Source organism: Pelodiscus sinensis, chromosome 3, assembly GCF_049634645.1.
Source record: "Pelodiscus sinensis isolate JC-2024 chromosome 3, ASM4963464v1, whole genome shotgun sequence".
Taxonomy (NCBI): Eukaryota; Metazoa; Chordata; order Testudines; family Trionychidae; genus Pelodiscus; species Pelodiscus sinensis.
This window is the reverse complement of record NC_134713.1, coordinates 107,399,159-107,637,748: the sequence shown is the minus strand read 5'-3', so window position 1 is coordinate 107,637,748 and position 238,590 is coordinate 107,399,159. Positions and strand designations below refer to the sequence as shown.

The 238,590-nt window shown below is 42.7% G+C and overlaps 4 protein-coding genes and 1 long non-coding RNA gene across 17 annotated transcripts; 3 read left to right on the top strand and 2 right to left on the bottom strand.

The window, feature by feature from the left end:
* Positions 1-11,903: 11,903 nt before the first annotated feature.
* DCPH1 (damage control phosphatase 1) lies at positions 11,904-63,837 on the bottom strand. 2 transcript variants are annotated; one of them, XM_006114969.4, is made up of 5 exons: positions 63,700-63,837; positions 19,625-19,730; positions 18,274-18,515; positions 16,192-16,357; positions 11,904-12,973 (listed from the first exon to the last, which is right to left on the bottom strand). In XM_006114969.4, exons 1-5 carry the CDS (start codon positions 63,702-63,704, stop codon positions 12,206-12,208), a joined length of 1,287 nt encoding a protein of 428 aa, XP_006115031.2. In that variant the 5' UTR covers positions 63,705-63,837; the 3' UTR covers positions 11,904-12,205. The 2 variants fall into 2 exon arrangements, with proteins under 2 accessions (XP_006115031.2, XP_075780568.1); XM_075924453.1 differs by lacking the exon at positions 63,700-63,837 and adding an exon at positions 25,713-25,863.
* RMND1 (required for meiotic nuclear division 1 homolog) lies at positions 25,828-58,885 on the top strand. Of its 8 annotated transcripts, none has more exons than XM_075924446.1 (14): positions 25,843-25,965; positions 26,940-27,035; positions 28,082-28,151; positions 29,995-30,521; positions 36,072-36,180; positions 43,332-43,407; positions 45,020-45,059; positions 52,455-52,555; positions 53,734-53,840; positions 54,908-54,972; positions 55,569-55,645; positions 56,999-57,119; positions 58,200-58,316; positions 58,647-58,885. In XM_075924446.1, exons 4-14 carry the CDS (start codon positions 30,012-30,014, stop codon positions 58,677-58,679), a joined length of 1,356 nt encoding a protein of 451 aa, XP_075780561.1. In that variant the 5' UTR covers positions 25,843-25,965; positions 26,940-27,035; positions 28,082-28,151; positions 29,995-30,011; the 3' UTR covers positions 58,680-58,885. The 8 variants fall into 8 exon arrangements, with proteins under 8 accessions (XP_075780560.1, XP_075780566.1, XP_075780565.1 ...); XM_075924447.1 differs by having other exon boundaries at positions 25,869-25,965; positions 26,981-27,035; XM_075924445.1 differs by lacking the exon at positions 26,940-27,035 and having other exon boundaries at positions 25,828-25,965.
* An 11,696-nt stretch (positions 63,838-75,533) lies between the features above and the next one.
* Positions 75,534-88,390, top strand: ZBTB2 (zinc finger and BTB domain containing 2). The gene is made up of 3 exons (XM_075924440.1): positions 75,534-75,672; positions 84,364-84,546; positions 86,913-88,390. Exons 2-3 carry the CDS (start codon positions 84,374-84,376, stop codon positions 88,273-88,275), a joined length of 1,536 nt encoding a protein of 511 aa, XP_075780555.1. The 5' UTR covers positions 75,534-75,672; positions 84,364-84,373; the 3' UTR covers positions 88,276-88,390.
* Positions 88,391-100,376: 11,986 nt separating this feature from the next.
* Positions 100,377-230,137, bottom strand: AKAP12 (A-kinase anchoring protein 12). Of its 5 annotated transcripts, none has more exons than XM_075924439.1 (4): positions 229,982-230,137; positions 152,596-152,713; positions 111,117-117,297; positions 100,377-104,469 (listed from the first exon to the last, which is right to left on the bottom strand). In XM_075924439.1, exon 3 carries the CDS (start codon positions 117,242-117,244, stop codon positions 111,125-111,127), a length of 6,120 nt encoding a protein of 2,039 aa, XP_075780554.1. In that variant the 5' UTR covers positions 117,245-117,297; positions 152,596-152,713; positions 229,982-230,137; the 3' UTR covers positions 100,377-104,469; positions 111,117-111,124. The 5 variants fall into 5 exon arrangements, with proteins under 5 accessions (XP_075780554.1, XP_075780550.1, XP_075780551.1 ...); XM_075924435.1 differs by lacking the exon at positions 229,982-230,137 and adding an exon at positions 223,555-223,794; XM_075924436.1 differs by lacking the exon at positions 229,982-230,137 and adding an exon at positions 223,555-223,794 and having other exon boundaries at positions 100,377-104,466.
* Positions 222,902-232,593, top strand: LOC112544474 (uncharacterized). Its single transcript, XR_012902724.1, has 3 exons — positions 222,902-223,241; positions 229,082-229,148; positions 231,700-232,593. It is a non-coding gene; the product is annotated as an uncharacterized LOC112544474 (long non-coding RNA).
* The last annotated feature ends 5,997 nt before the right edge of the window (positions 232,594-238,590 follow it).

Sequence of the window (238,590 nt, the reverse complement as noted above, 5' to 3'; positions counted from 1 at the left end):
GCAGGCTGCTCACTGAAGCGCCACAAGCCCTCTCAATGGCTTTTCATATCTGTCAATGTAGCCTCTGTCTCTTTTGACCTACCTCCAGATCTGCTAATGGGTCAGGGGGAAGGCAAAGGAGGCAGTTGTCCTGGGACCCAATGATTTAAAGGGGCCTGGGCTCCCGTTATTGCCACTGCTACTGTGGCAACAGCAATTGCTGGAGCCCTAAGCCCTATAAATTGCCACTGGAGCGCTGTACCATGTGCTCCATGCAGCTCTGAGAGCTGAGGAAGGAGATGCTACACTCTGGGTGGAGCAGAGGGCTGGCTGCCCTCAACCCCATCCCTTTTGCCTGAAGCCCCACTCCTTCCAGGAGCGTGGATCTGGCCTCCCATAGATCTTGCTGAGAGACCCATGGACTATTCCAGATAACAGGCAAAGGTTTTCAAAAAGCTATTTTTGGGAAGACCAGATAAACTTGGAAAGAAACTCTAGGAGACTGGCAGACTACTATACCTCATTTATCATTTGGACTGCAAATGCTGATCCAACTGTGATGTATTTTATCTGCTTTAGCCTCTCAATAACTCATTTCTTTTCTTATCTAATTAATCTTTAGTTTACTAAAGTATTGGGGTTTTGTAAGGTCCTAAGCAGCCAGTGACCTGAGTAAGTGGTTGACCTTTAGGAGTTGGAAGAACCTAATGTATGTGATTTTGTTTTAATAACCTTTTATTTCATAAAGTCCAGTTTATTTAGTTGGCAAAAATAAGCTAGAAAGCTTAAGGGGACCGGTTGTGACTCCATGATAAAACTAATATAGTGATCCAAGAATACATTTTTGTTACACACTTGGTGAAATCTAATGATGGAATATACCACCAGTCTGGGGAGTCTGAACAGGATTCTGATAGCATACTCAGCAGTACTAGATTACATTAATTTTTGTACTCTATTACAGTATATGAAAATGGGCTGAAGGAAAATAGGCTTAGGAAGGTGAAGGTTGGGGAAAAGGTAAAACTAGTTACAGGATAGCAAAAATTAAAAATATTAAAAAACAAAATCTCCTGCATGGGGTTGTAATGATAGTTGCATCTACCATCAAAATCTGTTCATATTTGTATTTTCTAAAATAAGAGACTACACAATCAGAGATATATTAGTATTTCTCCAAGTATTCCAGTTAGACTCTATGGTTCAGTGGAAAGGGCTCAGGCCTAGAAGATAGGAGTTCTAGTCTGGCTCAATAGGACAGTCTGTACTGCTATGTACACCACTTTCACAAGTCTATGCTCAATTTGCTGAACTTTATTGTCCTGGCAAAATGTGCTTTATCAATAGTATGGGTACAGTTATAAGATTCTACTCTATCACATTGCTCTAACATGCTGTAAGTTTAAGAAAAGATGGTCCAAACCAGTTTCTCAGAAACAAAGTACGGAACAACACTCAGCTAAGTTCCGTATAAACTGCACAACCGCACATCTGTTTTCTGAGCTCTGACCAGAGGTTCAAAGCTCCTGCACAGGCAAGGAGCTCAGCTGACCGGCGGGGGCGGGGGGCATTGTCTCGCTAAGCAAGTAACTAAACGTAGTTGCTATTGGTTGAAACTGAACAGCTCCCAGAACAGGTAAATAAGGTAGATAAGGACAGACTAAGTGGCTGGGGGAGGAGGGAGGAAGTAATTGGCTGAGCGGGAGTCAGTGAGGAGAGGAGTTTGGAGAGTCCTATCTGAGGAGAGAGAGGCAGAAACTCAACACTCTCAAGCCTCCTGAGAAGCGTGGAAAGAAGGGGCTGACTGTGTAGGGGTGGATGGGTGCTGGCATTGAGATGAAGTGAAGGCAGGGAGAAGAGTTTGTGCTGTGAGGTGGAGGAGGTATGGATAATTTGTGCTTTAACTGGGAGTTAAGATAGGACAGACTGATGGTGCCTACTAGTTTGAGAAGCAGGATTTTATCCCAGCCCCCACCTGAGCAGGGGGGAGCAGATTGCCCAGGGGTAGAATCATAGAACTGGAAAAGACCTCAGAAGGTCATCAAGTCCAGCCCCCTGCTCTAGGCAGGACCAATCCCAACTAAATCAAAACAGCCAGCGCTCTGTCAAGCCGAGACTTAAACACCTCTGGGAAAGAAGACTCCACTACTTCCCTAGGTAACCCTTTCCAGTGCTTCGCCACTCTCCTAGTGAAATAGTTTTTCCTAATATCCAACCTGGACCTCTCCCACCCCAACTTGAGAACATTGCTCCTTGTTCTGCCATCTGTCACTACTGAGAACAGCCTTTCTCCATCCTCTCTGGAAGCTCCCTTCAGGAAGTTGAAGGCTGCTATCAAGTCCCCCCTCACTCTTTGCTTCTGCAGACTAAACAGACCCAACTCCCTCAGCAGCTCCTCATAGGTCATATGCTTCAGCCCCCTAATCATTTTGGTTGCTCTCCACTGGACCCTCTCCAATGCGTCTACATCCTTTTTGTAGTGGGAGGCCCAGAACTGGACACAATACTCCAAATATGGCTTCACCAAAGACAAATAAAGGGGAATTATGACATCTCTAGATCTGCTGGCAATGCTCCTCTTAATGCAACCTAATATGCCATTAGCCTTCTTGGCTACAAAGGCACACTGTTGAGTCATATCCAGCTTCTCATCCTATAAAGGGCTCTTTTTTTTTTTTTTGGCAAAGTTTCTGACCAAATGTAGTTGATTGACATTCACTTTCCTTTCCCCTACTACAGCATTTTTCTTTCTTTTATCAAGGAACACAACCCTTTCCTTATTTAGTAGTTTTTAAAAATAATCCATGGATTTAAAAAGACTAGAAATGGATCAAGGCTATTAGGGAACTTATCAGAGAAGAATCTAGATTCTATCTTAAGCTACATAAAGAAAAAGTTAAACTTCAGCCCACGTGAGAATTAGACTTCTAGGTCATTTTCACCAGAAATTGACTTTCACCTCATAAAAGTCCATTGGTAAACCTTTCTGAAACCAAGAACACTTTGCTGAAGTCTAAAATAAACCTATAATCTCTTTTCTGAAATTTAGAAAGCAGCTTTTCATTTGGACAAGATCCCAGGTCCCACTGGATAAACAATTAGTTTGGCTTTTGTTTTTAATATTTTTAATTATCTCACAGTGATGGAGGGAGTGTGGGATTTGCATGACCTCTTTTAGCCATGATTTGGACTTTTTTAAAAGCATGCCAACTTCCTTGTAAAAGGGAACTATAATTCTTATTAATAAAAAGAGTGTCCAAAACCTTTGTTCTTCCTATGGGCCTCTTTTGCTTGTTTACATTGATTGCCAGAAGTTTTGACAGGATGTTACAAACAGATTAAAAAAACCTTGGCTGACTACTAAAAATTTAGACAAAGTGGATGTATTACAAATTGGAGTTCAATCAAAAACATATATAGATACTTGTTTATGGAAATCTTATTTACTTTTTCCAGAAACCCAATAAAAATATATTCATCTTGTTAGATTTTATCTTTCAGATTATCACATTTTTTGGCCTCCACTGTAACATGCCATTATTTACAAACTGACTCTCTGGCAATAAATTGAGTTTGGTCACATCCCTTCCCTTGAACTGAAGGGGCCACAGCAAATTCATCAGATAACTTAGCTTGCTTTTCCGTAGTCTCTAAGCCACTAGCTGAGGCCTGTTCTACACATAAAACTGAGGTCAATTTAGCTCTGTTGCTCAGAGGTGTGAAAAAAAAGTCACTCAGACATTATTAAGCTAACCTGTGCACCAGCGTAAACACTGCTAGATTGACGGAAGAAAAGTATGGCTTCTTGAGGGAGTGGACTTATTAAAAGGATTTTTCTGTTTTTGTAAGTGTGGGAGGTCTTCCTTGCGTGCTGGCATAACCAGCGCAGGATGGAAAGGGCTGGTCCTCTCAGCTCGAGTCAGGGCCCAACTCCCAGATAAAGGTGATAAGCTCAGATATGAGCTCTCCTTCCGTTCTCTCCTTTCCTTGATGGGACATTGGAGACCTCCCTGATTCCTTCAACTTCTCAAACAGAACTGGCAAGGGAAAACTGTTCTGATTTGAAGATGGTACAGGGGAGCCAGAGAGGGAGACGATGCTATGGTGCTGGGGCCAAGACTGACCTCTATTCTGGTGCTGGGATTGGCACTAGATCCATTAAAAGAGCCCTGCAGTGAATGTCTTTCTGTTTTGGCCTGGAGCTTAGAAGACTTGCAAATGCAGCACTGGCTGCCTATTAATTTCATTTGGCGACCCCTAGTTCTTATATTGTGGGATCACTATGAGCATTTCTCGGACATTAACACGTGCTAGGTCGGAAAGCTGCACATCATTTGGAACACTGGCCTGTTCAGGAAGCTGCATGTGAGAACTTTCTTCACGGATCAGAAGATCACCATGATGGAAGTGGAAATGCCCACTGGGCTCCTTGGAGATACCACCTACCACTTTAAAGCCATGGTTCATGAAACCATACATGGAGAGCTTTGACAGCAGCAAGGAAGGGTTCAACAACCTGCTGAGCAGTGTGCCTTTGGCTGTTTGAAGGCTTGCTGGTGATGTTTGTACAGGAAGCTGGCCTTGGCCAATGATAACATCCCTATTGTTATCACTGCATGCTGTACCCTACATAATAGCTATGAAGGGAAGGGTGAAAGCTTTATTCAGGGCTGGAGTGTTGAGGCACAATGTCTGAAGGCTGAGTTTGAAGAACCCAAGACCAGAGCTGAGGAGCATAGTAAGGGCCATGAGTATCAGGGATGCCTTGAGACAATAATTTGATGCTGAAAGTCAGTAAAACTTGGTGCTATGCATGGGAGCGCAGTGGCTGTGTTGCAAGAGGATCACTGGTTCATGTGCTGTACTTTGCACTACAGTGGGTATAGCCTTTTCTGGGGTACAATTGTTTGCATTTAATGGAATAAAGATTTAATTGAAACACACGAATCTCATTTATTAAACATAGTAAATGTAGGACACATGAAACATCTGCACTGTGGGGGAGGCAAAAGATGAGGCATGCCCCAAGAATGTCACAGGTTTGTATATGTCCAAGTTTCATATGCAGCCACACTGTTGAAGGATGTATGGAAAACAGTTTTGGAATACCAGCTGTAAGGGAAACGGGGGAATGATGCAGCTGCTTTATCTGTAGTGCTAGCAGCACCTCCAGCATGTCCGCTTGTAAGTCCATAATGTTTAGGAACTGCTCCGTGGTCTGCAAATGCTCCCTTCTGTCGCTGACCTTCTACTCCTTTAATTCTGTGTTTGATGTCAGTATGACTCAAGATGCCTCACAAAAGCTCCTCTCTAGTTTTTATAAGGGACGTCCATGCCCTTTTCAGATGGTCTGTAGGGGTTAGAACCTCAAACTGGCATTCCGAGGGCAGCTTTATTAAGCCAACATTGCAACATGTTACAGAGCATCCATTGTTAACACTAGAAACATTTGTCCTGTCCACATACCTAGCACTGCCTGACTGTCCCGCAGAGAGCACACAACACACAGGAATCCCATTACTAGGGCAGTAAGATAAGCCCAAGGAGCAGAGGGGCAGGAAAAAAGACCAGAAACAGCCCCAGCTATAGCCACACAAAAAAGTCCTTTGGTAGAGGTGGGCAGGAATTTTTATTCATGTCAGGAAGCAGGAGTTTTCTTTGGTGCATGGCCGTATTCTACTTTGGGCAGGTGTGGCTTGGGAAAAGCACAGTGTGTGGGGAGCGAGAAGTGAAAGTTAATGAAGGCCACTCATTTCCACAAGCCGTGTCCCCCCTGGAAGACATTTCACTGCTTAAAGTGAGTAGGAAAGCAAGGAGGGTCTTTTACTTGACTGTGGTTTCCATCCAGGACCATACACAGCTTGTCTTTGTGCAGTGATAGACTCCCCCCACACACACGCTGATGGCACGGGAGCAAGGCAATGTCAGCCTTCAGGAGTCAAATACTGCACTTAATTTGCCAGATAATTTGAGAAAGGTGGCACAGCAATGACAATTTCACTGAGGTCTGAGAGGCAGATTACCAGGAAGTAAGAGATTGTGTCAACAGTCTATTAGCTATCTGACCAAACCTCTCCTGATAAGCAGCATCACACAGAACCAAGCCTCCTTTCTGTAATCCTCTCACTCCCAGCAAGGTGCTTGTGTGCTTCCTGAGACCCAACACACACACCAGGCACATCAATCACAGTCTGAGGGCTGCAACTAGCTTGTCTCACCAGGGATAAAAAACAGCTCCTGACTGCAAGCCTCTGCGGATGCTGAGTTTCCCTCTGGCTCTGGGTTCCTCTTCCCATCACCACATACTCCCACAACTTCCTCCTCCTGTTTTGGTCCAATGTCTGATAGCCCCCAAGGTATCCACAGGGGTCTTTAGAATAAAGGTGGAGTCACCTCCAAGTATTTCATTCAACTCTTTGTAAATCCAGTAGGTTGTAGGCACAGCACCAGAGCAGCAGTTTGACTCCTGTACCTTGTGAGCGTTTCACAGCTTCTTGGAAAAAGGCAAATGTATTGCCTATCTTTTTTTTAAGGGGGGGGCGCGGACAATCCAGGGAACTACAGACCAGTCAGCCTCACCTCAGTCCATAAAAAAAAATCATGGAGGGGATCCTCAAGGAATCCATTTTGAAGCACTTGGAAGAAAGGAAAGTGATCAGGAATAGTCAACATGGATTCACCAAGGCCAAGTCATGCCTAACCAACATGATTGCCTTCTCTATGATGGGGTAACTAGTTCTGTGGACATGGGGAAGGCAGTCACTGTGATATACCTTGACTTTAGCAAAGCTTCTGATACAGTCTCCCACGGTATTCGTGCCAGCAAGTTAAGGAAGTATGGATTGGATAAATGGACTGTAAGGTGGATAGAAATCTTGCTAGACTGTCAGGCCCAATGGGTAGCGATCAATGGCTTGATGTCTGGTGGAGGGTTGGTATCAAGAGGAGTGCCCCAAAGGTCAGTTCTAGGGCTGGTTTTGTTCAAAATCTTTATTAATGACCTGGATAAGGGGATAGATTGCACCCTCAGCAAGTTTGCAGTGACACTAAGAGGGAGAGGTAGATATGCTGGAGGGTAGAGACAGGGTCCAGAATGACCTAGACAAACTGGAGGATTGGGCCAGGAGAAATCTTGTGAGGTTCAACAAGGACGAGTGCAAAGTCCTGCACTTGGGACAGAAGAATCCCAAGCACTACAGGCTGTGGAGCAACTGACTAAGCAGCAGTACGTCAGAAAAAAACCTTAGGATTACAGTGGACAAGGGCACACCGTTGACTCGTATCCAGCTTCTCAAAGACAAGAAGGCTAATGGCATTTAGGGTTTATTAGGAGGCGCATTACCAACAGATCTAGAGAAGTGATTATTCCCCTTTATTCAGCACTGGTGAGGCCACATCTGGAGAATTGCATCCAATTCTGTGCCCCACTCCCCCCCCCTCCCCATCACAGAAAGGATGTGGAAATATTGGAGAGGGTCCAGCAGATATGACCTTCCCTAGCCCAGCAAAATCCCTCATCCGGGAACAGTTAGGTCCCAAGGGTGCTGGACCAGGAAGGTCCAACCTGTATTTGATTTGTCTTTTAGAAATATATTTACAATTTTTTATATATTAATGTTGACTTGCTGATTTCCAGAGGCTGTGAACTGTTTGCAACATATAATTTTCCTAGAGTTTGTATGATTATAGGTAAGAGCCATTGTTGTAGGTCAAAATTCAAGAAGTATGAATTAGAGCTACCCTTGCCCATATCCTGTTAACCATGCTGGGGGTAGTCAGAAATGCCTTATTTGTTATGAAAATTCAAATGGCACGCAAGGAAAAGCCCAAGAAATTGACTGAGAAATCCCCTGTGCTGTTAGGTCATTATAATATGCAACCCTTGTTAGAATAATTACATAGATATAGTGTAAGTATACAGGAAGCATTTCCCTAAATACTGAGGGCATGTCTACATAGCAGGGCAAAACTCAAATTAAGCTACACAACTTCAGCTATGTCAACCGTGTAGCTGAAGTTGAAATAGTGCCAAAAGCCAAATTAAGCTGTCTCTACAGCAGGAAGTTGAAGGAAGAGAACACTCTTCAGCTTCCCTTACTCCTTGTTAAATAGGAGTCGGAGTAAGAAGTCCTCCAGCTTGCCATCATTTTGAAATAATGGCTTGCTGTGTGGAGACACACTACGTTATTTTGGAATGATGTCAGTTATTCTGAAATAACGCTGCTGTGTAGATATACCCTGAGGTATTATAAGTATATCCCAACTCCTCATTCTATTTTGTTCCTACATTAACAAAAAAAGTTAGTGAGCTCCCCCTAGTGACATAGGCACACTAAAAGCTACATATTACAGATTAACAAACATTCAGGAAAATACTTCATAAAATACTTTGCTCCTGATAACTAAGCATATTTTTCTGTAGAAGTACTTTACTGTAATAAGAAGAGTTTATTATGACCTGGTTGCATTGGATACAACAGGTTTTTTTAGAAGTTTAATTAGTCTGCAAGCTCAATAGCAAATCAGTAAGGTTCCACTTTGTATTCAGTATTACATATAAAAAACCCTACTTTAAAATAAAAGTTATGATTCAAAGAAAGTGCAAAGTCAAGCCTCCAAATTAAGACGTGACAAAATTAAGACTGCCTGTGCAATCTTAATTTGGCCTCTTTTAGTATGTAAATTATGATGGAGTTTTTAATTACATCAGTACATACAATTATTTCCATCCTACCTCATTTAGCATGCAGGATGAATTGTGTACAGGGAATGGATAAGCGTTGTCATGCTAATCATGCTCTTATCTGCTGGATTCCTGCCTCATTTGTTGCAGAAGTTGGAACTGCCTCATTCACTTCACAGGACAATGTAAGAAGAGAATGGCTGTTTTCAAGGTTTAGACAAAGTAAAATGCCACCTTGGAGAAATGGAATCTCTCACAGGTCAATGGTAACTGTGCCCTGATTATATAAAACTTCTATAAAATACTACATTTTCATTAAAAAAAAAGTCAGCCCCTGGGCTTCTTAAATTGTACACCAAAAATTAGTGTACGTTAATCTCTTTGCCTTTATTCCCCATCTGTAAAATCGGAATACTACCATCTAACTTCATAGGAATTCAAACACTCATTAACATTTGAGAAGCACTCTGATGAATATTTTTATCCTCAGAGCAAGGTTTGAATAGCATTCAGTAATTAAAGCATGGGATTACATTCTGCATAATGGCAAGAATATTAAATCCAATAGGGGCTCTTCAAGTGAATACTGTCCGCTCCATGCACTGAATTGAGTAGGGTTACCATGGAAAAAATAGTATGTCATGTAAAGATTATCATAACATATGTACAAGGATTGGGGGGGGGGGGGTTACAACAGTCTAGGCAGCCCTAAACATAGCTAAGGCACTTATATAACCAGAATTACTGCAGAATCTGAGAGCTTCTTAGCACTCCTGAAAGGTAGGGAAATACCACTATTTCCATTACCCAGGAAATCTGTGAAAAGCAACAACTGGACAGAGGGTCTGACTTCCTGGTTACACCCAACCCAATGGAGAATTCTTTCTGGCATTTCCTAGCTGCCGAGTGATTCAATTTTGAACCTTAATATTCTTTCTGTAGATCATGTTTGTAATTTCCTAAGTTTTCAAAAAGCAAACTGGAAAAAAAATTCCAACCAACCTGTTGCATTACAGGAAACCCAAGTGGTCACCAGTAAATTGGGAACCTTTAGACCCACACATGTATCTGCCACTTGTAATTACAGCAGTGATAGGATGTCACCCTGTATATGCACTCTCTTCTAGAGGGAGAGGAGGCAGTTTGCACCGCTATTTGTTGACAACACAGGAATTCGAGATTTAGTCCATGTTTTGAGGAGAGTGTACAAAAATGGTTAGACCCCCATCTCCCCTCCCCCACACTAGATCCTACTCCCCTTGTCCTTCCTGTCTGTCCTTGTTCCACTTTCCCCACCAGACATGCAGCTTCCTCTGAGACTGCCTGCCCCATCCTTCCTTAGGCCTAGCTTCTCACCCCTCTATATTACAATATGACCACTGACCCCACCTCACTGCATAGACAGAGCACAGGAAAGAAAATACCCCTATTCTCAGTTCCTCTTCCCAACACTTGGTTGCTGGAAGGAGGTACTCTAGGGAAATCTTGCTCCAGCAGAGGGCTGCTGTGTTGAGAATGTTCAATATTTTCTCCCCAACATTGTGGAAAGCAGCAGCACAATTTTTGCTAACATTTTCCCAAAATAGCCGAGACAGATATCCAACACAGAAATGTCAGCTGAAACAGCTATGCCTGGCAGTATTATAAGCAGATAAAATGGGGTTACAGGCAGTCCCCGAGTTACGCGGATCCGACTTATGTCGGATCTGCAGCTACGAACGGGGCCCTCTCCCTGGTCTCCAGCAGACCAGGGAGAGGAAGCAAAGCGGCGGAGCACGCGGGCAGCGGACAGCCCAGATGCGTGTCTGGGCTGTCTGCTGCCCGCGTGTTCCGCCGCTTTGCTCCACGTCCTTCTGGTCTGCAGACCAGGGGGACGGGGAGCAAAGCAGAGCAAAGCCGTGGAGTCCGAGGGCAGCAGGACAGCCACGGCGCGTCTGGGTTGTCCTGCTGCCCTCGTGCTCCGCGGCTTTGCTCTAGACGCCTGTGGTACAGCAGCTGGGGCGCTGCTGGTTGGTCCTGTAGCGCCGCTCTGGGCGCTACTGGACCAACCGGGCAGCACCCCAGCTGCTCTGCCCCAGGCGTCCTGATTCAGCCACTGCTGGTCAGTTTCAGCAGCGGCTGAATCAGGACACCTGGGGCAGAGCAGCTTGGGTGCTTCTGGGTTGGTCCAGTAGCACCGAGGAGCGGCGGCGCTACTGGACCAACTCAGCAGCACCCCAGCTGCTCTGCCCAAGGCGTCCCCAAGTCAGCCGCTGCTGAAACTGACCAGTGGCTGACTACAGGAAGCCCCTGCCCCGGGCTTCCTGGAATCAGCCTCTGATCAGTTTCAGCAGCGGCTGAATCTGGACGCCAGTTCCGACTTACATACAGATTCAACTTAAGAACAAACCTACAGTCCCTATCTTGTACGTAACCCGGGGACTACCTGTATATCACTAAAGGAAATTTTAACTGTACGTATTGCTATTTGTGCCATGTCTACTACAAGGATTAAGGCTAAATCCTAAATGAGTTTACCATGAGATCTGCTTCCTCAATTATATTCATCTAAAATGAGGCAGGAGTGTGGTTTCACTGCTCAGTTACTCATACTAGTGCTAACTCTCATTGCACTAGTGCAAAAATAACAGCTGTGTATTGCAGTCACACAGGTATCAGCAGCAAAGACACAGTTTAGTTGTGAAAGTGAGAGTATGTGTTCTTAAGTGGACAAAAACCCCACATCTCTGGCCTGTCACAGTTATAAATAAATATTTTAAAAGATAGACTTTTATTCCCATTTCAGATTCTGGCCTTGTTAAATGGGGTAATTTCCTCATGACAGACAGCTGGCACTACTTACCTGTGTCTTACTTCTCTGCCCCAGCTGGGCATCTGAGTTTTCTTTACAGGATCATGGTCTCACTCTAAATGATCATTCTTCAACCCACTGTTGACTATACCCACTTAGTTTTTGCCATTTTGAAAGCTATTAAATTTGTGCATGTTAACCAAAGAGAAGAAAAACTTTGTCAATTTATATAAAATACTTTTTGTAAGAGACAAATTAAACAAGTTTAAAATAAGACCTCTACTGCAGTGATACAGAAAACCCAGAAGTTAGATTCATGCATTCAAAAAAAAAAAAAAAAAAAAAAAAAAACGATCATGCAACATATGCCACTTGAAAATGCTAAACAGTATTGGAACAGTAAATACATGCCAAGGTGGAATCAGTTCTTAAGTAAATTGTAACCCACACTGAAAATTAATTCTCTTTACTTATTGAAAAATAAAGTATTCTTAGGACAACTGAAACCATGTTCATTTGCAATATCTGTTGACATTCTGGATGATAAACTATCTACAGTTTCATAACTTGGTGTAAAAGTAAAGTTTGTAAACAGTTGCAAAACAACTTTATCTTCTGTAAATCAGCAGTAACAAGCCACTTGCCAGAAGTAGTAAACAGGTAAATGAAAAGCCCAAAACTGAACAGCAAAAAGCACAGCTTCAGTGCAAATTAAATCTATCCTTAGGTAGCCTATCAAGCTCACAGTTGAATCACAAAGACATATCAAATTGAACTACTCCATATTTCCCAGTTATCATCCAGTCAGGCTCAGAAGTCACAAGCTGCTCACCTTGTCCAAGTTTCAAACCAACCTGAACATCAGATTTTAGTGTTCTCAAGCTACAAAGAGGTGCAGGATGAAATTTATTCAAGGCTTGGTGGAATGGAACAGTAAACTCCCATTTTCTATCACCAGTTAATTTCCTATAGTTCAGATCACCTTTAAAAATAATTAAATTCGATTTCTGCAGCTCAGTGTATAAGTCAGTAGCAACCTGAGCCATACTACAAAATTCGTGTGGCAGAGTCCAGAATATGTGATCATGGTAAACCATGACTCCTTTTCTAATACTGCCCTCCCAAGTGATCCCACACTTAGACATCCATCTATTATTAGCTGACTGCAGCTGTTTAATAGTCCAGTTAAAATCATGCTTTGTAGTATCCGAAACATACCAAGGAATACACTTCCCATGAAAATGGATTTCAGTAACTAACTTTGATGATAACAGAAAGTCAGCCAGTACCAGATCAGTAATAAGTTCAAATCCAGCATTATCCAGGACTATGTCAATTCTAGTAACTTCTTTTGGAGATCTTCTTTTCTTGATGTTTATAAGCAGTGACCAAATGCTTTCCATATCATCCACTAAGATAAAATGTTTCAAGTCATCCAGCAATTCTAGAGAATTGACTTTCTGAGAGTTGTCTTCACTAGCAGAAATAGAGAGGTCGCATTTATTCCCCCACAATGAAACCTAAAGAGAAAAAAAAGTCCACTTTGATAAATCTCATTATTCTGTAGTCTTTTGTTCTAGAGATAAAAGGGCCTGACTCCACATACATACTCCAACTCTAAAGCTCTAGCTCTCTCTCTCTATGTATATGCTGCACGGCCCCGCCAGGCTAAAAGCTTGCCTAATTTGTCGAGTCCTGTGTATATGTATATGTATTTTAGAGTGTGTCTTGTCTGTCTGTCTATCTGCAAGTCCGTTTGTTCAAGAACTCCTCCTAAACAGTAAGAGTTACTGCCACCAAATTTAGCACAGGCAGTCCCTGGGTTACGTACAAGATAGGGACTGTAGGTTTGTTCTTAAGTTGAATCTGTACGTAAGTTGGAACTGATCAGTTTCAACAGCGGCTGAATCTGGACACCAGTTCCACTTACATACAGATTCAACATAAGAACCCCAGGCGTCCCCAAGTCAGCTGCTGCTGAAACTTATCAGCAGCTGATTCCAGGAAGCCCAGGGCAGAGCAACTCTGCCTCCGGCTTCCTGTAGTCAGCCACTGGTCAGTTTCAGCAGCGGCTGACTTTGGGACGCCTGGGGCAGAGCAGCTCGGGTGCTGCTGGCTTGGTCCAGTAGCGCGGCCGCTCCTCGGCGCTACTGGACCAACCCAGCAGCACCCCAGCTGCTCTGCCCCAGGCATCCTGATTCAGCCACTGCTGAAACTGATCAGCAGCTGAATCAGGACGCCTGGGGCAGAGCAGCTGGGGTGCTGCCGGGTTGGTCCAGTAGCGCCAAGGAGTGGTGCTGTGGGACCAACCGGCAGTGCCCCACCTGCTCTACCACAGGCCCCCGGCTTTGCTCCACGTCTCCCTGATCTGCTGGGGGGCACTAGCTGCGTGTCCTCCCCCCCCCCCAGAAGACATGGGAGACATGGAGCAAAGCGGCTGAGGACCCGGGCCGAACCGTGGCGCTTCCAGATCAGCGCCGCGGTCCGGCCCAGGTCCTCCGCCGCTCTGCTCAGCGTCTCCCTGGTCTGCAGACCAGGGAGACGCTGAACAGAGCGGCAGAGCACCCGGCCGGACCCGCAGCGCTTCCAGCTGATCTGGAAGCGGCCGCGGGTCCGGCCTCTGGTGCTCCGCCACTTTGCTCCCGTCTCCCTGGTCTGCTGGCTCCGCCAGCAGACCAGGGAGACGGGGTGCAGCTTTTCTCGCCCCGGAGAAGGCGGGCGGCAGGACCAGGCGTCCCGCTGCTCCAGTTCTCCGGGGCGAGAAATCCCCGTTCATAACTGCGGATCCGACGTAAGTCAGATCCGCGTAACTCAGGGACTGCCTGTATACAGCTTCCTCTTCTCCTAAAGCAAGGTCAGAGTTTGGCTGTGCCAGAACAGGAAACCTTGGGAAAAGGACTGTTTTCCATAAAATGAAAAGGGAGGGACTGCTGTCTGGGGGAGTAGCAATACGAGAACCACTACTGGGGACAGCAAGCCTGCAGGGGAAAGCTATCCTGCAGAGTGTCTAGTGGGGGCAGCTGTACCACCAAGGGAGTGGCCAGCAGAGCTGGGGCTCTGACATATTGCCTGTCAGCACACCAAGTAAATAGCCCCCCATGCCCTAAACACTTACCCCACCCCCCAGCCCTTGACATTTGACAACACTGCCAGGTTGGGGGGAGAAAAAAGGCCCCAGGTGGCTGGGGGACAAGAGGAGGGCTATGCTGGGGGGAAGGAGGAAGAGAGAGGAAAAAAAGACACCTGGTGGCCACCTTAGGGGAGGGAGAAAAGACCCATGCTGTATGGACCCTCCCACCCTGAGCCTCTCATCACTCCCCACCCTCACTCTCTCATACACAACCCCCCCCCCCCCCAACCTCCTGCACCATTCACCCACATTCCCAAGATCTCTATCCTGAGTTCTGCACCCCTCACGCTGCCAGCCCCACCAGGTAAGTCTGCTATTGTTTTACACAAAGAGTTTAGAAAGATTTCTGGGAGAGAAACCAAAACAACATTATCCAATTCCAAAGAACACCAAAAATAAACTGGAAGGAGGAAATACAAGCCTCTGTCCCATCTTTATCTAATCACAACAGATTAGATTTGGTAAACACACTGACAGAGCTAAAGAAATGTACAATATAGACAGAACTCCAAAAAGCCTTGGCAGAGTAAACATAGGACTAATAGGAGAATGAATGAGTTTTGATTACCTAGCATTTGATAAAGTTGGTTTATATTGCAAAAATATGCAAATATGCTTTTCTGAAACAGCTAGGTAGGCTGCATTGCCAAATTTTAATTTTATTAACTCTCATGGTATTTGATGTTTTCCTAAGGCCTTAGATCCTAGGGCAACAAAGTTGCGAAAAGTTCAATTTTCAGATAAATAAATAAGTTTCTATCAGGTTTGAAATTGTAAACTGAACACACTAACAATATTTTTAAATCAGGTTTTTGGAGCCTAATTCATGACCTTTGAATACCTGGGAATGGCAATACTAGGGATGTAAACAACTAGTCAACTAACCATTTAACCGATAAGTGATTGCTTATTGAGTAATGGTCCCAGTTAACCGCAACAACCAGTCTCCCTCTCTGCGCTCTGCACTTAAAACTCGGACTGGAAAGCTGGCTCAGTGCCAACCCAACTGCCACCCACCACTGCTGCTATTGATACATAGGCAGTTACACGGGATGGCAGGCAGGAGCCGGTCCATGACGGGAGCCTGCTTGCTGCCCCATGCTGTTGCCTTTGATAGGGAGGAAGCAGTGTGAGGTGGCAGGGAGCACCCTGGGAGTGAAGCTGGGAGCACAGTGGCTGCAGGCCCTGTCCCCAGGGAGCATCTAGTAACCATGTAACCACTAAATTTTAGTGGTTACACAATTATTAAAATAAATTGCTTTCTAATATTCCTAAGCAACACTGGATGTACATGAAAAAGAAGCAGGGTTTGGAACGTATAATAGACCATCAGCAGCATGGAATCAATATGATTTTTGTCAGCTACATGGCTACTCATAGGATTTTTGAATAAGATCACAAATCTAACCAGACTCATATTAATTTCACTTTAGGGCTGCTCAGATCTTTAGCTAGTAGCAGAGACATATACGTTTGCAGACTCAGCAATAAACTGCATTAGTCAATATGTGATAGGGTATTTGAAAACATAAGGGCTAGAATGTAGTGAAAGTTTAAGTTTTGCAGAACTCAAATGTTGTAACTGTGAATAAGAACTGCCAAGTTTACCTGCAGCAGCTTAAAAAACTCTCTCTGAAGTTGTTTTTCATCTAGATCCTCAATGTTTTTACGAAGTTCCTGTAAGTAAGTGCATAAGGCAATAATAGCTTGTTGGGATTCAAAGAAGCTGTGAAACTTTATTTCTTTAAATACATCGTAGTCATCAATAGGAGGACTAAAATAGAAAGAAACAGAATATTAATAGCCTTCTCATTTACTCTCATAGCAGCAGCAAAAGAGTTAAACACGACTTGGTTTCATAAATGAATGTTAAACTCAGGGTCCTACTCTGACCTTCCACAGTAACATGGCATGCTAGACTCTTACATGGCTCCAGTAACACTTACTTTTGTCTGATATTCTGTCTCATCCATTTTAGTCAACATATACAGATGTTTATCAACAGACTATATATAATGCTTGTGTCCAAATGTGTCAGTCATGATATGCCCCTTCTCCCCATCATTATGTGGGATACTGTATATACATTCAGGATGCCTCAAAGAGTTTTCAATCTACAAAACACAAATTTATGAAGTACTGGAGATAAAACATCCAAGCCCACTAAGGGTGAATAACTGGCCCAGGTTTTTTTTCCCCGTGTATTTGTATTTATGGTTGTGTGTCAACTTTTCACATGGACATACCTAAACGTATTATGAAGGTAAATGTATTATGAAGGTAACGGGTTGTTTTTGTGGAAATTGTCATCTGAACCATTTCAAAAATTAGCATGCTAATTCTGTTAAACTTTATTAAAAAAAAAACACACACCTCAAATTTATAACTCGAATGATAAATACAATTTTTTTGACAAATGACTAAGTATACCATGCAAAAAAAACCCTGAACTTATTTTAATCAAAGATCCTCCAGGATTTTGAACTGCTGAACAAAATTTAAGTCCATCATACTATTGACTTTCCCTAAGAGATTACAAAAGAATTCTTCACTTTTGGTCTGTAGAGAGATTTAGAGAATACAATTCCAAATAACACAAAATACAATGAATAGATTCCCAAAAGTGCAACTGACATGGAAATTGACATTTTCTGATTAAGGAAAATGGCCCTTTTCTCCCATTTTTTGGAAACTAAGAACAATTTACCCACTTGAAAGATCTTTGTAGGACACAGAACAAATGAAAATTTTTAAAGCTCTTTAACACTGTGATCTTTCATTATTTGTTTCTTGCATGGGGGGAAAGCTTTTTTTTTTTAAACTACATTCTCAATTCTGTGGCTTTTTTTTAAACACACAAAAAGGGTATAATTTTCAGAAGTGCTTAAGTCTCACTGAAAGTCTGAGGAACATAGGAGCCCAAATTAGACTCTTTTGAAAATTTTATCCAAAATACCAGAGGTAAGACATGTATTAATGTGTGCAATTACCATTAACCCTACTACCATCATGTTTTCATCTTTTAGGGCCTGCTACTACTGTTGAAATTAATGGGAATTTTGTCATTAACTTCAAGTGACATCTGGATTGGGCCCTTTGTTTTTAAATGAAAAAAAGTCAGCCAGTTTAACTTTTTAGCGGCAACACAAAAAAATGTTAGCTCAACCTTGCATATTATTTAATAAAAGGGAAGGAAATCAGAGTATGAATTAAGCTTTGTTCCAAAGGAAGCAAAGCCCCATTAGAACCTTAACTGGAGAAACTGTTGCTAAAACTTACAGTGGTGGAGAACATTGAAAAAAGGCTCCTGTTCTATATTTGTATGACAGATCTGCAATTTAAACTAAATCCTTTAGGAAGCATCAATAACTTTCCAATCTCAACCTAAATTACATTGCAAGAAACTGAAAATTCAGATTCAGATGTCTCAGCAAAGCGAATCACAAGAACCGAGGCAGAAAAGTGACTGACAATGTACTTCAAGGCCTTCAGCACAAAAATAATCAAAGAATGTGAAGGAATTGGAAGAGGTAGAAGAGAGGAAAAGGAAAGATGGTGAATGTTTAAAACAGAATTCTGATTTAGTTTAAGCATGCTCCATTTTATATTCTCCCCATCTTTCACCTCTCAGATGCACAAAATCAGCAGATCTATACACAGGTAACAGCTCATGTTAGCATGTATACTTACTTCTGAAGTAGTGCTTCATGAATCCGGCGATACATATAGCATTCCACATATAACCAAGGGGATTGAAACCAGCTTGGCTTTTCATTCCCAGCTAATAAATTTTGTTGATATTCTAAGTATTGATTCCACAGTGGAACATCAGGGAGATTATCATCCAAAGGAACCAGTGGTTTGTCCGTTTGCAGCTCATTCCGTAACTTAGAGAGGAGGGATATAGTGTTCTTCTCTGCCTCAATGCCTTTCTGAAATAAAATGGAAAACAAGTACAGCTGTCAATCCCAGTACAACTTGCATGATTAACTCCGAAAAATTAATCACGATTAAAGAAATTATTTGCCGTTTTAATTAAACTGTTAAATAAAATACCAAGTTAAATGTATTAAATATGTTGGGATTTTTTTCTACATTTTCAAATATATTGATTTCAATTACAACACAAAATAAAAAGTAGCATTCTATTATTAAAGGAGAATAAATGGTATTTATTATTCTTTAAAGGTGAAATTAATTGTGATTAATTTTTTTCAATGCTTGACAGCCCTAAAAAGAAGTGCCCCTAGTCCAAACATAACATACTTTGTGATATGCAAAGGGAAATAAAATTTTACTGCAAAGGGAAAATAAAAGGGAAATTTTACTGCAAAGGGAAATAAAATTTTGAAACTTAAATCTTAATAACCAAATAAGTATTAAACTCTCAGGATCTTGCACTTGAAGAAAGATAAAAGTTTAAGTCATGCTCAGTGACACTTTTGTTCTACATCTGACATTCTGTAATTTCATACCCTCCAAGCTGGAAGAACCTTCATATGCCATGGTGTGTATTTGATTCTATGTTGAGATAAAATCCTTTTGCTCATACTGTACTTCATTCTGTTCAATAAAATGCCTGGGTCACCAGGAAGAACAGTTAAGGGTCTATTACAGTAGTGTGTATATGAGGTTCTATAGTCTGCAATGTGCAGGTCAGCCTAAGATGATCATGGTGGTCTCTGCTGACATGAAAGTCTGCTGTTCTCATAGACTCGCAATCTGAAACCTTGCCATCCCCACAAGGACCAAGAGGCATACACCACATTTAGCCAAAGATCAGATAAAACTGAGGAAGTTTCAGGAGCCAGAAAGACAAAGACAAAAAAAAATAAAACTAAGACATAGCATATAAGATATAACCGAGAAAGAAAAGGCAAAAGACAACTCAGGCATTGAAAAGAAAGGCTACATGAGAAAAATGATGAGGGAAAACAACATGAGGAAAACAGGAATAAAATTTAAAAAAAAAGAGAGAGAGAGAGAGATCTCAATGAAGTTTTGTTATGAGAAAAATGGTATGAAACAGCAATACTCTTACCTCTCCGTGTTCTTCAAAGAATTCATTTTTATGTCGGTGCAAAGTATCAATAACCCTAGTTAGGATTTGAGGCAGCCTGTCTTTAATTGTAAAATATGCAAAAGATCTAACAAGAAAAAAAATCAAATTGATACATTAATTACTTATATTAAACACTAACAAATATAATACCTTTTCCCTTTTATTCATTATTTTAAGTATGATCTATCTCATTTAAGAATAGCATATGTAAATGCAGTATTTTTGGTTTTGTTAGCTGCTTTTGAAATTATTAGGAGTCAGCAAATATGATAAATTAGTTTTTCATTTCACCATATCCTAATGGACTAAAGAAATACTCTGCCCTGGCAGACCAGTGAAAAGTAAGTGAATTCCAGTATTAAATGCCCTTTCACTGAGAATGCACAGCTGTCAAAGGTTGAACTCAAAGAAGGTAGGCTCATGTGTCTAAATGGCTCATTAGAAGAAAGAGACACTTATCTAGTGACCAGGCTAATAAAAGCAAGTAACCTCAGATTCTACCATTTATGTTATGTTACAACACTCTCTGAGAGAGAGAGAGAGAGAGAGAGAGAGAGAGAAGTCAAACAAAATTACATGCTCACTAAAATCGGCTGGAACAATTTCAAGTAATCAAACTATGTTGTTTTGTCAAAACAAACATTTCATGAAGGGAGCTACTAATTGAGATGCTCTGACTGAATTCAGATAATGAAGGGATGAAAAATCTTGGCTCTAAATCAGGAAGAATAGGGATCTGAACCTGGGTCTCCCTAATTCCAGACCAGTGTCCCAGCCAACAGACTGCAGAGTAGGGGCGGGCAACTTTTTAGCCTGAGGACTACATCTGGGTATGGGAATTTTATGGCAGACCATGACTGCTCACTAAATTAACAATGCAGGGATAGTCAAATAAACTATTTAATAAAGAAGCATTTTAGTGGAAATAAACATAAAACCTTTATTATTATAAATATATCATAACTTAACCCTTTCCACACACCTTCTTGGATTAATTAAAACAATGCTTCTTGTCACCTTTCTTTACAATGGCATCACAGTCCGCTGCCATGCTCCTTGTGGAAATCCAGAATACCAAACTAAGATGCTGGTCAGTTAACTGGAATATGTAGAGAAATTTGTTGCAATTCAGCAGGGGAAATGTTTATTTGCACATATATGTGGAGCTTAACAAAACAAGGATTTTCTGTGCCATCATACAAAAAAGTTTCAGTGTTGGAATATAAGGCCTTGACTACACTGGCACATTTTGTCACCAAAACCTGCCTTTTGGCAACAAAACAGCGAGAGCATTCATACTGCAATGTGACTTTTGTCAGGAAAAACAAAAAACTTCCAACCCTGTGAGAGACTTATCTTTTCCTCTCTCTTTATTATCGACAGACAGTGTGAACTCTACTATTTGTTTAGCTGAGAAAACTGACTTTCGCCAACATCACACAATGCCTGCCATGATGGCTATGCTCAGGGTTTTGTGATCTCTGCTGTCCTGCAGGCATTCACCCTTCCCCTTTCAAACCTCCAGGAAATATCTGAGAGCTATGTGAGCTGCTCTGTTTGGGGAACAAAGAACAAATCATTGGAATGCTTCTGTTCTGCCTTGCTGGGAACACAGGGAGAATCAGACTGCTGCTGCAAGGGATGGCTGAAAAGACTGCTGTGCTGTTTGGACATTCCTCAGCAGAGAGAATTCACACAGCTATGAGGGAATCCTGGAAGCACAAGGATCAACTCTGCTGTCCCACAACACTGCACTGTGGGATGCTAACCCCCACATTGCTTTGCTCTATCTGTCAACAAGATGCTACCAATGTGGCCATGAAATGTCGACAATGGGAGGCAGAAAAACTGGTTTGACCAGTTTTCACTCTTAGTGACTTTTGCATGTCAACAGAACTTTCATCACCAAACCTTCCCACTGAAGATATGGCCTAAGCGAATGCTCTGTTCTTAATTTGTTTTGAAAACAGCACTAACTTGGCTTTGAAAGCTGTCACACTAGAATACAATTTGTGCACAAACATTCTTTTCCTTGCAGCTTCACATTTTAATGTGACAAGATATCCACATCAAAAGGAAGGTTTGAGGGAAATCATTTTTTTCGCCTAGAAAACTGCAGATTTCATCTCCCTCACTTGCTGCAATACCTTTCCTAGGCTAAGCCAGGGGACATCTGTATAATAAAGTAAATCTTGGCATTCGGTGTCAGTATTGTCAAGAAGGGAAATGAATTACTAAATCCCCTCACTTTTCAGCAGTTCACTATATTCACTACTGTGGAAACAATATGATCAATGTCCAAGACACTTTTGCAGAGTGCCTCCTGATATAATACAAATAACTTATATCAGAATCATCTTCATTTATTTAGTCATGAATTCTTTTTAAAAGTCCTACGTTTTCCCCAATTTAATACGATAGACCAGTTTACTTCAGGGAAGTTTCAGATGTTCAAGACAGCCACATGCCCCCTCATATAAATCCGGTCCTTAGTTATGTCTTTCATTGATAAAAATTCCTCTATGTCTACATTCCAAATGTGTCATCAGTTCCTCTGAAAGTCAACAGTTGTGTGGTGTCCTTAATGTCAATGCTGTCATCAACAGCTAATGAAAACAAAGTCCTGTACCGTCTTGTTGAACTCAGAAGCCAAATGTTCATCAATAACTTCTACATGGTAACAGTTCTTCATCATCAACTAATATTCTCAAATTTGTTTTTGCTATTTCGAGCACAGCATGTCAGCATTATCAATCATACATTCTTTCAAAAAACTCTCCTTCAGCAAAAGGCTTATTTTATTCAGAAATTTTAAACACTAAAATATAATTTGCCTTTGTAGTGGCTTCCTGAACTTCCAGGGGGGAGGGATAGCTCAGTAGTTTGAGCATTGGCCTGCTAAACCCAGGTTTGTAAGCTCAATCCTTGAGGGGGCCATTTAGGAATCTAGGGCAAATCCATCAGGGATGGTACTTAAGTCCTGCCATGAAAGCAGGGGGCTAGACTCAATGACCTCTCAAGGTCCCTTTCAGCTCTATGAGATAAGATAAGCTTGTTGCACATAAATATTGCTCATGCCAAGAAAAGCTGAGAAAATTGACTTTTCCCCAGTTCTTAAATTGCTGCCATAATTAGGATGTTTTGTTGAAAGATGGCAATTCAAACTGTTCTTTGAATGCCACAATACTCACCTGACAAATCAGGCATACAGCCTTAAAGTTTATGTTTGTGAAAAAATATTTTGCATTCCATTCGTCCTTGAAAACCTGACACTCACTATTGACATCTTTTTTTCCAGCCCTTATTTTAGAAAGGGAAAAGAAAATCCTAATTGCTATCCTTATTTCAAACTTTGATTTTACAAAATTGCACACCCTGGAAAAAAAAAAACAGGTCCCTCTCTCTAGTCTGAATTTGTTGGACGTCAGTGCCCCTAAAAATTTTAAGTCATGGCACTCTATTCCAGAAAAAGAAGCAGAGGCAGGAGTAATTTTATGTCTCACACAAATGGTGTTCTTAATATTGTACTTTGAGCTGCCTGCACTCTACTGTGTTCATTAGAAGTTTGTATGTAGTAAAGGATGTTCCCAAAGTAGTGTAAGGGGGAACTCATGGGGTATGGCACAAGGGTGTTATGGGCTCTACAGGGACAGTACAAGGGATTCCTATGGGCCCTACCATCAATGAGACCAAGGTGCTGCCGGGGGGGGGGGTGTAGGGGGGAGGCAAACTAGCTGAGCCGAGTGCGGCCCCTAGGTGATTTCAAGGCTCTCCAGGGTGGGACCGTAGGAGACCAGGAGTGGATTATATTCACTGCCATGGGGCAGAGAGACCCTGCCATATAGATACAGGGTTCTGATCTAGGAAACTGAAGTCACACCTGCACAATGTGGCTCTCGAGTGCCAGAGATGATGGAATTGCGAGTCTAGTGTTAGAGAGCGCCAAAACTGTAGAAGAGGGCAAGCCCCTGGTCCCACTCCCTGGAAGGAAATCGAGGGCCAGATAAAGTCTGCCAGGCTGCATGTGACCCACATGCCATAGTCCCGTCCCCCCCCATCCCCACACACTCCATTGTAGAGTAACTGACACTCAGGCACTCCCTGTCACAATTCTGTTTTTCTGAAAACATTTCAAAGGAGTATTTTTGGTGGTGATGTACCAATGAGGAAAAAAAATAAGTTTCAAAAACTTGACAGTCACTACAAAATAATTCTTCATCTTCTCACAGCTCTGGCTCTCTTCTCATTAAGTGTTTTTCCAACTCAGCTAAAGAAGCTTTGCCAAGGAGGCAGATATCTTACCCCATTGACAGGCATCACTTCCAATCACTTTTTCAAATGATACTATAATACTGTCAAGCTCTTCAATATATGTGTATACACACACACGATAGCACGTGCTATATAAACCTGTATATACAGTTACTATAATACACAACAAATTCCCTGTGAAACAATTAGGATTGCTAACTGCACAACATACTGACTCAACTCACAATCTCAAGGAAAAACTAGAGTACTTAAAATACAGAATTTCTGTTCCTCCACTCAGTTCATCTTCACCACAAATATCAAACGCCACAGACCACAACTGTAACCATGGCTCTACCCTCCTTTTGGTTTCTTCACATACCCTTTTGTCAGCTTTCTCTTCCTCCACCTCTTCCCCCAATATTATTAGTTACTGAAGTCAAGTACATTGTAAAGGGTTAGATGCAGAAGAATTGCTATAGGGGAACAGTCCATCTTTCTGTCGTGAAAGGACAAAATTAAGGTTGTCATGCATAGTCTGTTTTTGTTCTGTATAAGCCCTTCTCTGCTTCTATAGAATAAAATCTGACAAAAGTGTAGCTCCTGATGGGGAAGATTTCGTATGTTCCAGATTCCATTGAACCACAAGACCAGCATACGCAATGTATATACCCTTAATAATTAATAACTAATAATACTGAATCCAATCATTGTTTCTAAATCCACTCATTACTCCACATCTACTCAAAATATACATCTCTCTATCAATTTTTTTGTAGCCAGACGAAGTTTTGAAAGAGATATTGGTCAATAACCAAAACCAAAAAAAAGTAAAGCAGCCAAAAATATCCCATTTCAGAGACTACTTATTTAAAAACAAAACAAAAGCTACTTAAAGGACATAACAATTAAACCCATGTGAAATTTCACCTCAATATGCCATTTAACTTTAGAGAAAAATATTTAAATGGTATTTCAAGTCAATTTTTGGCACTAACAGACACCTCCATTTACTTGTAACAATGCAGAGATGGCAGGCTGACAATGGTGAGTGGGATCTGCTGAAGTGCAACATCTTACAAGAATAGTCACCCATCACAAAAAATATAATTCTCACATATGCCTGCAAAGCTGAGAACTGAAGCCCATCATAATCCTAGTCCTAACCAACCAGCTGGAGGGGCACCTCCATGGGCACTGAATAGAGGCAGATAGGCCGGCGCTGGAGTCCCCAGCACAACTGCACCGGCTGAGGAGCGAGAGCTCGGGCTGGGTTTCTCCAGAGAAGTTTCACCTCCAGCGCCATGACAAGGCTGCTCGCAGAGCTGGTGTAAGAGGCAGCCCAGCGGCTACGGCGAATTTCCCCGGCGGAGCTGGGCCAACAAGGGCCCGTGACAGCTGGGCCAGGGCACCGCACTGCGGGCGACGCGGACGGAGAGTGACCGCTGCCCGCGCTGGGTCCCCGCCTACGGAGACGAAGCTCAGGCTGCCACGGAACCGCGCTCGGACCCAACGGCTGCCCCCCCCCCCCCTCGCGCCCGGACCCAACGGCTGCCCCCCCCCTCGCGCCCGGACCCAACGGCTGCCCCCCCCCTCGCGCCCGGACCCAACGGCTGCCCCCCCCCCCCCGCGCCCCACAACAGCTCGGCGCGTGGCACCGACCGCTGCCGCGACAGGCGGAGCGTCACCACCCGGCGGGGCTCGGCCTTCCGCCCATTCCCCCCCGCCAGGCGCTCTCGGGCACGGCCGGAGGGTGGGGGGGGCCTGTGATGTCACCTGCCCCCACCCTCCCCTCGGCCCGGCGCCGGTTACACACCCCTTGGAGCTGCCCGCCAACGAAGCCGGCAGGGCCGCCATCTTCCCGCCGCAGAGTAGTGGCGCGGCGCCGCTCCGGAAATGGCGTCACAGCATTAGCGCCGCAGGAAGGAGGAACCCGCGGGCGGGGCGGGGCCGGGCCGCAGGGGGCGGGGAGCGAAGGTCGGCAGCCGGGACGGGCGGGCGCGTGCTGCAGTTCCCCGCGCGCCAGCGAGAGGAGCCCCGCCCCCACCGAAGTTGGGCTCAGGTCCCTGGTAGGGCGCGACCCCCGCCCCTTGGGAACGGAACCGCGCGGCGCTGTCAGGCCCTTCCCGGTGTGTCGGGGGGGGGGGCAAGGCGCGATTCCCCCCCCCCCCCCCCCGGGCACAGGCTACGGCGGCGAATCGGCTCCCGCTGACCTGGGCTCTAAGCGCGGCGGGCCAGGCGGATGAGCGGGGCCCTGAAGGCAGCGCTGACCCCTCCCCAGTTCCCGACTGCTCTGCTGCTGGGTGCCGACAGAGGGCATCTCGTGCTCGCCCCATGGGGGGGGGTTCAGACCTGGAGCAGGGATGCTAAATATCAGTTAATTGAATAGTCGAGTAACTGTTACTGCCAACAGGTGGATTTGAACCTGGGCCTGCTGAAGCTTAGTATAGGAGTCTCTATCCCCTGAGCTAAAAGCCCCTGAGCTCTTAGCCCATCCTGTAGAGGTCTCTTGGTCTTATCTGTTGCTGTGCTCTAGGTAGCTGCATGGGACAGTGAGCCAGCCACACTAGGTGTGTGGGTTACATAACCTCATGAATTTTTATCAGTTAGTTGACTGTTCTATAGTCTTATGGGGCAGCCACTGTATCAGAGGCAGCAGTGCAGGGTGCCAGGCAAGAACTGGTCCACTAGGGGAGCCAGTTTAAAAACCAGCTCGCTTTCTGGATCAGCTACCTGTCGTCCAGTGCTGTGGCCTCTGATAAAGAGGCAGCAGTATGGGGTCTGAGCTCCTGGACCCAGTACAAGCTGGAACTGAGCCAGGCTGCTTGCCCACCTGGCTCCTAATACACTTTAAAAATGCAGAGCCACAGTAGGGGTAGGTTCTGGACCTAGCGGTAGCCAGAATTGAACCAGGTTGCTGGCCAGCCTGCAGAAAATGTACTGGCAAAGGTGAGGGGAGGGAAATGCTGTAGTCTATAGCATTAACCCATAAGCTTTTGCTTATTGGCTAATCGGTTAATTGACTACACTATTACATCCTTAGCCTGGAGAGGGAGGCAGAAGTCACTTGCATCTCTGTTTTAGGCCTGGTTGCTGCTAGAGTTCACTGGCAAGGGCCAGTTAACTGGTAAGCATACCGGTAAGTATCATGCTTACTGGTCTCCTTATTGGGTAATTTTTTAATATTTCTAATATATGCTGAGTCTGTCTTAATAGAGCTCTGATTTTTGGGGAGGAGGTACCTACCGTCTCTTACTTCCTCTGCCATTACATAAGGCCCCTAAAGCCAGGTCTACACTACAGAGGGAATTAAGATTCGCAACTCCAGCTATGTTAATTATGTAGCTGAGTTGACATATCTTAATTTGAGTTTCCATGCGGTTTCCATCGTGGGAGGTTGACGGGAGCAAATGCTTCCCTAATTCTTAAGGAGCAAGTGTAGTGGGGGCGCCCTCTGAGTTCAATTTAGTGGATCTCTGCTAAACCCACTATATTGAACTCTAGAAGATCGATCGTGGCAGCATTAATCTTCCTTGTAGTCATGACATGGTCTAAGAACTGATCGAAAAATTCCTCTCTCTCATTCAGTTCATATAGATTTGATCCCTATTATATCCCACCTATAGTATGTTCCAACAACATATAACTGGTTCATAGCTTCTCTTGTTCTGCCACAAGGCATAGGTAAGCTCTCATTCCGCAAGGCTGCAAATACTTACAAACATGCTTCACTTTGGGAGCATGAACTCCCTAAGTGAACTCGTGTATATTTTTACAGAACAGGGGTACAAGCTGTCTCCCCATTGAAGATTTCCAAAAATTCTTGCACAGTTGGTCACTGTAGCTTCAGTGCAGCTTCACACAAACACAAGTGCATTCTAATCTCTGTTGTCTGCATCCAGTTTACATGAGTGTTCCCCCCCATTCCTAGTACTGACGGGGCAGCAGTGGTCATAAACAGATGTTGGAAAAATTTCTTGAAATGCTTTCTGGAGATAAGGCCTAAATGCAGAATGGCAGTGCTGATGGTTAATGCATGGTATTTAAAGGGCTTGTGTGGAAGAAACTAAAACAAATAACAGATTTTGATAATCCTATGTACTATATGTAGTCTACTGATTCACTTCCAACTGACAATTGACTTAATAATAATAATAAAAAGTAGTATTATTATTACTTTTATAGTGCCAGCAGTGTTCTGGAATCTTAAAGACATCAGAAAACAATCTCTAAATATGTCTCTGTTAGTTGTCAGGTAAGTTGGTGAGCTCTGATTATCATTATTTCTTAAAGGAGGAATCAAGACACAATTGTATATTACATTTCATTTGCTGCTTTAAATTTGACCTCAGTTGTGACTTTTTTGGTGAATCTTAAACAGTCTCACAGCAAGTTTTATGTTTAAAACTATTGAGTAAAACATCATGCTTGGGATGGGTTAAGTTAGTGGACTTAATCCACTAAGGATGGATTTAACTTTTTGTAGACCTGTTTTGTTTAATTATTTATATTATGTTAACACCTAGATTTGAGGTCCTGTTACAGTACATATTTTTGTATGTTAGTCTTCATGTACAAGAAAATGGCAATTAAAATATAATTGCAAATACATGGTGGATGACTGGAAATTGGGTGCATGTTAGGCATACCATAATTCTAATGTTCATATTTCATTGGAAATGCTCCCATTATTGAAAAACTTCACATTCCCCAATGCCCAGAAAAAAGACTCCAAACCCTGAGCAAGTGTCATTTTAATTTCATTCTGCATTATGTTCCAATGAGGGAAAGCATACTTTCTCATACTAAGAAGCCTGAAGACTCACTGAAGGTGTCTTTATGCAAGAAATTTTTCAAAAAATGCTCTCCAAAAAGACTTTTTTCTTAATATAACATTTGCTGCGTTTGTCTTTGTATTATTAAGTTTATTTGACTGAAAACAAATCCTGTATTTGTATCAGGCAAATGTTCTTAGTAAGGAAAAGCAGGTGGGAAAAAGATTTAGCATTGTGTACCTGTTTATAAATGGAATGTACTCTGAGGTATTACCAGCATGTTATATCTACCATCTTTGGGAAACTTTAGTAGCTTATTCGTATTGGCACACATGATGTAACCCAAAATAGGGATGTAAAATCCTGAGTAATCAATTAACTGATTAAATGTTAGGTTAACCAAACATTTAACCAGTTAACTAAGAGGGATCTCACCACTCTAGTCTGTAGGACTGCAGCTCCCAGCCCATGCACTGGGGCTGGCTGCCAAGGCTGAAGTAGGCCTCCCACCTGTAGCAGGCGATGGGCTGCTCCTAAGGCACCAGTTAACCATTACTCAATAAGCATTACGCAGTAAGTTTGTTGCTTAGTAGGTAACCAGTTACCCTTTCACATCCCTAGTTCAAAATCTTCAGGAACTCACTCATTATGGCATAATTATTGCAGTTATTAACTTCATTTTGGTTAGTACTAGTTATTGGACAATTTCAAAAACTCTTGCCAAAATCAGTGGGGTGAAAGTCAAGCACCCTTTTGCAATTACTTACAGGACCGAGGCCTTTTTGACCTAATTGGTATCAATTTCTTCTGGGATTCTGTATCAGAGATTAATATACACAGCACTTGGATCTGTGTTCAGCTATTTGGAACTGAAACATATGTTTTATAGATGACCTTTTCTTAGCAAGAGTTCATGAACTAATGTAAATGTGAGCGAGAAATTGTAAGCTCTGTATAGAGTTTGATGTTCTAGTCACTTTGAGCATCTTAATGCTTGAGTTGAAGCTAATGGGACCTACTCCTCATAGGTGCTACTTAGCATTAATAAGGGTGCAAGAATCTAACTTAACGTATCTACTTCGCTACCAACTAGCATAATTACTTTCGCATTATCTTTCCCTATCTTTTGAGGATGCTGGTCAAGAAATGCATTTTGACCTCATTCAAGAAATATATCAAATATGAGGGTAAAGTATTTATAACCATCAGTATTTTATTATGTAGAATACAAGAGAAGTATTGATAAGTGCTTTTCTTTAAATACAACAGAACAACTGAATGTAATAGGATTTATTTCCAAGAGTTGATTTTTTTTTTCTTTAGCCGTGCAGAGTGAAGAGATGACAGTAAAACTGCTGGAATCCCTGGCTAGATGTTCCAGTGTTTTAATGAAAATATCTGAGTTCCAAGGCCTTCATAACCCTAGGCATTTGGTGTTACAACTAAGCAATGATGCTAGGGCATCATTCAGAACTCTAGCAGCAAACACAGTCTTGAACTTGTGCACTCATCAGACTGCTACCAGTTGCTTGACAAATCTGCATGTACAACTCAAGTATTGGCAACTGTCAGAAGCAAAAGCATCTACTACACCAAAAAATGTGAATTACCGTATTGGAAAATTTTATCCTCCGTTCAGGAACCATTTTAGTACTTTAGGGACTATGAACTACAAGGATGGACCAAATGGTGTTAGAAAGCTTACGAAAATACCAACAAGATCTTATTCAGTTGTATCAACTAGTAAAATATTGCCAAAGCAAAGTATTCTGCCAACTAAGAGACCACTGAAGGCTCCTAGGACCAAACAGCCATCCAGAGCTAACCAGCCATTAGTGTCAGAAATAGAGGTAAAGTATAAAATTTGTGTTTGTGGACTGTAAAAAGAACACTGTCATTTAGGTGACACATACTTTTCAGAAAACTGAGTGAACACTTTTGGTGAAAAGAGGGAGAATTAAACATTTAAGTACATGATTGTGAACACAAACAGTACGACTATGCTAATAGAATAAATACAAAGTGAAATTCACTAGAAATAAGTGTTTAGGATGTTATTTAAAATATGGCAGATTCAGCAACTGAACTGCACAAATTGTGAGAAGATATTAGAAATGAACGAACTATGAAGACTAACAGATTTAGCTTAAATACTTTACCCTCAACACTCTAATTTGAAGTGTTGAAAGACAAACTCTGATCTTCAGAATCATTTAATCTGAACATTTCTCTCAATTCTTACAAGGTTTGTTTAAATAGGCAACAGAAATATAACATTTGTTCCCCATTGAGTCAGATTTTGCTATTTTTAGAGGGATAGTTACATCATGTCACTCTATAGAGAAATAATTATGCAAAAATGTTCATTTCATTGGAATCTTACGATGTTTTCCTATAATCAGTCCTGAATTAGCTTATAGTTGTTGCAAATACATTTCACCGGGAGTTGTGGAAAAGACAGCTATGCATTTTGTAGAGCTAATTTCTAGATCTGGGAATAAGCACACCATTGCACTAAATGTGATCCAGGACAAATCTTGCTTCCCTGATTCATGTGAAATTCCTCTGAAATCAATAGAACTACTTGAATAAGTTGAATAAGGAAGACTTGGTCTAACATTTATGAATGATGGTAGTATTTGTCACAGAGCTCTGCAGATCTGTTAGTTAAATAATTCCCATATAATGGCAGAGTGTGAAAATTTTATCAACAGACCAGGAGGACTGAAATATTTAAAAAGAAAAACTTGTGTGCGCGTAGGAACCTATTATCATAGCAAACTTGCTCTGCCAGAGCAGTGTATGTTTTTGGTATTCAGTAGGAAAAAATTAATTGAGTTTTTTTTGGTTAATCTAATAACAGCTATCTGTAATCTTACACATCTTTACTATCCATTTCTCACCAAATACTAGACCATACTTAAAAGTTTACTCAGTGATGATCATTATTTGCATATTAGACTGTCTGAAACTCTGTGAACATGGCCTAAGTCAAGGACATGGATGTTAATAAACTTCAGAGGGGTTGCCGAGTTAACTCTGTAACAGGAAAAACTTCAACAAATAGTCTAGTAGCACCTTAAAGACTAACAAAACATGTAGATGGTATCATGAGCTTTCGTGGGCACAACCCACTTCTTCAGATGACCGGTCATCTGAAGAAGTGGGTTGTGCCCACGAAAGCTCATGATACCATCTACATGTTTTATTAGTCTTTAAGGTGCTACTAGACTATTTGTGGAAGTTAATGCCAGGCAATCACAAAAAAGCAACAGTATTGAAAAGATGGGTTTCATTCAACAGGCTTCAGCACGTATTGAAATAGGCTTCAGTATTTATTTAGACACACATTTCTTTCAAGAGGAAATTATTCTAGACAATTTTCCTTTTTAATGGTGTAAGATCATTTTAATGAAGTAGGAAACTATTGACAAAGGGTATGGCTAAAAAACAAATCATGGTGCAAGATTTATTTATTTTGCCATTGGAAACCCAACCAAAAAGCTCCCTGAGGCAGGAAGCTGCTGTAACTTGACATGAGTTATTGGGGACCAGTGCATCCCCAAGTGAGTTTGAGATGAAGAATATATTGATCAAATATATCATTTGATAGTTTCCATCATAATTTCCTTCTGCAGAGCAGGAGCACATATCACAATCTTTTCTTTTTCAGAATGAATGCTGCCATCAAAAGGGCAAGTTTCTCATAGAAACTTGGTGAATCAGAACTATATATTTGCTTTACAGGATGTAAATGATTAACCAGTTTCAAAGGTTGTTGACAGGAAGAGACCAAGTGACTTGGGGAAAATCAAAATAGAAATGGCACAAATAACTCTGTGATATCAAAACTTCCATTTCAGTAAATATTTTGTTTTAGTAACTTGCATCATCAGGATCCAAACTTTTGAGATACAATTTGATTGTTCAAGGAGAATGTAATTTGGGGTTTTGTGGGTTATTTATCAGATGTGATGGTAAGAACCCCCTATATTTTTAAGAAGTAATAAATAATAAACCTCTGAGGATTTAAAAAATACTTACTTCATTAATAGTTGAATATTCCACATCTTTGAGAGGTAGGGAAATAATTTTCTCATGTTACAGGTAGGAAAACTGAGGCAGAATGATTTCCCAGGTCATACATAACGACTGAAATAGTTCTCAGGTCTACTGACTCTAATGTTTAATAACAAAGACCAGGTTTCTTGGAGGAATCAAATATATAAAGTAAATCTAATAAGTGGGTGTCAGACACCTTGGAACAGAATGTTCCTATGACTATAACCCTTTGGATGGTGAATTTTGTACACTTGAAAGCTAAGCAGAGTAAGCCTGGACAGCAGTTAGGAAGTCTCAGGAAAACCCACGCCCTGTCAGAAGCGGTGTTTGATTCAGTAACTGGCCCTTTCCTCCAACCCACTATTAAATTTCAGCTTCAGGATGGTACTGCAGAAGAAGCCATCTGTAGAATGAAGCTGAAAAGAGGTACTAATATATTTTAGTCATGTAAGCTCTTCTTTCTTTTTCTTTCTGCAGATATGCTTCTGTCCTTAAATTATGTAGTTTAGTCACCATACTATGTGCAGAGGTTGTTATAATTTGTTAGTGAGTGCACTAAAGTGATTCATACATAATATAATGTACTGTGCAGTCTTCTACTTTGGGTATGTATACTCTACAATATAAGTCCAAGGTTAGTTGGACTCAAGTCAGGTAACCCGTGTTAGTGAAGTCAAGCTTTGGCTGGAGCATCCATGTTGTATTTTAATCCTAAAGACTTTTCTAACCTGTGCTGTCATTTTGGGTTCTGGTGTTCAGGCTGAAGTGTGAAGACCTGAGTCAATGCAACCATACCTCAGAGTCCTTAGTGACACTGCCCCTCCCCCCAGAATGTGGCTGTTCTAGCCCTATAAACATAAAAATATATATGTTGCTATGTGTTAGAGAAGGAAAACGTCAAGGAAATGTGTCTTGCACTTAGTTAAAGTGATGAGGTTTGAAGTGGTCCTTAGTCCTTATGGGAGTTCATTCCACTATCTCAGACTGGTCCCTGAGAAAATTCGCTCATGCACAGATAGCAATACCCTGAATCTACATCTACACTGCAGGCTTCTTCTGCAAGAAGCTTTTTGAGGAAGAGATCTTCCACAAATACTTCTTGTGCAAGAGCGTGTGCACACTACAAAAGCGCATTGGAAAAGCGATGCGCTTTTGCGCAAGAGAGTGTCCAGACTACATGGATGCTCTCTCGAAATAATTACATTGTGCCTGCCGTTTGTTTCAGTATGATATTTTAGGTATTTAACATATGTTTTTTGAAAATTGAAAGATTTTCTGGCAGTTGTCTGCTATCCTGCACTGGAAACAAGAGAGAGCACACTCTTTTTGCATTCGTACTGTACTAATCCTTTGCAGCATGAAATGTAGTACATCCCCAACAGCTGTATACAGATTAAACCTCTCTAACTTAACACCCTTGAGACTTGACTGGTACAGAAGCAGAGAATTTGTTGAATCAGGGGAGGTCAGTATAGTGTAGCATCATTACCAACAATTCCACTGCTTAATGGGATCTTATAAGATATTTCGGCTACATCTACATTGGCAAGTTTTTGCGCAAATACTCTTTAACGCAAGAGTTCTTGCGTTAAAGTATTTGCGCAAGAGAGCGTCTACACTGGCATGTGCTTTTGCACAAGAGATGTGCTTTTGCGCAAAAGCATCCATGCCAGTGTAGATGCTCTCGTGCGCAAGAAAGCTCTGATGGCCGTTTTAGCCGTCAGACTTTCTTGCACAAGAAATTCATGTTGCCTGTCTACACTGACCTCTTGCGCAAGAACTTATTCCTGAGTGGGAGCATCATAGTTCTTGCACAAGCAGCACTGATTTCTTACATTAGAACGTCAGTGTTCTTGCACGAGAACTCGCGGCCAGTGTAGACAGGCTTTTGCGCAAAATTTTGCCAATGTAGACACAGTCTTCGGGTAAATTAGAGCTAAATAACAGCACAGAACACTCAGAGCCAGGTCTGGTGCCTATAAACAAACTTCATGGGGCCACAGGGAACTTGGACACACCCATAAATAGACAGATAGCTAACTAAAATGCTGCACCATGGATGTTGCTCGACCACAGAGTTACAGACTAGAGAGGTTCAACCTGCATATCTGTTGATTGGTGCAAAACAGGGCAGGACTATGGCAAGCACACCATCAAATTCACAGACCATTTTGGTCAATTTCATGGTCATGGGATTTTAAGTCAAATTTCATGCTTTTGGCATTTCATGGCATTGCAATGGTAATTTTCCTGACCTAAAAAAAAAAGTTTGGGGGTGGGGATTACAGTACTGCTACCCTTCTCAGCACTGCCATTGGAGCTGAGCCACTGGAACGCAGTGGCTGCTGGCTGGGGTCCCAGTTCTGCAGGTAAAGCTGCCAGCAGCAGTGCATAAGTAAGGATGGCCTGGAATGTTGCTGCAACCCTTACTTCTACAGCGTTGCATGTGGTGCTGGCTCCTCAGTGAAGAGCTATATTCTGTGGCCACCCAGCTGTGCCAGCAGCAGCACAGAAGTAAGGTTGTCATGGTATGGTATTGCCACCCTTACTTCTGTGCTCCTGCTAGTGGGATGCCGCCTTGAGCTGGTTGCCTGGCCAACAGCTGCCATCTTGTGATTCCCCAGTAACTTCCTTTTGGGTTAGGAACCCCAGTTTGAGAAATGGTTGTCTCCCCCATGAAATCTATAGTATAGAGTAAAAATCACACACAAGATCAGGTTTCATGGGGAAAGACCAATTTTCATGGTCCTTAAGGTGGTTTTTGTGGCCATGAGCTTATTAGGACCCTAGCAGTGGCCAATTCTACACCCCCGTCCTTTTGGAGTAGTTTACTTCCCAGAAGTTGCAAATGTGGCGTAGGCTGTGCACTCTCAAGAATATTGGTTCTGTCGGTGTGAGACAAGGGATGGACAGGAACTGGCCCTATTACGTTAGTTTCTTAAAAGTCTGAGCCTTCATCGTCAACGTCAATGAGAGCAAGCACAAAGTCCTGAACAAAATTAAGTAGTTGGAAGTGTGGCCTTTCTGTTAAGGTGCTGGACTGGCATTCAGGAGACCTGAGTTCAGTTCCTAGCTCAGTCACAGGCACATCATTTTATCTGTTGCTCCATTTCCCATCTGTAAAGTAGAGATAATTATTATATTTCACTTATCTCTTTGGGAAAGAATAAATTCATTGGTGTTCATGGTGGTCTGATATGATGATGATGCACACCATAAAAAACTAATAGTTAAACAAATGTCAAATCCTATAACAAACTTGGCCACAGCCAAACAAATATCTGTAAACATGTAACTTCAGCCTTTCTTTAACCCAAGCTTGTATTCCTTTGGCACAGGATCTGATGCAATGCACAGCCTTCGCAACAGCAGATGAATATCATCTTGGTAATCTATGCCATGACCTGACTTCATATGGATATGTTGAAATAACAAGTTTGCCTAGAGGTAGATTTTTAAAACCTATCTTGAACAGCTTTACCTTATTTTGGGAACAAAAGATGGATGAGTTGTCTAGAACAGTAGTAGCAATTTTCTACACTTTCATATGTACTTTATCACTGACATTATATCGGGGAATATTTTGATACCTTCGAACAAAATTGCTCTCTCTCAAAATTCTGTTTAAAAAACTGAAGACAAAATAAACCTTTGACAGAGCAGCATTCTCTGCAGTTGTAAATACCTAGTGATTTCCCAAAAATGATATAATGGAACTGGTTAGAAAATAGGATACCTCCTCTAAACCAGAAATCAATTGCCCTGGAAAAATGATTTTGAATGTTTGATAAAAATTTCTGTTTTTGCAGGAATTTTCAAATGGAAAGTTGTCCTGTTGTTTCTCCTTCTCTTCCTTTTTGCTTTATGCTGCTTTTATTGATAAGGGTCACAGTGGCAGCATGAAGAGTGGGGAAGACCAGACCACCTTTTCCTCCACAACAGATTCCATCTGCTCCTGGGAGATTCCCATGTTCCCCGGCCAGTTGGGGGATATAATCCTTCCAGCGTGTCCTCATTTGGCCTTGGGGCCTCAGCACGGTGGGATGTGCCTTATATAGTTCCAGTGGAAGCCTCCCAGTGAAGCCTCCAGTGGAAGCCTCCCATCTTTATCAGGTGCCCAAGTCACCTCAACGGGCACCTGTCGATCTCGAGAAGTAGCGACTCTAAGGGCCCTCTTGTATAGTCGAGTTCTTCACTCTCTCTCAAAGAGTAAGCCTAGTCACCCTGCAGAGAAACCTCATCCTTTTGGTCAATAATTGGAATTCATGACCTTAGGTAAGAAGAAGGACAGAGTGCCTGTGAACCACAAGCTTTGTCGGAACTCTGGGCCTGCTTTACCGCCATGAATCAGCACAGTGCCCACAGTGGTGTTGCTGCACCAGTCTACCAGTTGATCTCATGCTTCCACTTGCATTCACTCATGAACAAGACCCCTTCTCTTGAATGTATTCACTACTGGTAGCTGCCTTCCCCTTGCCTGGGGAGAACAGTCCACTTTGTTTCAGAAGATTATGATCTCTGATTTTGAGTTGCTGATTCTCATCCCAGCCACTTCAAACTCAGTGAAACATTTAAGTGCATTGAAGATCAAAGAAATAAGGACATCATAATCTGCAAACAGCAAAGATGATATTGTCTGAGTCCCCATACCGGATGTACTCTATAGCTTGTATATGCTTTGATATCCTCCACTGGTTAAATGGTTAAACTTTCACATCCCTAGTACAGACTAATAGCTTTAATTCCTCTACAGCTACTCATAACTTTACTCAGTCTCATCAAATGAAAGCTGACCAGTCTTGGCAGTTTTAGCTGAATGGGAACAGAGTAGTGAAGAAATCTTTTGTGGAAAGCTGAGTAGTGCAGTGGCGATATCCTCATCCCACCACCACCCTGCTACAGCGATGTTTGGGGTGAGAGAAGGAAGGAGGGGATGCTGCTGCTTTCTAGCAGCTATAAGATTTAGAGCAGGGGTCTGCAACCCCTGGCTCTTTTGTCATTCCCAAAATACATACATTTTAAATTAAAATGAAAAATTAATTTAAAATTTTTAAAATGTGTAATTCATGTCAGGACGATTTTTTTTTTTGGTCTGTTTCACCTTTAACTGTTCATTTTAACAACCATCCAGCCTCTCCATTCGTTGAGGGTCAGATACATATTCTTGTGTTATTTTATTGGTCAAGGAATCCTTCCATCATCATACGTGATGGTGAACATTGTCAAGGCTTGACAAATGGCGGTGAAAACCTCTCGCCAGTCCTGTACTGCACATGCACAAGAGCCGCATTGCACATGCGCGCGCCGCAAATGAATGGGACTCGCGGCTGAAATCTACTCGCCACTGGCAAGTAGATTGTATAGTTTGTTGAGCCCTGAACATTGTAACCCCTCAGCAGTAAAAATAGTGATATGAGAAAGATGGTGGGTATGAACATTTTCAAAATGAGTGAATCGATTTGTATGCAATTGGGGGTAGGGCTGGATCTCCACATTGTCTCATTTGTAGTGAGAGACTGTTCTCAAACAAACAAGCAAATTTCATGACAAAACATGCAGCATTTGCTACAAAATACCATGAGGATGATGCATGCAAAAAAAGCCTACGAGGAGCTGCTACGAAAAATGAACATTGGACAAAATAGCCTGCTGGCATAGTCAAGAAAAGTCAAGACATGCCATTATTGGCAACAACAGTTCATGACAGAGCTGTGAAAATGGCCCATCAAGTTGACAAGGAACAAATGCAAAATTTGAGTACAGCTACTTATTTTGCATTTGCTTTAAACAAGATAACCGACATATGTGACATAAATCAGTTGTGTATTCTGGGACATATTTGTGGAAACCCTGTGCACAAAGAAATGATTGAGATCTTACCAATGAAAAATCAAACAAGGGGCAAGGACATCCTTAAAACTGTGATGAACTTTGTAAATGAGAGAGAAATACAGTTGGGTAATCTTGTGTCTGTGTGTATGGGTGGTGCACCTAGCATAGTCCGCAAATATAGGGGATTCCTTACTCTTGTTAGAACAGCTGAACTGCCCATTTTTGAACTTTCATTACATTGTGCATCAGGAGGCACTTTGTGTGTAATCTTGTGGAACTGAGCTAGGAAATGTAATGGGACTGATCATTCACATTGTCAGTTGGATTCTTGCCTGAGCCCTTAATCACCATCAGTTTCAGTCACTGCTTGAAAAAGTAGATTCGAAATAACCAGCCAACATTGTACATCAGTAAAGCAGGGTATCTCGTGGCAAAGTTTTGTCTCATTTTGCCACTTGCGTTAATGAGATTAAGTAATTTTTGGATCTGAAGGATGTCTCACACACCTGAGCTTTCAGACTGACTGGCTGCTCATGTTTTACTCTCTCATCGATGTTACTGGTCATTTGAATGAGTTGAACTTTAAGCTACAAGGGCAAGGAAAAAAAGTTCTGACTCTGCAGCAGGCACTGTTTGGATTTGAGTCAGTATTGATGGTCTTCATCAAAGAAATCAACATAGACAGATTGGCACATTTTGAAAGATTACGAATCGTGAAACATTGGTATCAGAGAGAATCCAAATAACAGCCTTGTTTGCATTAGCTTGCTGGGTTTGTTTCTGAGCTCCTGATGGCATGTAAGTCTCATTTTGTTGACTTTTGCAAAAACGGTGTTCTGTTTAAGTTTATGATTCATCCACATAAAACGTCCATAGAAAAACTAGATTTGACAGTCACTCCAGACATCTTAATCAGCAATTTGGAAATGGAAATAGCAGATTTCAAGGAGTCGGATATCGGGGTAGAAAAATTTGTTAAGCTAAATTCTGATTTAGAATGCCTTGCTCGACAATGTGAAGAATTGGCAAAAATGCACAAATGGGCTGACATGAAGAAAAGGAGCATGTTGATAATCTGATTCTGCAAACTTGGAAAGAACTTCCTGTCACATACACCACCTACTGGCTCTTTGGTGACCATTTGTTCTGAATTTTGATGTAGTTTGGCTCTTTAGTTTGAAAAGGTTGCTGACCCCTGGTTTAGAGGCTTCCTATATTTTCAGCACCTTCTACACTGAGGTTTATCTTAAAAGCCCAGAACAACATTCCCAGACAATGGCTTGGTTAGCATCTCAGCAATTTCCCTTTCCTTGCCACTGGCTAGATTTATCAGGGCAAATTCCCTGGTCATTGACACTCTTCCTCATTTGTATTGGCCTTTGAGTGTCCGATAAACTTTTCAGCCTTGCTCTATATTATGAATTTTAAGAAGTGTCCCCTGAATACTACAAGCTGTGCATTAGTAGGAGGAGAGAAAAACTTGTTGACTGTTTGCCCTCTAAATAAACAAATACCAAATGGGAAGATTACAGTTGAAAATAAGCGGCAGAACGGCTCTTGCAGAAGAGGGGATTTTTGCGCAAGAAGGAGCAGTGTCGACTGCTCCTTCTTGCGCAAAAGCCCCTCGTGCAAAAATGGTGGCTCATTAAGTATGCACATGAGGTGCAGCAATATTCATCGCCGTGCCTCCTTTGCAGGGCTTGACAAACCACTGAATCTACTCGCCCATGGTGAGTAGATTTCAGTCGGTCGCTCCATGTGCCCCATTCACCGGCGCTTCGCGCATGCACAGTGCCAGTCTGGCGCATGCGCAATGCGGTGCTGTCGAGTAGTTCTCGCCAGGGTTTGTAAGGCCCTGCTCATTTGCATATGTTCTTGCACAAGACCTGCCAGTGTAGACACAGCCTGTTTGAAGTTAAAGGAAATGGAAGATACTGTTAATAGGCAGGCTCACCATGGTGTCAGAGTGCTTCACAAATGGTAATGAATTAAGCCCCACTACACCTCAATAATGAAAGAAGGTGATATTAACTCATATTACAGATGGATACACAGTGACTGTTTATATACTCTGTAAATGAGTACAGATTAAATACAAGATACTTATTTTATCTGTAAAGATAAATGCGGAAGAATGAAACACTATAGCAGGTCTGTGTGTATTAGAACAAGGGAAGCCATGCTTCTATATTGAAATGAATACTGGCTTTCCCTGCTGCTTAGCTGGCAGTTGACTCTTCTGTGGCGTTTCTTTGCAGGGTGGAGGCAGGGAGCAAGAAACTTCACGTGCTCCTTCTCCCCAGGCCCTGATTGACCTGGGGGCATTAGGGGGGAGTATGTGAAGTCTCCTCCCACTGCCAGAGGCACTGGTACCTAGAGGGAATTGCCAGCTGTTCAGTACATCTGACGGTTCTTTCGGGGGGGGAGGGGAGGAGGAGGGCAAAGACTTTGCACACCCTCCCACCTCCAGACCAGTCAGGGTCTGGAGGTAGGGAAGCATGGAAGTATCCTGGCCTTGCCCCGTCCACCTGAGGCCTCACTCCTTCAAAATTTTTGAAGTGGCCCTTGGTCAGAAAGGTTCTCAATCTTTTTCCTTCTGAGACCCATCTAACATTCTGTAAAAATTCTACATCCCACCCATACCACAATAACTTTGTTTTAGTAAACTAAAAGCCGGGGACAGCTTTGGTAACAAGTACCTCAAGCCATAAAGGGCCTGCAGAGCTAAATTTCTCAGGTGTCGGCTTCAGCCTGGGGAGGAGGAGCTTGGGTTTTGGCTTTAGCCACAAGCAGTGGGACTTGGGATTCAGCTTTCTGCTCTGGGTCCCAGTGATTCTAACACTGACTGTGCTCTCTGGTTTATTTTAGTGGCCCCCTTGAAACCTGCTTGTGGCCCCCCAGGGTACCAGACCCTGGCTTGAGAACTGCTACTCTATGCCATCATTGATAAAAATATGGAACAGAATCAGACTTACGACCAGTCCTAGGGGACCCCACTTGATATGCCTTCTAGCTTGACTGTGAACCACTGCTAATTACTCTCTGGAAGCCGTTCTCCAACCAGTTATACACCTGCTTTATAGTAGCTTCATCTAGGTTATATTATTCCTAACTTGTTTATGAGAATGTTATGTGGAAGTATCAACAGCCTTACTAAAGTCAAGATATACTACATACACTGTTTTTCTCCTATCCACAAGTTTTATTACCCTGTCAAATAAAGCTATTAAGTTGGTTTGACAAGACTTGTTCTTGACAAATCCAGGCTCATTGTATAGAAATAGTATAGTAACAGATTACCACAGATTTTCCTAAAAGACTACAGACACGGGGAAAACAAATTTGTGATGGGATATAGAAATGGGAAACTACAGCTTAGCCTAACTAGATTGTTGAAATGCTTTGTAACGGTTCCTCATCTTTTCTCGCTCATTGTTTGTTCATACAAGTTCTCTGATCACTTCACTAGACTGAATTCTGGCATGGTATAAATGGACAAAACTCCCATTAAAGGCAATTGGATTTGTGCCCTCTTATACTATATTACTTGACAGGATGAATTTGGCAATGTCAAATGTATTGTAACCATAATGGAAAGTTTAACAAATGCAGATGAAATAACTGGGCTGTGATATTAAAGTGGGAAAACGAAGGGATATGCTGACAAGTACCCTCTTCCATCAAAGAACACTGATATTGTAAGTTTTGCTTAGCACTTGAGAGACTTATCAATTGCTACAACTTCCTCAAGTCTGTTAAGTCGTTACTTTTAAGTGACCTATGTCAAGTGACTAATGATGTCAATTCAGTTTCTAATGTAAATGAATCCACATCACACTTGTTTGTCAAGTAAGTTTGCTGTAAGGCAAGTAAAATGGGGATAGACAGTGATTTAAACACTTCGCCCCAGCCCTTGGAAGTGATTCTTCCACTTTAATGGTAATGCACATTTGGCTACAGTCTGAAGGATTTCTGCACTATAAATGTTTGTTGATATAGCTACACTAGCACTCATCCTGGCTTATCCCAATTCCCCGAATGAAATAAAGCATACGATCAAAACCACACACAGTGCTGGTAGAACTGTACCAACAGTAGGACTTTTGGTGGCATAGCTATATCTGTTAAAGGAGATGATTTTTCGCACTCCTAACCAACATAACTATAAAAGCAAAACTAGTGTAGAGCTGGAATTCACTGTGCCTGCTATATGAAAAAAGGATTTCAGTCTTCGGGGCTGACAAGCTCAACAGGAAGGTTGTCTGTAACTGTGGGGCATGCCATTGTTCCTTACTGGTCTCACACATCAGAGTTCCTCTGGGTGGCATCCACTGACTCTAGAGCAGTGTATACTGTCCAGTGTACTCTGATATCCCCATCTAGTTCCTTGTTTACACTTCTGACCTCACTCCCTGTTTTTCATTTGTTGTCACCTGCAATCAGTTCCATCTTTTATCCTACATTTTTCATAAGTACTGCGTTTCACTAACATTTTTAAAGGGAATGGACTAGTGGAATCCAGAATCAAAAAATGGGAATGAATGTGCATCTTTGAGAACACAGACAATTTTATATATTGCAATTGTTTCACATATTCCCTCTTGGAAAATATTTGTATTTCAAAAATATTACTTTTATTTTGGAAGTATTGTTCCCAGATAGAAACTGATCAACTGGAGTTAGTTGTATGTGTTTTAACAGGTTTAAAATACAGCAACTGTTCTGCTTTCTAAAATGTTATTCCCTTCCATTTATTTTTAAACTAGATGCAGCAAATGTTTTGGTTATTGGCACAGAAAATGCTGCAAAAGAATATGATCCTGGGATGATATTTTTCTTCAGGTAAGTTGCAAACCAAGCCTGCCACATATGATACATGTGGCTGTATCATGCTACTTGTCACAGTTCAGGGCAGCTGCACCTGTATTTCCTCCTTATGGTCTGGGAAGGGTACATTCTAGACTTCAGGCTCCTCAAGCAGTCACCTCTTTTTGGTAGAGCCCCACATCTTTCTGTGCTGTGAAAGTCAGACTGCTTCAGCAGACTTGTTTTGCCTTCTCCTCACAGGCTATAAATCCATACACATGCAAATAAATTTTCCACAGATTATCCCAACTCCAGCAAGGGCTCTGGCAGGTGATTTCCCAGCCATCTCCTAATGCAGGGGTGGGTAATAATTTTTAAAAGGGGGCCACTTCATAAGTTTCAGAAGTGGCCCAGAGCCACCCTGGAAGGGGTGGGACCTTAAGTGGAAGGGGTGGGGCCAGGAGACTTCTCTTGCTCCCTTCCCCCCCCCCAACACTGATTGGCCTAGGGGTGAGGAAGTGCGTGAAGTCCTCCCCCTATCTGCCTAGAAAGAATTGTCAGCTGTTTTAAAATAGCTGGCAGTTCCCTCTCGGCACCGCAATGGGAGGAGACCTCACATGCTCCCCCTACCCCTAGGCCTATTAGGGCCTGGGGGCAGGGGAGTGTGCAAAGTATTTCACTCCCTGCCCCCACCCTGCCAGAGGTGCATGGCAGCTAGAGAGAGCCACTGGCTGTTTTAAAACAGCCAGCATTTTTCAAAAGCTGCCATGTACCATTGGCTGGGGAAGGAGACTTTGCACACTCCCCCCATCCCCAGGTCTCAATTGGCCTGGGGGCAGGGGAGGAGCAGGGTGGACATAGGCCGGATCCAGCCTGAGAAGACCCCTTTGCCCGCCCTTGTCCTAATGCCATCTAAGGGATTTTCTGTGGTTACATAAAGTTCACAGCTGCTCATTATTAAGCCTCATGTAACAGGTGATCAGCAGACAAAAATCCCCTTTTTAGCATGAAGCTTCAAAAGGCTGAGGAGTTGCACAACTGGAGGGGTACACTTACATACACCTTCCCCTGGAGATTTCCTGGGAAACCCACAACTTTAAAATTCATTCTTGTCTAGTCCATCATTTCAAATAGTCCTTTGACATGAATAACAGTTTCCAGAGTTTACAAGAATCATGCCTCCCCCTAGAGACATAATGTGCAATGTCCCATTAATACTATACATTTTCATTTTAATATAATGAACTTATACTGAAATGTAATTTAATAAATTAAGCCTTATTGATTTAGAGTGGTCAGGCTATTGCAGAAAACTGACATATCTGTAACGTATTTTAATTATATTTTTAATTATAGTTTTCTTCTGGAGAGTAAGGAAACACCATGTGCCCACATAACACTTAAGAATTTAAATAATTCTGATTTTAAAATTGCACGTGTTTTTCTTTTTTGTATTAAACAAAAATTAAAGCATGATAAACAGCATTTGTTAAGGGGCTCATACAAAGACTAAGCATTGTAAATTTTATTGATTCACTTTGTGGAGAGGCAGTGCCTGACAAAATGACTATCGTTAAAGCACTTTTAAATACAAAAAAGTATAATCTTATCCTCCATTCTAATGCATTGTTATGTTCCATTAACACAGGGAAGGGTCTGTTGTGTTTTGGAATGTGGAAGAGAAAACTGTAAGTCAAAAAAGAAGCTGTATAATTTAAAATGTCAAAGCTGATTAAGGCAAACTTCTTGTTCTTTCTGCAAGTCTGAGCAGATGGGTTTACATAGGTGATCTTTTAGATGTGAGGCGAGGATTAAATTAATCTCCCCAGTGAAGGCAACCACTTTGAGACTTCATCATAGAACCAGGGTTGGAAGAGACCTCGGGGTCATCGAGTCCAATCCCCTCCTAAAAGCAGGACCAATCTCAACTAAATCATCCCAGTCAGGGCTTTGTCAAGCCAGGACTTAAACTCTAGGGATGTAGATTCCACCACCTTGGTAGGTAACCCTTTCCAGAGCTTCACCTCCCTCCTAGTGAAATCATTTTTCCTAATATTCAGCCTAGACCTCCCCCACTGCAACTTGAGACCATTGCTCCTTGTTATGTCACCTGTCACCACTGAGAACAGCCTTTCTCCATCCTTATTGAAAACTCCCTTCAGGTAGTTGAAGGCTGCTATCACATCCCCCCTTTACTCTTCTGTAGACTATATAAACTCAAATCCCTCAGCCTCTCTTCATAAGTCATGTGCTCCAGCACCCTAATCATTTTTGTTGTCCTTTGCTGGACTTTCTTCAATGCGTCCACATCCTTTCTATAATGGAGGGCCCAGAATTGTACACAGTACTCCAGAAGTTGCCTCACCAATGCCAAATAAAAGGGAATAATCATTTCTCCAGAACTTGTGGCAATGCTCCTACTAATACATCCCAATATGCCAGTAGCCTTCTTGGTGAAAAGGGCACACTGTTTACTTATACCCAGCTTTTCATCCACTGTAATCCCCAGGTCTTTATTTGCCAAACTACTGTTTAGCCAGTCGTCTCCAGCCTGTAGCAGTATTTGAGATTCTTCCACCCAAGTACTGGACTCTGCACTTGTCCTTGTTGAACCTCACCAGATTTCTCCTGGGCCAATCCTCCAGTATGTCCACGTCACTCTGGACCCTATCCCTACCCTCCAACATATCTACCTCTCCCCCTTGCTTTGCGTCATCTGCAGACCTGCTGAGCGTGATGTTTCTTTGCTGTTCTGCACCTTATATAGTTATTTACACCAACACAAAGTGGTGTAAAATACTAATGGAGCAGCATAGGATCATTATATACCTACTTCTAATTCACTTTGCACTAGTATTTTTTTCTAAAAATAAAAACTAGACAAGGGGTAGGGCAACAGAGAAGTAGATAAAAGGTCTAGTTTATATACACTTTTTGTACTAGTATAACTATCGAGGTGTGATTTTGTTTTTTAAGCTTTAAAACTAAAATAATTATACCTGCACAAGCCCTAGTATGAATGCAGTTACATTGGTGCAAAGGTGCCACATATTAGTGTAGATTGTTTTCCTTTTTCTACTGTAATAATCTAAACCAATATAAGTGTCTGTAGAGCAGTTTTATTACTTTTTACTTTCCTGGAAGACCCCCTCATTACTACACATGGTTCTGGATGATGTTTAAAGTTGTGCTTACCTCTTTTGCCTGTCTTTAATTTCCAAGGCTTATTTAGCACCTGCCTCCTCATTTCTACAAGGAAGATTTTATTTAAACTGTTGAACAATGATCCATCTGCATAACACTTGCTTTGCTATTGGTGGATATACTAGATAAAATGAGACCATTTCACTTCTTTATAACGTGCTGACTGCCAATTTTAGCCAGAACATCAGATAATATCGTAATTATTTCTGTCTGAGGAAACCCTAAGTACTACATCTAGCACCGAATTGCTGGAAACTTTTGCAGCAAAATTTCTAAGTGATGTTGGTATTTAATAGCATTGACAGTAGAGGAGGGAGAGAAATTTGTTTGGTGTACAAGTCATTGCACAAGCTTAAAACAAAATCAGTTTTCTTCTTTGAGTGAATCAATGTTTTAGACTTGTGATGTCCAACATACTAGCCACATATGGCTATTTGGCTTGAACAGTGTGGCTATTTGACTGGTTGAGTGTGATTAGTTGGCTATAGCAGTAGCCACTATAGTAGCAATGTAATTGACTAGTTGACACACTAGTCGACTAATCCCTTCCCCCATCCCTTGCTGCCTCTATCACTTCGGATGTGGGGAAAAAAGAACACACATCACCAAGTGACATAATTTTTGCAGACATAAGTGACAGTGTGCACATCATTTTGTCATCTTCTCATGCTGACATAGCTTCTGCTACTCATTGGCGGCAGTTTAATTATGTTGATGGGAGAGTTCTCTCCTGTTAGCATAGAGCAGGGGTCTCCAAACTTTTCAGCCCGAGGGCCGCATTAACTATCAAACAGCAGTTCGGGGGCCGACTACACACTTGAGGTCCAAATAAAAAACAATCAAAACATGCAATGTAATGATCGGTTGGAAAACATAACGCACTATTGCGTGCCTCTATTTTAATTCGGTAAAAACATAACGTCCACGTAAGCGGCGGCTGATCTTGGCAGGATACACGTAAATTTCCGTAATTTTTTTTCCGTAGACAAAAAGGTCTCCACGGGCCGGATGAGAGGGCCTCGCGGGCCGCATCCGGCCCACGGGCCGTAGTTTGGAGACCCCTGGCATAGAGTGATGACAAGAGAAATCTTACTGCAGCACATCTGCATCCCTACCGCTGTGCCACTGTAAGGTCTGTAGTATAACCAGGGCTTGACAAATCAGTGACTCTACTCACCTATGGTGAGTAGATTTCAGCCCATCTCCCCGTTCACCAGCGGCATGCGCAATGCGGGTCTGGCTCATGCGCAGTACGGGACTGGCGAGTAGATTTCGCTGCAGTTTGTCAAGCCCTGAGTATAACTATAGCCAAAGATAGATATTAACTAAGAATTTGGAGAGATTATGTGAGCTTGTGAGACTGTGATTGGGTGCAGACCATATCCCATATTGCTTTGCTTGCCAGGAATGCAAATTTATTTGTTTCTCTAAAGCACTTATATTGTTGCACTTTACAGAAATGCCATTTCAAAACAATGACTGCACTTAGCACTAGTGTGGTTTACAGTGAATGAGTATCTTGTCTGACAGTGCTGTGTTGCTTGAGCCCTAGTTTCAGACATCTTGCCCCTTTGTGGTTATTCCCTCAGTTCTGTAATGGCTTGTCTCTCTGGGTCTTCTATAATCTGGACCTCCACCTAGATCACATAAAAGTTCACTTCTCTTCTGGGGTAAAAAGAGGTCCAACGGAAAGTTCAAAACAAATGCTCACATTTATAGTTCTTCTGCCCCTTTCAGAACTGAAGTCCTCTGCTTCTTGGTCCCTCATCTGAAATCCTGCAGAACTTTTCTTTTGTCTTGATTCCTCTATAGCCAGATTCCCTCCACCGCTTCCCTACCTCAGGGATACCAACAGCTTCACTTAGGGATCTCTCAGTTACTTATAGCCCCTATATCAGGACTCAGTAATAGGCACCTACTCTGTTCCTTATGGATCTCTTCTATTCTTTCTTCCCTTCCAAAACACGAGCCCCAGAACTAGCTCCTAGTTCCAGAGATTCACCACTTACTCCTGTGGCTCAGGCCAGGTCTACACTAAGAGAGCAAGTCAACCTGAGATACACAACTCCAGCTCCATGAACATCATAGCTGGAATCCACGTACCTTAGGATGAATTTCTGCAGCGTTCAACTCTAGAGGAGGAATTTTCCCTTACTCTTCACAACCCGGTTGAGCATCGGAATTGACCGGGGCGCTATAAGTGGTCGATTTAGCAGGCCCTTACTAGACGAACAAATAGCCTTACTAAAGCAAGCACCCGGAGATTGATTTTCACAGCATCAATCTTCCAGTAAGTAGAGACAAGCCCTCAGTTCACTATTCACAGTCAGCCCCAAATTGCTGGGATTTCCCTGTGGGATTGTCCTCCCTCCTCTGCAGTCTCTCTCTCCAGACTGAATTCCCAGCTATTTGAATTCTATTTGAGCAGTCCTGTACAATTCTATTAATCTGAGATCACTAATTAGCTATAAGTTGTTCTCCACTGTTAGCTGAGGCTAAACTGGTAGGCCACAAGTGAGGTTAAGCCCCATTTGCCTTAATAGACCAGCCAGCCTATGACAGGTATTGAGTCAGTTTAGCACAGATTTTCTTTTCAGTCTCAGCTTAAGGATGATCTTGACTGTTTTATGACTGGCTCAATCCCAAAGAACATGTATCAAAAATAAAAAAGGATGATGAATAGAAATATCAACTTAGCTTATCAAAAGTATATGTTGTAAGAAGCACAATGGACGACTTCCTGCTTAGTGCCCAGACTTTGAAACCTTTATTGTGTGAGATTGACAGAAGGAAAACAAATGGCCAGAAAACGAAGGCTGTCTTGCTTTTTTAGTATAGTTCCGTGAGAACTTAATGATAGTCTCAGCTAGAACCTGGATCTCTGGTCTTATGTGAAAGACAGTAGCTTCAGCAAAGAACAAGTCTAAAGGCAAAATAGGATGCTAGGAATTATTAAGAAAGGGATAGAAAATAAGACACAGTATATCTTACGGCCCCTGAATAAAACTATGGTACGCCCACATCTTGAATACTGTGAACAGATGTGGTCTCCTCACCTCAAAAAAGATATTTTGGCCTTGGAAAGGGTTTGAAAAGGGCAACTAAAATGATTAGGGGTTTGGAACAGGTCCCTTATGAGGAGAGGTTAAAGCAACTGGGACTTTTAAGTTTAGAAAAGAGAAGACTGAGGGGGGATATGATAGAGGTATATAAAATCATGAGTGGTGTGGAGAGGGCGGATAAAGAAAAGTTATTTATTAGTTCCCATAAAAGAAGCTCTAGAGGACACCAAATGAAATTAATGGGTAGCAGATTTAAAACTAATAAAAGAAAGTTCTTCTTCACACAGCGTGTAGTCAACCTGTGGAACTCCTTGCCAGAGGAGGCTGTGAAGGCTAGGACTATAACAGAGTTTAAAGAGAAGCTAGATAATTTCATGGAGGTTAGGTCCATAAAAGGCCAGGGGATAGAAATGGTGTCCCTGGCCTCTGTTTGTCAGAGGCTGGAGAAGGATGGCAGGAGACAAATCGCTTGATCATTGTCTTTGGTCCACCCTTTCTGGAACACCTGATGCTGGCCACTGTCGGCAGACAGGTTACTGGGCTAGATGGACCTTTGGTCTGACCCAGTACAGCCGTTCTTATGTTCAAGCCTATGATTTCCTAACTAAACAAAATAAAGACAAGTAAATTCAGCAGCAGTGTCTCATGGCCCAAGTATTTGGTATTTTCTAAGAAAATGTGCTGCTTACTAAATCGCTACCATTAAAATTTCCTGTAACACTGTGGATTCTACGTCAGGTCCATACAAATACTGCTTAGCCTACAGGATCTTGAGGGATTGTAGCCTTAGATTTTATGACTGCTGTAAAAATTAAGGTACTTTATCTCAGCACTACAAATCAGAATTTCTCTAGCTTTTTAGCAGTAATTCTTGGAACACTTGGCAGACCTTAGACACTTAAGTATGGAATTCAAAGTAAGACAATATTTTAGAAATTGAAGTCCTCTGTATAAACATAAGGCAGTGACTACTTATGGTATTATATACACTGTCAAATACTATAAAAGCAATGAAGAGAGCTAACACTGCAAAGAAAATTAGTCTTGAGTGGGATCTAACTGATTCTAAAGTATCTGTCTTTAGAAACTGCTTTATTAGAAATTGATTAAGCTAAAATGTTGCATTGAAAGTTCCACTGTTCTCCTTATTTTGAAGAGGTGTATTTAAAATGTGGGTACCTCCCAATGAATATAGTATAGGTGTCTAGATGGCCCGGACAGTTAGTTGCCTGTACAGTACTTGGGGGGGGGGGGGGGAGAAGGAAAGGAACTGTGGCCGTAATTTCATGTGCTGAGGGAATAAACATCTTTGTGAAGCTATTTTCAACCCTTGGGCTCAAGTCTGAATACTTCAGGGAATGCAGAACTCTCACTGAAACCACTGAGGGTTTTGGATGTGTAAGGAGTATGAAATTAGGGAATCTATTATTAGCAACCTTTCCATCTTACTCTCTGATGCTACAGAATGGACCTACGGGGTGGAGGTAGACACAGACTGAGATCTTTGACAATCTAGCAGAGTATTCATGACACTGCATTAAACTCCTTTAATAAAAGGATATGATTGGTAATTACTAAGATTAAGATTTTGTCATGGTTATTTTTAGTAAAAGTCATGGACAGTCAAGGGCAATAATAGAAATTCATGTGAGCAATGATTTGTCTGAGATTTTTACTAAAAATAAAAGGGGAAGAGAGGACAGGAGAGGGTAGAATGACAGCTAGAGCCCCATTGGAGGAACTGACATTCCCCAGCCCCACTGTCATGGGGATGCACAGCATTAGCCATGGAGGGGGGAGCACACAGCCTAAGCTGCAGAGGAGAGGAGCAGGAAGCTGCAGAGGAGAGGAGCAGGAAGAGGCACATGGTGCCAGCTCCTGCCATAGTTATGGGGACAAAGGAGGCCATACAGCCCAGGCTGTGGACAAGTCCATTGGGGGGGGGGGAAGCACACAACCCATGCTCCATGTACAGCCTCCTCTAGCTGAAGCCATGGGGGTGCACAGTGATTTGCATGCTCGGAAGGAGAGTGAGGAGGAGTAGGATGTGTGTGGCTCTGGTGCCCCCAATGTACGAGGCGCATGGGGGAGAGGGGCAGGCCACAGGTGGAGCCCTAGTGGGCCATAGGTTGCCCACTGCTATCCAGAACTTTTGTATTCCACATGGTGTCATTCATACACTCAAAATGGCTGAGAATTTAAAAATGTGATGGTAACAGACAAGCCAGGTGATGACTCAACCTGGTGATATTCTGAATAAAAAGAGCCTTCAACCATGCTTCTAGCTGTTTCCATTACTGACCCTACAGATATAATAGAGTGGCACAGAGTAAATAATCCTGGAATTTTATTATATAAATATTCTTTTCCTTTCCCTGGCATGTTCCATTCTTGTATTTCAAGGCTCTTTTCAATGAGTTAGTCCTCACAAATCACACTTTTGTGAAGGATTATCATCCGCATTTCACAAATAAGGAGATTTGAGGCAATGATGTAAAATGACTTGCCAAGGCTACATTTAAAAGCCTGTGGCAAAGCTGAGAAGAGATCCCAAGTCTTCTGACCTCTTGCCATGTTCTCTAACCACAAAACCAATCCTCTGACCCAATCACACATTGTGTGATATAAAAAAAATTAAATAATATTAAAATGGTTACTCTATCCTGATGCTACAAGGTATTTTCACTACACTTTTAATGTTTTTTAAATCAACACCTGCATACTGCTTTAATTTAAATATTAAGTATTTGATGACTTATATGGGTCAGTTTTTTAGCATTTGCTAACTGTTTTAATAATATGTAGTTGTCTTTCTAGATGAAGAATATAATGCAAGTGCTGGAGCGACATGAAATTCAGCCTTATGAAGTTGCACTGGTTCATTGGGAGAATGAAGAAATTAACTATAGGAGAGGAGAGTAAGCATTTTTATGCATCCTTTACCCAAAAGCATTCCTTCCCTATCGCTCTTCCAAAAGAGTAAGATAAGTGTTTTGAGGGGTAAATACTATGGGCTACAAACACTAAATCCATCCAATTGAATGGAGTATGTATTAATGTTACTTTAAAATATTGCTTTGAAGCATTATTTGTGATTTTGATTTACTGATCTTACTAATGCATTCTAGTAAACTCCATGGCTGCATAATTGTAAACATTCTTCAGCAGTCCCTAATGGAAAAACTCGCCTCATGAAGGCAGATATAAAGGAGCTCCCCGCTGGCCCTAAGGGTACTGCTGAGGGAAAAACTTCCGACGCTGTGTGCCCACACCTAATTGGAATGGACATGAGCAACATTGCTATTTTACAGAATACACAGCATTTAGTCATTTGTAGTACAATGCTGTTACATAAGCTGGCTATTTATGGCCAACAGAAATGGAAAGTGTTGTAAATAATGGTATATTTAACTATTGAATTATCCTATTGTTTTTAGCTTCTACTTCACCAGCATTTGTACTTTAAATTTCTGGATGCTTTCCAGACTCTCAAGCCAGAGTTATACAAAGCACCTTGAAACTAACATGACTCATGACTTCTGCTTTGCTGCTGACACACTGAACAGAGCTGGGGGGAAGGGGAAAATACCACAACTGCAGGAAGGGAAAGCAATGGAAATAGAACAACAGAATAGGAAAGAGAAAAACAACAATGATGTAGAAAGAGAAAGCACAAGAGTGGAGGAGAAATGAGTGGGAAAGAGTAGTCCATAGTTCTGCTAAAGCGGCGAGGAGTCCTGTGGCACCTTATAGACTAACTGAAGTGTTGGAGCATAAGCTTTCGTGGGCAAAGACATGCATCTGATGAAGTGGGTCTTTGCCCACGAAAGCTTATGCTCCAACACTGCAGTTAGTCTATAAGATGCCACAGGACTCCTCGCCACTTTTGCAGATTCAGACTAACACGGCTACCCCTCTGATACTTGACATAGTTCTCTGAATTTTTTCAGTAGTCCTGTAGTTGTTGCTATAGCTTCTGCAGTTGTCTTTAAACCCAGCAGAGGATGCATGAGGAATCCTTGTGTAAAGCTGGACCCTGGGTATTCATTTTAGAGGTGCCTCGGTCAATAAAGATGCTTCAATCCTGTTTTTACAGAGGCCAGTCAAAGCTCCACAGAGGACAAATATTGTTAAATTCTGACCTGGATATTGAAGAAGTAATTCTGCAGAAATTTGCCTTTTCAAATGCTCTTTGCCTTTCTGGTAAGCTAATACTTTATGTAGTGTCTAGTTTTACCTGAGACTGTGAAGTGCCATATATATATAATGATCAATATCTCTTTTCCATGTGGATATCTGATGTATTTATATGGGTTACGCTCAATTGTGAAAGTGAGATATGTACATAAGTTGACAGAGATTCAATAGTAGGATTGCTATCAGTTTAACTTTTGTTTTGTATATTAGAGCTCTACTTAAGTCACATGTAAATTTTTTAGAACAAGCAGCTTGAGGAAACATACTTTTCTGGTATTACATGAACTAGAAAATAGCAACAGTTTTGGTGTAAAGCACATAGTGTGAATTGTAAGGAATCCTGCACTGCCACTGCCCGTGCATGCTGAACATTTTCTGTTGATAAACAGAAGATTTTGTATCCAGTTATAGCTGTTCTGCACTTTTTATGAACATCAACTTCATCAAAAAACAGTAGGAAATTGACCTCATTAAAATAAATATTAACACTAACACTTCAGAAACATTGTTGTGACCCTTTGCATTCACAGAGCAATGTATGCAACTCTCAGATTAGTGATTCTAAAACAAGCCTTCAGCAGCTACAAGTGATAATGTATATTTATAGACTTACAACTAATAAGCAAGAACGGGTTGCTGACTGGTGCCGAACCAGAGAATTTACCAGATCACAGGAGGTCAGTATTATCTAGCAGCATTACCAACACTTCTATTGCTTATTAGTTTTCTGAGAGCCATTTAGGGTAAACCAGAGCTAATAACAGCACAGAAGACAGCCAGCACTGGTGGCTGCAAACAAACTTTATGGGACCACGGGAAATTTGGCCACACCCATAAGCGGTCATCTCGCTAACTAAAATTATGCCGGACCATGGATAGTGCCGAACTAGAGAGGTTCAACCTGTAATATGCATTTGCATGGCTGATTATTTAGATAATTCAGGTCATAAGAATTCTACTGCAATGTAATAGAATCTTTAAACATTGATAGATAGGCGCTGTATTTTATGGTTATTTGAAATCTGAGATCACACATGAGATAAACCTCCTATATTGTTTATTTTATGTTGCAGTAAAACTGGCCATTTGGGAATCATCCTTGGATAATTTTGTGGAATCTATCCAGTCAATTCCTGAGGTGAAATATCTGTTGATTTGGGGTTTTTTAATTATTTCTATATAAATAATTTAATTAATTCCGGGAAAGGGGTGGGGATCCTTAGCTTGTCTCTTTAAAAGCTGTTATTCACAGTTTTAAAATGTTTCAAAAGAAGACATTAAAAAGCTCAATATTTACTAGATAAGAATTGTTTTGTCTCTCTCCAGTTTCTAACAAAAGGGAATAAGTGGTCCATTTTCAGCCTGGCAAAAGTTTAACAAGGGATGTTCCAAGAGTCTTATGTTAGGAGTGGTGTTCGATATATCCATCAGTAATCCAGAAAAAAGTTGACTAGTTGGATGTGACTCAGCAGGTTAAATTATTTAGGTAAACAAGACTACAGAAGATTAAGGATTCCCAGAGCAACCTAACAATGCAGGGTAAATAGGTAGTAGAGTAGCAGATGAAATTAGGTGTTGATAAATATGCAGTAATACACATGAGAAGGAATAATTTGAACAACCAGTACAGTGCTTAGGGTATAGAACTCATGGGTTTTTTTTAAACCAAGCTTAAATAAAATAAGCTGTTATGGAATGTCTTTGCTTAATAATTTATCACTAACTTCTCTGCAGATACTAAAGTCAAGAAAAAAAGTGAAACTCTCTCATGCTGATGTAATGCAGAAAATTGGGGAACTCTTTGCCTTACGGTAAACTTTCTTTTTTAAGAGCTCAGATGCCATCATTGCAAAGAAGTCTAATAGATTCTTAGACTCCAAAGCAAGTAAGAAAGAACCTCTGTGACCTATGATATAAGGAAGCTTGGCAATCCTTTAAGTGATAAACTTGAGCCCGATCAATTTATTTTAAAGAAGAGAAGGCAAAGGGATAATTTAAACCCACTTTATAAGTGTCTATATGGAGAACAAACTTTGATAGTGGTCTCCTCAATCTAGCAGAGAAAGGTATAGCACAACCCAAAGGTGTACTTTTTGGGACAGTGAGGGTAATTAGCTATTGGAACAGTTTAGCAAGGCTTGTGGTGGATTCTCTGTCATTGGCAATTTTAAATCAAGATCTGATGACTTCTTAAAAGAGATGCTCTAGTTCAGACAAGAATTACGTTGGAGAAGTTCTATGGCCTGTGTTATGTAGGAAGTCAGACTAAATCACAGTGGTTTCCCCAGTGCTTGCAAAGTGCATGATCTTGAGAATTTAAACTATTCTTTAGAGACTATCTTGAGTTCTATGGATAATGAGAAGCACTGTTGAGAATTTGGAAGAGTGTCTAGAGGAAAGATGTGTTGATGCAAAGCTCGTTGTGGATCAGTAAGAGTTTTACTGTCATAAAAATGATTCTTTTGTTGTGTCCCACTCACAAATCACGTAAGTCTGTCTGTGATACACATTACTACATATGTCCCATATAACTTACGTACGATAACAGGTAGAAGAAGAAAAAATACGAAGACAGACAGCTACATATGAACACTATCTGTTAAGGTTTTGGGTTTGATATTCACACCTAGAGGAGCCTACTGCCAGTGGACTAGAGAAAACTATTGTTAGTGATCCTGATGCCCATTTCTAGCACAAAACATATATTGAATACTGGGAAGGTAGACACACGAAAGTAACTTTTATACTATTGTGACAAATGGCCTGGCTGGAGAAGATGCTGCACCCTCAAGTTTATTGTTGTATGTGCTCAGCACCTCCGGCCCAAACATTCTGTCACAATAAGTTTATTTCAAAACCATCTGTCTATATTCATATTTCTGTATAGCAAAAAGTTACTCATTCATGAGGGTCCAGCAACTTTCAATATTCTGAGAACAATCCATTTAAGCAGTTCTTACAATTTCAAATTAGTTTGCTAGCCCCAGATTTGTATTTTCTATAGTGAAAAGGGGAAACACTTCCTATAGTTACATTTGTTTTTAAAATAAAAAATAGAAATTGATAGAACTGAATAAACTTTTAATCATTGATTTGAAATAGCAGTATATTTGAACCTTTAATTAAAAAAATAACTTTGAACTGTCATAACCATCCTTCTTTAGGCACCGTATAAATCTGAGTTCAGACCTGCTGATAACTCCTGACTTTTACTGGGACAGAGAGAACCTTGAAGAGCTTTATGACAAAACTTGTCAGTTTCTCAGCATTAACCGCAGAGTCAAGGTAATTTTTTTTTTAAATTGGGAAGTTCTTCCTCACCCATTACAAGTCTTTGTAATTCTGGTTAACCTTCTACTAAGCAAGACTATGAGTTGCTATTAATTTGACTCTGTCCAGTGAAGCAGATTGGGAGAGTGATTTTGGTTTTAAGCTATTAATAGAAGTTCAATACTGTATTATTTACTGCAAAAAGATGTTTTAAAAACCATGGGTTCTGAAAGTCTTCTATAAGTTTTTAGTTGTATTTTTGCTGTTGCACTTCCCCATGACAAAAGCTGAACTTTTATCATTCAGGCTTACGTGTAAAGAGGTTTTTTTTCCGAGCCTTTTAAACAAAGTTAAATAATTTTAATGGGAAGAGCTTTTATTTTGTTCTAAAATGCCAAACAGTATGTGAAGAAGCAAATAATTTTTTCTTCTGCTTTTGGGTTTTTTTTTTTTTAAATCAGGTGAAAGTGTTTTAAAGAAAGAAACAGAAATTAAAAGATTAGAGGAGTGAAGCAGTCTTTTTAGCTAAGCCAAACAAGGTTTCTGTGACAACTTAATTTATTGGTAAAACGAGCTATAGTAAAATGAATAGGGTTCTTAGGCATTGTTTACACTACAGAGTTTTTTCAACACAGGTTATGCTGACTATCAGAAACCGGTATAATTACATCATTTGTGCATGTTCACACAGTGCTCCTTTTGTTGACAGAGCGCATCCACAGTTGTTGCCTTGTGGGTAACTATCCCACTCTGCTACATAGATGACCTAATAACTTTGTTCATCTTGGCTCTTGTAAATGTTTATTTTTACTGAACATAATTCATCCTTTTGATGAATTGACACACTAGCATCAAAGTTTTCATTAAAAGCCTTGCTGCTGTATTTGTATATGGTACCACGAGGGGCTGTGCTATAGACTTTTGCACAGAGAAAAATCTTTTACTAGTCTGGGAATCAAACAGTTTTAACAGTCATGTTTTACTAGATAACTTCTGGGTTTGCTTAGCTTTCCTTAATGATTTTATAGAATTTGTTTAACTTGAGTTTCCTGCAAATGCATACTCTTCAACTGAAAGCATACATTTCTACTGTAGGTAATGAATGAGAAACTTCAGCACTGCATGGAGCTGACAGATCTGATGCGAAATCACTTGAATGAAAAACATGCCCTGCGATTGGAATGGATGATAGTCATACTCATCACTATAGAGGTTAGTTTGATGTTCATTTGCCACATTTTTAATCATTTCTCTGCAGAAGAAAATTAAATAATTAAAATATTATGATGCAGGAGTCATCCACGTTGTAGGTTACATAAGCAGCTATATATTTTACATGGCATGATTTGAAATATGTTTATGCTTTCATAGCCTGAGAGGGAGGGGAATTTGTTATTTCATGCATCACTGAGCCTTTTTGTTTGTTTGCAGCTATTGTCCATCTTTTCAGATTATTTTGTTTATCCGATACCTTTTTTGTAGTATTGAAGAGAACCTACACTTTGCAAATCCTTATTAATGCTTGTATTTATTACTCTGCAGGTCATGTTTGAACTTGCCCGAGTAGTTTTTTGACCATGGCAGAAGTTAAGAGCATCTGAGGAGAAGTATGACAGGATTATGAAAGCCATATTCAGAACACAAAAAGTTCCCCTCTCACCTCTATTTTCTGTACTCTTCTGGAAAATGCTGTGATTGTCTTACTAAATAAATGTACTTATGTATAAAATGTACATCTGTTCAAATAAACTGAACTTAGTGAATAAACCATGTTAAATTCAGCACCACTAGACAACTGATCTTTTGATATCACATGAATTTAGCGCAACAAGGAGTCCTGTGGCACCGTAGAGACCAACAGATTTATTAGGGTATAAGCTTTTTTGTGAAAAGCCCACTACATCAGATGAATTGGAGTAGATGTTACAGAAGCAGAGGTATATAAAGTGAACTTTCTGCAGTGATTAGGAAATGCTATGTGATAATGTCTCTAATGTGACATTAGTTTCCCCTCAATCATGGAGGGGGCTTACTTGGCCTATTTAGGTCCATGGATACCAAAGTCTTCACGGCTGCCCCTACTCCCCCCCCACAAAGTTTGCTGCCTACTCCTTTTGGGGACTGGAAACATTCTGATATACCTATCCCCCCCTTCCCATTTTTTGATGAAAGATGGTCTTCTGTTCATATTTTGTTGCTAATGGTTGCATGTTACATTTGAGTGGTCCTAATGCTTGCGTTAGCGTGAAATTAACCTCAATATAACATAAGTCTTCATCTCAAATCACTCTAATTGCCAGTCTACGCAAATGCTTATTCCTCCCCTCCCTTATCATAGTATTTCATATCTTATATCATCCCTCTGAATGATTATCCCCATTTTACAGCTATGGAATTGTAGCAGAAATACTCTGTGATTTGCACAAGGCCACACAAAGTTTGGCAGAGCAGAGAACTGAATGCTGGTCTCCCCAGTCACAGGTTAATAGCCTAACCACTGGACTGCCCATCAGCTCCTGATTCACCATTAATTCTTCTTAATGTTTCAGAGACCACTATTTCAGCTTAAGGTCCTTCCTGTGTTTCACTAACGAACATCTACTTTTTCCTAATAGCAGAAATGTTGTGTTTGACTAAGCTTAATTTCTTCGAGTAGCTCTGCATATTACCACTTTTGGGATACTGCAGCACCTTGTGGCAGATCCCTCTTCTAGCAATGTCAGCTACTGTGTCCTCACGTCTTGCCCCTTCCTTCTATGTTCCTGACACACTTAGACTGAGCCTACATTGTGGATAGAGCACCTCTTCCCCACCCTGTTCCTTGCAATTGCATGCCTAGATCGAACATGAACCCCTCTGGGCACTTGAAGCTGGAGTTGTGAATGCTGACTGTGGCCTCTCTAATCCCAGGTCCTGAATTGGTTCATGACAGTCTAAAGGATGAGTATTTCCATATCTCAATTTGCCAAAGTCATCAAAAGTACCTTACATTCATGGTGGCTGGGCATTATTTCTACTGCTAGGAGTTCTCCTTTGGCCTTTCCACAGCATCCAGTGTATTTTCACAATGCCTGTGTGTGGTAGTGGTGTATCTAAGGAATATATTTATTGGGATTACTGGTTGTTAGGCGCTACTGTATACGAAGACTCATTGAGCCACATGGTTGCCCTGATTAAGCTTTTCTCAGACCTAGGCTTTTTTCCTCAACCTTCCAAAGTCAATTCTCTGTCCTACATAAAAGGATTATTTTTATAGGTGCTATATGGAACTCAACACAAGGGAGAGCTTTTCTCCCAGAGGAGAGATTTCTCAAAGTGAGCAATGTCTGTTAAAAACACAAAGTTGCCCTACACAAAGGGTAAGATTCATTTCTTGAATCTCACAGGGTACTACCCATGTGACTGCCCAACTAACCATGAGACTGATGCATCAATAGAACTCCCAGGTCTACATTCCAGGTTGGAACGATCTTCAGTTATTGGTTACCAAGCCTTAGTGATGCTACACTGGAGGTCAAGCAGGAAGAACATATTCAAGGGTCCCTAAAGGATCAGACCATATTTTTCAGATATTTACATTCTAGAGCAAGCATCAACAGTCTATATGGATGTTTTCTTGCTTTAATGGGAGAAGAATCTGATGTACACCTTTCCTCCTTTTCTCGAGACAGACGGTGATAAGGAATATACATTGGGGAAAGCAAGGATGACACTCATTCTTTGCCATCAGAGCTGAGATCCTTGCAAGCAGCCACAGCTGTCCAGCTCTGAAGGCAGCGCTGCCACCAGCAGCAGCACAGAAGAGTAACAGCATCCCCTCCCTTAACTCCTATTTGTATTGGGATCCTTACAATTACAATACTGTGAAATTTCAGATTGGACAGGTTGAAATTTCTCATGTGCACCACCAATACTGCAGTTATATGTGAATGTTCAGTGAGTCCTAGTACAAAAAACCTATGTATAAATATCCAAGGGGGTGGTACCCCCTGCCTGCTACATTCACCAACTCCCCTTTCTGGGGATAGGTGGTCGCAGCTCTTCCCCCAGCCTCCGGGGAGGGCCAGGTCAAGGCGTAGCAGCCCTGGCCAGCCCTCCTCCAGCCGCTGGGAAAGGGCTGAGCAGGACTGAGGCTGACCTGGCTCTCTCCCCTCTGGCCACCAGGGGCTTGGAGTGGGCTGAGGCCACAGCTGACCCAGCCCTCTCCCTCTGGCCCCAAAGGGGGAGGCCACATGGCTCTGGCTGTGAAAGGACACCCCATGGATCCCATGCACCCTCTCCCCCTGGCCATGCTGTACATGTCCTACATGCCCCCTACCGCTGGCGTGGCCACCCTCCTTCCCCGCCTCTGAGCCTCTGCATGCATGTCCCCCTCTCCCCACCTGAGCCCCTGCAGCTCCCACGCGCCCTCTCCCCACACCCAAGCCCTAACAACTCCTGCTCACCTCTCCTCACCCATCCTAGACAACCAAAGAACCTCTTGATTGAATTAAAATTCTGGCAGCTGCCCACTCATGTGCCGGAGGGACACACTCATTGCCAGTATGTGGGGGAGAAGTTAACCACTGGCCCACGTGGTACAGAGCTGATAGAGGATGGGGTGGGGGGACAAAGGGCAGAGGAGGGGGGAAGCCACACACCCAGGAGTCATGCAGCTCACAGCTCTTGCCACCATAGGCCTCGGTAGGGCAGGTCGGAGCATGGAGGAGGCTGCATGGCTTCTGGCTCCCACGGAGCACAGGGAAGGGGGAGGCCACACCACTGAGGATAGAGGGACGGGCTGCGGGACGCAGAGTGATGCATGAGGCCACTCTATCATCCTACAGGACAAACCTTTTTTAAGTATATTTAAACAGTCCATAGGTATGGAAAACAATATATTGAAACAAGGGATAATTAACAAGGAGCAATGTTTAAGGTATTTAATATGAACTTGAAAAGAAAATTAACACTACCCTTGGAGTACATAGATTATCGTCCTTTCTAACAACTCAAGCTAGTAAACACCCTAAAATGGGGCATACTGCAAATAGCTATATAAATAAATCAAAGATTTGGTCACTAAGTATTGGCATTGGAAAATTTTCAGAAAAGGGCAACAGAAATTATTAGGGGTTTGGAACAGGTCCAATATGAAACGAGATTAAAAAGTCTTGGACTTTTCAGCTTAGAGAAGAGGACACTAAGGGGGGGGGATATGATAGAGGTCTATAAAATCATGACTGATGTGGAAAAAGTGAATAAGGAAAAGTTATTTTTTATTCCCACAAAACAAGAACTAGGGGTCACCAAATGATATTAAGCAGCAGCAGGTTTAAAACAAAGAAAAGAAAGTTTGACTATGCGCTGAGTGAAGAAAACCTGTGGAACTCCTTGCCAGAGGATACAGTGAAAATTAAGACTTTAACAGGGTTCAAAAAAGAGCTAGATTGCCATTGATAGACTTAACCTCCATTAATTTATTAGCTAGGATGGGTAGGAATGGTATCCCTAGCCTCTGTTTCTATGGAAGTGGGTGACAAGGGATCATGTGAGGATTACCTGTTATGTTCCCTCCCTCTGGGGCATCTGGTGTTGTCCACTGTTGGCAGACAGAATACTGGGCTGGATAGACCATTGGTCTGACCCAGTATGGTCGTTCTTACGTTTTTAAGTAAAAGCATACAAATATGCAAAACTTTAAGATGTTAAATCTGAGTCAACTAGAAATAGTCATGTTTGCCTTGCAAATATTAATACAATATTTACTGACACTAGAAAGGAGAGTAAAAGGCATTTACTCAAGCTTATACACTTTCTCTGGGGAATGTTTAGGATCCATGCTATGCAAGTAAAACAGAGACCTGTAAAAACAGATAAAAGTTCTGGTTTGAAACTTCCACCTTATACTTACCACTAATTCAAAAAGTAGAAGCCCCAGAACACTTGTCCAGAATCCAACTCCAATTGAAAGGCCAAACAAATTAAACAGGATCCATAGTAAAGTTCTTCAAGTTTTAATAATTGAATATGTATTTATTAACTAGTAATATAGGATTTTAAAAAATCATTAAGATCAGAGTTTGCCATTATCTACAACACTTAAAAAAGTGTTAAAATAATCTTTTTTTACCTTAAGTCATTAACACCTATATAAACATTGTTTGAAATGTAATTATACACATATCATGAGCTAGTCCTTTTGCTCCAGTATTCAAAAGCAGCCTAAAAGCTTTTAACCCACCTGAAATGGTGATACCTCCTCCCTTCATACAGCCTGCACCAGCCCAGGAGAGAGTCCTATGTCTGCAGCCTACATAGAGCTGCTGTGCTGAGACAAACAGGGTTTGACAATTGCTGCCTGCAGCTCATATGGAAGTAAATTAAGACACCCCAAACAAACTCCCCTAGGTCCCTACCTCACTTCACAGACACCAGCACCCACCTACCCCCATGCAATCCCTTCAGAATCCTGCCTCAGAGTTGCAGGATTTGCAGCTGCAGACTTGCTGGGAGTCAGAGGACAGGAAAATATACCACAAACTCAGTCTCCACCTCCCCTCACCCACAGCAGCATGTGCCCACCCATCCCCCTCTCTCTCTTTCCCCCACCTACCTCATGCATTCTGCTCCCCTTCTCCGAGCCCAGGAAGCAAGAAGAGAGTAGTGGGTTTCCTCACAGGAAGCTGCAGGCAAACCAGCTGCTGTAATCAGATCTCTGATTATTGTATGGAGCAGGGAGTTTCTGCTGCTGAGGGAGTGCCCCTCCCCAGACAGGAAGCTCTCTGCATGGCAAACCTAAGCCTTTGGGCAGGGCTCATTATGCAGCTGCACAGCCACACTGTCAAGCAGTTTACAGGGAACTTAGATTATGGCTACATGGTTTGCACTCCCATCCACAGAGCAAAGAAATGTGGGTATGCATCCCACAGTGCCTAGCATCAACTTCAGTTAGTAGGTACTGTGGGAATATTCAACATAGTACGAGGCATTTTGGGACTGTGAAAAACCTCCCATCAGCCTCCTCTTTGCTTCACTGCCTCCCAGGTCTTCCAACTTTTTTTTTTTTTTTTTGCTCAACTTTTTTCTCTTGGCTCTTTGCGCTGTATCCACCATTATTTTGGATCTTCATTGGTAATAGATTGACCACCCCTGCTCTAGACACTCTGATCATGGTGAGTTTTAAAAGGGGGAGGATTAGGCATAGGGCCCCAAGAAAGTAGTCTATGCTGGTGCAGCAGATTTACACAGAAACAATTTGTAACAATCCTACACTTGTTATAGACTGACATTACTCTGGGGCTGTGTCTATACTGCACCCCTTTTCCGGAAAAGGGATGCAAATTAGACAAGTCAAAATTGCAAATGAAGCGGGGGATTTAAATATCCCCCGCTTCATTTGTATAAACATGGCTGCTGCTTTTTTCCGGCTCAGGGCTTTGCCGGAGAAAAGCGCCAGTCTATACGGGATCTTTTGGAAAATAAAGCCTTTTCCGAAAGATCCCTTATTCCTCTTAAAATCAGGAATAAGGGATCTTTCGGAAAATGCTTTATTTTCCGAAAGAGCCCGTCTAGACTGGCGCTTTTCTCTGGCAAAGCCCTGAGCCGGAAAAAAGCGGCAGCCATGTTTATACAAATGAAGCGGGGGATATTTAAATCCCCCGCTTCATTTGCAATTCCAACTTGTCTAATCTGCATCCCTTTTCCGGAAAAGGGGTGCAGCATAGACACAGCCTGGTTGATCTATCCTTGCTAATGTTAACAGGAAAACCCAGGCTCTGCTTTTAGATGTAAGTAGATGGCCTGCTCTTTATGCAGCCCAACTCTGTGCCACCTTGGTAGCACTGACTGAGGAACATTTTTCGAGAGTGTTGTACCACAGCAGTGGGGATACTGCAGCCCTACCATGTTATCTCCATGAAAATATTAATAAAAGTACACCAGGAAAAGTTTTGATACCATCTCCCATCAAGATTCTATTGTTGTATTTGTATACATCGGGGTGGCCAACCTGTTAGAGACAAAGAGCCAAAATAACAGTGGATAGAGTGTGAAGAGCCACATTAGGGGGGAGAGGGAGGGCAGTTAAGTTGTTGAGCAAAAAAAAAAAAAAAAGCCACACTGGGGGAAAATAGGTGCCAGTACACCATCCTGGGAGCATACCATCACAAAAAAAGCACTGGGAAAAGGGGTGAGAGGTGCAAGCTCTGGGAGGGAATTTGGGTGCAGGAAGAAGTAGAGAAGAGGATGCTGGCTCAGGGAGGTGGCTCCAGGCTGGAGTGTGTTGGAGGCAGGTGGAGGGTTGGGGTGCTGAGGAAGCTGCAGGCTCGTCGCTGTGAGGGTGCAGGAGTTTGGGCTGGGGTGCATGAGGGGCTCACGGCAGGGAGGCTGCAAGTATGAGGGGCTCAGGACAGATTTGCAGTGTGTGGATGGTGCAGGAGTGTTGTCGCAGAAGACTGGGGATGTGGGGGTGCAGGAGTTTGGGGATGTGAGCGGCTCAGGACAGGGGGGTTCCAGTGTATGATAGGCTCAGGTTTGGAGTCTGGTGGGGTGCAGGAGTGTTATGATGCTGTGGCCACATGGGGGCTTGGCCCCAATTGGCCAGGCTTCATTTTTAAATAAAATGTCAAACACAAAATGTTTCAGCATTATCTTTTATTTATGAGAGAGGCGGAAAACCTGTTTAGAGTCAGCGATCACTGACCCACAGAAAAGTCAGATGGGGCCCACACAAATGAGATGCAAAAAAATAACCCCTCTGAAATCCCCCAAGCCTCACTAATGTGGCCCTACTGTGCTGTTGGGGGCAGGGGACAGGGTACTTGTGGGGATCTGGGTGAGGGGCCAGGAAGTGGTACCTGGGGATCCTCCAGCTGTGCACCAAGGCCCAGGAAATGCACAGGCTGCTCCCGTCCCCCAAACAATGGTACCTGAAACACTGGTCTGTTATGTACCTGATGCCTTCCTGCACGGAGGGGGAGGGAGAGTCCCGGACTGCGCCAGCAAAAAATGCTCAGGTAGCACACACATTATGCCTCCATCCCCACGGCAGAATGCGCTGACCCAACAGCTGGAGCCAGCACGCTGGGGACTTCATTCTTCCCTGCTGCCTTCCTGCACGGGTGGAAGGGGGAATCCTGGACTATGCCAGCTCCAACTGCTTGGGCAACATGCAGTCATGGGAAACAGAGGAGCAAGACCCGTGCTTCCCAAGCAGGTGGAGCTGGTGCGATCCAGGACATGGAGTACCTACCCAATTCTTTATCTTGGCTTTGTATTGCAGGATGTCTTGATCATACCCCTTCTGACAGAGAGCTTGAGAAATGTGACTGTATGTGTCCCAGGCCCTACAGGTCATTCAAGTTGTGATTGCACCAGTTCTTCACCCCACACACTGATACGATCCAAAAGCTCTGGGGTGCTCCAAGCAGAACATTTTCAGGGATAGCCACTCTTTTCCCTGAGAAGACCCTATGAGGACCACTACATACTAGGCTGGCTAGCAGGAAATGGATTTTAAAGTTCCTCAGGGTTTATGGGAGGAGGAGGAGGGCACATTTCTGTTTACGTGCCTGCAGTGCAGCAGAGGTTAAAGTGCTTGTCAGAGTGGCTAATCAGACATTGCAGGAAAAACCTTGGCATTCAATCAACTTGAAAAAAAAATTGTAATAGACACTGCATGATTGCCAACAGTAAAGGGAGGGGGACAGAAAAAAGACCCTTGAAGAGGTGGAAGTTTTTTTGCCACCAAAACTGGGCATTTTTTGCAACTTTTGTTGCATTGCAACGTGAGTGGTCTCTGGGTTTTGTTGCCAAAAAGGGGGTTTTGGTGACAAAACTTGCCCGTGTAGACACACCCTAATAAAGGAGAATCTGTAAAACTTCTAAACAGTTTGTTTTGTATGCTAAGATCAACATGGGATATAGTTTCTTCCCACACTATTTCCTGGTGGATTAAGCACTGTATAGGTGAGTGTTACAGGCTAGCAAAAAAAATGTATGTACCTGCTACAATTTAATCACATTCCTGTAGAGCTGTGCCTATTTCCTTCACTAGTATGAGGTAGGTACCATTTGCTAAGCTCTGCAGAGCTGTAACGTGAATTTGATATATTCTTTCAGCAAGCACTATGCTCTGGATTTGACTTCTAAAATGACCACAAAGAAGGACTTCAACTAGGACTCTTCCTTCTTCTAAGTTAGTGTCACCATTGCAAATCAATCTTTTCCACAAGTTCTGTAACTGGACTTTGTGCTGGCTCTGAATCTTCACACTTTCCATCACTCCTTCCTTTTTAATCCATGTTCTTGAATCTCTATATTTAGTGCCCCCTCAGTATAGCTGCATGCTTAAGAGAGAGGCATGGGTGCCTTAGCTGACAAATTCTACCACAAAGCAACAGTTGCCCACAAGCATGAACATGCAGAACCGTCTTGAAGAACTCCAAATATAGATAAGCACATGGAAGAGCCAGAAAGGAAAAGTGGTTACTCATCACCATCTCTAGAACCCCAGCATTCCCTCTATACTGTGTGACAGAACAGCTTCACAGGTGATTAGTCAGGCCAACCCAATCAGTGAGCTGTGAGCCTCTGACTGGGCCAGGCTGATTAGTCACCTGTGAAGCTGTGCTACTGCACATCTTAGAGGGAACACTGCTGTAATTTCTTCATTTTGCTTCTAAATAAATAAAATCTTTTTATGGTGTGTTTTCATTACCTCAATGTGCCAAAAGCTTAACTTTTTTCAGTTAGTTTTCATTAAGGCTATGTCTACATTGGCATGATCTTGCGCATATACTGTTTAACACAAGAGTTCTTGTGTTAAAGTATTTGTGCAAGAGAGCGTCTACACTGGCATGGGCCTTTGCACAAGAGATGTGCTTTTGCGCAAGAGCATCCATGCCAGTGTAGATGCTCTCTTGCGCAAGAAAGCTCCGATGGCCATTTTAGCCATCAGGCTTTTTTGCGCAAGAAATTCATGTTGACTTTCTACACTGGCCTCTTGTGCAGTTGCGCAAGAGGGCTTATTCCTGAGCAGGAGCATCATCGTTCTTGCGCAAAAAGCACTGATTTCACACATTAGAAAGTCAGTGTTCTTGTGCCAGAACTCCCCGCTAGTGTAGGCAGGCAGCATGTTTTTGCGCCAAAGCGACAAGATCGTGCCAATGTAGACAGCCTAACTGTAGTGAAAACACATGCTTAATCCTAGTCCAGATAATGGAACCATATCAGCTGTTTTACCAGCATTTTTAAACCTAAATGTATCCACATTTCCTGAAGCATCTCGATCCCATTTTTAATCTTGTATTCACCTTTTACTCATCCCATCTCTTGCTAGCATATGTACGCCTGGTGCAAAACATGTTCTGGCAACTTGACTGAAATTCTTTTCACATAAATCATCAAACTACTATCAGCTAGTAAAAGTTTCTGGGCAGGACTAAACTTAGACTTGAGTCAAACTGATAAGTTACTGTGGAAAGCACCCATCTGTAATCCTCTGTGCTCTCTCTAGAGCAGTGTTTCCAAACTTGGATGTGGGCTTTTCTGGAAGGGTGCCAGATTAGTCCAAGGGGCAGGGAAAGTTGCATTTTATTAGATCCACCCTTCTGCAGTACTAAAAACGTACTCCCATGTTTTCAGATAAGCCACTGGCCTCCCTGCCTTCCAGGCAGTTTTTCTATCCTATTCCCTTTGCACCAATACAATAGTCAACTACTCACAGTGAATTTTACATAGTTGAGGGGTTTCCTTTTGGGACAATTCAGATAGTGGTACCTGAGATTTGATTGGGAAAAGGTTTAAAGATTACAGGAGCATTCACAGATGAAGTACTCAACTGGAGTGCTTCTCTGTGGCAGCCTATAAAACTCTCAATATATCATCCTAGATGCATTGAATGGACATTTTCCACATAAACTTTTCTATGGTACTCACATCATAGTATCCACTTTACACACCATTCATGAATTTATCTTCACAAACCCCCTGCAAGGGGAATAGTATTATCTCCATTTTACACACAGAAGATGAGGGTAGAGATGAAAGCCAGACTTGTCAAAAGTGGGTGAAACTCAATTTGAGAAACTGGGGCCTGATTTTTCAGAGAACCTACCATTTTATAACATAGTATATGTACAGAGCAGAACTCCCCTTGACCACAATTGCAGTCAGTATTCCTCATTTCTTCAAAGCAAGTATCCCAAGTTGGGTCACCAGAAAATTAGGAGCAGGCAACATTTTGATTTTTTTGTGACTTGCCCAGCATTACATGAACTCTGGGGCTGAGGCAGGGATAGAATCTAGTTCTGTAGCGCAGCATTTGACTCCTTCAATCCTGCCTCTTCTTTGCCTCCTTTACACACCTTCCAACTTCTGCAACAAATGAGGCAAGTAACAGACTCATTCTCACAAACACTGATTCATTCTGAGCACCATCCATTTCATGCCCAGAATGAGGAAGGTGAACTGTGGAAAAATAATAAATTACATACATTAAAGGTTTATAAATAGATTGCAGACAGCCTACAGGACCCCTGGAGACTCTCATTCCTCCCCCCTCCGAGACAGCTTGCAGGCCTTGGGGGGCTGCTGGAAGAGGGGGGAGCCCCAGAGCCTCGTCTCCCCACCATAACCTGCAGGCTGTAGAGGGGCCGGTGGAGAGTGAGGCTGCCCCCACAGCCTGGCACTCCCCCAACAGCCTGCAGGTTACAGGGGGGCCACTAGAGGCCAGGGGCAGCCCCCAGAGCCTCACTTGCCCCCAAACAGCTTGCAGGGGGAACCATTAAAGGCCAGGGGCAGTCCACAGAGCCTGGCCAGAACTCCCCACCCAGACTGCAGGATGGAGGGGACTGCTGAAGGCAGCCCCCTGAAGCAGTGCTTCTTCCATCCCCCTCCCCCCCCCAACTAGATGCAGGGCAGGCATCTGGAGACCTGAGCTGGCCTGCAAGGTGCCACACCCTCACCCCAGGAGATTTCAGGACAAGGGAGGCCACTGTCCCAAGCAAGGCTCCCCCCTGAGCAGCTGTAGGTCTGGGGGGCAACAGAAAGCTGGGGTCTGCTTCCCACAGTCAGGATGGAGAGCAGCTGGAGGCCAGGGCCAGCCTGCAGATCCCCAACCCCTACCCACAGCCCCAGATTCCCCCCTCCCAGGAGGAGATACACTCCAGGGAGTGTAGGCCCAGCTTCTTGTGAGAAACCACCAGCTGGGAAGCACTGCCACAGCCCCCTAGGACGCACCACCGCAAAAGCAGCACCACCTTCACTGCCATGCACAGGCTGAGTAAACCACCCTCCACCTCATACTCCAAGTCCTGTACTACCCACCTGCATTGACTCCTGCATCCCCACCTCTTTCCCCCTAAACTCCCCCCCACCTCCCAACCTTCTGCTCTAGGCCACCCACTCCTGCCTCTCCTTATCCCCAACCCCTCACTCCAGCCTTCATTTTTAAATACAATAATTGAAATAAAGCATGTACATTTCTTTTTTTTTAAATACTTCAGTTAAAGACCCAAGCAATGTTGGGTACATCTGCTAGTTATCAATATTATTCAGTTAAGCATATGTGATTTTGTGCTTTCTCCACTCTAAGCCCATAATTGCATAAACTTCTAACTATACAATTGTGGGGGAAAAAACCTTGGCAAAGGTGGTATGGATTTGTTCCCTCACTTATAAGATATGCAATCATTCATATTGATGATAGATTTGCTTTATAAAAAATGTCATACCCAAGTCAGCAGTACAGTCATTCACGGCTACTCCTCTGAGTCATATTCTGAGTTTGAGTACAGTTAGAGTAAATTGAGGCTCAAGAAGCTGAACTAGGAAGGAGATTGAGTCTGGAGATAGAGACCTGATTCCACTTCTCCAGTCTTCTACTTGGTGCCAAATGTAGAAAATGGGATTTAAGCCACTTCTGAATGTGTAGACTCAGATTCAGGTATGCAACAGCTAAATGGGCTGTTCACCTAGCTGAGGCCAGTGGATTTCAGTAACACTCAAGGGACGGATAAAAGTCTTTCCATTACCTGGAAATACGCAAGTATTACTATTCATTTAGGATAAGTACTAAATCCATTTGCTTCTAACTGGTCAGGGTTTTTGTTGATACACCACTGTCCTGAGTGGAAAAGAAACACTGTGAACAGAAGGCAGGAAAGTGATTATTCAGGGCACTGACTACTTTAAATGATGCCAAACATCTCTTGAAGGTACCACTGGAAACAATAATTTGTATGTCAGCCTGAACCTAAGTCAATAGGACCCTCTAAACACCTCACAGCAGCCTCAAAACTGGCACTGAGAGCCATGCTATAGTCTCTTCATTTAGTATTATATTTACCAAAAATTAAGAAAAAAAATCACTTGAGGGGTTTGGGTCTTCAGTCCAGGCTTCTCCTATTGCTAAACTGAATTCTAATTGCATTCATTCTTAATGAGATTAGCATCCACCTTCATCACCCCACCAGCACCTGTAACCATCAATACTGTGCACTGAGCTAAAATATAGTACACAATACTAGTGAGCAATTTTATCTTTAATTTGGGTGTAGGATACTTGATGGGTCAGAATAAGGCCTACTGTTATGATAGGATTGCAGCTTGCAGTTCAGTGCCACCTATATAATCATTTCTGTTCTCCCCATACTCAAAAAAGTGAGGCTTGCAGGATCAGACTTACAGGCCGTCCTCACTGTAAGTCCAAGATACATTCCAAAAAACTTGGACTTAGAGTGAAAACTTAAAGTGGGTAATTTTTCCCATCTGATTTCCATTTAAGCAATGGGGGGAGTGTTTCGCACAACTCATAGCAGGGAATGGAAAGACCTAGAACACATCAGTTCCTACAAACGTCAATGACTTTAGTATGAAATGGATGTATACCGGGGCGACTTATAATAGGGATGCCTAGTATTTTAGTCTGTTTGACTGTGTCATACATGGAAAGTAAATCTAATTTATTAAACTAGCATTCAGTGACAAATGGGAAGAAGTCTGCTTTTAGAAATATCATATGGCTCCGATTCAAAAACCATCAAAGTCAATGGGAATCCTTCCACTGACTTTGATTAGACCAAGGATCCTTTTAACATCAAGATATTAGATTACTAGTGATTGAGAAAAGATTATGATCTGGTAGGTATGTGTTTAACCGGTGCGGACTGGAGTAGCTATCTGCCGCTACAGCCCCTGTGCACGGTAGGCCCACCTGCTTACTAGGAGGCTTCGCTACAGGCTCTACAGTGTAAAGCTTAAATAAGCTTTATACTGGAGAGCCTGCAGCGTGTGCAACTGCTAGGTTTTTAGTGGTTACATTTTAAAACCACTTTTTACATCCCTAGTTTAAGGTGGATTATAAACAATTACATTTTCCTCCAACTTTAGAGCCTTATTCACCTTCTCTTATGCTAATACATGCAACCCTGCATGGATACAAAATTTGCATCCACAAAAACAAGCTGTGGATATCCACATTTATATCCATGGATGTGGATACTCTCAGATCTAAAGCGAATAACTACAGATGTGCGGAGCTTTACTAATGTGAATGAATAACCCCAGGGAAGCCGCTGGAGTTAAAATATAAAACTGTTTAAATATGACACTCAAAGCCCTACCCTTCATTGATCAAATAGGAAATGTATGTTTTCTTCTTCAGAGTAGCCCATTCAGAGAATTATCCATTTCTTTAAACTTATGGTTTTACTGTTCTCAATGAGAGTAGCATCTCTCAGCGTCTTGTGTAAACTCCCTCACTTAAAACATTTGGCTTATCAGTTATGAAGCATGGAGCACTGTCAAAAAAGAGCACATACCATTCTGGTAAATACACCAGAAATGTTCCCATTTATTAATTATGTACTGTAGAAGCTTCTTCAAATCACATATTCACTCACAGAATTGAACTCAAAGCTGTTGCCATCAACCATGAATATACAGCTACGGACATGATACTCATACCTTGCTTTATAAAACAGCTAGCACGTATGCTTTATTCTCTCTTGGAATCTCACTGTTTATTCACAATACCAAACATTAATATAGGTTATAGATTACTAAATTTCAGTTTGGTAAGCATAAAACCAACTGAAATATTTTTAACAGTACATTCTATTTAAGATTTTTTTGAAGTCAGTTAAAGGTATTTAAAATTTTATGGGTTATTCTTTCTATGGAATGGATCCAAACTGAGCATACCCGTGCTTACATGCAGAGCCCCACTGACTTCAATGAGACTTCACACAAACTTAGAGACATCTTGACAGATTCATGACTGGCTCTACAAGTGTGTTAATTTCTATTATTTGTGCAATACATGGCTAAGCTCTTTTGAACACCTGTCCCCTACGAACTGGGCTGACACAAATTCACCCACCATGTCATTTAACAGCCATGAGAAAATTCTCTTTACTTCATAACATGGGTTAGAGTTGACATGGTACTACTGTACAGCCTTCTGTCAAAGGGAAAAACTGTGGCTGTCATTTAAAAATCAGAAGAACAAGCCACCTAGCAGGTAAAGCTTTTTAACTAGTGCTAGTCAAAAAAAAATTCACCAAATTGTTTTGATGAAAAGTTAGGTTTTTCAGCTAATTGAATTTTGTAAAGTGTTTGATTTCTGCCTTAAAGCTTTCCATTTTCCAGCTAAAAATCTGAAATTTTCAGTAGACAAAACCTATTTCATGACCGGCCTCTATCAATGATCTGCATATGCACACAAGTGTTAAGTTCAGGTCTGGACCTGATGACTATAGACATAAAAAAAAAAATACATGTAGATCTCTGAGAAGGGAGGTACCTTCCATTTCTCAATTGACCCCGTCCTTTTCAATTGCAAAAGTACTGATATTTGTACATAAGTAAACAAAATTCAAAGACCAAGGATCACATTAAACATCAATGTATTTTGTTCAAATTTATTTACGCTACTTTATAATACACAAGTGTTCTGCACAATATATTAAAACTTAGTAAGATGAAGTCTTGCTCCAGTACTGCCTCTCCCTCCTCACCCGTCCTAAAAAATGGGCAAAGTCACAACTGTGTAAAAGCTGCAAACTTTTTATAAATTTGTTTCCAAACTTAAAGCTAGAAGTATTTCAAAACTACACAAGCAGAAAGTATGAACTAAGACATTCCAACTGCATTCATACTTGAGCAATGTTTTAATTTAATGTTAGACTGCAGAGTTCATGTATTTGACAGTCCTATAAAAAATAAAGTCAGTCTCATCTAAATTAACCTTCTTAAGGTATGTCCCTACATAAGCAGCTACATGCACAAGCCTGGTCTGTGTTAGCTAACTTTGGTTTGCAGGGCTCAGACTGAAGGGCTATAGCAGTGTAGAATTAAGCAAGAGTCCCAACTTTTGGTTCCTTTCCCAGGGTCAGAAAGGTTGGACTCTAGCCCAAGCCTGAATGTCTACTATGCAATTTTACAAGTCAAAATCAGCTGACACAGGCCAGCCACAATCATTCAACTGCTGTTGTAGGGCATACCCCTAAATCTAGCCTTTAAATAAATATTCTGTACTTTCTGCTTTGACCAATCTTTATCCCCCCCCCTCCCCATATTAATCAGGGCAACCTAAGCAGGGCCACAACCACTGCCAATAAATAAAACCATCTAGATTCACAAAGAGTGCCTGCTGCTGATGACCAGAAGCAAACTAAGACTTTACTGTGGATTCAGAAATGATGCTGACAGTCCTTGGCTACACTTACCGTTAAACCATGTCAAGCACTGGATAAGTTTTGCCCAATGCTGACAATGGGTAATTTTAATAAGTTAGACAAAATATGAGTAGACATTAAACAGTATTTTAAACTCAGTTTAGGGTCTCCCCCCAGTTTCCAGTATCATTTTGAAGACCCCACCCTGGCAGAGGAGCACTCCCATGGAAGTGCAAGGTGCCCTGCAAAAAGTAAACTAGGACTGTCCAAAGTAAGCAGGTTTAGGGAGTTTTGGAGTACACAGTCGGTGCACACTCCACACAGGCGGCCATGCACTCCTCCACCCCAAGTTCAACCGGCCCACTCTGGTCGGTTGCCTTTGAACAGGTCCTGACTTGAACCAGGCCTTGGGTCCCCCTCCCCAGGAGCAGGCTGCGCCCTCAGCAGGAGGATGTGGTTAGAACTGGGGGGAGAGGCACTCGGGCTTCACCTCCTCCCCCCGACTTTTTAAAGAGGCTGCTCCCCGCCAGTAACGCGCGGCGGGGCTGGCTCCCGGGCCCCATTCGGCCGGGGAGGGGGGAGCGGTGGCTGGCGGCGCGGGGCACGAGCTGAACGGGGAGCCTCGGCCCGGTGCGGCCTGGGCTGGGCGCCGCGAGAGGGGGAGGGGAGGGGAGGGGCGGGGTGGCTCCTGCTGCTGCCGCCACCAGCGCTCGCCGCCTCCCCTCCCCCCCGGCGGGGGCTCCTCGCTGCAGCCTCTGTGCTCCGCTCTCGGTCATGTGACCCTAACGTAACCGGACAGGAAAAGCCGCCGCCGCCGCCGCGCTGACTCCGTTGTTGCTGCTGCTGCTGGGCGCGGAGACGGCGGCGGCCCGAGCGGGACCAGGCGCCACTGCGGCCCGAGCCCCCAGGTGAGCACCCAGCGCCCGGCGCCGCAGGGGAGCCGTTCCCACGTGCCCGATCCCCGCCGCCCCGGCCCAGCCGGGAGAACGCGGGTCCCAGCGGAAGCGGCCGGGCCCGAGGCCGCTATTGTGTGTGAGGGGAGCGCGCCCGGCCCGGCCGCGGCCGCCAGAGCGGGAGCCGGGCTGGACAGGGGCAGGGGGCGACAGCGCCAGGTGCCTCCGGAGCTCCCTGGCCTCCCGACAGGGCCGGGCGGCTCCATCCGGGCAGCGCGGGGGGGGGGGGGGGAGGAGAAGGGGCCGCGCGAGGCGACGAGGAGAACCGGTCTCCTGTCTCGCGCGCCGCCCGAGCCCCTTTGGCCCGCGCGCGGGGCTCGGTTCGGTCGGTTGGGGCCCACCCGCCCTCGCGCTTCTCTTCCCCGCCCCTCGCGCCCGAAGCGGAGCGGCCCCCTGCGGCGGCATCCGGCGTGGGGGGAGGGGCGAGAGCTGAGGCAGCCGCGCGCGGAGCGGGAGGGGGCGGCTCCGTCTGCTTCTCCTCAGCAGGCTGGGCGGCCCTGGCGGCTGCGGTGGATCCCGTCTCGCGCGCCCTGGCGGCTCCGCTCGCGCTGCGTCTTGTTTGCGCCGGCTCCGTCCCGTCCGTGCGCGCCTGGATGGCGCGTCGCGTGCGCTAGGGGGCGGGGCCCAGCCAGTAAGAAGCGGCGCGCGGCCACCCAACCTTCCGCCTCGGCGGCCAATGAGAAGGCGTCCTCAGTCCCCGTTGCTACAGGCCGAGCGTGGCTCGAGGGGGAGGGGGAGCAGCAGCAGCAGCAGCAGTCGCGAAACTCCACCCCGCCGCCGCGCGCCAGAGCCGCTGCCTGCGGGCGTGGGGGAGGGGAGCGCGCCGAGCAGCTGGGTCCGGCCATACTGAGGGTTCCTGCTACGGGCGCAGGCCGCTCCCAGCTCGCGCGCCATTTGCTCCTTGGGGGAGGGGCTGAAGGCTGAGCGGGCCGGGGGGGGGGAGTCGGGTGCGGGGAGCTGCCCTGCCCAGACTGGCGCTGCCGGCCCCGCCCCTGGACGAGCTCCAGGCGGAGCCCCGCTGCCCCCGCTCCGGCAGCGGCTGGCGGCGCAGCGCAAACCTGGCGCCAGAGGCCGCGTCTGCCTGGGCGCTGCGGCGTAGGAGCTGCGCGCCGCCGGCCTGGGCCTCGTTCGCCTGCAGCCCGGCTCGGCACAATAGCAAACGAGCCGCTGGCGCCTTCTGACAGTCTCTCAGCCCCGCCAGTGGCCAGACATTTCCCACCTCCTCCCCGGCCCCAGAGCCGCCAGCAGTTCTCCCTGTTACGTTTCTTTAAGGTTGTGTGTCATGACTTACTTTTTATAATGGAATTCACCGCATTTTTTCACTTTTATACTTTTGTTCTCTGTAAGGGTCTGTCTACACTACGGGACACAGTTGAATTAAGATCTGCAACATCAGCTACATTAATTGTGTAGCTGATGTTAAAGTACCTGAACTTGATTTTTGGTGTTTTCCACGCTGCAGGAAGTTCTAGGGAGAACACTCTCGCTTGGACTTCCCTTCCTCCTGGATTGAAGTAGGACTACCCGCATCCACTGAAGTGCCCCTGTCAATTTGACTTATCATGTCTTCAGTGGACCCATTAATTTAAACCCTGGAAGATTGACAGTGGCAACGTCCATCTTCTCTATAGTGTAGACATACCCTAACAGACCTCTAAATGTTTGCAAAGAGCAGTGTGAGTTACAGTTTGAGGTGCTGCACAGTTTTCATGACTTAAAAAAACCCGACTCCTGGCAGTGATCACCAGCAGATCATAGTAGCTAGCAACTTAGTAATAAGATCTCCTTAATACTAAGCACAGAGATGTGGTAAATTTGTTTTAAACACAACATTGTATAATAGGATGATTTATCAATCTTCATTATATATGATCACTAGGTTGAAATATTAAAGTCATGACATTTCTCAAGCTGAAAACAATTTATTCTAAACAAAAAGAGAAGTGGTTCCATCCCTATTTTGTCTTTCACTTGGTTGAGCATGAAAATAAATTGGTTGTTAGTGCCTTTGGGTGTGTCTTCACAGCACCCTAAATTTGAAATAAGATACAAATTGTATATCTTATTTCTAGTCTATTTTGAAATAACACCCTATTTCAAGGGCTTCACGGGGTAGTCGAGTTACTCTGTTACAGAAAAAAAAATGGTCTGGTAGCACTTTATAGACTAACCATCTATAGACTCATAGATGGTGCTATGAGCTCATCTGCATGTTTGGTTAGTCTATAAAGTGCTACCATACCATTTGTTGTTTTTTACCCTATTTCAAGAACAAGGGTTACAGTGATGCTGAAATAGTGTCTCTTTTATTTTGAAAAATATTTGAAATAACACGCAGCTTGTTAAGACTCAGAGTACCTATTTCAGGTAGGTACCAGTGTAGATGTACCCTTTGATTCTAAAGCACTATAATTTTTGAATACCCACAATTGTGGTCAGTGCCCATACTTACTGTTGTCCTATATATCAATGAAGCCATCTCTGGAATGGACTATTAACTTCTGTTCAGTAGTCACATTGACTCTACAGTTTAGAAAAGGATATGATACTGTATCCAGAACAAACATAGGTAGAAGAAGGTAAATAAAGAGTGCTTAACAGATGCTACCATCTGAATCATTACCACCACCTTGTCACCTAGATGTCTTCTGTCCAAATACAAACTGAACCCATCCTGATAGTTTGTAAATCCTGAGATGTTCACAAAAAATACTGCATAAAAATGAAGGCTTGATCTTGCAAAGTATTCCATGTTGTGACTAGGGACATTAAATATTGGTTAATTGAATAGTTGAGTAACCTCATGAATTCTTATTGGTTACTCAACTATTCTATAGTCCCCGGGGCAGGGGCTGGTAGCCAATGCACTCTGACCCCACTCCCAAGGAGCCCCCTGCCACTCCACGCTGCTGCCTTAGTATCAGAGGCATGGAGTGCCAGGTGGGAAGCTGGTCCGCGAGGGAAGCCAGTTTAAAACCCAGCTTCCCTCGCAGACAGGCTGCCTGTTGCCCTGTGCTGCTCCCTCTGATATAGAGGCAGCAGCGCGGGGTGGTAGCAGCCTCTGTCCCCAGGCAGAGGGTGAGCTCTAGATCAGAGGGTGCGAGCCAGAACTGACCTAGGTTGTCTACCTGCTTGGCTCCTAATACACTTTAAATGCAGAGCTGCAGCAGGGATATGCCCCGAACTTGGTGTGAGCCAGGACTGAGCCGGGCTGCTGGCCAGCCTGCTAAAAAATTTACTGGTGTCAGGAGTAAATGTAGTCGATAGCTTTTGATTATTGGTTAATCGACTACAGCATTACATCTCTAGTTGTCACAGAGTCTACATGAGTGGAGCATATTACAGGACTAGAATCTGAACTGTGAATGCTTTATTTTAAATCAAATATTTTCTTCTGAGAATTATATTTGCAGAGCCTCAAATATAAATGCCAGCCTGTGTGCTTTATGGCCTTTATGATAGTTGGGATCGGAAAGCATTAGTAGTGGGTGGTGCCTCCCTTTGGGGAGGCTAGGTTCTTTCTCCACCTCTCCCCGCCCCCCAGCTGGAGCCCCAAGGCCCCCTCTCAACCACAGAAGACCCAGGTTGGCCAAAGCTCTGAGCATTCCCCACCTCAGCTATCCATCGCCAGGGAGCCCCAGGCTGGCCAAACCCCTGCTGTGCCTGCCCTCTCTGAACTTAACCTGTCCAAGGGAAAAGCTTTTGTTTCTTAGAATACACTTTTGATATCACAGCAGCTCAGGAGGTAGTATGTGTCTCCTCAGCTGCACAGGGCATAATAAAATCTTCACCAACAAACTTTGCAGTGGTGGGGTGGAGGGTACCAGCAGCTGTGGTGGAGCTTCCCTGAGGCTATTATACCCACCGTCCATGTTGGAAAGCTAATTCTTTTCCTATAAGCAACAGTGTTTGTAATGAAATACTCCTTTGTACACTGCATTCTTCCCCACTCCTGACTCACATTATATATAGATTTATAAGACTGGGAGAGACCTCAAGAATTTTCTAGTCCAGTCCCCTACAGTCATGGAAGGACTAAGTAATATACTATCCCTGACAGGTATTTGTTTACCCTGCTCTTAAAAACTTCTAATGATGAATAGTCCACAACCTCCCTCAGCTGTTTGTTCCAGTGCTTAACTACCATGACAGTTAAAAAGTTTTTCCTAATCCAACCTTAACCTCCCTTCTTGTAGTTTAAAACCATTGTTTTTTTGTCCTATTAGGTTAAAAAAAACAATGTTTCTCATTCTTCCTTGTAACAACCTTTTCTTGAAAACTTTTACTTAAAAACTGTTATCCTCCTCTTAGTCCTCTTTTCTCCAGACTAAACAAGCCCAATTCTTCCAGTCCTTCCTCATATGTTATGTTTTCTAGACCTTTAATCATTTTTGTTATTCTTCTCTGGATTCTCTACAATTCATCCATGTCTTTCCCAAAATGTGTTGTCCAGAATTGGACACTGTATTTCAGTTGAGGTATGAGTAAATTGGAAGAATTAGTTCTTGTGTCTTTCTCACAATACTGCTGCCAATACTTCCCAAAATGATGATGTTTCTTTTTTGTAACAATTGTTACAAAACTGTTGACTCATATTTAGCTTGTGATCCACTACAGACCCCATCACTTTCCACAATATTCCTCTTTAGGCAGCCATTTCTAAGAGCCCTGTGTGGATACAAAATTGGGATCCACATCTGTATCTACAAAAATGATCCATGAATATCTGCATCCGCATCTGCAGGTGTGGCTATTAAGCAGATATCTGCAAATTTGCAGAGTTCCCCAGGGCTATTGTTACACTTCAAAGACAAAAGTGCCGAGGGGAGCACGGGGCCAGCTCTCTGGCTCCATGCTCCCTGTGGCATTTTAAAGCAGCAGCACCGCATGGAGCCTAGGGTCAGCGGGGGAGTACCCAGCTGGTCCTGGGCTGCATGCGGCATTTCAAAGTCTGGCCCCAGGCTCCACGTGGCACCCCCATCTCTTTTCTGCCCCCCTTTGCTGTCTCTTTCTGATAGACCATTTCTTTGTTTTCTCCAGATCATTTTGAATTTTAATCCTGTCCTCTCAAAGCACTTACTACATTTCCCAGCTTGATGGTATCCACAGACTTTATGGCTATGTCTACACTGACGCGTTCTTGCACCAGAGCTATGCAAATGAGGCTAAGCGCGGAATATCGCCAAGCCTCATTTGCATATCTAATGAGCCGCCATTTTGCGGAAGAGGCTCTTGCGCAAGAAGGAGCTGTCTACACTGCCCCTTCTTGCGCAATGCCGTTACGCTGATTATTTTCAGGAATAATGGCATTGCGCAACAGGGTTTTTCTTGTGCAAGAAGGGGCAGTGTAGACAGCTCCTTCTTGCGCAAGAGCCTCTTCCGCAAAATGGCGGCTCATTAGATATGCAAATGAGGCTCGGCGATATTCCACGCTTAGCCTCATTTGTATAGCTCTGGCGCAAGATCGCGCCAGTATAGACATAGCCTATAAGTGTAATCTCTATGCCATTATCTAAATCATTGATGAAGATATCGAACGGAACTAGTCGTAGAACAGATCCCTCTGGTTGATGTGCCCCTCCAGCTTGACAGTGAATCTCTGATGATTACTCTCCTGGAAGAGTTTTCCAATCATTTATACTCCCACCTAATAGTACGTCCATTTAGACCAGTGGTCACCAACCAGTAGATCGGGATCTACTGGCAAATCTTGGAGCCTCTGACAGGTGATCCTGACTGGTTTGGCCAAGAGGCTATCAAGCGCCAGCACTTCAGCTCTCCCCCAACCCCAATTGCTGCACACCTCCTGCCCTTTGCCTTGGAGCTGCCTCCCCCACCCCTGGGAGCCTCCTGCTTTCTGTGCAGGACAGGGGAGGGAAAAGAGGGGTGCTGATGCCAAGGTGCCCGCCTCCCACCCTGTATCCTATCTCCACAGAGCAGGGGGGTGGGGGCACAACAGGACTTGGGATGGAGTTTGATGGCTGTTTTTGGGAGTGGTGCAGGGCCAGAACAGGGGTGAGCCTGCCTTAGCCCCACCGCATCTCCAACCAGGAGCCACTTGACGTAAGCAGTGCTCAGTCGGAGTCCACATTCTGAAGCCCTACCCCAGTAATGAATCCTCTTGTGCACCCCAAGTCTGTGCCCTAGCCCCAAGCACCCCTGTATCCAAACACCCTCTCAGAGCCTGCACCTAGAACCCCCTCGGCACCTCAATGGCCTGCCCCAGGCTTAGCTCAGAGCCACTCTCTCACTCCAAATCTCTTAATCCAAGACCAGAGCCTGCACCCCAGCCCTCTGCCCCTGCCTGGAGGGAGGATGGAGGAGGTAGGGGCAAGGGTATTTGGGTTTGAGGTAGATCTTGGATTGCACTTAAATTCAAAAAGTGATCTAATGCTTAAAAAGGTCTAGACCACTGATCTAGACCTATATTTACTTAGTTTGTTTATGAGATTTCATATGAAGTTCTGTGTCAATTCAGTGTATTCAAGCCAACTGGTGCCTAATTCCCATCATAAAGTATAATAATACTTTGGTCCTTCAGCAGGTTTGAAAAACATCTAATACCCAGTACTCTGACTAAACTTGTTAACTCATGTAAAATACATCCAGGGCCATCCCTAGGGGGGTGCAGGACCCAGGAATCCCTCCCCCATCCACCCCAGACCCTGCCTCTTCCCACCCCTGCTCTGCCCTCCATATCACCCCTTCCCCTAAGCTCCCACCCCATCCCTCAGGCCCTCTCCCCCAAGTGATACTGTCTGAGGAGCTAGTAGGGGGGGGTGCATGATCCCATTAGCTGAGATTGAGTCCCCCACACTTACCAGCAGTGGTGGGAAGCAGATTGACTTGGCCGTAGCCTGATCCACTCCCCGGGCTCCCAGCCGTATTGGTACACTTCCTGCCAATGGTGAGTGCAGGAGTGGTTCCACCACTTTTTCAAGCTCTCTCCCTTGAACTATACATCTGGGAAAACAGAGCAGGCTGGAGCCTGGTTGCTCCATATCCCACCACTGGGGTGGTTCTGACCTCTGTGGATGGCATCAGGCCCCCCACTAATCCCCTGAGAGCCATAGGTCTCTCCAAAGTGCAGGGCCAGGACAGTTGTCCTGAACCATCCAATGGACAATACTGCTCTCTCAGAAAGTGATTTGAAGGGAAAATACAATTTGCATTGTTGTAATATTGTTTAAAATGTTCTGTTGTACTTTGGAAAACATAAATTCCTGTATGTCGTGTGGTCTTGTTACATGTTGCCCTTTCACACTTCATTGTTTCTTTCTTTTCTATTATAGATCATGTATGTTTTTTATAATTGTTTGTGAATTTTTGTTTTTCCTTCTTTATCTTCCACTGCTGTATTTATATCCATTCTTCCTTTTTTACTGTCTTTTCTTCTCTGTTTTCCATCTCCCACTTCTTTCCAAAGTCTTTCTCCTGTACATTATTCCTACTCATTTTCTTCTATTATATGGCCATACCCATATACTTACTTACACTCACAAACCCATTTAGGCTTTCTTGCTCCCCCTTATCCCAAAAGTTAAATTCATTGGGTCCTAGAGGATGCTGCACTCTCCATTCTGCCTCCAATTCTTGAGAAAACAGTAGTAACTCCTGAGCTGCTTCTCTACTGCACTGTTTCTTCCATTCTCCTCTCAACCACTTTGCTCCTTTTCCACTTCGCCTTTAATATAGACAGCTTCAAGGTCTGGGTTGCTTCTGCTCACAGGTTTGCCTACAGAGAAAAGAATCATTCTTGACTCCTTTTGCCTGCTCCAAATTATCACTCACTCTGGGTACGTAGATATTCTAAGCCTATTTGGATTTTCAGTTCTTCAGCTACACGTTTGTCAGGGTACGTCTAGACTACAGGCTTTTATCGACAGAGGCTTTGTCGAAAAAGAGCATCTAGACTACAGCCAGTTCTGTCGACAAAGCAAGACGCTTTTTCAACAGAGTCTAGACGCTCTCTTTTGAAAAAGCACAGCGTGGATGCAATAGTGCCTTTTTTCGACATAACTGTGTCGAAAAAAGGCGTTATTCATCATAGAATGAGGTTTACCACCGTCAACAAAACTGCTGTATTCTGTTGACTTACTGTTGACAGAACTCGGCCGTAGTGTAGAACTCGGCTGTAGTGTCCACTTTTGTCAACAAAACCCTATAGTCTAGACACACCCTCAGTGATCTTATTTATCTACACTAATGTATTGATGGAGGTGACAGAAGTCCAAAAGAGATATGATTTACCAAATGACCAGACTGGAATTATATAAATCATTAAATTAGTAGCCAAACCTTCAATACAATCTCTCCTTAAAAATAAACTTATTTGCCTCTTGTTCAGTTCTTTCTTTTGTCTCCCTTTCCCTTCTCTGGTGTTTCGTATATTTACCTCTTACTTCAATATATTTTACACTAATACCCTTATTTTTGCCATTGACTTGTTATGTGACCTGAACAAATCAGTCAGAGCTCTATAAAATGGGGATATTTATCTACTTATAAGGCACTGTTTATAAAGAACCTTCATATTCTTTCATGAAAGGTGTGGTAGAAGCACAAGTAGCATCAATATTGAAAAAAGGATTCATGTACATTTGCTGTTAAATAAATACTTTTACTTAAAGATCATTTGCTTTTCAGATTATAAAAAATGGATCTGGCCAACCATGGACTTATACTGCTACAGCAGCTGAATGCTCAGAGAGAGTTTGGTTTCCTGTGTGACTGCACTGTTGCTATTGGTGATGTCTACTTCAAGGCACATAAATCTGTCCTTGCTTCTTTCTCCAACTACTTTAAGATGTTGTTTGTTCATCAGACCAGGTAACTATAGAAAGGTTGATTATCTAGCTGCATTGTGAAGCATTAAAAATATTCATGTGAGTGTTTTTATATTTATAGAGAACGCTTGGGATCTAGTTGCTGTTGTTGGAGAGGTTTTTTTTTGGGGGGGGGGAGGGGGTGTTTTTTTCAAAAAAGAACTTCATCAAGAAGTGTTGGAATTGTGTTTCATTGGAGTCGAGATAATCTCCAAAACTAATACACTTCAACAAAAATTCATCTTTAAAAAGCAAGCACGTGAAAATATCTATAAGTGAATAGTTAAGGTACCCAGCCTGGTCTCCACTTCTATATAGTTCTTGGTCACTGTCATACATCCAAATAACTTTATCCCCTCAAATCTTCAAAAGACAACCACGAGCTAGTAACTAATTTACAAGGAGAGTGTGAGAAATGGCATTGTAAGGTTTGTTAGACATTTGTTTTTCATCTTTGCTTCATGTAATCAGAAAAATATTAAAAAGTTAAGATTTCATGGGAGTGACAGTGGGCAATAAAGGATTACATGGCAATGGGGTACAGCTTGCATTCCTTAGCAGCTTATTTGCAGCCATTGTAAATTTTGGAGTGTGTGGGGTTTTTTAAGGGTAGAATTTTTGAAAAGCAAATGTACTGTTTTTGAGTGTTAGCTCGACTGCAGTGACACAAATTCAGCCTTAACTCTTAAAAGTTTTTTGAACTAGCACTAAAATGTTGAATCTGGTATACAAGTAAAGAGCTCGCACAGATAGCTCTAATCCATCAATCAAAGTCCGGGGAGGGGAAAAATATGAGTGGCAAACTAAGGAGAGAGGAAGCTTCTATTCAGACAGCAACTCCTAACACTGTTGACCTTAGGTACTGTATAGGTGAGGTCATGCCATATTGCTGATGCCATTTTATACAGAAATCTAGTAGCAGTGTCCAAGTACTTACACTTGAAAAAGAAAACAGGACTATACCTGGATTATATGGTTAATGTCTCACAGCTATAACGATGAGCATTTAAATTTTAGCATGAATAAGAGTCTATGCCTATCGCTTTCCCTCTAGTCCTCTGCATTCTTTTCACACTCTCTCCAGACTTAATCTCTTGCTTCCCTTCTCCAAAGCCCTTCATCCAGGGTCCTTTGTCCTCAGGTCCTACCTTTTCTAATTCATTGTCCCTTTATCATGCCCCCTACTGTCTCCTCCCCAATCTCTACCAAGAATCAGCAGTAGGTAATCTTATAAACAATTGTAATACTGCTCAGTATACATGTGAAAACTGCTTCTTAAAACTATAGCCTAAATGTATCTGTGTGTAACAGAAAAAAGGCTGGAAAAGGAAAGAGAAAATATTGTCTATAACATGATCCATTTAGCCTCCAAACTCATGAGCTCAATTTTGTCCTAACAAATTATTAATTTCATTAATTTTGATGTTCAGTGAAACCTATGTAATGATCTCTGATATGATGAAACAGTAGTGAATAAAAGCTCCTATTGTTTCAGAGCTTTCACTGTGCAAATTACACTTCTTGTTTTAGCCATCTTCTACTTAAAGTGAATCGCCTGTAAGTGAGGTGGCTTTGGTAGGATTCAATCTAGCCTTTAGCAAGATTTAAATATCAAACATTGGGGGAAAAACACCTACAGCACAGTGGACCTGTACCGAGCACACCCCACCCACAGTACAGCAGGCCCAGCTAGGCTGGAGCAGCTTCAGCCCAGCTGGGCCCACTGCACTGCGAGTGGGAGGTGCTCAGACCAGGCCTGCTGTGCCACAATTAGGGGGGCTGCTCTATCTGGGTCTGCTATGCTGCTGGCGGGGAGCTGCTCCAACCCAGCTGAACTAGAGCGCCCCTGTCTGTGAACTAGGGTTGCCAGGTGTCCGGGTTTGAACCGAACAGTCCAGTATTTGAGCTTTCTGTTCAGGAAACAAATTGAGAAAATAGAAATGAGAAAATATAAATGTTCGGTATTTTCTAAATAAGATGTAATGTAGATTGTGATGTAATGTCATGTGTGTCCAGTATTTTTGTTGAAACCATCTGGCAACCCTACCTGTGACAAAGTGTGGTGGGTGTGGCCGGGATGGAGCAGCCTGGCTGGACCACCAGTTAACCACTTACACAGTAAGCATTACTCAGTAAGGATGATGCTTACTGGGTAATTGGTTAACCCTTTAAATCCCTAGTTTCTCACAGTCATATCATCCTATTTCCTAAAATTCAGTTAAAACAAGAAGGTTATTTTTTAAAGCAAATAAATGTATACAAAATTTTATGTTTGTATTTCAAGCATATATAATACCAATTATTTTTATTCAAACTTGAATGACCTAGATTAGATTCTTATTGTTTACTAAACAATTATTTTTCTTTCAGCGAATGTGTCCGTTTGAAAGCAACTGACATACAACCAGATATCTTCAGTTATCTCTTGCATTTGATGTACACCGGGAAGATGGCTCCTCAGCTCATTGATCCAGTTCGATTAGAACAGGGAATAAAGTTTCTGCATGCATATCCACTGATTCAAGAGGCCAGCCTTGCCAGTCAGGGTACCTTTTCTCATCCAGATCAAGTTTTTCCATTAGCCTCTTCTTTATATGGCATTCAAATTGCAGATCACCAGACAAGACATCCCACTAAGGTTACCTCAGCAACTGAGAAACTTGGGCGAGAACCAAGGCCACAGCCTTCCAGGGTGAACCAAGAACCAGCATCTGAGGGCTCACAACTCTCACAGTTGGCTTCAAATCTGCCACAAGTGACCCGGACAAATATGACCACTTCTGACGCTTTGCAGTCTTCACTCTCTCCAGAACTGGTTTCTACTGCTGGTAATAGTTCTCCTCCAGAGGAGGAAGTCAACATGGAAGCATCTTCTTCAGATGAACAGCCTGCCTCACTCACAATAGCACATGTAAAGCCAAGTATTATGAAAAGGAATGGAAGTTTCCCAAAATACTATGCCTGTCATCTCTGTGGTCGTCGATTCAATCTGCGTAGCAGTTTGCGTGAACACCTCCAGATCCATACAGGAGTACCCTTCACATCAAGCCAACAGGGAGAAAGTAGCATTTCCCTGTCTCTTTGTAATAATGCAGCTGAAAAAGACACCATGGAAGTGCCTGAAGCAGGAATGATTAGTGACAGTGAACTGCAACAGATCTCAGATTCCCCAATAATTGATGGACAGCAGCAGGCAGAAACACCACCACCTTCAGACATTGCAGACATAGATAACTTGGAACAGGCAGATCAAGAAAGAGAAGTTAAAAGACGGAAATATGAATGTTCCATTTGTGGACGCAAATTTATTCAGAAAAGCCACTGGAGGGAGCACATGTACATACATACTGGCAAACCTTTCAAGTGCAGCACTTGTGACAAAAGCTTCTGCAGGGCCAACCAGGCAGCCAGACATGTGTGCTTAAATCAGAGCATGGACACATATACTATGGTGGACAAACAGACTCTGGAACTCTGTACTTTTGAGGAAGGCAGTCAAATGGACAACATGTTAGTACAGACCAACAAGCCCTACAAATGTAACTTGTGTGACAAAACATTTTCAACGCCCAATGAAGTGGTCAAACATTCGTGCCAAAATCAAAACTCTGTCTTTGCTCTAGAAGAAGATCGATCCATTCTGCTAGGTAGTGGGGACACAGAAGCTACAGAGACTGATAACTCAGTGTTAACCTCCATCAAAAAGGAGCAGGAAGCAGTGTTGTTGGACTGAAGGTGAAATCTATCATAATTTTTTAAAGTTCATTCATTTGTATCAAGCCAAGACTCCCCTTACAACCAGAACTACACTGGCATGGTATAAAAGTTAAATCTTGCCCCCCCCCCCCCCATGAACAAACAAATAAATAAATAAATAAAAGGCCTTTGCCTCAAGCCACAACATAATTGATTTTAATACAAAGGAACATGTGTAAAGGTAATTCAGCTAACTTTGTCAATAGTAAACTCAAAATTTAATAGATTTTAAACAATTTTTAGATTATTTAAATGCATACATAGATGCAATGAAGTATGTAATGAGAAATATAATACCGTTTTGGTAAACAAAGGATATATATATTTAATTATAATTATTTTCCCTGGTAACAAGTCTTCCATTTGAGAAGAACTAGCAGATGATGCAGCGTGCTTTCTAGAGCTACATGTACAAACTGTAAGATTAACTAAAAGAGGCTTACAACTTTTTGCAATGATCCCAGGAAACTTTGTTTTTAGTCTTCAGTTTTTCTTCAAGTATTCCCTGGGGCATGTATTTCAGGTATCATCATTGACATTTTGTCCATTCAAGAAAATTTAGTTACTTAATCAACTTTGAAAAAGTAGCAGTAATAATAATGTGATGGCAATCTTTTTATATGTATATATAGAAAGTGTGTGTGTTTGTGTGTTTGATATCTACAGGTAAATAAATGCACACACCCTATCTAAACAATTGGTCATCTGCTTTCAATTTCAACTAAAAGGATCTGTGAGTTTTAGTTATTGGACAGACTAGCCAACACAACACTTATATTAAAATTAAATTTAAACTGCTCCAGGATGTGTGCATTTTTATTATCGTGTTTGAATGGAAACTAATATAATTAGTGCTGTCACCCAAGACAAGGAGGAAACTAGAGAATAGAGAATTTGCATACTAGAGAGCACTGTGCAGTTATCAGTGCTGCATTCTCATGTGCTGTAGCAGTAGATCTGAGTCATTCCTGATATGAGGGGAGAAGGGAGACTTGATCACCTTGATCACACAGGTAGCCTCAGCCTTCAGTGGTTCTAATTGCTTGACTTAAGGTGAAAAAGATTTGGCCCTTTGTTTAATATAGTCATCTTCTGTAGCGGACAGAGGGAAAAGTGGCTATGGATCATGGTTGTTTTAAAAGCTGCAGTGCTGGCCAGTGACTTCTATTGTTTAAGGGATTCCCATTATTTTAGACTCCAAGGCAAAGTATGCAAATGCTGGGAGGGCTAATACCATAGCATTAGCTATTGCTCAGGATAGCACTGCATCTTTGTATTTTAAAATCAAGTTGCTGATTTTTATATTTAATTTTTTATAGATGCCTGGATTTTTTGCCAGTAGCCTAAAAACTAAGCTGACAGCAGTAAAGAAGCCCACTGATCAGTCATTGGGTCAATAGGAAGGCTTACGTAGGCAGAGTAAGTGCCCCACCATAAGTGGAGGCAGTGGAGGGGAGGGGGAAAGGGCAAGTCACAAACCACAGCTCTGCTCTGTGTATATGTTTAAACTGAGTATCATCCTATTTTGTGTATAGTTAAGTTCTCAGATTTGTAAGTTTTTATACATCATTTCATTAAATAAAAATTGAATTAAATTGAATGTTATTTGAGTCTGATCAAGTTATTGGCTTGTGATCTGTTTAAAGGACTCTTTGATGCAATATAAGAGCTATGGGAAACATGAAGTATGAGATGTAAATAAAACTCTTTCATATAAGTGAACAAATGGCTTATTTAAGAAAGTTACACCTGCCTAAAATAGCAGATTTAGATGAGCCATAGTACCATCTGAACCTTAAGTTAAGTCTTGCTGTGATAGACTGACTTCTGAATCTAAGAATTCATTGCACAGTATTATCTTTGAATATGAGTGCCCCTATGAATTGCTATACTATCTCAAAATAATGTCATGCTATGTCTTATTTATTACCTACTTTGAGAGCTGACTGTTTAAGTCTTTGTTAGAGGCTTCAGCTGAGACTGTGACTTTTCTGTAATTTAATCTTCACTGGTTCTGTGGTCGCTATCTGAAGCATACCCAAAGGAGGAAAGAACTCCTTACATACCAATAAGTGATGCATACAGATGTTTCTGGCTGTTCAAAACTATTCTGACGAGCTATCTGCTTCAATTGGGAGGAAAACTTGGCCATAATAAGGCGACAGAAAAAGAAGGGTTTTTTGTGTGTATCCATCAAAAAAGTTATTTTTAAATACCATGTTATTGTCTGAAACTGGATAGTGACATGGTTGAATTTCTTATTTTAATATGCTATTGCTACTGCTTCATCTTTTTTCCCCCCTTCACCTCTGGTCAGGAACATTCCAGTCCACACAGGGTTACTAAAATATGGAATCATGGTGGCATAACTTACAGCACCTTGCTTGTACCCTGTAGCAAACACAGAACCTCCTGCCAATGAAAGGGATTTTTCAGCAATTATAAAATGACCACCTCTCCAAGTGAAAAGAGCTAGGTTCAACTAAGCTTTCTTCTGCCAGCAGTTATGTCTACACAGAGGGCTAGCTACACCACTTGGATGTGGATTTTTCAGTCCTGTGAGCACTGTACTTATGTTAACTTTAAGTGTAGGCTAGGCCAAAGAAATAACTGATGCCCGTGTACCTGGTACATGAATTAAAAAATAAAACACACCTATGGCCTAATTTCAGAAGTGCTGAGCACAACCAGCTCCAATTGCAAACAATAGAAGCAGCAGATTATTTAACATTTCTAAAAGTTTAAATCACTGTGTACGGTACAAATAAAGAGCTTTTTATTACCTTTCTGTTATGTCTCTTTTTGGCCACAGACTTCTGTCGTCCCAAGAACTCTTCTAATTCTGCAAGGGAAGATACTTCATTGGAAAAAGCTAATTTTATGAACACTTCATGTACTAATAGTTTAATTATTGCTGCTGATGGTGCTTGCTGCATATAAACACAACAAATTACTACCCTGTTTTTAGAAAGTCTTCTGCTTTTCAGTTCAACATTAATAGGAATTTAAATAGTGTTTAAGAGAAACTAATTGTTCTATGAAATGTGTTCTTATAAAAGTTATTTTAAAGTATCACAAAGTCCTCAGATTTATTTAAGAACACTCAACTCTTCACAACAGTTGACGTCTCACGAAGAAGCATCAGATTCACTATCACTTAGAAAATATTTTGCTACTGTCCAAATATAGAGTGCTAGTTATATACTTTTTTTCATTGCTTTCTGAACAGTTAAGTAGCTCTTTGTTGTTTGTCCTCAGCATAATTAACTCAAGACTCAATAGGACAAATATGCCACCATCATTAGGCACCTGATATAAAAAATGGGATTAAGGCTAAAAAGGGAATAGCTTTGGTAAAAATACTATAATTCTATTATTTAATAAAAGTTCTGTGAAATCAAAACATATTCCTAGATAATAATATACTTTTGGCCACTGCCAGAATATAGCAGGTGTGATCAGTTGAGTCTCTGGAATGTACCCCAGACAATAAAGTTACTTATTATTTTATATGTTTAATGATGGGCTATGTATAATAACTGTTACTGATAAAGGCAGTCAGTGTAAAAGTATTCCCAAATGTTAGTAGGGCTATAGTTCTACTAAGGCAATGTTCCCTGGTCTACGACTATATTGGCAAGATTGAGCGCAAATACTCTTTAACGCAAGAGTTTTTGTGTTAGAGTATTTGAGTAAGAAAGTGTCTACACTGGCATGTGCCTTTGTGCAAAAGATGTGCTTTTGCGCACGAGCATCCATGCCAGTGTAGATGCGCTCTTGTGCAAGAAAGCTCCGGTGGCCATTTTAAACATCGGGCTTTCTTGCGCAAGAAATTGATGTTGCCTGTCTACACTGGCCTCTTGTGCAAAAACAGTTGCTCAAGAGGGCTTATCCTTGAGTGGGAGTGTCAGAGTATTTGCACAAGAAGCACTGATTTTATACATTAGAACGTCAGTGTTCTTGCGCAAGTACTCGCGGCCAGTGTAGACAAGTGGTAAGATTTTGCGCAAAAGCGCTGCTTTTGTGCAAAATCTTGCCAACGTAGACGTAGCCTAGGACTTTATTTCAAAATAACCCCCCTACGGTCAAATTTACAAGCAGAGCATCCACACTACCAAGTCTGTTATTTTGAAATAATGGGCTGATTAATTCAAAATCTGTACTCCTGCTTTTCATCAGGAATAATGCTAATTTTGAAATCATTATTTAAAAATAGCAGTAGTATGGATGCACTGATGCTGCTAATTCAAAATAATTGGACTCCAGAGGCCTTTCGCAGCTGCAGCTCTGACCACTCTGGCTACACCTGGCATCGCCGCTGCTCTCCACCTCCTGCGGAGCTCTAATAATCTCAGCAAGAGGAGATGGGCTTCTTGCACATGACTAGCTGTGCAAGCCCTGTACGAGAGACCACGACCCCAGACACCAGTATGATTTTAGTTAGCTGGCTGTCCATTTATCATGGGTATGGCCAAGTTTCCTATGGTCCCATAAAGTTTGTTTATAGCCATCAGTCCTGGCTCTTCATGTTCTGTGCTATTATTCAGCTCTAAGGCCATGTCTACACTAGAAAACTATTTCAAAATGATTAAATTCAATTTAAGAACTCCCAGTTACTCCAAAATAGCTATAGTGTTTTAAATCTACATAATTTAAAAAAAAATGAATTATTGTAGAATAACTTTCAGGTATAGCCATGCACTAAGTAATTTACTTCTAGCTCCATCAGTATGTAATTTACACTCAAATTAGATCCTTTAAATTCACACTGGTTTATTGATGTGTCTGCCATTGCCTCTCAGTTGGTATGTCTACTTAATTCAATGAGTGTTCCATCTGAGGGGACACCCCGTGGCCTCAGTTTCTGTCTTTCTAGTTATGACTTGCATCACTGTAATCTCTAAGGCCAAATAATAGTGCTAGACACTGAAGATCCCTAATAGGGGGACATGTGTCTCTACCCAGGCCCTAAGCTGAGGCATGCTACTCAAATGTACTGGGGGAGCTTCTGCAAATATTATTGCTTCTCTATGGAAGAGTTATACGTGTATCCATAGAGTGTGCATGGCACCAAAAACCAAACATAAGCATGGCAATACAGAGTCAGATCAAAGGTCCATTTAGTGACAATAGCCTATCTTCTGACAGTGGTCAGTGCCAGGTGCCCCAGAGGCATGAACAGAACAGGTAATCATAAAGTGATTCATCCTCTTTTGCCTATTCCCATCTTCTGCAAAACAGAGGCTATGGACACCATTCTGGGTAATAGCTATTGATGGACCTATCCTCCATGAACTTAGCTGTTTTGTTTTTTTAAGTCTTGGCCTTCACAACATCCTGTGGCAGAGAGTTCCACAGGTCAACTTTCTTCCACCTGGCCAACTTTCTGGTTGGTACAGGATAACTAAATTTGTTCAACTATAAACTCATTCAAGCAATAACATCTGTAGATCTAGAAATTGTTCTTTTCCCTAATATTTCCTTGGTCTTTATGTTCCCTTGGAATTTTTTTTATGATTAAATAACATTTGTTCTTTATCTACCCACCACTAGTAGGAACCTGGTTCCTTCTTCCTGACTCTGTGTTATGTGAAAAAAATACTTCTACCTATTAATTTCATTTGGTTCTTGTCTTAAAACAAGGAGTAACTAACACTTCATTATTTACATTCTCCACACCAATCATGATTTTATAGACCTTTTTGTAGCTTTTGACAGTCTGTTTGGGTTTAAACTATCTTGAATGGTTTTGTGCCATCTGCAAATTTTGCCACCTTACTGTTTGCCCCATTCGCCAGATCATTTTTTAATAGGACTGGTCCCTGGTGGACAACATTATTTACCTCTTTCCATTTTGAAAACTGACTATTCCTACCCTTTAACCAGTTACCCATCCTTGAGAGAATCTTATTCCATGACAGCTTACTATAGCCACTGGATATAAACAATGGGGCTTAGTCTACACTGCAAGGTTTTTGCGCAAAAACCTGTGGAGCATCCACACCTCAAATGTGCTTTTGCACAAGTAAATCAACAGTAAAATGGCATAAAACCACCTTTTATGAAGCATAACTCCTTTTTGCACTATAGCTATTGCACAAAAAGGCAAGTGTGGACACTCCAGAGGCAAAAGCACAGGTGCTCTGATGGCCATTCTGCCATCGCTTTTCCGATGTGCTTTGAAGTGTGGACGTGCTCTTGTGCAAAAGGCTTCTTGCGCAAGAAGCATGTAGTGTAGACGTAGCCTGGAAGTTTGTCTTGTCCTCCAGATCACTATAGTCTTGCTCTCCTGAATTATAAGTAATGCATTCTAAATCCCCGACTCACCTTTCCCAATTTTAGAGGAGTGGGCTGTTCTCTACTGCCTTGGACTGGACAAAAAAGGAAACGAAATACTGCCATGCAGATCTGCTCATGTTTTGTATTCACTTTGTGCAGGTGTGACCGATTCTGCCAGGTGCAGGTGCAAAGAGGTGGAGAATCAGGTCCAGAGTGCTCAACCAATACTAACAGCAAGGCTTCTTTGCCAATATCAGCTGAGGTTTCACGAAACATAGATGAAAGCGGATTCAGATATGTAAATGTTATATATCATGCAGGTAGTGATACCTATAGTTAAAAGTTGCTCACCCTTTCCTATCATAGATATGGGTCTGTCATTTGACCTTGGGGACAATTCCTTCCCAGTCCCACATAAAATTAGTTAGCCTCTGAGCATGGGAGCAAGAACCAGGCAGTTATATACCTGAGAATGTTTGGTGCCACCTCAAAGCCCTCATTCACCCCGCTGTCCCATAGCCATCTGTGATGCTTCAGAGGATGGAGAGCGAAAACAAACAAAAAATCAAGAATACATTGGGGGAGAAAACACTCTAACTCTTCTGATGGTTAGAGACTTTGTTTCCAGGCATGGCAAGTTTATTTTGATTTGGTCATGTGTTAATATCGTTAGGTTAATTCCTTTTCATACACACTCCCCTTGTGTATCTGTCTGATGTATATATAGCAAGCAGTCATATTTCCTCTTAGCCTTTTTTGTTACTAAACAAGCCAAATGCTTCCATTTTCTTGAGACAGGCCTTCCATTCCCTTGATCATCCTAGTAGCTTGTCTGCACCAGTTCTACTTGCTTTTCTTAACACGAGTAACTAGAATCGTGCACAGTGGTATTCCAACTGAGGTCTGACAGTACCAGTGACACTAGCTCTAAAGGAAATGCCTCACTTAAAAAAATGTAGGAGTACATTTCCTTTCTACAGCTGTATAGCACTGGCAGTATGTCATCCTGTGATCAACCAACCATGGTTTTCCTCTCCTCTTCCATTGCTTCCAACTAACAAGCTCCCCTCAGCTCATAGAAAAAACTCTTCTTATTGGCCCCTAAGTGCATGAGCTTGCACTTTAGACCATTGAATTCAAACCCATTTCTGTTGCTCCAAAATCCTGCTCCCACCCTGTGTAGTGTCACCATGGCAGTTCTCTTCCCACAGAAGCCTTCAGAGCTACAGGCACAGGATTTGCCTTATGTTCAGGTTATATTTAAACTCAACTTTGTGTTGGTTTGCTTAGTACAAGTTTACCCTGCATTGTTCAATGTCTATTGTATAAACTTATTCATATAGGCAGCAGGAATTGATGTTTTATAGTACACACACCAGCTAAGGCACAAGGTAAGTCGTTGGACCAAATTCTCAGAGGGTGTGACATGGTGTAGCTCCAACCAAAGTCCCTAGCCATTACCAAACAGCATCATCCTACTATGGTAAAATGGTGTCTACTCATTGCCTGTTATGCTAGAAACTGGGAACATTGGCCTTTGAGAAGAAGTGGTTCAAGGTCCCAGTGTAATAGAATCCCATTTTCTGAGCAATTCAGTTTAATAATTAGGATGTTTCCTATTCAAAGGGTGAGTTTCTAGGCCTCGGGGCTCATACACCATGGTGATGAGGGCCATACAAGGACGGCTACGTCTAGACTACATCCCTTTTTCGTAAAAGGGATGTAAATTAGACGTATCGCAATTGCGATAAGGGATCTTTCGGAAAAGGCTTTATTTTCCGCAAGATCAGCGTCTAGACTGGCACTTTTCTTCGGCAAAGCTCCATGCCGGAAAAAAGCAGCAGCCATTTTTATTCTAATGAAGCGGGGGAGATTTAAATCCCCGCTTCATTAGCAATTGCGATATGTCTAATTTACATCCCTTTTACGAAAAAGGGATGTAGTCTAGATGTAGCTGGACATGTATAGACAACATAAGTAGTGAGGCCAAACACAGCACCTATTAACCAAATGTAAACCATGTCCTGATCAACACTGATTTTTTTAAACTAATTTTAAAACACACACATAAGAACATAGGAACGGCGATACTGGGTCAGACCAAAGGTCCATCTAGCCCAGTATCCTGGCTGCTGACCGTGGACAATACCAGATGCCCCAGAGGGAGGGATCACAACAGGTAATCGTCATATGATCCCTCCCCTGTCTCCCACCACCATAGAAACAGAGGCTAGGGACACCATTCCCATACATCCTGGCTAACAGATTCATCGAGGTTAGGTCCATCAATGGCAATCTAGCTCTTTTCCGAACCCTGTTAAAGTCCTAGTCTTCACTACATCCTCTAGCAAGGAGTTCCGCAGGTTGATTGTCCGAGTGAAGAAAAACTTTTTGTTTTAAACCTGCTGTGTGTTAATTTCATTTGGTGACCGATAGTTCTTATATTGTGGGAATAAGTAAAAAACTTTTCCTTATTTACTTTTACCACACCAGTCATGATTTTATAGATCTCTATCATATCCCCTCTTAGTCTACTCTTTTCTAAGCTGAAAAGTCCAAGTCTTTTTAATCTCTCTTCATATGAGACCCATTCCAAATCCCTAATAATTTTTGTTGCCCTTTTCTGAACCTTTTCCAATGCCAATATATCTTTTTTGAGATGAGGTGACACATACAAACAATCCTTGATTGTGCCTGCATGTTCTTCTCCAAAATGCAGTACTCTAGGTTTCAAAAATTAAATTGAGAGGAAGAGGCAAAACTAGTATCAACATAAGTAAGAGGATGCACACCTTGCAGTCATAAAATGGGAGGCTTATGAGATCTAGGGCCTGATTCTTCTTGTCTTAGCGTATATCTGTAAACACCTGGAAGATAAGGTGATAGAGAACAGCTAAAGAATCAATCATGTCAAACCAATCTGATAGCTTTCTTTGATAGGATAATGAGTCTTGTGGATAAGGTAGAAACAGTGGCGGTAGTATACCTAGACTTTAGTAAGGCATTTGATAAGGTCTGGCATGATATTTGTATCAATAAACTAAGCAAATACAACTTAGATGGGGCTACTATAAAGTGGGTGCATAACTGGCTGGATAACCGCTCTCAGAGTAGTTATTAACAGTTCACAATCCTACTGGAAAGGCATAACAAGTGGGGTTCCGCAGGGGTCTGTTTTGGGACCGGTTCTGTTCAATGTCTTCATCAATGATTTAGATATTGGCATAAAGAGTACGCTTATTAAGTTTGCAGATGATACAAAGCTGGGAGGGGTTGCAACTGCTTTGGAGAATAGAGTCATAATTCAAAATGATCTGGAAAAACTGGAGAAATGGTTTGAGGTAAATGGGATAAAGTTTAACAAGGACAAATGCTCCACTTAGGAAGGAACAATCAGTCTCACATATACAGAATGGGAAGTGACTGTCTAGGGAGGAGTACTGCAGAAAGGATCTAGGGATCATAGTGGATCACAAGCTAAATATGAGTCAACAGTATGATGCTGTTGCAAAAAAAGCAAACATGATTCTGGGATGCCACAACAGGAGTGTTGTGAGCAAGACCTGAGAAGTCATTCTTCCGCTCTACTCTGTGCTGGTTAGGCCTCAGTTGGAGTATTGTGTCCAGTTCTGGACACATTTCAAGAAAAATGTAGAAAAATTGGAGAAGGTCCAGAGAAGAGCAACAAGAATGATTAAAGGTCTAGAGAACATGACCAATGAAGAAAGACTGAAAGAATTGGGCTGGTTTAGTTTGGAAAGAAGACGACTAAGAGGGGACGTGATAGCGGTTTTCAGGTATCTAAAAGGGTGTCGGGTGTCACAAGGAGGAAGGAAAAAATTGTTCTCGTTAGCCTCTGAGGACAGGGCAAGCAGCAATGGGATTAAATTTCAGCAAGTGTAGTTTAGGTTGAACATTAGGAAAAGCTGTCAGGGTGGTGAAACACTGGCATAAGTTGCCTAGAGAGGTTGTAGAATCTTCATCTCCGGAGATATTTAAGAGCAGGTTAGATAGACATCTGTCAGGGACAGTCTAGATAGTACTGAGGTCCTGCCATGAGGGCAGAGGACTGGACTTGATGGCCTCTCAAAGTCCCTTTCAGTTCTAGTGTTATATGATCTACAATGCAACATTTCAAAATAACACTCGTTATTTTGAAATAACTTAAGTCCACGTCTACACAGCAGGTAGTTATTTTAAAAGAATGTAAAAATACTGTCAAGCTGGAGGACTCCTTACTCCAACTCCTTTAACCAATAGCCTACATCTACATGGCACTCTCTTGCGCAAGAACATATGCAAATGAGGCACGGCAATGAATACTGATCTGCCTCATTTGCATAGTTAATGAGCCACCATTTTGCACAAGGAGCAGTCTATACTGTTCCTTCTTGCGCAAAAACCCCCTGGCTAGGACTACACTGGCATGATTTTGCGCAAATACTTTAACGCAAGAGTTTTTGCGTTAAAGTATTTGCGCAAGAGAGTGTCTACACTGGCATGTGCCTTTCCGCAGAAGCATCCATGCCAGTGTAGACACTCTCTTGCGCAGGAAATTAACGTTGCCCGTCTACACTGGCCTCTTGCGCAAGAACAGTTGTGCAAGAGGGCTTATCCCTGAGCGGGAGCGGCAGAGTATTTGCACAACAAGCACGGATTTTCTACATTAGAACATCAGTTTCTTGCGCAAGTACTCGTGGCCAGTGTAGACAGGTGGCAACATTTTGCACAAAAGCGGCTGCTTTTGCGCAAAATCTTGCCAACGTAGAAATAGCCCCTCTTGTGCAAGAGCTTTTCTGCCTAAAAACAAACAATGGCTCGTGCGCAAGAGGTTTTTGCACAAGGAGCAGCGTAGACTGCTCCTTGTGCAAAATGGCAGCTCATTAAGTATACAAATGAGGCATGGCTATATTCATCACCGTGCATCATTTGCATATTTCTTGCACAAGAGCGTGCCATGTAGATGTAGCCTCATTGTATGAGGAGTAAGGAAGTCAGAGGAAGAGTGCTCTATTTCAAAGTAAGTGCTGTGGAGACACTCCCTATTTTGAAATAAGTTACACCAGGACTACTTAATTTCGGAATTTCGGGGGCCACAATGACACTCACAGCACATGCCACGGGCCGCAATTTAAGTGTGGTTGCATGTACATGCAAATATATATGCAAATAACTTTTCACACTGACAGACATGAATACAAAGATTAAGGCAAGACTACATTTAAGTAGCTACATTTAAGTCCGTTCTGTTGATATAATACAATGCAATATTTATCCGATTTCCACCCATATGACAGCACTTTTAATGAGCAATGACTGTCCAGGAATTTAACTACTAAAATGCGTATCAACAGAAGATCATTATATTGACTACTTTTTTGTTTTGGCTCCCACCCGTGGGCCACGTGTTGAGCCCTGCATAAATCCAAACCTCACTGTGGACTGCAAACGGGCCGCATGTAGCCCGCGGATTGAGTAGCCCTGAGCTATACAATTGACATAACTCAAAATAAGCTATGCAAATTGAACTAAGCCTTGCTGTGTAGATGCACCCTTACAAACACAACTAGAGTTTCTTTTTGAAATCAGTGTTGCTAGGATAATCTGAAAGAGAGACACAAGTAAATAAAATATTTTCCTCCCAACAGGTTATACATATATTGCAGCTTCAACGTAATGAAGATCAGAATGTGACAATGTTTTTCAAGAAGCAAAGGTTCTATTGTCTGGAGATTTATCATTGAACAGAGAAACCATTTGCAAGAAGTAGAAACTACAAAACACGTAGACACATGAGAATGAACTAGTGGTTGTACTTTATTTAGTCAGTGAAAATCTACCTTAAAAACAGAAAATAGAAAATCAATATTTTTAACCCAGTACATTGGATTAGAGGAAGCTGCAAGCTTGGAGTTTAAGCACAAGCTACAGTTTGCAGCCTGAGTATTTCAGGGGCCAAAGCAATACACTGGAACAAAGTCGTATCTGTATGTAGAGAGGTTTTTTGCACCATTTGGAAGGTCTTAATGGTGCTATATTGTATAGATGTCTGTTACAAGAAGAAACATTGATTATACAGTTAGCATGTTTGTTACATTGCTTAGGTAGGCCCAGGATTAATATAAAAAACAAGCAAGATTTAAGCACTTGCTTCTTAATTTCTACCAACAGACAATTTACAATTTGATAAAAGCTAGCTTTCTTTAAATGTGGTTTAGACAAGAAATAACTTTACATATTATTAACAGCTTTGGAACTACAAATATTAGACTCAGGATTACACAGGTCATGCTATTGTTTTGTTTTACCTGTTGCAATTATTGCAATATGGCTTAACATACATAAGTATATAATTTTGTACAAACGTAATGGATTTCACATTTGCATGGTGTTATAAAAAGCAAAATTAACACAAGCAACATAACCTCGGGGAAACAACAGCCTTCGTCAGAATTATATTTGTAGATTCATGGCCAAAAAATAAGGGGGAAACCCGTCACTAAGGAAAGGCAGACTAGATTGTTTGATATCACATTTCTCATTTAAACTGTTCTGTATTTTTTCTGTGAGTTAAGAAAAAAATGTTTATATCCTGCACTCATGAAAGTACTATAGCTAGTTGCACTGGTGACAATGCAGGTTAGTGTCATTTATAAACGGGCCAAAAATAAGGCCCTTCTTCAATGTTCTTTGTAGCATATTAACTTTTTAAATAGCTATAAAGGACACTTTTTTTCCTGCACATCCTCTCAGTCCCCATCTGTTAATTATATCAACCTCTCCTTTCAATGTTATTCACATAGAATGTGTGTGCACGCATGTGCATTGTGGCAGATAAATCAAAGTCCTCATAGGAGAGTGAAGATCCTAATTCATTTAAGTTCACTGTCGAAGTGGTTTGAAAAAATATTTATATGGAGCAGTGAGTCTCATATGCATGATTAACTTTCTGTGAGTGAAGTGAAAGAAAGAATTAAAAGGCTCTGGAGTTATTATTTAGGATTAAAAGATATCTCAGGTTAAATTTTTTACTGCAGCATCATATGCCTGTAATAATAGACTCCCAGTTCTATAGTTAAAACCTTCAGGGAAAAAAAAACGACTCAGAGAAATGTTAGTGGATAAATTAAAAGCATTTTTTACAGATTCCTTGGCTATGCACTTTGTGCTGCTACAGATAGAGTAGCAAGGGAGTTGGGGTGGGGGGGAGGAGGATGGTAAAATGAAAAAAAGGGAAGAGTTATAAAACTGTATAAAACAAAAATACATTCAACTCTCTATTTCCTTATGTACCTTAAAATGCTCAGATGATAGCTTTAACATTTCACGTAACTGGACATTTCTGCAGAAAGGACTTTATTCGTCTGTTTTATTAACTCTCGGGGTATGTCTAGACTGCACCCTTCTGCTGGCAAAGGGATGCAGATTAGGCAGGTCGAAATTGCTAATGAAGTGGGGATTTAAATATCCCGTGCTTCATTAGCATAAAAATGGCCGCTTTTTTCGGCACGGAGCTTTGTCGGAGAAAAGTGGTAGTCTAGAGGCTGATCTTTCGCTGAAGAAAGCCTTTTCCAATAGATCCCTTATGCCTCATAAAATGAGGTATTCCGGATCTATTGGAAAAGGCTTTCTTTAGCGAAAGATCAGCCTCTAGACTGCACTTTTCTCCGACAAAGCTCCATGCCGAAAAAAAAAGCGGTGGCCATTTTTATGCTAATGAAGCACAGGATATTTAAATCCCCACGTCATTAGCAATTTCCACCTGCCTAATATGCATCCCTCTGCCGGCAGAGGGGTGCAGTCTAGACATACCCTTGATGACTCATATTGTATGATATTTTGAGCATATTCCCACTGTATTTGGCATAAACAAGCAACACAATATTTGAAATTCTTGTTTAGCAATTACAGCACAAGCATCCTGTCACTTTTCAGCTAAAAACTAAGGTCATGTCTACACTAACACTTATGTCAGCAAAAGTTGTTGTTGGAGGGTGTGAAAAAATGCTACACTGAGTGACAAGTTTTGCTAGCTTTAAGTGCTTGTGTGCATAGTGCTATCCATGTCCTATCAACAAAGCTGCAGCTACTCATTGAGATGCTTTTATTATGCCAATGGGAGAAGTCTTTCCCATAGGCATAAAGTGGCTGCATAAGCAATCTTATAGCAGCACAGCTCTGTAGACATGACCATATTTTATCAGCAGATGCTGTGCAAGATAGTATACATTTTAGGAGAAACCCATATCTGCTTGTCAGAGGTGAATTAGTTGGCTAACATACTTTTTATGAGTAATAAGCTAAAAGTTGCAGAAATCCTCCACCAGATGGTGCAATCACAGTGTAATCAGTCACTTCTCTTTGCATACTGTCCAGCCTCAGAGTGAGAGGCACCTGTATAACAAGACCATTTGGGTACACTAGAAGGAAACAGTTCATTTTAAAATAAATTATAACATACTGATAGGATAATGAAGCTATTGGTCAACATCTTACTCAACCTGAATGGTGTCACGTTCACAGAGTGCAACATATAACTTTTAGAAACCAGATAAAAAAGTACAGCATGCTTTTTCTGAGCTTATATGGTCAAGTACAGAATACTTTTAAACATCTAATTATTGTTCAGTTATTTAATGTCAAGCCTGCGATTTTACACCTAAAAAAAAAAAATGGAGAAATATTTTGTTCCAGGTTTGCCAACTCTTAATTAAAACCAACAGAGCTAAGTATAGGCAAATATTTTATTTAAATCATTTTCAGAAATCACAATCTGCCAAATGTACATGAGCATAATGAAACACACTGTTCTAAAAAGAAGTGGGCACAAATATGGGGTGGACATAATCCAGTATCTATCAAAACATTTTTTTTCAAGAATGTCTCATTTCATGGCATGTGTGTGGCTCAAGGAGACAGGGAACAGTAAAATGCAAAAACAACAACAACAATCCTTTTCTTCCTAATGCTAAAATAGCCTTTTTTCAATTCGATTTAAGCACAATAATTTATTGAAATTGCCATTGCAAGGCTGCAATAGAATCTGAAATGCATATATTTGTAACTCTTTAGGACTTCTACCTTCCACCGAGGTGGTTTCAGAAAAAATCAAACTGGAATAAAGTGAACTTTAAATGCTTTCAATACAATTTATAGTGTACTCCCTACAGAGGTAAATGCAAAATTAACTTCTGCCTAATAATTTACATTAGTAGGTTTCCAAATAAGAATTGTACTTTTTGACCATGAATGTTCTTTTATGGAAGCAGGAACAACTAGCACAATGTCTTAAATTTATCAGTTCTTATCTCCATCCACTAAGTGGAACACCTGCCTAAATTTAATGAAGATAATTTGTGGCCAGCTGTAGCTCTCTCAGTGCTTCACCATGGTCACATGCACTTAGTCTCATATATTGTGATGCAAATGTATATCATTTTGCATTTTCAAAAATCATAAGATGAAAAAAATATACATTAAAATCAGAACTGGGTTTATGATATATATATATATATATAAATACACAAAGAATTACACTCCAGTTTTGGAAGCATTTTAGTAGGGGGAAATCTGGAACAATAGAGACTGGGCATTGCCAATAGGCATTTAAATCAGACATCACTTTTTCATAATTTTATCAAACAAAAATAAAGAAGTCTTGAAAAGAGGAAATGTTAACATCCAAGAGTAGAGGGTGATGACTAAAGCTCCTGATGTTGTCTCAGGATTGTCAGCTGCTCTCAAGGAATAACACAGATATTGATGGTCTGTCTAGTCTCACAATTCAGAAACTTACATTGGTCTACAGACCAATCAGCAGATTCCACATTCTGCTCTTGCCTTCTTCATATTCTGGTATCTCCAAACGTAACACACACATTTAATGGAACTGCTGAAAAAAAAAAAAGCAAAGATATTAACAAAGTCTTATTAATCATAAATTACTCAATTTCTATTCTCTCTCAGAACTTCCTTAAGTGGGGAAGCTGTTTTTCAGGAGTGGTATTGGAGAGAGACCTCATCAACTCCAGTTTAAAAAGAAAAAGCTAACAACCTAAAATCCTGGGTGTGTAACACAGCATGGAAGTTTCCCTTTGCTCTTTCTGTGAATCTCCCAAAGTTGAAAATGGAATGGTGCTCCAACTCCTGCAGGCCTTTAGGACAGGGGTGGACAATAATTTTTTTGCCTAGGGGCTACTTCAAAAATTTGTAAGCAGCCCCGAGGCCAGGATGCTTCTGGCTTCCCCAACCACAGACCATGATTGGTCTGGGGGTGAGGGAGCCCCTTTGCCCCCACCTTCCCACTAAGCACCGTGCCCCCTGGCGATGGGAAGAGACTTCCTGTGCTCCCCACCCCAGGGCCTGGGAGCACACGAAGCTTCCTCCCGCCCTGCCAGGAGCACGCTGCACTTTTAAGTGTTGCATGCTCCTTGCAGGGCAGGGAAACTGTGCATGCTCCCTCCGCCCTCTCCCAGTCCCTAATTGCCACGCACTCCTTGCACGGCGGGGATAGGATGGAGGAAACTTTGCGTGCTCCTCCTGCCCTCAGGCCAATTAGGGTTTGGGAGCGCGAGAAGTCTCCTCCCATCCTGTGAGGAGCACACAATACTTCAAAGCGCCGTGTGCTCCTGGCAGGGTGGAGGAAACTCTGTGCGCCTCCCCCCACTCCCAGGGCTTAATTGGCCTGGGGGTGGGGGGAGTGGCAAGGCCTCTGCTCACCCTTTCGCCCCTTTTGCTCACCCTTGCCATAGGAGGTACACAGGAGTTGGGCTCTCTTCAGCATTTAAAAATAGACAAGGTTGGTGAAGTAACTGTCCTTTGTTAGACTAACTTCTGTTGGTGAAAGGCCAGCTTTTGAGCTTGCACAGAGCATGTCTTCAGATCCATGGAAGGAACTAGCAATCAAGGTGGTACAGATTAGGGATGACAGATGTCGCTTAATTTACTAATTGTTAACTGCATCAAATCTTATCAGTTATGATTATTCAACAGTTCCCAGGGTAGGACCAGTATCCAGAGCGTTCCTAGCTTCACTCCCAGGGAGCCTCTCCCAATCTACACTGCTGCCTCCCCATGCTCCCTGCACAGACTAGCTTCCACTTCCCCTTCCTTTGCTGCCTCTATCAAGAGTGGGGATTGCATGTAGTTATTTGGATCAACCAATAAGCTTAGACTTATTGGTTAATCATTTAAACGAACATATGCTAACATTCCTAGTAGAGATTATTTAGCATAAGGTGTTTGCATGCAAGAATGGCATACAGGATCTGACCAAAGGTCCATGTAGTCCAGTGTTCTGTCTTCTGACAGTGGCCAATGCCAGATGCCCCAGGGGCAATGAACGGAACAGAGAATCATCTTCCATCCCAGCTTCTGGTAAACAGAGGCTAGGGGACCATCCCCGCCCATCTTGGAGGGGCCGCTCTATGAACTTATCTGGTTCTTTTTGTAACTGTTATAACCTTGGGTCTTCACAACTGTACAATCTTCTTTACAGTCCTCCTTGAGCTCCAAGCTCTGGTCAGCCCACGCACAACATAATGGGTCATACCAAAGATCCATCTAGTCCAGTATCCTGTCTTCTGACAATGGCCACACACAACCTTTTTCTTTCTGAGGCCCTCCCAACATGCTACAAAAACCCACCTGTACCACAATAACTGCATATAAAAGCAATCAGGGCAGCTGCCTGGGACCCCATGCAACAGGGGCCCCTGCAAAGCTACACTACTCAGCCTTCGACTTTGGCCCTGGATTGTGGGGTCCTGGGTTCCAGCTTGATGTAGAGGGGCTTCAGCTTTCTGCCCTGAACCCAAGTAAGTATAATCCTGTCCCTATTTGGTGGATCCTCTTAAAACCTGCCTGCGACCCCCTACAGGGCCCCAGACACTTGGTTAAATACTGTTCTACAACATCCTTAATACATGCACATTTCCCCCTGCAGAACTCCTTAAGATTCACAGAAACTGAGCACCTAAGGAAATCCAGGCAGAGGGGTAATGGGTAGCAGGAAATATGAGGGAGCAGCGGGACACAGAGGCACACCCTAAATCAGGGGTGGGCAATAATTTTTAATGGGAGGCCAATCCAAGAATTTGGAAAGTGGTCGCGGGCCGCACTCTTCCATGATATTAATGGAGGAGGTACAGGATCTGGGATGGAGGTTGGGTGTAGAAGGCAGCTTGGGATAAGGGGGAGAGTTCGGGTGAAGGAGGCAGTTGTGACCTGGGGCACTGGACTAAGGTGCAGGGGGTTGGATTGTCACTTAGGACAGGAGGGGACTGCAATCTGGGGCAGAGAATTGGGGTGCCAGATCTGGGAGAGGAGATGGGTACAGGAGGGGGGCAGAGGATTTGGGTGTGTGGAGTGGGGGACAGAGGATTGGGGAAGGGAGGGACTGAGGCACCAGAGACAGGCTCTGGCCAGGAGGTTTACTAGCCAGCAGCTATTCCTGAATCAGCCTCCCTGCCTGCCCGTGTTCCCTCTAAATTGTGCAGCAGCACAGCTTTATAGGTGATTAATCAGCCCAGCGCAGTCAGTCAGATTCATGCAAGAGCCTCTGACTGGGCAGGGCTGATTAATCACCCATGAAAGTGTGCGGCTGGGCAGTTTAGAGGGAACACTGCTGCCTGCCCTGCCCCTGCCCAAGCAGCAGCCATGTGCTCTGGAGCCCCTTGTGCTTCATGGCTGCCTGTTATTGAAACAGGATTGTGCTGGGGGCGGAGCAGCTTTAACTTGATGTTGAAAACAATGAAAATGTAGGGATCACTCTTGACATTTCTTCTACCCCCCTCTTTTGCCAGATTCTGTATTTAAAATACCTATTTAGGGCAGGCATGGGCAAGCTATGGCCCGCAGGCCAGATACAGCCCACCCAGCCACTGGATCTGGCCCGCAGATGCTGTGTGGAGCCCCAGGCAGGCTCCCTGGTTGCCTCACCCCACTTGTACACTGGCTGCGGGGTGGTTTTTCTTTAAAAACTGAGTCTGGAGGGAAGGAGCGGGGGAAGCTTTATGAGCTGCTCCTGAACCCAGCAGAATCCTATTGGCTGGTGGGAAGCTGCCTGTTTCAACAGAGGTAACTGTTCCTTCTAAGCTGTGCAGCAGCAAAGCTTCACAGGTAATTAATCAGCATCCCTTCCCCCTCTCTCCCGCGAGGATGATTAATCACCTTTGAAGCTGTGCTGCCATGCAGCTTAGAGGGAACACTGGCTGCAGGTCTCATATTACCTAAGATAGTTGCTGGAATAGTCCACTATTCACCAATGAGCAAAGACTGAAAACAAGAGGAGCAAACTCTCATTGTACAACCCGGGTGGTGGGGAGAAGGAGGCTGGTGACCACAGCTCACTCAAAGCAGAAAGGAGAATAGCAGCTCTCTCTCTCTCTCCCCATTTAGAAGGGAAACAATGCTGTGCTGTACCTGAAGAGTTGATTTTCTATGGTGCTAAGTATCCCCATCTCCAACTGCCACTGAAGAGAAATGGCAGGTAAAGGATAATACAGAAGCAAGTGGAGTATAAATGAAATTGACTAGTTCAGCTGCTCAGCTTCACATCTCACCCAAAAGATTAACTGTTTCTGCCAAATAAAAGTGGCCTCATTTTCAGAGGTACAGGTTGTCTTGTTGACAATAAAAGCTGTGAGTACTCAACAACTTTGAAAACAAAGCTCCTTATTTAAGTTTCTAGACAGTAACATAATGGCCAAAATAAGTCCGACCAATGGCCTGTCAGCAATCCATCCCCTGTTGCTCACTCACAGCTTCTGGAAATTAGAGAAAGAGAACACCCAGAGCATCAGGCCTGGTCAAAGAGTTTGCAGGGCCCAGGGCAGTTGGCTGTGCCACATGGCTAGGTGATTCCCTCAACCATGCTGACTAATCTTTTTTGAACTACATTATAGTTTTATTCTTATTCACTTCCACACCATTGACAGTTTTCTAGAACATAAAAATGGCCAACTCAAACCAAAGGTCATTCTAAGCCCAGTAACTTGTCTTCTGACACTGACCAGTGCCAGGTGCCCCTGAGAGAATGAACAGAACAGGTAATCAATTGATCTCTCCCCTGTTGACCATTTAAAGCTTCTGACAAACTACCCATTCTGGCTATAGGAGTGGCCTGAGGCCGGCTGTGGCAGCTGGCGTCCTAGGCAGAAGGCGCTATCGGCGCCCATGCCTGAACGGCCGTCAATGACCATGACGTAATCACAGGGCGTGGTGTCATCATTGGGTGCCTGGACCCGCAGTGCCCTAGGCAACTGCCTAGTTTGCCTAGGTCCATGGGCCACCCCTGTCTGGTTAATAGCCATTGATGGAACTATCCTCCATGAATTTAAATCTAGGTTTTTTTTTAACCTTGTTAAAGTCTTGGTCTTCACAATATCCTCTGGCATGGAGTTCTACAGGTTACCTATGCATTGTGTGTATGATACCTCTATCATATCCCTGCTTAGCCCAGTCTCTTCACATATGAAAGTCGTTCCATATACTTAATCATTTTTGTTGCCCTTCTCTGTACCTTTTAAAACTCTAAAAGCTTTTTTTTTCCCCCCACCAGAACTGCATGCAGCATCAAGTTGTGGATATATTATGGCTATATATAGGAGCACAATGAATCTTTTCCTTTTCTTATTACCTTTTCATACTGTGTCTTATTATCTAACCCTTTTTCAAATGGCTCCTAATGTTTTTTTTCCATTACAGTTGAAAATTGAAAGGATGTTTCCCGATAAATGTCTATCACGTCTCCTAGATCTCCTTCTTGAGTGCTAACAGCTAATTTAGATCCTATCATTTTGTACACATAGTTTGGATGTTTTTCCATGTACATTACTTTGCTTTTATCAAAACTAAATTCCACTTGCCAATTTTTTATCCAGTCACCCAATTTTTGTGAGATCCCTTTGTAACTCTTTAAACTCTGCTTTGGACTCTGCTTTTATGTAATTTTGTACCTTCCACAATTTTTTGCCATCTCAGTGATTACCCCTTTTTCCAGATCAGTTATGAATATGTTGAAGAGCATGGACTCGGTTTAAAACACTCCATTCTGACTATTAACTTCTACCTTTTGTTTTCTTTTAACCAGTTTCTGATCAATGAGAGGACTTTCTCTTATCCCATCACTGCTTACTCTAGGTAAAAGACTTTGGGGGAGAGACCCTGTCTAAGGCTTTCTGAAAGTTCGAGTACAGTAAAACTCCAATGGTCCAGCATCTGATGGTCCGGCACCATCAGGAACCCGGAAGTGCTCTGGGCAGCCGGACCATTGGAGCTGCTCTGCCCCCAGCTTCCCTGATTCAGCTGCTGCTTAAACTGACCAGCCGCTGAATCGGCGTAGCCAGGGGCAGAGCAGCTGGAGTGCTGCCGGGTAGGTCCCGTAGCGCTGCCCCTCGGAGCTGCGGGACCAACCCGGCAGCTCCCCAGCTGTCCTCGATTCAGCTGCTGCTGAAACTGACCAGCGGCTGACTCCAGGAAGCCCAAGGCAGAGCTGCTCTGCCCTGGCTTCCTGGAATCAGCCCTTGATCACTTTCAGCAGCAGCTGACTTGGGGACACCTGGAGCAGAGCAGCTGGGGTGCTGCCGGGTTGGTCTTGCAGTGCTAAGGGTTGGCGCTACCGGACCAACCCGGCAGCACTCCAGCTGCTCCGTCCTAGGCGTCTGGATTCAGCCGCTGTTGAAACTGACCAGCGGCGGACTCCAGGAAGCCCGGGGAAGATCAGCTCTGCCTCAGGCTTCCTGGATTCAGCCACTGATCAGTATCAGCAGCAGCTGACTTGGGGACACCTGGGGCAGAGCAGCTGGAGTGCTGCTGGGTTGGTCCAGTAGCGCCGAGGAGCAGTGTTGCGGGACCAACCTGGCAGCACCCCAGCTGCTCTGCTCCAGGTGTCTCCAAGAGCAGCTGGGGTGCTGCCGGGTTGGTCTCGCAGAGCCAAGGGTTGGCGCTACCGGACCAACCCGGCAGCATTCCAGCTGCTCTGCTGCAGGCGTCCCCGATTCAGCTGCTGCTGAAACTGACCAGCAGCAGCTGAATCAGGGTCGCCTGGGGCAGAACTGGACTATCGGAAGGGGGGGGGGGGACTATGACGGGTCTGGGGTGGCATCCCCCCCCACCCCAGACCCCTCATAGCCCCTCCCCCCCAATAGTCTGGCATATCTGATAATCCGGCACCCTCTGGGTCCTAAAGGTGCCGGATTATCAGAAGTTTACTGTACACTGTATCCACTGGCCCACCCTAGTTCAAAGAATTCTAATAGATTGATGAGGCATAATCTCTTTTCAAAAAGCAGTGTTGACTCTTCCCCAAAAGATTAAGTTCATTTATGTGTCTGGTAATTCTGAAGTTTCAACCAATATGGGTCTAAGTGTCTGAAGTTTGGAAAAAGAATTTAAATATTTTGACTGTGGTACGGAATCCTGAGGCGGGTCTTTGATGCATGCAAAAAGCATGACACAGTAGCAAATCAATAAAATAGTGAGAAAAGGAAAAGATTCTGAATAATACTGCCAAAAATTAACTAATAAAATGCTACTTACATTAGGCCTCAAGATTTGGTGAGCTCGGTCTTTGATTGTGGACTCTCACAAGAGGTGTATTCTTGATAATTTACATCTTCTCTATGTGTCTTCATGTCTTCCACTGGCTGGCTATGTTCATCTTCCTTCCTTTCTATGTGTATCTGCTGAACCATGCATTTCTCTTGGGTTTTCACAGTCAGCCCTGCGGCTTCTTCCTTTAGCTTTGGTTGGTCATTTGTTGTTGTCTCTTTAGATTTAGATAAGTCTTCTGAAACGGTCATATACATTGCTGATTTTTGAGCCCCTAAACTTTCACTTGAAAGATCTTCAGGAACCGGCACAATTTTTCCTGAATCCTGAATTTCTCCCTCTTTTGACATACCAGAAATTAATGGCACATCTTCTGTTTGTTGTACAGTAGCCTGTTTCTCTGCAGACTGTGTTAAAATAGGTTTGATTATACTTGGTTGCTGGAACTCTCGTTCTTTATCCTCTATTGTGTCTCCACCTTTTACAAGAAGCTGCTGATCCGCCTGTATGCTATCCTGAACTCCATATATATTTATATCTTTTTGGCTTCCATCTGTTGATTCCATCTGCTTCTGTGACACAGCAGCTGGCTCTTCTGTATTTTCGAGTTTGTCAACGGCAGTCTGAATTATCTTTAATACAATTTTTGTACTCTGTGATTCTATGGTGACAGACTGAACAACATCTTTTTCAAATTCTATGTGGGTTAGACTTGGGCTTTTTTTATCTTGAGAAACTATTTTATCGTGTGTTGTGGAGCTTGTTGCTGTCTCAGTCTTTCCATCCACTGTTGTGATGCTCATCTCTGATACCGACACTGTTTCTTCACTCCTACTGACTGTAGCCCCAAATTCTGAATGAGCAATGGTAGTTCCTTGGACTAGTTCAGAGGACAGTTTCTCAGGCACAGCTTCTAAAGTTTCAGCTGGGGTTTCCATAGGTGCCACAGTTTCTGCAACAATTTGTTCTTCAACTGCTGCAGCTGTAATCAGCTGTACGGATGCTTTTTGAGCCTCAGAGCTTTCAATGCTAGGAATGGGTGAACCAGTAGCTTCCAGCTGCACAGCTAAAATCTCTTGCTGCATGGGAGTCGAATAAAGTTTATCACCACTTGCAACTTCCAATTTTCCAGATTCAAGCAGCAAATCTTTTTCTATTTCCCTCATTAGCTCAGACTTGATTTCCTCTCTCTGACTGCAACTTGAATTTGTTGCAGTCAGCAGAAGTGTTTGCTTTGCTTCCATGGCCTCCTCTTCACCTCCCTTTCCATGCACAGGCAGTTCCTTAGGACACATGTCGCTCTGCACAGAGGCCTCATTTACAACTGCCAGCTGTAAATTACATGGGGCATCTTCTACATCATTCTGCATGGGGGCCTCAGATGCAACCGCTTCAGTGCTTTCTGATTCAACGGTAAGCACAGCACCTTCTGCCTCTCTTGTCACAGGGGACTCAATCACCACGCTCTGCATGGCATCTCCAGTTACAACTGCCTCTTTGCATTTGGATTCTAAGGAAAACAAGGCACCTTCCACCTCACTCTGCACAGAGATCTCACTGCCCTCACTCTTCATGCTGGTTTCTATTGCAGTTATTTCTTTGCATTTAGATCCTATGTTAAGTACAGACTCATCCTCATTCGGCACTGTAGCCTTAGTGGCAATTTCTTCCATGTCAGTCTGCATTGTAGCCTCAGTAGCAATTGTGCTTGTGCATTTTGCTTTCAAGAGAGGTACGGTATCTCGCACCTCGCTTTGCATGGGGGCCTCAGTTGCAAGTGTTTTTGTGCATTCTTGTTCTACAGTCTGCACAGCATCTTCCACCCCACGCTGTTCAGAGGCCTCAGCCACGTCACACTGCATTGGAGCCTCAGGTGAAACTGTTTCAGTGCAGTCTGATTCTAAGGTAAGCACGGCATCTTTCACCGCCTCCTTCACAGGAGCCTTGATCACCTCACTCTGCATCACTCCTTCAAGAACAGTTCCTTCTACTTCACTCTGCTTGGTGGCCTCAGTCACTTCACTCTGTGCCATGACCTTTATGCCCTTTGATTCTTCATTAAACATAGCATCTTGCCCCTCCCTTTGTGTAGAGGCCTCAGTTACACAATTCTGCACAGGAGCTTCCGATGAAAGTACTTCAGTGCATTCTGATTCTAAGGTAAACATGGCATCTTCCACCTCTTTCTTCACAGGAATCTCACTTGCAAGAGCTTCTGGGTAAGTTGGTTCTAAGGCCTCCCTGGCATCTTCCCCTTCACTCTGTACTGGGATGTCCGTCCCCTCAGGCCAAGAGTGGGACTCAGCTGCAACTGCTTCTCTACATTTTGATTCCAACGTGAGCATGGCATTTTCTGTCTCACTTTGAATAGGGGTTTCAGTTACATCACTCTGCAAAGGGGCTTCTGTTACAGTTACTTGCATGCATTTTGATTGTAAGCTAGGCACCATGTCCACCGCTTGCTTAAATTCCTGGGAAAACTCAAGCTTTGCATCATGTATTTCAATTACAGATCCATCCAGTTCTGGAGAACCTTCATCTATGATTTCACCTGGAGTTATTTCTATTAACTTTACTTCAGCCTCTTCAGTTGAGATTTCTTGTGGTTCTTCTACTGATACATACTCAGCTTTCACTTCAGGCCCTGCCTTGGTAGTTACTGCGACACTACTGTAAAATTCCTCCTCTTTCAATTTATATTTCTCTAGAATTCCTTCTACTTTAGTAAGTGTTTCTTCATGTCTTTCCACAAATGATTGTTCGGTTTCTTGTAACTGACTTCTATCTGCCAATCTATCCAGACTTTTAGCTTCTCCTGTGTGTTCCTTCATCACAGCATACTTTTCACCCATCTCTGACATTTCCTGTGGAACACTTTCATGAGCTTCATTTCTGCCTTGAACACTTCCTACAGTTACCATGTGTTGAATGTCAGTCTCTTCAGGTTCCTCTTTCTTTAAGGACTGTTTAGCCAACACAGTTTCTTGACATATGTTTTTAACTTCATTAGCTTCATCTTTCTTTTCAGATCCAATTTTCAGTACTGATTGAGTAAGGACTCCTGTCACAGTTCTTTTGCTTATCTGTGCTTCATCTGACAGCTTCACTCTTTCTACAACTTCCTCAAGAATTTCCTGTGTTTGTTTATTTAATTCTTCTAAATTTTGTTCAGTCCCTTCCATCTCCTGCACAGGTGTAACTTCTTCCGTAGTGTTTGGGGATTCCGTTAACCGTGACACTGCAGAAACCATCTCAGTCGTCTCCTCTGCAACAGACATCTCTATTGCTCCTTCACCACAGGAAACTTCTGTTGCCTCTTCTAGTGCTGTCAATGCTTCTGAAGTTAACTCCAGTTCACTTACTATAGTATCATCACTAACATCCTTACTCAACTCTGGCAAAGTTTTAGTAACCACCACTTTCTCTTCTACAGCAACTTCAGTTTTAAATATCTGTTCAGTTGGTTGTTGTTCATCATCTTTTTCCTGTTCAATGGACTCGGTCACCGTAGCAGATATCCAAGATGGTGATCTTTCTTCTATACTAGTTACTGCTCTCTCCCCTTCTACAACAGTCACAGTAACTGCATGAACCAGTCCTTCATTAGATTGCTCAATAATTAAGGTATCTTCTAATTTTTCAGCTCTCTTTTCATCTAAAGTTCCTTCCCTTATTTCCTCAGCTTGTGTTGCTTGTTGGGCTTCAATTTTTTCTTGTTCAGCTGCTTCATACTCAGATAAAGGAACAACAGCTGGAACATCGGAGTCTTCTTCATTGGTTTCTGTCATTTCTTCTCCAGCTTCCTCAACACAAGCTTGTTCTGGCTTCCCATCAGACTTTTTCTTCCGACGACCAGGTATTAATTTTTTAAATGAAACCCATGTTTCTTCTTTTCCAGGTTCACCATCTGAAGTAGAATGTTCTATGCTGGAAACTAACACAGATTCTTCAGTTCTCTCTTCCATTTTGGTTTTGGATTTTCTTCTTGGAGTGACTAGCCTTTTAAATGATTCCCAGGTTGAAACACCCTCTCCTTCAGATGGACTTCCAGCTTGTTCTGGTGAGGAACTTCCTTGTCCTTGATCACTTTCTTGGGAACTAGTTAGGATAGGGTCTGGTGCAGTTTCATTGCTTTGTCCAATGTCATCTATTTTTTGACCTTCTTGAGCAAGCCTCTGTCCTACTTCCTCATCAGAAGAGGATGATTTCCTAGCTCTTTTCTTGGAGGAGCCTACACAAATTAAGGCCTCCCATGATACAGAAGTATCAACCTTTCGTTTTGGCTCTTCTGTGCTTTTTTCTAGCTTCTGCTCCTCACCATTTACTTTAGTTTCTTCTTGATTTTCAGAGACTGCACTTTCAGTAGAAGACAAGGTAGCACTCTTTGCCTTATCAATTTCTTCTTCTTTGTCACTTTCAGAAGGCCTTCTGACACGTTTCTTAGGAGTCACCATCTTTTTAAATGATGCCCAAGGAGTAACGCACTCTCTTTTCCTCTCTACATCTGAAGTTACTCCTTCTTCTGTTTCAGTGAGCTGTGTTACATCTATGGCTTTATCCACCGAAGGAGGCTCTGTTGATTCTTCAGGTGAAGAGGCAGAGCTCTCTGCTTTTTGTTCTTCTGGACTTTCTGGGGAATCAGCTAAATGTTGAATTTGTTCTGCTTGTTCCCCTGGCTTAGTTTCTTCTCTCTTTCCTTTATGCTTCTTTCCAGAAAGTTTCTTTAAACCAGTACCAGTAAAAAGTTTCTTTAAGGGGCTGCCTTGCACTTTGGCTCTTTCTTGTGAGGACAACAGTTCAACCTCATTTGTGATACCTTCTGGAGGTTTACATGCAGCTGCATCTTCAGGGCTTGGTTCTATTTGCTTGACATGATCGTCCACTATTATCTCTACTGTTTCTTTGGCCTTCAACTGTTCAATTCTTTGTATCTCACCATCTCCTTCAACTGATTGCTCAGAAGCTGAAGACGACATCTGTTCTCTCTCATTTGTTTTAACTTCTATAGTGCTAACATGAACTTCTGCCTCTGTCTCTATCTTTTCATCAAAGATTTCACTTGCTAGTGGAGCTATTGGTTCAGACTTCTCAATTTTTTCACCAAACACTTCTATTGCCACTGGAACAACAGTTTCAAACCCTTCTTTGGATTTTCCTTTAGATTCTTCTAATTCTGCTAGTTCAGATTTCTCTTCAAAGTGTATTTCATTTTTTTCTTCTGGGGATATTTTACCTTCTTTCACTGGTTTTGATATTTCTTCAGGGGAAAGATCTCCTTTTTCTTCACAGAGTATTTCAGATTCCTTGTTTACACTTTCAATGGTCTGTTGTGGAAGTGGCTGTTCAGAAGGAATACTTTCTTCCTTCAAACTTGCTTCTGCTAGGATCTCTACTGGGATCTCTGTCACTTTCCCTTCTTGCTCCTCCTTTTCTCTCTCAGTTTTCTCCTCACTTGTTTCTAATGGGATCTCTGCAACATCTTTTTCTTGCTCTTGTTTTCCCCTCTCAGAAGTCTGCTGCTCATCCTCTTTAGTCTTCCTAAAACTTGTCTTTTTCCTAAACCCAGCCCAACCCTGAGTAAAGAATTTTCTTAGTGGTGATGCAGTTTCATTAACTAATGCATTTGTTGGAGACTCGGGTGACTTGCTAGGTTCTTTTCTTCCTTCTGCCTCTTCATTTCCTTCAGCTTCCTCACTAGGGCTTTCTGCTGCCTTTTCAGGAGGAGATTCATCTTTCCCTTCCTCACTGATTGGTTCTTCTTCAGTCTTTTCTGCAGAGAGAATCACTTCACTTGGTGTCGCTTCCTCTACCTTTTCTAGCTCAACTTCTTTATGATCTCCTGCTCCATTTGCTGCCATTTCTGCTTCCTCTTTTTTTACGGTCAGTAGCTGAACCGGTTCAGACTTTTCTGTCTTATCTTTTTTAACAGTAAACTTGAATCCAACAAATTTAAAAACCTTTTTAAATCCAACATCATTAGCCTGAGACTCACTGGGTTGTTCTAGCTCTTCTACATTGTCTTCTTCTGATTGCAATTGTTCATTAGCTTCTTGAACATCCTTCTGTACATCTTCCACACCATCCTTATCAGTTGATTCTGGTGGCATGGCTTCCATATTTTCAGGTAGCTCTTCTTTTACAATCACATCTGTAGGTTCTCTTTGTCCAACTATAAAAAAGTAAAAATCAGAAACAAATTAGATTTGCTGTAATCTTCATTCACAGCTTAATTTACGAATTTAAATCACTCAAATAAGGTATTTCAACTTTTAATGCATATACTAATTTAGATCTTAATGTGACATAGTTCAATATTATGGTGGCAATTCCAAGGTCTGCTAATACAGGCTTTATCAGCAGTTCTTATAAACTTAGCTTCCCCCTCATTTGTAAGTGGTAAAGAAAATCATGTCTGGACTTGTTGCTTGACAGAAAGCTCATTCAGAACATTCTAGGCTCACTCTTTTTCTGTGCAAGTGAAGTTCAAGACTATAAAACAGGTTAGGTTTTATGTGGGTAACAGCTGTTCACTTCAGAAATGCTACTACTACTGAGGATAGCATAAGCAATTTTTTTTCTGAAGCAGACATTCAACCTCCTTCCCAGTTAGAAGAGCACAGCATCAAGAATGAAAGATTGCAGTGGACAACATGCTGCCGGAAGGGGAATATTTTCTTATGGCTCCATCTGAATATAATACAACATGACATGGTCCATGGCCAAGCCTAAAACAGAATGCAAGTATTCTGACCACCAGTTGTCCTCTGCTTCAGCCACAAGCCAGACATTTCTGCACGGTTTATTAAGACTTTTAAAAAAAGCATTTTTTCAAATGGCAGTGCATATAGTTCCATGCCTTTACACATCTTCAACAACAAATATGATCATAATCACCAATCCTGCAAACTCACCCTGAGATCTTACAGTCTTTCATTTTTCCACATATCACCAGTATTGAAATGTTCGACAGCTAAATTCCTCCCCAGTAAAACAGCTGGTAAAATTAGTGAGGTTGTAGGTGTAAAAAGGAGTATAGTTTGGCTTGCACAGTGATGATGATGCATGAGAAGGCAAGAACCCAATTTTAATCTCAGTTCTTAGCAGCTTTATCTCTAGCACCATCCTGGGTGCTCCTGTGACTTTTACTCCCATTAGACATAGCACTGTCCCAGTAAAGTCAGAGGACACCTGTGATTTCAAAAATCCAGTAGTTTCAGGAGGGAAGGAAAAAAGAACAAGTATACTCCATCCGGTCTATATTAGGCACTCTTTGTTATGAATGTCCACTGGTGCAGCCATGCTGGTTTTAGTATTGGGAGGAGGCCAGTCTCTGTTCCCTTCCACTCTTATGTTTATATGCACAGGAGAGGACAGAAGAACACAAGCCCCAAGGAATCTATTTTTCCTTCCTGTCTCTCTGCACAGATATGGTAGTCTGCATGCAGAATGCAGAGCCTTCTACTCTTACTCCCCAGCACTGCCACAAACAAAATCACAATGTAGCCCTAAAAAACTAAAAATTGTTTGTTTTTCTGTTCTACAAGAGATTTTCCAAAACCTTACTTCAAAAAGAAAATTTTCAGTTAAGATTTTCAAACATTTAACTTTCTACTTACAGTGCACCTTTCTGCACCACATGCTGACATGTGCTTCACTCAGTGTATCAATCTGAGCCCTTCCTACTTCTCTACAGCTCCTCAAAAGGGACAAATCTCTTACAGCTTTCATGCTAAGAGCATTTGGCCTCTAGGTGGAGATAGTTTAGCTTATGGATTAAATCAGGGGTGGGGAACCTCAGGCCCACAGGCTGGATGAGGCCTCCCGAGGCTCAGGAAATTCCTGCTGCATTGGGGAGCCCGGTCTGGCACGCTAGCCCCCCTACTCATCCACAGGACTGGAGCATACAAAATCTACTAGCCTAGACTATGGTGTGTGAGGGGAATGTGAGGAGTGACTTTTTCCTTCTCAGCCAGGGGCTTCTCACTTTTGTGCGGCCCTGACTGATTTTTTCTATGGGCCAGCGACCTCCAACCCAAAAAAGGTTCCCCACCCCTGCCTTAGATAGTATACAATCAGAATTCTAATAGGCAGTGTAGTTTTTCTGGGTGGAGTGCCAGGGTTATTTATTTACACTATACATTATGATTGATTGGCAAAACATGCCATTGACTGTGTCTTTATTAGTATATTGCCAGTAGGTAGCAACAACTCGAGAGACATCAGTTGGAGACTTAAATGCAGCATATGCATGGTAACGTTTAGACCATGGCTGCTCATTTAGACTACAGGGAACAGTCGAAAGCAGAGCTTTCGAAAGTGAAAGTAATTAAGGCATGACTTTTTTGGCAAACTGCCCCCTTTGTCAAAAAGCTGCCCTTCCTCAAAAAAGGAGGTTTATGCAGCTTTTCGACAAGGGGGGAGGAGGGGTTGTCAGAAAAAAGCCAGTCTTACTTTCACTTTCGAAATTTTTGCATATCTTCTTTCGACCTTTCCCTGTAGTCTAGATGAGCCATAAGAGTATAATACTACCTAAGTGCCAGGCAGTTAAGTTAGCAAGAAAGCTAAAATGAAACTTTTTCCTTTCTAGAAAAATGTAACTGAGAAAACTCAAGAGACTCCAACACTCACTCAGAAGAAATGAATGTCGGAATGCACTGTGTTCCACTTACAACTACTATGACAGTTAAAATGATTAAATTCCACATAATCAACATAAGACCTCATTCTGACCCTGGTGTTGCTAAATGCCAACAATATCAACTTACTGCTATTTGGTTTTGAAGAAATACAATCCCACAGAACAAGTTGCAAACAACACATTTAAACCCTTGTCCTCCAGCAGAACACAATGCTGATAGAACCTTGCACCTGTAAAGTGCAATTGGCTTCACTGGGGCAGGAGACTCACAAAGGAGTGAGTACCTGTCTGCATTCAATAATTGTAGAATCAGAGTTATATTTTATAAAATCCACTCATCTTCCCACAGGGGCTTACAGTTTAACACATATCTGAGAAGGATCACTGAATTTTGAAAGTGAACTAGCCTAGAATTTTTCATATTAGTAGTAGCAGGTTGACATTTGCATTTATTAAGGTAGTTCTGAAATAACTTATGAGGTTAACAGTGAAATTACTATGCAAGAGACAATAAAAGGAAGCAAATGTGTTATAGTTGTGTACTCAAATAAATATAAGTCATTGGCAAAGAAAAATTAAAGCAAAAATAGAGGTAGTTACATGGAATTCTTTTTGGACTTTTATTTTCGGAATGCACTATATATTTTTGTTTTAACTTATTTCATGACTACAGCAGGGCTGCCAATTTTGGTTGGGACTATTAGGTGGCTAAATGATTTTAGGAAGATAAGGCTGCAGTGGGTCCCCTAACAATACTAGACTCTCTGCAGGAAGTATTCCTGGAGGTTTCATCACATGACAATCTGTATCTCCTGGAGTGTCCAGGACTATACTTGAGGGAAAAACATTCAAAACCTGGCAATAAGACCTTACGTTATCTCCACAGTTTACTGTAAACATTACCTATAGCACTAGGCTACAGAAAAAATAATAAAATAAAAACAGATAAACCTGCAACCCTAGAAGATCATATTAAGTAAGTCAACAATGTGAGTATTGAATCATGGCTAAACTGGTGGCCCAAGTAAAATGTTCTATTATTAGGGAGACCCATGGGATTTGGGAGAAATGAAGAACATTCTTTACCTTTAGAGAAGATTTACAGGTAAATTATAGTAATAAATCTTCACTCCTACATCATTGCTTCTAGCATTTGACTACTAGGAATTCTGTCAGCCGGGATTCTAAAACTAGTAACTGCCTGGAAGTGGCAGTTATAGAAATCTTCAGGGGATAGCCAAGTTAGTCTGTAACAGGAAAAACTTAAACAATCAACAAATAGTCTAGTAGTACCTGAAAGACTAACAAAACATGTAGATGGCATCATGAGCTTTCGTGGGCATAACCCACTTCTTCAGATGACCAGAGAATTGGAAGTCCAAATCCAAGAATAAATAAGGGGGAGGGGAGGAGAGAAGAACGAGTAGATAAGCTTCAGAGGGACAGCAGGAAAGACTTAAAACACAACAAATAGTCAGCACCTAAAAGACTAAATAATTACGAGAGGCTGATAAGAACCATAAGTTTGCACTTGGAAAGGAAGATGACCAACACCAGATTCTACACAGACATTGAGAACCATTAGCATATTCATTGTTTGGTTGGTTGATAATGTGCGAGCCATTGATATCACAAAAACATACAACACTTTAATCTTCCGGGACACTCATTAATGGATCTCCAGGTCGCTGTTTTGTTTCAGACCAATTCCACAAACCAAATACACAGAGAAGGACTGAAACTTAACTTCATTCACAAGTTTAATTCTCATGCAAATGGTATGAATCCTGATATCGGATGGATCACACATTATCAACCAACCAACCAACCAACCAAGGTGCTAATGGTCTTTCCTGTTACAGAATACTCAACTATCCCTCTGACTGGTTTCATTTGGAGACAAGAAAGGTAGTAGTGACTGTACTCTCTTACCTGTTGCAGTTAAAAGTAACTCAGTTTCTCTTTTCCCACCTTCAATCTCCACTTCAGAGTGATAACCACCCTCCCCCTCATTTTGCTTTTATTTTCCAACTTTAAATAATCATCTTTTCCAATCACCTCCTTTAAAAAATAAATTCAAATCCTGAAGCTAGCTTAATTTCTCCCCTCTTAAAGCAAATTTCAGTTTGCTGAACTTGATAAGAAAGGTAATTCTTCTGTCTCTTGACACGACTGTCAGAAAATCAAGAGGAAAACTGCTAAGTCTCATAGTTGTCCCAGAATATCACTCAAGCTTGGAGACATAGCAGAAGAGCTGGGACTGCCTTTAAACCCTGGACATATTGTCATCTCTTCCACAGCATGTCTCAGATAGATATCAGCCCAACAATGCCTACCGTCTCACCCCATTTCTATACCATCAGCTACATACTTCTATGGCTCCAGCAGGGTGAAAGAAAGAAAAGTGTTGAAAAACAGTTGTTAGAAGTTTGACACACACACAATAAATCAGTCCTTAAGTCGTAACATTTCCTTGAGGTTAGCATGCTGCTGCACTGGCATCAAATGGGACCAAAGCTGTTTAAATCACTCCTGATGCAGGGGCTGCATGCTGAAGATCTGTTAGAGAGGGAAGAGAAGTTTTGAAGAAAAAAATACCAGACACTACTGCTCTGTGAACTATCCCTATTCATCAGAGGTAGATGATACATTTAAGTACAATGGGGCTATCTATGTGATGCAGCCAGCATACTGTTATTAGGAAATTAATGGGGCTAACATTTCTATTAGACTTTTATCCCTGAACCCTGGTAGGCACCCATCATCTTTCAGATCAGCATTTGGCTAAAAAAGATTGGGCCTAGCACCCGAGAAAGTTTTTCCTTTCCTTCTTCTTTATAGTAACCGGAAGATGGGGCAGGAGGAGAAAACACTGTTGCTCTATGCACCAACCAGTAGATCGTGAGCTACCAGTAGATCTCAGGGGCTCTAAAAGTAGCTCATGAGCCCTCTCTGAACTGCGCGCCTGCGCAGTACATTTACATTAGATTTCCTCATTTGAGGAGCAGCTACTCACTGAGCAACAACACAGGTGAGTATCTGCGAGGAATGGTGGGAGCTGGGAGGTCGGGAGGGCTGAAACACCCCAGCTATCTGACTATGGCTTTCACAGCTGAAGCGAGGTGCAGCCTCCCTGGGCTGAGCGCAGGGCAGCCAGGCTGGAGGGAAGAGAAGCAGCTGCCCGGCCAGCTGGCCATGGCGCTCAGCCAGGGTGCACCATGCTCCATGTGGGCTGGCGCAGAGGAGAAGCTGCCTGGCCTGCTGGCTGTGGCGTTCAGCCCACAGGAGGCTGAACCGCGCTCCAGCTGATTGGGCAGCTTCCCATCTGCGCCTGCCCACGTGGAGCTTGGTGGCAACCCTGGCTGAGCACCATGGCCAGCTGGCTGGGCAGCCACTTTTCTTCGCTCCAGCCCAGCTGCCTTGCGGTCAGTCCGGAAGGAGCGCGGGACGGAGGCTTCCCTCCGTGGCTGGTGTAGGGAACTCCCTGCCCCCAGCCTTGTTCCCTCTCCTCTGCCCCAAACTTGTCCCCCGGCCTGCTGGCCCCCCGTTTCCTCTCCCTTGCCTCCCCGACCCCGCTGCAGAAACCTGCCCCCCCCCACAGAAACTTGTCCCCCGGCACCCTGCCCCCCCTGCAGAAACCAGATCCTTCTGGCACCCTGTCTCCTACTACAGAAACCTGCCCCCCGCTCCCCTCTGCAGAAACCTGTCCTGGCACTTTGCCCCCTCTCCCCTGCCCCCACTGGCACCCTGTTCCCTGCTCCAGAACCCACTAGCACTCCTCCCCAGTACTGTGTCCCCAAATGACTTTTCTATGGGTCAGTGACCCCTGACTCAAGGCAGGTTCCCTGCCATCCTCATAAATAAAGACAATGCAGAAACTTTTTGTGTTTAACATAGTATTCTATTTAAAAATGAAGCCTGGCCAACAAACCTCCAATTGGGGCCAATCCCCCATATGGCCACAACCACTCCTGCATTCCCCCTTCCCCAGACCCTATATCTGAGCCTATCAAACACTGGAATCCCCTGCCCTCAGCCCCTCACATACTCCAACCCAAATTCCTGCACCCTCACATCAGCAAGCCTGTGGCTTGCTTAGTATCCCAACACTGCCCAGCCTGGAGCCCCCTCCCGGAGCCAGTGTCCCCTTCTCCACCTCCTCCTGCATCCAGATTTCCTCCCAGAGCTTGCACCTCTCATCCCTTCCAACACCCAAATCCCTCATTCCCACCCCAGAGCCTACACATCCTGTCTCAACACAGCGAGGGTCCAGAGTTTTTCAGGATTCTGGAGATATCCCAGAAAAACTCTTCTGCATCCAGGGTTGCGTTTGTTCTTCCACTTTTTTAGTGGAAGAGCAAATAGGCCCTATATTCCTCTTTCCACAAGGAATAAGGTGGCTTCCAAAAGAAGGGTTTTTTTTCTGACATTTGGTCCAGTGTAGACAGGCCAAATGTTGGAAAAACCTCTTCCTACAGAAGAATAAAAAAAATAAATAAGCAGCAGTATAGGGATTGGGAATAGCAAGTGATGGAGAGGAGGAGAATAGAGAGGGTGGGGCTTCAAGGAAGGGGTGGGGTGGTAGCTCTTGGCTTGGTCTGTCATTTAAAAAGTGAACTTGGGTGTAAAAAGGTTGGAGACCACTGCTCTATGCCTTCCTTATCCGATAATGTGGATAAGTGATAGATATATGGGAGTCACAGTGGAGTTGTCATCCTCATTTCACAACTAAACTTTCATTTAAAAAACCTCCTTACTCACACACTCAGCTTCCAAAGGACAACCCTTTCAAGGAACAATGGATTTTTCAAGCCTTGGAAACAGATGTTATTGTCTAAATGGAAGGAGAAGGATCTTGGGACTATTTTATGGCATTGTTTCTTCTAAGTAGTAGTGTTCTAAGGACAGGACTATGGTACTGTTGTGCTGTTATAACACTTCAGTGAAGAATCTACTATTCTCCGTCTGCAAAGTTAATTTACCTCTGCAAGACTGGAGTTGACATCATCTGTCATGGGGGGAGCTTATGTTGATATAACAGCATTGCTCAAGGGGATGGATTTTTCCTGATCAATATAGTTGTAATACAGATTTATCTGATAGAAGTTGGACCATAACAGTATTGGGTTTTCACTAAACCATTCTCACCTGCTGCTTATTATCTTAAAGAACAAGTCTAGTGTTCTCCAGCCAGAAACCAGCATATCCTTAAATTACTGATTTTAAATCTCTGCTGTACTAAAAACACAGATATCCAATTGGTTGAATGTTATAACCACAACAATTAAATATGTAATTTCATGTTTCTACAGATTCACCTGAAATCATATATATTTCCTAAATATTATTACTCTGCCAGATTGCACTATTAAATATATTGTCTTGTTCAGGGAACCCTAATGCTAATTCAAACTAACAAGTTTAAATGTCACCTGGTTTAGAAGTAGAATACCTACAAATATATTGGCTTTACTGGGGAAGAAAGAAAATATGCTGTAACCCTAACCCTGCAAGTGTTCCCTCTAACTTTTTCTGTCAACATGCAGAATGAATTTTGTTATGTATGTTATCATGGTACCATGTAGATATGCACCACCAGTAGAAACCAAAAACCTAGACATAAGTTACTCCAGCCACAACACAGGTCAGGCATTTCAGAACTTTCAGAACTCACTACTCAATTAAATAAGTGTAAGCATAAAAATTATGAAAGGCACACACCAATTAAAAACCTAAAATAACACACTTTGACAGAAGTAAAAGAAGCAACATCACCACAAGTATATGCTGGGTTGGGAGATGAGTGTGGCTTTGTCTACACTTAGGGTGCGTCTAGACTGGCAAGATTTTGCACAAAAGCAGCCGCTTTAGCGCAAAAACTCACCAGCTGTCTACACTGGCCGCTTGAATTTGCGCAAGAACACTGACTTTGTAATGTACAAAATCAGTGCTTCTTGCGCGCATACTTTCACACTCCCACTTGGGAAAAAGCCCTCTTGAGCAAGAATACTTGCTCAAGAGGGCCAGTGTAGACAGGGAAGAAGAACTGTTTTGCACAAAAAAGCCTCAATGGCTAAAATGGCAATCGGGGCTTTCTTGCGGAAAATCGCATCTAGACTGGCCATGGATGCTTTTGTGCAAAAGCACTTTTTGCGCAAAAGCATACGTGCCAATCTAGACATGCTTTTGCGGAAACACTTTTAACGGAAAAACTTTTCCGTTAAAAGTATTTCCGCAAAATCATGCTAGTCTAGACGCAGCCTTACAGTTTAAAGTACGGCTGGGTTTTAAACTGAAAATGTGTCCACAGCATGAGTGCTAGGTGAGAGCTCTCCCAGAGCTCTATGTAAACCACCTTTGCAAGGTGCAGGGGAGGTATTTTTCACACCCGAGCCAGAAAGTTAGTGCTGTAAAGTGGGTGTAGACTTGGCAAGAGTGTACATGTGTGAATGACAGAGATATACATGATATGAGAGAGTGGCAGATATGTTATGTTTCCCCTTGAAACATGCTGAGCATATTCAGATGAAGGAGCAGCTGCTACGAAGTTACCTCCACTTCATCCAAGCCCTGTCATGTCCTCCCCAGCATGGAGATTAGGGATGTGAATGGTTAACTGGTTAAATGCAGGGGCAGAACAGCCTCCCACCTAATGCTCCAGACCAGTTGGAGCAACCTCCGTCGGCAGTGGGCCCGGCCCGCCATGGGCAGGGATGCTCCAGATCCCCTGCCCACCCCGTTTTAACTGATTAAATCATAATTTTACATCCCTAAATGGGGTACAGAGGTGGGGAAACACCCTGACATCAACACCCCCCTCTGTTGTCTCCACTATCCTGTATAGCAAGCAGAAGGCTCTGATGGTGTATGTGTGGGGGGAGACAGTTCCATGGCAGGGGGTAGGAGAAGCATGGCAGCAGTAGAAAGGGCAGCTAAAATGCCAGCACTTGATAGCCTCTTGGCCAAATCAGTCAGGCAGGATCACCTGTCAGAGGCTCCAGGATCTACCAGGCGATTCTGGTTGGTGACCACTGAGCTACAGAATTGCTGAGATGTTGTGTTGAGGATGGGACCAGCCTTCTTTGCTGTTGTCTCTTGAGGGCACAGAGGTGAGTACCACCTACACAAGACTGGTCAATGATTTGCATTTCCTGCCTAACAAGTTAAATCAAGTCATCTAAAATACAGATGATTAACTAGACACACTAAATGTTTACCAGATAGGTAGTGCATTCAGCATCCAAAGCATCCTAGGCTAGATTCCTCACTGAAAACAATCCCCTCTAGTTTAAGCTGTGGACCAAACCTCTCTTGTATGGTCTTAACTTTGCATTGATCATTGGAACTCAAACAACTTTGAGCAAAAACTTGGATGAAAACCAAGAGTGACTCTGTCCTTATGAAACTGTATAGACGACCTGGTATGAGGACCTGAATCTCTTCTGCCCTTCCATTTGATGTAATGTAATGGCAGCCAGAAAGGCAGTCAAGTTGTATAGATAACAAGTCTCTAAGGACAAAACAAGAGACCCAACAACCAATGGTGGGATGCCAAGAAGAAGAGAGCCCCTCAGTGGGGAGAAAATACATACATGGGGCCCTTCAGGAATCTTGCAACAGAAAGGTGAGAAAAAAGGGTCGATTGAGAGGTGATGTATAGATATTGTTGCTTGTGGATCTTTATGGAACTGTTGGAAAGTCCAGATTATTTCAGTCCTGAAATAGTCCAATACTGCTAAAATAGGTGATGTTAAGGGATAAATCTGGTACAGAGATGTCCACATAATAAATATTTATTTAGCTTTATCTGGTTGAAAGTTTCCTGCCGTACAGCAGAACGTTCTGAACCTTAGCTAAACAGTTTTTCTTTTGGTGAAATCAAGCTGAGTGGGTGCAAGACCATTGTTCTGCAAAGCCACTAGGGAAATAAGGGGTTGAATTGAAAAATTCATCACATCAGAGTACCAGGACTGACTGACCCATATTAGGGATATTGATAATCATCAGTCCTGCATCTTACCTCCATTTCCTCAACACCACTGGTTGGTATCACAGGAATCACTGGAAAGGCATACATCAACACCAGTATCCAGGGATGGTGTAGACTTACCTATCACCGGAAAGGTCTTTTGAGGCATATAGCCTTTGGAAAAATGAATTAATGTGATTGGTGTGTATCATTTTTCTAGATGCTAGGGATAGTAACTTGAACCTGGGCTCATCTTTAGGTGTTCCTCTCAGAGATCAATACCTGTAGCATGTTGTGATAGACAGGGCCTTATAGGTGGATGTGGCCCAGGCACTGAGTGGAATCACAGCAATTTTGGATACTAATGGTAACTGATTTGGATTAATTGTAGCTTTGAGCCTGAGGAGGCCTTCACTGATTATTCATCCTAGATTAATTTCAGCTGTGCTTCCCCCACATTCTATTTGGAGAAAGATAGATGGTAATTGGAACACTGACCCATGGTATCTCCAAGACAAAGAAAGCACCAGGTATGCCCATCACAGCATCACAAGAAGGACAAATACCGGTTGAAGCTTTCTAGTCCAGCACCCTCAGGACTGACTAGTGCCAAGCCAGTTAATTTGCCAAACCATGGGAGGTAAATATTGTCTAGCATCATTACCAACACTTCCACTGCTTACTGGGTTCTTACAAGACATTTAGGAGGCAAATTTGAGCTAAACAACAGCACAGAACACAGAACCAGAACTGGTGGCTGTAAACAAACTTTTTGGGACCACAGGAAACTTGGCCATGCCTAGTTAATTAATTAAATAGGCTTTTATGTCCCTAGTGGAAATGTAATACAGCACCGTGTTAAACAAACTACTAAAAAAAAAACCAACAGGGAAAGCAGCATTTTTCTTTTTACAGTAAAGTGACAAAGGTGTATTAAGTGATAGAAATGTAGCCATGTTAGTCTGGTGTAGCTGAAACAAAATACAGGACTATGAAGCACTTTAAAGACTAACAAGATGGTTTATTAGATGATGAGCTTTCATGGGCCAGACCCACTTCCTCAGATCAAATAGCCATTTCAACCAGAAAGGACACTGTCTCAATGACCTAATCACATGCATCCTACTTCAGAAGACATTCAAATCTGTACTTGAAAGGGAATCCTCTGAACTGGCATTCATGCTAAAATTCGACACTCTCCGCAGGGGGCTGAACAAAGACCCCAACTACCTTACCCATTACAAAGATAGCTTCCCCAATTATCACCTCTAATACCATTAACTCACAGACATCTCCCCTTCCCCACCTCTAATATCATTAACTCACAGGCATTTACCTTCCTTTCCTCCCTCCCCCTGCATTCCCCCCCTGTTCTGAAATGTGATTTGTCCTTTTCATATGTGTTCATTTTTTTAAATTGTATCCTTTGGTATATATGGTTGTGACTATTTTCTTCCACTATTTGATCTGAGGAAGTGGGTCTGGCGCACGAAAGCTCATCATCTAATAAACCATCTTGTTAGTCTTTAAAGTGCTACATAGTCCTGTATTTTGTTAAAGGTGTATTAAGTCATTGTTCACTTGTAAACTTTTGAAAGAACCATAATGTTTTGTTCAGAGCTATGAACATTTCAGAGTTCTGAACAATCTCCATTCCCAAGGTGTTCATAATGCTGAGGTTCTACTGTAGATCAAAGTTATTTTGATATTTAAACTTAATGAAAAGTTGTTGAATGGTACTTGCTTTGTTTTCGCATATTTATGTCCTGTTATAATGCAGTAACAAAAATTAACATCGTATATATCCCTGTAACTAAAAAACCCACCAAATAAGAAAAGTCTTATGGAATGCAAATGAAGAATTTTGACACAAAAGAGCTTCATTTCAAAGCAAGTTGTCACTGGAGAGAAGATTAAAGACTCAAAATGCATGGCTTCCCTCTCCACCATGAGAAGAAAAGCCCATGGAAAAGCTCACATAGTAGTGACACTATCAGCTTGTCTTCTGTAAGAAGCCGAAGCTTCTCTTGGGACTAGGAACAGCCTGATGTGGTGTGATTTTTGTTTTAAGTGACTTTTTATTGAAAAAGTCCAGTTTCTGCGGGTGGCAAGGCAGACTGGAAAGACTAGGGGGCTACTGTCTGTGATTCCATCATAAGAAGGGATAGTGACGCCGGACCTCCCATTTGTTACAGGCTTGGTGGAATCTAATTATAGAACATTTACGAGGTTGGGATGTCTGCTCTGTTTTCCAAATGTCTGCACTGAGGTAATTTTTCAGCTGCTACTTCCTACCTCAACATTTGAGCTCTTCCCTGCCAAAGCAGAAGCAAAGTAATTATTAGTGCATACAAAAATGCCACATTGTTTATAAGGAGCTCAGTTTCAAAACACACATTTCCATATGAAAAACTTTGCCAGCATACTTCACGTTATGTCCTTTTCCTCCAATTGAAGAATTGAAGCACCAGACAATTACCACATTATTGAAAAGAACAGCAGATGGCAGTACATCAGCATTTTTACAGATAACACTATAGTATGTCAGGCACATATGTCTCTGTCTCTTGAAGTTAATGGTATACAAAAATAAGTAATATCAAGTTTAAAGTAGGGATATAATAGTTCTGGCTCACGATGGCTCCAGGAGCTCAGACTCACACTAGATAGGCACTGCTGCCACCCCACGCTGCCGCCTCTGTATCAGAGGCAGCAGCATAGGGTGACAGGCAGCTGGTCCGTGAGGGAAGCTGGTTTTTAAACTGGCTCCCCTTATGGACCACCTCCCACATGGCACCCCTGCACTGCTGCCTCTGATACAGTGCGAAGTAGCAGGGGGCTCCTCAAGAGTGAAGCACTGGCTACTAGCCCTGCCCCCAGGGACTAAAGAATAGTCGACTAACCAATAAAAATTCTTGAGGTTACTCGACTATTCAATTAACCGATACTTTAAACTAGGGATATTAAATATCATTAATGGTTTGTCAAATTACATTAGCCCTAAGTTAATATCCTTCAGCTCTGTTTCTTTGGGGTGAGGGAACATTCTTTAACAATCTGAAATGAGGTGAAATCCTCCCCCCCTTCCCCCCCGAAATCAATGAGACGAAATCAATTATTTTACCAGACCAGACTCTTGATATTGTGCAAGAGGCAAAACAAAGAAAGGATGAGAACGTGCATTCCCTTGCTGTGTAGATCTAACTGTAATACTGAGAGTACACAAAGGAAAAAAAAGATCCAAGTCCAGTGGCAACAAGACAAGTATCGCCCTTCATTAGATATTTAGATGAATGTAATAATTCTGCCACAGGGCACATAGGCAGTTTTGAAAATTTAGCTTAAGTCATACTTTCAAAAGTGACTTATGTGTCTAAATCCCTTTGGAAGAAACTGCATCTGTGAATATTTGGAATACAAATTCACCAACCAACCTAAAAATACACCTACAAGATCCCAACTAATGAGCTAGATCCACATTTAATAGCAAAATGCCACCTGTTTACTCGACAACTGGCATCACTAATGGTAACTGTATTGAGTAAAAATTTCTTCCTTTTCATAGACTAAACAACCTCATCTAACTCAAAAAGTCTACACTCCAATAAAACCCTGGCCCTCATGGCATTTTAAGTAATCAAAAGAAAAGTTCAAACAGTAAGTTGCAAGGGCGGAGTAGGGATAAAACCCTTCTAAAAGAATCTGGGCTTATTCTCTCTTTGGGAATGTAAGTCTTTTGTAGACTTTGGTGCATTCCACAAGCAAAAGCATTACTGAGAATTACAGGTAAGAAGTACTTAGCAATAGTCTGAATGCAACTCTCTAACCTCCCCTCTCAATTTCCACATCTAAACAATGGAAAATTCATGATTAATTCATTTTTCTAAAACTGAAGTCAGCTGCTTCACAAGCTGAGAGGACAAACAAATTATGAACGCCCTCCTTTCATTCATTCTTTGCCCTAGAAATCATAACAATAGTTACGTGATTTCCATAAAACTATAGTTAAACAGGAAGCTTGTCTCAAAGTATGAGTGGGATTTCCCAAGGGAAAAAGCTCTTGAAATATGTGGTATATCAAATATTTTAAAAATTATCAGCAAAATGCATTGAGGGTGGAGAATCTGGGACAACAGACAAGTTACTAATATTGCCAATAGCTTTTCCATTATAAAAATCTCAATTTCAGGTGGCAAACAGCAAAAAAATTGTGGGGGGACGGGAGAGACCGAGAGAGAGACGGTCTTTCCTCCCCTTTCAGCAGAATCCCCTCTGAGTATTCCTCCCTATTCCAGCCCCCCATGCAGTCTCCAAAAGTGCTTTCTTACCCTCCATGGCCTTGCTTACACTGCAAAATTTTACACTACTTGAACCAAGTTAGCAAACATGAAACTGAATATGATTTGTCCTTATCTACCCTGACTACTAAGTTATATGCGGCATTGCATCAGCTAACTCAGTTCTTCACAGCCATGTTCTATGCCGGTAACATTTTGTAGTGCAGATATGGCCCAAAGAGATTAAAAACCCACCGCTAGCCCAAGTCAACTAAGTTCATGGAGCTCAGGCTGTGTGGTGTTGAAAAAAAATTAAAAAACAAAACCAAAAAGGCTTGATAGCATGGTGGGATGACATCTGAGCTTTCGGACCTTACAAAGCTGGAATCTGAGCCCAATCTTTGCAACAGTTTTAGCCTGGCAGCCTGATCCATGCAAACCTAACTCAGTGAACCTGTATCCAAAGGGGTGAGAAAGCCTCACACTCACTCCATCAACCTCCCTGACCTGGAAGCAAAGTGCTTGTTCTTTCTTCAACTGAAACCTTGCCTCTCTCTTTAATGATTTGCAGATCAAAGGACTGGGGCATGTTGGGAATGCAGATTTTGGTAGCAGAGGTGCCAAAGACAGGAAGGGCAGCAGGAACAGGACTAAATGTAGGGCTGACTCCAGGTAGGCAAAAATCTTAATAGCTAGAAATTGTCCCTCAAGGCACAAGTCCTTCTAATGGCTCTCCTTAATTAAGTGTTGAGCCCCTAAGAATTAACCACGGAGTGCCCAAAAAAAAAAAAACAAAAAACAAAACAGTTTTGGCCAGTTTTTAGTATTCTTAGAACCCAAATATACAGTTCAATTTCCAATCAGTTTAATAAGACTCAGTTGCTGAGTCTGACAGATGCATATAAAGCCATGGTAGCCACTGCCCACATGTGGCTATTTGACCAGTTGAGTGTGGCTAGTTCACTAGCCACTAGCTCCAGAACTGGTTGGACACCACAGATATAAAGCAATGCCTTTATGAACAGCAGTACTGCATGGCAATCACTCTGTATTTACTTTTTTAGTGCTATCAGTATATAAGCTATGATACAGAATGCTAAGGCACAGAATCCATTAATTAGTTAATATGTTAAATGCTTTGAAGATAAAAAGCTATATATTTATTATGAAAGCTACAGACAAGAATTAATAACATACCTAACTATTTATTGGACTTTGTAGTAAGATTTTTTTTTTAAATTTGTTAAAGTAACTTTATAGTAGCTTTCAAAGAAATTTGGATTACATATGTAATTCTCATTTCAATAATTCATTAAATAAAAGTTAGAAGGAAACGAGGACTGCAGAAAAGGGTACATTCAAATAACTTACTTTTGTTAAAAAATAAAAATAAAAAAAGGATACAAGTCATATATTTAGGATGAAGGCTGAAACGGTCTTTACAGTGCACCACTCCATGCGCCTCACATGCACAATATGTTGGGAGTGACAAGAACATAACATGGGTAATCTCACACAATCCATCAGCTCAGTACTTATTTTGGAGCATTTACTGTTCCAGTTTCAGCTCCTAACTGCTGCTGCAACTAAATCAAATTGTATTTTTAATTCAATATGTAGTTTGTACTCTAGAGCTCAGTAGTATTTTATGCAGAAGGAAATAATATTAACACAATATTAAGATGTCCATACATATTTCAGTCATTTTCTCACTAAAATCCAATGAATAACCTGGTGAATGAATGGCGAATGAATAACCTTTTTTTGCATTTATCTTCTATTAAGTTGGCAGCTACTGTTCACAGCTTTTCTTAACTTCTCCCACCTCTCCCTTCCCTTTAAGGGTGAGAATGCATTCCATTTCTAGTAGTTGGATGGGAAAAAAAAGGCAACACTTAAATCTGTAGCATTTCATGTTCTTGCAGTCAACCATGTCAACATCTGGAGCTGGTTGAGTTCCCCCCTAGGATTTGTAGCATAGCCCTGGATTTTTTCCATAAATTCCCTAAATTCTGAATCCATCAGATATATGTCATACACACCCTATACCCCTGTTCTATATACTCCACCAGGCACTGAAAGACTCCAAAGAGGGATTTTTCATTTTAAGTTTATTAAATGTTTAAATACTAAGGGCCAGATTCTGTTCTTGGTCATATTGTAATTATTGGGGTTATATGAGTGTAAGTGAAAGTCTCTGGCTTTATACCTATATAGCATAAAGGATATAAACCATTTCTGCCTCCATTGTGCCTAGCATTGCAAAATATTTTGACATGTAAAAATCATGAAGCGTTCTGACATTCACATAACAGAACAGCCAGACACACAACAGGGAAATTTAAGAATGATGTGGATGGACTGATTTTGTTCCTTCTGATAAGTCTCGTAAAGGTAGCCAAAAACAACTAAGCTTTCAAGTGTAAAACTGACGTAATCAGATGAATTAGAGTGGAGTTTGCAGATGCATGGGTGTATGAAGACAACAAAAGAAAGAGGGCATCCAAGGCAAGTACTCTTTTTTTTTTTTTTGCGGTCCACACACACACACACAAGCATGCACGTGCTAAACTCCACTCCAATTTACCTGATGAAGTAGATTTTACCCTCAAAAGCTTATGATGTAATAAATGTTAGTTGTCAAGGTGCCACAGGGCTCCATTGTTTTTGCTTCTGATAGTACACAACTATTCAATAGCCCCTGGGGGCAGGGCTGGTAGCCAGTGTGCTCTGGCTCCACTCCCAGAGAGCTCCCTCCCACCCTGCACTGCTGCCTCTATCAGTTTTTAAACTGGCTCCCTGCACAAACGGACTCCTGCCTGCCACCCTGAAGGGGGCGGGGGGGGGGGGGGGGGAGCACCCAGAGACAGAGGCTGTGTGCTGGCATCTCACAGAGCAGCCTCTGCCACCAGCCTCCCCCCCTCCAGGGATGTAGCAGCACATGCATGGGGGTGGGGCAGTGCCAGTGCTCCCCTCGCTGCCTGGGGGGGGGGGGGGGGGCAAGACCCGATATGCGTGGGGACCTTGCTTGAAAGCAGACTTCTAGATGTACGGCTCCCGCCTCTCCTTCCCCTCACCGCTGTCTATCAAAGGCAGCAGCATGGGTGTGGGAGGAGGCAGGTGGCTCTGGTGCTCCTGAGAGTTGGCTTAAAAGCCAGCTTCACAGGCACTGTCTCCTCCCCACCCTTTGCTGCCTCTGATAGAGAGATAGCAGTGCTGACAATGGGGGAGAGGAGGAAAGGGAAGTCAGCCCCCAGGGGCTTTTGAATAGTTGTGTAACTGCTAAAATTTGATGCAGTTACATGATTATTCAATTACACGGTATCTAACATTCCTTATACATTCTGATACGGAGGCAGTATGGCGGGGGGTGCATATAGTAATCCTCAACTACTCATTGACATTCCTATTATAAACCCAGTTGTGTTTTACAGCAGGTTTGAGGATATTCACTTTTAATAATAAAGCAGATGTTCACTCATTTGGTTTAATAAATAACAGAACATTTTAAACATTCTTTATGCGCTATAATAAATTTTACATTGAAGAGCTTAATGTACTGAAGTCTGAAGAACTGCTGACTCCTGGCAAGGTATTTTGCAAGGTCTTTCTTCTCCTTCCTGAACTTCCAATGGCTATATTTACATCTACACCTCAAATTACAAATAACTCTTTTATGTAAAAATCCATAGTACTTCCTTGACCATTCTATCCCACTCACCTATTTTTGAGCACGGATTTATTGTGCCTATTTATGGGGAGGGATTTCTTTGTAGATAGCAGTAATTAGCATTTAAAGATTTGCACTTTGGATTTCACAATGAACACTTGTAATCCATGAATTTTCCAGTGATTTATTTTTACATAAAAATTCACAGTTGACTCCACCTTGGATGCACTTAGTAGTGTTAAGCAGACTGTCAAACAGCTAAGTGTAGTAACCCCACACTTTTTTTGTTTACCTAACAGTAATAAGGTTGGGGTTAAGGCAAATACATCATTACCATTCTTCTGAATTTTATTTCTCTTTGAAAAAAAAAAGCAGAAGAATGGTTCTGATGAAAGTAAATTACATATGAGTTAATATAATGTAACTAACTTAAGTGAAAGCACAAGCATTAGGAATGTTATGGTATTGCCTTTCATCATAAACACTTTATTTTCAGACATTTATGATACAGTAGTAAAAGTTTACTCCAGAACAAGGCAGATTGAGATCTTATTTATGAAATTCCTATCATAAGGTATTGTATTTTACCAATTTAATTATTTAAATCATATATTTGTATAGTTATTTAAATATTTCTAAAACATGTATTTGCTTTGATACTTTTACCTTCATTAATTTTTCAATTACTGTATTTAGAGATTCTTAGCTGAATGAATTTCTCACAATGGTTATGATTTCAAGTCAGCACAGCTACTATGCATCTTAACCAAATCAGCATGCGACAAATAATTATGAAATCAGGGTTTTAAAGCTTAGCTACTCTCCTCATATTCAGTAGTGTTTTTTTTTTTAAATTCTTACTTTCTCCAAAATATCATTATATTTATTATAACACTACTGCTCAGCTATCTGAAAAAAGAAAACCCTGATGTATCCCTTAAGGACAAAGAAGAGTTAAAAGATATATATTATAGTATTTACTTAAAGAGCACCGTTATAAATATAAATCAGGATGTTTCTGAAATGTAACAATGAATAATGCCAATTCACAATAAGAATAAAATTGAAAGTTCTACTTCTCAAGACATCTTAATGTAAGATAAATTTTAGCATTACTTGCCATTTAAATTTTACTTGAAAACTGCAGAGAGATTTACATGCACCTAAATTAATTTACACTGTCAGCGCACATAGTCCTGTTTTTTTTTAAAAAAAGCATAAACTGCTACATTTAGATGTTAACTGATCCTATGAGCAAGTTCAAATTCTTGCAAAAGTCAATTTTGGTAGTTCATTATCTTTTTCTTTCTTTCATCATTATTGTGAACCTATAAAAAAGGTTTCCTCAGAAATACATTAATTAGCCTTTGATTACTAGCAATAAAAGAAAAGAAAAAAGAAAGTCCTTAAGGACAGACTCAGCATGCAATAAGCTCATTAAGCATCTAGTTTAATGAAAACCCCATTGTAAACAACACCACCAAGTAAAGCTTTGACCACAGAACCCCCCTCTTCCTATACCCCCTCCAGCTGTTACAGACTACATGCCATCCCTCCCAGGCTCAAATTCTCCCAGAGGGGAACTTTTGGGTGTTTTGTCCTCAGTAGAAATGCTGTACCTGTTGATCTAACAATTTAAACATGAAAATCCAGGACTCAGGTATTTGTGATGTCCATTTACTAGCTCAAGAAAATGCCAAGAGACTGAATAACGTTGTTCAAACAATAAAATAGGAAAACTGAAGCTGAAGAGATTACTTAAGAAATTTTTACTCAGTTGAATGCAAAATCCAGAACCAGCAAACAAATTAATCTACAGTAAGGAAGGTTTTGTTTGTTGTTCATACTTTTCTAAACTTCTAATCAAACTTTAAATTTTCACTAGAATATGAGACTTATCTGCACAGAGTTCTGTGAGGAAATGCTTTCAAAATCACCAGAGTAGCAAACAAACAATTAGCATATTTTTCTGACACCTACAAAATTTTCAGTTCTTTAGGATCTTGTTTAAAATATAAATTATTTAACAGATGAGGGATAGCTCCATTCTTCACACTACTTTTACTTCATTTTAATAGCTATTACGATAAAAAACAAACAATAATTGAGCAAGGAATGTACCTTTTAATTAAAGTCCATACTGCACCTAACTATATGTATGTGGGACAATAGACTGCATAAAAATATAAAATCTGAGCATCCAAGTTTTCTGGGGGGAAACAAACAGCTGAGTGATCAAAAAAAAAAAACTCTTTCAAAACAGTGTAATCTATAGCCTTAGGATGTATGAGAGAGCGGATATGACAAAATTGGTTATTTATAATTCAACTGAACTTAAAACAAAGTTTTAACAAGTTAATTCAACCCTTAGAATTCATGGCTTCAAGAAGTTGGTTGGAATGCCTTATAAGAAACGATTAAGTGACTATGAAGTACTTATCTACATAGACACAAAAAACTACAGTGATTAAACTCAAATTTATAGTGAAAGTAATGTACATTTCTTCGTAAACTACTCTCAGATACAATTTTTGTTTTGCCATTGTAAAGTAAGCATGATTAAGCAACAAAGATTCATTAATGTTTTTGTAGGGTCTAAATTACATCCCCTACCATAAATCTGTTTCAATTTCATTTAACTGAAGGATAATATTTTTGTATTACATTATCTCTTGATTCATAATTATCCACAGCTTCAAGGCAGTCATGGGTGGTCTTCTTTTGCACTTATTTGTCCTTTTAGTTCAACTGCAAGCTTATTTTCTTCTACTCCCGTATAATTAAAAAAATCATTTTTTTTTAAATCTGGAAGCCCATCAATTGTTCCTGCATTACAAATTCTATAGCAAATGTCCTATTATAAGGGACAAGAAATTCCAACGTATGTACTGTGAATTTAACAATGATTATTCTGATAAACCATTTAGGACAACTTCTTTAAAATGTGCCCACTCCTCCCCTCTCTCTCCCCAGCACCCTACCGGGACAGTTAAAGGAGCACTCCTGTATGCACGGGACAGTCTGCCACGCCCCAGCCTCTGTAGGCTGTAAAAAAATTCTGCAACACAAAATCACCGGAGTGCCACAGAGGCAGAGAAAACCAATAATCAATAAAAGTTCACACGGTACAGCATGCCACTTTTACCCACCTGTAATCGTTATGGTCCCCAGCATTTTTCAAACAACTCTGCTGGCCAGAAATTTTCTCCCCACAGTGTGACGCTACCTTATATTTCTGTCCTGTGAAGACTCAGTGTAAATCAAGAGTGACACAAGCAAAGCAGCTTCTTGCGCTAACGAGAACACACTGAATCCCTTCCTCCACTGCCTGAGGAGGAAAGCAAACTGCAGGCGTGTTGCAGCAGCCCCTCTCGCTTGCCAGGCAGTCCTTTGTGGTCCATTCGCTTCGCGGCTATCTCGTTTTGGGACTATAAGCAACTGACGCGGGTGGGAGGTGAGTCATGTGGTTCATCTTAAGGGAGACCCCTCCCCTTATCCGCTCCAATCCCTGTTGTTGGCAAGCAGCCTGGCCCCTCATGTGGAGACCTGGGAATTGTTCATATAAAGGCTGCCTAACTACCCCTTAACTATTTTATGACCATATTTTACTTCTTTTAAATGTTTGTCAAATAACACTTTTTTTTTTAAAGTGAAGGAATTCCAGAAGACTGCTCTAATTCTCCTTCCAAACCCAAATATTCAGGCAGCCTTTAAAGCATGGATATTATTTTGAATTGGGTTACTTATGAATGACTTCTCAAATTAAAGAAAAATGATGCAAAGGGAAAAAAACACACCCCAAAACAATTTCAGGAGAGTTTCCTCACTATAAGCTGCCTGCCTAGGTACAGTATCTGGAAAAAACTCTACTAGATGTGACACATCCACTACACATTTGCTATAAAGTCATATTTCTTCTGCTAAGAAAAGGGATATAAAAAAACACCTTTCAGGTAACACAAAAACAGACCCTGATCTCTCCCCTGCCCTCCCCAAGTCCTGTTTAAAAGCCAAAAAGTGTATCTTATTGTTAAGTATATTAGAAAAAGTTTTGTATTGTTAGTGTCTTAAGAAACTATTTCATCCCCTCCAATGTGGTCAAAAGGCTCTAACCCCAGCAACAAACATCCTCTACCCTTAACTCCATCACACCCTGTGTGCCCCACTTCAGCAACTAGGAGTTTCTTGGTCATGGCAGATCCTGAAGAATGAGAAAAAAAATAGTACAGCCTGAAACCTATCCCTCTCCAAGTGCCAAGACTTACATGTAAATTCCACATGCAAAAAAATATCCAAAAATAAAAGACAGAAAAAATAATTAAGTAAGAACCTTGTAAAACCTGTGAGAATTGTTTGCTGTAAAGAACCCTCCTTCCCATAAGGTCAGATTCATGGGGGGAAGGGGGGTAATTTTTTTTATCAATTTCCAACAATAAAAGTAAGGGGACACCAAATCTGTGTAGAACATAGGGAACTTCAGATCAAATGAGAATATTCCTCAAATTGAGGGACATCTGGGAGGAATTGCTAGAGCCCAACCTCCATCTCTTCTCTTCACATATGCCCCGGCCATACAGAGAATCTTCTACAAGGGCCAGAGAGGACAGGCAAGCTGATGATCAGCATTTCAGAAATGAAATTTTTTTACTTGATAAACTGGCTTCCCAATAGTAGATGTGCAGCTGTTTTTAAGATGTCACCATTAGTGGCAATAGCTCTAGAAGCAAAACATTTAAAAGGCCTGGTTTTTGTAGATACTAAGCACCAGCAATTTTCATTTATTTCATTTGGAATTCGGGATGCACAGAAACCCTGAAAAACAGGCTCTTAGAAAATATGAAATGTATGGCATTAGAATGCATGAAGAACAACAGACTGAACTTCCTCTCAGAATTAAAATAACTATAAGAGGCTAAACTGGTCGGCCTTTTCCTTTCTGGAAACTGGCCGCATGAAAATTGTATTTGAGCAATTGGGATTATAAATCTTATACATTCCCTTTTAATTTCTTCTCTTCTGCTTGTGTTAGTGGTGTTCCATTATTTAAACCTGATTAGGTTAGTTCTGAAGTCAACAGAAATAGGATTGGCCCCAGTTGGTAATAAAATCTGTATCAGAGGGGGAACAAACAGGGAACTGGGGAGAGGAGAAAGAGGAGTGGGATTATTAAAGATACTGAGAGGAAATAAAAAAAATCCCACAAAGTGAAAACCATGAGCTCTGACATCTGAAGTGTTATATGATCTGTCATTTCATTACACCTTCAGTTTTTTAAGACACACCTAAAAGTTTAAGGTAAATTTTTCCCTCCATCATGCAGATGAAGAGATTACCCATTCTCAAAAGGAACCTATCCATTTAAAGTAAACTAACAAGAAATACCCAGTATTTAACCTGTATGGAAGATCGTTATAAAATGAAGGAGCCACATACAACGTAGATCCAAGTAAAATGTAGAGCGGCTCTATCTGGGAGCAAAATATGACTCTCCATAAATACTTAGTGTTTCATCATGGAGGTAGGCAAACTCTGAACACCTTTACATTCTTTACAATCCATTTAATAATTAAAGGAATGTGAGGCAGTTGATTGGTTTTGCTGATAATTACTCTTTTACAAAGGAGGAAGAAGTAAAGAGGAGAGAATATGTATTAGTAGTCAAAACAATGGAAAAAAACTTAGTTGTAAGATATCTCTATGAAAATGGGTTAAAAGCTTGTTTAAACTGTCTTTATGTTTGTAAAGCCATGGAAACACAGCATTGCTGACTGTCAAGGAGTTCAATTTAGAGATAGGTCTACTTTGATCTAGTCTCCCAAAAGTAATCAGGGACAAGTTGTGGAATTCATCTGATTAGTTACTCTGTCTGGGTTTACAATGACCAGAGATTCTATCAATGAAGATAAAAAAACCCCCAAAATCCAGAATAAAAACAAGCCATTCTACGTACACTACAGATGGCCCCTATTACATTAATTGAATAGGATTTGTGGTAAAGATTTTAGGGTTTAAACACAAAAAGCATTGAGTCCTTCCTGATTACAGTTTTTAAAATATTTTTAATCAGGGAAAGTTTAAGCAGAACAGTAGTTGTGAACCATGGGTACACAGTTCTTCTAGGGGTACATCAACTCACCTAGATACTTGCTAGCTTTACAAGAAGCTACATAAAACACCAGCGAAGTCAGTACAGACGAGAGGTGAAAGTAAGTGGATGCACCGTGGTGCGCCGCTCCAGTAAGAGCTGGCTGAGCTGTGGCAAAAGCCAGCAGGCAGCTATTTAAAGATCTTGCGGGGATATGGGGTTGCAATAGGACAGTACCCATAAGACATTTTAAGTTACTTTCATCGCTGGTACAAACTAAAATTTCATACGACTAGTTTATACTATTCTGTATACTATGCACTGAAATGTAAGTAGAGGTTGGACCTCTCTGGTCCCGTACCTTTGGGACCTGACTTGTCCTGAATGAGGGAGTTTTCTGGACCAGGGAAGGTCAGTTCTGGCTTCCCTGCCACCAGCCCCTAGTTTGACTCCGCTCATGGCCTACTGGAGACTGCCCACCAAGCTTATGATTGCCAGCCCCACTGCATAGGACTCCCAGCCACTGGTCTGCTGGAGCCCGCTGCTGCGCTGGCCCGCTGGGCTCCTGGATGCCGGCTCTGCCAGGCTCCCCACCACTGGCTCCACTGCCCGTTGGTCCTGCCAGAGCCCTCTGCCATGCTGGCCCCCCTGCTGCTGGCCCAGCTGGACTCCCAGGGCAGGGTTCCCAGACACTGGCATAACTGCCCACGCTGGACCACTGCTGTCAGCCGAGCAGGACTCTCTGGCCCTGATATACAGAGGTTCAACAGGTACAATGTTTATGTTCCGATTTATTTATTTTATAATTATATGGTAACAATGAGAAAGTAAGCAATTGTCCAGTATTTTTGTATTTGTAAGTTTGATTTTATAAACAAATAATTTAAGTCAGGTGAAATTTGCGGGTTTAAAAGACAAAATCTGTATTTTAGATTAAGGGCTAATCTACACACACAGTTTTTGTATTTATATTGGTCAGATAATAGGATTCATTTTTTCTAATATTGGTTGAACCTCTATAGTACAGTACCTTTGGGACCTGACTGGTGCCGAACCCGAGAATTTCCTGGACCATGATATTCACAGAAATATTCCATTAGTTGTACAAATTCTTCACACAACTCAAAATATCCATACGTGGCCAAGTTGCCCAATATAAAGTATACTGACTCAAACTCTGAAGAATGAGATGAATATACATACAAGAGAAGTTTAGTCAAATCAGAGGCTGAAAAATTAAAGAGATACTTCAATATTTTCCCCTGATAATCCAGAATAGACAAACATATGGCACATAGATTTGCCTTTAGGACAACTTCAGAAAATAAGTTATGGTCATTAAGGCTATATCTACATTACAGAGGTTTTTTTCAGAAAAGCAGCCATTTTTCCGAAAAAAAAGCTTCACTTACATCCACACTGCAATCGCATTCTTTCGGGGGGGGGGAGGGGGGAGGAAATCGAAAGAACAGAGGGGTTTTTCTGACATTGATAAACCTCTTTCTACAAGGAAGAAACCTTTTTTCTGAAAGAGCTCTTGTGGATGGGGAAGAGGGAGTTCTTTCGAAAGAAGAGGAAAGAGGAAAAAGCACAGGTGCCCTGGTGGCTACTCCGACCATAGTAATCACAGCTTAAATTCAAGATAGCATCCACACTGAATGGACGCTATCTGTCAAAAAGGCAGATTGCCAAAGCGCATAGAAAAAGCAACGTGGACACTCTTTTTCAGAAGTTTTTTTGGAAGATCTCTTCCAGAAAAGCTTCTTCTGAAAGAAGCCTGCAGTCTAGACGTAGCCTTAGATAGTAGTGAATAAAGTTAAAATATTTGAAAATATATTTTTCCTAAATAAAATCTTGAGATAAGAGTGAGCAAATTTGACACTCTCTCTCTACATACATTCGAACAGAACAACAACAAAAGACAAGCACCAAAATACACAGAAGCAGAAAATTTAATTCTTAAAAGTAAAGACACTTAAAATTCAGGAATAATTCTTTTCAAGGGCTACCAATGATACTGTTTATGATAGAAATGTGTGCATGTTATGCTGGCAAGAGGACACAATGAAAACCAGACTTAAATTTTCATATATTCACTATAAGAGAGGACAGAAACACTGCAGTTAAATCTCTCCAAATTAATTCAGAGAAGATCATTTAAACCCCTACCTTTGAAATATCTTGTTTTGGTAAAAAGTTCTAAAAAAAGATACTGATTTTTAATATACTAGCACTAATTCAGAAAGGGAAAAAAACCTATCCTATTACAAACACTTTTATATCCAGTCTTTTTATTAAAAGATAAAGAGCAATTTGTTCCATGTGTATTCATGATTATAAACATCATGTTCAACTAAAATGAAAGCCTCTCTATATATGTAAACAGCAAAATATAAATAGGCACCGTATAGACTCATAGACTTTAAGGTCAGAAGGGACCATTATGATCATCTAGTCTGACCCCCTGCATAGAGTAATCTAAATTTATGTAAGCATCATACAGATTAAATAAAATGCCATGAAAGAAATCATGGACCCAACAGGAGTTTTGCTATTTGATGTCAGTTAGGTCAGGAGAGATATATATATATATATATATATCTTTCTTCTTTAAAGAAAATATTTGAATACAACTATTTTTTCTGAAAGCTTCAGAGAGGTAGCTGAGTTAGTCTTTAACAGGAAAAACTTAAAAAAACAACAACAAATAGACTAGTAGGCACCTTAAAGACTAACAAAACATTTATGGTATCATGAGCTTTCCTTCTTCCTGTCATCTGAAGAAGCGGGTTACGCCCACGAAAGCTCATGATACCATCTACACGTTTTATTAGACTTTAAGGTGCTAACAGTCTATTTGTTTATTTTATTTTGTCTGAGTTTGTTACTATTTGCTTGTGAGAAAAGCAAATAGTATCAAAGCAAAATATTGTGCTTTATATAATCACTATAATTCAGAACATATAAGCAGTTTTCTATACATTCTCTATAACATGAGACCATTCCCGCCCTTTCTTAAACTTTCTTAAAGATTTGTTTATGTTTGCTTTCTGCTTTATAAAAATCTGCTATTCTGATTCTGCAAGCTGCACTCTAGTCAAGTCTCTGTGTTAAATGGAGAAGTCTGACTGCATGGATTTGGCAGATAAGAGACCAAATTAGTATTTACTGTGCTAGACAGATGAGCCATAGGCCTGGGGGTGGATACCTGGAGCCTGTTATGTTAGAGCAACTGTGGTAGCCTAGTTAGAGATCCTGGTTGAAGTATATTTGTTATAACCCAGTCTGACCTCCCATCAACACTCGTTAAGCAAACCAGGCTTAGAATACTGTTAGCCTTCAAATATGCTTAAGCCACTTTTAAGCAAAAGTTCTTAAATTATGTTGAAAGGCCCATATAGACTGAGCCATAATTTTTTCTCTCTCCTTCTCCTCCTCCTCAACAGTAAGTGCTAGGACTACCAAATTTGGTATTTTATCCTTTTTATCATAACTTAAAGCAGTGTAAGGGTTTGGTTGTGCCCCAAAAACGGGATGTACCTGGAATGGGATTGCTTCCCAATGCCATATAGACGAGACAGAATCATCAAGCAGATGAAAGGGGCTGGCTGGTGTGCCCCCCCCCCCAAAAACTGCCCCAGCTGTGAGCCCCCCCCATGCCCTTTATGGAGGGTGGTAGGAGGTGAAGCCACACACCCCTTCCACAATTCCTATGGGAACCCTGCTGGATGTTCCCCTGTGTTAGGGAGGGAGAGGAAAGTGCACAATTTGCTGCATTCCTCTTTCTGCTGGGGGAATGCAGGGGTCAGAAGAACTTGGATCTGCCCCAGCTGCGGTGCCTGCACCCCACCCTGGCTGTGCCTGCTGGAGGTGCGGCACCCACGGAGAGGCATGTCTCACTTGGCTCCAAGCTACTATAGTCAGAGAGGGCAAGGGTAGTCCTCAGTCCCGAAGGCAGACTGATCCCTTCATCCCCAGCCCAACCACAGAACAATGATTTAAATGAAGCATGTACATTTTCATTTTATTTTCCAAAAACAAAAATTGAGGGACAGACCCGAGCAATACCAAGTAAATCTTCCAGTCTAGCTATATTTTACCATGAAACTTGTGATTCTACCACACTTCAACTATTGGAGACTCTCATATTTAATGCTTTTCAAAAAGCCCTAGCTTTGAGTCATGTTGACTAAATCTGAGTTTTCACTGAAAAATCAGAACTATGTTTCTAGCTGACTGCAGAGATAAGCTTGAAAACATGGCTTAAGTGTAACCTAACAGTTCTAAATCCAGAAGGCAAATAAAATGAACACCCAAAGTGATTACTAAAAAGCTCATGATTTTTAAACTACAGGGCCTTGGTATACATCTGCTAAAAGTTGCCTAGGAATACATCCATTCCACACTAAAGTCACTGACACAGATAGGAATTGATGCGTTATAAGTCCTCACATACCACTCTTAAGTTGCGCAAAAAAACCCGCACCACTCTGCGCAAATGGAAGCCAGCTGTAGGGAAAAAAATCCCCACTTTAAGTTATTTCACTGTAAGTCCAAGTTTTTTGGAACATATCTTGGACTTATAGCGAGGACAGCCTGTACTGTCAAGAATTTTGGGGCCTAGCTCATTAATCTGAATGCCGGGAGTTAGCAATACCGCCCCTTTCCATGATCTATAAAGAGACACAGATCCAGAAAGTTTGCGTGCTATACAGAGAGATTATAATGGTTAGTGGATTAAAAGTGGAGGGGTTGTGGATGTGGATACAGAAGTAAGCTAGACTGAACATCCTCAACACAAACACCCCTCCTTTGGAGTCAAAACAGAAGTACACAGAGAGCGACTCCAGATGCTGCTAAAGATGCCACGTCACTGGGGAACAGGATAGGCTCCACGCCCACCTCTGCTAGTCCTGCATACCAGAGGGAGATGTTGCACAGATACTGTGACTGTACTAAGGGAGCTACAAAGCCTTTTTTTTTTTTTTTTCCATTTTCATTCTTTTGTTCTCCTCTGCATGCCTTTGCACAGGAAGGGAGCAGAAAGTCCTCAGTCTTCAAAGGAAAACACAGCATGTTTGCTAGCCTTCCTCACCCATCAACTTGTAAATTATTCTCTGGCCACAAGCTCTTTTAAAAAAGAGCATTAAGAACAAGTCCTGGTGTCAAATTATGCTTGAAGCCAGGTAAGGTTTTAGGTTCATTGTGCAAAACCTTGTTCAAAATACCACAATCCTGCCCTATACATTCTGACTCACAAATACATTAAGGTACAGAGCATCCCCGCTATATGTTGCCCCAGTATACATCCATTCTGCACTAAAGGCATTGACTCTTGTAGGAACTGATGGGTTATAAGTCTTCCCCTGCCCTGCTCTTAAGTTGTGCAAAAAAGCCCTCCAATTTATGCAAATAGAAGTCAGCTGTGGGGAAAAACTGTCTTGTACCAACTCTGAAGTTTAATTTATATCCTATTAAATGTTTAGAATAAGCCTTCTCCACACTATGGTACATGTTCCAAAGAAAATCAATTACTGATGAACACATGCAATTTTGCTCCGTATTTGTTTGTTTTTAAAACAAGGGGTTATTGAATGTAATGACTGTGCACATCCATGAACATAATCTGGACAGGGCAATTTAAAAGTCTGTCTTAAAATTAAAACCCTTATTTTTTCCAGTGGTGATTAGGGATATTAAAATGTGTTTATTAAAGTAAATGTAATCGCTGAAAATTACACATGGTTACTTACACATGGGGCAGAAGAAAGCAGCTCCGCAGGAGCTAGTACATGGGGTGAGCCATCTTAAAAGCTAGCTCCTCGTGTGCACCTGCACCCGCCTGTCCCCCACGCCACTGCCTCTGATACAGAGGCAGTAGTGTGAGCCGATGGAGCCTGTGTGTAACCGTGCATGCTAACCATTGAGCCCAGGAACTCAGGAACTTGTCATAAGCTTTGTCTTTGCTCCTACAAAAATGTATATTTTACCTTAGGACAATTAATGTTTGAGAACTAATTTGAGGTAAAAATGTAGTGAAAAAAAGCTCTTTAATTTTATTGTGAAAGTACAGGACTGTGCCCCACCTCAGGTTGACCTTGATCCATGGTAAAACTGAAGTGTCTTGTCTTTATTGGAATAACTCAAATGTGTAAATTATCCCAAATGAAAAACAATACATTTGTAAGCACTTAAGAAGCCACAGATGCACATGGTGAACATTCATCCCTGCCCTATAACCACTTGCATTTGTTCCAGTTTTTCCCTTATTACAACAGCAGCATCAGGACACAGCTTGTAAATTACGGCGGTAAAGAGGAGGCAGAAGGGGCAAGTGTCTATCTCATATCAAGCTTCCATGGGAGTTAGGCACTAAACTGCTATTTCTGTCTTTGAAATTCCTGGTTCATTGTTTGAATGTGTCCACGCACTACTGCTGCACACTCCAACTCAAGCATTTATTTATCTGCAATAAAATTTTAATTTTTGAGCTGTTCTACAACACTTTGAAGTCAGCAATATTTACTGTGATGGCCCATAAGACAGATTGGGGAGGGGGATGAGAGGAAGAGAGCTTGGATCCGTTCATGGTACTCAGTGGAAGTCAACACATTCAGGGCTGGAAATCTGCCATTGTTTATAATTATCTGAGCCCTAATCTTCCCTAAGCTTTCAGGAATCAGCTCCCAACAATCTCAATCAGCTAGCCTTAAATTTGCAATTAAATTAAATACTGCTTTTCCCTCACCTCCACAAAAGTTTCCTCTGGGTTGTCACCCAGGACAAATCAATATGTACCACCATTTAAATTAGCCGAGCCTTCCTTTCCCTCACTGGAACCCTTGGTATATGTCTAGACTGCACTCTCCTTACAGTTGTGTGTAGTGTACAGATGTGGCTAGCTCCTTTAAAAGGTAAAAATAACAGGGTAGACACTGAGGCACTACTTAGGTGAGTAAGGCACTTCTAAACCCTCTGAGTATGTATTCAGGAATGTGCCCTTTACAGCTCTCTACATGCCCAAACAGTACCTCCCTGCCTACACTGGTATTTTTATCAGGGTAGTGGTCCTCTGCCTCAAAGGTGCTGAAGACTTTTCCTGTCAGAAGGACTTTTCAGAGTCTTTCTTGGCTGCAGAGAAAGACTCATGCAACAGGGAGCTAGCTGTCAGAACCAGCGGGCTATAGCAGCTTCCTGCTATAGCCTTGCTCTGCTTCCTCCCATCTACCAGAGCCTTTTGCTGGTATGTAGCTATGTACATCAGTAAGGATGCAGGCTGTGTACCTACACGTACCCTACACAACCTGATAAAGAGGTGCACAGTGTAGACGTAGCTTTAGAAGAAACATTTTTCAGATGGCCTCTACTGGGCATTTATGTGACTCTTGGTGCCTTCCAGAAATAGCCTTATGGATAGACTATTTGCACAGATCCACACCCAGGCCCAGTGACAGGGGGCCCCAGGGCCCAGTGATTTAAAGAGGCCCAGGGCTCTTTAAATCATCAATGCAGAGGGCTGGCTGCACTTGGCTCTGCCCCTTTCACCCAAGGCCATGCCCCTTCAGGGGAGCGCGGAGCTAGTTTCCCTCCCCCTCCCCAGGGGCCCACAGAGGTTGTCGGCTCTCCTGCCCATTCCCCATCCTACCAGAAAACAAAAAGCACTGGTTATGGGACAGCATTTGGATATTGCTGCTTCTTTTTTCAAACAAAGGGCTGTCTAGAGCATCCTCACAGACTGAGAACTGTAGAGGTTAAGACTCCTTTGAAGCAAAAAGAAATCCACTGATGAAAAAGCAATGCAACGCACATTCCCATTTCTTTCAACATTTTGCTTTATTTTTCTTTTCAAAACCCACTAGTATTAGGAGAAAGAACCCAGAAATGTTCGTCCAGCTCAAGCAAGATAAATGAGTAGCAATACAGTAGCTAAAAGGGCAGAGCCCTTAGCAAAATATGAAGGAAACAACATAGAATCACAGATGAAATCTCAGTGGAATTGTGAAAGGAAAGGAGAACAATGAGCAGCACATTAAATGGAGCTGAAGAAAGAAATTCAAAGAGGATAATGCTGCTTATAAGCCTTCAGAGATACAGAGATAAGATTTCTGAGCCACAGGGGAAACAGACTTCTGACCCATAAGGAGAATCTTGACAAAGATATGGAGAAACAGATATTTGTAAAGTAACCATGAGATTATAGAAGCTTTTTGAGCTTTTTTGCAGACTACATGCCAGCCTCAAAGTACCCTCACTATGGCCCTCCTCATTAGGGCTTTAAAAACAATATACAAGAACATTAACCATGTAACCTACGGGTAGGGAACCTTTTTTGGGTCAGGGACTGCTGACCCACAAAAAAAATCAGTAGGGTGTCACACACAAGTGAGAAGCAAAAAGCCATCCTGTGGCAGAGTCCCGCACTTGCAGCTCGTCCCTCCTTACAGGGGGCTGGCGGCAAAGCAATGCGAGGTGGAAACCGTTGCCCCGCGCAGCTGAGCCAGGGCAGCAGAACAGCTCAACGCCGTTCCCACCAAACAGGGCTGGGGAGTCCCAGGAGGCGAGGCCCGGGGCATGCGCTGGTGGTGCCGCACAAGGGGCTGGCCCACCCGGTGTTGCTGGGCAACCGCACACCGCCCCAGCTGACAGAGCCGGTGCACTTGGGGCCGACCAGGGAGGCATGGTCGGGTGGCGCAGTACGTCCCCTACGGGCTGTGGGTGGGGTGACGTCAGCGGGGACGCCAAAGGCCGAACAGGGGCAGAGGCCAGGGGAATAAAAGGGAGGCTAGAGGAAACATGGGGGGTAAGGGGAAGGCGGACAAAGACGCGGGAGGAGAATAGACGGAGAAAGGAAGAAGGAGTTGAAGAGGGACTAAGACAGGAAAGGTCCAGGGTGCGGGAGACTGCCAACAAAAGGGCGTGGTATATTGAGGACGTCGGGAAAGAACACCCAGCGGACGTGGAGCCTGGTGAGCCAAGAGGGGGAGGATGCGGCCCAGGGTAGGGCTAGGGAGGTAAACCCATGGACTGATGAGTTAAGGGGCAGCACCCTGTCAGTCAGGTCGCAGGGGGAGGCTCGGCTGCCCCTCGACCTTATGGCCCTGGGTTGGGATTCGGGAGAGAGGGCGGGCCCGAGTCCTCCTTCCCCTCCTCTACTGCCTACCACTCCAGCCAACTGGAGCAGCGTCAGCAGTAGCAGCCAAGGGAGTAGTCCCACGAGGCCCGACGGGGCCAGTAACTGGAGGACTAGACTAATGAGACCCCCCAAACAAACAAACAAACAAACAAAAAAATCTGTCACACTGTCACTGATGTGATCCCAGACTGAGAAGCAGAAAGATACTCCCCACATCCCCTCACATACCAGAGCCTCAGGGGCCCAAGTTAGTAGAGTTTATGTGCTGCAGCCCTACGGTAGGACAGTAGGGGGATTAGAGCACCAGCGTGGGCTCCCCAGTGCTTGGGAGAAACTCTGTGGCTCAGAGCCCAGATCCAGGCAAGCCAGGGGCCATATCGCCCCCTCTCCCCTGGCCTTTGGTTTTACCAAAGGTGGGAAACCTATCAAAATTCTATTGGTTATACAGCTAAATATTTTATCAGGGATGTAAGAGTAGGGAGGGAAGGAGGCTGGAGAGGTCTCCCACCTGCCCCTCTCTCAGGATCCCCGTAGTCAGGCCCTCTGCTGCGGGCTCCTGACTACCGCAGGCTCCTAGCAGCCAACCCCACCGCCGCAGGCTCCTGGCCACCACGGGCTCCCATCAAGCTCCCAGATGCCAGTTGGAACAGTTACACTCTTACATTTCTACTCATACACACAGGCAGATTTACCTACAGTGGCACATTATAGAACAACAACAACAACATGTATTAGATGGTCTCATTTTCTCCTTGTTCTATAGTTAGACTACAGCTAGAACTAAGAGAACATAACCCCAAGTACAGTGCATTTTCCACTCTTCACAGTTCCTAACAGTGGATTGACTATAGATCTTACATTGTTTACATTTATTTTGGAATGGTGCTGGCAGACAGTTATTGCAGCCAGGCTGTCCACTGTTATTAAATAAAGTTGCTTTTCTGTCCCTTTGTCATGATGTTACATGACAAATTGAAGTTATGTGACATTAAGAACAGGAATATAGAGCATAATCTTGGACAACTCACAGAAATTCTGAGAGACAAAGCCCAGTCCTACATGCACAGACTTCAGACACAGTTGTACCCGGGCTCTATGTAATACAGTTATGTGAAAATAAGCACTACGACTTCAATAAAAATCTTACAAGTGCAGTAACTCAGGGCACTTGGAAACACGGCACTGTCGTATGATCCCCTCTGGGTTATTTAATAATGCCATACCTTGCACCATATCATGTTGTCTAACCTGTCCTCTATTCTGCAAGTGGGTGGTGGAAATGGCAGTGATTCTTACCAGATTATGAAAGCTGAATCTCATACATTCTCAAAATATTTTTCCCAGTTTACCTAAATCCACTAAGTCAAGATCTGTTCTGGGTACTGTGAACAGGCAATCAGAGGCAGAGCAAGGATTGATTAGAACGCTCTTTGTGGAAATGGAGAAGCCATTCCTGAAATACAACACTTGGGACATTTTCACTGATTTAATATGTAATGGGATTTGCTATTTGGTGAAGGCAAAGCTCTGACGACAGTGTGCCCTGAAAAATGCATGCGATACAACACTACAACTCAGTGCTCTATAGGAAATAGCTAATAGATTCTTATTTCATATTCCAAGTCCATCTAACTATCCTTGACTTCAGCACTCAGTGCTCTGTAACTTGTCCATTCTCAATAGTCTTTTACTTACCATCAATTACAGCTACTTCTGCCTGCTGTCCATTCAACTCCCCTGGCTGTAGGTTCAGCTCCACTTGCTCTTCTGCTATGCCATTGATGTTGGATATCTGTCCATTCTTCTGTAAAATCTGTATTGGCAAGGGTAGGGTGGAGAAAGTAAAGGGGAGGGGGGAGAGAGAGAGAGAGAGGATGAAACGTATCAAGATCCATGGCATCATTCCTTCTCTATTTTTACAAAGTAAAATATTATTTACCGCTTCTACATATACATATATACACACACTATATGGCATTGAACCTGGAGCTGTCCCAGAGCTGCGGCTGCCAGGGAACAAGTAGCTCTTCCATGGCCTCCACTCAGCCTAACCTGGACTTGCCTCAGCCAGGAGACATGCATCCCTACCCTGGCTGCATCTGCTGCACACAGCTGCAACAGCCAAGGAGAGGTGCTTCTCACAGGCTCCAAGCTGCTGTGGTGAAGGAGGGCCGGGGTGGTCCTCTCTCCTGGGAGCAGCCTGCATACTGAACCCCTTATCCCCACCTCCACCCCAGAGCAATGATTTACATGATTCATGTACATTTTCGTTTTCCAACATGGCAGCAGTAAGAGACATAAATCTCTATGCGTGATTTTTGAATGCAGTGTTTTATATATGTCAGAACGGTGTTGTCTAATCGACTATATATTTGAAAGAGTTTGTCTGCGAGCAAGTTCAATCTGTCTCTCCATTTGTTCAAGAACTCTTCCTAACGACCAAATTTGGTATATAGCTTCATCTTCTCATAACTTAAAGCAAGGTATGGATTTGGTCATGCCAGGGGGACGAGAGGGAGGGCTGGGATGGGGCAAGCACCCATCCTTCACTGCCTCTGTATCAGGCTGGTCTCTGCATGAGCACGAACTCCTGCCTGCCACCCTCCACATGTAAATATGTAACCACTGAAAAATGTATCCAAAAACCACCCTTTGCTAAAATCCCTAATGGGGGGGGACACAAAACCATACAGAAACAAGACAGAATCACCAGGCAGGTGAAAGGGACTGGCTGGAGGCATGACCCCTCCCACATCTGAGTCTGCCAAAGCCCTGAGCCCCCCATCTCTTAGGTGCTGTTTATAGGGCAGTGTTTCTTAAACTGTGCTCTACAACACACCGGTGTGCCACAAGGCAGTTGGAGGTGTGCCGCAGAGAATAACAGAATTGAAAATGGCCACCCTTAAAGGGGCAGGCAACTTTTTTTTTTTGCTCAATAACTTTCCCTCCAACCCTTCCCCCCACCACACACACTTTTTTTCTTCCCCTCAAGAAAAAATCCTTGGTGTTCCTCATAAAAAAAATTGTTTGGTGTTCCTTGGTCTTAAAAAGTTTAAGAAACACTATCATAGGGGGTGGGGCTGAAGTTTCCCCCAATTTATACAAGGACATTGCTGGCTGTTCTCTTTCCTCAGGGAGTGAGGGGAAAGTGCACGCTCCATTCCTCAATCTGGCAGAGGAGTGCAGGGGGCACATGAACCAGGATCTGCCCTGGTCGACATTCACCCCTCCCCAGCTACGCCTGCTGGAACACTTCTCTCCCCAGGTAGTCTGCTTACTTGAACCCCTCAGCCTCAGCTCCACCTGAGAGCAATGATTTAAATGAAGCATGCATATTTTCATTTTATTTTCCAAAAAAACCCCAAGAATTAATTGAATTAAAGACCAAAGCAACACCAGGGTCACTTAGGTTCTTAATTCAATTCATTTGGGGTTTTAGATTCTCTTTAGTTACAGATTTATTTTGCACATTTACATAGTTCTACTAGGGAAAAATTCCTTATTGTAGATAGGACCTTAGACTCTATCATGTGTCTAGTCTCATCCTATGCATAGAACATTTCCACTCCTAAACATACTCATTATCTCTTATCCTTCCCCTGAAATGCAAGAATCTGTGTGCAGCCTTTTAAATTCTAATGTAAAGGCTGGAGGAGGACAATTGTTTGCAATTGGAAGGCAAATGACTACTCCCTCACCTTGCTGAGCCCCACCTTGCCCAATGGAAACCAAGACAATGAAGTATGAATAATCATCTACTGAAAGTTGCTTAAAAAGCCCTGTGCTAACCATCCATTGGTATCAGTGGCAAGAAGAATCTTGTATGTGAGACTGTGTAGAACTGATCTGTTGGCTTATTTTGGTTTATATAGTAATTTCCCAGCTGAGACATCCCCCCTCCAAAGAATGGTTGCTTACAGAACCAAAGTGACTCTGCTATCTGCTTGTCAAGTTAGGAGCCACTTCTCCATTAGAATTTCTGCCATTCTGCGGATAGGGATACACAAGGTAGCCCCTGATGTACCTCTGTTTCTCAATGCTCAAGAAACCACGCCAGTTGTTGAAGTATGGTCTGTTAAATGAGAGAATTTGAGGAATACTCCTTAAGTCCCATGTCCTAAAGGGAGCCTCACAGCAAGAGATTAGTGTAGCTGGAACCTTAACCCGCTTCTGTAGCCAATGTCTGGATTATTAGATTATACTAATAATCTATTATTCGGCATATCTATCTTTGTCCTTAATACCAATCCTGTCCAAACCCAGCAGCTAGTGTCAGTGCAGAATTATTCCAGGCAAGTGGGTGTTTACTGGACTTGGCTACAGCATGAGTGCACTAGTCATTTTCTAGAGATGAACTGAACACTCATTACCAGGGACCTGAATGGTCGAAATGGTTCAGCTTTGGAACTTTCCCCCCTCTCCTCCTGTGCCCTCAAATGTGAAGAGTGTGAAACAGGTACTGAATGAGCAGAACCACCCTGGGGATTGAATCCTACTTGCTCCAGATGGCCAATGGCTGTGAAAAGTGAACATTGCAATCTCAATGGAGGTGTGTCTGTTTCTGTACTCTCTTTGAGAATAGCTGGAATGCATTTAATTCCATTCTTGCGGGAATGATTTAAGGACAGGACATCAGGAATTTAATTTCTCTCATGTCTCTATCACCACCTGTGAAAGTGAGAGATTAGCCTTCCTAGCTGGGGGGCGGAGGAGGAGGGAAAGTAGTGACTCCATCTGCATGGAATCCTTAGTGTGACTAAGGCTCTCAAAGCACTCTCTGCTGTGTAGAGATGTCTAACAATTAACACCACCAAACAGAAACATGCATGCATTATTTATATCACTGCCAAGCAGGTGCCTGGTCTGAACAACGGCATAGTAGCTAATGTACTCTCAGTTGCAGGTCAAGAGAGTCAGAGCATTAGCACAAGAAGTATGTTGTTGGAAGCAATAACCACAGCCATGGGAACATTAGCTCCACACATCTCTACCTTACACCAGCCTATGGGACAGGACCCAAATATGGGTCACCATTACATTTCACAAGGGTCGCCAGGTGTCTCCCCAGGTGGCTCTTAAGGAGCCATTCACACTTTTTTTTTTTATTTGCCCTGGGTCACCAAGTCTTCCTGAATTGTCAAAATGGGTCCCCATCTGCAAAGGGTTGGGAACCGCTGTCTCGGTCATCTACTTCCAATGAGTAGCAGTAGTTACTCCAGCAGGAGAGTGACAGAGCCATGTGTACACTGCCACTTATTCCAGCAAAACTTATGTCAGGTCATTTTTACACCTTGAGTGGCATAAGTATTGTCCTTGGTTTGTCTTCAGTACACTTTTATTTTGGTATAATGGTATCACTCAGGGGCATGAAAAATCCACTGACCCTGACTTTTTGGTTTGCTGGTAGGTGACCCACACTGGCTCCACCCCTTCCTCAAGGCCCAGCCCCCATTCCATCCTCTTCCCATCCCTGCTCTATCCTCTCCCCTGAGTCCTACTCTGCTGATGGCTCCCCTTCCCTTCTCTGCCCTCTTCTTCAGTAAGGGCAGTGTGTGGGGGGGGGGAGAGGAAAGGGAAGGGGACAGAGAGGAGCAGGCCCTGAAACAGCCCCGCTCAACAGGTGAGCAGCAGAATTGCTGAACAACTCATGGGGGTGCAGGACCAGCGGCTGAATACCTGATTGGTGTGCAGACCCCCGGCCACCAAAGCAGTGGCCCTGGCCAGCTCCGTGGGTATTGATCACCCCCTTTTTTCTCTGCAAGGACTGAGCCCCTGAACACTTATGGAGCTAACGCCTATCTCCAGAGTGACATGTTTACACAGACCATAATCTTCCATATAGACAGGATAGTGTCAACTAGAGAGCTTCTCCCACCAACAGCTACTGTGTCTCATGCAGGTGGACTTACTAAACTGACAGGAGAGCTCTCTCCCATTGGCTTAGAGTGTCTTCATGATGCACTACTGTGGCACAGCTGCGCACTGATTCACCTGCATCAATGTAAATTGTACTGTAGATCTGCCCTTAATATGAGTTTGAACCAGGTGCAACTTCATTAATCAAATTACATCCAAAGTTCCTGTTAGGGTAGAACCACACTGATACCCCACTGATCTTTTGCCAATTCTTGGGGGCTCCCACTTCAGGGAGAGCCAGTCATTACACTATGAGGGTCTCTAGGCATGTTACCTTTCTCCCCAAAGAGGGAAGAATGCAAAGTGGCATCCGTGTTTTACTGCACTTTGTGGTGGGGTGGTGGGGTGTAAGGAAAGAATTAATACAGCCCTTGTTGTTCATGATATTTTATAGTGTCATGGGAGAAGCAGAACATTAAATCTCCGTGACCCTCAGCCTGCACTTACGTCAAGCACATTGGTGGACAGTCCCCCTGCAAGGGCAGTTCCCCAGTCCCTAGTTCGCATTAGTCCCCAGAAGGAGAGATGTGATGCCTCCATCACTAAGGAGGTGGCCACTATGTTACCTTTTTGATCTGGAGCCTGAATCAGTGAGTTCTCACATTGGGCACTTGCCACAAAGAGGTGCCAGCAACTGATTGTCTGCCTCCACTCCACACAGACTACCCTAGAAGTTCAGCCAACCCATTACTGAGATTACGCAGGGAAAAAATAACCATCTACACAAGAGAAGTGCACTCCCATCCTCTTGTTAAAGCTCAACTAGCTGTACCTGGGGCTGATAACACGGCCCCCTCAGGAATCCAGCCATGTCCATATACTTTACAGTTGGCCTTCCTTCAAGCCCTATCCAACTTTTTTGTGGGTGAACAGTTTGCTAAGTACTATGCACTAATATCTCCAACCATACTATCCTCACAATGGGAAATATGTTCACCAGCAGTCCAGTATCCCACTTAGCTTTCCAAATCACTTGGGGTGTGTCTAGACTACATGCCTCCATCGATGGAGGCATATAGATTAGACAAATAGGCAAAGGGAAATGAAGCCGCAATTTAAATAATCGCGGCTTCATTTAAATTTACATGGCTGCCACGCTGAGCTGACAAACAGCTGATCAGCTGTTTGTCGGCTCAGCGTGCTAGTCTGAACGCTCTGCGCTGACCTGAAAGCCTTTTATCGACATCCCCCTTATGCCTCGTAGGATGAAGTTTACGGGGGATGTCGATAAAAGGCTTTCATTTCGACAGGGGAGCGTCCATACTAGCGCGCTGAGCCAACAAACAGCTGATCAGCTGATTGTCGGCTCAGCGCGGCAGCCATGTAAATTTAAATGAAGCCGCGATTATTTAAATCGCGGCTTCATTTCCCTTTGCCAAATAAACAAATCTACATGGCTCCGTCGACGGAGCCATGTAGTTTAGATGTACCCTTGGAGTCTGGAACACACTCCCAAGTCATTCTCCCCTAGGGGAATAACAAATGATACATAGCCCATGCAAAAGAGGCACGAGGTTGTCCCAGCACAAGACTGGTTTAAGAAAGTTGGCAGTTTAAAGATATGAAATAAGGTAAGATTAACTAGGATATCTTCAATGACCGAAACTCAAAAAGAGAGTCATGCAAAAGCAGAAACTAGGTCAAACACCTTTGGTATTGAAAGAACCCTCCCCGAAGACTTTCCTTTGGCTAAAGAGAACAACTCACTGAAATGGAAGGCCCTAAAAAAAGAAGCCAACAGAAGGCTGCATTGAAGAGTACAGCCATCCCCATTGCCCCGCCTCCCCAAACAATAAACCCAAGGAAGAACTTCCACTTATTTCCTAAGGCCTACTTGCAAGGTCACTGGCTTCCAGACATTGCCGTACATCCCAGCCCAACCCTTCCATATCCTGGGGATCACCAGTCCACAGTAAGGATGTTAAAGACCCTCCACGCTCATTACCTCTATGACCGTGATTCCCAAACTTTTCCAGATGGGGACCCATTTTGACAATTCAGGAAGACTTGGTGGCCCAAGGCAATTCAAAAATGGGGGGGGGGGGAAGAGAGGGAGCAGAGCCTCTTGGGGAGACACTTGGCAACCCTTTTGAAATGTAATGGCGACCCATATTTGGGTCCCGCCCGACTCACAGGTTGGGAAACCCTGACCGGAGAGCTCTCTGTTGTCAGCATAGAGCATTAGTGTAGACTTAACCTAAATGTCCTTGCCTTCTTCCATATGATGAGCATATCAAAACTTGTTTCTTTCACCAATAGAAGTTGGTCCAATGAAAGGTATTACCTCACCCACCTTGTTTCTCTACTACAGGGTTCTTCAGGGCTAAAACAAGACGACAAAACAACTTTTAAAAGAGGAGCAGTTCCCAGTCATTACCCATATCTAAAAGCTCCATTTCTAAAACAGAAGTTTAAAATTCCCCTAGTCACATATAATTTCCCTCAATACTTAGTCACACTCATGTGACACCTACATTGAAGACCTGCTAATAATTAAATGAAGGGTCCTTTGCTAAATGCTACCTTTCAAACAAAGTAAACAAAATAATCTCTGGATGTATAAGGCACCAAACTGGGTGGAGAAAGGTACATCGCACTCAATTATAAAAATCCTTCCCAAACCAGTTAAAACAAGCTTTTGAATTGAGAGGTTATGTCTTTGGATTAGCAAATATCCCATTGCAATGGAATCTCAAACAAGCATACAAAGCGCTTGGCAAAGGTGTTAAATCTGCTTTTCATTTCAATGACCCACTTATTTGCCAAATCTCTGTTTGAGAAAGCCCCATTGTTGTTTGCAGTTTTGTTGTAGCTGTGAGACTAAGGTGGGTGAGATTTTTTTTTTTGGGAGACCAACTGCTGTTGAAAAGAGGCAAGCTTTTGAGCTAAGAGCTCTATGCAGCTCAAAAGTTTGTCTTTTTCAACAACTGAAGATGGTCCAATCAAAAATATTACTTCACCCCATACCTTGTCTTTGAGAAAACTCCACACACTCCAGGCTTCCTCACAAAAAAAAAAAAAAAAAAAAAAAAAAAAAAAAAAAGTGTGCATTAGGGTTCATGGTAGTCTGTTGAAAAGCCCTTAATTAAGTCAAATTGATTCCACCTGGTGGTGATCCCAAGCTCCTCAAAACTTCCCTTTACAGCTACAAGATTTATGAAAAAGAATACCAATATATAGCATAATACTAATAACACAGATGGAATAATTTGGCTTCACAGTTTTCAGCTCATGCTGAGACCAGATATTAAATAGAAGAGGAGAAATGGGGAAGGATTCAACACTCAGGTTACACTTCCACTTCTCATATTTTCTTGTTCCCAAATATAAAACAAAGGCCCTTAAAATAAGTAGTACTCCTGAGTAAGAGGAACTGCAAACTTGTATATTGTCATTTTGCAAGTCTACACAGAATTAATTTTAAGCTTTAAATTCCCTTCTAACATAGTAAAGGCAGTAAAAAAGATGGATTATTGGCTTCATGTTTGTAAAGTTCTGTATTTTGAGTTTCTCTAATGAAAATCTACCAACAGATATTACACACTTTTAAAATCTTTGTACCAAGCTTTCTAGAATAAATTTAAATGTGTTCTGCTAAATGTAATTTATACAGAACTCATATTACTTAGTACAAAGCGGTCCCGAGAGACCATTCATTCAGAATTGATATTATGTAACAAATAAATAAAATTGGCAAACAAGGACCTAATCTATCAAATACTTGTATAATTTTACATACATGGGTTGATTCATTGGTTCAGATAGAACTATTTATGCATAAAGTTAAGGTCATGCACACACATTTTTTTGCAGGCCCTCAGAGTTAAGTTTCCTTAAAGACAAATTCAATCACCAACATCACTAAAATTCCAGGAAATCACGTGGCAATAATTATTCATGTGTTATTAAACTCAAATATTGTAGACTTCACACCTCTACCTCAAACTCCCTAGAATTTCCTTTTCCACTTCTTTTCTCACTGAAACCCAGAACCTTAACAACAACCACATCTAACTCCTCTCCCCCAAGCTCCGGACACGGACACGGACACGGACACGGACACACACACACACACCCCACCCCCGAGGGTGCATCTAGACTATATGGCTCCGTCGATGGAGCCATGTAAAGTAGTTCAACATAGTCAATGAAGTGGGGATTTAAATAATCCCCGCTTAAAATAAAAATGGTCACCACTCTGTGCTGACAATCAGCTGATCCAGCACAGCGCGACAGTCTAGACACGGCGTGGTCGACAAGGGAAGCCTTTGTCGACCGCTCCTGTAAACCTCGTTTACAGGAAATGTGTTTTTTGTGATAGAATAAGAAATAACAGTTCGGTAGCCCTGGTCTACACTAAGGAGTTCTCAAAATACCCCCCTTAGGTCATTAAAAGTACAGTGTCCACACTACCAAGCCTGTTATTTCAAAATAATAGGCCACTTATTTCAAACTCTGCACTGCTTTCCTCAGGGAATAACACTAATTTAGAAATAGTTATTTTGAAATAGCAGTATTGTGGATACTCCGGTGCTGCTATTTTGAAATAACTACTCCCCAGACTAATTCAAACTAATTACTCCCCAGTGCTTCCTGGAGTTTTAAGTTGAGTAGAGAGTCCACATTAAGGGAACCTGCTTTGGACTAATTTTGAGGCTTCCCCATAGTGGGGACACGCTAGTTTGATTTTCTAAAATTGGCAGTTAAGTCGAATTTAGTTATTTTGAAATAATTTCCTAGTGTAGACATGCCCTAACTGAGCTCTTTTTTCCTGCAGCATTTTGTCTGAAAATAAGACATCACAGCTAGAGGCTGAAATCTGGAGTTATAGCTGTGCCCTCACATTCCAAGTCCTCCAAAAGCTGATCATTGTAAAAATTTCAGCCTGACTGCCATTTATGGCAGAACGAGTTATAAACCCCCAAAAGTACTGTAGCATGGATTATGGTATACTCTGATTAGAAACATTACAAACAGTTGGTTTTTGTAAGTGAAAGGCAATTTCAAACTTTATTTAAACATTAAACAAGAATGTTTTTTCAGAAGAGATTTCTTGAAGCCTAAATGATGGACACCTGTAAAGGTGTAAATATACAAAAGCACTTATCATATGTCATAGGTACCTTTGTTACAAATTACAAATTGAACAAAACCAGACACTTAACCCTTCATCAAAAAACTTGGGCCTCAAGAAAATTTCTTCCCCCTTCCCCACAAACTAGCCTTATCAAGCACATCTTCACGCAAAAGCTTGAGTTCTCTTGCAGAATGCAGTGGTGAACCCTACCCTCCACCACTGCCTTCCTTTAAACTAACAACTCCGACAGGGCAAATTGCTGACTGGTATAAAGACAAGACTCACTGCAAAAGGGTTTATACCCAGTTTTACATTTTTCTCAATCACTCATGATATACTAAAAAAGAAAACATGGCATAAAACAAAAGTACAATTGAATTACCAGTGAAAAGTTGAAGGTTTATTGAATAATACATGGATTCATCCATTTACAAAAAATCTACTTCTAACCTGTAGTTACTTAACCAATTGGTTGTGACCCAAAATTGTGTTGCCTGAATGTGTCAGAGTGTTCTGTGGCAAGTCCAGGATGGGAACTCAGGTCTGGGGAAAGGGGTCAAGTCTTACCCTCAGCAGAGTGGGGGCCATAGCAGTGGCAGGGAGAAAGGGCTGGTGATTGCAGAGCCCACCACCCTGGGGTGGCTGCTCTCATGGCTCAGTTCCTGCAGGCTGGCTAGGCTTGGCTCCAAGGCAATCCGATGCATGGGATTGCAGCAGTGCTCCAGCTTAGCCTCGCTGGCTTCCCTGTTATCGTGACAGAGGGCTAAAGTGAAGTGGTGTTGAGGCCAGTGTTCCCTCTAAGTTGCGGGGGCAGCATAGCTTCACAGGTGATTAATCAGCTCTGCTTAGTCAGTCAGCTCCACAGCAGCCCCTATCCGTGGGGGATCCCAGCTCCCCACTGAAACCCATTGTGGACAGGGACTGCTGGACCCAGAGCATGCCAAGACTGAACAAGCCTGGCTCAGTCCCAGTTCACCCCAGATCCAGAAGCTACCCTTGCTGCGGCTCTGCAGTTTAAATGTAATAGGAGCCGGGCTCCCTGCGCACTCACCTCTTACTAAATTTAAACTGCCGAGCCTCACTGTGGGTAGTGCCTTTCCTTATCCATTAATCTTGTAGTCAATACAGATTGTATCAACTACATGATTACCTAATTACCCACACCTTAACATCCTTAGTTAAGAATATTTAGATGTTTTTGCACTAAAGCTATTTGCTGGGTTAGAGCAGATCTTCAAGGTTATCAAATAAGTCCTGTGTCTCAAGAGAGTTGAAAACCACTGCTCTAATCTAGGATTACCAGTCAGCCAAATGGATCTACGAGTCTGCTGTCTGTGTGCTGGCTATTCTCCCATGAGTCAGCAAAATAAAATAAAATTAAACACAGCCATTCATCACCACCACCAGCCATGCACACAGCCTTTACAAATATGTTAATCTAAAACAGGGATTCTCAGACGGGGTTTTGACCTCATGCCCACTTTGTATCCAGCATTTAAAATCATGTTAAATATATAAAAAAGAGCTTTTCATTTGGGAGGATGGCACATTCAAAAACTTGAAGAGTAAAAAGGTTGAGAACCACTCATCTAAATCTTGGCACTTTTGTTTTTATGGCACTGAAGTACATGATTTAAAAGGTTTTAATTCACATACCAAAGAAGCGAAAGCATTTTTCTCTTTGCCTGACTCCCACCATTAGACTATATCAACTAAAGATACACTACTATACAACACTCACAGTCTGGTTTGTGAGTGTTTGTAGAAAGCTGGGAAAACAAAGTAACTCTGATGCCATTTATTAAAGCCAAAATGCTGAAAACTCCTAAATTATTGGCAGGGGCACATTGTTAATACTCCTATTATGTGAAAGAATTACATTACATGAGAATGAGCTATCAACTATGTTCAACTGCCATACATTTAGACACAGTTCTACTACGCAGAAGATATTTTTCCTTCCATCAACTGAAGTTATACTCAGATATGCTTTTGATATATATGTTTTTAATTCTATTATTTGTTTTCTCACTTTAGGAAATACTCTAGAATTTTCCCTCCCCATTTCTCTGATCTAATTACTAGAAGTATTCCACAATTCCCAAACCAAAGAATTATAATTGAAAACCAAGTTAAGTTTGCTAAATGAAAACTTGGTTGTCACCTATGGTATAATTTAAAAAACACCCATGCACATAAGGAAATTATTAGTTAATAGCATAAAACATTTTACACTGACCATTAAACAAACACACATACTATGCTTCAAGCACTCTAATCTGGTTGTGTGTAATCCAGGAACACCCATGGTTTGAACCCTGGCAGGGAGACGAGGAAGCAGCTCTGCATACTGCCACTCCGCCTGCTCCCCAGCTGGGGAACAGCAGCACAGTGAAGTGCTTGTCTGGAGGCGTCCCATCCCCCCCTCCCTCCCCGCCTCACTGCTCCCATAGAAGTGGGGAGCGGTGCCTGGGAGCAGCAGGGAGCATATAGTCACATGTGTCCCAGAAAGGGGGCTCCAGGTAAGCATGCCACTTACACCCCCCTCATGTACTCTTCTCTTCTTCCTTCTCAGACCCACAAAGCCTATCCTATTATGCACCTTTCCTCCCAGAGTCCCCAGCCATACCACACTCCTGCACCTCCTGGACTCCATATATATTGTTGTCTACGTCACATGTTAAATACAAATTCAGCACTTGGCAAAATGTTTTTATTTTCACCTTCAAAACAAAAAGTATACATGAACACCTATTGTCCAGAAAATTCCATAATCCAACATAGGCAATTTCCCAAGGTTGCCGGATTAAAGAGGCTGAAGTGTATCTGTATAAAGAAATGAGTATTTAATTTAAAAGCCTTTATATCTTAGTTACTCCAGATGAAAAACGTGGATAACAATGCTTTGTACTTACCTAGTAATTTTTCATCTGTAGTTCTCAAAACACTTTACAAAGGTAGCTAAACATTAGTCTCTTTTTTTACAGTTGGCCTGGTTCAGATCTCTGTGCTTAGAGGTAAATTGCTAATGCTATAGATGTACTATTTCAGAGATCAAGATTCTGCTCCCAGTTCTACCACAAACTTTTTAGGTACATTTTGACAAGTCACTGCTTGGTTACCCATTCTGATATTTCAGAGTAATACACAGAAACATTACATCCTTTGCAAACATTTCCAAAAAGAGTTTTAGGGATGTTAATGGGTAACCATGTGGTGATGCTTACCAGGCAACAGTTAACAGGTATCTGGGGAGCAGTCCCCTCCCTGTGGCCCGCTGTAGATGAAGGGCTGTTCCAGCCCGACAGGGTGCTGCGTGGGAATGCCAGCTCCCCGCCCCTAAGAAAGTGGGAGACGGCAGCCTTGCCCAGAGCCAGCCGGGCTAGAACATTTAACAGGTTAACTAATTAAACAGCATTTTACATCCCTAATATGTTTAACTATATTAAGTACTGAAATTATTCAAAGTTGTAAAAAAGGTGTTCCAACTGTAAAATTCCGTTCTATATAGAAGTTTTTTTTTTTATACTCATACTCATCACCAAGGTATCAGAATGCCTAGAAAAATTTAATCTGAAATATCTCAAAGCAAAGAATGGTCATGAAACCATAGATCCTCATGAAACACACATACAGAATGCTGTAGCAGGTCTCAGCAGCACAAACTACTATGAGCAAATCAAACCTGTCATCCACTCCCCGACACTGGCTTACCACAGACTACCATATCAAAGTCATGGTGCCAAGTATTTAATACTTCAAAAGGTAGCCAAGTTAGTCTGTACAGGATAAACTTAAAAAACAACAAATAGTCTGGTAGGACTTTAAAGACTAACAAAACATGTAGATGGTTTGGGCCCAGGGTATCTAAAAAATCACCGAAAGCTCCATTAAAAGGTCCACAGTCAGTAGCTCTGGCACAACAGAACTCTCCACAGCAAGAGTAAACCTGGTCTATGCAGGAAACAGAACTTTCTTGGGACCATTTAAAATTTAACTTTTTGTTTCACAGTTTTTGAAACAGGACATTTTGACAATTTAAAAACTCTTTTCCACTTTCTTTTAAACATCAAAACTGACCTGTTCTTGCTACTAGTTTGGGTTTAAAAATGTTTCCCCCCCAAAAAAAGAAAGAACTACACATGGCATACGCTAAATCACATCACTCAATGCACTTCTGGAAGTTGCTCAGAAACCACAGTGATGAGGACCATGTAAGAAACGCAACAGAACAGATGCACTACTCTGCCTAAGTTTGAATCTCTACCACTAAGTTTGAATAGACATGCGCACAAAGTTGGCAACAGGGTTTGTTGAAGGGATAGGTCCCCGCATAAATGGTATAGTGCAGAGAATAGGTGCTTGTAAGCATTTGCTTCAGGTTGTTCACAGACCTTGGGGAGACTGGCCAGTCCTCTCCTACAGGCAGCCCTGAACCTGAAGCAAATACTTACCAGCAGCCACATAAACCTGGGGAATATTTTAACCTCCCTGGACAATCAATAATAGATTTTAAAGTAGCCATTCTTCTACAAAAGAATTTTAACACCTGATTACATAGAGAGACATCTAAGTTCATTTACAAGTTCATCACAATGAGCCTAGACTTCAATAAAGATGTTAACTGGTTAATGCACTACAAAGGCAATTTCCCTGCCTTTGATATTCACATTTTCACATCACATGCTATGCATGAGACACATCCAGCCTGACTTAATTAGCTTCATTAACAATAGTCCAACATAAGAACGGTCATACTCTGTCAGACCAATGGTCCAACCAGCCCAGTATCCTGTCTGGTGACAGTGGCCAATATCAGATGCCCGAGAGAGAGGGAACACAACAGGTAATCCTCAACTGATCCCTTTCCTGTCACCCACCTCCGGAGAAACAGAGGCTAGGGACACCATTCCTGTGCATCCTGGCTAATAGATGCATGGAGGTTAGGTCCATCAATGGCTATCTAACCCTTTTTTGAACCCTGTTAAAAGTTCTAGCCTTCACCATATCCTCTGACAAGGAGTTCCACAGGTTGACTGTTCACTGAGTGAAGAAAAACTTCCTTTTTTTTTTAAACCTGCTGCCTATTAATTTCATTTGGTGACCCCTATTGTTGTGGGAATAAGTAAATAACTTTTCCTCATTCACTTTGTCTACACCAATCATGATTTTATAGACCTCTTTTTAATCTCTCTTCATATGGAACCCATTCCAAACCCCTAGTCATTTTTGTTGCCCTTTTCTGAACCTTTTCCAATGCCAATATATCTTTTTTGAAATGAGGCCACTGTATGCAGTATTCAAGATGTGGGCATACCATGGTTTTATATAGAGGCATTAAGATATTTTCTGTCTTATCCTCAATCCCTTTTTAAATGATTCCTAACATTCTATTTGCTTTTTTGGCTGCCGCTGCACACTGAGTGGATGTTTTCAGAGAACTATCCACAATGACTCCAAGATCTCTCTCTTGAGTATTTGTAGCTAAATTAATCCCCATCACATTGGAAGAAATAATTCCAACTATACGTACAATGTGCATTATTTTACATTTATCCACATTTTGCCATTTTGTTGCCCAATCACTTCGTTTGGTGAGATCTTTCTGAAGTTCTTCACAGCCTGCTTTGGTCTTAACTTTCTTGAGCAGCCTTCAAATTTTGCCACCTCACTATTTACACCTTTCCCTAGATCATTTATAAATAAGTTGAATAGGATTGGTCCCAGGACAGACCCTTTAGGGACCCCACTAGTTAACTCCCTTCATTCAGAAAACTTTATTATTATTATTTATTCCTACCCTTCGTTTCCTGTCTTTTAACCAGTTATGAATCCACAAAAGGACCTTCCCTCTTATCCCATGATAACTTACTTGGCGGGACCTTGTCAAAGACTTTCTGGAAATGGAAGTACACTATTTCCACTGGATCCCCCTTTTCCACATGTTTATTAGCCCCCTCAAAGAACTCTTAGCAGATTAGTAAGGTATGATTTCCCTTTACAGAAACCATGCTGACTTTTCCCCCAACAAATTATGTTAATCTACATGTCTTGACTATTTTATTCTTTATTATAGTTTCAACTAAGTTGCCTGGAACTGACATTAGACTTACCGGTCTGTAATTGCCAGGATCACCTATAGAGCCCTTTTTGAATACTGATGTCATGTTAGCTATCTTCCACTCATTAGGTATGGAAGCTGATTTAAAGGATAGTTTACAAATCACAGTGAATAGTTCCACAATTTCCCATCTGAATTCTTTCAGAACTCTTGGGTGAATGCCATCTGGTCCCGGTGACTTGCTACTGTTAAGTTTATCAATTTGTTCCAAAACCTCCTCAATCTGGAACAATGCTTCAGTTTTGTCACCTAAAAAGAATGACTCAGGTTGGGAATCTTCCCAATATCCTCAGCCGTGAAGACTGAAGCAAAGAATTCATTTAGTTTCTCAGCAATGACTTTTATAATCTTTGAGTGCTCCTTTAGCATCTCGATTGTCCAAGGGCTCCACTGGTTGTTTAGCCGGATTCCTGCTTCTAATGTACTTAAAAAACATTTACTATTACTTTTTGAGTTTTGGGCTAGCTGTTCTTCAAACTCCTTTTTGGCTTTTCTTATTATATTTTTACACTTAATTTGACAAAGTTTATGCTCCTTTCTATTTTCCTCACTCGGATCTGACTTTTTAAAAATATATCTTTATCTGTCACTGCTTCTTTTACTTGGTTGTTAAGCCATAGTGGCATTTTTTGGGTTCTCTTACTGTGTTTTTTAATTTGGGGTATACATTTAAGTAGGGCCTTTATTATGGTGTCTTTGAAAAGTTTCCATCCAGTTTGCAGAGATTTTACTTTAGTCACTGTTCCTTTTAATTTCTGTTTAACTATATTCCTCATTTTTGTGTAGTTCCCCTTTCTGAAATTAAATGCCACAGTGTTGGGCTGCTGAGGTGTTTTTCCTACCACATGGATGTGAAATTTTATTACATTATGGTCATTATTTCCAAGAGGTCCAGTTATATTTACCTCTTGAACTAGATCCTTGCTCCACTTATGACTAAATCAAGAGTAGCCTCTCCCCTTGCGGGTTCCAGAACAAGCTGCTTCATGAAGCAGTCATTTAAGGCATCAAGAAATTTTATCTCTGCATCTAGTCCTGAAGTGACATGTACCCAATCAATATGGGGCTAGTTGAAATCCCCTCATTATTATTAAGTTTTTTATTTTGATAACCTCTCGAATCTCCCTTAGCATTTCATAGTCACTATCACTGTCCTGATCAGGTGGTCAATAATATATCAATTAACACTCCAACTAATCTGATTAAGTGGATTTTACTCACAAAAGATGCACCTATGCATTTGTTAGTCTCTAAGGTGCCACAGAATTGCTCGTCATTTTTAAGTTCGAGAAAGTCAGCATCCACATTTCTTTAGCCCTACCCCTTTCAGAGAGCTAGGTATTTATCTCTACACAACCAGGAATTCCTAGCCTGGAGTCAAATATAGGTTGTACCTCTGAAAACTGGCACTCTCTGGTCCAGCAACATCTGTGGTCCAAAGAACCACAGATGCTCCCGGACCAGAGAGCCCAGGAACATATGGGCAGGAGGGCCATCTAGGGTCAGGGCAACAAGGTTAGCAGCCTGGCTAGGGACAGCACGGGACCAGGACTGGAGCCCCGCGGCAGCCTCCAGCAGCCTGTGGCCATGCAGAACCAGAGTCTCCTGGGAACCCCCTGGAGCATGGGACTGGGGCACCACGGCAGCCCTAGGAGCATGGGGTTGGAGTTGGAGACCTGTGGCAGCACGGAGCTGGAGTCCAGGACTGGGGCTGGAGCTCCACAGCAGCCTCCTGGAGCATTGTCCATGGCTGCCCCCATGGGCACAGGGCTGCAGTACCGCGGCAGAAGCTGGAGCCTGTGCTGCCCAAGGAACTGGCGGTGGCAAGCAGTCCAGTCTGGTTGCAGAAGAAGGAGAAGAAGGATACCTGCTGGGGCAACCTGCCAGCAGCAGGTGATGGGCTTGACGGCCTGGAGACCTCTTTGGTCTGGAGACCTCCTCTCACTCGGGATTAGTCAGGTCCAGACCAGGGAGGTCCAACCTGTACTTAAGCCATTTCTTGCAAGAATCACTTAAATGCCTGCAAAGGCCAACCTGGGAGTATCACCACAGGTGTGGACAAGTCAATTGACAGGAGCAGTGGAGGCAAAGGGAGCATCCACCCTGGGACCCAGCTATTCAAAGAGTCCTGGGGCACATGACTGCCACAGCTGCACCTGTGGTAGCAGCAATTGCCAGAGCCCTGGGCCCTTTAAACTGCTGATGGAACACTGTGCCGTGTGCTCTGTACAACACTGAGGGTTGGGGACACACACAGTTCTCTGGGTGCTGCAGTGAGCGTACTGTGAACATTACGGGGAGTGTCAATGAAAACTGAACCAATATTACTGTGTGATAGTCTGATGCTCAAAGTGCTGTCAAACTAAGAGTTGCAAAGTTTTACCCCAAAGATGCTTTTGAATTTTGGCAATTGAATGCTCTTGCCATATATCAGTTTAAATCTTTAAGGTGCTTTGAGATCCTCCAGTATGAGAAGCAGAGACTAAATGAAAGATTATTGGTATGGAAGATTATTCATTTTGACTTAGGGGAAATTCTCATTCTTACCATCTTTAGCTATTTAAAATCTGAAGAATCAGAGGCATAATTCTAATAAATAACGAAAGATAAGAAATCTCAATAGATTTAAAACTTACCTCTACTTTTCCTCTAATCTTTAAGTGCAATACTTTCATATAACTTTCTCTCTCTCAGATCTGTCTCCCCACCTTTTCTACTATCACATGTCATTCTTAACTAGTTTTCTTGTCTATCGGGAGCAAGATTTTCAAATAAAATGATTTGCTTAAAAAAAGAAAAATGAAGTAATCACTGAAAGGATTCTGTTCAACGTAATTAAAGCAAACAAAACAGAAAGCACATACACAAAGTAGAAAAGTGTTGGGATACAGATATTTTAGTGCTAACTACGGCAAAGGCAAAAAAAGAAAGAGGACATAAAAATGGCACTTTCACTTTTTAAAGGAGATCCTCTTTTCAGAGGAAGTTGCAGACTCTTTTATGAGGGTACATTCTCTCACAGTCTTCACTTTGTGGGTCAGTGCAGTCTGTCCAAGTGCATTAGTACTTCGGAGAAACTAATTTCAATTTCCAGTCCCATTAATTGCCTCCTTTCTCTGAAGGGATCTGAGTTGCAATTTAGTCCAAGTTTTGTTTAATTCAGTCAGAAGTGGTCCTAATTCCACTGGGAATTGTTATATAGTTTAGACATATATGAAGTTTTGGGAGATGATGAGAACCTTCTCCAAGACAAAAATAAGGGTAAGAACAAGAAGATTAGAGGAAGCGTAGTTCAGTTCTGCATGTACACGTAAAGACAAATACATGCAGTTATTACATCTATCAGGTCTCCGAGACACATATTCATATCTCTTCTGGGATTATGAAAAAAAATAATGAATATGGTTTCTCTCATGTATAAGGAAATTAAAGAATCAGTTATCCAGTTCATTGGTCCTTCACAGTCCTTCAATGTATTCATTCTTCAGAGAAAGGACTTTCACTGATGTAATGTTTCTGTTTCTGCCATGTCATCATAATACCATCGTGTGCATCAAGTTTTTTTTTAATCCTTTCCTTATACCCCACCACAGAAAATGAAAATATCAAGCTAAAAATCTTAAAATGTACAGTAAATACCACACAAACCCTGATGCAGCCAAGTACAATCAACTTTGTTTTCTATTGTGTGTAATGCAAATCGTTAAGACTTTACTACACTCTTCCATAAACAGCACACACAGAAAACAACATTTTATATATGTCAGTTCACAGGAACGAATGAATGGTTCTTAACCTATAACTGGGTGAAAGAGAAAGTTTAATTATTCTCAATGGGGAAGCAGGATGCAGCCATATCCTTCTCTATTTCTAATCTCCATCATTCCCAACATTCCTCACACCAGATCCAGACCCATTCCAAGGATTCCTCATACCAGACCCAAAAGCACCAGAGTTAATTTTGCCTCATTCTTTTAATCCTTGTACATGGATTCTACATTAGATTGCTAAAATAGTCAGATCCAGCTGTCTGAACAACTGACCAAAGTAACAGGAATGCACTTCAATTTCTCTCTTCCCCCACACACAGTATGATTTTTAAAGCTCAGGTATTGATGGGTTAATTCAATATGCAGTTCCACTATACATTGCCACATTTAAAAAACACTCCTTAAATAACTTCATTTATTTAAAATGCTGTTAAGATCATTTACAAGCTGTATGTACTCTTTATTGGTGAAGCTAAAATAAAGTATTGATCCTTCAAACACATATGTAGGTACTAGAAACATAGCCATGTTAGTCTGGTGTAGCTGAAACAAAAAACAGGACTATGTAGCACTTTAAAGACTAACAAGATGGTTTATTAAGTGATGAGCTTTCGTGGGCCAGACCCACTTCCTCAGATCAAACAGTGTAAGAAAATTGGCATGACCATATATACTAAAGGATACAATAAAAAAAATGAACACATATGAAAATATAAGGATGCTAATTATCTTACCCATTACAAAGATAGCTTCCCCAATTATCACCTCTAATATCATTAGCTCACAGAAAATTACCCCCCCCCCCCCGTCCACCTTCTGTTCTGAAATTTGATTTGTCCTTTTCATATGTGTTCATTTTTTGATTGTATCCTTTGGTATATATGGTCGTGACAATTTTCTTCCACTGTTTGATCTGAGGAAGTGGGTCTGGCCCACGAAAGCTCATCACCTAATAAACCATCTTGTTAGTCTTTAAAGTGCTACATCTTCCGGTTTTTGTTTCACATGTAGGTACCTAATTCTGCTACCATAAGTAGTCCCATTAACTTCAATGAGTAATTCCATAGTGTGTAAGAATTTGCAATATCAGAGCCCTAAAAGAGTAAAAAATCCAATCCTGCCGGTCTTGGCCAGGAGCCCAGTTCCGAAGGCAGGGACACTGAGAGCAGCAGCACAGAAGGATGGCCTGGTATGGTGTTGCCACCCTTATTTCTGTGCTCTTGCCTGCAGAGCAGGGCCTTCAGTCGGCAGCTGCCACTCTCCTGCTGCCCAGTTCTAAAGACAGCACAGAAGTAAGGGAGACAATGCTGTATGCCTCCCCCCCCCCAAAAAAAAATAACCTTGGTAATCCCCAGCAACTAACTCTCTTTTGGGCCATGGCCCCCAAATTGTGAAATGCCGGTATCAAAAGCCATCTGCCAAGACTTTTCCCTTGGCAGAGGTACCAATCTGTATCTGCTGTTAGAATGTAGATATTTTTTTAAAAATCACTGTACAAGGAAGTTTCTCCCTTGGCTAAACCCTAACCCTAAACAGAAGTCTTAGTACTGTAAATAAGTGAGACAGTCTTTTACTTCTCCCCTGCCAAAGTCTGCTCACACCATTCACACTAAATAGCCTCAAACTTGAATGGTTTTTAATCTTAAAGTATTTGGGCTCTTTAAAAGACAGTCTGGGGACTTTACTCTGGTTCTTGAGTAAGATTGGTTTTACATTCAGTAATGGGAAGCATGTTTATTTTTTCAGGCTGATTCAGCTTTGTCAGGAGAACACAGCTGTTTAAACAGCAGATATAAGTCTGTCGCAGCTGTTATTTGTCAAGCTCTCAAACCATAAGACATTCTGACATCTCAGCTGGTAAATTCTTTGGAAAAAGACATAGCCCCCAAATATTTACTGTCTAGTAGACACTTGCTGGTCTTAAGATTCAGGTAGGATAAGCAAGTTACTATTCAAACTGTAATTTTCCAAGGATACTGTTGGAATGATTCCCATTCTTTGGTCTGGACCCCTGAACGCAACCAAGCAAGGATCACAAGAAGCTCAAAGTTTTAAAGCCATTGTTTCCAGTAGAGGGGTATCTTGTGTCACACCTGTATTTTATTACAGCCATTTTCTTCTAGAGGCCAAAAGCAAAAGATTTCTTCACATAACTGTAAGTGGCTGTTTCAGCCCTAATTAGGAACACTGCTTCAGCACAGCTTCTTCAAAGGAGGGACCTCAGGGGGAAGAGGGTACAGGGCCTTGTGGTGAAGGGGCCTAAGGCCCACTACAGCCCCACCTACCAGAAGAGGCTGGCACTGCCCCTGAGCCTTTGGCAGCTGCGGACTGGCACTGCAGAGAACCCAGGACAAATTAATGTCCCACAGGAGGGATATGCAAACTTTTTAGTCTGAGAGCTACATCTTGGTATGGAAATTGTATGGAAGGCCATGAATGCTCATAAAAGTGAAGGTTGGGGTGCAGGCTAGGGTGAAGGCTCCGGCTGGGTATCCGGGCTCTGGGGTGGGACCAGAAATGAGGAGTTCAGGGTGCAGAAGAGTACTCCGGGCTGGAACCAGGAGTTTGGAGGGGGCTCTCGGTTAGGACAGGAGATTGGGTTGTACCGGTGGTTGAGGGCTCCAGCTGACGTGCAGTTCTGAGGATTAGGGCTCTGAGATGCAGGAGGATGCTCTGGGCTGGTATTGAGCAATTGGGGGGGGGGGAGGCGTGCCGGTGGGAGAATCAGGGTTTGAGCAAGTGTTTGGGGTAGAGGTTGGATATGGGCTCCTGGGTGTAGGATTTGGGTGCTTACCTGAAGCAGCTCCTGGAAGCTGCAACCTATCCCCATTTTGATTCCCCCCCTTTGCAGCCTAGCTGAGCCGTGAGCAGCTCCTTACCCCACCTCCAGCTGAGCTATGCACCCTCCTTACAGCCCAACTGAACCGCACGCAGCCCAACTTGTCCCGGGCCCCCACCTCCCTGCAGCATTCCAGGACTCACTGGTCCTGGAACATCCGTGGTCATGCTGGACATCGGATGTTGCCGGACCAGAGATCCCAGATTTTAGAGGTGCAACCTGTAGTTAGTTTGGTGCTCTAAGTCTGAGGAAGGGAACAAACAGCAGAAATGTGTTTCTGTTATGAAAAGTTATTTAGTAACGCAGTATTGTAGAGTTCACATTTACTATATCTCAATAACCTATATGTCATATTTCCTTAGTTTATAAGGGGGAAATGTGTTTTGTTTTTTTTAACTGACAAACTTGGCAAACTCAGCCTTACATCTGAAAGTCAAGCTGTGGTTTTTCTGGTCATTTGTACTTTTGGCCCATCGCAGTTTCTCTGGGTAAAGCGCTCTCTGGGTGAGATCCTGCAATTCTCCCTCTCTTTAGACTGGGTCCCCGGGGTGCATCCTTGTGTACTAAATGTGATTCATCAGCAGACTTGACTAGATTTGGCTGCCTTGCAAGATTTCCTTTTGAGATCTGTGATCAGTGTGAACACAGTGACATAGGAAGAAGAGAAAGGAAGATCCAGTGGTTAGGGCTTGGGCAACCTGGGTTCAGATCCATGATTGTCACAGACTTGCTGTAGGACAAGTCACTTAGATGCTCTTTGCCTTGATTCCCCATGTGTAAAATGGGAATTCTACTTCATGGGGGATTTGTGAAGACACTATGGCTACGTCTATACTGCATTCTCTTGCACAAGAAATCCAGTTAAAGACCAAACATCCTTAAGCCAAATACATACAAAATTTGAAATCTTATTTTGATTCCTAAACCGCTCCTCTTTCCTGTTCTCATTCATTATTGGCAACTCCCTGTCACACAACTTAGCAACTATGGCACTATCATGGACTTCTCTGTTCCTTACTAACAAATCCACCAGGCTTTTACCATCACAATTTAACATTTCTTCCTTTGTATTTCTAAGATTGACTTCCTAGTGGGCTTTCATTGCTAGAAGAGAGACAAGGCAGGTGAGGTAATATCTTTTATTGGAACAACTTCTGTTGGAAAAAGAGACAATTTTTTGAGCTTTTCTGTGGAAGCTCAAAAGCTTGTCTCACCAACAGAGATACGCTTCCAATAAAAGCTATTACCTCACCCACTTTGTCTGGGACCACTACTGTCCTGGGACCAACATGGCTACAACAACATAGCAAATTCACTGCCAAAACACTATTCTGCACATGCACAAAGTATAGCACAATTAAAGAAAATACATAAAAGAATGTGGATTTTAGCACATTTACAGTGAAGGCTAGAGTGGCAATGGAGGGAAATCCTTCTGCAAATTCATAGGCACCATAGGAGGCTCTGATAGGTGTAAAGTGGCCCATTCAGTGTGATGTTTCTTAACTGAATGAAATCACCCCATGGGGCTGTAAAACCCAAAACAATAGCTCAGACAACAACAGCTGCATTCAGCTCAGTGGGTGTTTCCATCCTCCTCTGTATGCTAGTCTAGTCTAGAGCCAGTGACATGCATGAACTGTGCCTGTTCTCAGCTCTCCCCCAAAAGGCAGAACTTCTGCAGACTTGGGAGAGGGAGGACCCTCAGATCAGGTCAAGTCCCCAAACCAGGGCACATAAAGACTGTGGGAAGGTGGGGGTGTAACCCTTGTAGATGAGCACAGGACCTTTAGATCTTGGCACACACACAGGGGCACAGCAAAAGTTGCTCACAAGAGGGGCAAGAGCCTCCCAGATCTGGGCATGCATATGGGAGGGCCACTCTCTCCCATATTTCCTTTCTACTGCCCAATCCCTCCATTTCTCTGAACCTTCACACCTCCTTCACCTGCACCCCAATCTTTCTTCCCTCTCCTAACTACCCATACCCATTTTTTCTTCTCTCCATAACCCTTGCTGCAGCCCAAGTCCCCTTTGCCCCATTCTCTTATTCCCCTACCCAATACCCTCTGCTCCCAAGAAGCTTTACATGTCTAATTTTATTACCAAATATTTTGTTTACATTCAACATGGATTCACCAAGGGCATGTTATGCTTGACCAGCCTGATTTCTTTCTAGGATTAGTTAACTGGTTCTGTGGATAAAGGTAAAGTGGTGGATGTGATATACCTTGATTTCAGCAAAGTTTTTGATGTGGTCTCCCACAGTATTCTTGCCTGCAAATTAAAGAAGTATGGCCTGGATGAATGAATCAGTGCTCCACAGGTTGGGCCCAAGTGGTAGGGGGGAAGGGGAGGCCACGCAGAACTCCCCCGCAGTACTCTCCAGGGCTGGGGAGAAAGGAGTGAGGGCGGGCAGGCCTCCAGCAATTCTTGGTCCAGTGAGGTGGGATGGGTGGGGAAAGGTGTAGGTTGGTCCTCACTGGCCACATTGGGTGTCCCAGCAGCACATGGGAAGTGGGGGGAATGCTGGTGGGTCCTGTGGGGGGCAGCCAGGGTTGAGATGGCCAGCTCTGGTGTGGCTGGGGGACAGAGAGGGTTACCCAGAGAGGCTACTTACCAGCGGCAGGCAAGATGGTGGAGCCCCATCCCCAGATGGCCATTCCATCAGTGGTGTGGCTGCCCCCCAGTGGTTACTCTGTAAGATAGCTGTCCCCTGCGCTTGCTGCCCACAGTGGTGAGTATGAGGATCACATCTCTCCTCTATTCCCCCAAATTCCAGGCACATACTGTTTTTCTGGCACAACCAAACCTTGACCTTGTTTTAAGTTAGGATAAGAGGAAGCTGCATACCAAATTTGGTGGTCCTAGCTGTTATCATTTAGGAGAGTTCTTGATGGACAGAAACTAGGGTATGTCTACACTACCACTCTAGTTCGAACTAGGGTGGTAATGTAGGCAACCGGAGTTGCACATGAAGCCCGGGATTTGAATTTCCCGGGCTTCATTTGCATAAAAGCCGGGCGCCGCCATTTTTAAATGTCCGCTAGTGCAGACTCTGTGCCGCGCGGCTACACGCGGCATGGACTAGGTAGTTCGGACTAGGCTTCCTAGTCCGAACTACTGTTACTCCTCATTTCACGAGGAGTAACGGTAGTTCGGACTAGGAAGCCTAGTCCGAACTACCTAGTCCATGCCGCGTGTAGCCGCGCGGCACAGAGTCTGCACTAGCGGACATTTAAAAATGGCGGCGCCCGGCTTTATGCAAATGAAGCCCGGGAAATTCAAATCCCGGGCTTCATTTGCAACTCCGGTTGCCTACATTACCACCCTAATTCGAACTAGGGTGGTAGTATAGACATACCCCTAAGGATTTTTTTCTGTAGTAACCTAAGCTACTGCGGCGCTATTTTGGGATACTTCCAGGTATCCTGAAATAGCTATTCCACATCTTGACAGCAAGCTTGTTGTTTCAAAATATCTTTTGAAACAACAGGTGTGCTATTCCAACATCCCTGTAAACCTCATTCTACAGCACCAAATTATGAAATCGTCTGTTTCAAAATACACTCGAAATAAGCTATGCAATTTGCATGGCTTATTTCAAGCTACGGGTGCAGTGTAGATTCACCCTTAGTGACAAACTCCTCAATCTAAACTCTCCAGAGCTCACTCTGCCACTGCTTCTCAGCTCAAGAATGACAAAAGGAAACACTGGCTACCAAACTCCTAGGTTTCCTTCAGTTCCTTTGGTAGCTCAGGTTACCACAGCTTTGTGGCTTCTCCTGGTTCCTTGGCAGTCCACATGGCAGGCTGACAAAGGGCTCTGGCTCCCAAGCTCGCAGCTCCTCAGCACCACAGGCTCACTAGCTCTTGCCTTCTTGCCTGCCTGGTCTCCCAGGACTTCTATTCTCCTGGCCTTGTAACAACTACTTCAGAGTTGAGGCTCCCTGGGGTGCTTGCCTTCTAAGCAGGCAGAGAGATCAGAGTGGCTCAGGGAGTTTCAAAAACATTTTGAAAAGATCAAAACAAAGTGTTAAATTTTGACTTAAAAAAACCCCAGAAAATGTCAAATTTCTATTCTGCAGAAAACTTTAAAAAATTTTGAGTTTTGTTTTGGATTTTTTTAAATTTGGAATTTCCCCCAGAACAAAATATTCCAATTTCTAGTACCAGAGGGGTAGCCGTGTTAGTCTGAATCTGCAAAAGCGGCGAGGAGTTCTGTGGCACCTTATAGACAAACTGAAGTGTTGGAGCATACGCTTTTGTGGGCAAAGACCCACTTCGTCAGATGCATCTGACAAAGAGGGTCTTTGCCCACGAAAGCTTATGCTCCAACACTTCAGTTAGTCTATAAGGTGCCACAGGACTCCTCGCCGCTTTTGCAGTTTCCAGTAAGCTCTATTCCTGTGTAAGTTACAAGTCTCAGCATTGCTCAGTCCTGGGAGAATTCTGTAATTTTACTATGGCTCCAAGTACAACAACTGCAGAATTCTCCAGGACCAAAATTGCTGTAACTTACACAATATTTCACACAGACCAATGTGGCTATGAAAAACAGAGATTACCAGGGCACAGTGTGCTTTTAGCTATGCCTCTTCCCCACTTATGACAAATGGGTCCAGGAAAGGCACCAGCACAGGAACGTTCCTGCAGCTCTCACATGGTGGGTTGAGCTCTTTTATAGGGGATGTTCCCCCTGGGACTTTTTCTGTCCCTTTGCACCCTTAGGTAGGATTAAATGGTCCCAGAAGGCAGTGGAAAATTGACTCCCATGTTTTTTTTCTTGACAATAAAAAAAATCTTGTGTTTATAAAAAAAATAAAATAATCACAGGTATTGATAAAATATATGAGCACACAAAGGCAGGGGGTACACAGAAATCTTTCTGGGGGTATTCAACTCATCTAGATTAGTTTTTCTCAATCTAGGGACTGAAACCTCCCGGTAGATTTGCAGAACAGGTTAAAAGAACTCACAAGGGGCTGACATTAAGGGGTGGCAAGCAAGGCAGGATGGGCCTACGCCACAGGGGGTCCTGCAAAGCTAGCACATGCTTGAGCCCTGCTGCCTGGGGCACAGGCTTCAGTTAAGGCTCACGAGTGGAAAAACAGGCTCAGGTATCATACTGAAATATAAGTATAATATTTATATTCCAATCTATTTGTTTACTGAGAAAGTAAGCAATTGGTCAGCAATAGGGTGCTGTTACACTTTGGTGTTTTTATCTTAGAATTTGTAATAATCAAGTAGAAACAAAAACAGGATGATGTAGCACTGTAAAGACTAACAAGATGGTTTATTAAGTGATGAGCTTTTGTGGGCCAGACCCACTTCCTCAGATCAAATAGTGGAAGAAAATTGGCATGACCATACATACCAAAGGATACAATAAAAAAAAATGAACACATATGAAAAGGACAAATCAAATTTCAGAACAGAAGTGAGATGGGGAGGGGGCGGAGGTAAATGTCTGTGAGCTAATGATATCAGAGGTGATAATTGGGGAAGCTATCTTTGTAATGGGTATGGTAATTAGTGTCTTTATTAAGACCTAGGCGTAAAGTGTCAAATTTAAGCATGAGTGACAGTTCAGAGGATTCTCTTTCAAGTCTGGTGTTAAAATGTCTCACCTCTAATATCATTAGCTCACAGACATTTACCTCCTCCCCCCATCCCCCTTCTGTTCTGAAATTTGATTTGTCCTTTTCACATGTGTTCATTTTTTTAATTGTATCCTTTGGTATATATGGTCATGCCAATTTTCTTCCACTATTTGATCTGAGGAAGTGGGTCGGGCCCACGAAAGCTCATCACCTAATAAACCATCTTGTTAGTCTTTATAGTGCTACATAGTCCTGTTTTGTTTCAGCTACACCAGACTAACTTGGCTACATTTCTGTTACTAATAATCAAGGTGTTTTAAGTGAGGTGAAACTTGGGATACACGAGACAAATCAGACTCCTGAAAGGGGTTCAATAGTCTGGAAAGGTGTGAGCCACTGCCCTCGGGCATAGGAAGAGGAAGCACGGAGAAGCAACTTTTCACAAACAAGCTGTATAAATTTTAATAAATAGTTGGGCAAAATTAGCACTTTATTATGGTGCTGCATAATTTAAAAAAATCAAGTGGTATGTACGCTCATAGGCTACATCTACATTGTGCATTCTTGCATAAGATATGCAAATGAAGTTGCATACCTAATGAGCAGCCATTTTGTGCAAGGGGCTTTTGCGCAAGAAGGAGCAGTCTACACTGCTCCTTCTTGCACAAAAACCCCCTCTTGCACAAGAGCTATTCTGCCGCTTATTTTCAGGCAGAACGGCTCTCGCGCAAGAGGGGATTTTTGCGCAAAACCCTTTGCACCAAAATGATGGCTCATTAGGTATGCAAATGAGGCATGGCAATATTCATCACCGTGCCTCATTTCCATATCTTCTTGCACATGAATGCGCAATGTGGACATAGCCATATGGTTTACATTTTTGGTGGTTTTTTTTTTTTTTTTGCACCTTTGGCAGAGCTGTGACTGGTTCTTACAGCTGACATAGCTCTGAGGTGGCACAGTTCTGAGGTGCCTTTATTCATAAGTGATAATTCCATCTGTTAATTTAAAATAAAACAAGTTTTATTTTCCCCCAACATGTTTGTGTTATACCAGGTGAATTCAAAAGACAGGCTCATATCTTTATCTGTTTTACAAACATACTCTACATCAGTGGTCCTCAAACTTTTTTGGCTTTGGAGCCCTTTACATGCGTAAAAATTTATGCGGCGCCCCAGCAGTCCACTGATTGCATGTGTTGTACCTATCAATGTTTCCAGTTTGTCAACCTCGCGGAGCCCCTGGAGATGTCTCGCGGACCCCTGGGGCTCCGCCGAGCACAGTTTGAGAAACACTGGTCTACGTTATTAAACCACATACTCCTCAACAATAAGCATATTTATTTCAAAAGATAATCTGTCTCCATTGTTTCTTTCTATTTCCCACTCTTCTTTAAAAGATGCAATTAATTTACAGACTACTCATATTTTAAATAAAAGTTTTAGCTTTAGGAATTATATTTACTCCTGAGGCCCCTTGCCAATTTATTTATAATTTAAGCAAAGTTTTCTTTTGAAAGTGCTGATCTGAAGAAGTGGGTTTTGCCCATGAAAGCTCACAAAACTAGGGATGTTAATTGGGTTTAATCAGCTAATTGATTAATTGATGAACAATTCTGTCAATTAGTTGATAAGGGGGGGGAACTGCAGACCTACAGTGCTGGGGGGGGAGGGGGGAGAGCTGTCCTGGCTCATGCCCAGTCCTCCACTACACCTCTGCATCCCCTGCCCTGCCACGCACAGAGATGGTGCTGTGGGAGGAAACAGCTTTTAAGCCAGCTCCTTCCCAGGACTGGCTCCTGCTCGCTCTCTCTCTCTCTCTCTCTCTCTCTGATTGTGGTAGCGGTAGGAGTAGAGGGGAGAGGAGGGAGGTGCGGAGTGACTAGTTCAGTCACTAGTCAACTATCTGATAAGCATATGCTTATTGAATAATTGACTAGTAGACTTGTTCCTTACATCCCTACATGAAACTATATATTGATTTTTGATAGTCTCTAAGGTGCCACATGACTAATCCTTGTTTTTAAAGTTTTCTTAGTTCTGTAAATGTTTTTCTTCCTGTTTCTTTGTGAAAGAGTAAACCATCAATGGGAACACAGCTTGGCAATATTAGGCAACAGCAAAACAGTATACAAATGATTGTTGACTACATGGAGTTAGCAAAAGGGGAAAACAATTCTTTAATCTTCCTGTTATAGGAAATGTAGTTTTTTCTTGTAACAAGTAAAAAAGAAAAAGAAATCAGACATTTGTGACTGATATCACTTTATTACTTTAAAATGTACCTCACAGACAGCATGGACAAATATTATTTATAACAGTTCATAGCTGCATGCTTCTGCCTGCCATGTTACCAGAATCAAAGGTTATACAGGTGCATGAACTGTGTTAACTTTGTCTTAGTGGAGAAGCCTTTTCCAGGCGCAATGATACATAAACTTTTCCTTTTACCACTAGTGTGTGTAAGCAATGCATTGACCAAGTCCACCTTATCATAAGTTCCATGAAGATTTCTTAGAAAGTAGTACAATGTTTGGCTATAAATCATCCTGGATCTGCTCCAAAGAAATGTGGATGAGTTGCAATATTTTAATGGTCAATTAAAATGCTTTAGCCCAGAGTAACAGTGCATTAGGAGACATATAATGCCACAACTTAGAATTTGTCCCTGTCTCAGTCTCAGACCTGTGAAAACCATGTTAAAATGTTAAAAGCATTTCTTAGAGCACAAATATACAAGCTATTGTGAAATAAAGGCTTAATTTCTGTGGCTATTGCAGCATTTTACTATGTCATAGAATTTAACATTGCAGTCTGGCAGATAAGTGAATGTTTACTTTGGAAGTACAGACTTGACAACTAAAAAAAAAAAATCAACTGAAAGCAGCTGTTCAAATGTTTTAAAAGATATTAAACTGTGTGATGGTTCTTGGGGTGTCCAGATCTGTGAGTCACCTACCCCCTGCCTCTTTGGAGAAGGAGCCTTGCTTGTGATAGCTGGGTGTTAGCACCAATCTGTCAACCACTCAAGCAAGCAGTCTCCTCCAAGCTGTACTAGCACTAGCTTTATTTTGCATATTAACAATAGGTGCACCCCAGTCCCTGAGTCCATTTGAAATATTCCCCTGTGATGCTCAGACCCTGCAATTGGCTATTCACGAAAATCCCAGATCTCCTCCCAAAGGAACAGTGTGCCCCATTTACCAATTTTATCTTAAACCACTACTCTCTTAGAATGTACTTACCTGCAAACACTAGCGATGTAAAATCCTGTTTAGTAGGTTAACTGGTTAAACAAAACCAGTTAATCGATTAAAGGGGGCACAGGTGATGCTCCCGTTCACCGCTGCAGGCAGGAGCTGTTCAAGCCCAGCTGGACTGGCGCAGTCCCTGCCTGCGGAGTGCCCAGGCACGCCACAGCAGCCCCTGTCTGTGGCAGGCCCCCTGTGGAGCAGGAGCAGCCCCCTGCTAGTGGTAGACACGGAGCTGTTCCAGCCCCCACTAGTTACCGATTAATCTTTCACATCCCTAACCGGAACCAGTAAGCATCATCCATTAAGAGTAATGCTTACCAGGTAAATGATTAAACTTTAAATCCTAGCAAGCCCTTATTAGAAAGGAGAAGAAGATGCATTTAAAAAAGAGAATAAAATTTCCACTAGAAGCAAGAGGGACTCATGATAATGAATGGTTACAACAACAACAACAACAAAAATCACAAAATGCAAACTAAGACCTATGCTTATCAATGGTTACGTTTCCTATCCCATAAAGTAGGCATCTCACCTAAAGTTCTGTCTGATGCAGAACTGGCTGGCCTCAGAAATCAGGATCCAATCTTTCATGAGAAACAACCCCATGTCTTGTCAGTGAGTGGGATACAGAGTGCCTTTCTCTACTAACAGTCTTTTATCTCTATTCACATAGTCAGGGCATTCCCTTGTCAGCTGTAATGTTCCTTTGTTTACGTCCAAGTGGTTTTAATTCTTTGCAGTTGTCTTCAATGGTTTTCCATGGACTGTTCTGTAATGGGGCAAAGGTATACAACTGAGCTTTCCACTACCCACCAGTTAATCAGGGCAATTCCCTCCAGCCTTAATTGGCAGTCACCAAGTAAATATTACTCCCTGGTAACTCTTTTTAAAATTAAGACCATAACATCATAAACTTCAATACTGTTACATTATTCCTTAAATATTATAGGCCTTGCTTGATATGAGTAATTGGAGATGGGTGAAGCCTCATTTCTTGAGACAAAAGATTAGGGTGGTAACAGAAAGTCTGCACTTACTCAAATAAGGGGGGGGGGGGGAAAGACATCCAAGAAATCATTTGCATTGGACAAAATAACAGTGGGTAAAATAAGCCTGATGAGCTGAAAAAGGCCAGGTCTACACTATAAACGTGTATTAGTCTAACTACCACACTCAATGGTATGAAAAATCCACACCCCCTGAGCAATGCCGTTATACTGACCTAACACCAAATGTACACACCACTACGTGGACAGGAGGGCTTCTACAGCGCATCTTGTCGAGGTGTAACACTAAACTTAAAAGTCTCAACCAGCTAAAATACAAATAAAAAAGAAATAAAATAAAATGTTGCTAAAATACAGCAATTATGAAAGCTCAGATCATGAAAATTGCCTTACCTATAAAAAACTGACTCAAAACTTAAATATAAAAATAGGAATTGCAGTTTAAGAGAGTTTCATATACTATATATTTATATTATAGTTGAATATAGTTAGCAACTTAAATGTGTCATCTGCTCATAACTTACAATTTACAAAACAAAAAAAAAACCTTCAGAAGGATAAAGTATAGTGGGGGGAGTGTGAAGGTTTAGCTAGCAAAGCAAAGAAAGGCAAGCAAGTTTAAACTGCAACCAAAAAAACAGCATCTCTGTTCTTAGTTCCCGTACTCAACATCAAAGTAGCCTATGGCTGCCAGTGGACCTATGAAAAAGACAGTCCTAGCCACAGCTCCTGCAGCCCCATGGTGGAGTATGCCCAGAATAAATAAAATCATTAGAGTACCAGAACTTAAGTATACAGAACAAGTATACAGAACAAGATTAAAATCTGCCTGTTTTCTCCTCCCACCGTCCAGCAGCCAGAAATTTAAGGTCACACCAGGCATGGGGTTACATCCCAGCCCATCTTGGCTAATATCCACTAATTAACTTATTCTCCATGACTTATCTAGTTCTTTTTTGAACTCATTTATATTTTTGGCTATCACAGCATCATAGCAATGAGTTCCATAGGTTGATTGCAATGTGTGAAAAGTACCTCCTTTTGTTTGTAGTAGACTATGTCTACATGTGATGGGGTGAACTCACTGGACAGAGAGGGGTTAACTCCTCACAGTAGGCAGAGGAACCCCTGCCCCCACATCTCTACCAGGCAAGCTCTAGATGTAGCAGCAGTATAAGAGGGAGCAGCCCTGTTCAGTCTGGGCTGACTGCCAGAGGAAGGATGCTCCATGCTGACTCCTGGCCAGGAACCAAGGCTTCCCTCTACTCTGGGTGCCAGTTGGAGGGGCGGGGGAAGGAGGCAGGGAGAGCCACAGGGAGCAGCCAGCCATTTAAAGCTACATGGGGCTTCTCTGAAGCAGATGGGTGCTCTTTGCATAAGGGTCCCAGTGGGGCAGTTCCACAGACCGTATCTTGCCCATCCTGGTATAGACTCTAGCTGCGAGGCCATATAGCCACGCTCTGTGGGGACTCTCACTGCTAGGCCATACAGTTGTGTCCAGAAGGCGACCCTATTAGCTCAAGTTGTGAAGCCATTTTGACCTCACCCATTACAGGGCAACCTGCATGCTCTACTGACTCTGGCCATGACTTATTGCGTTGCAAATCCCAGCTTACCCCTGTGGACTTGAGCCATTAGTCCTACTGCCCAGCACATAAGGGCTACCCTGGACATGGGTCACATGATTCTATTGCCCTGTGGCGTAGGGATGTTAAATATTGGTTAATAGTTGATTAACCTCATTAATTCTTATTGGTTACTTGACTATACTATAGTCCCTAGGGGTAGGGTCAGCAGCCAGTGCACTCTGGCAACACTCCTGAGGAGCCCCCTGCCACTCCACGCTGCTGCCACTGTATCAGAGGCAGCAGCATGGGGTGCCAGTCGGGTGATGGTCCGTGAGGGGAGCCAGTTTAAAAACAGCTCCCCTAGTGGACTAGCTGCCTACTGCTCTGCACTGCTGCCTCCGATACAGGCAACTAACCAGAACCAGCTGCCTGCCTGCCTCCTAATACACTTTAAATGCAGAGCCGTGGCGGGGGTAGGTTCCGGACTTGGCATGAGCCAGGACTGAGCCAGGCTGCTGGCCAGCCTATTAAAAATTTACTGGTGGGGGGTGGGAGGAGGAAGGAGGGAAATGTGTGTAGTCTATAGCAGGGCTACTCAACTTTGGAAAACCCAGGGGCCACAATGATATTCACAGCACATGCTGAGGGCCACAGCTTAAGTGTGGTTGCACGTACATGCAAATATATATGCAAATATATGCATATAGCTTCTGTCACACTGACAGGCATGAATACAAAGATTAAGGCAAGTCTACACAACACACAGGCTCCATTTAAGTCAGTTCTGCTGATATTAATAAAATGCAATATTTATCCGATTTCCACCCATAAGACAGCACTTTTAATGAGCAATGAAAGTCCAGCTATTTAACTACTAAAATGCATACCAAAGGGAGACCATTATATTGACTCCTTTTTTGTTTTGGTTGCCACTCACGGGTTGTGCATTGAGCACCACGTAAAAACGGCACTGTGGGCCGCATGCAGCCTATGAGCGACATCTATAGCATTAACCTATAAGCTTTTGCTTATCGGTTAATTGATTAATCAACTATACTATTACAACCCTGTAGTGGAGCATGGTGATTTCATAGATTCTGGACAATGGACCCTGAAGCCCTGCAGATCACAGTTGCCTTTGGGTCTTATGATTTTTAGACAGAGGACAGCTTGAAGAATGGGGTGAACTCACTCTGCACAGTTTTATTGACAAAAGTTACACAGCTTTAATTAAACTGCATGTCCACAGTGTAACCCTGTGTGTCTCCGAGTGAATCCACACTAGCAATTCTTGCATTGATACAAACAGCTCTTCCTCTCCCCCAAACTATAAAAACTCCACAGTCCATCTGTGTCACAGTAACTGTTTTCTGCATTATAAAAGCCAGTGCCAGCATTAGGGAGTAGTAAGCAGGATAATTGCCTCATGCTACAGGGGCCACAGTGAAGTTACATTTCTTAGGCTAGCTCTGCTTAGTGGATCCCCTGAAACCTGCTCACTGCATGACTGCAAAACAAATAGAAGTTGATTCAATAGAACATATTACCTCACCCACATTATCAGTTTAGATAGAGGTTCAGAGAGAAATAAGGAGGACTTGTTTGTTTTGTTTTAAATAGAGGAATAGATAGATAAGCAATTTTCCAAATACAGAATTTAATTTAAAAAAAAAGATTTGTTTAGAGTTCTACAGATTGTAACTAAAAACATATCAATGGAGGTATTAAACTAAAGCACAAACCACAACCACCATAAAAATCAAGGATGCAGCAACATTCCAGACACTGAATTGAAAAAAGCACCCACCACAGCCACACACCCTTGCTTTCTTTATAAGTCACATATAGCTGCTACTAGATGTTTGAAAACAATCGAGGGGTTAAATATTTCATGTATCTGACAACAGATAAAACACAAAGTAGGGTGCTGTGTATCATCTATGCCACAGCCTTCCACTCATATTTTCCTGTTGTAGCAATCTTATCTATACTTTTATGCTTCTTCATCAGTATCACCAGAGATCCTATGAAATTCTATTAAACAGGCTAACAGATCTCATTACTAAAACTTTTTTCAGATACTTACCATGAATTAGTCCATTTTAACCTAAACACTTCTCCATCCTAAATATTTGTTTTTCCACACATATTGATAATTATATCCCCCATCTGAAGACAATAGTAATGTTATGCATTCCCTGTAACAGAGCTTAAAAGAAAACACACACACACACACACACACACACCCACCCACACACAGCATTTATAGCCTTTATGTGAATAACTGCAGTGTTAATGTGTAACACTAAGGCTACGGTGCCTTCCTGACTACCTATAGTTTTCTCAAGTAACAATGGAGTAAAAGTGATTTCTTGTCAATTTTATTAGTGCTGTTTAAATCCTCCAAGCAGGATACAGGGAAAACATCCTCCTTGGAAGCCCTTCCTCCCTTTTCCCTCCTTCCTACTAGCTTCCCAGCAAATAGGATAGGTCAGTTGAGTGGGTCTCTCTATAGACCACAGATGGGGAACCTATGGTGCATGGGCTGGATGTCGCCAGTGGCCTGCCTTGATCCAGCCCGCGATGTTTGGGACTCACCCCCTCCCCCCCGTGAAGCGTTCCATATTTTTGCGCCTACTCCAGGAGGTGAAGGCGGCTTTGTCGCAGCCCGCTCGCGATCTCCTACAGAGAGCCCTGCGAGAGGGAGCACCCCGCCCCTCCCTTCCTGTAAAGCCTCCGTCCCTCATTATCGGGCCCCTGTCCCGCAGGCCCCCCCGGCCTCCCCACCCTTGGACCCCCAGCCAGCTGCAAAATCTGCAGCCGGTCTGTTTCCGGACCGCGCCCAGGGAACAGCTGTACACGCTCGTGCTCCACGCTTTGCATTTCCCCACTCTCGTGTCCCGCCCCGATACAAAGTGGCGGGACTATCTCAGACCTATAGAGGGTGGGGAACCCTGATGGGCCAGCGTTTATTCCACCTTAATTCCGCGGCCCGTCGGGGACATTAGTTGGCGGCTCCTTCACGGGGCCGTGAGCACGGGCGTGTACTTGGTGCGGTTCACCCCAATCCCAGACACCTGCCCCTTTTGCGGCGTGAGGGAGAACCTGGCGCACGCCTACCTTGAATGCGCCAGGTTGCAGCCCCTATTCCGGCTCCTCCAGAACCTCTTATTGAGGTTCTGGCTGCACTTCTCCCCTCACCTTTTTATTTACGCACACCCAATCCGTGGCCCCACAAAGTTGCGAGACCTCCTCGTCAACCTCCTCCTGGCCTTAGCAAAAGCTGCCATCTATAATAGCAGGAGGAGGAAGTTAGACGAGGGGGTTCTCTGCGACTGTGGGGCCTATTTCCGCTCTTCCCTCGTGTCACGAATCCGGGCAGAGTTCCTCTGGGCGGCGTCCACTGGCTCCATCGACAGCTTTGAGGAGCAGTGGGCACTGTCCGGGGTTCTCTGCTCGGTGTCCCCATCCTGCTCCCTTATTTTAAACCTGTGACCCGCACTCCTTGACTCTGTAGTCATTTTTTGTCCCCCGGATTCAATTGAACATGGGTTCAGTGTCCCTCCCATAAGGTTGGGGAGGGGATTTTAGAATGTGGGCGGGCTTCGCCCGCCCACCTTCCCATGATTTCAAATAGGCCCAACCCTCCCCCAGTGGAACGAGCTGGTGCTCCAGCCACGCCTAGAGGGCACTGAGGTTTGGTGCCCACTGTCGGCCTCCTTGCTGTAGGGGAGGGAGAGCCCTGAGCATTGCAGGCAGATCAAGGCAAGCCACTGGCTGCATCTGGTCTGTGGGCTCTGCCTGGCAGGGAGAGGAAGTGTCTCTGTGCTCGAATGGCAACCAGGGAGCCACCTACATCTGAGCTGCACCAGGTAGGTGCCACATCCCTAACCCTTCCCACAGCCCCCCTTCCACCCAGATCCCTCCATGCTAGCCCACTCCTACACTCCCCATCCCACCCTGACACAACACCTACAGCCCCCTCCTGCATTCTCCTTCCCACAATCTGGACCCTACCCCACCCAGACCCTGCACTCCACCCTACTCTTGCACTGTACTTCCTGTACAGACTCCAAACCCCAACCCTTAGCCCATTCCTGTACCCTACCTCCTGCCTAGACCCAGTACTCACCTCCCCAGACTTCCCCAACCTTACAGCCCCCTCCCACACCTCATGTTTGGCCCCCCCCCCCCCCACAAATCCTAAGGAGCTTCAAAAATCTACTAGCCTCAGCCCCCAGAAGAGATAATCTGGTCCTGAGCCTTGGTGCCCCTTTTCCCTGCCCCACCCCCCACCTACAGGGTTGGAGTGTGAGTTGCATGAGTGAGGTGAGTGTCTTTTTTTTCCTGATTATCTGCAACAGGCCACATCTGTAAGGGTTTTGTTTGTTTTATTTGCTTCTCACTTAGTGTGTTCACAACTGATTTTTCTGTGGGTCAGTGGCCCCTTACTCAAAAAAGGTTCCCCGCCCTTGATCTAGACAGTACCCCGAATATCACATGTTCTTTTCCATATTTTTGCAGTAGCCTCTGGCAAATTATCTGGTACATTTTTACAGACCTGTTATAGCACCTTTCCTCATAGTTCTCAATGTGTTCATTGTGAAGGAACTGGATGCTGCCTGTAATATTTTATGAATATTGTCTGTTTTGTGTTGCCTTTTATAGAATTTTCAAGGGAAGGATTTATTCAGGGATGTGCTGACATGCCTGTAGGAAGGGAAGCAAACACCTTTGATGGCCTCCCATTACTAGTGCCCTACCAAATTCATAGTCCATTTTGATCAATTTCAGTCAGAGGGTTTTTTTAATCGGTGAATTTCACATTTTTAGAAGTTTAGATCTGAAATTTCATGGTGTAACTATGGGGTCCTGACCCAAATAAGGAAAGCTCATGAAGGGACGTGCAGCATTCCTGCCTTTACGTCTCCACTGCCTGCAGAGCTGGGCTCTTAAGGCAGAAGCTGTGGAGCTTCCTGCAGCTGGGAAAGATTCCCAGAGGTGGGTCTCATTCCTCTGCCCCCCTCCTCCCCGCTGCTGGGACCAATGGAGGATCCTAGCTGCTAAGCTGGCCTGGGGAGGGACAAAACTTCCTCTCCCCCCTGCACAGTTGTTCTAAGGGAGAGACCAGACCTACCTGTGGGTGTGAGGTTCCCATCCTGCAGAGTCACTCTCATGCTAGCTCTGATTAAGTCTAGAGCACTAAAAATAGAGTAAAAATAGAGTATATATATATATATATATATATAAATAAATGAGAAAATATAACAAACAAACTGGCATCCAAAAGATGTTTCTGCTCCTTTTCCCCATTGCACCCTCTCTCTCATGTGTGCATGCCTGAAAATAAATTTTATTTTACAAGTACAAGAGGACATTCCATTCTCTTTTTTGTATATAAATGCACACAGGATTTTCATGAATAGGCATTCCTGCTTCTGCATATGCATAATATTGGATACTGACAAATTCCCTGAAGTCACAGATTAATAACCATATTTTGCAGCTTAATCTTCAAACAGTCCTCTAAATCTCAAATTTTTGGAACCAACTCACTTTTATACAGCTGCAGAAGTAATTACTACTTCAAAAAGCAGGATCAATTTTCTTTTTTTATTTTCAAGGTTTTAGTTATAGTCCTTGCACAATCAAGATGAGATTTTTAAAAAAATCTAGGTATAGGTCATTCAAATTCCCACAGATCCACCCAGTCTCCAGCTCTGTCCTTTCCACTTTCTAACTTTGTTCAAGAAAAAGGCATTAAAAATGACAGTATGGATAAAATTGTGTGTTATGGGGTGGTTGGGAGGAGCAAAGAGGATGTCTTTTGCTTTTTCAAAAATTCTTAAAAATTGGAATTATAAATTTTGGGGGAAAGTCTGTGTTAGAAAAAAAATTTTTTTAAGAAGTGGAAAAACTACAAATATTCAACTGCAGATTCTTGGATAGTTCATAGTATTTTGTAATCTAAAATCAACTACTCCCAGTTTTGTTGAGATCATTTTTCTTTGGCTGATGCTGGCACACTATATACACTGAAGGAGATTGCACTAAATAACTGCAAGGGTGTGCTAAAGAACTAGACACGAATGGAATTGCATTGTCTCAGCCATATCGGAACTGCTTACTAAGACAGTTGTAATCATACACCTTTGCTCAGATCAGCTAAAAAATACTGCATAATCATCCAAACTATAAAGAGATAGGCTAGCTAAAGAAATATGCAGCATTTTTAGTGCAGGAAAACTAGAAATGTTAATTTGAAAGTAAATACCCTTAAAACTCAAATGGAAATAAGCACCTAATGGGATTTTCAAAAGCTGTTAGGCACCTAACTTAATTTTAAAATCTGGCCCCATCATGACCAGAAACAAATCTGTCAGCTCATTACTACAGTTAATACTCCCTTTGTTTATTTAATCAGTTCATTTCAATTGCAAGCCATGTTTCTACAGGTTGGAGCTCTCTGGTCTTGCACCCTCAGGACTTGACTGGTCCCAAATGAGGGAATTTGCCAGGCATGGGGAGGGTCCCCCACTACTGGTCCCCCAGACTGCCTTCCCTCCCTGCTGCCAGCCCTAGCCACCCCGCTCAGCAGCTGCAACTCCAGCAGCCCGGACTGCCACATCCCCAGCGCCGCCAACAGGGCTGCCACAACTGCACATCCACAGCCCTGGCCCCGCTAACAGGGCGTCCGCGGCCCCACTGTGCTACCGGGGCCACCAGCCCTCTTGCCACTGGGGTTCCCAGCCAGAACGCCCTGGTCCAAGAACACTGCCGGACAACGGAGTCCCATTTTTTGGAGGTCCAACCTGTAGTACTTTTCTTCTTATGTATCCAGCACACCTAAGATAAAACAATTTTAAAATGTATCACTACATTTCAACTGAATTCCAATTTCTATCTAAATATAGTTTGAAACAAATCCAGAGTAAAATACCACATGTTGTATTTCTTACTTATTATTCACTATTTTCTATAAAAAAAAAAAAGTAAAAATTAAGAATCTGAATACAGAGATTACAGCTACAGCTAAAACTATACTACAGCACAATCAAATTGTCTATTTTGTGGCATTAAGCATTAATTCTTTCCCTTTACCTTCTAATTTGATGTCTGAAATTCTAGTCACCAAAAGTTTGCCATAACTTGAGAATTTTATTGCGGGAAGAGGGATGGAGAAGAAGTGGATCTCATTGGTGATGCCTCCCATGCAGGAGCATTAGTTGGAGCTCTTTTGGTTTTTCTGGCTTCTAATGTCTGGGGTCTTCTCAGACCACACTAAAGCATGTAGTAACCTCAGCCAATCACTAACTTGAAGAGTTTGGTCACTTTCTGCTTGAACTCTGCACTGTGCCGCTTGTGTTTACTTTCTTGTATAACTGATAACTCATTATGTTATAACTAAAATGACAGCTTAGAAATGGGAAAATAACTAAATACAGCTAAACCCCGAAAGAATCAAATGCAAATACTTTTGTATATGTAAACAGAATCACTCATGAACATCTTTGTCTATTGTAAGAGTAGACAAGCAGGTGTACAGAAATCAGTTTTGCAGGTAACATTTCATTTCAGACCCTCTTTTATGGGTCTCAATCTCAGTTTGTATTATGAGAACTCATTCTGGGATGAAAATCATGTACAGGCAGTCCCCGACTTACGCGGATCCGACTTATGTCGGATCCGCACTTACGAACGGGGCTTTCTCGCCCCGGAGTTCGAGGTAGCGGATTGCTACCTGCGAGCTCCGGGGCGAGAAAGCCCCGTTCGTAAGCTGCTCCGGTGCCCCTGGTCTGCTGGAGACCGTCTCCAGCAGACCAGAGGCACCGGGCGGGTTCCCGCGCTTCTGAGGCTTTGCCAGAGCAAAGCCTCAGAAGCGCGGGAACCCGCCCGCTGCTGCGGCTTGAGTCACGGTGCCTGTGGTCTGCTGGGGACCGTCCGCAGCAGACCACAGGCACCGGGACTCAAGCCGCAGCTGCGGGGGGGTCCTGCGCCTCTGAGACTTTGCCAGAGCAAAGCCTCAGAGGCGCGGCACCCCGCTGCCGCTGCGGCTCTGCTCCCCCTGTCCCTGGTCTGCTGGGGGGGGGGGGCCGCGGCTAGTGTGCCCCCCCCCAGCAGACCAGGCTTTTGTTTTGGACCCTGAAGCAGAGCAGCTGGGGCGCTGCGGATTGGTCCTGCAGCGCCCGCTCTGGGCACTACTGGACCAACCCGGCAGCACCCCAGCTGCTCTGCCCCAGGTCCTGATTCAGCCGCTGCTGGTCAGTTTCAGCAGTGGCTGAATCAGGACGCCTGGGGCAGAGCAGCTGGGGTGCTGCTGGGTTGGTCCAGTAGCGCCGAGGAGCGGTGCTACTGGAGCAACCCAGCAGCACCCCAGCTGCTCTGCCCCAGGCGTCCCCAAGTCAGCCGCTGCTGAAACTGACCAGCGCTGACTACAGGAAGCCCGAGGCAGAGTTGCTCTGCCCCAGGCTTCCTGGAATCAGCGCTCATCAGTTTCAGCAGCAGCTGACTTGGGGAAGCTTGGGGTTCTTAAGTTGAATCTGTATGTAAGTCAGAACTGGCGGTCAGTTTCAGCAGCGGCTGAATCTGGACGCCAGTTCCAACTTACATACAGATTCAACTTAAGAACAAACCTACAGTCCCTATCTTGTACGTAACCCGGGGACTGCCTGTACAAACATGACTGGAGGTGATTTGGCACAACCTTATTCAGGATCTCTCCACTTAAGATGGTAGGACAAAAGTTTATGCTGTATTGTTTGAAGAAAACACAATGATCACTTTAAGACAGGAAATGTCAGCCTTACTTTTCAAGTGGCAATCATATTCCTAAAGAAGTGTATTTCAGGACAAGAACAGGGCTAGGGAATGAAGAAGTTACCTTAGGGCAAGGGTAGACAATAAATTTTGCAGGAAGACCACTTCACAAATTTTGGTACCTGGTTCTGAACTACTGTAGTTTGTGGGCCGCCTTTTGCGTGCTTTATAAACTTCATGGGTGAAAGACTAGTGTTTCTCAAATTGGGTGTCCTGACCCAAAAGGGGCTAAAAGGTTATTTTAGCAGGGCCACAATATTGCCACCTACTTCTGTGCTGACTTCAGAGCTGGGTGGTCAGAGAGCAGCAGCTTTTGGCCAGACGCCCAACTCTGAAAGCCGCACCCTGCCAACCACAGCACAGAAGTAAGGATGACAATACCATACAATATCATTCTTATGTCTCTGCTGCTGCTGGCAGTAGCTCTACCTTCCGAGCTGGGATCCCAGCCAGCAACTGCCACTCTCCAGCTGCTCAACTCTGAAGGACAGCACTTCCACCAGCAGCATAGCAGTACTGCAACCCGCCCTGCCACCCCCACTGCAATAACCATGCAACATCCCTGACAACTCCTTTTGGGGTCAGAACCCCTACAATTACAGCACAGTGAAATTTCAGATGTAAATAACTTGAAGTAATTCAATTTATTATTTCTAAAATCCTATGACAGGAAAATTGACTAAAATGGACCGTGAATCCAGACTGGGGCCTAAATCATAAACTTTATTGGTAAGAACTCAGGGTAGAGGTTGTTTACAGTCCTACTAAGAACAACAGCTACAAATATAAATACAAAGAGACAAGTGACGAACCATTACCCTTTTAAAACCTAATCTGCTATCTGTCCACTTGTTCAAGAATTCCTCCTAAATGATAAGAACTAGAACCACCAAATTCAGAGTTTAAAAGTCCCACACTTAAAAGCACCTCTGAAGAAAGAAAAGGAGGGAGGTGTTGAGGGAACAAGTAGGAGGGGAATTGCCAGCAGCTACTTGAGGTGAGATACTGACAGATCAGGCAGCAGTGGAAAATGCCTCTTCTGTCCCAGCAGTATGTCTAGGTTAAGTGGAAACTTCCTAAAGTTACAAATAAATGATAGATTAAGTAAGACCCTGGAATGTAACCCTTTTGTGATTTTAAACCTTTTCTCTGGTAAACAGACAATGTTTGGAAAGAGCTGTTTTGAGTCATGTTAATCAGTTTCTGGCTACAATTTCCTAGCTCCTGTACCCTAATATTCTGCCCCAGCCTAGAGGCACCCTCCTGTACCAATCCCATGAACCACAGTCTTTCCTTCTCACCATACCTCTTTTAGTTTAATGCCTTGATAGACTGAGTAATAATTTACCAACAATCCTTTACATTGCCTTGACACAACAGCTGCATTTGTTCAAATTGAACAATAAATTATGATAGTATGTGAAACAGTAGAAGATATTTCCCTCAGATCTGAAAATCATCTTTCCATTCATATACAAACTTATTTAAATACATTGGCCTTTAAAAATGATGATTCACATTAGCTAAACACACAAACTACAGCATTAAACTAAAGTATCAGGAAGTACGTATGTTCTAGAACCAATTTGCCTATACCAGATAGATGAACGAAAGACAACAACTTTATTTCAAAGCGGTTTAGAGAAGTGAGGAGAACATGTTGACCAACTCAGGTAAGCATTTAGTCCTTAGAAGCAACACACACTGAGTGCTACATTCAAATAAACTATAGTGAATTAGTGTGCAGTATCAGTGACTAACTATAATTAGTCTCAGGAACTATTAATTTGCATATATAGATGTGCCTAGTAGTGAGATTTACACAACAGTGTAAACTTCTTTGTCAAATATCAGTAGTGGGACAATTTCATTGTTCACACAAATAACAAATTCTAAACTAATTCATTTATTTAGGCAACAATAAGTGAATAAGTAGTTTCCAGTAAATTTTTTAAAATGCTTATAAAAGTTTCAACTATCAGAACGTTTTTGAAACTAATCCTACCATTAGAACAAATGGTCCAGGTAACCTTCAGTAGCATTAATCAACAGTGCACTTTAGTCTGTATTCATTTCCGGCTCTTATGAAAATTGTTCCATCACTTAATCGAAACCTTTGTCTGACCACAGCCACATAACTGCATACTAATCATAAAACCATCTGTGGGAATTAGACATTCAGGCTTCAGAAGAGGTGATGTTAGAAGGATGATTTTATAAAAGGCATCAAAATGGGGTGCGAGAAATACACTTGCCTTGCATCTTTTTAATAGTATGACTGATAATCTGTCAGTGCTATAATGGAAAGACAAGGTCACTCTTTTTTTGTTACATTTGGCTGGAAAAAATCTAAATTTACTGGCATAATAAATATACACATTTTTCAGTTTTAATGCAGTTAGCTTCTCTTTTAGTTCTCAAAGTCGTGGTTCTCTTTGTTTTCTACAGGTTGACCCTCTAGTCCAGCACCCTCAGGACCTAACCAGTACCAAACCAGAGAATTTGCCGAATCATGGGAGGCCACTATTGTCTAGCACAGGGGTCTCCAAACTACGGCCCGTGGGCCGGATGCGGCCCGCGAGGCCCTCTCATCCGGCCCGTGGAGACCTTTTTGTCTACGGAAAAAAAATTACGGAAATTTACGTGTATCCTGCCAAGATCAGCCGCCGCTTACGTGGACGTTATGTTTTTACCGAATTAAAATAGAGGCACGCAATAGTGCGTTATGTTTTCCAACCGATCATTACATTGCATGTTTTGATTGTTTTTTATTTGGACCTCAGGTGTGTAGTCGGCCCCCGAACTGCTGTTTGATAGTTAATGCGGCCCTCGGGCTGAAAAGTTTGGAGACCCCTGGTCTAGCAGCATTACCCACACACTTCCACTGCTTATTGGGATCTTAGAAGTCATGAAAGGGTAAATTAAAGCTAAATAAGAGCACAGAACACAGAGAGCCAGGACTGATTGCTGTCAACATACATTATGGAACCACAGGAAACTTGGCCACACCCATGATGAGTGGACATTCGGCTAACTAAAATCATTCCAAACCACAGATGTTGACAGACCAGAGAGTGCTGGACTAAGGGGTTCAACCTGTAATAACCATGTTTCTAATTCTTACAATAAAAATATGTGTCCTTAAAAATTTTTATTTTTTTTTTAAAAATCACACATCCGATCAGCTTAACAGCCACTGACTTTCAAACTTAGCAATGCAAATATATAACTACCCAGAACTCCCAACTCACAGCTCAGATAATTTAAATTAAATTAGTAGCATTTGTTGCTGGTGTTATACTTTTTGCCACAATACAAATGCTCCAGCACCGGCACATGGGGCAGCAAATTAGACCAGAACAGAGGTCGGCAACCTATAGCTTCCAAGCCAAATATGGCTCACAATGGATCCAAATATGGCTCTTTTTGCAGCCGTTCGGTATTCCCTCTAAGGCACATGCCTGCATGGGTGCTCACAAAGAATTTTAATCCCACCCACCGACTAGGGTTGCCAGATGGTCTCCCAAAAAATACCGGACACACGGTATTTTTTGGTGGAGAAAAAAAAAAAAAAAGGAACGTGGGATAAGCAGCCCCCCATTCTGAGGTGCCCAGAGCGGCAATCGCAACCCTACCTCCCAGCTGAGTCTCCCCACCTAGGAGGTGGGTCTGCGATCGCTGCTCTGGGTGCTTCAGAAGCCTAGTCAGGGTGTGTGGGGGGGAGGGACTGGGACTCCCAGCCACTCCCCCTGCCCTGGCTAGGCTTCTGAAGCACCCAGATCAGCGATCGCGGCCCCTCCTCCTAGTGGGGACTCCCAGGCTGGGGGGCGGGGCGGCCATCGGCACTGGGAGCCTGTGATTGTGCAGAAGCCTGGCAGAGGTGATGGGAGTCCCCCCACCCCTGCCAAGCTTCTGTGCAATCACAGGCTCCTAGTGCCAATCGTGGCCCTGCCGTCTGGCTGCTCCCCCCACCCCGCCAGGCTTCCGTCCAGTACGCAGCCGGAAAAAAAAAATCAGAAAATATCTGGTATTCTCTGATTTTTTTACCGGAGAAAGAGCACAAATACCACTGTCCAGTAGAATACCGGACACCTGGCAACCCTACCACCTCCTCACACAGCAGCACTCCGCTTCCTTGCACGTGGAAGGTAAGCTGCTACTGTTGGTGGACTTGCTGGGAGAGCGGGAAGTTAGAGCTGCGTGATGGCTGTCTGGTTGCTCCTGGGGCAGGCAGCTGCCGGAGCTGAAGTTGGGCTGCAGTGTGGCTGCTCTGGGGGATGAAGCTGGGGTACACCCTGGCCTTGGCTCCCAGAGCAGCCACAGCGTGGTTTCGCCTTATGTTCTGGAGCAGCTGCACCATCGCTCCAGTTCCAGCTCAGGTGGCCAGCGGAGCCACGTGGTGGGCTACTGCCCTGTGTGCCAGAGCTGGAGTTGAGCCACAGTGCAGTCCCAGGAGTAGCTGCACTGTATCACCGGCTCCAGCACCAGCACATGGGGCAGCTACCCACCATGCAGCCCTGGTAGCAGCCAGGCAGTCCTCCCACCTCTAAGAGACACTGGGGGTGGCACAGAGGGCCCCTACCAACTGCAGGAGACACGGGGGAGAAAAGGGAGTTGACTAGGAACCACAACCCAGCATCCCCCTGCCCCAAGACACAGAAACCACTGTCCCCCAGAGGAATCATCGTTGGGGGAGCGGGGGGAGAACTACCATCTTCCCCCTCCCCTGGAGCAGATGATGGGAGGGATCCAGAAACTGTGCTCTCCTCAGAGCAGCACCACCTTTGACACTGCTGGCAGCCCTGGTAAGCCCTCCCAACTCCCTATCCTTGACCCCCCCCCCCTACCCTGGTTCCTACACCCCCTCTGCACTAAGCCTCACTGCATATCCAACCTCCTACCCTGCACCACCACCCCTGCTATGAACCCCTCAGCCATTGCCCTGACTCCTGCATCTCCCACCTTCTGCCCTAAGTTCATTCACACCCCCACCCCATTGCCCTGAGCCCTCCACCTCCTGCCCCAATGACGGCACTCCACACACACAAACCCCTGCCCTGACTCCTGTGTTCTTATATGGCTCTTTGTTGACCATTTGTTCTGAATTTTGATGCAGTTTGGCTCTTTGGTTTGAAAAGGTTGCTGACCCTTGGACTACAATAACATAGTCTGTGTGTACTTATTAATTTCTCTGAGAAGTAACATAGCTCATTACTGGATTATAAAACATTTTAACTGCTCAAGAAACAGTGACAAGATAAAATATATATCTGCTTCTAAACTACCCTTATTTAAAAAAGTATATGAGTTTAGCCAATAAAAGTTGTCAGCCTGTACACATTCATGTAATTCATTTATTCAACAAAAAATTAACCACCATTATGGAAGTGATCTATGAAAGAGAAGCCTGATAATTTTCCCTAGAACTAGCTGCAAACATAGGTATGAGTAGATAGATTTGTCGCAGCTGTGTGTGTATGAACCCAAGACACGATGGCTGCATCTGGACTGGCATGATTTTCCGCAAATGCTTTTAACGGAAAAGTTTTTCCGTTATAAGCATTTGCGAAAAAGAGTGTCTAGATTGGCACGGACGCTTTTGCGTAAAAGCACTTTTTGCGGAAAAGTGTCCGTGCCAATCTAGACACAGTTTTGCACAAGAAAGCCCCGATCGCCATTTTCACCATCGGGGTTTTTTTGCGCAAAACAGTTTTTAGCTGTCTACACTGGCCCTCTTGTGCAAATACATTTGCACAAGAGGGCTTTTTCCCGAATGGGAACAGCATAGTATTTGCGCAAGAACACTGACAATCTTACATTAGATCGTCAGTGTTCTTGAGCAAATTCAAGCGGCCAGTGTAGACAGCTGGCAAGTTTTTCCGCAAAAGCAGCTGCTTTTGTGGAAAAACTTGCCAGTCTAGACGCAGCCAATGAGTGTGTCAGCAGAGGATCCCAAAAAGAGAGCAGGGCAACGGAGCTTTTTAGGGCACAAAAAAAAACAACAACCAAAAAACAAAAACAAACAAACAAACAAACTTTAAAAAGGTAATCTTGGATTTCTGAGCAGTCCTGCTGTTTATTTCTACTGTAGTTCTGTGAAACGGCTTTGTGTGCGTTCTTTGTAAATAAACAGAACTCAACCTAAGAAATATCTTATTCATCTCATCCATTTCTCTTCCTAGAGGAAGGAAACCTACAAGGTCCAAAGTATTGATTAATCACTCTAGCCAGCAATCTATTACATACACACTAAAATCCCCACTCATACACAGCTGCTCATGTAGCCTTAATTCTATCTCCTTCTTTGTGGGCACGTTATGGAAGACATAGTTAAAAACCACCTGCAACATTGTGGGTGTAAACACCACAGCATCATACAAGCACTTTGGGCCAGAAGCAGGAACAAAACCAAGTTCTCCAAGGTGACGATCACATGCTTAACCACAGGCCCATCCTTTCTAAAGTATATTACATGTAACCATCCACCCACTCATGCATCTTTAGCGGCGTTTGAACCACCGCCCTCATGTCAACACTCCATCACACAGTTCTACATTTGCACTGCAAGTTTAACATTAGTAATCATCAGAAGAAGGTTTTATTTTATGTGAACCTGCCAGGCAAGAGAACGGAACAGGAGGTTACTGCACTAAGTAGATTAGTTTTACAGACAGTATAGCCAAAGACAAAGAAATGGCTGGCTCTTCCTACGAGTTAAGTGAATATGGGGGTTTGGGCCTGCAGTATTAGACAGCTAGATTCTAGATTAAACATATGTAACTAACTGATGGGATATAAGGCCTTGTTTAATAAGAAGTTAATTCTGTACCCCTCACAAGCCCTTAACATCTGTCAACAGAAGTAATAAGCTAGAGTTGGCAGGTGTCCAGTTTTCAACCAGAACGTCTTGTTGAAAATGGACTTGACGTCTCTGGTCAGCACCACTGGCCAGGCCATTAAAAGTCTGGTTAGCACAGGGCTGGCAGGTTTCCTACCTGGCTCTACACAGTTCCTCAGAAGCAGCAGCATGTCCATTGGTTCATAGGCAGAAAAATGGCCACAGTGGCACTGTGCACAGCCCCTACTCCACCCTGCACTCCAGTTCAGCAGCTCCCATTGGCTGGGAGCTGCTCAAGGTGAGCACTGCCCAGAGCCAACAACCCTCACGCCACCACACACCCCAGCTCCCCGCTATGAGCTCCCTCCCACTCCTGAACTCCCACCCAGAGACCAAACCCCTTCCTGCACTCCAAGCTAGAGATGTTAAATTTCGATTAATCAGCTAAGCATGTAGTGAATGAAATTTCCATTGACTATTCAATTAGTCAATATGGGGGACGCTCGCTATCCCGGCTGCGCTTTTGCCTTTGATCCGGAGGCACCAAGGGGATGGGGGGTAGGGGGAGGAAGAGACTAGTTGAGTAGTAACTTCACTACCCAATAAGCCTAGGCTTATGAAGTAGTTGACTAGTTGCTTACATCCCTATTCCAAGCCCCTGCCCCAGCTCAGACTCCCCTCCTACACTCCATGCCTCTCAGCCCCATGTCCCAGCTTGGAGCCTCCTCCTGCATCTCAAACCCCTCATAGCCAGACCCTCACCCCTAAGTAAAGCCTTCATCTTCCTCTGCTGACTAACCCTCTGTCCCAACCTGATGGAAATGAGCAAGTGAATAAAGGTGGTGTAGTGCAAGTGATGAGGGTGAGGGGGATGGACTGAGCGGAGTGTGGTGCTTCAGGGAAGGTGCAAGGGTATTAAGTATATAGCCCATGGCCAACTGATTCCTATCACAGCACGTTTGCGAAGTCCAAAAATTATTTTGATGAGCCGTTAAAGCATCCCTTTTGTTGGTCCTTTCTGAAGTTTAAGTGCTGGAACAAGGGAGTGGGATGGTGTGTGCCATTGACTGCAAAAAAGATCCATATTTTAAGAGTTTTTGTTAGACCCTGGTCAGGTGGCAGCAGTAGCCAAGAATGGTTACATCATACCTCTCCCTCATCTCCAAGACAAAACAAACAAACAAACAAACAAACAAACAAAAAACCAAATGAACTCTGATTCAGCTAAGGTTTTGGCCAGCTATCACTATTATTTAGTGGCTCAATTATTGTTACTTCTTGAGCCAACTTCTGAGCCAAAGGGCATTGCAGAGGGATCACAAAGTTATTTTAGTGGTGTCATGGTATTACCACCATAACTTCTGTGCTGCCTTCAGAGCAGGGCACCCAGTGTACGTCTACACTGCATACTTATTTCAAAATAAGCTATTCTGGAAGAAAATATTACAAAATAGCTTATTTCAAAATAGCACGTCTACACTACAGGGAAGCCTCAAAATTAGTCTGAGGCAGGCTCCCCTAATGTGGATGTGCTACCGCGATTTAGAGCCCCAGGAAGCAATAGGGAATAACTACTTTGAATGGCCCTGGAGAGGAACTATTTCAAAATAGCAGCAGTGGAGTGTCCACACTACAGCTACTTCAAAATTGCAATTTCAGAACAGGTGTTATTCCTCATGGAATGATGATTACAGAAGTTGGAATAAGCCGTCCGTTATTTCAAATTTATTTTAAAATAATGGAATTGTGTAGATGCTCACATTGTTATTTTGTAATAACGGCCATTATTCCAATAACGCTGCTGTGTAGACGCACCCTCAGAGAGCAGAGAGTGTTTGGCCAAGGATTCGACTCTAAAGGCAGTACACCACTAGCAGCAGTGCAAAAGACAGACTATGCCATTCTTACCTCTGCACTGCTGCCATCAGAGCTGGGCAGCCAGAAAACGGTGATGGCTGACTGAAACCCTAGCTGTGCAGGAGGCAGCGCAGAAGGGTGGCAATAGCATACCATGCCATATTTATGTCTACACTGCTGCTGGTAGTGTCTCTGCCTTCAGGATTGGGCTCCTGGTCAGCAACTGCTGCTCTGCAGCTGCTCAGCTCTGATGACAGCATTGCCACCAGCAGCAATGCAGAAGAGTCACAGCACTGCAAGCTCCCCCCTCCAGTAACCTTGCAACCCCTGCCGCCACCATTCCTTTTTGGGTCAAGATCTCTAAAATTACGCCACCATCAAATTTCAGATTTTAAAAGCTAAAATTGTAAAAATTTACAATTTTTAAAATTCCATGCCTGAAATTGGCTAAAATGGTCTGTGAATTTGGCAAGAGTCTATCCATTATATTTGACCAATTTTACATACAGACAATTCAAATAATCTATTATTACTCCTATACCTGACTATATAGTCTAATTTCCAATGTGTATCACATTCAGAAGTATTGAGAGCAACATTTTATGTCATCTTTTTGCCACTGTGGTTATAGTCAAACTGAACATTTGTGTTTAGTCTGGCTGACTGGCAAAAACCAAGAGAACAACCCCTGTAGTTTTACAGGTTGAGGCTTCGTCAGGGGTTGTACGAAACTAAAATAGATTTGAAGAAAAAAAGCAGTTCCATTGTAGTTAAACTCACTGTTCCCAATAAAGCTGCTTAAACCATACACCACTAACAAGATGGGAAGCTGAATCTCTAGGTGGTTTGATCATTCTGTAATACCGCTCAAAAATCTGAAGCCTCCAAGACATGATTCTTAAAAATTGAAAGAATTTACATACATTTTAAAAATCCTACAAATGTTTCTGCAAAAGAAAAGCCATTTTCTGGCATTCAAGGCATTTACAGCATTCACTTTATACCACCAGTTAAATATGCACACATCAGGTTAATTTAGGCTTACGACATGTTTTCTAAAAATCAGGTTTTATAAAGTTTAACTGAGTTTACTTTAAAAGAAAATGGGATAAGTATTCCACCTTTCCCCCTCCTAAAAGTAACACACACTTTTATTGCCAGATTTTGTTGTACTTTAGTACAGCATCTACTGAATGTTGATTTAAAACCCTACCTCAATGAGTTTGATTACCTGGAAAGATAGTGATTCTTTAATTAAATAGTGCTCTTAGAAATCATTAGATGTTGTCCGTGCGTTTCTGATTTCCTGACTTCCTCCAAGCCTCGCTTGATCCCCCAGAATAGATAAGAACCACTCTGGTTAACTTCCACCAACAAGACATCACTAACTGAGAGCATTAAAAGTGAAATATTTTCGGGGTAGAGCTTTGCTACCCTGTTACAAATATTACATAAATTGTAGAATGCTTCTGTTGAGCATATTCTTACAACTCCTGAATGGATCAGACAAAAATAATAAATATGTTGAAATTAAAATATTTAAGTTCAATACAGTAATTTTGAAATGGGACCTAATCATTGCTTTTTTTTTTCTGGGTAATACCCACTTGTATAGGAATTTCAATGAGGATGACAAACTGATCTGGCATATGCAACATACTCAAGTTCTTTTCAATCCTGTAATTTTCTCCAAACACATAATGTGTTTTTTTCCAGTTGAGTACTATTTTATAGAACAGTCTATATTTCTTTTTTATTGAATACTAGTAACTTTATTTTTTAAAAGACATTAAAACAAATTAATCATTTCTGTACTGGCTAAGAGTACTCAATCATCTTATTTTGTAAATAATCAAAGGAAGAGAATAACCATTCCTCCATTATTTTATCATTTTTCTAAAGCATAATAAAACCAGAGTAACCTCTTCCACATTTCCCTATGTCATGGTCAAAATCCCTTGAGGTTGAGAACATTTATTCAATCCCCAATTAGATTTATAATTTAATCTCATAGATTAGGGATAATAGCAGGTTTCAAGGATCACAGGAACTTTTTGAGGAACTTGTATTCGTTAAAGCAAAGCTTTATTAAACCATGACCTACATCCAAGAGCACTTAAGCATTCTTTGCATTCCTCCCCATCATGGAAAGACTGTTTATCAGGCACAGCTACACAAATGGCTGGGAATCTCTAGCAACCCTTTCAACACAGATCCAGGAAAATTTTCCTGGTCTTTTGTCAAATGACAATGACTCTCCACATAAAACAGAAGACTCTTCGATTCTTATTCAAGAAGTGCACATGCATAAAAGTTTACAATAAGCACCCATCTTCATTTCAAACACAGCTTACAAGTAACTATAATGTGTTCGTTTACTAAGATACCACATGGTCCCATACCCTGGCCCCCACAGGAGTGTAGATGTAAATTTGAGTGCCACCCTCTCAAAGAAAAATCCCTATCCAAGAAAAATATAGTTTTAACAAGGAAGGTAATGAAAATGAAAGGTAGAAAAAAAAAGATTCAGTCTCAGTATATGGGCTTGGTAAAGATAGAAGCCTCTTAAAATAGTCTCTGGGTTCTTGTACTAGGCAAAGGAAAGTCCTCTGTCAAACACATTCAGTGGGAGAACTCTTGTTTAAACTGCCTTGTTTTCACACATCTCTATAAAAATGCATATTAATAATCACAGCTTCAGCAAAAATATTAGGTCCTCACCATCTGTCCAGAAAGAAGAAACTTTACTTTAGTAATAATTGCTCTGGTATATGACACAGTGAAAAGCCTGGGAATCAAACCTAGGACTTTCTGGAACTTAGAACATGAGCCTCTTCCACGTGAGCTAAAAGGTAGCTGGTTCTCAGATAAGGCTGTACAGAAAACTCATTATTGTCTCTGTATGTGATCTCAGTGCCACTAGATGGGACAGTACACCCCACCCCAAAGATGTTTTGGGTTATACAGGCTCAAAAGACACAGTGGGGGAAAATACAGCAATGACACAGTACCACAGCCCTGCCCACAATCCCAGGTTAGCCAACACAGCCAAGAGGAACTGAACTGGACTTGTTCCTTCCTGCACATAAGCAGAATGACAGCAATGCAAAGTCAATGAAGGAACTTGGAATTTTGAAGGGAGTACATCTTCCTTTCATGATTATGCAGAGGGTAAAGCAATTTTTGAGGGTTTTAGAAAGTGATCTCCACACTGACTAAGACCATTCAGAGCAAAGGCTGCTTAGTTTATATTTGAGGGTCCCTGAAAGAGCTTCTGCCCCAGAAATTCCTCTATTTTCTTCTGCAAATCTTTCCTTAAAGATGGCTACAGATGCCCAAATAGGACGGGGTCTGTGCATGTTACTTTTTTCATTTTTAATAGGACTGGCAAATTATTTAGTATGTATAAGTAAATATTCTTTTTGTGCTTTTCTGTATTGGCTGTCGCTTTCTCTTTCTTCCATTCTTTTTTGGTACGGTGGATGACAAAGTCAACTACTACAGTATACCCAGAAAACAAGGGCTCAGAATGGGTATGTCTACATTGCATTCCTCTTCCGAGAGAAGAATGAAAATGCAGCCAAACGAAATTGCAAATGAAGTGGGGATTTGAATTTCCCATACTTCATTTGCATAATCGCGTCTGGCCACTATTTCAAACTACCCTATTTCAAACTAAAAAACGCTGTGTAGATGTGGTTATTTTGAAAGAAACTCCTTCTTTAGAAATAACCGTTAAACCTCATTTTTTTAGGAGTAAAGGTTATTTTGAAAGAAAGGGTTTCTGCATCTACACAGCGTTTATTTCAAAATAGCAGCCAGACTCGATTATGCAAATGAAGCACATGAAATTCAATTCCCCGCTTCATTTGCAATTTCGCTCAGCTGCATTTGCATTCCTCTCAGAAGAGGAATGTAGTGTAGACATACCCAATGAGAAAGCAATATTGTGCTATTAAAAAACACAGCCTTAAGGGGTGACTGATGGAGATAAAAGCCTCCTTATGTATCAAGTGGGTAAGAGAATCTGATGAGGGTACATTACGAATATGTGCAGATGGATAGAGTCCTGCACGATACAAAATTTTATTCACATATGCATCCGTAAATCTGAGCCATGGATAGCTGCATCCAAATCCACAGATATAAAGTGGCTCTTCATGGATTTGCGGGACTCTACAGATGGAAAGCGAAGCATAATGTAATGATGTTAGAGGAACAGGAGTTTGTTGATAGTTGTTTATTTACATACTGCCACTTGTTTTATGTATTCACAATACTAAATCTATTTGTGTAGTATACTGTAGAGTGGGGGGTCAGCGACCCCCAGCATGCTTGCTACAAGCAGCACATGAGCTGATTTTTACTGGAACTCAGCCCCGCTCTTGCCCCCTGTGCAGCAGGGAGCCTATTCTGTGGCCCCAGGCTCAGCCTCACAGCTGCAGGCTAGAGCACCAGCTCTGGCTTCCTGCTGGGGGAGGGTGGTGCAAGAGGCACACGCATGTGTCCCTGTGGATGCTTCCTGCTTCAGGCTGGACCTGCTCTGAAGAGCTGGGGCTGGACGGCCGGCACACATGGCATACCAGGGCCCGGGCTGCACCACGCTGCTCCCCAGTCTGTAGTCAGTACTGGTCTCAGCCTGTCCCTCAGCTGCAGCACTAGCAAAATGTCTCAGGCGTAATTACATAATTAACTATGAGTTTCCATTAGCAACTCATAGTCCACAGAAAGGTTTGCATTGACCCAGGTAGTCCACGGAGTGCGTGGTGGAAAGAGCCTCATGGCCAAGGGCAGGATGGGTTAAATCTTGGCACACCACTTCGGAAAGATTGCTGACCCATGCTGTAGAGCCAATAATGTGTTCAGTGGGCGTCAGTGATAGGGATGTTAATGGATATTCAGTTAACCAGCTAACTGATAAGCATTTTAGGGCTTCACTCTCTCCCTCGCATTGTATCGGGAACCTAAGTGCCTAACTCAGGCTTTTATGGATCTCATTGTTTCAGTGGTTTTCTAGAAGATTGAAAGTTATGTGTTGTATTGCTCGGGAAAGAACCCAAGAAGAAATGTCCATGGTGAAGGAAATAAATGCTCAAATTTCTGACGTAAATATACATCCATTCATAAGCCATAACTCCACAGGCAGTCCCCGACTTACGCGGATCCGACTTATGTCGGATCCGCAGTTACGAACGGGGCTGCCCCAGAGTACACGGACTGCGGGACCTCGCGGTCCTGCCGCCCGTGTACTCTGGGGCTTTCTCTGCGTCTCCCTGGTCTGCAGACCAGGAAGACGCAGAGCAAAGCCACGGAGGGGCTCGGGCAGCGGGACAGCCCCGCTGCCCGAGCCCCTCCCCCCGCCCGCGCGGCTTTGCAAAGCCTCGGGGAAGCCGGCAGCGGAGCAGTCCAGGCACGCCTGGGCTGCCTTGCTGCCCGAGCCCCCCCCCCCCCGCGGCTTTGCAAAGCCGCGGGGGGGGGGGGGGGGCGGCTTGGGCAGCGAGGCAGCCCAGGCGCGCCTGGACTTCTCCGCTGCCGGCTTCCCCGAGGCTTTGCAAAGCGGCAGGGGGGCTCGGGCAGCGAGGCACCCCAGGCACGCCTGGGCTGCTCCGCTGCCGGCTTCCCCGAGGCTTTGCAAAGCCGCGGGGGAAGCCGGCAGCGAGACAGCCCAGACGCCCAGGGAGACCAGGGAGACGGGGAGCAAAGCCGCGGAGGACCCAGGCGGCGGGACCGCGGTGCGTCTTGGTCCGCCACCCGTGTCTTCCTGGTCTGCTGCGGTGGGGGGGGCGCAGCTAGTATGCTCCTCTCCCCCCCCCCAGCAGACTAGGCTTTTCTCCGGACGCCTGTGGCAGAGCAGCTGGGGTGCTGCCGGTTGGTCCCGCAGCGCCGCTCTGGGCGCTACTGGTCCAACCCAGCAGCACCCCAGCTGCTCTGGTCCTGATTCAGCCTCTGCTGGTCAGTTTCAGCAGCAGCTGAATCAGTATGCCTGGGGCAGAGCAGATGGGGTGCTGCTGGGTTGGTCCAGTAGTGCCGAGGAGCGGCGCTACTGGAGCAACCCAGCAGCACCTCAGCTGCTCTGCCCCAGGCGTCCTGATTTAGCCGCTGCTGAAACTGACCAGCGCTGACTACAGGAAGCCTGAGGCAGAGCTGCTCTGCCCCAGGCTTCCTGGAATCAGCTGCTGATCAGTTTCAGCAGCAGCTGACTTGGGGACGCTTGGAGTTCTTAAGCTGATTCTGTATGTAAGTCAGAACTGGCGGTCAGTTTCAGCAGCAGCTAAATCTGGACACCAGTTCCGACTTACATACAGATTCAACTTAAGAACAAACCTACAGTTCCTGTATTGTACGTAACCCGGGGACTGCCTGTATTAATGATATCACAATAATTTAAAAGTCAAAGAGAATTATTACTTCAAAATTTGTTCTTCTTGATTTTACAGTGATTAAGGGCTTTGTATAGCAAAACAATTTCACCTCAATTACACCGTTACACGGGGGCTATGTTTACACTGCAGGCTTCTTGCACAAGAACTGTTTTGCACAAGACTTCTTGTGCAAAAGTTCTCGCGCAAGCGTGCATCCACACTGCCGTGTGCTTTTGCGCAAGAGCATCCATGGCAGTGTGGATGCTCTCTTGTGCAAGAAAGCTTTGATGGCCATTTTAGCCATAGGGATTTCTTGCGCAAGACATCCATGTTGCCTGTCCACACTGCCTTCTTGCGCAAGGGCTCTTGTGCAAAAAGGCTTATTCCTTGTGGGGAGAGGAATAACTCTTCCACAGGAAGCCTTCTTTTCTGTCACTGTACTGTAAATTTACTTGCACAAGAACGCGTGTGCAATGTAGATGCTCTGCAAGTGTTTGCGCAAGAACAGCTGTTCTTGTGCAAGAAGCCTGCAGTGTAGACGTAGCCACAGAGTAATAGTAAATGAATACATTTAAAAAAAGGAAACAGACTTTTTCCTAAAGCTGTTGTATTGTGAAAATTCCTCTTTTAAAATAATGTAATCTCTTAATGAATGGGGCATTTTGTGTATCTGCTGCAGGGTAACAGACCCTTTTAGCCTTTATGATCTCAGATGGCATAATTCAGTGTAGGTCCATTGACTCAAATTAAACCATAATGATTTACACCTGTTGAGAATCTGGTCTCTTAGGACTTGGCCTTATGGAAAAGTGCACCTGTTTAAATCAATTTTGAAAAAACTAATCTAACAGACACATTTGAACTAAATTGATAAAAACAAATTAAACCATTTAAGTATATCTAGATTAACTAGATCAGTTTTTAAATCTATTTATAGCTAAATTAGACGATTTGCCTGGTTGTTGCTCGGGTCCTCAACTCAATTTTTGTTTCTTGGAAAATAAAATTAAATTGTACAAGCTTCATTTAAATCATTGCCCTGGGTGGTGTTTGGAGTTCAGTATTAAGGCAGTCCCAGGGAGAAAGGACTACTCCAGAAGTCCTTGGGGGCAGATGAAAAGCGCATCTCCATGCTTACTGCAGCTCCGGAGAGGTGCACATGTTCCTCAGCTGTGGCAGGTTCTGGTTCATCTGCCCCTTGTGCTATCCAGCCAGACTGAGGAATGCAGCACACTCTGCACTTTCCCCTCACTTCTTGGTGAAGAGGAACAGCCAGCAATGTTCCCCTATGAATTGGGAGGGGTAGCTTCAGCCCCTTATTGCCCTCCCTAAAGGCTCAGGCCTGGGGCAGTCCTGGATGGGGGCAAAAGGGACACCCCCAGCCAACCTCTTTCACCTTCCATTAAGAGGAGTTCTTGAACAGACACAGACACCCGGACAGACTCACGAACTCTCTTGAATATATGGTAGATTTGCACGCTTGTCTCCAGCTTTTTCAGTAACTTTCTGTTCATACTTTTTCAGAAACGAAGGGTATATACTACTCCAGGAAGTTCACTTAAGCTTTTCCCCCTTTTTCCTTTTGAAAGAATCAATGAAATCTACTATGTATTTGAGAAGGGTTATCTGTTCAAGACCTCTTCCTAAATAGTAAGAGATAAGTCCACCAAAATCTGTATACAGCTTCTTTTGATCATGAATTTAAAGCAACATATATGATTGTGCCAGGAAAAAGGGATGTATCTGGAATGGGATTACTGCTCATAAAACCAAATAGACAATCACCAAACCAAGTACAATCCTCAAAATTGACATATCTAAGTGAATGTTGAAAGAGGGCTCACAGCAGGCAGTGACTCAAGGAGCACGTGCAGAGTGCCACCTCTGCCTCCCTGCCCCAACACAGAGCTGCCATAGCACCTCCCTTCCAGGCCAGCGAGAGATTGTGCCTCCTCCTCCCCCACCCTCACATCACACTGGGGCAGCTCTGTGTTTGGACTAGAAGTGCCTCCCCTTCATCCCTCACCCTGTCTGCTCCATGCTGACACCCCAGGAGGCGGTGGGTGCCACTTCCCAGCCATGGCACCCAACCTGCAGCTGCCCCAGAACTGCCACTGCTGGGGGATAGGTGATGCTTCCAGGGCCTCCACCCAGCCTAATCTGGATCTGCAATAGCTGTGAGACATGCATCCCTACCCACTGTGCTTGATGGAGTTGCAGTGGCCATGAGGAGGTGCTTCTCACTTAGCCCCAAACTGCTGCAGTTGGGGAGGGCTGGGGTAGTCCTCTCTCCCCAGATCAGCTGGCATACTGAACTCCTCATCTCCAGCCCAACCCCAAAGCAATGATTTCAATGAAGCATGTACATTTTCATTTTATTTTGCAAAAAAACAAAAATTAATTGAATTAAGGATCTGAGCAAAACTGAATAAACCTTCGAGCAATGCATACTCTGTAGATAGAAAATATACACAGATGATATATTTATTTTCATATAATGTATTTTTCATTTACAATTTCCAAAAAGTTCCATTACTACTCAACAGGCTGAAAAATAGTTTACATAACTCTAATCTTACTCTTTTTTGGCTTCTCCCACTTGAGTGTGTCACATAAATCAATAGTTTTAAAAGTCTATCCCATAAAGAAACCCAATTCTCAAAAAATTCTGTAGATGTTCCCTAGCTAAGAAAATGAAGAAAAATGAAAAAAAAAAAATTTTTTTACAAACATTATTTAGTTACTTTGCAGAGAAATGATTGCACTCACATGCAAAATATAAAGAGAGTATAGCTTCAATTTCAAGAGCAACACAGAAGCACTTTTAAGCCCAAAGAACTGTGGCAATCCCCATTTTTATGCTACTTATTACCAAGATTAATTGAGATTACTACATTAAATTTTAAACAAGACCTATATTTTCACATGCATTCTCTTTTTGACATATAAATCATCAGTAAACACAGTGCAAATATAGATGCCAATATATGTAATAGATTTAACACAAACTCCACTAAAACCTTCTTATATTATACTGATCTGTGTAATAGGATTCCTAATAACCAAAGATAATCCTATTGGCTTTACTTCATTAGTGTTTATAAAAACAGTTTGGATGCATGTTACAGTCTGGTCGGCTGATGAAGGTCCTGAAAACAATATAACTCTTCTAGCCAATGTATATTTGGACTATACAGGCACCATCGACAAAATCACTATGCCATGTTCATACAATTGAGAATTTTTAATTAAGCACTTATTTAACAATAGTAAGTTTTAAATGGTAAATTCTAATTTTAATTCTGTAGTGGTATTAGAATACTATAATGTGTATGAGTTGTTGTATTTAAAATCTCTCAGAGCATCTCCTCTCCTACATCTAAGAGATAATTGGATTACACAATGCACTCTGCAGGGGACTATATTTAAAAAACACTTGTAAAAAGTGAAGTGTCTCCTTTTGTTAAGAGGATTGACCATACAGAGCACATTAAACAAGTATTCTAACAAACATTGCTCTGTACTGCTGCAACAACTGAGATTTGGTTTACACTTAAGAATGAGTTAGGTCAACTCAGCTACATTGGTCAAGGGGTTGAAAAAAAAAAAAAAACACACAGCCCTGACTGACACAGCGAGGCAGACTTAACCACCAGCATAGATGTAGTATGCCAATAGAAGACTGCTTCACTGTTTGCACTACTGGTCCCAGGACGTGAGAAAGATATGGTAGGAGTGGCAATATATTTTAGTGGACTAACTTTTCTTGGTGAAAGAGATAAGCTTTCATCAACAGAAGTTGGTCCAATAAAAGATATTACCTCACCTCTCGCCCCTGCCTTGTTTCTCCAACAGCTAACTTCATTTGTGGATGTGATGTTCAGGGTTCCGTCTAAGGAACCTTTGGCTCCTGCCCATCTCCTCAGAAGAGCAGTGCAGTGGCTGCTCTGGGGCAGGGTGATATGGCGGGCAGGTGCTCTGTCCCAGGAGCAGCAGAGCAGCCACCATACAGTCCTGGCACTAGCTTCAGCCCTTCCCCAGGGCTGGAGCTACAGGCTGTGTGGCAGGTGGTGGCTTCTCCAACAGCCCCAGCTGGAGCCAGAACTGGAGCCAAGTCGTGGGTGGCAGATCCTCCAGTAGCTCCGGCTGGGGCCAGAGCCAGAGGCCATGTGTACAGCCACGTGGCTGGCAGCAGTTGCTCTGATGGTGAGCCAGGGGCCATGTGGCCTTGCCTAGGCCCAGAGCTGTAGGTTGCATGGCAGGTAGCAGCCCTGGCTGGGGTGGAGGCTGATCCTGCCAGGCTGGATTGTCACTGCCTGTGTTGTGCCAGGCCCCACAGAACTGGAGCAGCCCTACTGTTGGCAGTAAGTATCACACAATAAGGGTGATGGTAACCATTCACATCCCTATTTTGAATAGGAGTTTAATAGTTGGGCTTTATTGTTTTAGATTGATTTTGTGGGTGCGCTATGTTGTTTTTAAACCACCCAGCTATGGCCTTTTTTGAGCTTTTAAAACATTTTAAATAAGAAGTATTATCTTTTGTATTTCATAGGAATACCTATAATTATTTTAAAATGTTTATTTTAATGATAATTTGTATTGTCTTAGTTGCTTTATTATTGACAAAGGGTTTTTGGATGTTTATTTTGGGGTTCTCTTTTTATTTCACTTATTTTATGATTAATATTAACCACTTAAGAAAAAAAAACTTTGTGAAAGCATCAGGACACTTGAAGAGTTAACTGACAAAGTTAAGGCAGTCATTAGATGCTCGCTGCCAGATAAAGAGTAGCTGTCAGTTTTGTAACCTTGAATAAAATATCTGAATTGATTTTTAGTGGAATTTTTAAAATGCTGATTTATTTTATCTATTTTTTAAGTATTTTTTGAGAATTTGAGGTCCCTTGCTTTGTTTATTAGAAGACTTCATATTTTAAACTTTCTTGACTTACCTTTTGCTAGCTGAAATGTTGAATTTTTTTTTAAAGATTTGAGACTTTCAAAGAGTTTTGGTGGAATGTATGTAAATTGCAAATTATGAATAAACTAGCCATTAGCCCGTCATAAAACGAGATTTTCGGGTCTTTCCTCCACGTCGGTCTACTCTCCTGAGCCTCCGATCTCTTGCTGTCTCTCTCTTTCTCTCTCTCTCTCCTCCGCCTCTCTCTCTGTCTCTCTTTCTCTTCTCCTCACCCTTCTGCCTCTCACTCGGGGGACCACGGAGCCCAAAAGGCTTGCTGCATGGGGAGCACGGAGCCCAAATGGTCGCTTGTGCCACTTGCTTCCACGCAGTAGCCCGGCTGAGTGGCGCAAAAGTCAGCCAAGCGCCACAGCAGGAGGCAAAGGGGGACAGGGAGGTAATGTTCACAGCCAGGGGGCGGGGCCTGGAGCCGCTGTCAAGCCGCACATCACCGCCCCATCCTCCTTCCCCTCCCGCCGTGGCGCTAGGCTGAGTTCTGCGCCACTCAGCCAGGCTACCACGGGAAAGCAAACAGCCATTTGGACCCCACACTTCCCATGCAGCACAGGCCACCCAAAAGGAACAGCCAGCATTTTAGCAACAGGGCCGCCCAGGGGGAACAACCAGCATTTCAGTGTTACAGACTCACAGACATTGGGCTACTATATATACGATGACTCGTTTAAGTGGATTACATTTCTAAACTGCTATTCATTTCTATATTTAAGCTTTGATCAAGGTTGGGTTTTTTTCCAGCTGAGATCTCTTTTGACCTGGGCTTGGATAACTTCTGTATTTTAGCAATTTTTAGTTCCATCTTTTCCTTCCATGTTTCAGCTATCTGATCTTAACTAATTTTTTTATAATTTAACAATTTAAATGGGATTATTCTTGTATCTGCTGCAACCATTCTAATTCATTATTTACAAACTCATTTGTTAGGAAGCACCCATTTCCTTCAGAAAGACTGTAAGGCCTTCCATGTTGTGTGTGGTGACACATAGTGCAGGGGTGGTCAATAAGCAGATTGCGGGACAAATAACATACATTGGCACTTAAGAATCAGCCACAATAATAAAGATGTTTAGGTGAAAGCTCTGATTTAGCAGATCTTTTTAATCTTTGTGACTGAGAAAGGTCTGGGTGCAACTGTGGCACATATCCCAACAAGCGCACATAACCTCAATATTGATGCAGAAAACAAAACTCACTCTGCTCATGGTTGGAAAATTGTAGAGGGAAAACTGGTGGTTTCCTACACCAAACAGGAAGACTTCTGTTAGTACAGGCTGCATCTATACTACACAATTATGCTGGCATAGCTACACCAGTATAATTTCCATAGTGTAGATGTCCCATGAAATCAGCAAAGGTGTTCTTGCCAGTAGCCCTTAGACATGAGTATCTGAAGTCTGAGCTTTCACGGCAGAAAGTGCTTGACTTTGGAATTCACTTCCCAACTTGGTTGAACAGAGCTTTGTTAAATGTGAGGTACTAAAGTTCACTTTGACCTTGTGTACACTAGGGGCACTTCAATACTTCAACAAATAGGTGTGTTCCTCACATGCCAACTGAACTTTCAACTCAGATGGACAGCTTAAATTCAACCTCAGGTTCCTCTATAGACTTTTACTTGCACTGCTAACATGAGTTAAAAGCTAAGTTAACATGTCTTCCCCACAATTTTAATCCAAGATGGCTAATGTAAGTAAAGATACACCTTTTCCATTTTATTTTTAGTATAGACTTGTTCGAGGAAATATTGGGTTGGGTGAGGGAGGATAATGCAATCACCAGATTGTCAGTACCAGTGTGAGTGTCAGGGTAAAATTCTGAATCTTTTGAAGTCAATAGCAAAACTAATCCACAAGGTTAATGTCTGTTTATTTGCAGGGCTTGACAAACTGCAGGGAGAGCTACTCACCAGCCCCGCACTACGCATGTGCCAGACTGGCACTGTGCATGCACGCAGCGCCGGTGAATGGGGCACACGGAGCAACCAGCTGAAATCTACTCACCATGGGCAAGTAGAATCAGCAGTTTGTCGAGCCCTATTTATTTGTGATGTACTGATATAAAAAATGCATAAATAATGGGCACGGGTTCTATAAGTGAAATTACAAAATAGAACAGTGGATTAATACAGTAAACTTCTGATAATATGGCACCTTTAGGACCCAGGGGATGCCGGATTATCAGATATGCCAGACTATCGGAAGGGGGGGGGGGGGGCTGTGAGAGGTCTGGGATGGGGTGGGGAGGATGCCACCCCAGACCCCTCATAGCCCCCCCCCCTCTGATAGTCCGGCTCTGCCCCAGGCGTCCCCGATTCAGCCACTGCTGGTCAGTTTCAGCAGCGGCTGAATCGGAGACACCTGGGGCAGGGCAGCTGGGGTGCTGCCGTGTTGGTCCCGTAGCGCCGCCCCTTGACGCTACGAGACCAACCCGGCAGCACCCCAGCTGCTCTTGGGGACACCTGGGACAGAGCAGCTGGGGTGCTGCCGGCTTGGTCCCGCAGCCCCGAGGGGCAGTGTTACAGGACCAACTGGGCAGCATCCCAGCTGCTCTGCCCCCGGCTTCCCCGATTCAGCTGCTGGTCAGTTTCTCAGCTGGGCGCAGAGCAGTTCCAATTGTCTGGCTGCCCGGAGCACTTCCGGGTTCCCGATGGTGCCGGACCATCAGGAGTGCTGGAGCATTGGATGCTGGATCAATGGAGTTTTACTGTAGTTGGATTTCAAAAGAGAACTCATTGTTGATAATCCCATTATGCCATTTGGACAGTAGTAGTAGGATTCAAAGAATAAACAGCAAGAACTCTACTACTGCCAAAAAACTAAGCTGAGCAACACCACTGGCCGTAGATTCTTTTTAAAAACCTGCTACCACCAAGCAGGTGGGAGGAGAGAAAAGGAGGCAGGAGGGAGGAAACCTTTGGAAATTTTAAAAACTCTTTCCTCATACACGTAGTGTAGTGTATCAGAGGGGTAGCTATGTTAGTCTGAATCTGCAAGAACAATGATAAGTCCTGTAGCACCTTGTAGACTAACAGATTTATTGGAGCATAAGCTTTCATGGACAAAGACCCACTTCATCAGATGCATGTAGTGGAAATTCCAGAGGCAGCTATAAATATACTGGCATAAGAAAAGAGTTCCAATCAAGAGTAAGGCTAGGGATAACAAGGTCAATTCAGTCAGGGAGGTTAAGGCCCACTTCTAGCAGCTGATGTGGAGGTGTGAACACCAAGAGAAGAGAAACTGCTTTTGTAGTTAGCTAGCCATTCACAGTCTTTGTTTAATCCTAAAATGATAGTATCAAATTTACAGATAAATTGTAGCGCTGCAGTTTCTCTTTGAAGTCTGTCCTTGAAATTTTTTTGTTGCAGGATGGCTACTTTTCAATCTGCTACTGTGTGTCCAGGGAGATTGAAGTGTTCTCCTACAGATTTTTGTGTATTGCCATTCCTGATTTGTGTCCGTTAATTCTTTTACATGGGGACTGTCCAGTTTGGCCGATGTGCCAGCAATGCTCCTCTGCCATATACATGATTGCATATATTACATTGGTAGATGTGCAGGTTAATGAGCCCGTAATGGTGTGGCTGATGTGGTTAGGTCCTGTGATGGTGTCGTTGGTGAAGATATGTGGGCAGAGTTGGCACCGAGGTTTATTGCAGGGATTGGTTCCAGAGTGGAAGTTACTGTGGAGTGGCGTATAGTTGCTGGTGAGAATTTGCTTCAGGTTGGCAGGTTGTTTGTGGGCGACAACCGGCCTACCTCCCAAGGTCTGTGAGAGTGGGGAATCATTGTCCAGGATGGGTTGTAGATCACTGATGATGCACTGGAGAGGTTTTAACTGGGGACTGTAGGTGATGGCCAGTGGTGTTCTGTTATTTTCTTTGTTGGGCCTGTCTTGTAGCAGGAGGCTTCTGGGTTCACGTCTGGCTCTGTTTCCTCACTTCCTCGGGTGGATATTGTATCCTCAGGTGGATATTGTAGTTTCAAGAATGCATGGTGTAGATCTTGTAGGTGTTTGTCTCTGTCTGAAGGGTTGGAGCAAATGCAGTTATACCTTAGTGCTTGGCTGCAAACGATGGATTGTGTGGTACATCCGGGATGGAAGCTGGAGGCATGTAGGTAGGCATAGTGATCTGTAGGTTTTTGGTATAGGGTGGTGTTTAGGTGACCATCACTTAATTTGCACTGTAGTGTCCAGAAAGTGGATCTCTTGTGTAGACTGGTCCAGGCTGAGGTTGATGGTGGGGTAGAAATTGTTGAAATTTCAGTGAAATTCTTCCAGAGCCTCCTTCCTGTGGGTCCATATGATGAAGATGTCATCACTATAGCATAAGTAGCGAAGGGGTGCTAGTGGACAAGAGCTGAGGAAGTGTTGTTCCAGGTCGGCCATAAAAATGTTCACATATTGTGGGGCCATGCGGGTGCCCATCGTGGTGCCACTGGTTTGAAGGTATAAATTGTCCCCAAATCTGAAATAGTTGTGTGTGAGGATAAAGTAACATAGCTCAGCCACCAGTTGTGCCGTGGCATCATTAGGGATACTGTTCTTGCAGCTTGTATTCCATCTGTGTGTGGGATGTTGGTATAGAGAGCCTCTACATCCATGGCGGCTAGGATGGTGTTTTCTGGAAGATCACCAATGCATTGTAATTTTCTCAGGAAGTCAATGGTGTCTCGGAGATAGCTAGGAGTGCTGGTGGCGTAGAGTCTGAGTAGAGGGTCCACATATCCAGACAGTCCTGCAGTGAGAGTGCCAATGCCCGAGATGATGGGGCGTCCAGGATTTCCAGGTTTATGGATCTTGGGTAGAAGACAGAATAACTCTGGTCAGGGCTCTAGGGGTGTGTTTGTGTAGATTTGTTCCTGTGCTTGTGTAGGGAGTGTCCTGAGCAGATGGTACAGTTTCTTAGTGTATTCCACAGTGAGATCTGAGGAAAGTAGCCTGTAGAATTGTGGTATTGGAGAGTTGTCTGGCAGCCTCCTTTTGGTAGTCGGACCTATTCATGATGACAACAGCACCTCCTTTGTCAGCCTCTTTGATTATGATGTCAGAGTTGTTTCTGAGGCTGTGGATGGCATTGCATTGTGGAGGGTAGTGTAGTGTATTTGATACATCTATAGGCTAATATGTAGTCATAGTTGAAACATTTTGGATGCTACAGACAATAACAAGTCTTGTTTTTGATTAACTGTGCTGTCAAGCATTTTGCAACTATAACTTTATAGTATCCTGCAGATGTACCCTATCAAATAAACACAGAAACAATGGAACTACTGACTTTGGCAGATTCATATTTTATAGTTACATTTCAAATACTTCAAGATTGCCAGCTTCCCACTAACTGAAAGCATAGATTCCTATATTCATCCACAAATATATGCAAACCTTAGATATAGTAAGGGCACAAAATAAATATATGTTGGTGCAGCTGACGAGTGCATCCACTATCATGTTACTACTTACTCGAACAGACAAGTCATACTGAAGACCTGAGTGGGTATATTTGCATTAATTATTAATTCTTCAATTATAATTCTAACATTTGAAAACAATATAATGGCTTTGTATTCTTACGTTCTGTCTGAAGTGTACTACTGAAGATTATTGTGTTAACAGATTGTGAAAACTGATACCGTGTGATGCCTGCAACAATACACCCAACCCCAAATATGAATGTGGCACTCTCTAGAAGTGAACAAGATATGTTGATCTAGACCAGACCAGACTACATTCTGAGAAACTATGACTTAATGTTCTGGGTCATTTTAAATGTTGGAAGAACTATAATAAAACCTATGTCAAGATTTTGAAATAATTTTGGGCCATAACCAGGATCTCAGACTTGACTGTCCAAGTGGCTTTGCCCTGTAATTGACCTGCCAAGTCTCTCTCATTCTGGATTAGTTTTCAAAGCAGTGTGCGAAAGGAAGAATTTTGATGTGTGGTTCAATAAAAATACACACAAAAAGATCATTTCTTTAAAAGTGATCACATTAGCAGCTCTTCAGTAAACAAATTAGCTCTCTAGTAGTTTTGAATGTTTAAATAGTAAAACAGGTTGTAATCAAAAGGAAATACAGGCATAAAGGTCTGGTAATGTCTCAATTTGAAAGGATTGAAAGGAATGAGTACGAGAAAAATGCATTGTGCACTTGTATACTACTACATTTCTATAGTATTCTAACATGCAAGTGTACACTATTATACTGTAATAACAGCACAAAATGTTATGGTTGAGATTTTTAGTAGAGTGAGGTTACAAAAGGGAACAAAACTAAACCTCATGAAAAAAAATCTTCATCAGACTACGGAAAACAAAGCAATGAAATGCTCTTAATTTAGACTGGGGTGGGGACCCTCCGGCCTGGGAGCTGGATGCGACCCTTGTCTTGCCTGGATCTGGCCCCTGAGGCTCAGGTCACCCCCGCCCCCCAACACTGAGGAGCTTGCACTGGTGATCCAGTCCCCCTCCCGCTACTTCCCCATGGCACTGGAGCACACAAAATCTAGTAAACTGGGCCCCCTTAGGCTCTGGTGTGTCAGGGGAATGTGGGGAGTGTCTTTCTCCTCATTCGGGGGCCACAGTGAGAGGTTTTTTCCACTTCTCACTTGTATGCGGCCCCTATCTGATTTTTCTATGAATCAGTGGCCTCAAAAAAGGTTCCCCACCTCTGATTTAGATGCAAAAATAATATTCTACAGAGATTAAACAATTACTAATACAGCAAAACTGTTTTGAATAACAATAGTAAAATGTATAAAAGATTAGCTTTTTCTAGATGACATGATTAATTCTGTTAATTAGAGAGATTTTTTTCTTCTGGAAAAAAATAAACAGATCTTTAAATAAATATACCCCTCCTCAAAAAGAGTATTTCCTAAATTACCAATGAATCTACCATTTCTTTATTCTGCTTATTGGATTCATATGACTGAATTCGTATTATTATGAATTGTATGTCCCTTCTTAGCAAGTAACATTATGTTGACTGTAAAACATATTTTTTACATAATTTGAAAAGGCACTAGGTTCAACCTCAGGATTTTCTTCTTCTCAGAGTAAAGTAATGCCTTAAATCACCTTTGTCAGATATTTCAGATGTTTTACGATTGCTGCCATTAATATCTATCAAAAAGTTTCACGACAATCGTTATGCCTGCTGAAAAATTTTGTCTTTTGAATACCAAACTACATCTGCTAAACAGTGCAATCTTATCAACATTGATTTTAAAGCTATTATATAGTTTGTTTAATGTGCTCAATTGTATGTCAAAACATGCAAACAAGATCTACTAGAGGCCAAGAACTATGGAAAATTGTAGCTGAAACTTAGAATCACAAGGTCAAGGAAACCAAGTCACAACGAGTTCTCAAGCTTTTACACCCACACATTAGATTAAAAGACTTTTTGATTGCTTAGATATTAACGACCTCAGCTCTGAAAAACCTGAAAAACTGGACAAATTCTGCATAAAAATGTACTGTTTCCCCTCTGTTCTATAGAACAATTTGAAAATGAAGCTAATGTTCTGAAAACATCCTCAATGCACATAATTTCCTTCTAACCCCATCACCCTCCCAACCAAGAACGTTTCAGCAGGAGAAAATGCTTTCTTCTTAATTCATTGTCAACAGCAAACCCTAATACATTTGCTAGTTTTTAAGGTGCCACAGGACTCGTTTTTGCTGAAACAGACGAACAGGGTTACCCCTCTGAAACTTGCCATATTAAAATAATGAATTGCAATTCACCAACACATCTATTAGGAGACTTAAATTCTCATCTGTGTGGGTTCATCCATAGCTAATTAATACCTTTTCCTACGAGAATACATTCTGGTTATGGAAACTACCGTTTTGGACTACTATTGCCAACTCTGCTTTTCCTTTAACAATGGTACATGTTGCACACACGTATGACAAAGGCATGCGACTCCAGTGGAGTGTTTATTCAGCACAGACGCTGCCATAACGTGGAGGGAGGGGACGGAGAGGGCCGCTGTCGAGTTTGAGCAACTTGTTACCGCAGGAGAGACCGCGCCACTGGAAAAGCCCCAGATTTACTGGCTTTCCTTCGCACAGCCCAGGGGCAGGCACCTCCCACCTGCATGTCGCGGGAAGGCGGAGACTGCAGAGAGGAGCAGTGGCAGGAGCGCAGGGTACCACCGCGCGCTACTGCAGGAGCGCACCGCAGTCAGGCCAGAGCCCTGGGTGGGGTCTCCCCAGACAAGCACACGCAGACGCAGACGCAGGGGATGAGCCGGGCTGGACTGTGCCCCCCCCCCCCTCCGCGGAGCCAGCCACAGCGGCACGTAGCTCGCCCCGAAGGTGAGCGAGCCGCTCGCCGGGGCAGGGCAAGGGGGGACCCGCCCGAGCTGAGCAGCAGACGCGGCGCTGGGCTCAGGCTCAGCACCCGCAGGCGGCGCGGAGCAGCCGGGGCGGGGAGGGGGCGACTGCGGCCGCTGTTTGCGCAGCTCCCTCCGGGCCGGGCCAGAGCTGCGGGCAAAGCGCCGCGCCCTAAGCCCCCCAGGCGCGGGGAGGGCAGGTGCCCGCTGGCCACGAGGCAGGTGTTGAGGGAAGTTTGGCGGGGCGGGAGTAAGGGGGGGCGCCCCCTCCCCCCCAGCACACAGCAGGCTGGTACCTTGGCGGGCTCCTCGGGCTGCTCCAGCGGCGCCGCCGCCGCCGCCTCCGGGCTGGCGGGCTCGGACTCCGCCGCTGCAGTGGCCGCGTCCTGCGGCTCCCGCTGCTCCGCCGAGCTGCCCGCGCCCATGCTGCCGCCTCCCCGCTTCTGTCCGCTCGGCCCGGGGGAGCCCGCCCAGCTGCGCTAAGCCGGCGGGTCCGGCCGCTCCTGCTCAGGGTGAGCCCAGGCTGCGAATGAGGGAGCCAGCCCAGCTTCCTGCCAACTCCTTTAAAAAAATCACCTCCTCCCTGTCCCCCCGCCCGCCCGCCTCTCCCGCTGGCTCCATCACATGAGCAGAGCCCCGGACACGCCTTGCAGCATCCACTCTGCCTGATACGGAGGACAAGAAAGACCCAGGCGTGCCCAAGCCCTGCCCCCCACCGCCCAGGTTAGCCAGGGCTCCCGAGCCATGGCTTAGTGACTGGTGAAGAGTGTGTGTGTGTGTGGGGGGGGGGGGGGGATTTGAAAGATTCCCCCAGGGCATGGGGCTTCTGGGCCTGCCTTCCATCCCTGAGCCCAGAAGCAAAGAGGCTGACCTTGGCTCTCAGCTACACAAGCCCAGAGCTGCGCCATTCGTCATTCTTGCTGAGTAAGCCTCTCTCATTTTCCCCTCCAGCAACGGCAAGGTAAAGAAAAGGTACCTGCCCTCTTGGGGGCATCGGTCCTAGGGTACTGAATTTGTGGAAGACGATCATGAGGCACTGAGGCATGAAGAAATTGTAATCCTATCAGATGTTGCAATATACCCATCCATAATCAGGGCCCCATTGAGCCAGGTTATATGCAATCACATTTCAAGACTGATAGCTTCCAGCCCAGAGGCTTTACAATCCTGAACTAAGCCCATTAAATAGTTAAGCGACTACCACCGAAAATATAAGTACTGAAAGATACAGCATATAGTTGCACTGTTAGCTCAGCAGACACCACTGAAGATATGTTGGTAGGGGTGGCTTTCAGATGGGACTTCACGTAGACCCCAGAGATATTTTTTTTTAAAATCTCAGCAAAGTAGCTATTCAAGTCTGTAACTTTAAAAATGAAATGGTCCTGTAGCACCTTGTAGCCTAATCAAAATATGTAGAGTCATGACTAATTCCTCGGATGCAGTGGGTTTTACCCACAAGAACTCATGATTCTACATACAGTAGGTTAATCTCTAAGGGCATGTTTATACAGCAGCATTATTAGAATAACTATGTTATTCCAAAATAACATCGTGTGTGTCTATACTACAAGCTTTTATTTCAAACTCCTGGCAACCTCATTTCATGAGAAGTAAGGGAAGTCAAAACAAGAGTGTTCTTCTTTTGACTTTCTGCTGTGTGGACCACACCAAAAGCCAAATTAAGCTATTTCGACTTCAGCTATGCAATTGACGTAGCTGAACTTGCATAGCTTAATTTGATTTTTGCCCTGCTGGGTAAATGTATCCTTAGGTGCCAAGGGATCTTGTTCATATGGAACTATAAAAGATTCCCAGGTACTTTTCATAATATAGAAACTGTTACTTGAGATCTGTTGACTCAATTCCACTTAAGAGTATTTATACATTTTTCTGAAATGCTCGTTCATTTTCAACTTAAAACATACTTTTCCACAGACAGTGATGGAACATTGTACTTTTAGTACAGCATGGTTGCTGTGTTCCACCTCATTTCAGTGGCAAGTACTGTGGTGTGATCTCAGTGCAGTGTTCAGTACCTATTTTAGTAGCTCTTTGGGAAAGAGCACTATATACGTACATGTCAGTTGGTATATGTAGAGATGACCCTAGTGCAATAGGATCTTAGTTCATGACTGGGGCTTCTAGGAATTATTTATATTACTGTAAATAAGTACTAGGTGATTGGACGGCAAACTTCAAAGGAAACAAACCTTTCATCTGTATGAAAACTTTATTCATGATTTGAAATAAGCTGCAAACATTGGAGGGAGGAAAGAATGCCACATTCATAATATTTCAGTAAGACATAGGGTCATGATCTTTGCATCTAATTAGCAGTATACCATTACCACGGGAAAGTTGCATTTAACTTGAACCAAGCTATTCACATTAGAAAAGTGGAGAGCAGGGGAAAGCTGTGGTAGTGGAACAGCAATGGAAACTAGTGACTTCAGTGCAGACTAATCAGTTTCTTATGTAAAGATGACCGTGCTGCAGTCATTATTCTAAAAGAGAGATGGATGTTTGGTCAGGAGTTCCAAACATCTGCTGATTTTAAAAATGTCAGAGTGACTTAATAGTTATTGGGACAGCAATTAATCCACTGTTTATACATCCTCATTTGGAAGTTTCGTTACATAACTTAAGCACTGACTATCAAATGGAGGAATTACAGTAGGTTAACCTCGGATTCTGTATGCTGATCTACATAGGCAGTTCTTTATAGCCTCATGGTGCCCCATTGAAGTCAGAGGGGCTCCTGTGTTTGCAGGGCTCTACCCATGTGGGTCAGCTTTTATGTAGAATAAAGCAGTATAAACAGAAAGGTAATCCACTTAAAAGGAAGCCCTGATTTGCTAATTTTTTATACTATGGTTTTAAGATTTTTTTTTTCAATGAAATAAAGTGATTTTTTTACTGCTTGACTTTGCTGAGCTTCTGAATGGGGGGGTAAGGGGGGAAAGAGAAGTGTACTTAAGTAAAATTTCTCCAGATAGCTTGTTGACAAATTGCTGCTTCATTGAAAGCTAGTGAGAAATCCAACAAAGCAGCATAGAATCATGGAATACTAGGACTGGAAGGGACCTCGAGAGATCATCGAGTCCAGTCCCTTGCCCTCATGGCAGGACCAAATACTATCTAGACCATCCCTGATAGGCATTTATCTAACCTACTCTTAAATATCTTCAGAGATAGGGATTCTACAACCTCCCTGGGCAATTTATTCCAGTGTTTAACTACCCTGACAGTTAGGAACTTTTTCCTAATGTCCAACCTAAACCTCCCTTGCTGCAGTTTAAGCCCATTGCTTCTTGTTCTGTCCTCAGAGGCCAAGATGAACAAGTTTTCTTCCTCCTCCTTATGACACCCTTTTAGATAGCAGTTTTCAGGTATCACGTCCCCCCTCAATCGTCTCTTTTCCAAACTAAACAAACCCAATTCTTTCAGCCTTTCTTCATTGGTCATGTTCTCTAGACCTTTAATCTCATTCTCGTTGCTCTTTTCTGGACCCTCTCCAATTTCTCCACATCCTTCTTGAAATGCGGTGTGCCCAGAACTGGACACAGTATTCCAACTGAGGCCTAACCAGCGCAGAGTAGAGCAGAAGAATGACTTCTCGTGTCTTGCTCACAACACACCTGTTAATGCATCCCAGAATCATGCTTGCTTTTTTGCAACAGCATCATACTGCTGACTCATATTCAGCTTGTGGTCCGCTGTGACCCCTAGATCCCTTTTTGCCTAGAACTAGGCAGTCGCTTCCCATTCTGTATGTGTGCAACTGATTGTTGCTTCCTAAGTGGAGCACTTTACATTTGTCTTTATTAAACTTCATCCTGTTTACCTCAGACCATTTCTCCAATTTGTCCAGATCGTTTTGAATTCTGACCCTATCCTCCAGAGCAGTCGCAACCCCTCCCAGCTTGATATCATCTGCAAACTTAATAAGTGTACTTTCTATGCCAATATCTAAATCGTTGATGAAGATATTGAACAGAGCCTATCCCAAAACAGACCCCTGTGGAACCCCACTTGTTATACCTTTCCAGAAGGATTGTGAACCATTAATAACTACTCTCTGAGTACGGTTATCCAGCCAGTTATGCACCCACCTTATAGTAGCCCCATCTAAGTTGTATTTGCCTAGTTATTGATAATATAATGCGAGACCGTATCAAATGCCTTACTGAAGTCTAGGTATACCACATCCACCACTTCTCCCTTATCCACAAGTCTCGTTATCCTATCAAAGAAAGCTATCAGATTGGTTTTTTCATGATTTGTTCTTTACAAATCCATGCTGGCTGTTACCTATCACCTTGCCACCTTCCAAGTGTTTACAGATGATTTCCTTAATTACTTGCTCCATTATCTTCCCTGGCACAGAAGTTAAACTGACTGGTCTGTAGTTTCCTGGGTTGTTCTTATTTCCCTTTTTGTAAATGGGCACTATATTTGCCCTTTTCCAGTCTTCTGGAATCTCTCCTGTCTCCCATGATTTTGCAAAGATGATAGCTAGAGGCTCAGATGCATCCTAGAATACTCAAGGAGCTGATAGGAGGTATTTCATCAGGCCCTGGTGACTTGCAGGCATCTAACTTTTCTAGGTGATTTTTAACTTGTTTTTTTTTAATTTTCTCTTCTAAACCTACCCCCTTCCCAGTAGCATCCCAAACCTTTAGACAACTTCAGGAAAAACAAAACTTTTCCCTTTGCAAAGAGGTTTTCTTGTATTAATTTATGCCAGGTTAAACTGCAGCAAACAAAACAAGGGGCATGGGATTTTCTGGCCTGCTGCTACACATACACACATAGCTTCCTTTCCCATGGCACAGCAGCTAGACCAGCATATTAAATACTTCAGCATGTTTTATTTCAGTACTTTAAAAAAAGTATCAATATCAAAGGGGAAACAATACTTATTAAAATATACCAGATGGAATCTGCCAAATACTGTGGTCTATAAATAGAGGTCATCAAATAGTGTAAGTATATTCTACATTTTAACAAGGTCCTTCCCCTAAAGAGTTTACAGCATAGTTCAGATAAATGATACACTAAACACACTGAATAAAATATTTAGACTAATAAATTTTCTTTTCAGCTAAACCCCAGTCAAAAAACAAGGTGTACATTTTAAAGCTATTTTTATGAGTAATCTGGTCTGAGTTAACATGCTCATTAGTCAATATTTTCTTTAAGCCATTCAAAATATGCAAAATTTGAGCAACTGTCACTTTTTCTGCAACACTCAGTAGTTAATGATTAACATCTACATCAGTCTTCATTTGGGTTTAATAGAATAAAATTGTTTTACATCATTACAAAGTGATCAACATCCGTTTTCAAATTAAAAATCTTTTTACTTCATACCAATATTTATTTCCACATTTGTATATATGTTAGCAGGAGTCCATTGTGCTGAGCCACCAACTGAACCTTTTTTCTGACCAGCAGGGAATCAATATTGGATTGTTTATCATAGATAATAGCAGTGGTTCAAGGGAAAACAACACTGGTGGGGAAATGTGCCATGTAGGTGGACAAAATCTGCCACACCTTCTAAAGTGTACTTCTAATTTTTTTCTTAATTACTAGTACCACAGTGACTGTTACTAACACTGGATTGTCATTTCCCCAAGAACAAGATGTTTTTGGGGTAGAGGAGAGCAGGGCCCCTATGTTTTAAGTAATTTTCTGAGATAAATTAGCCCACCAGAAATGTGTGCCCTAGTTTTACAGGGGAAGGGCCTGAAGGGGGTGGGGGAAGACAAGGACATTTTATTAAGCTAATCTCAACTATGTTCATGTGTTCTGAAGGGGAAAAAAATCTCTTAAGCAGATCTGGATTCAACAGAACACAAGCGAGTTTTCTTTCATATGCAAGGTATGTCAAAATAATGATGCTTTACTGCATAATTAAATAATAGCACTTCGGCTACTGTTTTCTTACACAATCGCTATTACATGCCCTTCCATGTAAGGCTTTAGAATCTGTTTCATTTGACAAAGCAAGGATTTATTTTACTGTTTTAAAAACATTTTTATGCAAGTGTTTTTAACTTGTACATGCCAACAAAAAAATGGCAACAGGAACAGATATTAAGGGAAACTCAAATGTAATGTATTCTAATTGTTAAATGATTACTTTAAAAATGTCGTAAATATAATGAACAAAAAGGAGTCTGCTATCTTGACAATTTGATGAGGAAAAACAGCTAAAGACAGCTCTCTCATTTGAAGTCAGACAATTAAGTATTAAGTATGCAACACTTATGATAGTGCTTTTCTTAATACTCAATATCATTTTCAAAATATGAGTAACATTGGAATTAACATCTGTTAATTCTCCTTTATTTACCATTGATTAAAAAAATAGGCATAACTTGTAAATGAATCCTCATGGAGCTGGATATTTTTAGATATACAGTAATAGCAATAATAACAACAATACTTTGTAAACTTACAGTGCTTTACTTTGAAGAGCTCAAAGTACTTTACAAATAACCTTACAACTACTCTGTGGGCTGTACAGCTACTATTTACATTTCTACTGGTGGTGAAACAGCCATAAAGAGGCTAATTCCCCTCAAAGTTACACAAGTCACACAAGGATTCAGTGACAGATCAGAGACCAGACCTTAGCAGTTATCAAGATTGCAACTTTGTATTACACAAATGCTAATAATTTTGAAAAAAAAAAGTACATTTTTACTTCACCTGTGCTCCCTGCCTTCCTTTCTCTATCTGTCTATGTCTGTTGCTGCTTTTTCTGTGGTCTCCTCAGCCTTCCCTCCACTGAAGGGTCTAACACTTTGCTGCTGTTCTAGTACTCTTCACTGCACATTTGCTCCAGGCCTTGCCCTTCCTGCCTGGTTTACCCTGAGGGATGATGGGATCTGGGAACCCAGAGGCCTGGCTCCAAGGCGGCTGCTGCCAGCCTGATCCAGCTGTCTCAACTGTACTGGAACCCTCAACTCTTCAAGAGATGACATTCTTTTCACCAGTTTTAAAGGGGCCAACACCTGAAAAGTGTGTCCATACAAAACTCTTCACCAACCTTAACTCTGAATCTTTTGTGATGTGACCATCTTCTAGAAAAAGAAATAAGCACTTATTCTATTATGTAACTGTGGAAGTCGACCCTTCTTCTACTAGCTGTCCTGAAGCATCAGCACTGGGAGCCAGGTGGTCACGTCATGGTGTTGAAGTTGGATTTGAATTCATACCAGAGCATTTCAGAATTAAAATTAATACTCCTACATTCAAGAAAAAAAGCCAGATAGGACTCAGTTTCCTTCTGAATTTACTCACAGGATAATTGCTGAGAGTTTCAGTTCCCAGAACTCAAAATTCCCAAGGCCTTGTACTTCCAACTGACCTGGGCTCCTGTAATCCTGTGCCTAACACTTCCTGCTCTGTGAAAGTGGAGGTGGGGTTCCCCGACAGTAAAAGGGGAACATATGCATAGTAATGAACATGGAACGAGTAATATACATTTTCAAGCCCTTTATCCTATCCTATCATCTTTCTGTATTTGAAATAATACACAGAATGGCAAGAGACCAACATATAACAACATGAATTATATTGTTACAGCAGAGAGCCATTTTGTTCTAAATTCCTCTATCACATAGAATTACTTCTTCAGCTGCAGTTCCTCTAAGCTTGCTCTTAGTCCAAAAGTGAATTTAGAATTTTTGAAGAAAACCCAATTTTTAAATATTAAAGCAATAGCTGTCATTTTTAAGCTTCAATAATGGGAGAAAGGAGGAGGGGAAGGCTGCATTTAAAATTTCTGCTTTGAATTCTGTGGTTCCGAATGAGACATGCATACCTTCATGAAAGTTTTGTTGTGAAGTAAAGTGTGCACTGCAGTATCTGCTTTATGAATAAAGGCACACATGCAACTGGATCCATAGAGCCAAAGCCTTGAACCCACACAACTTCACAGAAGATGATAGAGCTCTACATGGGTCTAGCTTTAGAGTTCTGATCGCAGAATTTGGATCTTAAAATGTCTTTTTGAGCCAACATCTTTTTCTTCATTGCTACTTTCCTATTCAGGGCCAGTGACTCAGTTTTCTTCCAAAGTTCATGATTGTATGCCTTGCTGTCACACAAAGTGCTCTTTTATTCCTATAACTATAGCCTAAGAACACTTTTGGCAATTTATTTGGAATGAAACTACAATCTCTCCTCCGCAATCAATTGTTTGTTTCCATGTTTTAATTTACTATAATCATTTTTTCTATTCAAACTAACCTTCCTGATTTTAGGTGGGTACACTCTTCAGTCATCCTAATAGTGATGTCAGGAGCCAGAATCACTTCTCATGGTAGCAAGGCAGCTTACTGCAGGTTTAGTTACAGCAGCTTTTGTTGTTGAAACAGTTGGGGCTCATGCAATCTTTTACCATCACCTTCTTGTCTTTCAAGACTGCAGGTCAAGGAAACTGTGGTGGGAGTTGGAGGACCCCCATGGTTGATATGGAGAAGGATGTCACTTCTCTGTCGGACAGGGCATGCTGGTAGAATCAGGTGTACTGCAGAAGCTTAAATGAAACATGCTGACAGGACAGAAGACTGCTTCCAATGACAAATCAGCAAGGAGAAAGTGGAAGACAGCTAGATGTTTCAGCACACATCCGACTCTGGGACTCACAACTCACCTCATAACATGAATCAGAATAAACTACACAGGAGCATCAGGAAGTATGTTCATGTCTCTGAATGCTTGAATCCTTGTAACATATGGAAAAGCCCTGGTGTGGCCCCAGAGTTCCTGCACTTCTAGGCAGATAGTGTTTGCCTCAGAGGGTTGCTATAACCGCCCCCCCCCCCCCACAGCCTCCTGCCATTTACTAGAGGCAAGAGTCACTGCTTACTAGGCCATCCCCATCATTGGCCAATCAAATAAATTCAGGGTGAGCCCCACTTTAGTCCCAAAGGTGCAGGGAGGCTTGGGAGAACCCAGGCCCACCCCCTGCTGCATGTTCCAGCCCAGGGACCCTTATGGCAGCAGCAGGTTAGTAATTCCTCCACCACCAGAGCTGCAGCTTTTCCCTGGGCCACTTCTCCACCCAACTCCTCCCCAGACCTTTCTGCTGGTATCTGACCACACACTTCCCTAGTAAACCCCTTCACTCCCAATCCTTGGCCTATCCTGCAGGGAGGCTTTTTAAACTAGCCCCAGTAGGTTCTTAATGGGCTACAGGTGCTGATTAGCCTGCTGATTGCAGCAAATTCTTAACTTGGCCCCAGATGCCTGGGTGACTTAATTGCATTGCAACAGCCTCTGCCCTGCTCACTCAAGGAACAGAATTATTCACCCAGTAGTCAGTAAATCTGTTAGGCTATGTCTACACTGTCAGCTTCTTGCGCAAGAACTCTTTTGCGGAAGAGTTCTTGTGCAAAAAGTCTTCCACGAGAGAGCGTCTACACTCGCATGTGCTTTTGCGCAAGAGCATCCATGGCAGTGTAGACGCTCTCTTGCGCAAGAAAGCTCGGATGGCCATTTTAACCATAGGGGCTTCTTGCGCAAGAAATTCATGTTGCCTGTTTACACTGGCCTCTTCTGAAAGAGCTCTTGCACAAGTGGGCTTCTTCCTGAGAGGAAGCTTCAGAGTTCTTGCTCAAGAAGCCCTGATTTTCTACAGAATGTCAGTTTACTTGCGTAAGAACGCGCGGACAGTGTAGACAGGTGGCATGTTTTTGCGCAAGAGCGGCCTTTTTCGCGCAAGAACGCGCCAGCGTAGACACAGCCTTAGACTTTGGTAGCCAACTGATCCAGGTCTGTCACGCATAATTAATAGCAAAGAATCCAGAGCCTTTGACACAAGAGATGGAGAACTCTGCTTTGTTTAACTGTCAGGCACTAAGATATTCCAACTAGATACTGCAGAACATAGCACATATTAATAGTGTGGACTGGGCTTGATCTGAGTTCTTTAATGCACAGGTTTGAAATAAAATTCAGAAATAAATGACACTTATTGTACTAAAGCATCAGAGGGGTAGCCTAGTTAGTCTGTAACTGAAAAAACTTAAAACACAACAAATAGACTTGTAGCACCTTAAAGACTAATAAAACATGTAGATGGTATCATGAGCTTTTGTGGGCACAACCCACTTCTTCATATGTAAGGTTCATATGAGTACATGAGTGAGGGCAGAACTGAGCCCTTAATTATTAACAAAAAATATACAGACTGCCTTTTCCTGTGATTTAATCACTGTTTTCTAAGCTACTTTTTACTTGCTCCTCTTGCCAGGAAACCCCATTCTTTGGGTTCTCTCTTAAATTGTGCCTGGTGCTAACACCCCACAATTCTAATCTGGAAATGCTGGTCATCAAAATTGTGCAGGTGTAAATTATTCTTGCAGGTGCAAAGTAATGGAAACAGACTTTGTTCTTCAAATTTGGGATCATAGAAGCTAGAGAGGGAAGAAAGACCCGTTGGAATGTTCTTAGACTTAGTTAATCAACATCCAGTTAATGCAGCACTTATGAACACACCAACAGCTGTAACATCACTGGCAGAACTTATTTCCCTGCCTGCTTCTGTTGGTCACCCTCTGTCCCCAAATGCCACTGGAAGTGGAAGAGCAGGCAGACACTATTCCCCACCCACTGCCACTTTCTATCCCAGCTGTCCCAGAGCTCTCCATCCTGATTGCCACAGCAGCCCATCACTTATGACAGCAAGGTCTCCCTCAGGCCATTGAGAGTTCCCCTAGCCACTGAAGTCAGCAAAGCTCCCATTCATTTTAGTGATGCAGGCTCAAGCCTGTTTTAGATGCAATAACCTGCTACACTAAATGCTGAGACATTCCCCAGACTTAGGCAAACCAAAAGTGAAAGAATTGCATTCACATTGCCTGGACTATTGGAAATCTGGCATTTCTTAACTTGTAATTTTTTACTTTGAAATCTAACGATTTTTAACAGATTTGTATGCATTTTAACTTGTATTGCATATTTAGTTTTCCCCTTGTTTCTGTTGGTGAAGATCTCTCTCCATGGATGATGTTGTGGATGGCTCACGTAACAAGCCAGAACATAACAGGTTCTTTAGTCATTTAAGTAATTCTTAGTCAGACATGTCCAAGTTGCAGAAACAGACTATTGTATGGTAGAATCTCTTAGTATGGATCAGATTTGGCTCACATTGGAGTCAATGTGAATTTTCCATAAAATCAGGTAGCACCACATGATGCTCAAATCCTGACATGTCTTTGACCTACTTTCTCCAAAGATTGTCTGTTACCACATTTCAATTGGGACAATTTATCCTAAATGTCATGGACACTTTTCTATCTGCCTATCCCTAACAAAACAGGAAGTACCATCCCCTACTTTAAACTGAAAAATAATTCAAGGTTTACATACAAGTTAGTTAGTGCTACTCATATTTAAAATATCTTAAATTGATCTGATTGTCTTGTCAAAAGTGGACGTATTATATTTTCCACAAAAGGCCTTGGATCTTTGCATTGTGTTCCAACACCTTGAATAACCCTAATCATCTCAGACCTGGGGTATCTGTGATTATACATATGGCATAGCAGATTTTAAGTGGGGTAGTCTTGCTTTAGGTGCCAACAGAAATAAACTATACACAACTGAATTACTTAAACTTTTAAGTGAGGAAGTAGATGCTCAGTTTTGCAAACAATGAAATTTGAATGATATACAAAATCTGGAGGAGAAGTGTATAATAAAATGGTCAAACATAATATTGTATCATCTGAGAAAGGAAGAATTATCAAATATTGTAATGTGGAAGACCAGAGAAATAAATACAATCCACGTTGTAGTCTATTCAAATTTACCATGTGTCAGAAGACTCACATAGAAGGATTTGAATACAGCTCTTCCACACAACTAAAAACAAATGTTTAGAGTTAGTGTAAATATAAATTATACAATTGAACAACGATGTTGAAAAGCAGAATTTAAATATGTAAATGGAAGAAATTGAAGAAAAAACAAAAGATCTAATTGTAACCAACACTCTCCAAGACCATGTAAGGCATGATTGAAAAGGAATAAAATTGGAGAACAAGGTGAGAAAATAATCTCTTTGTTAGACTCAATGAACTATCAGACAATTTTCAGCTTGAAATACTCAAGAAATCTATTACTGAATAAGTTATTCTGACTATAAGTGTGCAATTTAGAGAAACATTAGTAATGCAAGCTGAATTTCAGGCTTGAGTGGAAGTTTGCTTTGAACAAATGTGCCATATCTAGTAAACACTTCGACAGTATGCCAGTTTTCAGATGACATTATCTGGCATCCTGGAACTACACTTAGAAAGGCTCAGTGGTCCTGGACTGAATCTGTAGACTAATTTCATATTGACACTGAGGGAAAGAGATGAGCCACTTAGCACGTGTTCCGGGAGAACAGCGAATCCAGTTGGTAATAGCTCCCTATTGTGTTGTTTAACTGACCCCATGTAAGCGATTCAGTAGGTTCTCTGTGGGATTCAGGGTCAATGGTAAAGGAAGGCATGCAGCAGGGAAATGAGATACAGATGCTCTTCAGAAAGTCATCACTCCGCCAAGCCCACAGAACTTTAGCAGGTAAGTTAATACTGTAAGCGTCTGCAAGTGTGGAATCCCACTGGGGTTCCAAGGCTTGTGTCTGTGGCTACTAAAAGCCTCTGGTAATGCAGACTCCTTGGAGCTAGTCCTGGGGGCTGAGAGAGTTGGAGAGCTCTGCACTCAGTGCAGAAGCAGTTGGTAATTTTTGAATTTCAGAGCCCAGACTTTCCAACTTTCCTTCAGTTCATGATATGGTGGATATTGAGAATCAGACTAGCTGAATTTCCTGTACCTGAAATGAATATTCTGGGAAGTGGATACAAGCTGTAGGGCAACTGGTTGAGAACAACAAAGCATTTTTCAGAGTGAGGAAAAGACAGGGAGTGAGTTTAAAAAAATATGAGGAAATAGTCTACATTACTGTATGCCAGACTAGCGCAAAGCACATTTCCTCCAAAATGACTGGTAGAGCATTAAAAGGCATCCAGTTATACCATGTACTTATCAGCCTTGGATCTCTGATCAAAATGTTTTTCTTCAGAAGTAAAAAGGGTTGCTTCATTATAATTTTTAAAGAGTAGAGGCAACCGCCAGACATTTAAAATTATTATTATTGACTCAAGTCTGGAATTCAGTGTAACAGTTAAGTAAATTAAAAATTGGTTTCCAGGGCCAATGTAATGTATGTGTGTGCATTGTGCTGTGTGTGTCATTCTTTCACTCTACTCTGCACTGGTTAGGCCTCAATTGGAGTATAGGGTCCAGTTCTGGGCACTAGGGTTTACAGATGGGGTCAACAAAAATACTGGACACACTTGACATTACATCACAATCTACATTACATCTTATTTAGAAAATACCCGATATTTACTTTCTCTATTTGTTTCCCCGAACAGAAAGCGCAAATACTAGACTGTCCGATTCAAAACCGTACATCGTCCGATTCAAAACCGTAATTGGCAGCACATTTTAAGAAAGATGTCAAGAAATTGGAGAAGGTCCAGAAAAGAGCAACAAGAATGATCAAAGGTCTAGAGAACATGACCTATGAGGCAAGGCTGAAGGAATTGGTATTGTTCAGTTTGGAAAAGATAAGGGAGGTTTAGGTTGGACATTCGGAAAAGTTTCCTAACGGTCAAGGTGTTTTTTCCTAATGTACAACCTAAACCTTATTAAACTGTGGAATAAATTGCCTAGGGAGGTTGTGGAATCTCCATCACTGGAGATATTTAAGAGCAGGTTAGACAGGACATCTGTCAGGGATGATCTAGATCAAGGCTACTTAACTTTGGAAGCCCCGGAGGCCACAATGATACAGCACATGCCAAGAACTGCAACTTAAGTGTGGTTGCATATACATGCAAATAGCTTCTTTGACACTGATGGGCATGAATACAAAGCACTTCCCACAATGCCCTGGCACCTCCTCCTTGGTTGCTAGAAAGGCCAACACCCTGTACCCGTCTCTTCCAGCCAGCCTGTCTGCTTGCATCTTTCAGTGTTCACCCTGCCTCACCGTTGTGGAGCGTGTTCCCAGTGGAGGCCATATTCAAAGAATCCTACCCATGGGCTGCATATTGAGCCTTGTGTAAACCCAAACTACACTGCAAGATTCAAACAAATGGGCCATGGACCGCATGTGGCCTATGGGCTGTGGGTTGAGTAGCCAGGATCTAGATGGTTCTTGGTCCTGCCGTGAGGACAGGGGACTGGACTTGATGATCTCTTGATCTCTTCCAGTTCTGGTATTGTATTATTTCTGTCTATGTGCATATGTGTAGATGTTTTAGGAGTGAAGCAGAAGAGAGGCTATATGTACATTTCTACAGCCCAAAATTTTGCCCAAGGCTGCATTTTATTAATTATAAAACTCCTACTTTTTATTGGTTCCTAAACTGGTTGTTAGAGAAACTATTTTAACAAGTAATAAACCCCACTGAACTAGTCACATTACTAACTACTACAACCAGTCTTTAAGTGTTTGCAGGAGCAGGAATGTTGGTTATAGACTCTTTAGACTAGGGCAATATCCATTCATTGTTAAAGCAACCCACAGAACTAGGCTCAGTATAAATGCTAATTCACAACAATAATAATATGCTGTTCAACATTGCAATTTTTCATATGTAAAAGGGAAGTTTATTTTTTAAATGTTCGTAAAATGTAAAAAATGTACATTAAGAGCAGGGATAAATGCTTGATTAGTCCAGTACAAGCCTTCCACATGGTTTATTCTTGCTTTTTAAAAAAAATTAATATAGCTGGTATTATTTCTAATGCCAGATGAGCCACCATTGCATGTCAAGCAATCCTTGATAAGAGTTCAAGCTGGGAGGAGGGGAGAAGGAATATGGGGTAAGAGCCTCCTCCCCTTGCAAATTCTTTTTGTTGACCTGTCAGCTTCTATGTTACTACATTTGGACTTGAATTTCTCAGCAAGGTCAAAGCAGATTAGAAGCTGCTTTCATATCTGGCAGAAATATTGCTCTTGTAAAGTGGGGGGGAGGGTGTTCCCTGAACTTCAAGTGGAAAAACGTTTGTCTCTTAACCAGTTATGAAATAGGACACATCAAGGCCTCTCTGAATTAAGTAAGATTTGCACAAGCAAGTTATATTCTTTCTATATTTTTTTTTATTTTCCCCAGCCTGTCTTGCTTTAATTCAAAATGCAGATGCTAAAAACACAATTGAAAACACTATTAATTTAAGACAGGATTTGGAAAACCATAAGATCTCATGATCTTTAGAATTCACTGATTTTTATTTAATTAGAAAAA

Excerpts from the sequence above, each read along its gene's own strand:
- DCPH1 (XM_075924453.1), bottom strand. The coding sequence starts at position 25,753 with ATGGCGGCCCTGCCGGCTTCGTTGGCGGGCAGCTCCAAGGG. Across the intron at positions 18,516-19,624 it reads TCTTTGAAGAACACGGAGAG|AAAGGCATTGAGGCAGAGAA; the intron begins GTAAGAGTATTG and ends ATTTTATTTCAG. Across the intron at positions 12,974-16,191 it reads AGTTTTTTAAGCTGCTGCAG|GTTTCATTGTGGGGGAATAA; the intron begins GTAAACTTGGCA and ends TTTTCTCTTTAG.
- RMND1 (XM_075924445.1), top strand. The coding sequence starts at position 30,012 with ATGACAGTAAAACTGCTGGAATCCCTGGCTAGATGTTCCAGTGTTTTA. Across the intron at positions 52,556-53,733 it reads ATTAACTATAGGAGAGGAGA|AGGCCAGTCAAAGCTCCACA; the intron begins GTAAGCATTTTT and ends CTGTTTTTACAG. Across the intron at positions 58,317-58,646 it reads TCATACTCATCACTATAGAG|GTCATGTTTGAACTTGCCCG; the intron begins GTTAGTTTGATG and ends ATTACTCTGCAG.
- ZBTB2 (XM_075924440.1), top strand. The coding sequence starts at position 84,374 with ATGGATCTGGCCAACCATGGACTTATACTGCTACAGCAGCTGAATGCT. Across the intron at positions 84,547-86,912 it reads TTGTTTGTTCATCAGACCAG|CGAATGTGTCCGTTTGAAAG; the intron begins GTAACTATAGAA and ends TTTTTCTTTCAG.
- AKAP12 (XM_075924435.1), bottom strand. The coding sequence starts at position 223,683 with ATGGGCGCGGGCAGCTCGGCGGAGCAGCGGGAGCCGCAGGACGCGGCC. Across the intron at positions 152,714-223,554 it reads AGCCCGAGGAGCCCGCCAAG|ATTTTACAGAAGAATGGACA; the intron begins GTACCAGCCTGC and ends TTGCCAATACAG. Across the intron at positions 117,298-152,595 it reads AGAAGTAGCTGTAATTGATG|TTGGACAAAGAGAACCTACA; the intron begins GTAAGTAAAAGA and ends ACTTTTTTATAG.